Here is a 285,741-nt window from a genome sequence, read left to right on the forward strand (position 1 = left end):
ACACTTACCTCCATGGGTCTGCCTCCCAGTGGTGATGGCACCTTCTACAAGGTAGACCAAATCACAAGTTTTCTAAATATACCGGTACTGACTTTGATATTCAACCCTGAGAGTAAATTTATAATGAAGTCAGAATGACTATGAAGGCACAGATGCTCTTTGAAGAACTCAGAAGATGTTTGTTCAAGTTTTCAATCTTAGGGTCAAGCTGTTTTATTTATTAATCCCTTGATGGCTTGGAGGAGTAGTGTTAGAGGGTGGAAAGCACTTAAGCCTTATTTTATTCTGGAGGAAGGAGTCAAAGGAGACAAAGGAGCGAGGGTCAACTGATGTGTCAAGGCCCTGGAGGAGGTGAGGGAGAAGGTAGGGTCCTAAGTATGAGAGGAGGAAGAGGGCACCCCCATTAGCTGACACCAGGGGTGATTACATGGAAGCAGTCAGTTTGGCTGGCATATTGAGGTCAGGGCCAGGCAGAAAGTTGAGGAAAGTTGAGGCCCAACCAAGGGCCTCAGTGAAGATCTTCCCCTGTGAGTGAAGGGCACAGGAGTGGGAAAGAATAATAAGGGAAGGGACAGCAGAATGAGAAGACTCCAGGGACCAGGGGCTGACAGAGGCGCAGGGGTGGGGGGCCTGGTGGGGTGGAATGGCATGGATGGGTGGTAGGAGTGGGTGTCCTGTGTCCTGATGAGGCTGACTGAATTTGTGCCATGCTGTCTGCTCAACTGTGTGACTTTGCCTTTCAGAAATGTTATTCGTCATGATTTAGCTCCTGTAGCGCCTTCTCCAGGAAGCCTCCCTAATTCTACTCTGCTCCCGTGGTCTAGGTGGGGCCCCTCTTGGGTGCTCTGGAAGCCCTGAGGTGTTCTTTCTGCCAGTAGCCTTCCCAGAGTTTGCAGGCCTCCTTCAGCTTTTTATCCCCAGACTGTGCAGGACATAGATGTGGGCCTGTCCTGCCAATCTGATAATTTGGATGAGGAAGCCAAGGTGGTAAGCTTCCCCTTCTCTCAGTCAGACTCAGGCCAAATGACTGACACAGGGCAAATCTACTTTTCCTGCCTGGCATCCCTTCCCTGCCCCACCTCCCCTGTGGCCCTGTCTCTTCCTTCTCTTCTTACTTTGAATCTTCCCTTGGCTGCCATCTTCTTCTTCTTCTTCTTCTTCTTCTTCTTCTTCTTCTTCTTCTCCTTCTCCTTCTCCTCCTTCTCCTTCTTCTTTTCTTCTTCTCTTCTTCTTCTCCTTCTTTTTGAGAGAGAGAGAGAGAGATTGAGAAGGGGAGGGAGCAGAAAGGTAGAGTGAGAGAGGGAAAGAATGTTAAGCAGGCTCCACACCCAGCCCGGAGCCTGACTCAGGGTTTGATCCTATGACCGTGAGATCATGACCCGAACTGAAATCAAGAGTCAGATGCTTAGCTGACTGAGCCACCCAGGTGCCCCTACCCCTTGGCCGTCTGAGGGGGTGAGTTCCATCATTCCTTTGAGGAGCCCATGGGCTTCCTCTGCACCTCCTCTGGGACTTAATTTTCCTACCTGTAACAGAGGATACTAACACATCCTATTTAGGGTTGTGGAGAGACTAGAATGAGGTATTCCAAATGGAGCACAAAGCCCAGAGCCTGGCACAATAAATGGAGGTCCTTCTCGCCCAACTCCAGCCCCCTCCCATCCCCCTCACCAAGGTATGTTTCTCTGACTCTGTCATTAACTTGCATGAAGTTTCCCTCTCTGAGCCTCAGTTTTCCCATCTGGAAATCACCACCCTTAACATATTTATTTATGCCCCACTAGACTGAATCCCTTGCAGGCAGGGCCTGTGTTTGATTTACCACCCACAGTATCCCTAACACTCAGTGCCAGTCTGCGCCTAAAGATGAACTCAATCAGTGTCAGCGCTCATGGCCACTGGTACTGCTTCTGTGGTGGTTCCTTCCACTGTGACCCAGAACGGTGTCCTTAATAGTGCAAGGGTGGGGCAGCAGTCCCTGGTTGAGAAACCCTGCTGTTAACTGGTGGTCCACTCACACAGGGTTGGAAAGAAAGTTGTTTGCTTCAGACTCTAGTCATATCCCCGGGGGCATGTCTTATTCATCTGTGGCTCCTCAGGGTCCGCCAGGAATAGACATGACCACACATCTGAGATCTGGCCAGTGGGTCAGTCCCTGAGTTGAGGTCTGGGATCAGGCCTCCAATCTGCCTGTAATTATACACATCTTGTTAACATATGTAACCCTAATGTCACCACAAGCAGAACATTTCAACGTTCACACCACAAATATTTTTTGAGCATGAGCTGTGAGTCAGCCAGTGGAGATGGGGCAGAGAAGGTGTGAGCCACGGCGCTCTAGTTCTTCTAGAGGAGTGGTCGGCGGGCACATCAGGCACAGAAAGAAATTTGCACTACGGACGGGTGGGGAGTAGTGGTGTGAAGAAAATGAATACAGGGTCACGGGTGGAGAAAGCCCTGGGCAGTGCTTTATATGGATGGTCAGGGGAGAAGATGGCAGGGAAGCAGAGAGGTGAAGGGGGCAAGAAGATGTCAACAAAGATCTGGGGGAAGAACATTATGGGCAGAAAGAACAGCAAGCATCAGGTCCTAACACTTAAAGGTGCGACGGATGTTCAAGGAATGGTAAGGAGCAGTAAGGTTGGCTTGGGGTAAGCAAGAAGAGGGCAAGGTGTGACCTCAGACAGGACCCGGATCAGGGAGGGCCTAGTTGGCTGGGGTAAGCAATGGTGATTTCATTCTGAGTCTGACGGGAAAGCACTCAGGGATGCCTGGATGCAGGGATGGGGACTGCCATGATTTAATTTACATTTAAAAGGACGATGTGATCTTGTGGAAGGTAGACTGGGGTTGGGAGCAGCAGGGAAGCCAGTTGGGAGGCTGGAGAGATGAGGCGGCTTAGCCCAGGGTAGTAGTGAGGGTGAGAGTGGCCCTGCTTCTGCATGTATTCTAATGGTGGAAACAACGGCATGGAAATGATAGAGGGAGTGTGGGAAAGAGCAACCACGATCAATCCCACAGTGTCTGCTCTGAGGGACCCGGTGAACACTGGCACTGTATACTGAGGTGGGACACAGAGGGAGGAATGGACTGGGGGCAGAAATCACAAGTTCCATTTTGAAGATGCTTCCTGACATCCAAGTGCAGAGGCCCCTCAATCAGCTGGATGTCAGGCGGAGGCTGGGCTGGTGTGTAGCTTTGGGACTCATCACAGACTATTTAGAGCCATGGGATTGGCCAAGGTCACCAAGGGAGTGAGCATGGACAGAGAAGAGGGTTTGAACAGAGGGAGCCATTTAAAAAAACAGCAGGCTACCTATAAATGGGATTGCATCAGTGAGACTGACGTGAGCTATAAGGGGGCAAGTCGTGTAGTGTGAAGGGGGTCACAGGAGAAGGAGGCTTCTGCTTGGCCATCTAGGGACAGTTCTTTGAAAGATGGAGTCAGGCCAGGGGCCAAAAGCCAGTAAGATGGGGACACGACAGACTTTGAGGCCCCAAAAAGCAGGGACTGAGGCTGGACCGGACCCCGACTTAGGATAGTTGAAAAAGCACAGATTTAGAGTCTTATGGGGCTTAATTCTCATTCTTGTAGCCACTTTTCAGTTGTGATGTCCCGGGAAAGGTCCCTGATCTTTCCAAACCTCAGTGTCCATGTCTATATATCAGGGCCCGTAGCGCTGACACCTCAGAGCCACGGGCAGGCAGAGCGCGTGAGTCACAGCAGCACCCTGCATGGGCACGCCCGGAAAATAAGGGCCCCAAGAGAGTGGTTGTCCATGGTTGATACTGGCCTTTTCCATGTGAGACAGGAGGTTGAGTGCCACAGTGGTGAATCAAGATCTCATTTTAAGCCCAAGAGGAGCCATTTTCAAGGATCTCGTGTGGAGAGTCCTTTGAGCAAATGTTTTGCCACGTGGTGGTGCCCACTAGATGATGCCCTGGTTCTCTCTGGCCTCAGAATCCGGACTCTGACAAACTACCCTGTTCAGATGTATCCACACAACAAAATCTTCAGCCTTTTTTTTTTTTTTTTTTTTTAATATAACTTGGACTTCCATTTTGAGAGAGTTTGAGCCTTACCCTGGAATGAAATTATACACAGCCTACTATGTACTTAACACAATCATAATTGGGTTTAATTGTTCTGAAGCACCACATCAGTGATTATGTGAGAATGGTGACCGAGGCAGCTGGGAGCAGAATCCCCATGCTGGTCTGGTTTGGATTCTTGTTCACCTTTCCTGACTGATGGCTGCTTACGTGGCCAACCCCACTGGCCCGGTTGCCAAATATAACCTTCTGATTGATCTGGTTGGACTCGGTGGGGTACAAAGAGAGAACAACTTTAATTTCTTTCCCCCAACCATTCCCTTCAGCTGGTTATACGGTCCCTTACCATCCCTGGATCGTGTCCTGTGTGGATCCAACAGCTTTCCTGTCAGTATCTGGTGTTGGAAGAATCTCCTTTTCCTGTATTACAAACTCTCCCCTGATCAAAATCAATCTAAATTTCTCACCAAATTCGAAATGTTTGTCTCCCGCTCAGCTCCGTTCAGCTCAGAGTAAGCCCTGTGATGTCTTCCCCTCACTGGAGGCTGCCAGTGGCCTCTGCTAGGCTGGGCAGGAAGGTGAGATGAAGAAAAAGAGGACATCAGTGCCCTCTGGGTGGCATTATGATCATTTTCAAGGGCAGTGTGAAGATCGAACTATTCTTTACAAGTCAGGTGGCACATAGCAAGCTTTCAGTAAACGGGAACAACATCTGAATTTCTGAGGAGTCGTCTCACTTCCTCCAACTAGATTGGATGTCAGTTCGTCTTGCTAGTCCAGAGATGGCTCCCTGCCACCATCTGCCTGGCCTGCAGGGCTCTCTTTGATGACACTTAGCCAATCTTGAGCGCCATTATCTTATGTACTCCTGACAACGGATCCTACAGAATAGGTGTTATTATCGCTCCCATTTACAGGTAACAAAACCGAAGCTCACAGAGTTTGAGTCATTTGCACAGGGTCAAATAGTTTGTAAATAGCAGAACTGGGATTTAACCCAGGCTTGTGTGATTCCAAAGCCTGCATGAGTCCTACCACTCACGTTACTCCGTGACCTCCTTGCCCTTTGTCCTGTCTTTGTTCCCTCTGCCAATGACTCTCTTCACTCTGGACATAATAGGGCATCTCTTTGAATGAAGTCACTTCCTGCTTGGAGTGCACCCTGGAAATGGGTCCCCCAGTGCTCAGTAGAATGACACTTCCTGTGTTGCATCATAATAAGTCCCCACAGCAGCTGCTTTGGTAATACTGACTCCCTCCATTTTCTTTCTACTATTATTTAAGCTATGTAAAGTTGCGTTTTCACGAAAAGCATCCAGTTAGCGTCGCTTCAGCATCAGTCTCGCGCCCAACACTGGATTAGTCATGAAGGGTAAGGTGTTTTCTGATCTTCGGCCTCGGATCTATTTTGAGAGATAAGATATGTAAACAAAAATTGCCAGCAATGCCAAGATGTATGGAGTAGGTGAAGGAGTACAGGGAGTCAGTACCATAGGAGCTCAAAGGCAAGAGCAGACTGCTGGCTGGTGGATGCAAAGGTTAAGGGTCTGGGAGAGCAGGTAGTAGAAGGTTGCCTGGGAAACGCTGGGCTGGTGCTGAGCCTTGAAAGCCGGGTGGAATTGGGATAGGTGAAGGCGAAGAGGACGTGCCTGGTGTGTTTGCAGCAAGCAGGATGCGGGCGCCTGGAGAGGCAGGAACCCAGCATGGGTGCAGGGACATGTTCTTCCAAAGGAGCCTCTCTTTTACAACCACGAGCCTCTTTGCTCCCTGCTTGGGGGATTTTTATGACCCCATCCATCTGTTTGCAGTCAGGTTTGCTTTGAAATTCAAAAGCTGAAAGGGAAGTGCTATATTGGAGCCAGAGCGGGCTGGGCAGCTGTCTCTGAGAAGGAGGGAGTGGCTTCATGGCGCATAAACCACAGCAGGCAAAGCACCTCTTCTCCTAGGCCTGCGTTCCTGGGAAGCCTGGGAGCAGGAGTGCTTGAAGGGGTGGGGGACGATCAGTTCCCTGGAGGAACTTCTCACACGGGTCTTAGCTGGCAGCCTGTGTGCCCGTTAGCAGGCAGCCCCCCGCAGATGGAGGCCGAGCCTGGACATTCAGGGTTCCTTCAGTGGGGGCTTCGTGCCTGCTCCAGATCCGGCGGCCCGTGTTTGTTTCTCTTTCCTGCTCTGGCTGACGGGCCCGGGCCCGCTAGGAGAGTTGGCTCAGCCCTCCGTGCCTCCTGAATTTCCTGGCCCCGCTACACCCCCTGCATTCCTCAGGAGCCTCAGTAGCCCAGAGAGACAAAACTTTTTTCCATCTTCTTGAACAAAAGACTTTTAGTGACAGTCGTTGATCAAACCCCAAATCCACAGTAGGACTTCCAAAGAGTCAGGGCTTCAGGCCCCTGACTTCCCTCAGCCCCACATGCCCTAAGACCGCCTTCTAGCTAATGGCCTTTGCCCGGCCCAGACGCCTCCTCTACCACATGTCCGCATCTTTCCCAACAGGCACGCAGCCAGCAGAAGTCCATATCCATCTCTCTGGGAAAATCCTCCCCGGTGGCTCCTTCTCACCCTCCCATGGCTGCTCTCCCTGCCCCCATTTTAAACACCCGTGAGCCTTTTCTCCATGCCACAAGCCACCACATACCTGGGCGTGCCTTTGGACCTCTGTTTAAAGATGGGCTCTGCTCGAATGTGTCTGAGGTGCTAGAGGAGGCATCTGGGGTCAGGCGAAGGCTGTTAGCTAGGAGGTGGTCTTAGGGATGCGGGGCTGAGGGAGGTCTGGGGTCTGTAGTACGGCTTGGAAATCCCTACTGCACATTTTGGATTTGATCGATGTGGAGCTGGAGCTCCTGCGCCCTGGAGAAGTCAATGGCCCTTCTATAAGTCAGTCAGGCTGCTGGGCTGCAAACCGCTAATGGTGGCAGCAAGTCGGTGAGCTTTAGCATGTGGCCCAAACCAACGCTTTAGAGCAGGTGTTTCAAAGCCGAGGAGCTGAGTTGAGAGGTTGGAGGGTGGAGGAAGATCTTGACATTCTAGCCTAGAAAAGCTAGGGGACTCTTTAAAGATCATCTACTCTAAGTTCTGCTTTTTTTCACATGGGGAAACTGAACTTCAAGAAGGGGGTGTCATTGGCCTAATGTTACGATCAGGTCCATGGCAGAGCAGGACTGAAACCCACTTTGGGGCTTGAATTAGGCATAATCTCCCACTTACACCCCTTGGGGTCCCTGAGTGAAGACTGGGGGATGGTGGAAGTTCAGGGCACACGCCCCTTTCCTCTTTCAACCCTCATAATAACGCGCATTGATGTTGCCTTTGCAGAAATGAAGCACTTCTGACCCGTTGTCTCAGCCACCGTTACAGGCTACAAAGTAAGTTATCTTCATCCCCATTTCCGGGACGAGGCAAATAAGAATGAAGGTTAAGGGACACACCTGATGAAAGGTGACTAGTAAGCAGCCAAAGAGAGTCTTGGGCTCAGGCCCGTTGCTCTTTGCAACGTATCACTCTACCTCCCTACTCCTTGAAGGGTGCTACTCTCTTTTGGAAAACGAGGCAGAAAAGGCTGGAGTAGAAAATAAGGTAAAAGGATGCTAGCTGAAGATCCTAGGATCTGGCACAATCTCTCAGGACTTCTCATTTTTCATGGGTGAAAGAAATACGTAGAGCAGGGTTTCTTAGCCCTTCCAGGTTCAATGTCCCATTTTATTACAAATATTTTATAATGTCCCTTTCTATACTGACATATCCTAGGCCCTCATGGTAACTCTGTGGGATCAGGGCTATCCTCTCGCATGCTGCTGATGGGAAAACTGGGACTCAGTGGGAGGATGAGATTAGGCCCAGGGCATCAGGCTTTTACACAATTTCGTGCCACTTGGTGCTAAAGCTTCCTGGGGGGCCTGCTGACCCCAGGGCAAAGTCCAGTGCCACAGCTGGCAGGTGACAGCCTCTCACACCAGACCCCAGCCACCGCCCGAGCCCAGCCTCCCGCCACAACCTTCCCTGCACACTCTAGGTCCGAAGCCAGTGGGTCCTTTCAGTTAGGTCCCCAGGGATGCACTGTTTGTCTCCTCCACCCCCACCTCTCCTGAGAACTCAGGCGCGGGACCAGTCTCAGGCATAGACTGCGGTGTGAGAATCAGCTCCTGAGAGCCGGCCCCCCTCCTTCTCTGCCCCTCTTCCTATCTCGCCCTAGGCCAGGACCCACCCACCCCTACCACCTCACAGGGAAGCCAGGTGGTTAGCAAGGCCACAGATCCATCAAAGACGATAATGCTGGCATGCCCTGACTTTTTTGTGGCAGACATGGCTCTCAGCACCCTGCATGAGTTAGCTCACCGAATCCTTGGGCGACCGCACACCAGAGAGCTCCAGGGACGTGCTTAGGGTCACACAGCTGACCGCTGGCTCCCGTTGGCTCCCTGATACTGTACCAATTCCTAGATGCGCGCAGCAAGTAGTCCGGGCCTGCCCTGGCTCATCTCTCTGGCCATATCGTCCCCAGCTGCCGCCTTGCACCCTGCTCCCGTGCACGCTGAGACATCTGCAGGCCCCCGGCTTCTTGCGGGCTGATCTCTGCTGCCTGCCTGAGTGGCAATCACAGTTAACCTGTGTGTTGGGCCTTGGTTTCCAAAGCATTTTTACCTGCACCATCTCATTAAAACCTCACTGTAACCTGTGTCAGAAGCAATTTTAGTATCCTCATTAAAGAGATGGGGAAAAAGACACTGAGAGGGGAAGGCGATGCCTGGGGCCAGGCCCCCGGCTCCCTGATGACCAGCCATACCCCAGGCTGAGCCTGGACAGTCCTGGTGGGGAGAGGGACAGGGGATGAAGAGTGAGGGGCTGTTCTACTGAGTCTGGGGAGCCAGGCAGGCCCTGGAAGCAGTTCGTGTTGTCAAGTTTCCCCGGGAAGAGTAGAGGGCTTGCTCCCAGGGCCTTCCCCTAGGGGTCCCTGCATCCTGCTCCCCAACTCTCGCCCCATCCCAGCCTCTGTCCCAGGTCCCAGACTCTTTGGAGAACCTGATGTGTTCCCATTCCGGTGGGCCTGACCCTCTGCCTTGACCTTCTCTCTGACTGCTCGTTCCTTCTCCCCATTCCACCTCTCCAGCACCGTCGGTCTCTCTCTCCTCAGTCCCTGGCTCCTTCTCTGGATCCTCACCCCGTCTTTCTGTGTATTGTTCCTTTTCTTCCCTAGTTCCTCCCTCCCCCCTCCCCCCACCCCTTATTGCCACCCCCTTCAGCCCCTTCCATCCTTCCAGAGTCTCGGGGAAGACAGGAGGATGAGAGTTAAGAAGTGTCCTTCGGGCGCTTGCCTGGGGGCTGGTGTGTCCAGGTCAGAGATGTTATCATTCTTTTCTTGTGACTGATCAGGGAGGAAGAAATGGAAAATATGAAAAAAGAAAACACAAGAACTGTTTGTAGCCCAGAACCAACATGAAAAAGGTTTTATGAATATTTTCTGAAAATAATCTCTTTTTACGGTGCTGTAACAGCGGCCGGCCCAGCTCGCCTGGCCCCACGGAGCCTGGCCCGGCCCCGGTCAGCCAGGTCAGGGTGCGCTCTCTGCTGTGGCAGGCCTGGAAGTAGTAATGTCGGGGAGGCTTTCCTGCCTGGCTAAGGGAACCCTGGAGCTCCCATACCCCTTAGCCCACGGAAGCCCATGGCCCGTCTACGCTTAGTTTTTCTGTCTACCTGTAACCCGGATGTGGCTCAGGCATTCCTGCTCCAGCATGCCTGGTTAGGATCATCCTGGACACCCAGCTCTGTGGCTGAGGTCCAAGCCCTCCTGGAGTCCCTGAATTCCCGGGGGCTCTCACTCCTGTGCCCTTCTTGGCCTCCAGCTCCTTGTCGTTGACCTTGCCACATCTGCCTCACACCATGCCAACCTGGCCATGAAATCAGCCCCCTTCCGTGGTTCTCCCCATCCCAGATCTTTACAAGTGGCGGGGAATGCTCTGGAGATTGGCAGGGCAGATGGAGCTGGGGTTCCCACGGCAGCCAGGAAAACGACCGCCATCTGCAGGTTTTCTCCCCAGTGGGAAGGCCTTGTTCCCACCGCCCTCGGTGCCTCTCCATCCTCCTCACTCCTCGCCCCTCCTCCTTCCTTCTCTCCATTCCTGCTTTCTCTTGCCCTTCTTTTCAGGAACAAAATGATGAAACTCCTCCCTTGAGCATAAGGAGTATCTTCCCTCCCCCTCCTGTGAAAGGGGGAGGCGTAGTTTTCCTTTCTACCTCAAACCCCCGTGAGGCAGTCTTCCAGAGGTGTTGCTCTTTCTCAGAGGGATTTAGTGAACACAAGTTGCTCCTCCTTCCATGCAAAAGAGGAGACTGAGGTCCGGAGAGGGGCAGAGCTCGCCCAAGGCCACACAAGCAGACCACGGCAGAGCCGAGGCTGTGGTCCTCATTGCAGGGGTGCGGGGGGCGGGCAGGGTACTGTCTGACGGTGCAGCTGAAAGGTTTGGCGGCAGGGCTGCAGGCGTTCAGGGGTGGGAAGGAGGGCATCAAGGAATAGAAAGATGGATAAGGAGTGAGGGCACGGAGGCAGGTGCGAGACAGCAACAGGGACAGGTAGAGGAGAGGGAGATAGAGACGGCCTTGGCCAGCCTCTACGCTGCGGTGGGAATCTCTTCTCCATTGAGAGTTACCCCGTCACACACCTCCCGTGCCAGAGAACTTACTACCTCCTCAGCACTGTGACCTGGTTGTGGGGTGGGGTGTGGAGGACAGGATGTATGGGCCGCTAGGGACAGCTCCTGGGAGCTGGAAACTTCCCGCGGCTTCCCCCACGGGCTCAGCTCTGAGTTTTGTATCTGTACAGAGAAGCCTCCTGTCTGGAGCGGCTCTGCAGAGATTTGGGGCTGAGACAGGGTTCCCCTGCATCCAACGCTCGAATATGAGACCGAGCAGCCTGGTTCTCTCCAGTAGAGCACCTCAGCGGGAGCCAGCTCGGAGCAAGGGACTCGGTCTGTCAGGGCAGGAGGGGGCGTTGGGGCTCCCAGGTTAGGAAGCGCAGACCCTCGAGTGTACTGCGTACAAACACTTGAGTGTTCCCTCTTGCCACCTGCTTGTCCCCTTAGTCACCCATTCCATCGTTTCTGAGACCCCGTTCCTGGCCACAGCTTGTCCTGCAGGGAGCACTTCACGTGAGGACTATGTCTCCCAAGGAAGGGCAAGGGCTCACTCTCCCACTGGGCTTCGAGGCAGGTAGAGGCAGGAGCTTCATTTCATGAAAGCAGCTGGTGTGTGAGGGCCAGAGGACATGGGGGTCACAGGCCACAGCAGGACTTCTCAGACCACTGGTATCAACCCCGCAGACCAGTGTGGCGGCGCGGGGCAGGGAGCAGGCGAGGCCCCTTCGTGCACCTCCATCCAGAGTCGGGTGGGTGGGACGGAGGTCTTGCCGGCCTCCACGACGAGAAAGAGGCTCGTTGCACGGGGCCACGGATGGGTCCCGACCTAGCCCACCTGGCCTGTGCGATGGGGATGCAGACACCCCCTCGCCCTCCTCATGGGCTGAGCCCACACGTGGCAGCTCAGCACAGCCGAGTGAAAGCGAACACAATAGTCTTGGGGCTTGACTCCTTGGCGCTCCAGTCTGGCTCCAGCATTTACAAGCTATGTGATTGTGGTCAGGTTAAGCTCTCTGCGTCCCAACTCCTTCATCTGTAAAATAGAGACAGCGGGGAGTAGTCGTGAGAAAGAAACGGTTTCAGGCTCGTGAATGTCTAGAACACTGTTTGTGCATCATAAATGCACGCTACGCGTTAGCTCCGGCCGTATCGTCTGTATTACCTTTTTCTGGAGGCGGGTCCCACACGGCCGGTCCGTGTAACTCTTGGTAGGAGCCAGCGAGAACGTGTCGACCACGGCCAGCGGGTCCTCTGGTGAAGGCCCTCTGGTGAAGGCCCTGTGGTTTCAGAACACGGGGAGGCTTCTCCCGCTCCCAGCGTCTCAGGACCTGCCCCCTCTCCCAAGGCCCAGGGGTGAAGTCTTCCCTCTGGGAACTTGTGCAGGAGCACCGTGTGGAGAGCCCAGCCCGCTGACGCTTGAACTATGGCGTCGGTTGTGATAGAAAAGGAGGCTTTTAATCGGTTTTCCCTCCCTGCTCTTCTTCCTCTCCTTCCTCCTTGACTCCACCGTTCTTCCACCGGTACCCACTAGCTGTCAAGTCCTGTGCTCGGGGCTGAGAACTCAGAGATGAACAGCCACGGTCCTGGCCCAGGAAGGGGAGGGGAAGGGCAGGCACATCGTGTCATTTGAGCACAAGCCAGGTGCACAGGGAGCAGGTGCTGTGGGAACAGGGTGGGGGAGGGGGAGGAGTGGCTACCTCCGCTCAGAAGCCTAGGCCTCCTGGAGCGGACACCACCAGGGCTGGGCCACGCAGGATGTGTAGGAGCTCCACAGAGCAATGAGCAAGGAGCGGGGGAGGTGCGGAGGGATGGTCAGTGCCGGGGAACAGCCTGTGTGAAGGCGAGGGGCGGTGAAGGCTAGGATGAATTTAGGAAACATGGAGGGAGGCAGTAATGGGAGTGTTGAATACTAGGAAAGGAATCGGAAAACTGAGAACTTCACGGTAGAGATGCTTCATGCCGGGAAGGGGCCAGGTCACAGAGGGCCTGGCGGGAGGGGGAGGGGACTGCGGGGCACAGCTGTAGGTGGCAGTGGTTCAGGAGAGGGCGAGGACGCCTGGGCTGGGGTGGAGCAGTGGGGGTGGAAAGAGGGGGAAGGTGAATAAGGAAGAATTGGTTGGTCTTGGTGAGTGACGGAGTGAGGGAAAGGGGGCCCTGAGGGTGAACCCCAGATCCCAGCTTTGTGGCTCACGTGGGCAACTCTTTCCCTGGCCCCGTGGGCAGCTCATTCTGGCTGGACAGGGCTATCTGGATCCCACTTGGCCTGAGGCCTCTCCAGTCACTGGACCCCTGCCCACACCACCCTCCCAGAATCTGCCCAAGTTTTGTATGGAAAATGGGCCCGTTCCAGCTCCTCCAAACCACTGCCTCCGGTCTTGGACCTCCAGAGGTGATTTCCCCAGATGTTCCCTGGCAGGAGAAGGGGAGCCACCAGCACACAGAGACACCATTCCACGGAGTTCATAATGTCTTTTATTAATATATTATGCTACAAAAATATTTTTGGCAAAATAACATTAATAGCATCTTTCTTTGTCTTCTGTATTCTTAAAGGACTCTTCATGATAAATCACAGAGGTGAGGGGAAGAGGTGGTTACAAGAACAACATCACCAGTATCTTTCAAATACATTAAGAGCTGAAGCTTGTGTCACATAATGAGTCAGCAGGGGACCTTCTGCAATCTCTTTGAGGCCCGGGAATGGGGCAGTTCTGTCTGCCTCTCCTCTGAGCTGGGACCTCCCTTGGCCAGGAGTCAGGCCCTGCTGCCCCAGCCACTGGGGCCGAAGACGTCCCATAGCCTCGCCGGAAATGTCTGAGACTCGGGTCCCATCCAAAGCCCACTTTGCCTGCAGCGGGTCTGGCGACAGAGCAACCCTTAAGGCACGCTACTCCACCACCTTTCCTGCCTGTGACATAGTCCCAATCCCAAAGCGGCCCGTGGGGCCTGGGAGGAAAGCCGATCGCTGAGCCAAGAGGGCAGTGGCACCTCACCTTCATGGGGCCCTGAAATTGCACACAGCACTCCTGCGTGCTAGAACAGCACAGGCAGGAAACTAGGTCTCCATTTAACAGATGAGGAAATGGAGGCTCAGAAAGGAGCAGAGACTTGCCCAAGGTCACCCAGCAACGTGAAGGAGTATCCAGAGCACCTCTGGAGAGGAAGAGCCAACGTTTGGATAAAGGATGGGGAGATCCGAGGGTGGGTTGATGCTCCCCAGAAAGGGCCAGGTAGGGGATCAATCAGTCCTCACGGCCCATCTCTTCCCTCCCCACATGCTCGAGAGCAGGGAGGGAAGCAGCTCCGGGCTGGGGTCAGGGGCCCTGGGTTCCAGTCCAGCCCTCCCCCACCACCCACAGCACCCCCTGCCTTAGGGTAGCAGGCAGGCCTGCCAATTCACATCAGGCCTGGCTGGGCTGCTGAAGAACAGGGGTGTGAGGCTGGACTGATTCCTGAACCCTACTGGTTTAGACGGCCAGCCCGGGTGATATTTTTGGCTGCTTAGATTAATTTTTGGAAAAATAACAATGTTCAAAGAACCTGAGCATTACAGAGTCAGGAGGGACCCTCAATGTCATCTACACCAGTCTCTTGCCAAGACTTCAGCTCTCATGCCACATCTCCAGCCAGCGGGCCTACTGCCCTGCTCACACCTCTTCTGACAGGAAACTCACCACCTGCAGGGGACAGCTTTGGCTTTGTAGAGATTATTCCTCTAGCAGAGCTAAGGTCCGTCTCTCTCCTTTCCTCTCTTCATTCCTTTCATCCTCCTTCTTTTTCTACACATCTCCTGAGTGCCCCCTTCATGTCAGACGAGGATACAAAGATGAATTTACATGACCCCTGCCATCAAGGAGCTCACAGTCTGATAGGAGAGCAGGTACACTATTACACAGTTTCAACACCGATCAGTGGGTGTTGTGATAGATGTGAAAAAAACACAGAAGAATCACAGGGGGCTTCCTGGAGGAAGTGCTATCTGAGTTAATCGTCAAAAAATGAGGATCTGGGGAAAGATAAGGGAGTTTCCAGGTCCAGGAAACATCTGTCTATTCTAGAAATGACAAATAGGATGGCTGGCAGAGTCAGCAGGGTCTGATCACAGAGGGTCTGGAAGGCCAGGCCGAGGGCTTCCGTTCTTACCCCACACTCGCTATCACCAGCCCCAGTTCTGTTCTCACCACACAGGATACCATCAAAGCTGCAATGCCCAGGTGGAACTTCTCTTGGCCTTCCAGGTGGTTTTCACAAACTTTCCTTGTGGTGGAGGACTGTTCTTTGGGATCCATTGTGACAACGGCACCGGGCTGGAGACTGGGCAGGCAGAACAAGGGTCCTGAGCCCTGAGGCTTGCCCAAGTCTAGCTGAGGCTAGGCAGGAGATGACAGAGCATTTCATATGAGAAAAATCAGCTCATGGTTATTTGGTGCAAAGGTAAACTTTCCAGTCAGTGCAAGTTTCCACGCTTCATAGACTCCAGATCTTTGAATCTCAGTGTTGGAGGGGCCCTTGGTGGCCCTTTGCAGCTCCTGGCAGCCTAACGTCTCCATTCTCCCTGCCTTCACCTGGCTGCTGGTGCACCAGAGCAGCCTGGAGGAAAACCAGAAGTGCATGGCCATGCTGACAGCTCCCCGAACGCCCCTGGGTCATTTGGTCAGTTTTCCTGAGACACAGGGGACCTAGGGCCACCACTAACATGCTGCCTAACCCCAGACAGGTCACTTAACCCACTGGGTCTCAGTCCTTCCATCTTCTCTGCCACCTGAAGGTCAAACACAAAAGCTGTAAGAAAGGTACACAGATGCTCTCAGAGCAACAGGAGACTTTATGAGGCTAGACACGTAGAACGTGCCGGAAAAAAATGTCAGCAGTGGTGGACAGATCGTGCAAAGTGTGTAAGTGGCTACTGATGGAGTGGTGGTTCCCTGGCTCAGGATGAGAGAATTCCAGTGCCCCAGCTAAGCGGATTTCCACAGACGCCTCAGGTCTTCTGGGACATAAGTCAGCAAGCTCAGTTCATTTCAAACCCTGGCCGGTGGGTGGGCCTCAGGGATCAGTGAACTTAGGCTGTAGATGTCGGGTCGACATGGGCTCTGGCCTGTCCCGTTAGCACATGCCTACCTAATCAGCCCGCCTACCCTTCTGCCGCCATCCATCTTTCTCTAAACACTTGAGTGCTTGCTTGAGGGAAAGTTTGGAATCTCCCAGTCTGTCCAGAGGAGGGATCTGGGGAAGGTGAAGGCTGAGTCTGTCTGTGGTCAGGGGCCTAGATAGGAGAACCTCTAAAGTTGCTTCTAGGAACGTAGGACTGGTCTGCTTGTTCCATCGCGATGATGAGGAGTTCCTCCGGGACAGGCAAGGTGCATAGATTAGGCCCCAGCACAGAGCCTGGCACTGTGTGTGCTCGATAGTCACACACTGTGTTAATTTACCTCTTTGGCCCCGTGCCTGGCACAGATCTGGGCATGTAGTCAGGTACCTGGACTGTTTACCCAAATGCTTCATCTTTAATTAACCTCAAGCTCTATCTCGGTGCATCTCATGCCACACTCTGCCCTGAACAGAGGGAAATCTGGCCTATGTATTTCTAATTCCTTTACACTTATCTCATCCAAAGAGTGCTCTGCACGATCTGTCTGATGTCCAACAGGCCTTCTGTGCCTGCTTTATAAGTCAGCTAAGCCCTTTCCCGCTCAGAAATAGGAAGTCACATTTCTGCCAAAGATAAACGGACTCCAGCCCTGGTTGGGGTCAAGTTCAGTTTATAGTGTGGTGCCCATGGGGCCGGCTGGACCCTCTGAAGCAGATCTCGGGGCTCCTGCCAGATCTCAAGCTCAAACACGTCCATCCAGGGCTGAGATGAAAAGAATTTAGCTGCTGGCCTAGATGCTCATGGCACTTCTGACCATCCAATAAGCTGCCCAGAATTCCATCTCAGGAGGGAGACAGCTGCTGGACTGGGCATAACGGCATTGGGTCTAATCAGCCAATGCCAGGCCTGCCAGGAAAACCCACGGTGCGGTGATGCTGTGTAGCACGGGGCTTGGAGTCAGCAGACCTGGGACTCCATATTACTTTTACTGGTATTATCTGTCAAATGAGGGGCCCTTTCTGCTCTCAGGTTCCCAAAGTCTGTGAGGAGTTAGGGCTGGAAGGCAGCTAACCTCAGTCCTCTGCTTTCTCAGCTACCGCCTTGGAGGCAGAGGAGGGAGGTCAGTCTCTCTGAGTCTCAGTTTCCTGCCTGCCTCATTTGGCTGCTCTGCCTCCCCGACTCCCCACCCCACAGCCTCTCATTTGATAGGAAAGCCTCTCATTGTCTCCGAGATAAGACAAGTTGGGGCATGAGACATGTGGCACAGGCTGTTGCTAGAGTCCTTTGTTCAGAGGGGCCAACATGAGTGACTGTGGCCAAGTGGTCTCTTTGGCTGGAGCAAGAAGCTTGTGCTGGCCCATTTGGGTGAGATCTGCCTTCCCTGAAGCTTCTCTGTGCAGAGAGAACATGGCAAAATATGGCCCAGGGACAAGCATTGTTTCTGAATCACACTGATCTGGAGCCATGTCCCAGCTAAGTGACCTTGAGCAAGTCTGTTGATCTATTTGAGGGGCTCAGTTTCCTCATCTGTGAAATGGGGACAATCACATTTCACAGAACTGGCATGAGGATCAGTGATAAAGTGAGTGTGCAAAGTGCCTGCTATGATGCAGTCTTTGGATAAATGGTGGCCTTCATTAGGGTTATTATTACCATGTGACTCCTAGAGCCCCTGTCCCTACTATGCCCACTCCTGTCCTTTGGCCCAGCTCACTCTGTTTGGCTATGACTCCAACAGGTTCTTCTGTAAGCCAAGCTTACCGAAGATGAATGATGCCAGAACAGAGAGGTCTGGATTCACATCCTGGACCTCCCACTTGCTGCATGACCTTGGGCAACCACCTTCCTCTCTTTGGATCTCAATGTAACCATTTGACACATAGGGCTGGGGGATGACCTCCCTCAGCGCCAACATCCCTCCCCTCCTCCTGTGCTTTGGTCAAAACACTTACCAAGAACTCTGGAGGGCCAGTTCACAGACACTCAGGGTTTTCAAAATAGCAGCATTCTTTTCCTAAAGTATCTTCCCACCCTAGGATGCATCCACGGGAGGGAAGGATCGTCGGCGTTCACATCTCTGGCTCCCCAATCCAGCTTCACAAAAGCTAAGCCTGTCTGCCTGCCCCTCTCTCTGAGGACCCCGTGGCGGGAGAAGCCAAGCCGAGGCACTGGAGGCTTCTGCCGATCTAGGAGCAAGCCGGTTAAAAGCCACGGTCTGCATGAGGTTGCAGGTGTCCTGACAGCCTGGGTTCCCTTCCTGGGTTGGTGTTGGGGCTAATTAAAGGGTTAACATAGGCCACATAAAAATAGTTTTATCGGTAGAATAAATACATTTTTCTTTTTTAATATGGACACATATTTTACAAAAGAGCCCCATAGCACTATGGGAAATTAAGATCCTTCTACAAAAAAGAAGATGTAACTCGGGTACGATAAAGCTCTAATGTTCTAACGGATCCCGTCTGGACTGCCCACGGTGTCGGGCACCCTGGAGGTGGTGGCACGGGCAGTGGGGTGTGGCCGCAGACCCTCCTGTGGTTTCTCTGGCTTCTCTGCACTGGTGACCAAGGTCAGGAGGGCCCAAGGGTGTGCAGAAGGAGGGAGGCTGTGATGCTGGCCAGGATGGCAAGGAGGAGGCCCAAGGCAGACTGTAGGCAGTGGGGCGCTGAGCTGCCGGTGGGCCCCTGCTCTTCCTGCTGCTGAAGCCGCTCTGAGAGCTGCAAGGGTGGCCCTGCGGTCCCGGAGCTGTGCGTGGGCTGCAGGGGCAGTGGGGGTGGCGAGGCGGCCGTGCTGGAGGGAGACAGAGAGCAGAGAACCATGGAGTCACCTGTCAGTAGCCTCATCCTGGGATCTGGCCTTGGGTTCGGAGGCGACAGTGAATCTGTTCTCTTCTCATGTTATGTATTTATTTATTTATTATTAGTTTTTAGTGTTTTTTCATTTATTTTGAGAGAGAGAGAGAGAGAGAGAGAGAGAGAGAGAATCCCAAGTAGGCTCTGTGCTGTCAGCACAGAGCCCGATGTGGGACTCAATCTCACAAACCATGAGATCATGACCTGAGCCGAAATTGAGTCGGATGCTTAACCAATTGAGCCACCCAGACGCCCCTCTGTTTTCTTCTCAGAAAATGGAGAAGGAGACAAGGGGCCGGGCAGGGAAAGTGAGTGGCCCAGAGCCACACAGCCAGCCAGCTGGGTTCCTGAGGCCTCACGGGTAACAGCCTGAGATGGGTTCCAGGGCAGAAAGAATGAAAGTGCCGTGAAGGAGCTGGGTCTGGGGTCCCACTGGGGCAATCAGCTTCCACACCTGTGTCCTCAGGTGCCGTCCTGCGCCCTCCCCTCCCGCCGGAGATAAACAGGAAACAAAACACCCCCAAACCCCACCATCTCCCGGCCCTGGTGATCACAGCTACCAGTTATGGAGAGTCTCTCTGGCCTCAAAACAAACCTTCACAGTGGGGCTCATCACCCCCTTCACCAGATGAGAAAGCTGGGGCTCAGGGATAGATGGCACCAGGTCCCAGGGGGAGGGGGCAGCACCCCCTGGGAAGGAGCCCTGGGTCAGCTGCCTTTTACACAAACACAGGGAGTCTTAGTGAAAGGTGTGATCCTTCACGGACTTATAAACATAGAATCCGGTTTTGGAGGCAATGGGTGAGATTGTTGGCTGAAGAGAACCTATGAAAAAGAGAGGGAGGGAGAGACGGAGAAATAAAGAGAGATTAAGTACAGAACAAACAGGCCGGCTGAGGCTGGGGCCGGGTGTCACCGGGAAGTGGAGGGAAGGGCAAGACCAGGTGATCTGCTCAAGTTCCGGAAAGAGAGAAATAGGAGATGATGAACAAAGAGAGGGAGGGGACTGAGTAAGAGAGGGGTCAAGGAAAGATAAGGACAGAGGCATAACAAAGAGAAGCCACAGAGGGAGAAGCCTCCAGGATGAAAAAAGAGGTGGGGCCCCAGGGGCGTTGGGCCCACACCTCCTCTAGTGGAGCCCTGGCAGGGGAGGCAGAGAGAGGATCCAGCAAGTTCCATCACAGCACAGGGGCCCCATCCAGGGCAGGGCCAGGAAAGCCTCCTGGAGGAGGTGACAGCAGCCAGCTGTGAAGTCAGAGTTGAGCTTGCACGTGGCTAAGGGTGCTCCTGGCGGTCAGAGAAGTACTTACCCTGGCTGGCGGCAGCTCTGTGCCAGCGCTTTGCACACATTAACCTCTAATCCTCATGGCAACACTACGAGGCAGGTCCGATCTAATCCCTGCGTTACTTACGAAGAAACCGAGGCACGAAGAGGTTAAGTAACGTGCTCCAGGACTCACAGCAAGGCTGGGATCTGAACTGGGCACACAGTAGGTGCCCCCCAGCACTTGATGCGCGGGCAGGAGGCTTGCCCCTCCCCGGGTGTCTGTGGTGCGGGCAGCCTCTCCCCTGCGTGACACGGCCCCCTTTCCAGAGCTTACTGCCCCTGCCCAGTATGCCGCTCACTTGCTGGGTGAGCAGGGAACCCCCTGCCTTGCCGGGGCCTGCGCTTCCATGTGCTAGGACAGGGTCGCTGCATCATGTGAGCTCTGTAATCATCACCACCACGGTCCAGCCCCACTGCCATCCCGGCTGGACGTCTCTTACACAGCCTGGCTCGGCCTCAGGGTTGGGGCCTCTGCTCTGGGAACGGGCATCCACATGCCCTCGGTCGAGGAGGAGGTCCTCGCTCCCCGGCCCGTCCTCCTTCTCCGCTCCTGGTCATGCTCCAGCCACAAGAACATGCCACATCCTCACACGAGGCTCTCCTCGACCTGGTGGCTACAGCCGCCATGTGTGTTCCTCAGTCTTTAGAAACTCCCAGAGCAGCCATCAGAAAAGGAGGGAACAAGAGTGTGTCATATGCCCCATGCACAGAAGGAAGATGCTCCTGGATAGACGGTGTGCCTGTGGAACAGGAGAGGAGGGCAGACCAGGAGGCTTTGAATGTCCCTCATAACCCACAACATCTGGGGTGATGCCCACCTGTAGCAGCCTGCAGAGCCCCCAGACCTCGCACCATCTGGTGCCGGCCGGCCTCAGCTTTCCGGGCTCTGCCAGCACACACCACCCTCTGCGGTCGCATCGACGGTCATTTCCGGTCCACCTTCGAAGGCCTGGCCCAGTGGCCGCCCCCCCCCCCCCCCCGCCGTGGAGGCCCCGGGGAGTTGCCCACCAAACCTCGAACGTGTCCCACTGATCCCGCTGTGTCACCCGCAGGTAACTATGTGTGCACAGGAGGCTTGCGCAGGCTTCCGTACGCGAGGCGCTCACAGCAGCGCCTGGCACGCGGTGGGCACGCTACGTGGCACTGGCCACCTTTGGCGCCGTTATTAGCATGCTTGTGTCTGCCTCTCCCACTACCAGCGTCTTCCCTTTGTGAAGTGCCTCCCCTGAGCCAGCAGACACTGTGATGCTGTACACGTGTCATCTCATTATCCCCATTTCTAAGGTGAAGAGACAGCCTGAAGGGGATTAGGATACAGAGGTGCCTGGAGGGCACAGGAGCTTGCGTGCTGCCTCCTGCTGAGACCTGGAAAACCTGTGCGTGGAGGCCTGCCAGGGTGGGAGGTGAGGCCTCCCGTGGCCTCGAGCCATTACCTTAGCCCCTTCCCTCCCTTTCTCTTCTAATGCAAAGAAAATCTCTGCGCGCTACGCAAAGCGTCCATGATGGTCGCTTCCTAGCGGCTGCCCCATCCTTTCGGCTTGAGCAGCCAGGAGGCTAGGAGGCTTGGCCTCAGGAGAGGAGGCTATGTGCCACTTGGGGTGCCTGGAACTGGGGGCCCAGGCTGGCCGCAGGCAGCCCCGCCATCAGAGGGAAGGCCAAGTGGGAGTTATGAAAACTGTCTCGAAAGGCGCCCAAAGGCATTTGCTTTCACACTTTTAAAACCAAAGATGCACACTCCCCCTTGGAGCCTGAGCGGGGGTTTTATTGCTTGGAAGGAGTCCCAGGGAAACGGAGTTGGGGGGGGGGGTGCGGAAAGCCCCTCCAAATGCCCCCACCTTCCGAGCCCACTCTGCTCACAAAGCTCAGTCCCCCAGTCCAGATCCCCCCACGCCCCCAGGCCCGTGAAGGGGAAGAGTGTCTCATGGCAAAGTGGCCTCGAAGCCAAAGCAAACACTCTGAGAGTGTTCCCAGGCTCCGCAGACGGCTGGCACCAAGGGGCCGAGTCTGCTCTGAGCCGACAGGGCCCCTCATGTGGGGAAGGGCCCCGCTGCTTGGGAGGAAGGCTGAAGCCCTGTTCTAGCTTGCCCTATGTCCCTGTGTGCCACGTGGCGTGGGGCAAGTCCTGTCCTCAAGGCCTCAGTTTCCCCACGTGTACAATGAAGGAGCAGGTACAGACCCACGGACGTTAAAATGTTTTCTAGTAGCAGAAGCTAGAAGTGAGATCTTAGGCAGAAGTTCAGGGTATAAAGCACAGAAAAGGAGGGCCGGTGCCTGCGATGTTGTCAGCTGTCTGCCCACTGAGGCCCCTCCAGAGGGCTACCTGGAGTAGGAGGCCAATCCGTGTACTTAGAAGGTCTTGAAGAGCCATCTGGGGCTGGGTTCTGGGAGTCTCAGAGGCTGTGGCTTTCTTTCCAATACTAGGGACTGCTGGCTGTGCCCTAGGTGACCTCCTCAGAGGCTTCCAGGGAGACAGTGTGGAGATGGGCCTTGGGTGAGGGGGACCCACCTGATACGCTATCCTGCTGCCTGAGGGTGCAGCTCTCCCTGTGGTCCACCCGGAGGAGACCCCACGGCAACTCCGGTCTGGCCTCAGCCTCTCCGGGCCAAGCAGGTCGGAGACCTGAAGCGACAGGTCTGCCTGCTGCCTGATATCCCAATGTCCGAAGCACATGCCAGCCTCCACGCCTTTGCCCTCATGGCCCCCTCTGCTGGGAATGCTCTTGTCCTCCCCACAGCCCTGGCGGACCAATCCCTTCGCAGGTGCAGGAAAAGTGACTGGGGCTCCAGGGCTAATTCAGCCACAGCGTGTTAGGGAGCCGTCCCTGCCTGGCCACGACCTGAGACTTTTTCTGTTTTTGTCCCCACCAGCTCTCAACACGGGGCTGGGTAACCAGCACGTGGCCAGTGTGCTCCTGTCAAGCGGGGGAGTGGGCAGCACCCACTTATGTTTGAAACCTAAGACGTGCGAAGGGCCCACGAGCAGCTCCTGTCGGGGAGGGAGGAGAGAGGGAGAGTGGCATCTTAGACCAGACTGAGAGTCCCACCAGCAACTCTGGGGACAACTGTCACCAAGTGTCACCAGGGGTCTGGGGCCAGCTTACCATTCTATAAGCATCATCTTGTTTACTCTCTAATCCTCAAAGCAAGCACAAGGAAGGGCCGGGGTCTGAAGCCTGTTCTGCCTGAATTTGTCTGTGCTTTTATGCACGGAGCAGTCCTGCTTCCCATTTCTCATGGGGGAAGAGAATCCCCCATGGGTGGGATTCCACCTCGAATCCCATAGCATTCCGGCCCCACACAGAGACACCAGCACCCTGGAGCCCCCTGGGAGAAGGCCTGGCTTTGCTAAGAGAAAGTGTAGCTGGGGAGCCTCAGGCAGGATGCTCCCTGGGCAGACCAGAGAGGGGTCTTCCTCTTCCAGGGGGCCCTGGCCATCTGCTCAAAGTTCGGGGAAAGTGAGGCCCAGAAAGACAACGACACGCTCTGTGTGTGTGTGTGTGTGTGTGTGTGTGTGTGTGTGTCTTGTACCCCCTGCCCCTGCATGGTGCACCCACAGGACTCTGGGTCAGTACTGATTCCCACTGCGCCTCGCTTCTGGCCATGCCCAACACTTCCCTGCACCCACCTCCTCATGACTGTCCTTCCATCCAGCACTCTGTCCCCTTGTTTATCCAGCCCTCTAACCCCATCATACGCGCACATACCCCAGCCGTGGGCTGGGGGAGCAGCGGGGCTGCCATGACCATCATGGACCCAGTCAAGGCCCTCACTGCACAAAAAGAGAGACCGAGGGGACACCTGGGTGGCTCCACTGGTTAAGCACCTGACTCTTGATTTCAGCTCAGGTCGTGATCTCACGGTTTGTGGGATAGAGTCCCGTGTAGGTTCCACGCTGACAGTGCAGAGCCTGCTTGGGATTCTCTCTCTCTCTCTCTCTCTCTCTCTCTCTCTCTCTTCCCCTCCCCACCCCACCCCCAAATAAATAAATAAATAAATAAATAAATATTTAAAAGAGATAGAGAGACTGAGGACTGTCACAAGTCTCATTTCTCATTGGGGCAGTATGTAGGCACACAGCCAGCATGGGAATGAACCCTGAACTGCTGTCCCCCCTCTTGGCCCTTAGATGTGGGGTTCTTGAGAGTTCTGTGCCCCTGCTGTACAGCCATCTGCAGACATGCACTTGGCCCCTTCCACAGGGTCCTCATTAATCACCCTGCCAGGGCTGCTGCTTCTCTAAACTTCCTCCCGTGTGTTTACGTCTTGGGTAATGAGGGGTGAGTGGGGGGGAGCTCATTCCAGGTGGTGGTCTGGCCAGCCTCTACCCCCAGTTCTCTCCCTCCTTGTCTCACTCAGGCATGTGGTCAACAAACCCTCACGAGGCCCCCGGTGGCCACAGAAGTCCAGCCCAGATCTGGTGCCTCCCGGCCTCCGGGCCTTGGGACACAAGTGAGGATTTGCAGCCTGTGTGACTGTGCTAAGACTGGGGCACCTGCAGGAACTGTGGGTTGTGGGAGAGAAGAGAAGGGACACTTCAGCCAGTGAGGATGGGGATGTTTGCCAGGCAAGGGTGGGGTATTTGTGTGGCCATGGGCGAATGTGACCCTTAGCATTAGACAGACCTGGGTTGTGGGTTCCGACTCCACAGCTCACTTGCTGTGTGGGTTTTGGGCGTTACCTGACCTCATTGGGCCTCAGTTTCCTTTTTTGTCAAACAAAGCTTACTTCCAGGACTACTGACAAGACTGGGGACATGAGGGTTGTAGGAGCCTCGTGCCTCCCCCACCCAGAGAGAAAAGCAACGGCATAGGTGGGAGATGGGCTGGGCACGGCCGACTGAGGGGCAGCACACAGCTCAGTGAGGACAGGGCCTGCAGGAGAGGCAGCTGCAGGCCGGAGGGAGCCGATGCTCTGTGTCCAGGCTGGGCGGCAGAAAGCTCACTGGGCAGTGGCAGGCAGCACTGGAGAATCCCAGGCTGCTGGGGCAGTGCCCTTGGGCAGGGGCCCTGCTGCCGGGTCACGGGTGTAGCATGAGTTGGGAGAGGTGATGGATGGCACCAGCCAGATTTGGGGGCAAGAAAATGAGAGAATTCAGAACGGAATCACAGCTCCAAGGAGAATGGTTTTGTTAGAATGGCCACGAAGGGGCTTTAGGTCCCCCCCTCGGAGAGCTGTCCTCTGTTCCCTCTCAGAGAGCTGGAAACTTGGAAAGCCTAGGAGGATGGGGTGAGTCCCCTGGGAGTGACAGAAGCTCAGGGCCTGCTTGCCTAAGAAGCATTGAGGAGCTCAAGCAGGGTGCCCTTCCGGGGAAACTTCCTTCTCCATCCCAACAAGATGGAAGAGAGTTATCCAGCCACAATTTACCTGTTAGGTGGGAGAAAGGGCTCCCTCTTGCCAAAGAAAAGCTATTTTCTTATACTGAAACTGGGCTCTGTGTTTCAGAGCTACATGTTGTGAAAAGGAAACTGTTTGGAGTCGTTTGCCGAAATTTAGCTTTCAGAAGTGGTTAGCGCTGGGGGGTCAGTTGCTGGAGCTGGCAGCCAGCCTCCTGTCCCCTCCTGGGCTGGGTCCGCCACTGGCTGGGTCTCTCAGTCACCCCTGCAGGTTGTCGAGGGCCCGGAGTAACCCTCTGATTGGAGCTTTTTATGTGCTGCCAGCTCCAGCACTGGCCCTGCTCCTTCCTGGCAGCCTGTGAGTGCTCCTCAGCACGGAAGAAGTGGCCCTCTGACGTAACCCCACGCCCCTGATCCTGGTTTGGAGGGGGCGCCCACGCTGGGCACACGAGCCAAACGTCACGGCTAATCTAGCCATAGCAGTGCCTCTGCCTTCGGTGGGACAGGCTGGCCAGGGCTCTGTGGAAGTACATTTCCCAGTAACCCAAGTCAGACACTTTGAAACCAATGGCCCAAAGGAGCAGTGGCCTCCACTCTTACTTGCTGGAAGTCTTTTCAGAACAGTGCACATCCAAAACTTTAAGACAGTGGACTGGACATGTCAACCTTTTGTCGATGACTCAGAGACCTGCCTGCAGGAGGACCGTGAAGTAGACAGTGCAGGAGGCAGCCCCCGATTGCTTATGTGACCTTGGACAAGCCCCCCGTCCCCAACCTGGCCTTGGTTCACCATCTGTAAACGCAGAACTGGGTCTACGTTTCCCAAAGCTGCTGCAAAGACTCTGCGGCACACATTCAACCAAGTGCAGACTCAACGCTCAGCTTGCCAGCCCATGCCCTGCAGGTGCAAGTTTATGAGGTCTGCAGTGGGGCCTGGGCATTTGTTTGTTTATAAGTATCCCAGATGATTCTGGGCATTCTGGGGAAATCCTGGAGGATGATCTTTAGGGTTCAGGTGAGACTTGGAGTCTGCAAGGGCCCACTGCTGGGGTACGATGTCCAGGGCTGGGCTACCACAGGGGGTAGGACTCTGACCTTCACTGATGACCACTCCCTGGGACAGCCGGGGTGTTCTGGTGACACTGCTCATTACATATGGAGATTCCTACCCCAAAGCAGAATCTAGGGAGACTGCTCTATACTGAGTCTTTGGTGGAAATTGGGAGACAGTATCCTGGTTCCGTCAGGAGCTTTGGAAACAGACAGGCTGAGAAGGTGGCACAGGGGTGGCAGAAGAACACAGGCAGGGGACAGATACCTATCTGCACAGCAGGATGATTTCTGCACCTGCCCATATTTGACATCATTTATCACAGATTCCCCTTCCCCTCCTGAGAGACAGCCCACGGCAGTAAGGCTGTCCGTCGTCACCTGCCATCTCTTTCTGGCAGAGTGAGGCCCTCTGCAGCCTCCCTGCCAGGGTGTCGGCCACTAAGACCTTCCAGGCGCAGGGAGCTTATGACGTTTCGATGTATCTTCTCCCAGTTTCACCTTCTGGCCCATGGGACAAATGGAGCTAAGGGGAAAGCAGGCTTTTGTCTACCGCACCTGAAGGAAGTTTCTATCTCCTTGCCTTTAAAATGCAGACAAGTGTGCTTGCTCTCATTTTGAGAATACAAATGAAAAATCATATGTGAGCATACTCTGTAGACCCTGACGGATGAACAGGAAGAGACTTTGTGAATCGGGGGGTGAGTCAAGTTATCCCAGAAGTTTCCACCCAAGCACCCACATGGCTCACTTCCTCCGAGCAGGGCCCGGGATGAGAGGGTGCCCCGGGCTGACCCGGAGAGATGCGCGGCTCCTGACAGGCCTGCCCCTCCCCCCGCTCACCTGTCCTCGATGCGGACCCAGAGGTCATTGAACTGTCGCGGCCGCTGGTGTTTGTTCTGCCTCTTGTGCCACTTCTTCTGCCGCCCAAATTCCTCCAGCTGGCTGAGGCTGTCGGGGAGCAGGAGGTGTGGGGACAGGGCTGGGTCCTCCTCCTCAGGTGGGACGGTGGGGGTCGCCGAGGGTACTGCGGGGAGGGCGGCGGCTGGGGTCACCGGGGCCGGGCTTGCCGAGGTCCCCTCGGGTGGAGGTGCGGGGCTCCGGGCGGCAGGGCTGGAAAGGGGCAACAGCATGTGAGGTGCACGTGTGGGATTGTGTCAGTCACGTACGACAGGGAGTGCAGCCCGGTGAGAAGGTTGTCACAGCAGGGGAAAGGCTGGGTGCCCCTGGTGGGCCCGGCGAGAGGAACCCAGGGAAACCACTGTCTCATGTCCAGAGATGGAGTTTTGACCCATTCTTTCTTTGATCGGCTCAATAAATGTCTCCTGGGCACCTGCCCTGCACCAGGGACCTTTCTAGAAATTGGGCAGAAGCGGTCACCAAATCACGTCCCTGTTCTCTTCGAGCTCACACTGAAGTGAGAGCTGGAGAATAAGGATGTCAGATTGTGGGAGCCGCTGGGGAGGGCAGGAGAGGGAGCTTGAAGGTGGAGGCTGCTAGGCTGGCGGGGGGGTGCTTCTGGTCAGTGCAGGGTGACACCTGAGTCCAGGCTAGTAGGAGGTGAGGGAGTGAGCTGTGGGCAGGCCCTGGGGGCCTATCTCGTCTTCTTCGGGGTCTTTCATTCCACAGGCTCTGGCTGAGGGGCTTGGGGCAAGTGACCTGACTTCACTGTGCCTCATCTCCGTCTCTGCAGAATGGGGGCGCTACAGCCTGCGCTTCCGAGGGGCAGCATGAGGGTCTCCTAAGTTACCACAGGCAAAGCCTTGCGAACAGTGCCTGGCAAATAGTAAGCTGTGGAACTGTTTTTAGTAGTTAACAGTATTAACTAAAAATTATAAAATATTAATGCGGTGGTTTGTATCATTCACACAACCAGCCATCTGTGCATTCAACAGCTATTCCCTGAGCATCTTTCTGGGGAGGCAGAACAGTGTTAAGCAGGTCAGAGCTCCAGCTAGAGGTGGACAGACGTGGGTTCACATGCCGGCTCTATGGCTTACAGGCCGTGTGACCAAGGGCAGGTGACATAGTCGTCTCAAGCGGCAGGCAGCTGTGAGATGGGAGTAGTCACAACACTCGCTTCGTAAGATCGTCATGAGGACAAATGAGATGAGGTCCTAACACAGTGCCTGGCACACAACAAGCCGTTCTTTGATATTGGCCTATAAGCACATGGACTTGGCTGTAGCCAAGCACTAAAGCACTGATTAGGGGTGTGTGTGTGTGTGTGTGTGTGTGTAATTCACTTTCCATGCAGTGCTATACACACAGGTCTCTTAACCTGGGAACAGCCTCTGCTCCTCTCCCTTTTATTCTTTCCTCTCTGGGGCCCAGATGGACTCCCTCGGGAGGACCTCAGACCCTGGCAGAGGGCTGGGCGTGGTATAGGGAGTAGAAGGGCGAGGCGGCACCCGAGGCGGCGAGAAGCCTGTTCTCTTCTACCCCCCCACACACAATGGGGTGAGGGGCTTCTCTCTCCATGAGAGGGGAAGGCCATCAGCTCAGCCTGTCCATCCCCAGCCCCCACAGCAAGCCCAGATTCCCAAGGCCCAGGAGATGCTGCAGCTGCTGGGGAGATAATTCAAAACAGGCGGACAAAAAGATGGGTCCAGGAAGCACCTGTGGCCGATGATGGCTTTTATTGTTGGGGCCTCCCCAGCATCCCAGCTCCTCGCCCCACCCGCAGGATTTCGGCGTGCGCTGGAGCCTGGGGCTGAGAGCCCTCGGAGCAGGGCCGGGCGGGGAGGCGGGAGAGGCGGGGGACCTTCCTCTGATGCCTGGGCTCTGAGATGAATAGGAGTCGAGGCAGCAGCGCCTGCCCGTTTGCCCGCCCTGCCTGGCCTGGAAAGACACAATGAGCTTCAAGGTGAAGTCCTTGGGCCTGTGAAGGGGAGCATGAGGAGTGCCTTGTCCCCAAGGCTGCCTTGGATGCCTCACTCCTCCAACACACCCCTGCCCTGACCCAGGGCAGACCGGATTTGTGCCGCACTCAAATGTTCATCAGTCTCGTCCGGTTGACTCAGATGATCAAAAGAGGAAGGAGTCCAACGTGAGGGAGTTTTTAAGTTCCTCTAGAAGGGCCATGGAGACGGGAGAGCAGAGTGCTGGCCCAGAGCTAGGAGGCCGGAGGCTCAAAGCTCTGGGGGGCCCCAAGCCTCGTCTGTGCAGAGCAAGGAGGAAAGCCTTAGGTGTTCCGAGCACACCCACCCCCTCTGGCGCCCAGGGAGGGGACAGGGAGTAGTTAGGAGCTGAGGAAGACTCTAGAGCCCAGCTGCAGTGACAGAAGCCGTGTGTCCTGCAAGTGACGTCACCTCTCTGGGCCTCAAGTTCCTCAATTTTAAGATGGGGGTACTCCACGTTCTACCTCATAGAGATCTTGTGAGGATTTAATGAGCTAAAAGGGCTTAGAGCCCGGTGTATAAAGATTCACTGTGACCATTCAAGCTTCTTTCTGACTCGAGTTCTTGTAACGCCAGAGACTGGGGCTGAAACCGCTCTGTGGTCGCCCTTGGGGGGCCAGCGAAGAAGGTTCCTGCGTAACAGTTGGAGGGCAGGCTGCAGAGAAACACCCTCCTACCCCGGAGCTGCCCAGAGTGTGCTGACACCTTGTCATGCCTGCCCTGGCACCGTGGACCACAAGTGGACCCAGCTGACCCCTGAGCACCTAGTCCCAGCCTAGGGTGGGGACAGGAACCCTTCCGAGGAAAAGGATGGCCACTAATGGCTATTTGAGTGGAGTAGGTGTACCTTGGTGGGAAAGTCAGGGGTGGGAGGGCCCCCCAAGAGGTGTGGTCAGAAAAAGGTGACCGGGTGTGGGCAGGGCTGGGCATCCCCAGGTCTCTAGGAGTCCCACAGAGTCCTTCCACCCCACCCACTCACCTGGCCCTAAATGCTGAGCAGCTCAGAACCTACCCCTCCTCCTGTTCCCACTGCCCCACCCCTCAACCTCACCTCCCCCAGGTTGCCGAGATTGCACACCAGCTTCCTTCTCGGTCCCCCCACCTCCAGCCCGGCCCCTCCACTCTTGGCTGCCTGGTGAAGGCCGGTCCCTGCAAGGCTTCTTCACAGCTTGCCCCGCAGGCCCGAGCAGAAAGGCTGGGTGCAGGCTGGCCACGCAGCACGGGGTCGGGCACGGTTCATGGATGGTGGCAGCAGGCCAGCCGGGTGCGTGCCCCCAATGCCTCAGCTGCTTACCTGTGGATGGTCTGCCCTGCAGGCGTGTGCTCCACCTCCAGCCCCGCCTGCCGGAGGACGTCAATGACTGTGTTGTTTCCCAGAAAATGACCTGGAACACAAGGGACAGAGTGGGCTCAGCCACCTGCCGAGTCGGCAGCAACCAGGACAGCCTCAGGCCAGTGGCCTACACCAAGGGCAGTGCAGTGTAGCTGGAAGTTGTGCTGGAGCCACCCTGCCTGGGTCCAAATCCTGGCTCTGCTGCCTACCAGTGGTACCTCCCCAGGCCCAGTTTCTGTGCCCCATTCCCAGCTGTAAAGTGGGAATGATGGTGATAGCGGCCTTCAGGGTTGTTGCGAGGCCCACGGGAAGAGTGGCTGGCACAGTAGCAAAGGTTCACAAGTGTTTCACGTTGCATCGTGCCATTAAGCTGACCCCAGCCCCAGGCTGTAACAACATCCACAGCACAGTCTTTGTGCAGAGGACCCACGCTCTGGCTGCGGTCACCGCAAGTTTTATACCAGCAAAATAAAGTGAATTAAGCCTGTGTCAGCCTACAGTGGTCGTGTAAGGCCCAGCTCTGAGAAAACCTCCTCCAGGAAGCCCTCAAGCCTTCAACAGGTCTGTGGCTCATCTTTGTGAGTTCCACCAGCAACTTGAGGTGCCCTTCGTTAGCACGGGGGTGGGTTCTGCATATTCATGACTGTCTCCTCACCAGGCTCCACTGTTCTCTCAGCGTCGGCTGGACCCGGGCTTTCGTGGATTCATTTGTTCACCTCTGATCCAACATTTAAAGACCACATATTTCAACCCAGGCCCTGGGGTGGCCCCAGAAGACTCACAAGGTGTAAGATGCTGGGGAGGGAGAGAGCAGCAAATGGTTGCAATGGTTACAGGGTCCAACGGACAGTGGCAGTGGCACAGAAGAGGTCCAAACAGAGAGCGGAACACCACAGAGGTGGCCCTGCTGTGTGTGTGTGTGTGTGTGTGTTGGGGGGTGGGGGAGACGGGGGTCTTCATCTCACGCAACCCACAAATCATTCACTCAACTAAAGTTTATGGTGCATTTGCTCTGTGACCAGCCTTGTGCCGATCGCTCAGAATGCAGAGACCCACAGCCCCAGATGAGCCCAGAAATGGCTCTACTGCAGCAGGATGTGGGCGTGAGGTCTAGGAACACAGTGAAGGCTCTCCTAGACTCTGGTTAGGAAGAGTCCTCGGGAGGCCGAGTGAGTGGAGGCGGTAACTGCTGGGAGTCGGCATGCTGGCAAGCCCCTCCTCCTCCCCGGGCCTCAGTCTCCCCACCTGTTCAATCCGGGCAGAGTGGCAGTGGCCCCTTACGGCCTCCTAGCCCGTGTGCCTGCCATGCAGCCCCACTCACGTGGGCAGCACATTCTCCTCCACTCCCCATTTGCCCCAGAACCTGGGGAGAGATCCCTGTACCATTACTCTAATCGCCTGTGACAGGTGGTGACAGGTGGGGAGCCAGAAGGTCAGCATGTTGACAGCCCCAGGGAGGTCTGAGGAGAACAGACAGTGGACAAGCTGCGCGGGAACGGAGAGGCTCCGGCATGGAGGAAGCGAGGCTGGGACCGCAGAGCGGGTGGACAGAAGGCAGAGCCTGCAGCGCTCTGCCGGATGGCCCTGCACACCTCTGGGCCGCCTTCATGTCCCTCACTGGCCCGCCATGGTGCCTGGAATCCACCTTGGGATCACTGCAAAAGACTACCGGTCTGGGAGTGACAGACCTGGGTTCCAGTCCAGGACCCATCATGCTCACTCTGAGACCTCGGGCAAATCCATTACGCTCAAATGCTCCCAATGTCTCTGTGTACACGGGAGGGATCCGCCGGCACCCCTGCTCTCAGACTCTATGGAGAAGGCTTTTGTTTGACTTCGGAGACCCCTCCCTTCTTCCCTCTCTCCCTCCTGTTCTTTACCTGCTCAGTTCATTAATCTGACAAACACTGAGCGAGTGCACATCTAGTGCTAGCCAGTGGTGAACAGACGGGGACCTGTTCCAGCCACTCCGTCTCGAGAATCAAGGTCTTTTGATCTGGGTTAAGTACTAGGCAGAGGGAAGCACAACCTCAAGTCAGGGAAGACTTCCTGGAGGAGGTACTGCTAGCGGAAGGGTGGGATAAGAATTAGCCAGGCGAGGGGCACCTGGGTGGCTCAATCGGTTGACTTTGGCTCAGGTCATGATCTCACGGTCCGTGAGTTCGAGCCCCGCGTCGGGCTCTGTGCTGACAGCTCGGAGCCTGGAGCCCGTTTCAGATTCTGTCACTCCCTCTGTCTCTGCCCTGCCCCACTCACACTCTGTCTTTCTCTCTCTCTCAAAAATAAGTAACCATAAAAAAAAGATAATTAGCCAGGTGAGGATGAGAATCGGGCACAGGCTGGGGGGCTGTTACAGCCAGGGGGAACAGCATGTGTGAGGCTAGGGGATAAGTGAGGCTCATTTGGGAAGCTGGCTATAGAAGTCACACAGACAACACAGGCATGAATAGCCCCTCCCAGGGTTCCAGCCTTGACCCAGTCCTGTCGAGGACAGAGACCCAAGCTCCTGTCATGTTTGTGAATCTCCTGAGCAAGTGGGCTTCCCTGCCCCCAGCTTCAGTCTTCCTGTGTGTCAAATCGGCATTCATCCGTTTGGTGGGGCTGTAAGGTCCTAATGAGGCAGGAGGAGCGAATGCCCTTTGGAAAAGCCCAGCGTGCACTCCAGAGTGACGAGCTAAGCCAGTCCCCGGTGGGGCCACAGAGTCATCCTCACCCGTGACTGCCCCCAGAGTGTGACGCAGCTGGAAGGGGGTCTGGGCACGATGGCCTTTGGCACACGGGTGGCAGGAACTCCCTGCCAGCGGTTCTTGGAACTCGCTGCTGGCAGCAGAGGCGATTCCTTCCCCACTTCCACGGAGACCCTTTAAAGGCCAGGGCCTCCAGGCCCAGCAGCAGTCCGCTGGAGGATTTCAGGAGCCACCAGGGGAAGCATGACGGCGGCACGGGAGCAGCACTGAGTATTTACTGAGGCCGTGTAGCCACTCTGAAAGGAACGTTCCTGGAGTGGGCGGAGGGGGTGCTTGAAGGCCCGAGCCTTACAGAACTGTGGCTGGATCCCCAGCACGGCCTGACAGCGTTTCAGTGTCCAGTCAGCGCCCTGTCCGTCCCCTCAACCTCAGCGGTGCTAGCCCTTACTGTGAGCAGAAGACTTCAGACACTTTGAGAAGTTGGAAGCAATCAGCCATGAGGTTTTTCAAATTCCATCTTTCCTTCTCCAAGTCACGCCCACCTTCACTTCCGTCCCTGCAGGGCAAGGAGACGGTGTCCGTCCCCCTCCTGGACGTGGCTCCCTGCACAGCGCCAGGACGCACCCTCCCCAAGCAGCCTGCGCCCCAGGACTGCGGGCACAAGCCATTGGTTCCCAAGCCCGGGTCCCACCATGGTCCCCACCCCACCCTCTCTGGGCCTAGTTTCACAGGACCCCACGATGACACTGCACTATCCTGCTTCTCTCCATAGCCCTACCACTGCCCTGTGCCCACCTTCTCGGTGGGTTCCTCTTTCTCCTGCCCAGTAAGTGTGGGGGCCCCATCGCCTTCTTCTCACGCACAATCTGTGGACAAATCACGCACCCATATGGTTGCAATTACCATACAACACAGACCACTCTGGAACTACTGCCCTAGCCCAGGCCCGTCTGACGGGCAGCCTGCACGTCTCCACCTGACATCTGCCAGAGCCTACAAAATCCAACTCACCCTCCCCTCCTGGGATGCGTCTCAGCTGAGCTCTGTTATCCAAGTTGGATGGGCTGTGTCCCGACTCTTCGTCTCCCTCCTCATCCAATCACTGGAGTGCCCCTGATCTTTCCTCCTAACCATGCTTGACCAGCCCAGGTCACCAGCAGCTTCTGCCCGGAACCACTGCAGACACAGTCTTCCTTGTTACCTCACTGCAGCTGGAATGATCTTCCCATACCCCAGAGCCGCCCCTGTCAGAATGTGTTCCCAGCAAGCCACTTGGGAGACTGTGAGTTTTTTGAGGGCAGGAGCCATGCCTGATTCATCCTCGACCCCAGCGCTAAGCCCAAGTCTGGCACACAGTGGCGGCTTGGCGAATGTTTGCTGAATGAATGAATGACAAAACCTGTTACTCCACATCCTTGCCCTGATCTCATTCTATCCCCAGAAGACTTGAGCTCACAGATCCCCTCCCCTTGTCGCCACCGCCCGGCCTCTTGGTGATGCTCCTGCAGATTCCGCCAATCCCAGGAGCTTGGGCCTTGCACCAGCCTGAGTCAGGGCCCAGTGCCTGCTGTCCCCAGACGCTGGCAGACGGGGCTCAGGCTTGCCTCCAAGGTCACAAATCCTGAAAAAGTCACCACACCCATCCTGGAACCTGCAGGGAAGGTGTGGAAAGTTTCCAAAGGGGCCCCAAAGCACTGGGGCTTAGCCTGCGTGGCTTGCCCAGGCTCCTGGGGTCTCCTGGCCACTGCTCAGCAGCGACTTCTAGCACTGACAGCTGTTCTCTGGCCAGCTCTCTGCAGGAAGACACGTTCCATTTCATCTGCAGAGGCTACATGGGTGAGGAGAGGAGGAAAGAGAGGGAGGACAGTGAGGGGGTAGGGCACACAGAGCCACAAAGACAGAGAGTAAGGGAGAAGAGGCTACAGAGGCCGAGAGAGAAGAGAGACACCCTCAGGGAGAGACAGAGAGAGGAAAAGAGCACCAGGACACAAGGAAACAGAGGACAGACAGATGAGAGTGGGGAGAGAGGGGCTGGGAGATAGGCTGTAAGAGACACAGAGACATCAGGAGGGAGAGAAAAAAGGAGAGACACTGAGACAGAAAGCAAGAGATAGAAGAAAACAAAAACAAGGGCAGAGATACAAAGAGACAGAGATAGAGGAGAGAAAGAAAGAGGAAAGAAGAGAAAAAGAACCCAGAAATGAAAACAAGGGGCATGCATGGTAGAGGAGAGACTGATCTGAGGATATCATGGAAGACTTCCTGGAGGAGGAATTCATGTAGCCAGGACTCCCAGGATGAGTGGGATTGAGGAGACATACATGGAGTGGGGAGGGGGCAGGCCAGGGCTAGAGGAGGTGGGGCTGGTGTGGTGATTATCTCTCTAAGCCCACAAGCGAGGGTGCCACTTGAGGGACATTCATAAGCAAACGGGGAAGGTGTCCTGCTCTTCATGGGCACAGCCCCATGACGTTTTAGTGCAGAGAAAAGGCTCCCCTTCTTCCAGGTGTAAGCAGGCCTGTGCCAGGGCACAAGGCTCAGCAAACAGAGCACAGGCTGGATCTAGCCTTTACCCATTGCTGGCCACAGCCTGACAGCCCCCATTTACCAAGAACCAAGAGCCAAGAACCCTGATCTGGGGGTAGGACAGAACCTGGCTCAACAGCCCAACTGGCTATGTGACCTCAGGTAGTGTCCTTCCCCTCTCTGTGCCTCAGTTGCCCTACATGGTCCCCTGGGTCTTCCCACCTCTACGATTCCATCATTTGATAACCTGAATACAAAGTCCTACTGAGTGAGTCTCCTGGGTACACGGTGGTTCTCCCGTGTCATCTCACTTCATCCTTTTGGGAATCTGTCGAGGTACCCCCACAGTTTCCAGACAAGGACAGGAGAGCTCAGAGAGAGGAAAGGACTCGCCCCAGGTCACACAGCTGGTAAAAGGCCAAGCTCACTTCCATCCGGAGATGTCACAGCTCACGGCACGCTCTCATACGTTCGCTCCGAAGCATTAGCATCTGCAAGGGATCCTGAGGTCACATTAGGGGGCAGGGAGCTGTCAACCACGTGTGGCCTCTGCAGGGTTCACCAGATCGGAGGGAAAGGCATGTGAGCACTTAGCAAGAAGAATACACCAATTAACAAGGTGATTTCGAGACAATGTTGGGGGGCCGGGCAGAGGGGAGAACCAGATGTTCCCCCAAAGGTTCCGAAGTAACATGGGCTCCCCTCCACCAGTACACGTTTTCTCTCCAGTGAGCTCGCTGGGTTTCCAGCATTTTCCTCCTGGAGGAGGGATCCCAAGCTCATATTTATGTTCTGTCTGAAATTAATGCAAGGGAAACTTTCAAATGCTAATCTATCTTCCAGGATTAGCCGGCCGGATGTCAAGTGACAGAGGTGTTTGTTTTCCTGAGGAAGTGTGACAGGAGGGCTGCATGGAGGGACTTTGGGATGCATGGACACTGGGGGTACCGCAGGGCTTCTGATCTCCCAAGGAAGGTCTGCCTGGGAAACTGGCAGAGCTGGGTCCTTTTTCTCCTGTTTCACCAGCCAGCCCAGGGCAGGGTGGGGGCATTTTCTGTTCAGTAAGGGCCAGGATGACGCCTCCCCTGCACCCAGTCTTGTGCCAGGAATTGAGACACATGGTCCCCACCCCGGAGGAGGTCACAGTGCAGGGAGGGGAGGGAGAACAGGCAGGCAAACCCTTACAGGGCAGTGAGAGCCCAGCAGCGAGGGAGGGCCACCAGGGGCTATGGGGCTGAAAAGGAAGGGCTTTCATGACAGAGGACATAGCACATGCACAGGTACAAAGGGAAAAAGGGTGTGGGTGTGCAGGCCACCACCAGTGATTCCGGGTGTTGGAATATAAAGTGAAAGGGGAGGTGGGCGATGGTGAGGGTCGGAGCAGCAGGACAAGACTAAGGGGGCGGGTTTCAGCTGGGCCCGAAGAACACTCTCCCAGGCAACTGTCCAGTTCTGTAAGGGAGCGAGTGTTCCATCCCTGGAGGTGTGTAAGCAGAGAGGCAATGAGTGCTTGTCAGGCTTGCACAGAGGGGATTCAGACACCCTCCAGGGAGCTGAGAGTGTCTGGGTGGAACCCGATTCTGCCCCCTTTGCCATCTGCTCCTCTCTGGAGGTTGCCAGAACCCAGGATGTTAGCAACAAAGAGCCCTGAGCCTTCAGCTGGTCAGCTCAGCTCTGCTGTTAAGTAATGGGAGGATAGATACAAATACCAAGAAAAGCACCCCCGCCTGCCATTTCTCTAAAAGTCAGACTGAATTAGACTCTTTGATTCATAGTCTCACCCGACCTTACTAGGATCCTTCTGAGGCCACCAGAACCTGCCCAGTGTCATACAGACAGAAAGCGGCGGAACCGGGGTTTGCCTAAGCCTGTCCATGGCTTGGAGCGTGTCTGTTTAAAGGGCGCTTCATGGAGGCAGCTGATGAGGCCGGGGCTCCCTGGGCATGGGCAGGCTCCCTCTGGGGTTGGAGCTGCTTCTAGGCCTCCGACACCTGTCTGACAGTTGCCCAGTTTGGGGGTCCCCTTCAGGACGTCCCCCAGTTGTGTACTTCCTCTTAGAAGCATGCACTCCCACCCGCCACCAGGCCCATGCCTGCAAGCCAATCCTCTTGGTTCTTTTAAAAGCTCCAGGGTTTGAGCCTTTTCATTCTCTTTGGACCAGATCCTCTTTCAATTAATATTGTTTAGAGGTGAGGAAGCTTGGTTCCTGTACCCCACCCCATCAGTGAAGGCATAAATCCTGGGGGTTTAGGTCAATCTGCACCTTGAGGGGCCTGGAGCCAGCAGCTCCTCCTCTGCAAGCCCTTGCTGGGACCTCTTGGCATGTCCCAGGCCTTGGGAACCCTGAGATGGGTCAGACATGGAGGCCTTTCCTCCTGGGGTCTGACACGGCCTTAGCCCCAAGCAGTGGCTGTGCAGTGGTTCAAGGTCACCAAGAGGCGCTGGGGGAGAGCCCCAGAGACAGAGACTGCAATGGGTTCTGTGACTGCAGGGGTGGTGCCCGGCCCAGGGCTCGCTATGGCCAAGGTAACTCTACAACATCCAGAGGCTCCTTTCCTGGAGTTACAGCACCCGGGACCCCAGGAGAACTTCCCGTTGGCCAAGCTGCTCCTGAGCCTCACTGTTGCTTGGAAGCCGGCTCTGGAGGTCTCTGTGCGGTGTCCAATGTGGGTCCTCAGAGGCTCAGAGGCTACTTCTGCCTCCCCCTGCCACCCCCCCCATCCCCATGATGGCCCTGCTGTCTCCTGCGGGGAGTCCTGTCCCTGGGGGACTGTGGGCCCCGAGGGGCCAGGACTCAAGTCATAAAAACAAGAGGTCACATTATCCAGTGACGGTGCTGCCCCAGGTACTGGCCAGTACAAGTGCAAGCGCACCGACTCTCAGGCTCAATTTAGAGAGGAGAAATCTGACATCAGAGAAGTGAAGTACCTGGTCTGCCCAGGAGACTTCCTCTACAGAGAAGCACTAGCTTTCTAATTTAGGCAGACTGGCTCTGAAGCCCACGCTCTTTATCTAGGCCATTTCACCTCCTGCTTTCCCCACACGGCCCGGCAAGAGTGCCGAGCCCGTGGCTGATGTTCCGTAGACCCTGGCTCACCGACAGGTCCAGCCTGGGACACAGGTCCTCCAGTCTCCTCTCTCCCCCATTCCAGAGGGCAGGGTTGGCTCGGTTAGGGACAGGCTAGCAGATGGGATGTTCCTCTGGCTGGCTGGCTGCACTGGGCTGAAACATGAAGGGTGACTCTGGCCAAGGATCACAGCCCTGAGGAGGCGTGCCAGCTGCCAGATGTGCACATGGTGGGGAGGAGGGCCCTTTGAAGCACCGTTGGAAATTCTGAAACACTTCCGGATGCTGTGGCCTCGTGTTCCAGTGAGGGGAATGTGGCAGGCCGTGGGCGTGCCCCTGGGAGAGGAGAAAGTGGCTGGGCGTGTGCTGCCTGTTCATTGCATCCTGTGTTTTTAAGGTTTAAAAGGCCCTACACGGGACATGGCTGCTCTCCTATGCTCCACCACGAGCTCCAAAGAGCTTCTGTTCATGAGGCTATGGCGTGGAGGACCCAGGTGGGAGGGAGGTGGGTGTGGGTATTGTCCTGACGACTATGGGGATGATGAGGAGCTGGAAGGCAGCTGGACCTGCAGCGGGAAAGTTTTAACTGGTTCCTACCTCCTCCAGGAAGCCTTCTCTGACTTACCTTCCCTTCTAGACTGGGAGATGACAGAGTGCTCAGCACAAGCAGACCTGTGATAAGGAAATCATGCAGGGCTGTGAGAGCCCAGCTCCGAGGTCGTGGAAAGCCCAGGCAGAAGAGGAAAAGGGCACTCTCAGCAGAGCAGAGGGCCCAAGCAGCAGCTGGAGTTTTCATTTTGAGGGGAGGAGACTGGCCATCAGTAAGAATGACCTATCAACGTGACCAACATTTCACTCGGCTTCTGTTTCTCTCACTTCCCGTCTGCACCTCGACTTACCCATCTGCCGAACGGAATAATAAATACCACCCTGTCTCCCGCCAAGAGGAATTGAGGACATAGAGGTCATATGAACGTCCTTCAGGCAGGATCGTACCACCCTGCAGACAGCTAATGCTGCTGTTAGTAATAAAAAAGATGTTACTGGTGTTTGATGCATTGGGATCCCATTCCTTCTCTCAGGCCCGGGGCTTCACCACCAGTCGGCTTCTGTGTCCCGGCCCCCCGGCGTGTTTCTGAGTATGGGCCTGAGGGCTGGGGTGAGAAAGGCTGAGCGGCCTGGAGGCCGGATGAGCTGGGTGTGCGGGCACTGGGGCAGCAGCTACCACGTCTGTCTTTGCTGCTCACACAGCCCGCCCAAGAACTCTTCCAATCTCGCTTTGTGCCTGGACCTCTGCTTCCCGTGGGTGTAGGCGGCAGCCGCCCTACAGGGAGGGATCTCCAGGTGCTGGAAGGCTCTTTGCTCCAAAACCCTCCCAAGGGATCCAAGAGTGACTGAAGCAAATCAAAGCAAAATGTGGGGTTCTTAGAGCCACCAACCTTCCAACAACAGGATCAAAGGGCTTGGAATGTCAGAAGGTAGAACCATACTCAGATCAGAGCACTTTAGGATTCTGGAATGTACGGGTTACCACCGGCTCTAGGGTTTTCAGTGAATGGGCCCTAGTGGTTATCCAGTCCACCTTTGAGTCTGGCTTGTACTCCAACCCAGCTCTGCCAGCTCCTACATTACTTATTCTATCCCAGATTCCAGGATAGCCAATAAGTAAACATCTCAAGAAGGCCCAGATTCCTGGAGCTAGGGACAAAATGGTCATTTTCTTTTGGTGCCTGGGACTGAGACCTCCCTATCCCTCTGAGGCCTGGGGGACTAATGGAATGACTAAACATAATGAACTTGATTCTGGCTGATTTGGTCTACTATGTCTTTGCAGAACATCCCCTAGCTGGTGGTGATTCTGAGGAGGTAAGGACCCTGCCCTGGAGTGGTTCACATACCCTGGGATGCCCATGAAGCAGTGGGTACTAGGATAAAGTCAGGAGAAGGCCTGGGGGACGGCACTGACATTTACACTTCAGCGTTGCTGTAGAAAACCTTGCAACCCATGACTAGAGACCACTGTGGGTTTGTGGGTTCGTGGGCCCTCAAATGCCAGCCAGCAGTCTGTGTTCCAGGCAGTCAGAACAGATGTAAGGCAGGCATGTGCCCGACTCCTGGTCAGGCACACATCACTAATCAATCGCGACCTCTTCTCTGCTGAGCCCCGATTCGGTTTTATCACCCCTTATACCATCACACTCCGGGCAGCCACGACCAATCAATCAATGCCAGCTGTCCCAGGAGATAAAAGCTATTTGACTCCCCGTCCATGCCAGTTCTTATGGCCAGTCTTGCTTGCGTTCATGCCAAACGTTCTTTCTGGAAACCAAGAACCCTCCACTTTCCTCTTCTTTCTCTGCAGATGCCTGCACCTGCTACCTTGCAGAGCGGAGCTCTGATGAGAAAGCCATCAGGTTACTTTTCCACTAGCAAATGACTTATCTGCCAGCTTCCTCCCTCCTTCCAGTACAGGTAAGGAAGTGCTCTTCTCTACCCAGGCCAGACCCTCTACTTGAGTTCTGCCCCCACCCTTCCTGCCTTCTTGCAAGACGGGGCTAGTAATATTCCCCACTGAGCAGCCTCACCCCTCCTGTGTCTTTCTTTCCATCATGTTTCAGGCATGCTCAATTCTTTCCCACGGTAAGAACAGCTGGGTGGGTAGGGCCAACAATACAGCTACAAATTTTTATTTTGCCAAGTAAGGGCTCTGAAAAGTCCCTTTGCCTTACATCACTATCATTTTTTTTTTTTTAAGCGAAAGATGTTTAACTTCAAACATGGTAGAAAGGAGATAATTTCAGAGTATTAGATAAGCCTGTAAACTGAATAAATTTAGTTAATAAAAACTCACCACCTAGTACCTATTTTATAAGTTGTTTATAGAGCAGAAGAAATCCAAGAATCTGCACAAGATCTTTGGGGACCCTTCAGCTTGTCCTTGAGGCTGGTAGTCAGGAATAGGACCTTCCCTCCCCCTGGACACTCCTCTCCATGGCAGTGGCTTGGGCCATTCCAGAATGTCTGGGTTTGCACACTGGCCACAACCACACCTCCTGGAGGACAGGGCTTCTGTCTGATGTCACCCCCAGATGTCCCCCAGGCCTGGTCAGAATTGTCACACATGTTCACACCCCACCTCCCCCTGAGCCCACCGAGTAACCTCCAGAAGAGGTCAGATCGTGGCTCGCTACAGAAACAACACTAAGGAGAGTACTCTTCTGTGGGATGCGCCACCTAAAACAATACCCTTCCCACAAACCCATCAACATTTCAGGAATTCTAGAGCAAGGGCACCATGTATGGAGGAAACGGCTAGGACTAGGGACCCTAGAAACCAGGATTCCAGTTGGACATCTGCCTGCATGGCCTTAAGGAAGCCACTCTTCCTCTCTGGGATTTAGTTTTCATCTGCAAAATGAGTATAATAAAACCCATCTCGTGGTGTTATTGTGAAGGTCAAAGGTAACGTAGGCTAAGAGCCTGGAGTGGTGGTTGGCACATAGGAGGAGTTTTTATTATAAGGATCTCTCCACTATGGCAGAGAATTTTAATCCTGTGATCTAAAATGAACATATTTAGCACAACCTGATGAAGCAGGTGTATTATGCCCATTTTGCAAATGAGAGACTGAGGCCCTTGGAGGTGAAATGGCTTTCCCAGCGTCTCTCAGCTGACGGTGGTAGAGCCACACTCTATACACAAGCATCCTGACACCAAAGCTCTTACTCTTTGTACTGAATCTCTCTGTAGAACAGAACAGAGGAGGGGTAGCCAGACTGCTATCAGCACTGGAAATCCCCGTCTGTACCTGTGGGCTTTCGGGAAGGGAATCTGGAGCAGAGGTGGGCTGAGGAAGGGTCTGGATGGGCACGGGGGTGGGGGTAGGGGGTGGGGCAGGCAGGTGGAGGCTCTCTTGTGTGCCTTAGCTTACTCCTCTGGACCCACGGAGCCTGAGGCTGGCCTAGAATGGCAGACCCCAGCAGGGGCCTGGCTCAGACACCAGGCAAGCCCCAGCCGGGGCAGGGGGGGTAGGGGGAGGCAGAGGTGTTTATCATTATGTTTCTGTTTTCTAAGGTATTTCCTAGAGACACCCATTGAGCCTGGAACTGAGAGACCTTTGCATGAGCAGACACATCTGGGGGACGGCTGGGAATATTTCCAGTGGCATAGGTCCTCCCTCCCTCCCATGGCCTTGGGGACCCTGGGTCTTCTTTGAGGACCAGACAGAGGATGGTCTGGTGAAGAGTCAGTGCCCGATGGTCTAGGAAGGGCTGAGATGCGACTGCAGAGGCCCGCAGACAGAGGTGCATAGAGGGGAGTGAGGGTGTCTGCAGGTTGCACACTGCCCAGGAGTGCTGGTCTTGGTGCTGCACACAACTCTTCAGCTGCCACAGGACGTGGGACTTGGGAGTCACGTGGCCATAAGAATGCAGAGGGAGGCATGGACTTTTCTCGCTCTGGGTTGTGCACGGACATATTCCATGACAATACAGTGGTCGTCACAGGTCTATACAGCTGGCTCCCTGACTGCACATGAGAACAGAGTTCCTGGATCATAGCTCCTGGGCCTGGGGTCCAGCCCTGCCTCTCTCCCTGACTTGCCATGAACTTGACCCGTATCTTGACCTATAGGGACCTCAGTCTATCCAGAGCTCAGATGAGGTGGACAGGCTTGAGCCTGGAGGCTGCATCCAGCTTTGAAATTCTCAGGTCGAGGGTGGATGTGCAATGCGGGGGAGAACATTTGTTTTAGGAGTGGCCGAGCCTCCAGTGCAGCTGCCAGCAAGGTCCACACATGGCTCTGGGCTTGTTGTTATTGGATAGCAGGTCCCCGAGAGCTGAGGTGGGGCTCACGTTGCCCTGACGTTCCTGCTGCCCTGTCCACCAGGCCCAGAGGAGACCAGGAAGGGAGGATCTGGCCAACATTCCCACACTTGTTCGTTCCTTCCCTCATTCTTTCTTCCATACACTCATGACACCTATTACATGTTACTACAAACACAGGATGATTATGTGGTGTGTGCCCTCCCGGAGCTCAAGGCAGGGTGCGTGGGAGACAAGAGCCAGCAGCAGCCACCGGCTATGCTGTGGGGAGCAGCCTGGAGGCGGCAAAGGCCGAGCTGGAGTGAGGAGACTAGAGCTGATGGAGGCTTGGACTGGGACAGTGGTGATGGGGACGGATGGAGCAGACAGGAGTCGTTTCGGTGGTCTGTCAACAGGACTGACCGGGGAACCAGCTGGATCTCAGACATGGGCAAGAAGCTAGAGGAGGGCATGGTGCCTGCATGCTGGCCGAATGCCTGAGTGGACATTTGTGTCTCCAAGGACTTGGGTTTTAGGAGAAGGCGGCCAGGATCCAGGGCCACCCACGCTGCTGTGATTTTCACCTCCAGGCTTTCTGTCTCTTCACCCACAGGAAAGAGCTAGCCTCAGACCCTGGGTGGCTCTGGTCTGGGGCCCTGGACAGGTGGGGCAGGGAAGCCCTACCACTCAGGTGGGCCATGTGGAATGCTGGATCTTTTAGTGGACTCCCTCAAGGATCAGGCTTGGTTCCTCCTAGGTCTGCAGAGATGCCTGAAGCCTGGCTTGGTTCGGAATGGTTCCCCTTTTGTAGTCACTGGGGGATCATTCTGGAGCAGGAGCACTGCCCAGATGCTCATGGGGAGAGGGCTAGGGTGGCAGCTGGATGGTGAGTGAGAGGGTGTGTTTGGGAGCACTCCCTCCCCTGCACCTGTCCCCAAAGCTGTCCTGACTCATGCCAGGTCCCCAGTAGGTATCTTGCACCTGGAGGCTAGCCTTGCCCTCTCCACGTAGTCAGTCAAGGTCCTACTCCTGCCTTCTTCTCCAGACTCTCCTACAGGAATCCCTCTCTTCTCTGAAAACTGTTTGAACAGCTCCTGGAATCATCAATGGCCCAAGTGCTTTCTGATGACTTCTGTTCAGATGAGGAAACCGAGGCTGTCAGAGGGGAAGGGATCTGCCACAGGCCACACTGGGCCATGGCCGCCCCAACACGAGCCGGGACTCTTTCTGTCCAGCTGCAGGTGTGGCCTCACAGGGGCTGACCCACGAGCCTCTTCCATGCTGGAGGCCACACAGGAGGGAAGACGGGCACAGTCAGAGGACCCTGGCTCTCCCCTTGAAGGGTATGGGGTTGCATGGCGGGGTGCAGGGAGGCGGACGTCACACAGGGGTACATGGACTGCCTGACCCGATCTGCGCTGGCCTGAGCAGGCAGGCAGTGCACGGCCAAGGGGCTGGGGAAGGGATGGCGGAGAAGCAGTGGTAGTGAGTTCTCACCCCCAGGTGTGGTGCCTCTGGCTTATTCTCACAAAGCAGGAGGTGGACTGCACCCACATGAGCAAAAAATACATTTCTGTTGCTGTGGCTCTTGGGCAAAAGCTGACTAATAAAGGAGGCAAATGCAATCCCCTGGTCCCATCGTAGACATCGCTGTTAGCATGGGAGATGGCCGTAGGGAAAGAAAGAAGGAGTCAGGGAGAGGAGGGAGGAACAGAAAGGAGGGACAGTGAGGGAGATGCCAAGCAAGCCCTGAGACTGGGCATCTAGACCTCCCTCTACACAAAGAGGCTAGAGCTCTCAGGAGAAGCATCAAGTTCATGGCCCACAGTGTGACGACAAGCCTTGTATTAAGTCCCACGAAGCTGCTGAGGATGGGGAAGGTCGCTGCCATTCTGAGTTCCCACCGTTAGGTTATTTAAATGTTACCGCTAATCTTTGTAAGTCTTCCATAAGGTAGACATTTTCAATTCATCAAATAGTCATTGCTGTCCTGCCCATTCACAGACCAGGGGCCTGAGACCTTGCTGGTGGTGTGCCAAGGTCACGCGCCTGGAGGGGGCTGGGCTGGGCTGTGGAGCTGGGACATGGGGTGCCGGAGCCCGCCTTCTCCCCAACCAGGCCCCACGGTGCTCACGGGCTTGTCCCTGGGTTCGTGGGAGAGGCGGGGCTCAAGAGACTGGGTGGGCAGGGGAGCTGGCTTCGGTTCTGGGCTCTCAACACAGCCTCCTGGGGCAAGACTGAGCGACAGAAGTTGTCCTGGCCTTGGCAAGGTCACTCCGGCCAACCGGGCCTGTTACAGAGGAGCCCTTGGCTAGAAACAGGAGAACGGTGCTGTGTGGCCTCTCCCGCTCCATTCTGGGCCTCTACTTTTTCCTTACTGAAGTAGAGGTCAGGGGAGGGGCTCACAAATCTCTAAGCCCTTAAAGAGTCTGCAAATAATCCCTTCCCCACTCCGGCCCAAACCTGCTCCGAAGGCAAAGAAGCAGATCTTGTCTTCGTTCTCCCGCAGAAGTGCCATGACCCTCTTCCCCATCCGCTCATTCCTCTTGTAGATGAGCTCGTGGCGGAAATAGCTGTCAATCTCCTGTGCGGTCACCTGCTCGTGCGGTGGGAGGGTGGTGTTGATAAAGCTGGGCAACTGTAAAGGCAAGACAGAGGCTGCCTTCAGTGCTCTCCGGGGCAAGGTGGGCTTTGAGTAAGCACACACAGCCCAGCCAAGCGGGCAACTTACCTTTATTAAGTGGCCCCTACGGGGGGCTATCCATTTTGCGTGTGCTTTTAATCAATCCAAAAATGCTTTGAGAGGAGTTGTTATTCCAGTTTTACAAGTGAAAAAAGCAAGAGTGGAACGTTCCAGAGACAAGTGTAAAGTCACACAGCTAGCAAAGTAACAGCCCAAGGAGGAGAGCCCTGGGCTGCGGCCTCCCACGAATCGCGCCTGTGTCTCTCCCTGGTTGACCCTCAGCTTCCAGATGCAGAAGGCCTGGGGGGTGGGGCAGCTCTCAGCTCCTTCAGTGTCCTGCCTCCCGCACCCAGCCCGGTGTGCAAGGAACTCAAGTCAGCAAGCGGGGCTGGAGGGTCAGCTCAGCTGCCTGGTGCGGCAGAAAGGCCACAGGGCACGGGATCCGGCTGATCTGGATTCAGGCCTGGTTCTGACACTGTGTGACTTTGGCCAAGTTACTTAACTTTTCTGAGCTCTAGTTTCCTCATGTGTAAGATGGGGATTCTCTGTGATGGTGGGTGCTGTATGGACTGTGTTCAGCCCAGCCCACCCTCCAGAGATGACAGGAGAGGTCATAGCCTCTGGTTTTCCCCATGCGTGAGCCCCGGTTGGCCACTACTATCTCCCCACCCCCAGCTCCACTATTTCCCAGGGCATAACCAAATCCCTCCATCCGTTCTTGAAAACTTCAACTCCAGGACCGTGGCTTCCTCCCATAATGAGGGTTTATTCAACAGCCTGGCTTGGAACTTTCCACACTTCTCAGCTCTGAGTGCACTATCCGTACCCTGTTATGTGGCCGGGGGTAAGCTTCACTGACATGTTATTAAATGAGGCAGAGAGCTCTCTGAGTCCAGGGACAGACCCTTTGTCATTCCTGGGCCCCCATGCCTGACCCAAAGTAGGTGCCCAGTAAGGTTTCTGGAACCTTGAACATAAAGTTGTTCTGTCCTTCCTCACTGCATTGTCTCCTCCTGGGTTCTTCCATTCCCAACATCTTGTCTTTCCAGCCTGGTTGTTGGGTCCAGGTGTTCCAGGACTGTGGACTCCCGTGGTGGGTGGGGCCTGAGAAGAAGCCAGGGGCCACTGAGGAAACTGAGGCAGTGAGTCAGAATGTACTCTCTATTTCCCCATAATCCCTCATTGTCATTCCACCTTCCAAGCTCTGTGCTCAGACTTCCATCTGGAGTCCCCTCTTCTATTTCTCTCTCTTCATCAACTCTGGCTAAAGCACAGGACATGAGGCCTAGCTGACTGATGGGCGAGCTAGATGGAGAGTCTGGCATGAGGAGACTAAATTCCTGCAGGGTTTAGCCCCCAAGGGTCATGCGGCCCAGCTACGTGGCTTTTAGAGCCACTGACAAGTTGTCAACACTCTTTTTGAAGAAAATGGAGACGTCAGCAGAGGCTGAACCTTCAGGGATTTGGACAGGGCTAGGACATCTGTCTCTGATATCTGCTGGGATGTCTGTTTCTGATAGCTACTGGCCAAGGACCAGGGTGCTCCCCAGAGTGGAAAGGGAGGGACTTCTCCGCCATTAAGGCCTGATTCGCTGTTCTGGGATGACAAGGCACCAATATGACTAATGTAACCTAAACTTGTTCAGTACACAACCTGCACAACTGTATGCAGCAGTCCTTCCAGGGCCCAATCAGAGTTGGTGCCTGGGGACTGTTTGGCAAATGGATAAATGAAAGCATGGAGCTCTCACCTCCTCCACCAATGATTGAAGGGATGATCAGAAGTCCTGAGAAAGCAGGCCACATTTGGACTTGATGCAGCTAGGAAAGGCTTCTCAGTTGGGGAGGAGCTGTGGCTCAGAAGGGTTATTTCTGGAAACATGGCCCTTTTGGTTCCTCAGGTGTGGGAAAGAATGTGGGAGGATGTTATACCAAGAAATAAACATTTGTTCAATTAGTGAACGAATGCATGGTGGTGGTGATGAATGTGGGTCCTGAAGCCAGAGAGCCAGGATAACTTGGGTTGGAATCCTTCTTTTGCCATTTACCAGTTGGGCCGCTTCTCTACAACTAGCAAGTTACTCGTGCTGAGACTCGGTGTCCAAACTGGTAACATGGGAGTAATATATGCTGTGGTAGGAATTAAGTAAGAGCAGCTTTAGAAAGTGCTTGTTAGCACAGTGCATAGCACAGAGAGAGTCCTGACTAAATGTCAGCTTTGTGGAAGTAGCCTGGGGACGGATCTGGCTTCATCACCTCGCCCCTGTGACGGCAGAGGCTGCAGGGAAGGGTGGCCTTGGGCAGGGGTAGAGATGGAGATGACAAAGAGAAGCCTTCAGAATCATCAGAGAGCCATGAAGGCAGCATTCTGCTTCCCTTCCCCTCTCCCAAGGGTCTCCTCTGCTTCCTGACCATGAATGTGCATTTGTGGAAAGATGAATCTCCATTCATTCCTTAGGGAGCCAAAACAATTTAACAAGGACAAGAACCAGAAAGTGCAATGTCAAAGCCACAAAGGAGCTGGGCTAACCACCAGGGTTTCCTGGGCTGTCCGGCAGCTGGCTGACATTTTCTGCATGTTTCGTGCTGATGGGCCCTGGCTCCATGCCAAGGATGGGACTTGGGTTTGGGCCCAGGCTGAGAGGGAAACAAATTAATGATGTCATTAGTTTTGTCAGGAGCCTTAAATCTCCCATGATAAGTTTAAGTGCAGGATGCACCATAGAAGTTTAAAGAGGACATGTTAGGTCCCCAGGGCCTTAGAGCCACGGGTCCGAGGTGGGATGGTGAGATAGGCCAGGCAGAGCTGCGGTGGGGCTGTAGGGAGTGCCTTCAGCGTAGGCTCCCCTGGCCTACAATCGGGACAGCGTCAGGTCTGGTGGTCAAGTGCCCAGGTCTACTGATGTCACTGACCTCAATGGCCTCATTCTGTCTCTTTAGTCCATCTATCCAACAGATACCTTCCAAGAACTTCCATGGGCCTAGGATGCTGCCCTGGATGAGGCTTCCCTGGATGAGGCTCACGGCCCAGTGAGGGAGTCAGGGCATGCTGTGACAGGGATGTGGGAGTCTGGAGTAGACACCTAGCAGATAACCATGAGTCCTTGTTTGTCTAGGGTGGTCTAGGTTCATGGCTAGGATTGACTTCTCCATGCCTGCTCATGACTCAGCCTCTTAATTATATTTGACCTTTCACTCTCTAAACTGTCTGGGTCTGGATGATAAATATATGGCTGCCTCACACCTAACACAGGCTGAGGGCTCAGACAAGCCTTCCCGGGGAAGGGGCCTTGGGGTCACCCTGCTGATTGCAGGGCATTGATGGTGTCAGTGACCTGGGAGCTTCGGGAGGCTGAGCCATGAGCCACTTCTGAAGGTGGGACGGTGGGGTGGGGAGGCAAGGTAGATCAAGACTGAGGGGCACCCAGCCCCTGTCTCCCATCCTGGGCTCTGCACCTGTCCCGCCCCAGCCTCTAGAGGCCCCTTCATCATCCTCTGCACTGAGGCCAGAGGCATCTTTTGGACCACATCACTCTCCGGCTCGAGCTCCAGGGCTTCTGCCCCTCAGCAGGCATTTTCACTCCCACCCCCATGATCTGCCCCCCGCTCCGCAGATCTCTCCACAGGACCCCCCCCCAACATTCCCACACCCCCACCCAGGCAGCCTGCTCTGCCTGCCAGCCCCTCCCATCATCCCCTCCTGGTTGACTCCATTCTCAAGCCCAGCCCCACTACCACTTCCTCCCTGACTATAGGCAGTGACTGTCCCCCTTCAGCCCGCGTGTCCTCAGCCTCCCACCGCCTTCCTGGCCTCTAGCTACAGATGTAGCCCCATGTCACCTAGACCCTTTCTCCACCAGAACAGGAGCACTGAATGTAGCCTTGCTACCCTGACTCTAGGCTTTTCTGCATCTGGGGACGGGGCTGTCTAGTCCCTCCCTGCCTTTGTACCCAGAGGGTACAGGGAATGCAGCCTGGGGTATTCTAACTTGGGTGGGCCAATCCAACCACACCCTCTGTCCTACTTCAAGTACGGGCACCACCCAGAGACCCCAGTGCAGTTCACCTGCCAGAGACAAATCAGTGGTTCTGGACACAAGCTCAAAGAAAACCTGAGCTTACTATGCCTTGAAGTCACCCCGTTCCTCCCTCTCTGGGCTTAGCATCAGCCACAGGCATAACAGGGCCCTGTCCTGCCCAGCCCAGCCCAGCTACTTCATGGCTAGGCTGTCCTGAGTGCTGGCCAGGTCCCCTCGGCCACAGTGCTCACCAGCCTCTCTCTCTCCCAGCAAATGACACAGGGCAGGACTCCGGCTCAGAGCTCTCAGACACCCAGACTCAGAATCGGAGCTCTCAGAGTCCTGAGCCTCCTCTGCAAGGTCTCCAGATCCTTCCTTTCACTGTCTACACTGCACAGAGCACAACACAAACCCACCTCCGCTCCCTTGACGGCCGTTCCCTGATACTCACTCTGAGCGGTGCCCTGTGCTGGGCACTGGGAGGGAGAGAGAGGAGCGGCACACTCTTGCCTCAGGGAGCTCCGGGTCTAGAGGGTGGCCTGCACACACAGAACCTCTCGGCCTGGTCCCTGGCTGCACCTCTGGACCAACCCACGCCCCTAATTCTGCTCTCTCTAGCCTCTGCTGGAACATTCCTCTTCCTCCTGTCCGTGGCCAAGTCAGGCTCTTCTCTGACCTCTCACCTTGCAGGCATCCTTCCTTCTTGCCCCAAGTCCATTTAACCTTCTGCTCCTGCCAAAGGCCCCGGTTGCACCCTCTACTCTCCCTTGGAGCAAGGATCACACTTAGATGCCATTGCTTGTGGAATGTCCCCATGTCTCCTAGGAGACTGGCAGCCCCACAAGGGCAGCTGTCTCTGCAACCACCCTCCTGCCCCATATCTCTTTTCATCGCACTGTTCCTGGTATTTACAATTTCATTCATTCCTTCAGCAACTATTTACTGAGTCCTGCTCTGTGCCAGGAGTTGCTTTAGCTGATCAGAATATACTGATGAACAAAACAGGCGCAAATGCCTATCCTCGGAGAGCACATGCTCTGGGGGGAAGGACAAAAAACACAATCACTTATCAGTGAATCAAAAGACGTAAGTATGTGAGAAGATGACAAAGACCATGGCGGGGTGGGGGGAGGAGGAGCATAACAAAGGGGTTGAGAGAGTTGGGGGGGGGCGGTCAGGCTGCAATTCTAGTTCAGGGAGTTGAGGCCCATCTCACTGAGATGGTGATGTTTGAGTTAAGATGGGGGTGAGCTGTGGTGATGGCCAGGGAAGGGCATTCCTGGAGGAGGGAACAGCCAGTGCAAAGGTGAAACATGCCAAGTGTGCTTGTGGAACAGCTTGCAGGCCCATGTGGCTCCAGCGGTGGGTGTGAGCAGAGGGCAGAGGACATGGGGTCGGGGGTGGGGGAAGACCCCGGGGCCACAGAGGCCATTATAGACACTGAGAAAAATGGGGAGCCGCTGCACTGTCCTGAGCAGGGAAGTGGCCTCTTCTTGAATGAATGGTTAACCAAGCACCGTGACAGAAAGCACACTGGGCCTAGAGGGGCCTAGGGGAATATCTAATTCCATCTAGGCAGTCAGGGAGGGCTTCTCAGAGGAGGTAACAATTGACTGTGGCCAAGCAGGAGGAAAGGAAGAGGGAGGAGCCTGAATAAGGGCACAGGGGCATACACGGGTCAACGGCATGTAGTACAGGTCAGCAGAACAAAGTCTATGTGGTGGGGCACCTGGCTGTGACAAGGTCAGCAGAGGGCAGGACCCAGAAGGCCTCGAGTGCTAGATGAAGTATCTTGGAATTTCTACTGAGGGCAATGGGGACACACCTGGAGGAGTCCTGCTCAGCTCCCCAGGGTGCCTCTCACTTTCTGCCCAGCTTGTGGTAGTCTTTCCTCCAGGACTTGACTCAAGACAGAATGCCCCCAGCTGGACTCCAGTGCAAGGTCTCACCATGAGCTGTTCTCCCCCCTGGGCTCTAACTTCCCCAGATTGTGAGCTGAACTTCTCAGAGCCTCCCCATTCTTAGAGGTTAAGCTTCTCCCACACACACCAGACTCGAGTGCTGCTCTTGATTACTTGGGAACGCAACAATGAAGTGGTGTGGGTTTGGGCAAATCTCTTTGCTTCCTTGAGCCTCAGTTTTCCCATCTGTAAAATGGAATACCAATAGGTCCTGGTTCCCATGGCAGAAAGAAGATTGCCTACACCTGGCACATAGTAGGTGTCTAATAAATGCTAGGTAGGTTCATAGGTTCATATGGGCCTGGCCGTCAGAACTGGGGACCTGAAAGCTATCCACGGAGAGGAGGGGTGCCTCACCTGGGATGTGTCGTGGTTGAAGATGACAGCATTGAGATCCCCACAGTTGTAGTGCTTGATGAGGTCCTCCGTGGTGTAGGGTGCCTGCAGGCTCCCTGCTCGCACGCTCTCGTGCTGCAGCAGGGTCTGGTTCAGGGCAAACAGCACCTGTGCAGGGGAAACAGAGACGAATAAGGGCTGTGCTCAGGACCCCTGGCTGAGGGTCTTGACACCTCCAGGCCTGGCCCTCCTCACTCTGGACTTTGGGGCAACAGGCCCTGAGACGGAGAAGGCGTGTGGGGCCTGACACCGGCTGGTGCAGCCTGAATGCTTCCTCTGGCCTCCCACCGTGTTCAGCCTGTTGTCGTCTCCAGTCCTTGGCCCACATGGATCCCCACTCCTGCTCTGGCTATCAACATCTTATCTAATAACGTGGCAAAATGAGACCCTAGTTGTGTCTGGGTTTTGGAATGATGGGTGAATTTTTCTTTTGACTCCTTTCTTTTCCTGTGCTTAGGAAAGTTCTAGAATGAGCACAGACTAAGTTGGTAATCAAGAGCACTGTAAACGAAGCAAGACAAACAAACAAAATAAACCAAAAACCTACTTAGATGTCAAGGCCCAACCCAAATGCCCCTTCCTCCAGAAGTCACCCTCACTCCAGGCAAAGGCCTTAGGAGCTGGGCCTCTCTGAATCAGGACCCTGCTGGCACTCAGCATGTATCCTGAAGCTCCTCTGTGCTCTCGGCCACCATTCCAGGCCCTGGCAATACAGCTGCGCTCTAGCCAGACCTGCCTGGCATCAGGATCATGTGGGGTGCTATGCGAACGTATCAGATACCCCAGTCCTCATGCCCAGAATTAGAATCTCTGAGGTGAAGCCCAGGATGTATATTTTTAACAGGCTCCATGGGGGTGACATTAGTGTTCTGATTGCTTCTGGCATGGGGACCATGGCTCTAATGGAATACGGCCTGCCCAAGGTAAGAGGGCCCTGAGAAATCTTCTGAAATGTCCCATTTTAGAGGCGCCTGGGTGGCTCAGTCGGTTAAGCGTCTGACTCTTGGTTTCGATTCAGGTCATGATCTCATGGTTTATGGTTTGAGCCCTGCATCGAGCTCTGCAATGACAGTGTAGAGCCTGCTTGGGATTCTCTCTCTCCCTCTCTCTCTGCCCCTCCCCTGCTCACTCTGTCTCTCTCAAAATAAATAAATACACTTAAAATTTTTTTTAAAAATAAAATGTCCCATTTTTAGATGGGGGGAACTGAGGGCCCTGAGGGGAAAGGACTGGAGGTAGCTTCATGTGATGGCATATCCCAGACCCCTTTAGCACCGATATAGGGAAAAGCTGTTGTAATTCCTGGGCAGAAGGTCGGGAGACAGTGTCAGGCCACCTGTCCTTGCTGTTGCCCGGCCCCAGCCTGCCCACCAGTCCTCATTGCTCATTCTGTTTGCACATTATCTGTTTGCCATCTTGGACCACAGTCTCTGGCCTCTCACCACCCCGAGCATCTCTCACTGGGCCCACTGCAACCCATCCCCTCCCTGCAGCCCCCCATCACTCCCCCATCCCATAGTCTTCTGCCACAGTCACCTTTCTTTTAAGTATAAATTTTGGTTAGTTAACCCACAGTGCAATATTGGTTTCAGAAGTAGAATTCAGTGATTGATCACTTATATACAATACCCAGTGCTCATCACAAGTACCCTCCTTAATACCCATCACCCATCTGGCCCATCTGCCACTCACCTCCCTCCATCAACCCTCAGTTTGTTCTCTATCAAAGCACAAATCCGGGGCGCCTGGGTGGCTCAGTCGGTTAAGCATCTGACTTCGGCTCAGGTCATGATCTCATAGTTTGTGAGTTCGAGCCCTGTGTCGGGCTCTGTGCTGACAGCTCAGAGCCTGGAGCCTGCTTCAGATTCTGTGTCTCCCTCTCTCTCAGCCCCTCCCCTGCTCTTATTTTTTCTTTCTTGCTCTCTCTCAAAAATAAATAAACATTAAAAAATTTAAAAAAAATCTGATTGTCTTCCCTCTTTTTTTTTTCTCAAAACTTTCACAAGTGCCTCCTGCCCTCAGAATAAGGGTCTAGCTCTTCAGTAGAGCCTGCAAGGCAGTGACCTGGACCCTGCTGTGGTCAGTGACCTCATTTCCCACTCAGTCTGCATGTCTCCAAATACCCAACTACTCAGCACTCTTCTGTCTCTGTGCTTTATACATGATGCTCTCTGTTCAGGAAAACCTCCTGCCTCTGCTCTCCACTTGCAAATTCACACTTGGCCTTCCAGGCTCTGCTCAAATGTCTTCTCCATGAAGCTTCTTGGACCACTTGGGGGCTGAGTTAGGCCCCTCCCTGGGGCCCCCACAGTCTCCTTGTGTGGCAGACTGATACTGTGATGGCCCCAAATCTTACCCTCTCCATGTATTCATGCCCTTGGCCATGGAACTCTTTGGCTCCCTCCCATTCTGACATTCTGCCCTGGACTTGCTTTATAGCCGATGGGAAGAGTAACCACTACGCACAGAGGCCTGAAAGCACCAATGGCTGCTGTCTCCTCTTGTCCCTCCCCTGCCCTGACAGCAGCCCACGCAAGCCCACTGGAGGCCGGGCAGAGATGAATTTCTTCATTTGTCCCACCAAGGCCATCCCAGTCCAGCCAACGGACAACGCGAGTAAGCCCGGCTGAGCTCGGCAGGGCCTACCTGCAACTGGGTCCGGACACCTGAGCAAATACTCGGTGCTGTTGCACTGAGAGCAGTGTGGTGGCACATAAGTGACCCGCCGTGCTTCTTTCCACCGCGGTGGGAACATTAGATTGTAATCACCATTTAGCTACCTGGCTCTCTCATTAGGCTCTGAGCTTCGTGAGGATGGGACTTGCATCTTATTTATTTTGTATCTGCAGATGTCAGCACAGTGCCCGGTAAAGCGAGGATGTCACTCCATCCTTTCCTTAGTACCTTAGTGCCACCTAGTGCCACCTGCTGAGGTCAGCCACTTCATAGTTCAAGGCTACTCATTAAGCCCTCCAGACTAGCCCCTAGAACTCTGGCACTCTGTCTGCGTTTAGAGCATGCTGCTACCCTGTGGCAGAAGTCCCCACCAGTGACATCAGTCACATGATTCCGGAATACATAATCTGAACAGAAAAGCTCATGCAATAAGGTAAAGTACTGACATGGACAACGAGGCCAAGCCCATGCTCAAGAGATCACCTCTGCCAACCCCCTCCCATCTTTGTTTCTGGCGGGCAAGGAGCTGGATAGTGCTAGGGTTCAGCAGCCCAGGCCGCTACCCTAATGAGCTGGCTGGAGATGAGGTCAGACCCCACCTCCAAGCCTTCTCCAGGCTCTGGCAACCATTCTGAAATTCGATCTGCAGCCACCTGGTGCAGAGTGTCAATGGCAGCACGGTGGCCGTGATGAGTCACAGGAGGCAGTGGCCCTGTTGCTGTGGACATCACTAAGGCAACAGGCACTTCCTCCCACACAGAACATGCCTCGCTTGAAAGTGTCCATGTCAAGCCGGAGTACTCTCCGTCTCTGAACGGGGGATGGGGGGCCGGGATATGCGGGCTTCCCGTGACCACACCCTGCCGCTGTATACACCTGCAGCTCTTCAGAGTCGGCACCACCTGGACTGCGGTGAGGTCACCCGTTCGGGTGCCCAGAAGACCTGGCTGGAGGGGAGATGGCTCCCCTGGGCCTCCCTAGACACATGGAGTCACTTCCGCAATCATGTGGCTTTTGTGAAGCTAGGAGGTGTTTCAGTTAAGTGTGGTACAATCTGTAGGGTGCAAAGAACAGTCCTGGTATGTAGTAAGAGCTGGAGAAATGCTTGGTAAATAAAACTCGGAAGAAAATAGTCAGACTTGAACTTTGCCAGATTGGAACTGGAAGGGCCCCTATACGTCATCTGGTCCAGTGGTTTTTAAACCTTCTTTGGCCATGGGATCCCTTTTTATTGTTATTGTTTTCTAAAGGAACCTTACTTGGAACTCAGTATGTGGAGTAGATAAAAATGGAAATTTCCCTGACTGATGTGAGGAGACAAGCTAGAGCCTGAAGTCCTACCAGTTCAATGCTCCACTGTAGGAGGGACCCCCAAGGCTTCTTTGTGGAGGCCGTGGGTTCCCTGGAGCCCAGTCTGAGAACCACTGCTCTCTTTCTGTGCCTTCACCATACAGAAGAGGAAAGGAGACAGGGGCCCAAAGTGGGCAAGAGAGAGCTCAACCAAGCCCACACAGGCAGCTGGGGGCAGAGCAGACTCGAAGCCAAGCCTGATGCCCGGCCCAAGACCCTTTGCAGTGCCACAGATTGGGGCTGGATTCTGGATGTTCACTGACTCAGCCCACATTCATCCCACACACATTACCACACCTGTCTTCTTCCTGGAGCCTTGCGAAATAGCCAGAAATAGCCATGGAGTATTTATTATTAGCATGCTGCATACAGAAAACTGAGATCAGATCACTGAAGAGGCATTCCCAGTGTGGCCCAGGCAGTGTCGTGGGGCCGGGACTGAAATCCAAACCCATCATTCTGGATTCCCCTGACCCCCAGGCAGGGGTTGGTGCTTCCCTTGGTCTTGGCACTTAGCCCATGTAGCCTCCGTCTCAGGTGATTCCCGTTTCCTGCCTGTGTAGACCAGGAACTTGGTCAGGGAGGAAGCCTGCCTCTTTGTTCACCGTTCACTGTCGAAGAACAGATTTTCAGGAACTGTTTCAGAAGGAGGACCGCTGACCCGAGTCACATGCCCTTTCCCCACACCTCCCACCTGGAGCCATCCTTTGTTTGCATCTTTCAAAATTCATTACCAGGGTCGCCATGTTTATCGAGCACTTACTATGTGTCAGGAATCTTCTATGCTTATATTAATTTATTTAAGCTTTATAGCAACTCTGAGTTAAGTTTAGTATTAGCTCCAATGAATAGATTTTAAAAAACCCTACAGCAAAGAGATGTTACATAACTCACTAAAGGTGAGAAAGCTGGTGAGGGATGGGACACACATTCAGGCTTGGGCAGGCCAGCCCTGGAACCCATCCTCTTAGTGGACTACTGCCCTCTGGGGCTTCCCTCTGCTCTCCCTGGGAGACAGCCGGCAGGATGGCGTCCCTATTCATAGACAGGAAGCCAAAGAAACAGAGGGGGCCCTAGGCCACGTGGCTTGTAAAGGGCAGAGCTGGGCTTTGAAATGACGTCTGTCTGGCTCCAGACCAGGTTCCCACGACTAGAACTTCAAAATAATACGTGCTTCTTTATAAGCATTCTCGGCGCTTCCAAAAGATATAGGGAAGCTACACTTAGTCATTCATTCAACGAACATTTACTTTCTGTCGATTCTCTGCAGGGATGGTGGTGGATGAATTGGTTTTGGTTTCCACCTGTGAGGAACTCATTTCAGAGGCAGGTATCCCAGCTGGCTGTGACAGTGGAGGGTGTGGTAAGTGGGACCTCCAAGACCCTGTGCACAGGCACGGGAGAGCCTTGTCCTGATTTCTGCCTCCCTCCCATTCACCCTGAATTCCCAAGCCTGGCGCTGCTCACGGACTCCTGGGCCACCACGCCTTCTGCTCCTGGCCACTTTAGAATAACAAACCCTCTTTGCCCAAAGCCTCCGTGTCCCACTCTAGGATAATGTTTATGAGAAAGCTTTGACATGAAATAACAAACACTGGATGGAGGCTAGAGCCGCCTTGCTCCCCCCGGAGGGCTGCGTGTGGAGACAGAGCCATCAGGAGGACCTGAGCGTCCCAGTGCCGCCCCCCTCGCCAGTGATTGTCCGCCAGGAGCCAGCCTGTGGCGTCTGCTGAGTGTAGGCCCAGAATTTAAACACATCTTCAAACACAGGCTTAGGATGGAGTGAGGCAGGCGCCAGGAGGGTGGGGACAGGTTTATTGTTCCAGATTAGTCTAGTAAACAGTTCTGAGTGGGCTGGGATGGTGAACACTGAGGCCTTGTGCTCACATGCTGGCCCAGCACTGTCAGTGTGAGGAGAGGCGGCAGGACCCCCTTTGTCAGAGAACATTCTGCAACCCTGGGCTCCCTGGGACAGACCTGGCCTTCAGACTGAGGTTCTGAGGTGGATGATGAGCACTTCTCACCCACGCTGAAGCACCAGGAGATCACAGCCAAGGCCCCGACCCACTCAGCAATGCTTACTGACAACCGGCCATGTGCCAGGCACGGTTCTAGATGCTGGGAATTTCGTTAGGGACAGACCAGACCAAAATCCTGCTCTCATTGGGCTTACCTGCGGGGGGTAAACAGAGAGTAAACAAAATGATCAGTAAAGTATTAGCATCTGGCATGTCAGACATACAGAACAATGATTCCATTGAACTGGGGATCAAGACTGCCCCCGGCCACTTTGAGCTCCTCCCGCGTCTGAATCAACAGGTGAAGAAGGGAGTCACTGTGCTCGCTGGCGTGACTGATCCTGACGAGCAGGGAAAATGGCCTGCTACTCCACAGGGAGGTAGAGGAGAACACGTCTGGAGCACCGGAGATCCCTCAGGGCGCCTTTCAGTATCACCCTGCCCTGTGATTAACGAACATCAATGGAAAACTGCAGCAACCCAATCCAGGCAGGACCACTAAGGGCCCAGAGCCTTCAGGAATGAAGGTCTGGGCCACCCCTCCAGGTGTGAACCAAAACCAGCTGAGGTGCTCGCTCAAGGTAAAGGCATTAGAGTAGTGGTAGTGGAAGTAGAAGAAGGTAGTTATAAATACCAGCTATGAGCACATGACCAGTCACAGAAACAAAAGACTCATTGTGAGAGTGTTTCTTCTTTATTTTGTTGAGACTATGTGTGTATGTAGGAAACATTCTCTTCTCTCTTCTTTTTCTTTTTTCCATCCTAGCACAAGAAATAGTGACTTTGTATCACAGTATTTAAGTATTGTTAACCTCGCATGATAGTATCGAAGCTTGGTATATCAAGGAGAAGAGTAAGCATCACCCAAAGGCTTTGCATCCTCATCTGGAGAAGGCATTAAGGCATTTTGGTTGTACGCAGGATCGCTGTATCACATGGGGTGGAATTATGATCTTGTTATTGTCTTTATCTGTTGTTAAACCGTATGTTATGAGTATGCTTTAAGGAGATGTTTGTGGGTGCCAGATTAACAAGGGATGCACTTATGATGGTGAATTCGGTCAACTTGGCTAGGACATGGTACCCAGATATCTGGTCAAACATTATGCTAGATGTTTCCGTGAAGATGCTTTTGAGATTGACATTTAAATCAGTAGACTTTGAGTAAAGCAGATTATGTTCCATAACAGCTGGATGAGGGTGGGCCTCATCCAATAAGTTGAAGACCTTCATAGGAAAAGACCAACTTCCTTTGTCAAGGACAATTCTGCCCGCAGACTGTCTTTGGACTAGAACTGCAGCATCAGGCGTCAGTGCTTCTTTACTAGGTTTCCAGCCTGCCAACTCACCCTGTGGCTTTTGGACTTCCCAGCCTCCACCATGCATAAGCTAATTCCTTAAAATAAATATACCTATCTATCCATCCTATTGGTTCTGTTTCTCTGGAAAACGCTGACAAATACAGTACATGTTGCAGAGAGAAAATAAAGCAGGAAAGGAGGCAGGGAGTGATGAGGTAAGGGGGAACAGCAGGTGCAAAGGCCCTGTGCATATGTGAGGAGCAGCAGAGGCCAGGGTAGCTGGAGCTGAGCAAACAAGGAGGACAGCGGATGGGACATGAGGTCAGAATTGATTAGTATGCCAGGCTCAATGGGCCACTGTAAGGATGTTGAGAACCATCCCTTAACATAATCCTTCTGGAGAATGGATTGTTATTCTCATTAAACATATGAGGAAACTGAGGCCTTGAGGATGGTGAAGTCACTTGCACGGGGTTCTCAAGTTGCTAGACTGGAACTGAGATTCAAATTCAGGTCCAGGTTCTCTCTGTTACCCCAGGGCCTGACCTGCCAAGCTACCTCCACCCAGTCATTGGGAGGAAGAACAGACATAAACAGACAAGTAGGGATGAGTATGGGAAGCCTGAAGTCTGAATGGTCAGCTGGGAAGAAGGAGGGGTGCTAGAACCTTGGCCCTGGGCCCTGTCAGAGCTACATATGAGGAGAGGGAGGAGGTCACCCGTGTCAAGGTAACCTACCTGGTACAGGACCTTCCCACGCTATCCCTCTTTGCCCCAGCCTGATGGAGCCTCGTTCAGATTCTCATTTGTGCTGAGTTCTTTCCAGCCTAAGGCCCTTCCCCTTGCTCCTGCTCTACCTGAAACCACCTTTCCACCCATCAGTTCACACTCCCCTTTCACCTGGCTGCAGGGGCTCCTTCCTCAGGAGGACATCCTTGGGCCATGCACTAGGTGGGTTCCTGTTTAGCACCCCCAGGGCACCCAGGATTTCTAGGTCGCTTGCCCTCCTCAGCTTCATGCTCGTCCTTCCTGCTCAACAGTGACACGCCAAAGGCAGGCAAATCATTTGACTTGGTCACAGCTATTTCTCCAGCAGAGTGCACAGCGCCCGCCCGACAAGCAGTCAATGTCTCAGAAGTACTTGTAGAATGAATGAATAAAAAGCTGAGCAAGTTAACCATCCCAGAACCTCCATCCGGAGCAGCTCCCTGCCGGGCCGCAGTTCCCCCTCAGGGCACAGAGCTGAGAAAGCAGAGACCCGGACCCTTTGCCACATCAGTCTGTCAGTGCCCTGGGCTGGGGGGGGGGGGGGGGCAGCTCAGCCTCATGGGAAGGTTTCCCCAGCCTGGGGGAGATTTTCTCAGAGGTTAGAGCCCACCAGCCTCTGGTTGAGTTTTGTTTGTTTATTCTCCTTGCCCCATCGACAGCACCAAAGCAATGCCGATGACTTCCCTGCTTCCTGCTTAGTATTCAGGGTCCCCTGGGCCTCCGGCACAGAATCCTGTCTCCGGACACTGGGCTACTGAGCAGCAGGCCTCCAAATAAACACAAGGTTTCCTGGAGCCATGGGCTGGCTCTGGGCTGGCAGGTAGGACCAGAGACCTAGTCTCCATCTGAATCTATACTATTAAGTCCTGGGCTAGTCATTTTCCTTCTCTGGGCCTTGGTTTGCCCATCTGGGAAACGGACCAACTCACACATTCACTGAGGAAGTATTTGTTGAGAAGTTATGTACTGGATGGTGTTGTAGGCCCTGGAGGTACAGCAGTAAACACAAGTAAAGATCTCTGCCCTAATGGGAACTTTCATCCCAGTGGGAGGAAGAGGACAATAAACAAAAACAACCAGCAAAGCATCTATGTTAGAGAGTGATAGTTGCTAGGGAGAAAATAAGGAGAATAGGAAATTGTGTGTGTGAGTGTGTGTGTGTGTGTGTGTGTGTGTGTGTGTGTGTGTGTTAGGGGTTGACATTTTAGGGATGATGTCCAGTAAAGGCACAAAGAGAAGTGATGTTTGAGAAGAGATCTGGAGGAGTTGAGGGAGGTGGTCCTGTGGATACCTGAGAGAAGACTGTTGTGGGCAGACACAACAAGTACAAAGGCCCTGAGGCAGAGGTAGGCCTGCTGGGTGTGAGAAACAGGAAGGCCAGTGTGCCTAGAGAGGAGTGAGCAAAGGGGAACAAGTGGATGAGATCCCTGTCTCAGGCAGGGACCTAACAGAAAATAGATGGTGCATGGTCAATGAAGTGAGTTGTAATGAAGTGAGTTCAACTACAAGTGAGTTCAACTGAAGCATGTTGAGTGATGGGAACACTGACAAAGGTGTGGATGGGGGATGCTGGGGCACTGAAGAGCAGCAGCGGTGGGAAGCTTTCCTGCCCCTAAGCCTTGAAGGGAAAGGGGCAAGGGGTGAGGGACCTGAACGCTGGAGGACGGCACAGCTACCCCTCCATGGCCTGGGCCACGGAGGCGGGCAGGAAGGCAGGGTGGCAGGGGCACAAAATATCCCAACTCCCTTCCTCTCCCCCCATCTATCTCTTGCCAGTGCTTCCCACTGACACCAGGATAAGGGAGGCCAGGCGATGCCACCTCAGCTCCTGGCTCAAAGCAGGGAGAACAGAGGGTCCATCTGGAAAGGAGAAGGGATTTCCAGGACATGGTCAGAGGCATGGCAGGGTGGGCAGTGGGGAGCACATCCCTTGAAGGCCTCTGGCCCCCCTGAGAGATGGGCAGGCCCGCAGAGTGTGAGCGGAGGAATGCTGGGGTGGCCGTGCCGGTCTGGAATCCGCGGGGACAGGGGTAAACAAGATCAGATGGAAGACCAAGGCAGCTGTGTTCCTCCTGAAGGTGGGGGGAGGGAGCAGGCTCCTCCCTCCCCCTCACCGTCCCTGTCCCAAACCCCAGCCACAACCCAAAGAACCATGGACTCGGCTTCCAGCACAGAGGTCCGTCCCAGCTCCACAAACGCCCACCAGTCGGACCCCGGCGGTGCCGGCCACATCCTCCACATCTGCACTGCAGCGTGGGCTGGCCTAGCCCTCTGTGCTTTCCTGGGCGGGCAGCAGAGGCTGACTCACCCTAGCTTTCTTTCCTTCTTTTCTCCGAACGCCTAGTTTCTCCACCCAAAGACCACCCTTAAAGATCCCGGAGTTCCTCTTCTGTCCTTCAAGTCATGCCAGGAAATGCTCACAAATCCGGAGCCACCCACACGAGGAGATTAGCACTCCGCTGGGTAGGGAGGCTGACAGCAGGCTGGGTACGGGGGAAGGGGCACACCCAGAGGCTTGGGGTCTGTCCCTGGAGGACAAAGGGCTCCATCGGCTTTCAGTTTTAGGCACAGATAAGCCTGAAGCAGGCTGGAGACCCAGATTCTGGTGCTGCCAACTCTGACCCAGTTCACTCATGGGACCCACTGTCCGGGTCACAGGGTCCCTCTGAAACGAGAGAGTGTGGGAGTACATTTCACCTCTGGAAGTTATGTTCTATGAGCACAGCATTTTCGAACAGCCATCCCCCCATCATCCCACGATTTAGACAGTCTGCGATTCTAGGCACTTTGCATATGGAAGCTCATTCATTCTTCTTAACAGCCACCATCGGTGACCCCATTTTACAGACAGGGAAGCCAACCTCAGAAAAATAAGTGACATCCACACTCCCCACGGTCAGGTCGATGTGGCCCAGTGCCTCATCTCTGCCCAGACTTAATGCCTCACGCTCTCCCTGTCCTGGGGCCACTCTCTGCTGTGACTCTCTTTTGCTCCCCTGTAACCACTTTTGATTTCTTAAATTGAATACACACTGCATGTGGAGAAAAAAAAAAGAGCAAAATGTATCAGAAAGACCCAGAGAATCATCTAGGCCAACCTATTCTCATGCATAAAGCTTTGAGAGACACCAAGGTGGTGGAGGAGATGGACAGAGACGCTGGTAATTATAAAACTAAGTGGTAAATTAATGATAAACAGAAAACACTGGGGCCTTCGGGGTCTCGGAGGGAGTTTCTGACACAGCCGGGATGTCGGTGAAGCAACAGGCTTCAGGCCGGGCTGTGCAGGACGGCTGGGGCAGGGAGGGAAGCGTGGTCAAGGTGGTGGGCATATGGAAGTGCGTGGTGTTCTTAAAGACGTGTCAGGTCAGGCCAGGCCAGGAGAGGGTCCGGCGGGGAGGGCCTTCAGTCTCAGCCACGGCTCTGCACTCCAGCCAGCTGGCTTTCTCAGCCCTTCTCTGCCAGATCTTCAGACACGGGCTTGACAGCTGTGAGGCTGGGAACCCCAGATGCGCAGACGGAGACCTGCAGCGGGACAACGGTCCTCATGGTAGGCGGTCAGTCAGCGGTGGCCACGGTTACCGTCGCCACCATTATTACTATGAAGTGGCTGCATCCATTGGTTGAAAGCTGTAGTTTTTCTTTTTCCTGCTGTCTCAGACCTGCCTGCTGACACAGCTGCCTAGACTTCAAAAGGCATGTCTCCATTTTCATTCGCAAAATCAGTATGAAATTCCTCGAGGGCTTGTCTAATTCCTTCTGGTCTGACCACACGGCAATTACCAATTTGCAGGGCGGAGCGGGGTTGGGGGGGGGGGGTGTCTCACAGGCCCTCCAGCTGAGTGAGGACCTCCGCTCTTGGTGCTGGGCAGCGGCCAGGGAGGGTGGCATCAGAGCGGGCGCCCCCAGGTGGCCCGGGGGTGAGGGGCGCTCAATGCTGACGAGTGAAATCGTTTGTCTGCTACGTCGCAGGCTACCAAGTGCTTCAGAGACCAAGTGTGCATAGCAGCAGAAAGGGCAGGGCTCTGGTCCAGGCTCAAATCTGGGTCCTGCTAACATGGCTGTGTGAAGTTCCTGTTGTGGCTTTTCTGGTGACGGGCTGCTATGAGAATGTGGGACAGGCCCTTCTCTCCAAGGCTCAGTTCACCCATCTGCCAAGTGGGGAGAATAAGATTTGTCCTCCCTGGCTAGTGAGCTAACACCCTAAAACCCTTATAAACATTACTGTCCTTCCTCAGGGCATTTTAAGAAGCTTCTGTTCCCAAAGAGCAGCAGGGTGGCTTTGAGAAGGGGCAGGCGCCAGCACATGTAGACTGGATTCTCATTCACTCCTCAGTGTTCAATATGGATTAGTGCCAGGCTCTGTGTTGGGTGCTGGGACCACAGAACCAAATCAGCATCATTTCTATCCTCAAAGCGCTCAAGGTCAGGGGTGGGGTGGAGCAAGGAAGGAGGTGCTCAAGGAAGCCTTGCAACATGCTAACACACCTGTGAAAACCAGGTACCGGGATGATTTCAGGGCTATGGGAGCAGCAGCAGGGGGGACTCATCCTTCGGAGTGGGGGACGAGTGGGGGCAGTGTCACTTCTGGGATTCAGAGGAGGTGTTCTGCAATGGTGCCTGTGGGGGGAGGTTGCCTTTGTGATGCAGAAGAGAAAGAGAAGGAATTCTGGGTGGTGTCAATGTCCATGTAGAGGCGGGGAGAAGCTGGCCACTTTGGGGAAACGTACGGATGATCCCCTGGGCTGGAGTGCAGGGCCTGGCTGGTGAGGAGTATGAGATGGGAGGGAGCAGGCACAGAGGGGGGATCTGGAGCTAAGACTTCATGCAAGGAAAGGCAAGGAGCACTGAAGTGACGAAATGGGGAATGACCCTCAGGCTTTCCATTGAGAAGCTGTTCTCTGGCTGCTTCCTGGCGGTAGTCTTAGCTGGCTCTGGGCCAGGAGAGGTGAGGAGTCCCCGCCTGGGTCTGGGGCTGTGGGGACTCATGGAGGGAGTAAAGCAGGCTGGGATTCCAAATCCTTCCTGGCTTAGATGCTCTAGAACCCTCCAACTCAGGGCTCTGAGTCTCTTTCCTCACCCACCACTGCCCCCTCTCTCCTGCTGTGAATTTCGGGGACTGGTTCTCCCCCGCCCTCCTCCACTTTAGGAAGTTTCGAGCCGCTCTCAGGGGAGCAGCTGGACAGAGGAGGGGCAGGCTAAGAATGGCAGGAAAGAGAGAAGACTGCGTGGGGCTGGCATGTGGCCTGTGGCCTTGACAGTCAAGGGGGTGGACACTCTTGCTAGCACACATCAGAGGAGACAGCTGCACAGAACCTGGCCTCACGGACAAAACTAAAATGCAGTCCCAACTTCTCCTGCTTTTCACCTGTTTAAAGTCACAGAAGACATTTCTTGGCAACAGGATGGGAAAGCCGAGAAGATCAGGTGAGGGAGGGTTCATTAGGTCCTGCAGGGGCTCCTCACTCCATGAAGAGGGCGCTGAGGCCCAGAGAGGGCAGGAAGGTGCCTAAAGCCACACAGCAAGTAGGTGATGCAGACTAAGGCAGGAGTGAGGCATCTGTCTGTTTTCCTTGGGCAGCTCGGGTCTCCTCTGCCCCTTATTCCTTCTTCCCCCCACCACAGAAAAGGAAAATGTTTTTAGACCTGAGGCAAAAGAATGTGAAACTGAAATCTGAGCCTTGGGTCTTGGGAAAAGAATACAGAGAAGTCAGACACATTCTGGATGAGCAAAGATCTGCTTACTTTACAGACGGGAAACACTCAGGGCTACCCAAGGCTTCTTTCTGCACCCCTCTGACCCGGGAGGCAGGCCGAGTGTGGGCCGGTGGGGACAGAGAAAGACCCCCAGAAGTGCTGGTTAAAGGGCCAGTCAGCTTCCAGGATCCACTGTGGGCAGAGGGAGGAGTGCTCCAGCCTCTTACTTCGCTGCCTGACTGCAAGCTTCTCAAGGGGCCTCAGGCCCAAGGCGGCATTCCACTGCCCTTCCTGAACTGGCCTTCAGGGCCCCGCCAGATCAGGGCGGTGGGGAGGGGGGAGGTCAGGGTGGGGGGCAGGGCTCCTTGTTGGCCCCCATTCGTCCACACCCACTCATGCATCCTGCCCCAGCTCACCTCCTCAAGAAGGCCTCCCTTCAGCTCCAGCCCATGTCTGTCTTCTCCTTTTACGAGCTTCTTCAATTGGGAAGGGCAGCAGCAGGCCAGGGGTGTCAGGCACTCTGAGTGACCAGGAGTTGTGTAGGAATGTGTGTGTGCACATGTGTGTGAAGGAGAGAGATGCAGATGGAAAGAAAGATAAATAGATGATAGAATGACAGATAGATGATAGATAGATTATAGATTGATAGATGATAGATTCAGGACACGAGTATGGTCTTCCCTATGCACTATTCATGCCGTGAAGAGGCCTAACCACAGACTGACCTTTGAACATGTAACAAAAATTGCCTCTGGGCCAAGAGCTGTGCAGCAGTCCTGGGGAGACTGAAATTAGCATGACTTCAGTTCCCTGCTTCCCAGCACCAAGCGGCTCCATCGATTGTTCTCCGTGGTCCAGTCCTAGACCTGGTTCTGCCATGTTTGTGTCTTCAGCCTCATCTCTCTCCACTCAGTCCTTTTTACTATTATTTCTACTTGCTGTTGGAGGGTGCCGCACAGGGTGATCCTGGGCCTTGAGGCCAAGGGTGGCTGTCTGTTATATATACCTGAACATCCTTGACCTGACACAGGCCCCGTTGGTTCTGGGCCTAACAAGGAAAAGGGATGCTGCGTGTGGATGTGAACTAAAAAAAAAAAACATAAATGAGATCATGGCACTCCCAGGCATAAACCTTCATGGCTCTGCTCTAGGAATAATGAATGACTTCTTCAACACGGCCCTCTCAGCTGTGCTTGGCAGGGCCCCACCTGCTCCTCAGACTCATCTCACTTCCTGACCTCCTTGCTCTGTGTTGTCAACATGTTGCCTTTACAGAGTTTTTCAGAGTATGTTATTTCTTCCCCACTTCAGGGCCTTTGCACAGGCTGGTCCTATTGCCAGGACTGCCATTTTCATCACCCCTTTCTTTTGCTCCATTAATTCCTATTCATATTTCAGATGGTGGTTCAAGCCTTCATCACCTCCTGAAAACTCCTTCCTTGATGCCTCCAGGGGTCCCCATTCAAAGCTCTCCTACACCCTGTACTCTTTCTTCAGAGTGCTCAGAGACTGTCTTCATATATTCATGTATGCAACCATTTGTTTAATGTCTGCTTATCCTAATAAGAATTTTAATTACCACTGACTAATCATTTGTTCCATGCCAGACACTGCACAAAACTCTTTTCAAATATGATTTCACTGAATCCCCCAACAGCCCAGTGCAGTAGTTATCATTTCCATCCCATTTTACAGATGAGGCAAAGGAGGCACAGAGTGGCTAAGTGGCTTCAGCTAAGTGGCTGAGGTCACACAGCAAGTAAGCGGTAGATGAATCCAGGTAATTTGGCCATTTTAGCCACGTACCAGGATTCAGCCCACTGCTGTGCAGACACAACGGAGGTGGGGACCATGTCTGCTTTGCTCCCCCTCATGTCCCTAGGACCTACTCCAGGACCTGCCACTCTCAGCTATCCCCTAAAGGGAGGGAAGGACAGAGAGGTGGGGCTGCTCACTGTAGAAAGACATCCTTGGGCAGCCAGGTCTCCAGGAACAGGCTCCAGCCCCCTGGTTCCCGAATTGGGAAGAACTAGTGTTCAAAACCAGCAAGTATGCTTTTTCAAAGTAGGATGGAAGGAGCTGGGGGAACCCAAATGTTGAGCCAGAGCCGGGCAAAAGCCCAAACATGGGCCAGAGCCTCGGGATTAGGTGGGGCCTCAGAAACGGGACAGTCTGAGGGTTTTCAGCTCCAGGATTTTCTTCCAAAGGCCACTCCACTCCAGGTGCCTGCCACATCTCTGTGGGGGACACGCCACAGTACAGAGAGAGGGGTTGTTGGCACTGTGGCCGGGAGCTCATCATCCACCCGCAGGACCATGCCATCTCGGGGCATGGATGTGGGCTGTGGAGGGGGCCTTCCTTATGTGGCCCTAATGTCTGCCTCCTGGAAGCTTCATCTCCCACTGGAGGCACTGACTTGCTCCTGAGACTGGCATCTGTGCTGGAGATGAGGGCCTGGTCCCTTCACAGGACCCCAAGGGGGCCCCTCGCCTCCCTCCCCGCTGGCTGCACCCGGGCCCGAGCAGCCTACGGCCAGCCCTGGGGGTCCGGGCCCTGGAGCAGGCCTGGGAGGTCAGCAAGCCTGGGAGGCTTCCCCCCAGCTCCTTGGCCCCCCTTTGAAGGGGATCAGGTTCCCCCACAAACATAATTGAACGAAAATATGAGAGAGAAAAGGTCTTTGTTCTCCCATTTACAGCGTCAGAAAATATGTAACAAATTAGCCGTTTATGAGGTAAGAGAACAGGGCTGCGCGCTGCGGCGGGGAGGCACGGCGGCCGCACAAGGGGGCCTTTCAGCATGCCGAGTGTGGGGGGCAGCCCAGCCCGGGGAAGGACGGGCTCTGCCCCGGGCCTGCCTGCCTGCAAGCATGGCCTGGCACCAGCAGGACGGAGGCGGGCCCCGTCTGACCCTCCGGCTTGGTCTGGGTGAAGCCTGGAGAATGGAAATGCAGCGCCAACCAGGCAATGACCAATACAGCTCTTGGAGGGGTCGGGCGGCTGGACAGCGGGAGCGGGGACCCGAGGCCTGACTTCCAAACACCTCTGACCGCTTCCCTGGAGTGACCCTGAGAGATCTCCTCTCCTACTGGGACCTGCTTTTGCAGGAGGGTGTTGTTCACAGGGATGTCTCAGGGCACACACATCTTGCTGCAGAAAGGCCCTCCTAATTTCCCTGAACCTTAGGACTGGGGAGGTGGTTCTTGGCGTTGCATAGGGCTTTTCTCTCAAATACCTTTGATTTTTCTTCCAGGGTTTGATCAAAACTAGCAGCTGAAGCACTGCGCAGAGGATGTCGTTAAGGCTGAGGGGAGGGGGCGAACGTGGAACCAGGGAGGGTCGGCTGGCTGGGCAGGAGGCAGCCCCCTCCCAGGGAGAAGGGGAAGCACTGCTGGTGCTTTTGTTTGCTCCCCGGTGTGTCCAGAATAGCGAGGGGGTGGGCGGAGAGCGCTCCGAAGGAGGTTCTCTGGGCTGCCCAGCCTGGTGATAGTCTCTGAGTTGGGATTTAACGCCCTGACTTGGCCCTCTGCAGTTCTGACGCCTGAGGACCTGACAGTCCCCAGTGTGGTACTCCCATTCTAGGGCTTGGCCTCCTACAATTGGGAATTTCTGATTCTGCGGTTACACCATGTGTCTCTAGGCCTCTGCTCTCCTGACTTTCACACCGCTGTCACTGCAGGCCACGAAATGCCCTGCAGTCGTTCAGGGCTGAAGTCTCCCCTCCTGTAAGCCAAGGGCCTGGGACTTTCCTCTGGGTCACACTGTGCTCAAGCCCTGCACTTTCCTCTCCCGTCACACAGGGGCAGGACGCTCCCGAAGGCCCCAGGTCTCAGAGAACACATGCCGGTGAGATCATGGGTTCGTGCCAGTCTAGTGTAAGGAATCCCTGCAAAAAAGCGGGGTGCTGGGCTTCAGCATGAATATCCTGAGTGTTTCGTTTGCAGTCACAAACACATCGCTTTCCTGGATCTGATTTTATTTATTTTGATTGGATCTTAACGGCTCTTTACAAGGCTGAAACTGAAGCCGCCCGGGGTCCCCGGGAGACTTGCGAAAACTTCAACTGCACCCAGTTTAGCAGAGCAACTTGAAAGTCAATCAGCGGCGAGGGACAATTTGCCTCATTATTTCCAGCCCTGGAATTTGGCAGCAGATGGAATTCTGGGCCTGGTGTGGACGCGGTGCTGGGCAATCAACACAGCAGGGTCTGTCGCCCCTGGGTGTGTCGTCCAGGCCAGGGCCTGATGGACTGGCATTCCCTCTGAGGGCGGGCTGTGCCGGGAAGGATTTCCCATTCCGGGGGAACACGGGTGACAAGGCCCCCCTGATCCCAGGTTCAAGCCTGCTGCTCCAGACACATCTGAGCCCCTATGTGGGCTGAGCCCTGGCTGGGTTCTGAGGAAGCAGAGGTGGAATCAGACATAGTTGCTGCCCTCCAGGAAGCAGACCAGAGACACTGGGCTACCCTGTCCCAGGAGAGAGCCAAGGGAGTGCACAGGAGGGAATAGCTGTGCCTGACACCCTCGAATTAACCTCGCTTTCTCAATGGGGTCCACGCCGCTCCTTGGATTGAAAATGGTAACCCTTTCCCAGGCATTCCCAGGGCCATTTACTCTGCTATATGTATGTTCATTCACCACCTTCTAACACACGATGCTAGTTACTCACTGATTACATCTCCTCCCACTAGAAAGTAAGACACTCCACGAGGGCCAGGATATTTGTTTTGTTCACAAATACCTCTCCAGCCCCGGCACGTGAAAAACACTCAGTAAATATTACATGTGAATGACTGAATGAACCTGGTGGCATTTTATTACCAATGACCATTCCAGGTCCTCCTGTGCGAGTCCAGTGACCCAGAGCCTCTATCCTTTCAGCCTCAAGGTGCTGGTGCCTGGGGAGAAGGGCTCACATACCACCAGGCCCAAGTCACTTGGCAAACAAAGCTCAGGACAGGGCAGAGATCTGCCCAAAATCACACGGTGCAGGAGCACGTGTTCGGATAGACCGTAGGATGTGCCCGTGGATCATCTGCTCCTGAGCCAGCCGGTGAGGTCCTGGCCCACTCCAAGCCCACTGGGGCACCTGGCAAGAGCCCCCCCGCCCCACCCCCAACAGGGAGAGAGGACTGGGAGCTCTGGTGAGGCCCGCGGGGGTGGGCAAGGCCAGGGCCCAGGTTGCTGGGCTATCTTTCCCCCCCTGCTTCTTGCCCATCCTATCCTGCCGGTCCCGCCTCCCTCCCTATGCTGGAATGACCACAAGTCAACAGATACTGTTTTGTTGCATCCTGAGAACTTTGTACACGCACACACGTATAAGATCTCATTTCCTCCTCACCCAGTCCTGCAACTATGAATATTTCAGCTTTAAACACAACACAACTAGGGCTCAGGGAGGTCAAATACCTTGCCAAGGTCACGTAGGTAGGGGCGGGAGGGTTTTCTTTGCTCCAGGTCTTTGTGCCCCACCCTCCAGGTGTGTGTTGTGTTTTGTTGTGCAGTGCTGGTGCCTGGGATTCCTTCCCCTCCCCCATTGCTCCCCTCCTGCCCGAAGTCCCCCTGATGGGCACAGACTCTCGCCCTCAGACCTGGCAGGGCCCCAGTGAGAGAGGCGGCAGGGCGACGCCACCACACATCCATGCTAATCATAGGCATTAACAGCTAATCGTGCTGTTCTGCACGAGGCTCTGTGCTATGGAGCCCTGAACGGTGGACAGAGAATCACATTAGCAGTAGGAGGCTCTGGGTTCAAGTCATGACAAATCAATTCACCTCTCTGAGTCTTCCATATCCTTCTCTGAAAAATGGGTATAAGACAGCCCAGGGCCATTTGAGAAGTTGTGGGGGACCCACAGGAGCTCGAGTCAGCTCCAGGGCTTGGCTTTGGAAGCAGGAGCAGGAACTGGGACTGGAAGGACCCCTCCTATTTCCCCAGACCAGGAGGTACCCTGGTAATGGTCTGCCACGCAGGTATGGGGGGCTGCGCCCACACCTGTACACCAGAGTCAGCGCTCCTGAATAGCCTGCCACACACCTCTATCCCCCAGACCACTCCAACTTCTAGAAAGTACTTGTCACATGGAACGGGATCTTGCCTGCCTATCTTAGGCCAGTCTACTGGCCCCCCAGAACTCATCTGTGCTCTGTGATCTTGGAGAGGCTGCAGAGATTCAGGGTGGGTCGGCCCTTCTACAGGTGGACAGCCCCTCTCAAGACCTGGTTCTCAGGGCACCTGGGTGGTTCAGTCAGCTGAGTGTCCGACTCTTGATTTCAGCTCAAGTCATGATCCCAGGGTTGTAAGATCGAGCCATGTGTCAGGCTCGGCACCGAGCACGAAGTCTGCTTAAGATTCGCTCTCTCCCTCTGCTCCTCTCCCATACTCGCACGCTCTCTCTTTCTAAAATTTTTTTTTTTTAAAAAAGAGCCAGTTCTCTCAGGATTGGCATGGATTCTAGATGCCCCCAACCCTGGTCACCCTCTTTGTATACCCTTCAGGCTGTCATCATCCCTCTTCACATGCTGGTGCGGACATGGGAAGAAGAAAACGTTCTACAGGGCGTGGATCAACAAGGCCCCTGCTGATTAGCTCTCAGCCAGCCAGAAAGGGTAAGCAACCTGCCTGCCCAATCCTGAGTACCGGGGTAAGGTGTTCTCTCTCTCACGCAGACTCACACACACGTGCATGCACACATTCTCACTCATTCATGCTCCAAATCACGTCACCGAGACCCTGTGCAGTCTCATGTACAGACACACCTGAATGGACACACACAGTCACACACATAGTTACATATACAGTCACACACAAATACACACAGTCACATACATGGTCACACACACACACAGCCACACGCAGTTACACACACACACACTCTCCTCCAGTGGAGATCCTGCTCCTCCCTGGGCATAACAACCTACTATGAGTTACTCTGGGCTCTCTTCCTCTCCCACACACGGCAGGCTCACTCCGGGGAGAGACCTACCTCTCCATTCCAGGCATCTATGAATCCCAGAAACCGGACCATTGCCTGGCTCTGAGGTTCTGGCGTGAAGTGAGGACCCTGCATCCGCCACCTTGGGCTCTACCAGGCTGGTGTCGATCGATGCACCTCCCACCAGGCTCCCTCACCACAGGTGGTGAGGGGGGTGGGGCACAGACCAAGAATCTGGCTGTGGACTCAAATGTCACTCACTCGGTGACAGGGGCTGGTCCCTTGACCTCTCCAGGGTATTTCCTCATCCGTAAAACAGGGACTTCTTTCTTGCAGGGTTGCTGTGAAAGCTGAAGATAACATACATACTATGCTTTTCATTTGTTAACTCTTTTAATCTCATTAACGTCCCTAGAGATAGGTGCTGTTATTGTCACCATTTCAAGATGAGGAAACTGAAGCACAGAGACATTAAGTGGCCAACAGCGTTGTGATCATTATTTGTGGCACTACCTTTCCCCAAGGTGACTTTGCAATTTTGTTCCAGCACTGGAGGGTCAGGAAACCAACAATTAAGAGCACCCTTGTGAGCGTTATTTAACCCCTGATCCAGGTGGTCTTGCAGAAGTCTGTGGCCCCATCAAGATGTCACACAGAGAAAGCGCCATCCTGGATGACAGCCTTGGGTCCTGGAGCCAGCGCCACCCCGGCCCCTGGTTTCCCCCGAGTGGGCTTCGTTTCTGTAAGCTGGTGTTAGGGGCATGTGTCTGGAGGCAGACAAGCAACCTTGATGATGTCGCCAGGGGCTGCGCTGTCAGCATCTCAGCAGGCAGTCCCTATGAAACCAGCCCCTGGGGCACGGGCCTGGGGACGCCTGTGAATTCAGAGCCTGGGGGCTGGGACACTCGGCTCTCCGGCTCTCCGTGAGTATCTCCAGGGTAACATCTGCCTTGAAGTCCCTCCACCGCAGGGGTGGACTCCTCCTCCCCGAGGGAACAGTGACTGAGGAGTCACGAGACTTTTAGGGAGTTGAATGCCAAACAGTGCTGGCCCGGCAGAGCCATCAGTGTGATGCAAGTCTTGCTGTTGCTTGTGCATCCCCTGGGACACCGGGGTTCTCCCCCGGGACTGCGCTCTGGAGACCTAGTGCGAGCCAGGAAGGCAGAAGTACCGAACACAGCGCTGCAAGGAGGAAGCTGACTGCGGAAAGCCTGCCACGTTGGTGTAGCGTCAGCACATTCTTGGAGCAAATGCACTGAAAATCATGTCCTCTCAATTCACTTCCAAGTGAGAATTAGGGCCGTGCTGCCCCAGCAAGGTCATGCCTGGGTCACTGCCTGGGGCTGGAGGCTTTGGCAGGGAGGGGACAGGCCTTGGGGGCAGGCGCCTCCTGGCCTGCCTGACCGGGAGCACCTGCCTCCACTCACATCGCCCTTGTGATGAGGAGCTGAGCAAGGCCCAGGACTCCAGGGCAGGGCGCTGTCCAGTAGACACATCTAGTTCCGGAGAACGCAGTGTGCGTTTGCAGGTGGCAGAGGGCGTAGGGAGCTGCTGGGCCGGGAGGAGAGGGGAAACATTGCCCCAGACTGAAAACGGGGTGGTGGCAGAGAGGCCTTCAGCCCAGCCTGACAGAAGAGCGGAGGCTCTGCTATGGAACGGCACTGTTAAGGCTGCAGAGGCCCGGCAGGTCTATCCTCCGGGTTTTCACCTGGCCCAGAATCAAAGCCTTTGAGTTCCTGTTTGGAAGTCCCACTGGGAAGCCACGTAAGGGGTGGGACTTGAGGGGCTCCAGTAATCACCCCCACCCTTGGTAGGGTTTCCCGGGGCCCAGCGGAAACAGCACAGCACCCCTCTCTCGGGAGGGTTGCAGGTACAGCTAATGCAGACGGCTGCCTGGGTTCCCTGCCACAGGCCCTGGGGCCGATGCTGGTGATTCCCTCATCCTTCCTGGGCCTGGATTTCCTCACCGTAAAGTAGAGGCTGTTAATGCCTATCTCACCAGGAGGCTCAGTGACGCACAGGGAAGTCACCTTGGCCCAGGGCTGGCAGGCAGGGGGCTCAGGCTAGGACCCCCGGTTGGGCGAGGTGTCAAGGACTGTGAGGGAGGGGAGCAGTTGCCCAGGTTTGCTGTAACTGGGAGGGAAGGGGCCCCGGGGCCAGGAGCCTAGCACCCACCAGCCATTCCTCGTGCCCCTCCCCTTACTCCTCTTTTTTCACAGGCCTGGGTGACCAGCCTCCTTAGGCAACACAGACCAGTAAGCCCAATCCCCTCCAAGGCCGCAGAGGCAAGGCTGGAGGGGAATCCTTCAGTGCTGAGGGTTATCAACTCCCCCTCGATGGTCTGAAAATACAACGCTGGACGCTACTGACCACCTACTGACACTCACCCCATGCTCCCACTGATCCTTACAGCATCCTGTGGGTGGATGGGTTGCCCTCCCCATTCCACAGGCGAGGACACTGAGGCCTGGAGAAGTGCAGCCACATGCCCAGGCACACAGCTCACCTAGCAGGTAGAGGAAGTGGCATTGAAACCCTGCCTGCCTGACTTCGAAGTCACTGCGCTTCTGAAGCTTGCTGGATGTAGAGGAGGCAGGTGGGGAAGGGCTGTGGGAGAGAGAGCCCTGAAAGGAACAGGGACAGCACAGGTGCAAGAGGCAGGATGAACGACTGAGGGCGACACATCTTTCTAGATGAAAAGGACATTTCCAATTTTACCATTGTTTTTCGGTTGGGTTTAACTCATGATATAATCTATTTAATGTAAAATATATTGAATTCATATCTAATGTATTTTACATACATAACTTGTTTCAAAATATATATTTACTTTGAATAGGTAAAGGAGGGTCTGAGATGTTTCTGTTGAGTTAGAAGGAAGGAACCATGCTGTTCAGAGTTGAGAGGCACTGTCCTGGGTGAAGGGATGTTTCTAGGAAGACATTCTATAGAAGACGGTGTTCAGGAAGTATCTGAGCAAGGTCCTGAGTCCCTCCTGTAGTGACCTTATATGCTGGGAGTCTTTGGGAAAGGATGGGGAAAGTTTGGGGCCTCAACATCCAAGCTCCATGCAAGACCAGGCGGGATGGGTGTGTGGCTGCAAAGTGGGGAGGGTGAGGGCACTTCAGGGGCCCTTACCAGGGCTGCTCAGGGTCCACCCAGGTTTGCTTGCCCCCTTTCACACCACCCATCACAGCAGGCTCCCCAGATCCAGCCTCAGGCGGCTGAGAAATGGGAGGCATGTGATGGTGGAGGCAACCAGGGAAAGTTCCAGAAATGTGAATAGATCAGGCGGGCTGCTTGAGTTCTCAAATCAAGAGGCACATTTAGAGCATCTGCACACATGTGCTCCTCAGCCAGACCCCCTGGGTTTGAACGCTGGTCTCCTCCTCTGTCTACGTGGCTCATGGCAAGTGCCTTGGCCTCTGCCCTGCATGTGCGACCCTTAAATGGCCAAGAACCATCGGCGTGGAAATGACTGAGCAGACTCCCAGAAGGCCCAGAGCCTGAAAGAAGCAGCTCCTTCTCCTCAGATCCCTGAGGCACCTGACTTGTCTTGTTGTGGCAAGGTCAAGATCTCTCAGAGCCTGGAGAAAACAGAGGGCAAATTGAGAAAGGGCCTCTTTGGGAAAAATAATCCGAACAGCCCCTTATCCTTGCTCAGAATAGGAGCTGAGGCCCTGGAGAGGGACAACCACCAACACTTTGGACCATAGTGAGGCCCCTCTTTTTTTAACAGGAGGGATTTAAATACATGACTGACTCAAGCTGGGGCATTACCACGTGGGTGGGACAGCCACTTACAGGTGCCACTGCAAGGCTCGGTCAAGAAAGCTGGGATGCTGGGGATTAAGGAGGTGGGGGTCCCAGGAAGGTCAGACAGGCACTGTGGCCTCAGACCAGGGGCCCCTGGCTGTGCCTCAGTCTCCTCATGTTACCTTCTTCAAACGCTTGCAAACAGGGCCACACACAGCAGGTGCTCCAAGTGAAGATGTTCCCTCCTTCTCTCTCCCAGGCTCAGTTCCCACCCTCTGGGCCCCCACCTTGTGGTCCAAGGTGACCACAATGGAGCAGTGCCTTCCCCCACCCTGCTGGCTGTTCCCTCGGATTCTGGAGTCTTGCAAACTTCCCTCCTTCCTCCTAAACAGGCCCCTGATGAAGTGAAAATTCCCCACCAAGTCTGGCTGGGGGGCCCTTAGTCAGTAATCTGGTCCCCCAGCAAGGGAGGGGACAGTGTGGGCAGGAGGGCTGGGGAGTGACGAGTCCTCTCCCTCCTCCCTCTTCCACTGCGTCAGGAGCTCACTGTGAGTGGCCACTAGGCCAGCAGCTGCTGCAGCCTTTGAAAGGACATATGGCCTCAGTTCACAGAAGAACATTCATCAAATGGTCCCCTTCTGTGCCCAAGCTCATTGAGGCCGGTGGTGCAAGTCCCCTTCATCAGCACCTCTTTCTAAGTGGCCCTTTGCAGGATGTGGGCTCCCCAAGGAGCTCTCCATCCCCAGGCCTCTCCCAGGAGCTGCCTGCGGTCTTTCCTATTCTAGATGGGCTGAATTTATTTTATTTTTTTAACATAATTTATTGTCAACGTGGTTTACATACAACACCTAGTGCTCATCCCAACAAGTGTAGATGGGCTGAATTTAAACCAGTGACGAAGTGAGTCTCAACATCAAGAACCTCTATCTTAGAAAGTGGGGTTCTTAAAAGATTCGGGAACTGCACCTGCTCACGTGACATGTGCAGCCAACAGTGGTGTCACCTCAAGCAGGCAGCACAGGCAGGGCCAGACCCGACCCGTTAATCACCGGTCCCTCTGCTATAACAGGCTGCGTCCAGCTCAGTGCGCCTCCTGTGTGCATTATTGGGTGACACGCTATCGACAGAACAGCAGGGCTGGTGGGTACTGTGGTCAGATGATGCTCTCATCTGATGCCCAATGGGAGAGGGTCATCTCATCTCTGAGGCCTGGAGAGGACAATAACTGGTCCAAGATGACCCAGAGAAATCTTGTGCCAGCCTTGTCCCTTAGGCTTGGACATTAGAAGGGGCCCAGCCTTGGCTTTTCAAATTCTTATAAGAAGCTAATTTTAAACATCCCAGGGGGCAAGACCCAAGGAATGTGCTGGGTTCTCAGACCTCAGAAGCTGCCCACAGGGCCCTATTTGGCCTGGAGGAGAAGCCTCTGGCTTGTTCCTTCTGGAGCCCTGAAGTCACTCACACCCTCTCCCTGCCCCCAAAGAGTACAGCTGGGGTGGTGCGGGAGGGGGCCAGAGGCACTCAGGAGCTGCTTGCTTAAGGGACAGGGGCTGAGGCTCCGTTCTGACTCCGCAACTATTCACCATGGAAAGCGAGCATGTCACTCCTCTATGACTCGGTTTTCTCAGCAGTCACACAGGGCTCAAAACCCAAATCCACCTGCAGGAGCAGCTGCCCCGGTCCTCAGTCAGCTTGGACCCCACATCCTGGTCACTGCCCTGCATTGGGTCCCCGAGCCTACCTCCCACCTCCTCAACCTGCCACTCCTCTTTGCCCCCACTCCCCTGTTCAGGCCGTCTCTCTGGTCTTCCCTCCCTTATCTCTGTCCTCTTCACTCTATTCTCCATCAACCCTAGGGTCCGAGTCAGAACCAAGCACCCACAGCACCTTCAGCGGATATCCCATGGACAAATTCACACACGGCACTTAAGACACTCCTAAAAAAACCAGGAATGGCCAAAGGTCCTTTGCCGCACCCCATCATTCTTAGGAACAAAGCCGAGTTGTCATTGAGCGTCAGGGCCCTGGGCCTCTCCCTTCCCCTCTCTCATCACTGCTGACCCCATGGCTATGCCTCAGTTGTTCTTCCAAAACATCTCTGGCCTCTGGTCCTCGAACTTGCTTCTCTCTTCCATCCCCTGTGCCTAACTTCTGTCCACCTTTAGAAATCCCAACTGAGCATCACTCCTGAGGCCCCTTCCTGCCTGGTCAAGAGTCCTCTTGTGCCCTGGGCACTCTGGTCTCTCTGAGGTCTCACTGCCCTTCCCTGGGATGGCCCTGTCACTGGATGGGACCTCCCTGAGAGTGGCAGTCTGACACCCACATTCACTCCTGGCCTTGTTCTCAGCCCCAAGGATGGGCCTGGCCGACAGGATGCCCTCAACACGCCTCAGGTGAACAAGTGAAAGCCAACTCACCTGCAATGACATCAAAGTAGGTGGTCAGGGCAGAGGGAGCTCAGGGGTTTCATACACACAGGGCACGTGCTTTGCTACTGAGAGATGAAGCAACTCAATACACTCACTTGAATGAGAAAACCCTCCAGGCTGCGAACCAGAAGAAGCTGGGTTCCAGATCTAGTTCTGCCTCAAAGCTCAATCTTTCTCTAGGGCCTCAGTTTCCCCCCTAACATAAAGGACATGACCCCACTTTGCACATCTTTGAGGATCAGACAAGATAAGGGTGGTGAAAGGGGCTTTGACGAGTACAAAGCTCTAGCTAGACGTATAGGATGACGGATATTATTCAGGCACAAAGAGAGGTTTCTTCAAGGCCTTATCTCTTCTTTATTTTCTTTCAAGGAAATAGCTCAGACCAGCCTGCCTGCATTATTGTTGGCACTGTGCGCCAGGGAGAGAGGGAGGCAGAGAGGGAGAAGGAATCTTTAAGAGAGACTCTCTGGGGGACACTAATATTTTTAATAGTTTGTGGGTTATGAAGCAAATCTCTGTTCTCCGTATTATATATCTCGGCCGAGCCTGAAGAATGTTTCCAGAGTCTTTAATGAAACTGAAGCAGTAACCCAGCAGAGAGAGAGAAAGGCAGAAAGAGGAGATTTATTTGCAGAGATGTTTGCTCAGAGAGAGGAGAAAGCAGCTAGAGGCAGGGGGCCGGCTCAGCCACATTCCCCCAGCCATCGAGTGCCCCGATCCTATCCTTGGTGGAGGCCAGACCACCTGTCCTCACCTTTGAAGAGCATAGGCTGCGACCGTGCACATGGCCTCCTCTCCCACGGCTGGGTAGAAGGGGGGAGCCTCTGTTTTCCCCTCTAATGTCTGGAGAGGAGGGTGAACTCGCCAGCAGTTGGGGGGGGGGGTGGCTTTTACAGCACATAAGAGAGCCGGCTGCAGCCCAGAGCCTTGGTGGGAGAGCGGAATTATTAATAGGTCCTACTGAGGCCTCGGGAAAAATGCAGGACTGCGTGGAGTTTAAAAGGTCAGCGTGAATAACAAAAACAGACTTTCTGGGGAGTCAGAATGGATTTAAAATACACTCCGAGGGGCCTGGGGCTCCTTTGCTGTGGCGGGCGCAGCATGACCGTCTTTGTGTGTTCGTGGGTGTGTGCGCACACCTCTGGGTTCTGGAGACATTTGTCGGCTCCCAGGGAGCCGGTACAGGTTTCTGCCTCACAGGGTGTGTGCTCTGGGCGACTTCTGAGCGCCAGGAATGGCAGCTTGGCAGCTGGACTGCCGTGCTGGGGCAATCGCTCCCCTCTCTCCATAAATCGAGGAGACTAGGTTACCTGGCCCTCAGGATCTTTTCAACTTCAACAGTCAGAGTGCTGGAGGACAGAGAGAGCCTGGCTCCGGCACTGCACTGAGCCGGGTTCAATCCTTAGCTGGTCACGTAACTAGTCAGGTGACTGGGCAAGTCAGGTGCTTCCCCTGGGCCTCCGTGTCTAGTTCCCACCTTGCGGGGTTGCTGTGGGGATGAAGAGAGCAGGGTCTGGAACAGGCCGGTGCTGAAGTGCTGAAGACCCATGGCTCTTTCTTCTCAGACCAGGCCTCTTTGGAGTCTGCCGTCACACATCCTTTACCTGCATTCTAGAAGATTCCTTCATCCTATTAGACCGGTGCTTATTGAACACCTACTATGTGCCAGGTGCTATTCTAGGCATCAGGATACAGTAAAAAAAATTCCTGCCCTCTGAAGCTCATGTTTTATAGGTGTCTCCTGTCCTGGGGTGGAGTGAGTCAGACTCTTACAGGACAGTCTGGAGGTGGATGCAGTGAGGGGGAACCCTGGGTCTTGGGACCAGTCAGACTGACACTTACTGTGACCGCAGAAGAGGCACGGCACGTCTCAGAACCTTGTTTTCCTAACCTGCAAAAAGGGGATAGCAACAGCAATCCTCTTTGGGGGGTGATCTTATATGCACAACGCTTAATAAATACCTGTTAGTGAATGGCTAAGAGGTGTGAGAACATTTGTAAACCTTAAAGGGCTATAAATCCTTCCTTCCCTCTCCCCGTTTCATAGTCTTCTGCACACATATTAAGCCTGCGTGTTAACAGATTGTGGTAAGACTATCAGGAAACTCTAGCAAGTCCCGAGAACTTTATAGCGGAGACCAACATTACTTGAGCACCTGTTGTATATAAGCCCTGGTGCTGGGTGCCAGGGACATGGAGGTGAATCTGGGAGGTTCTCACCCTTGTCATATTCAGTGTGGTTGGGGAGACACAGCTGCAAACAGGCACTATGTGTGCTTAGTTGTAAGGGACAGAGTGAGGCACTAGAACTCCTGGGAGCCCGGAGAGCCATCTAACCCTGCTTTGAGGAGCTGGGAAGACTTTGTGACTCCTTGGAAAAAAGACCCCCACCCAGCTGGTCACAGTCCTGGGCTCTGAATTTCAAAGGCTTCTTACAGACCCTCCCCCTTATTTTACAGGTTCAGAAATTAGGACCACATAAATCGTATTCTTAGGGCATACATATGGTAAGTGGCAGAACCCACCAGGTGTGACTTCCAGGCTAGTAACCCTTTGGAACTTTCATTTAAGGAAATCAGAATTTATTAAATACAGATGACTGGACAAGGCAATAATAATTTAGTGATGACGGCAGAACTCCAGGCACTGTGGGAGATGGTGGCAGAGAGGCTCTGAGACGGGGAGTCCTGATCCGAGACCAGATTCGTCCGGTCCTGAGCTCAGATCAGCAGGGGAAAGGAAACACCGCCAACCAGGAGAAGATGGTGCTAGGTTTTATGGTAAAGGCTTAGGTCTTACCTGGCTGAGTAGGTCAAAAGGTGCAGCCTAGAAGAGAGGCTGCAGTTTTAAAACCACAACCAGGTCTCCCAGAGGGAGCAGTGGCATTTGGTTAAGGTCCTAGTCGGAGGTCTGGCCAGTGAATGACCACTTGTGTAAGAGATTGTCAGGTGATAGAAGATGCTGGGATGAGTGAAGGCACCTTCCCTCTTGGCAATCATGGCAACCCAAGATCTCACCTCCTTCAGTAACATTTACCTATACCTCAGTCTACCTTGATCATACCCCCCCTGAGAATTCCTATGACTTTTGTTATAACCATGCCTTTTGACACTTAGTAGATCCTCAGGATATTGCCTTCTGTGTTCTCTGCCCAACTTTCCTCTTCATGCCCATGTATCCTGCCTCCAGGCAAAAGTGCAAGGAGCTGGACATCAGTGAACCATTTGGTGAAGTAAAAACCTCCAAAAGACTCTCTCTTCTATAAAAGCAATAAGAACACTTGAAACCCTAGTCAGCATCAACTTTTTCAGAACTCTGGAAGTTAATCAAAATCTTGCAACAATCCAGGGAGCATTTATTCAAGAAAAAACAACTGGATTTCAGTAAAAATAGAAATTTCTGTGGCATTTTAACTTGTCCTGTTGTCAGCCCCTACACTCTTCTGTGGTAGCCTTGAAAACCAACACGTGCAATCACAGTGGAAATCAGCAGCCTGGCAGCCGCTGGAGGGTACAAAACCGTGTCAGAGTTCCTTTAGAGCCTCATTCCTAGACAACAGTCACCTGAGGACCTGCCTGATGATTCCCTGGAAAACCCCACTCTCAAAGCTGTCTGTCTGTATTTGATCTGACTTGGAGATTGCGCAATGCTAACAGATATTTCCTCAGGGGTATTTGTTGAAAACAATCAGAGGTAATAGTTTAGCATCAAAGCAGTCTGAGGCAGTGGATAACAGTTGGGGCAAACGAGCTCATTAGCTGACCATTAAGCTAACTGAGCAGAAACTTCCAGTGGCTACACGTGACAAAGCATTTGTACTTTACAGAATTGGATTAAAGACATTTTCTTAATGTTTATTACTTTTGAGAGACAGAGAGCATGAGCAGGGGAGGGGCAGAGAGAGGAAGACACAGAACTGGAAGTGGGCTCCAGGCTCCATGCTGTCAGCACAGAGCCCAACGCAGGGCTCAAATCCACAAACTGTGAGATCATGACCCGAGCCAAAGTCGGAGGCTAGACCACCTGAGTCACCCAGGCACCCCCAAAATTGTTTTAGAAAAGCAAACAGTAATAACAACAAACAGCAACAACATACCCTGAAGTGGCAGGAGAATCTGATTTCCAGAGTTGTCATATTATATTATTTTAAATGCCCAGTCTTCAACAAAAAAATTATAAGACATGCATAGAAATAAGAAACTATGGCCCATAAACAGGGAAAAAAGCAATCAATAGAAAGTATCTCTGAGGGAGTCCAGAAGTTATACTTATTAGACAAAGACTTTAAATCAGCTATTTTATATATGTCCAAAGAATTAAAGAGATCATGTCTAAAGAAATAAAGTATGGGAAGGATGTCTTATTCAATATAGACTATCAATAGAGAGACTGAAATTATTAAAAAAAAAAAAAACAGAAACAATCACATCTTATAAAGTTGAAGAGTACAATAAATGAAATGAAAAATTCACCAGAATGGCTCAACAGTAGATCTGGGCAGGGAGAAGAAAGCATCTGCAAACTTAAAGATACATCAACTGAGATTAGACAGTCTGAGGAACAGAAAGAAAAAAGACTAAAGACAAATGAACAGAGACCTATGGGACACCATCAAGTGTGTCAATATATGCATAATGGGAATTACAGAAGAGGAGACAGAGAAAGGGGAAGAAAAAAAATATTAAAGAAATAATAGCTGAAAACTTCCCAAACCTGATGAAAAGCATTAATCTATACATCCAAGAAGCTCAATGAATTCTAAGTAGGATAAATTCAATGAGAATCACACCTAGACATATCTTAATTAAGCTGTTGAAAGCCAAAGATAGAGAGCCTTGAAGGCCGCAAGAGAGAAATGACTCATCATACGTCTCAATAAGATTAATAGCTGATTTCTTATCAGAAATCATGGAAGCCAGAGGCAGTTGGATGACATAATCAATGTACTGAAAGAAAAGAATGTCAATGAATTCTATATCCAGCAAAACTATCCTTCAACATTGAAGAAATTAAATCATTCTCAGATAAACAAAAACGAAAAGAATTTGCTGTCAGCAGACCATCCCTACAAGAAACACTAAACGCAGTCTTTCAGGCTGAGTTGAAAGGACACCAGACAGTAACTTGAATCCACATGGAGAAATCAAGAACAACAGTAAAGGTAACTTACAGGTAACTGTAAAAGACAGTATAAATGATTTTTTTTGTTTGTAACTCTTTTTTTTTCTATTATCTAACTTCAAAGGCAACTTCAGAAAGCAACAATTATGAATCTGTTTTGATGGGTTTTATACTACATTACTAAAGGATATAATTTGTAAGACAATAACAGCAAAAAGGAGGGAGAGGAGGGAAAGAACAAAGTTTTATATGCTATTGTAATTAAGTTGATACTAATCTGAACTAGATTGTTATAGGTTAAGATATTAATTATAATACCCAAGGAAATCACTGAGGAAATAACTCAAAATGCAAGTAGTTCCAGACCTGGGTTCACATGGCAGAGCTGTCACTTCATCCCTAGATGGCCTTGGCCAAGTTACTTCCCACCTTGAGTCTTGGTTTCCTCATTAGTCAAATGGCTATAATTAACCCACAGGTTTACCCATATCCCCGATAATGAAATTAATGTGTTGTGCATGTTGGAGGGAACAGAAGCCACACTGGAAACTTGGTTGTGAATCTTGCTCCTTGGCCTTCTTATGTGTGTGAGTTTGGGCAAGTTATTCAACTTCTCCAAGCCTCAGTTTCTTCTGTGCAATAGTCAAACAACTGTTTATGTGGAATTAAATGGGGCCATATGTGTTGTCCCTATTCATCAGAGTACCTGGCATATAGTAAGTATCCAATAAATGTTCATGATTATTCTGAACTGTGAGCAACCCAAGGGCAGAGACGCACTTTTAATCATTTCTGGGTCCCTGGGGCCTAGTGTAGAGTAGCTGTCCAGTAGATGGAGTGTTTGTTAAACCGAACTGAAGTTTGCTATCTCTTTTGTCATCCAGATGGAAGGCTAAGATCTTGTGAAAGTTCACACCACAGGGGAGGGGCCTTGGGGCTCAGGAGGCCAGGACTGGAACTAGAGAAAAAGTTGCTGGTGGGATCCATCTCTGTCCCCTGCTGGGCTCTGGGAGTCCATGGCCAGGCCCACAGTACAGTGGACTTCTTAGCAGGAAATGTCATGACCTCAGCACCAAGACGGGTGGGATTTGCGTTTTTCCCACATTAGGACATCTTGCTAAGAATGGGTTCTTGGCCCTGAAAGATGTTTGGGATTCAAGGGTGACCAGGCCAGTTTAAAATCTCTTAAAGGGACCACCACAGCCTTCTTCAGCCCTGTACCACCTACTTCTCCTCCACAGCCAACCTTCCTGACAGTCTCCACTTCTCTCCTTCCCTGTCCTGCCCAGGCCACTGTATCTTCCTCCCCTATCACTGCTCTTGTACAAGTCCCCAAGAGCTTCCTCATGATGGAAGTCAAGCCCCAAGCCTTGGACCCACCTCCTGGTTGACTGTATCACTTGGGCCATCTGCAGGGCCTGGAGAGAAGCTAACTGGGCTTCTGTGCAACACAACTTCCATGGCTTGAGAGCCCTTCTGAAAGGTCTAAGAGCGAGGAGTGAAAACAATCCAGAGAGCGATTATTGCCCAAGACTCATACTGCAGGCCAGTGAGTAGGGAAGTAGGAATCGCATTGCTCACCAAGAGCCATGCCCTTCCAGGCTCTTTCCATGGGCTTCCTAATTTAATACTCACAACAACCCTATGAGGCAGATACTAATACCATCCCTGATTCATCCCATGAGGAAACTGAGGCACAGAGAAATTAAATAATAAGCTCAAGTCACAGAATGAGAGTCAAGCCAGGAATGGCATTCACACAGTCTGGGGGCAAAGATCATGTTCTTAACCAGAACCCACTTGGCCTCTCAAGGTGGGACATATGCCTGGGAGGGCAGCAGAGCCCCGGACTTTGCTTAACTTAGGGCTAATTCACAATTTGGGATTAAATTTCAGGAAAGCAATCAGCTGCAATGAAAGTAACACCAGGGGAAAGCAGCATGAGAGAGAAGAGGGTGCAGTTTGCTTGCAATCAGATTTGGTCTTTATCCTCCCTTCTCACCCTGCTGGGGACACTCGCTTATCAGACACCCATGGCTAGATTCTGAGCCAGGGCAACCTTCCTAGAGGTCATTCACCCAGGGACCTGGAGACATTCTAGCAAGAAAGAGTGTCAGTCGTCTTGCTTGGGTGATGGGACGTGTGAGGAAGGCTGAGGCCTTTGAGGGAAGCTTCCCGAGGAGGGTGAGCACTCTATCTCTGGAGGGGGCAGTGGAGTTCATACCCTTAAGCAGTGGGGCCACAGACCACCTCTGGGGTACCTGCTGGCTCTCTGACGTGCTGGGTACCCACAGCTCCCTAGGTGGCCTTGGGGATTCCATTCACCTCTCCGGACCTCCTGTGTCCTGCTCCTGCTTTGAATGATGCTTTCTAGGGTCAGTTAGGGTCACAGCTGGCAGATTTAGATATTCACCCCCAAGTTATCCCCTGGGGAAGACTAAATCCCTTCGGTGGCACTACTAAAGAGATGTAGCATAAACCACAAGCCACCAGCGCTGGCAGGAACTCGTCTGGTGCAACCAGATGGGGACAGAGGCCTGGGAGGACAAAGGACTAACAGAGGGCCATGCAGCAGATTTAGTGCATCAGGGCCCTGACCAAGTGCGTGGGAAGGAGACACAGGAATTAGTGTTTCAGGCAGAGTGTCAAGACTGGTCCCCAAGTATTCCCAAAAGGAAACAGGGATGGCAAGCCAGCCAGAGCTGGAAGGGCATGCAGCCTGCTGCCTGGCAGGTTTCTGTCAGCCCCTGACACTCATGTGTGGGGGATGTGGGCGGGGCACACACACAGTCAGGCCTGCTTTGGCCTCTGCCATGAGGAGGCCACTCTGGGCCTCAGGTCTTGCAGAACGGGGGTCAGGTCAGATCATGGGTGCAAAGCATTCTCATGACAGGACATGCTACACAATGTTGTAGGTGTACCCAAGAGGTGGTCACAACCCCACCACAGACTCTGTTCCCAAAGAGCCTGCTGCCTAAAGCATGGGGCTCTGGCAGACACAGCCATGACCGATTGCAGGAACGGGCAGGGGACACACAGGATCAGCCTTAATCTGGACCATCCTCCTCATGTGCCAGGAGTCTGGCTTCTCCCGTAGTCCTGTCTCCTTGTTCCCTACTTCACACTCATGCATGTACACACACTCATGTGTGCAGACACACGCTCATGCATGCACACACACTTACACTCACGCATGCGTGCACACACACAATATATACACACACACCAACACACTCACACATACAACGTGCAGGCTCGCACACAGACGCACACACATGCACATGTTCATCCAACCAGTCTCCTAGTCAAGCCACGCAGGCCTCTTACATATCTCCGGATGCCGTGGCCTTCTCTTTCCCAAGCTGGCAGCACCTGCCTCAAGACCTCATTGTCTTCCACCTGACCTGGCCCATCGACCTGCTCGCTGGATCCCTACGGTCCATGCTCCAGCCTGCAGCCAGAGGGAATTTTATCCAGTGCAAATTATACCTCAGAGGGGAAGGGAAGAGGGAGAAACTAAGGGGTTCAAAGCCACCAGGTCCGGAACAGGCTCAGCTCCCACGTGAAGTGCTCGGTGACCCGGCTAATGCTGGCAGCGGCTACCTGTCCCACTACTGCAACTGCCAGCAATGCGACACCTTATACAATAGAGTCAGAGGACCACGTGCTTGCCATCTGCTGCACCCTGACCTCTCTGGGACCGTGAGCTGGGAGGCAGAGGCCCCATCTACCTGGTAAAGGCGAGGATGCTGAGCCAACCGTGGGCAGCAGGCAGCGCAGCATCTGGCCCTCGAGCGATGGCCAAGCTTGTTGCCATCACTGCTGCCCCCGTTCCTGTAAATCCCGGTGGGTGTGGGCATCCCCCCATGCACTGTGGGTTCCTGGAGGGATTTATCTCCTTAAATTCAGTTCTGGGCCCTGGGGTGCAACTGAGGACCTGGCCGGAGCCCATGTTTGCTGAGAATCTTGTTTGACTCTCTGTCAGCTGGTAAGAATTCAAAGGGCCAAAGAGAGACCAGAGGGCAGGGTTGGCAAGTCCATTTCACAGATGAGTAAAGTGAGGCTCAGAGCTATTTTAGGATGGGCATGTGCTTTCCATAGCAGTTATTCCTTATGGGGAGTGGCTGCTTTGCTTTTCTGTGGGCGCACATCCATGTCGCGAATGAGAAGGTTGAGCAGGCCCATGCTGGGGCTGTCCTTTTCAGTAGCAGAGACTAGACTCCGACAGTTTCAGTAACATGTTCGAGGTCACACCAGTCAAGCCGGTAAGTGGTAGAGCCATGATTCAAACCCAGATCCCCTGAGTCTCATATTTTTTCTCTGCTCAGACAGAACCCACAACCCAGCTCCTTGGCCCTCCCTGAAGCGAAGCAGGAACTAAAGCAGGCCTCAGATTCGGTCCCCAACATCCCCTGGAGCACTCATGTTTGAAACAGAATTTGGCAGGCCCACTGGGATTAATTAATTACAGGCCTATCTCCAGGGTGGCCCGGTCGGCTATCGAGGCTGCTGCATACCTGTTGATTGCATAATCCATAAATACATTTGACATCTTTAATTGGAATCAGGCCCCCCAGCCCCTGCCCACAGTTGAGTTACGAGCTCCAAACTCCCAGTTGGCAGTCCTGAGCTTCTGCCTGAATCAGGGCCCGGTGAGGAGGAATCAACTTGGGGCTCGATGTCATTTATCTGGGATTATGAAGCAGAGAAAAAAATCAGTGTTCCACTGTAAGGATGGAGATCTCCCTCTAGCTCTGTGGCTATGGACCACCTCCTAATCTCATCTTCTCAAATCCAGAAAACCTTCCGAGGCCTTGCAATCCCCGGGCTGCCAGATCCAAATGAGAGCAGAACAAGCATACTGGGTTTGACATGGGGGCTTTTGGGGTTCTTTCTCACTGGAATCCCACAGCAATCTGCCTCACCTCTCTCATCTCCCAAGGTAGGCCCAGGCCAACACACACATCCAGATGCTGTAGCAACAATACAAGACCCCTGTCTGACTGGACACTGCAGGAGTGTCCAGGCTTGACTGTGAAGCCCAGAAGTGTCACCTACCTGGTGGGTAACTTTGCACTAGTCACATAAAGCACCGGGTCTCCATGCGCTCATTCATTCCCTCCCTCACTCGGTATCTCGGATACTGCTTGCCAGGATCTGAGAGGTGCCACGCAGGGATGGAGGGGAGCTGTACCTGCCTTGGAGCACCCTGTCCAAAGGAGTCCACAACCCAGAGGGAAAAGTGGGCAGAGGGGCCACGGGAGGCACGGGTCAGGGGGCAACTACCTCAGCTTGGGGAAGGGTGAGAAGAGGGGAGAGGTTCCCCAGAGCTAAGGACCCAAGCTGAGCTAGTCTTTCTGGACAGACCCTGCAGGGCCTGCCCCACTTTCTCTTCTGCCTTGTTATCTTGATAACAAAGTGGGTGTGGTAAAAATTTAAACGAAAAACTTGTAGAAAGTCCTTGGTACGATGCAGCTATTTGACACTGGGTTCCCTTTTCAGGCCTCTTTCCTCTAGACTCAGATGGAAAATGATGACATTGGGCACACTGGGAGGAAAGGCAGGAGTTCTGGTCACCCCTGACCTTGGGCAACCACCTGAGGGCTCAGGGCTCATAGTTTGGCTCACCTGTCAGGAAGCTCTTTCTCCGGGCATCATATATCCTCAGGCTGCCTGCCTCTAAACATTGGCCACCCTCCACAGAGCAATCCCCAACCTCCTGCTTTGATTTCTCACGCTGCCTGGTCCCTGACTGGGGCTGTGACCTCCCAGAGGGAGGGGACTGGCCCTACCTACTGATGTCTTCCCTTCCTCCTTCAGCACCAGACCTTGGTAAAGCTTCCAAGTGACACGGTTTGGAAGACCAAACTCTACCAAAAAAAGAAAGAGCATGTTCTGTGACAGGACACAGCGGCCAGAGCTGGGTTTGGTTCCCACGATGGCTGCTTGCTAGCTGTGCAAACCCAGGCAAGTGGTTTACTTCCCCGAGCTTCATTTTCTTCCTCTGCAACCCTTACCAAATGGTGAACTGGATGATTCATTCATATGCATGTGTCTACTCCATTCAGAAATTGTTTCAGATTCCAAGGATACAGCAGTGAACAAAACAAACTCTCTGGCATGTTGAGATTACGTTCTAGCGGAACAGACAGGAATTGACAAGTAAACATATTCGTACGCTGGGTGGTGATCACCACTATGGAGAAACACAAGGCAGGGTAAGGGAAATCAAGAGGGCATGCGCAGGGTGTACATTTTATGTAGTGTGGTTAGGGAAGGCTTCCCCGAGACGGAGACACTTGGGCATAGACCTGAAGGTGGTTTGAGAGCAGCTGTGGGGGAGACCTGGAGAACACTGGAGACAAGCAAGGTCTCCAACAGGAGGAAGGAACATGGCTGGCATGGCTGAGGAACAGCCAGGAGGCCAGCCTGCACCAAAGGGGTGAGGGAGGAAAATGCACCAGGTGAGGTCAGCATGGGAACAGGGTAGGGATGGGGAGTCATTACAGGCCACCATGAGGACACTGGCTTTTCCTCAGAGTGAGGAGGAAGCCATGGAGGATTTTAAGCCAGGACTGGTAAGACCTGACTTGCCCTTTAATACTTTTTTAATGTTTATTTTTATTTTTTAATGCTTTATTTTATTTTTTGAGAGAGAGAGAGAGTGAGAGAGGGAGGGAGAACACGAGCAGGGGAGGGGCAGAGAGGGAGGGGGACAGAGGATACTAAGTGAGCTTTGTGGTGACATCAGCAAGCCCAGTGCGGGGCTCGAGCTCACGAACTGCAACGTCATGACCTGAGCCGAAGTCAGGCACCCCCTGACTTGCCTTTTAGAAGCAGACTCTGCTGTGTGGAGGACAGAACGCAAAGGGACAAAGGCAGAAGGAGGGATCCGGGGAGTGAGGTAGCCTCGGTGATGGCGGGTGAGGATGGTGGGTGAGGAGGTGGGTTTGGGGCCAGAGAGGCAGAGGAGAGACGGCGACGCTCTGGATCCACCACAGAGGTAGAGCCAGTAGGACGTGCTGGCCAACTGGATGTAGGGTATGAGGGAAAAGAGGAGCCAGGAGTGAGGCCAGTTGCCGGGGCCTGAGCAGCTATCGGACGGAGGCTCCATCTTCTGAGTCAGAGAAGACCAGGGGAGGAGCAGGTTCGGGGGTAGGGACGACTCGGGGTTTGGTTTGGGGTCTGCTAATTTTGAGGCACCTGCTAGACAAGCAGATGGAGATGTCAGGACACAACTGAACACAACCGTCTGGGACTCAGGAGGGAAGTCCAGGGCCGAGGCAGACCTCTGGGAGGTGGCTTTGAAGACGAGGGAGGAGGGAGAAGGGACAGGTCTGAGGAAGGAGCCCCACAGGCCTCGGTGCTTAGGGGTCAGGGACACAAGGAGGAGCCAGCCGGGCGGCTGTAAAGGAGTGGCCAGGCAGGCAGGAGGCAGAGAGAGGGTGGCCTGAAATTCTCACAGACATTTTTTTCAAGAAGAAGAAATTACCAACTTAGTCAAAAGCTGCTGAAAATTAGAGACCCTCGCAGGAGAAGACAGATGAGGTGTGCGTGGGACCTGAAAGCAGAGGGAACGCGACACAAGATCATTTACCTCCCTCTCCTGAGGTGCTAACTCAGAATGGGTCTCTTTGGAAATGGAATGGCCAGAGTTGTTGAATCTCTCTGATGGGCTCCCAGCCCCAGGCCCATAACCTGGGGAAGAAAGCCCCAATAGAAGCCGACTTCAGCACTAGCTCCTGGAATGCCTTTGAACCCCTCAACGAAAAGCGGGAGCTCGGAAGCAGGTAATTTTAGCCAAGTGCACTGTGTTTGCTTAGAGTTTGGGTGCAGCAACCAGTTAATTATGCAGGTAAATCATGTCGCCGTCCCTGCAGCCGCAGAGCAATAACACCGTGCTGACCACACTTTTAAGGGTGATATAAGCCTCTGAGTGCGAGCTAAGAGGTTTTATAGGCTACCCTTTGAATGGGCCTCTTTCTCCCAGAGCCCACAGGAGTTGTGTGTGCCCACGCCTGCTCAGTGGTGGGGCGGGAGGGTGGCTCTTTTCTTAGACAAGGTCCATATGACTTGGGACCGGTCCAGGGCTGGCTGGCGGCCCAGGCGGGAGGTGGGAGAAGTCCATCTTTTGTGTCTGTGCTCATATCATCATGATGTGTTTCTCCCACTGCCCAGACACTGCCCAACCTTCCAACTCAAACCCATGTCAGCAACACAAGCATCGACCGGGCCTGGCCCTGTGCTGAGCACTTAGAACCCAGGTGTGCTCAAGTTCATCCTTGCCCTCCAGCCAGACATGAAAGATGGGCTGAAAGTCTGCTCCTAGGGTGCAGCAGAATGAACTTAGTACTTCCTAAGAGTCTGGAGCATAATGCAACGTGAGCGCCAAGGAGGGGATGGCGGATTCTGGAACATCTGCTCCTGCCATGCCTACAAGGATAAGATTTCAAGAGGCGGGATCCAGGGATAAAGGCGTTCCAGGTGGTGGAAGCAGCATGAGCAAAGGCCCAGGACTGGAGTGTACTCTACACTGGGACACTCACAGAAGCTTGCACCCCTTGACTCAAACACTCAGAATCAAAGACCCCCAGGTTGCTGAGTCACAGACTGATGAGACCCTAGAATGCAAGATTTGTGGCTCTTTGAGCAAGCCAGAGATGCACCTGGTCAGGTCTCCCCTCCAGGGCAGGAGATCCTGGCACTAGTCACCAACCGGTGGCATCTTGTGAGATGGGAGGCCCATGGGTGTGGGTGAGGATCCATCTTGCAGGGTACTTGCTCAGCCTCTCTGTCCCCATCCGTCAATCTCCAGGAACTGACCAGGTGCACATTGTGACCAGCTTTACCCACCGTGTTCCGATGCCTGTGAGGAAGGCTCCCCTTCCCATCAAGATGGAGTTGTCATTGCGGGTGAGGGAAAGTGCCCTGTCCGTTAGCGTGCTAGTGACTGATAACAGTCTGGCATCATGGTTAGGATTTTGGTCTCTGGTCTAAACTTCCCTTCGCATATTGTACTTTCCTAAGCCTCAACTTCCTCTTCTTTAATATTAGGATAACAACAACAGTGAGCAATTATTTTGTTCTCACTAAGTGTCTGGCACTGGGTTAAATTCTCCTTAGGCATGACCTCTGCTAAATGATCTATAATACAGGCACTGTTATTCTCCTTTTTCATACTGGGAGGCTGAGGCACAGAGAGGTAATGTAATTTGCCCACGGTCACCCAGCTAGTAAATGGTGGAGTTTGAACATGGACCAAAGAAGTCTGACTCCAGCACCTGCTAACAGCAAGGAGAATAATTAACAATACTAATAGTAATAAAGTACTATCCTTTCCCAGGAGAGTGTGTAGCAAATTCATTGTCTGAGTGGGTGTTTAAAGTCTATCTTTAGGGGCTTGGGGTATAAAGTATAGGAGTACGTGGCCCGAGGGGGTGTGGCTGCTGAGAAATTGTTATATTCTTTTTGTGGTGTGGAATATACTTTTATAATCGGAGTAATTTCCTCCTAATGTGTTTAGCCTCCATTAAACTGTGGGCTTCTCCAGGGAAATGAACATGTTTTATTGAACTTGGAAGTCCCCAGAATGATGCCCGGGACATAGTAAGTGCTTAGTGGATGCTAATCTCCGTCTTGGACTCACATGGGGGCGGGGGCTCCTTTCTCCAGGGCTGACCTGCACACTGGGCACATCAGGGATGGAGGGGTGCACCTGTCGTCACGCATTTGCAAAGGCGGGGGTGGTCTGGGTGACTGACCAGGCACTATGCATGTCCCATGTCTGACTTTCTGGCAATACTTTAACAGCTGCTGTGCAAAGACTCCTAAAGGCTCTCGATGCAGGGGCAGAAAGAGAAAGAAAGAAAGAAAGAAAGAAAGAAAGAAAGAAAGAAAGAAAGAATATAGCTAAGATGTGGTTAATACCTTCAGCATGCTTCCCTTTCCAGTTAATTAGAAAACTTTATTACAGGAAAGTTAAAGTGGCTTTTCTTTCCAAGGCAAACGTACCAACTTCTGAGAAGCGAGAAAGAGGCGTGCCAAGAGCCGCTCCATCACCGTTTCCATCATGCTCTCCTCTGGGTTTGCCGATGCTTGCCCGGCTGCTGTGAGTCCGGCTCACATGTGAGGGGGGGGTCAGCTGCACCTGGGCCATGAGAAGGAGCCGACCTGGCAGAAAGGGCGTGTGCCCGTGCAAGTATTGGGAGGCCTGAGTTCTGATCCTGCCTCTCCGATCTGCTGCACACCAGGGCATGCAACTGCTCTGGGCTTGGTCTCCTCTCCTGGTCAAACAATCGGTGACCGCCCTGACCTCTGAGGCGTCTGGGAGGTGAGCGAGACAGGGAGTGAGGCTTGTGACGTATGGAGGCTGGGTCTCAGGGACACCCGCACGGCTGCTCAAGTCAGGGAACAAAGGGAAATAATCCCTGCTGGGGCTCACTAAGTCCTACAGAGCAAGCGTCTGGAGGACTTGCCGAGTTTCTGACAGTTCAAACCACTACGGGGCTGGTACGTGGATAATGGTTGACCATACGGGGCTGCAGCACCCGCCCGGACAGGCGTGATCCACATCCTGTAAGACCTTCTGGCTTAACATAATGCAGGCCAGGTGAGGTTAAAGCACACACTCACTCAAAAATGAGGGCTGGGTGCCCTCTGACCCTCAGTTCAATAGCTACCTCCCGGGCAGTGATCCTAGGGAGATAGGAGTGTCCACATCAAAGAATAGAGAGGGACAGATTTATGGGCGTGCAGGGGCTCCTCCCAGGTGTTTCTGCTCCCACCTCCTCCCCACTGGAGCAGCTGGAGAGGAGGCGTTGGCCTTGGAAGGGAGAAAGGAAAGGACTGTTCCCGGAGCCAGCTCCCCTGGAGTGTCTTGGGGGACCTTGAAGGTGGTCTTGCATTCGGGGAAGCTGGGCCCATTGCCAAGGACCCAGATGGAGTTGAAGGGGACATCACCTCCACTGACAAAGTCTGAAGTGGGTCTTTCCTGGCCAGGCAAAATGATTTCTCCTTCACAGTGCTCTCTGTAAGTGCTTCCCCTGTGAAGCCTTCCGTGCTGCCCTCTGAGAGGACCAGTCATTTCTATGTTCTCAAAACATACAACCACTTTCAGTCAGCTCCTCTTGGAGGGAGGGCCGGTACTGAATTCATCTTCATGCCTGCAGTGCCCAGCACAGTGCCTGACACAGGGTAGGTCTGCACAAGAGAAGCGCGGGGCTGCGATGAACGCAATTGTTCTTGACGTCATTCTGTAGATTGTCTGAATAGTGCCCTCTCACTGGAAAGATGGGGAAACGAAGGCCCAGAGGGAGGCCATCACTTGCTCAAGGTGGCTGCCAGGAGTCAGCACCCGATGTGGGACAGATTTCAGGATTCCTTCATGGCCACTACAGTGCCGCGTGGCCCTTGCACACTGATCTGAGCTACAGAGGAAAGTTCTCCCTCCCTGCCTTGCCTTAATCTACTTGACCACGCTGTGCACAGCCCAGCCAGGAGGGGGAAATGTCTACATTACAAAAATCATACGAAAGAAATTATGGATGGAAAAATCATTACCTTATAAATCGGCCGAGCTGTTCAGAACTTGTAGGAAACAGGGCATATAAAATTCATATGGCACGTTGGGGCTTTGATAGCGCCTCATTACAGCCCTCAGACTCCAGTGAAAAATGTCCTCACCCAGAGAGGGCTAATTTTCCTTTATTAATGACATGGGGTGGGGCTGACACCATAAATTCCAGCTACCTGAGGGCCCTGGAGCTTGGGACAAACTCTTCTGAGCAACATATCTCTCAAGGCTGCACTGCTCCAACCCTGCCTAGCCTCTGCTGCACCCAAAGGAAGCAAGACAGGGGAAGATGGCCTCCCCCAGCCCCAGGCCCCCAGCCTTCAGACGAAACACAAAGGGGCAGGGTGGGTTGGGGCCGTCTCTTCTCTGATGAGGGCCCCACCAGAAATGTTAACTAAATGAGCCCCTCAGTGGGAGATGGAGTGCTGAGGAGAAGGGGATCCACATATTACCCCACATTTTAGGTGTGATTCCCATAATGCAAGTGGCATGCAGTATGCGGTCCATACTCCAGTCTGTGACCAGGGTCAGGATTCAGGCTCTAAGCAGGGTCTGTACTCAGGCTGTGACCAAGGTCAGGGCTCAGGCTGTTTCAAGTGGGCAGGACTGGACCTTGGTCACAGGCCCTTAGAGAATCCAAGAATCTAGAGTCACGGTCATAATACCAGAGAAGAGTCAGCCAAGCCTGGCCCTGGCAAACAAAGCTGGCTCCCAACCCGTGGTTTTGCCTTTGTTACAGACTGCGGTCAGCACCCAGGCTTGCACAACTCCGAGAGCTTCTAGGTTCAATTCTCTCCTTGCCCGTGACAGAAACGAGGAAACTGAGGGCCCACAAGTATTCCCGGAATGCCGGCGGAGTGACCTGGACAGGGAGGGAAGGTGAGTCCGGGCCACCTGCTTCCTCCCGACGTGATTTCCCAGCCACCCACACCTCCTCTGCAGCAGAGAATCATGATAAATCATGCCCGTCACAGCCGGGCCCACGGGCCTAGCTCGTGACCATGTGCCCCAGGAGAAAAGGGAAGGGAGAGATCATCTGTCTTCTCAGAGAGTCACATGCCCCCAAGACATCTCCTCTATGGCTTCCCAAGATGCCCCAGTTGCCTTGGTCTGTCTGAGTCCACAATTAACATCCCTTCACACCTGCGTGGTGGTTCTGGGGTACGTGCACGTTGCCTAACCCGAGCTCCACAGCGGCCTTCGGGCTGGGTTACAGATGAGAAATTTGAGCAGCGCAGTTGTGTGACCAACCCTTTCAACCTGATATGCTGATGCTCTAACCCAGAACCTCAGAATGGGACTATATTTGGAGATAGGGCTTTAAAGGAGCAATTAAGCTAAAACGAGGCCTTTAGAGTGGACCCTAGTCCAATTTGACTGGTGTCCTCACAGGAAGAGATTAGGAGACACAGGCACTGGGCCTTCAGGCACAGAGTGAGCAAGAGGATCTGTGAGCCAAAAGAGAGGCCATGGAGGAGGCCAGCCCTGCGGGTACATTGGCCTCAGACCCCCGGCCTCCAGAACTGTGCAGAGTGAATGTTGGTGAAGCTCCCAGTCAGTGATATTTGTTACGGCAGCCCAAGCTGACTAAGGCAGTGGTGTGCTCAAGATTTACCAAGATGAGACTTGCATCCACGTATCTGATTCCCAGATCTGATTCTTCCTTACTGACAATAGGCACCTCTCAAAGCCCCGGATAGCTAGAACTCTGAGATGACAGAAATTGCATCTTTGCCTCAATATCTCCATTGCCTGGCTCCCAGCCTGGCAGGCGGCAGGGGTGTTGACTCTTTGCTGTTTTGTTGAACCATGTGTGAGCTTCTGAGGTTAGTTTGCTGGGTGATGGGATGGATGGGGCTGCTCTGGAAGCCGGGGGAGGGGAGGGAGCACAGGGCATGCTGGCCTCTGAAGGCAAACTCGGCCCCCACCCAGCGCTTTTGCCTTTGTTACAGCTGCGGTCAGCACCCGGGGTTACACAACCGCTTTCTTGCTCAGTCCCCACCCACTGTGGCCAAAAGCAGAATCCCCTGATGGGACATTTGGCACAACCGAGGGTTTCACAGGCCTGTTCCTTCCAGAAGAAGCTGCAGACCCAGCCAGCACTGGCCCACAGACTCACAGGAGAATTGCAAAACGAAGGCACTCACCCCAGATCAAATTCCTCCTCCTTGGGTCTTTGAGCTACTTGTGTATGCAGAAGAAAATCTATTTCCCACCCTCAGCAAGGAGACAGCTGGACACAGACAACTGTTTCATTAGGGTACAGCACAAGAGGTGTGCCTTCTGAGGGAATCTTCCACCAGCCACAAGTCCTCAGAGGATACTGCAGACTTCTCTGGCCCAGGCCCTCTCACCCAGGGCAGGGACAAAGCCTGGACACAGAATCAGTGGCCACAGATGACAGTGAAGTCCTTTCTCATAGTCAAAGCTGTCTCATGATGGGGCAGGCTGTCCCCAGCAGTGCTGGGTTTGCTAAGAGGGGTGGTAGGAAAGCTTCTGCACATGATATGAGGAAAGGACCCACACGTCATATGGAAGGTGGTCCAAAATGACCCAAAGGCCTCCCTCTGCCCTGAAAGAGTAGTAGTCTAAGAATCTAGATTCATCCATTCAATGTACCTGTGAGCCCTGTGTTGTGACGAATGAGATCTGCCCTAAGGAGCTGGAGGGGACAGCAGGAAACAGATGATCACAGTCCAGAATCATGTGTGCAGTGACAGATGGATGTCCAGGATGCTTCCTCCACACTGCCTGTGCCCTGCCCATGTCCCCTCCCCTTAACACTCCCAATCAACTTCCAACTGCCAGCGCCTGCGTTCCTTTGCCTGAGGCCTTCTGTAAGCATGAGATCCCACTCTGCCTGAGCAGGCCAGTGCTGGGGATGAATATTCCCTCTGGACCAATGACAGACAAGAACAGGAATACCGATACGTCAGCTCTCCTGACTCTCGGGTGGCTGATTCTAAGGGGCATGCTTTCATCATTCCCAGCATCCCAGAGGATTGTGCTCCCTCTGCCAAGTTCATTTCCCCAACTCCTAGGTTCAGGTCACCAAAAAACTTCATTTAGGATCTGTAGCGTTGAGTCATAGGTTGGGGTTGGGCAGAGAGACAAGAAAAGAAGGGGAAAGTGGGTAGGGAGAGAGAGTTTTGACGTTATGTTCAGCAAGAAATCTTCCTTTGAGTTACACTTAAGCTGAAGAAGGATCAGATTGTTTTCTAGAGTTGGAGGCTTCTGTTCAAGTCCTTCCTGTGACCTGCCAGGTGAGTGAGCTCGGGCAGTGAAATCAGTATCACCAACTACAACGAGAGTGAGAATCTCTTCCTCACAGGTCCAAGATGAAAATTAAATGAGATGACAGTGTGTGTGTGTGTGTGTGTGTGTGTGTGTGTGTGTGTGTGTGTATACATGTATCTCACAGCTGCTGAATTAAGTTCTAGACACAAGCAAATCATCCCACATGCATCACTTTCCTAAATCCTTCCACTGACCCTACTAATAGTATTTTCATTTTACTGATGAGGAGACTGAGGCTCAGAGAAGTGAGTATCCCAAGATAACTCAGCTAATATGTGCCAGAGGTGGGATGTGAACCCATGCCATGTGGCTCCAGAATCTGTGCACTTAATCAACGTGATTCACATAGTAGGTCCTTGAAATGACAAAGGAACAGCCAGAAACCAGCGCAAGCCAAAGCAGGGGAAGATGGCAAGGGCCCTTTCAGAGCTCTTTTCTAAGGGCTAAGCTGAGAAAGCAAAACAGAAAGGCAGAAACTGGCCAAAAAATAACCCCAAACCCAAACACCCACAAGCCGCAACGGTGGCCACTGGCACGGCTGAGCTCCCAAGAAATCTCGGGTGCTCTGGAACTAAAACTGGGCCCAGAGAGGAGCAAGGGAGGTGATGAGGGCAGAGCTGCTTGGGGAGGCCTGGGGGCTCCCTGCCTCAAGGAGCCCCACTCATAAGGACTCTCAAGCCAGGCCACCTTTGTTGCTGTTGGAGACCAAAATTCTAGGCCACAGTAACAGAACTGACCATGAACAGAATTGAGATTTGGTCTCTCCCCACCTCCCCACTCACTACGGAATTCATCTTCATGATCCCCTTTGAATGATGGGAGCTGGATAAAGCTGGAAACAGGCCTTGTGTGGCCACTCAGGGCCAAGGATCTGAACCATCCCTGCAGCCTACAAGGGACGCCATTGCCAGACAGGTCAGCCAGAACTCTCTGGGGACTTCAGCTCAGGGCAGAATCAGCAAACTCTCCAGCACACTGTGACTGCCCCTGGCAGGCTCCCACTGAGTCAACCCGCGTCTGCTTATCGAGCACCAGCTATGTTCCAGGCACTTACTAGACATTAGGTCTCTCGATCTCGCTGCTGTTGTCTCTACCCGGCAGGTGGGGAGGTGGGGCAGGGGGAGGTGGTGGGGTGGTGAGGATGAGTAATTTGTCCAACTTCACCTTCCCGACGTCTGACTCAAAAGCTCTTAACAACCATGATACTCACCCCCAAACTGAATGACTCCAAGTGTATTTTTCTTGGTTGTCTCTAAAATGAGGGTAATGGGGACTGATACCTCTGCAGAGGCCTGGCTGCATTCTCATATTCTCCTTGACGTTGAAAAGCCCTTTTTCCATGGGTTCCCAAAGGCAGCCAGCATGGGTGGGGCAAGTAAAGGAGTGTGGGTAGGAGAGCTCCCCCTCCCACCCTGGAAACACGCCCAGCAGAGAAAAGCCTTTTCTAATGAGTGTTAGCTAAGCAGAGCAGCCCCTGTGCAAATAGCCCGAATGGGGGGCTTGGCTGGTACTGGGGCCCAGGGCCACTCACAGGGGGTGGTCGAGCTGGGGAATGTCAAGCTCTGGGGGATGAGCAAACAGATTGCTGTGGAGTCCACATTCCTTGGCCTGCAGCCTAGGGCCCAGAGCCACCGATGCACCCTGGCATTGTCTGGAGGGGGCCTGGCCTGGGTAAAGGGGCAGGGTCAATATTTGCTGGTACATATTGTACCCCACCTCCGGCGGCATCTGTGTTTGGACAGCCCTGCCTCCCACTGCCCAGCATCTCCTTCAAATGCACTCTGGGCCCTGCAGGTCCCCACAGGAGGGTGGTCACTAGACTTGAGCCTCGGGGCTGGAGATAACTCCAGAGGGATTTCCTACAGCGTCTGAGCTCTAACTTTTCCCTGTAGGTCAATACAAGGAAAGTCATGCATGAAAGAGTCTTAAAGGATGTCAGGGTGCCTAGCACAGGGACTCCTTGCAGACCATGCTAGTTAATATGGGTTATTCTGGAAGTCATCTTTGATTCCTATTCTCTCTTTCCAGATCCCACCGTGCATCCGTCCATCCATCCATCCATCCATCCATCCATCCATCCAATATTTATTAAACTCCAAATGGCCCTGAAAGTCTGTCTTCTCAACTGTGATTATCCCTGGCCACACCCAAGCTCCTCCTTCCTGGATACTGTAACAACCTCCCGCCAGGCTACAACCCGAGCCCACTTTCTAAACCACAAAGATGATCATGTCTCTGGTGCCTGAACCTTGCCATAGCTCCCACACCTGCAGGACCAGCAACTCAGAAGGCTTCTAAAGACCTTAGTGATCTCACTGCTGCTTCCTTCTCCCTTGGCCTCACTTGGAACGTCCTCCTCCCAACAATAATACGATGTAATGGTTATGAGCAGGGCTTTTGGAGTCAGAAAGAGGGCTTTCAACTCTGCCACTTACTAGCTATGCCATTTTGCGCAACTCTCTTAAATCTGAGCCTGAGAGGTGGGCTCTTGAGCAAGAAATTAGGAAAGTGTATTTTAAATTCTCAGCATAATGCCTGTGACCCCCAGCACTGGCAGGATGAGTCACACAGTACAACCAAGAGAACTAGGAGGGGGCCACAGGAAGATGTCTGAATGCCTCACCTGCTCTCAGTCTCCCCCAAGACTTTCACAGCCTCTGTCCCCTTCCTTCTACTGAGTTCTCCACTCGAGAGTGTCTACCTCCATTTTGAGCAGAAAAGGAAAATACTGGGGACGATGTCTGGGGAGTCCTTCCTCTGAGGACATACTCAGAGGACATACGCTGTATCAAGGTGCAAGTGGAGCCGAAATGTTTCAATCGGCAATGAAACCGAGTCACTTTGTTAACTGCCTGGGATAAGCCACAGACCTCTATGATGTGACGGTGAGGGTCTCAGCAGCGTGTAGGTGCCACAAGCACGTTAGCAAGTATGAGGCGCACAAGGGCATGTGAGGCCCCGCTGGGGAAGCCACCCCACAGCTTGCACTGTGCAGTGAGGGCGAGTAAAGCTCGGAGAGGGAAAGGAGCTCACCCAAGGTCGCTGCCAGTTGGTTGCAGGCCTGACATTCAAGGTCAGGCTCTAATGTCTCCCCCTTGAGCTGGTGGCTCACATTTCGTTTGGTGTCTGAGTTGGTAACATTTTATGGAGAGAGGCAGTCTGTGCAGGTGGTGAGAAGTAGAGGAGACAGCGTGGCTTTGGGGTCAGAGGCACCAGAGTCTGAAGCTGAGATTTTCTGCCCACTAGCTGTGTGACACTGGGCAAGTTGCCTGCCACCTCTGGGTCTGTTTCCTTATTTGTGAAATGGTTCGTAGGCCTTGTTCTTGGAATGAGGGGAAGATTTGATGTAAAAAAAGGTCCAGCAGGGCACCCTGCATAGGGCTGGAATGTCAGAGGCCCTCAGACACGGGGTTCATGCGGGTTTCCAGTCAGACCGTCTGCGTTTTGTTTAAACATCTTTTATTTAAGATGAAATATTTCACCAGAGAAACCGAACCAATATGTATGTATATACCACTGAGATGTAACATACACTGATCTTCTGTATCTGCATCACACATTTTTTAAAAGAAATAAAATTGTAGCATCAGCGGTCCCTTTGCCCCCTCCTTGATCCCATTCACCTCTTTTCCCCTCCAGAGGCAACCACTTCTGAGGCTGGTGTGTATCCTTTTTGTCTGCATTCTTATTCTTTTATTATATGCATATGTGTGTGTGCACAATATGGAATACTGTTCTGGTTTTAAATTTGCATAAGTGGTGGAAGACTGCATAGACTGTTCTATGATTTGCCTTTTAAAAAATTTTTGATTTTTTTATTTTGAGAGAGTGTGTGAGCAGGGGAGGGGCAGAGAGACAGGGTAAGAGAATCCCAGGAAGGCTCCATGCCATCAGCACAGAGTCCAACGTGGGGCTCACACAATGTGTGAGATCACGATCTGAGCCAAAATCAAGAGTTGGACACTTAACCAACTGAGCCACCCAAGCATCCCTATGATTTGCCGTTAAAAAAATTGTTTTTAATGTTCATTTATTTTTGAGAGAGACAGAGAGACAGAGCATGAGTGGGTAAGGGGCAGAGAAAGGGAGACACAGAATCCAAAGCAGGCTCCAGGCTCTGGGCTGACAGCACAGAGCCTGACGCGGGGCTTGAACCCATGAACTGCGAGATCATGACCTGAGTGAATGAAGTCAGGCGATTAAACGACTGAGCCACCCAGGTGCCCCCCGCTGCCGTGATGTGCCTTTTTAACCCAATGTTATATAAGTGAGACTTACCCATGTTGACACACATAGGTCATTCATTCTGTGTTCCATCATATGAATAGAGTACGCTTTACTTCTTTAAAAAAAATTTTTTTTTAATGTTTATTTATTATTGAGGACAGAGAGAGACAGAGCATGAGCATGGGAGGGGCAGAGAGAGGAGGAGACACAGAATCTGAAGGCGGCTCCAGGCTCTGAAGTGTTAGCACAGAGCCTGATGCGGGGCTCGAATTCACAAACCACGAGATCATGACCTGAGCTGAACCCAACTGAGCCACCCAAGGACCCCAAGTACGCTTTACTTCTTCATTTAATGGACATCTCCCCAGCCCCCTGCCGTGCTGTTCTGACTAAAGCTTGGTGAAGATGAGAAATGGGAGAAGAGAAGCCACTTTCCCTGAAGGATGGACAAGACATTCTCTGAGCATGAGGCTGGCTCACAAAGCAAAGCCCCTGAAATGCTGTTCAGCCTGGGTGAGTGGCGCTAAGGCAGACTGTCTCCTCCTCTCGTAAGCAGGGACTGAGGCATCCTCCACAGGGGGTAGAGAGAAGATCTGTAGGACTGCTGCCCGCTTCCACACACACTCCCTCCATCCCCACTCTGGACTGGCCCCTGCTCTGCTCTGCGGGTCCTTCTGCTTCCCGTGCTCCCTGCAGACCCAGGCTCCCTGCTCTGCCACTGACCCAGGCTCAGTGCTTGGCTCCCAGTAGGTGCTCAGGAAATAGTGATGAATGCCTAAGACAATGAAGTGAGCAAAGACACGTGTGGATGATGAGAGGCCTAAGTGTATGGGTGCAACTAGCTCTCAGGTGTAGAGTAAGTTTGGCCTTCCAGAGCCTTCCCTCTCGACCTCGGGAGGGCAGTTTGGAGAGGCTGAGAGCCTCATCCTTGGTTGTCAGCTCAGCCATGCTGCTGAGAACACGTGCTCCCCCACACTGCCCGGAGGGGCTCCCGAGGTCTTCCCGGCCCGGCCATGACGCCCTGGTTTTGGGTGATGCGGGGGCCGCCTCACTGCCCCCATGCACCCACCCCCGTGCCCAGGCACACACTGTCCACACACACCCTCTCATTTTTCAAGAGCACAGTCTGGGATGAATTCCTTGCTCACCACCAATGGTAAAGGAGATTTATTACCCACACGAACTCATTTTATCCTCCTCCTTCCCAGAGACTTTGATGGATTTTATCTTGATAAATGATGAGGCCTCGGGCCCTGCAGGCCACAGAGAGGAGGGCGGGGAGCTGGGAGCCTGGAGAAGAGAAGGAAAAGGAGAAAGAACTGGAGGCTCTTGGCTGTTGATGTTCAGGAGGGGCTGTCACTCAGAGCTCTCCTAGGCTGGGAGATGGCGCTTGAATAGGACAGTTTGGGACATTTTGGCAGAGTTTCAACAACTTGCTGGGTGAACATGTTGGTACTGCCTTCTTAACTGTGGCTTTTGCGCTCGGACGACTGTCATAAAGGCAACTTCTGCATCTAAGTGGTCAGTCTTGGTGCAAGGCAAGGATTTCCCTGAAGTGGCCTCTCCTTCTCTCAGACCTGCGCCCTTAGCAGGTGCTCCCTAATCCGCGGCTTGTTTGTGTCCTGAGCTTGCTTCCTTCTGGAAGCTACTCCCACAGGTTGCTGCCCGAGTGCTCAGGGCCAGGGCACAGTTGCAGCTTTGGCCCTGCCCTACTGTGTGTACCCACCTGGCACCTTCCTACTCATCTTTCCAGGGCCACACACCTCTCCTTGGGGAAGCTTAAGGGCCCCTTCTCAGTACCTACTCTGGGTGTCCCTCCAAATTCCTCCTGGCACTCTGCCTGAGGCCTGACTGCTCACCTGTCTTCCCTTTAGGTGACCTCCTGGGATACCAGGTCTGATCCACGGCAGTGTCCCAGGGTCCATCCCAGCACAGGCTGTGTACAGGGAAGGCCTCCAAGCACGAAAGAAGGAGTGAGGGAGTGAGAGAACTCTTTGGGGATCCTACCCTTACCCTGAGTGGCCAGTTGCCTGGACACAGGGACTGTCCTTAAGTTCTCTTAGCATTGTTTCTGCCACACAATGAAAGCTCAGTACGTGCTAACTACTGCTAATGGTTTCTATGTGTGAGGTGCTACAGCAACCGCTTTCTATCTCATTTAATACTCCTAACAGCCTGCAAAGTAAGATTTATCATCCCCCGTGGCAGATAATGAAGACTAACTTGAGTAAAGGAAAGCAACCTCCGAAGCCACACGGCTTGTGCAGATACAGACTCAAATGTGACCATCCTGCCCCGGAAGCCCTTGGTGTTTTCCCTCTGCCTCATCCTGAAATGGCAGACAGCAAGCAGTGTGGCCTCTTCTAGAAGCTGGCCAGACTGGGAGGGTTTGCCTGTGCCCTCTGGAGCGGCTGAGCCAGCAGACTCAGGCTGGGGGGCCTGGTGGGGGACTGCAGGGGTGTCTGGGCACAGTGGGGACTGTGGTGGTGGTCACGGTGGTAGCCTCATCTGGTCTGTGAACCAAACGCAGCCACAAACACCCTCCCCGTAGCGCGCTCACATACATCCACTCACACGGTTCCTGGAGCCTGCTAGGAGGCTATCTTCGTGACCAGGCAAGCAATGGCCTCTGCTCAGCCTGGTAAGGAGCACAGGGGCTCCTGCTCGGAGGTCATCATTTTCTCGAGACACGGGGCTGCCTGTCCTGAGGTTGGCATCATGCTTTGTTTCAGCAGACCCCAGATTTTCAAGGCCTTCCTTCCTTCCTTTTTCCTCCTCCTGCCCTCTCTCTCCCATCTGGCCTGCCCCTCCCACCTCTGGATGCCCTCCTACTGCCAAAGCTGTGGTCCGGTGGTTACCCAGAGCCAGCCACGCACAGCTGAGAAATGGATGTGGCTTACCAGGGGCCCATCTGGCCTGGCTGACCCACATGAGCTCCAGTCAGACCCCAGCCCCTGCATCCAGAATCAGCCCCAGAGCTCAGTTCCACCTCCTACCCTCCATTTTTACCTCTTCCCAACAACTACGTCTGAGAACAGGCTCACGTGCCCGTAGGCATTACCTGTCTTGGCCTTGACTTGTAAAGCTCTGACCATGGAATTCAGAAAAGGCTCTGCAGCGGCCCCTTTCTGGCCTGGCCCTGGGGTCAGGGGAGGCCTCTGCAAGCACCAGCAGGCAGGCAGGCGGGCACAACCCGGGTGAGGGCCTGCCTTAACTGTGGCCCACGCTGCTGGGAGAAGCAGAGATCACACCGCCTGGCCCAGAGTGGCGCGTGTCCCATCATCCCCACCTGCCCAAATGGGACAAGGCTCAGCCCAGCTGCCCCCTTGAGGGTGAACTCCTCGGCACCTCCAGCCCTGGCACCTCTATCCCACCCCCTGGGGTCTGGTGAAGCCCATTCCTCACACCAGGTGGCTCCACACAGTTACCCCACCCTCAGGAGCTCACTCAGTTCTCACACAACCTTGTGGGGTGGCTGACGGTGGGGTGCGGGGGAGGCTGCCCAGGTAGGGGCAACCTGGTGTGGGGGAACGAAGACGTGAGTCTGCTCGGTACAAATGCACTGAACCCCCCACCCCCTTGAGATCCGGTCTGACACGGGGGTCCTGAACTGACCAAGACAGTCCTTGCTGGTCTTTGTTGTCCTGTGGCCACCGTTCTCCTGAGAGCTAAATGCCGGATGATCTGAACTATCAAATCACCGCTTTGTGCCTTCATTCTTGCTCCTTTGCTTTCCTTAAACTCCCTTTCTAATTCCCAAAGGCTCAGCTTGAGTCTCCTTTCTCCGAGAATTCTTTCCTACTGAGACCCGCATCTCCCTCTGGACTAGCACAGCTGCACAAGTTCCCCCCGGTTGTGTGCACCCAGCCTTATGACCCATGTGAGTAGAACCCACTGGAACAGCCCTGTCTCCTCCTTCCCCTCGTCTCTTAACTAGCACCTCCTGGCACAGCACTGGGCACCCAGAAAGAATGCCCTATAGACTAGCCAGGGCTTCGAGTCTGTGTGGGAAACGGTGCCAGTCACTGAATCTTTGTTACAGTGACACAGAGAACTGATGAGTCCTGGGTTCCTGAGTGACAGCAGGCACCTTCCTTTTCTCCTCTGGGTCCCAGCATCTTTTAGTCAAATGAGGCTGTCATCGACCAATGGAATGCTAGCCTTGTGAGCATCTCTTTCAACCCCCTGTGCTGCAGGGAGCAGACCAGGGCCAGAGTTGTTTGCTGGTTCTGGAAGAACCAGGGCTACAGCTGGTCTGGCCTAGGTGACCTCAACAATCCCTTCTACGTTGAAATTCTTTGATTATCTACAGCAGTTTAATTGCCTGGGGGAAATTTTGTGTCCCTGCCCGCCCCCCCCCCCCCCACACACACACACCTAGGAGACATTCAGCCATATCTAGGGGTATTGCTAGTTGTCACAAATAGGGGAGGGTATACTACTGGCATGGAGTTAGTAGAGGCCAGGGATGTAAAACGCCCTACAGTGCACAAGATTGGGCAAATAAGTGAGACTCAGTTTCCCCAGTAGCTCCAGGCCTCCCCCTTCCTGTCAAACACTCCTGAACCCTACCCCAGGTATGCAGGGCCCTGACTGCCCTCTGTTCCAGGCATCCCATCTCAGGCTGGATGCCCAGTGTTGGCCTCCTTGCTCTTTGATCATGGGGGGCAGGCTGGATGTATAGGAAGGCCTGACTGCTGGTGGGAGGGAGGGCACAGGGGGTCCTGGGCATATGCTCTAGCGATCTACTCCCTTCTCAGAAGCACCTCTGTTGAGCGACAGTCCTGCCCTCAACATCACGCTCTATCGTGGGCCCCCTCTCCAGTGGGTATCCCCTTAGCTTGCAGCTGGGACCAGGAAGCCAGGAGTGGGGAAAGAGGCCCAGCTTCCTCCTTCCTGGTGGTCTTGCCTCTGCTGCCTGGCCTGCCATCGCTCACTCCTCTCTTTCCATAACTTTAACTATAGGCCTTCCTCCTGCAGTGCAGGTTTATAAGTACTGACCTTTCACCCGACACTGGTGTATGGCCTGTTGGTGGGTTCTTTGTTGACCCAGCCCATCCATGCCTGTGACAAAGTTTCACCTGAGCTTTCACAGTTTGGTGGGATTTTGTTACACATTTCATGGTTCACCTTTATAGAAAAGAATACAACTTCCTGGCATGGGCAGTGTCCCAGAGAGTCCAGGAAATGCAGTTGTGGGAATTGAGAAGAGGAGACACTGGTCCTCCACCCAGCTCCAGGTCCCATCCTCTCCCTGGGCGTCCTTTTCTCATTTGTAAAGTGGTGAGTCCGGACCAGTTGGTTTCCAATGGCCCTCCAGCCTTGCATCCTGGGCTACTGTCACTTCCTTTGAATGGCAGTGATACTCCCGGCCAGACCAATGCTTTGAGTTAAACACGTGGACCAGGAGGGAGGCAGGCGCTGTGGGAGGTGGGAGGACTTTGCTATACAGGCACACAGAGGATCTGGAATCCTGCAGGCTTGGGGGAAACTCTCCACTTTCCACTTGCTAATTGTCCTTCCGTCTCCTCATCTGTGAGGGGCCTAGAACAGCACAGGGGCTATTATCACTATGGCGACTGCTAATCGCCGCCACAAGTCAAGGCACTCATTCTCATTGACCCTGTGCTCGGCCCTGTGTGCCAACAGGAAGGTGAGCCTTGTCCACATGCTAGGGAGCCCCCAGTGTGGCAGGAGAGCATCCTTGACTTATAAAACATCATAGATCAGGGTGCAGTGTGCACACCTAGTTTCTAACAACAGTGTTGCATCCTTCAGAAGTCAGAGTCCCAGGGGGCAGACACAGGCCAGTCGTCTCAGCTCAGGGCTGGCTGGGATCATCAGGAGCAGAGAGAACAAATTTCTGTCAAAGTCCCCAAAGGGGACCTTGAATCCCTAGGAAGTCAGAGAAGGCTCAAAAGATATAATTTGGCTTTGGGAGTCTTGAATATTTCTCTACACCTGACCTCCTTCAGGGCCACTGTGAGGCAAAGAGGGAGCCCATACTGCCTGTTCCCCAAGGATGAGGGCCATGCTCTGGAAGAGGGACATTGGCTCGGTTTCCTTGAGGCTTCTAAAAGAGTGAGTGGCCCAGCCAGGACAGCTTGCCAACCCCACTGTCACCAGCACAGACCCCCCAAACCTTTCCTAGTCCAGGAGAGTCCTGGAAAATTCCCAAGGCACGTGCTGGGATGAGGGTGAAGGATAAGCCAGGAGGCCCCTTGGCTGTGTTCCTCCGGTGCTTTAGAACTTGGCTGAGCGTGTGATGCAATTCAATGGACCCCTCTCCACCCCAGCCTTCCCGTCCAGGCCTGTTATTCCTTGACTTTCTAACAAGCGCCCAAATGAAGGCAGGCTGAAAGGCCCCGGGGGCCTCTACGTCCAGGCACGGGCTATTAGTGGATTTCAAAGACCCAGATTTGACTGCAAAGCTGCAGCCAGCTAGACCCTCATTCTCAGGCCCTGTCATAGCCAATCTGCCCCTCACCAGCTGGTAAGAGATTTCCCCGCACTTAGCTATGCGGTCAGACTTCAGAGCCACCTGCCTATCTCCCGCAAGGTAGTAAAATGCGTCATGACAAGTGCATTTACAGAGCTGCCCTGGATTGTGGACGCAGAGGCTCTGAAATCATACTTGGTTGTGACATCTGCAGTGGCACATCCGCTTACAAATGAGAAAATGTGGTCTTCAGCTGAGCCGAGAGGGAAGGCGAAAACATTAGCCCTTTCCTGGCTTGCATGGATACCCAGGCAGTGTCTACATCTTTTCCTGCACAGCAGGGGAGCATGGTGTGGCATCTGGGCGTGACCCTGGGAGGTGCTGGCTGGTAGGGAGGGAGCAGACAGATAAAGATGCAACAAGGTGAAGGCTGCCTCTGGCGTTTCCTAGCTGGGCGACCTGGGTCAAGTTCGTCTGCCTGTCTGAGCTTCAGAAGGGGCTGTTGTGAGGATTAAATAAGATAATGTTTGTAAAGTACTTAGCATGACATACATTGGCTTCCTTCCATTTTTCTGGAAGGAAGGAGGGAAGGACAGAGAGAGTGAAGAAAGAAAACGGTGATCCCTTCCAAGGACAGACAAGCATGCTCAATGGACATCAGAAGTGTAAAATTGTGTTTGTGCAGGCTGCAGAATAGCTTTCCTGTGACATTTTGGGTTTTAATGGATTCCAGAAACCTGCAGTCAGAACAGGATGTTTAACTTTTGTCCTTCATGGAAAAAAAAAAAAAACAAAAAACCCAAAAATGATGCACTAACTAATCTCTCCATTCACTGGAACGATGTGGGAAACAACGAGAAATGGGAGAAAAAAAAAAAAAAAGAAAAGCCAACGCAAAAAGGTTTGTTTTTACATATAAGCAACCAACAAGAGTATTGCAAAATGTGGCTGGAATCAATAACAAAACTTTTGGAGATGAACCATTGAAAGTGATGCTTTATCAGGGGCAAAACACTTGGGAGGGTCCAATTTTGGAGGCCTTCAATGGGGTTTGGATTCCTTTAGTACCTCAAGGGCAGGAAGAGGAAATGTTTTTATCGGAAGGGGGTGGGAGGTGAGCTGGCCAAAAAACACCATCTATGAAATGGGGAGAGGAACCATTTTACAGCAAATGTCAATGTGGAAAAACCCAGCAGTCCCCAAGCCCCTCTGGCACTTGGTATCTGCAGGGATAGTATCATTTTTTAGCTTAAAATAACATGAATTCCTGAACTGGATGCTTTACGAAGCCAAGGCCTGTTGACCTTGCACATCGCTGTTCCCGGAGTTGCACAGCACCTGACGTATGGCTGGTGCAAAGGACACACTTCTGAACGAAGGCAGGAAGGACAGATGGAAGAGGAACTGAGATCATGGAATGTAAACTCAAAAGTGTGGCCCAAATCGGGGGATGTCATTCCACTCAGCTGTGATGAGCCTAGAAGCAGATGGGGATTCTGTACTATGAGGCCTCACCATCCCCAGCTGGGCAGATGTCCTTGGTCATTTTTGTAAAAGCAAGATGTCCTTCTTTATTTGTTGGTAATCAGGGAACTCTTAATCCCAACCATCCTTTCCCCCTGGGGCCTCGCTCTGGACTCTGCCCAGGAGCATCACACAGTAGCCAGGGGAGAGTTCAATGGAAAGATTCCCCAATCAATCCCCCTTTGTCTTTCTTCCTTCTTGCCTTCTCCCAAGTGAGCTAAGTTCATCTTCTGTGTTTTCCCCAAAGAGCCCCACATCACAGAACTGTCTCTCTCTTTTTTTAAGTTTATTTATTTATTTTGAGAAAGAGAGGGAGAGAGAGTGATCAAGGGAGGGGCAGAGAGACTGGAAGAGAGAGAGAATCCCAAGCAGGCTCTGCAGTGTCAGCACAAAGCCCAATGGAGGGCTTGAACTCACGAACCTTGAGATCATCCACCTGATCAGAAACCAAAAGCTGAAGGCTTAACCGACTGAGCCACCCAGGGGCCCCAGGAATTGTCTCTTATAAAGTGTCCATTTCTCCACCTGAAGGATGGGAGCTGTTTTATACATATTCATGTTTCCATTGCTTAGAATGTAGTTGGTTCTCAGTAAAAGTTTACTAAACGAATAGGCAGATGCTGCTACGATAAGCTGGGGACAGAAAAGGAAAACTCTCAAGACTTGTTGAACATAACACACGACAAAATATTTTCTGATTCTGAGCAATAGTCCCATCGAGCACTGGAAGTGAACCTGCCATGCCTACAAGGGCAGTTCACCATGACAGGCGGGGTCAGAGACCCAGCAGGGGGCAGCGGGAGCTGTTCTGCCAAGACTTGGGGCTGTCATGTTGACCCATTCTTGGCCAAGCTGCTTCCTCTTTGTCAAAAGAGAAGCAGTGAGGGCAGGAAAAGAAGCCTTGAAGAACATAGATTTGAGTCTCAAAGGCCATCAGATATCACTCAAAATCACGCTGCCTTTGAACACAAGGGAGCTGGATCAGAAACACATGGCGTCTATTCCCTCCCCATCACACATGGTTTGAGAAATCAAGGCAAACCAAAGAGCCCTTGAAGGCCACAGAGGTAACCAGAGCAGGGTCCCAGTGGCCATTCTAGAGAAGGAGAGCCGGGCTGTGGAAGGGGAGGTTCTCTTTAGATATATAGCCCATCAGAACAATAGGATACTGGAGGCCCTAGTCTATCAGGTCAGGGTCCAGTCAGGAGACTGAATGTTTGTGCCCTTCCCCCAAATTCATATGTTTAAAACTAATTCCCCAGGTGATGGTATTTGGAGGTGGGCTTTTGGGAGGCGATTAGGCCATGAGGTGGAGCTCCCATGAATGGGATTAGTGTCTTTATAAAAGAGACTCCAGGGAGCATCCTTGTCAGTTCCACCACCTGAAGACACAGCTAGCAGACAGCCATCTAGGAACCAGAAAGCAGGCCCTCACCAGATCGAGACATACACTGAAGGGGAGAAATGGACAGCCCCCACTCCCAGGCCTTGTGCTCCTGTCAGAGACAGAGTCCCTGCCCGCGAGCAGCTCAGAGCCTGGTGGCTGGTGACAGACACACGAGGACATAGCAGACAGCATGATGGACACCAAGTGTGTCCAAGTGCCACAGGAAGCAGCCTCAGGACACGATCGACCTGCCCACCAAGGGTGTCAGAGAGCACAGATCAGCCTGAACTGAGTCTTGATGAAGGAGTAGGGACCTGTGGGCAGATGAGACGAAGGAGGGCGTTAGGCAGGGAGGACACACGCGTGGAGGCACTGAACTGCAGGAGGCCTGGCCGCCAGTTCCTTAGCGGTAGAGCATCATCACGACCATAACCACAGCAATAATGAGGGCCGCACTCACACGTTTTCTGTATGCTGGACAAGATTTGAAGTGCTTTACACGTGTTAGCTCTTAATCCTCACAAACAAGGCTATGAGGTAGGTGCTATTGTTTCCCTCATACAGTTGAGTAAACTGAGGTACAGCTGCTTACCCAAGGACACCAGCAGTAAGGGGCAGAGAGTTACTAGAGCTGAAATCAGAGAGGGGGGCCCAGGAAGCCCCTGCACACCTGTCAATCAAAAAGGCCCTCCCAAGTCCCTCCTCCGTCCACTCTCCCTGCTCTAACCAGGACCAGACCTGGATCGGATTTGAAATCTGATAAGAGGCAAGATGGCTTAGAGTCAGCAAGGAAATACATTTGCTTTCAAGAAAATTACATTGTTGTTAAAAAAAAAAAAAAAAGAAAGGAAAGCACTCCCTCCCCACCCCCCACATTGATGTGACTGAAGAGAAAACTCTCTAGCCTCCTGGGGGTGAGGACCCTTCACCCTTGGTGGGCTGGTTGCTGCAAGATTCACACAGGCTGCTCAGATGCTGTGGGGCGAGAAGGTCAGGGCAGGTGAGAAGATGTATTAGAGCAGCTGGTCCTTCCCCCTTGCTCATTGCTTCACAGATCCCCATGATCCCCATGACCCCCATGGGCCCAAGCAGTTAGTGGTGGGGCCTGATGTCCACTCCATGCTCTCTCTTTTCCTTGTATGTTTCACTTCCTCCTAGGCCCCTGGAAGTCCTTAGCTGTCAGCACCAGCAAGGCCTGGATCGAGGTTCAAAGGCAAAACGGTCTCTGTAGTGATCAGGGGTTTCTCTGAGGACAGGGAGGGACCAAGAGGACCAACAGGTGCCTGTGTTTCTGTGCACAGCTATGTTTCCAGGGTATCTTGGATTTGAGTCATTCCACGTCTGCCCCTGGGGGGAATAAGTGTCTGCCCATGACCCATTGGACGGTGGGCTCCTGGGAGGCAAGGCAGCTCTGTGTTCAGGTGCATGTTATACCTATGACACCCAGGTGTGCAAGCCCAAAGCAGCCTGATGCTATGACCACCACAGGGAGGCGGGCAATCTGTAGGGAGTCACAGCAATGCTTTTCCCACACTCCCTGGGGAAACCTGATTCCATCAGCTCATGTCTATTTTGCCACATACTGTCTAGCTCCCGCCCCTCTAGACCTATGTCTGGTCTTCTGGGATGACTTTCCACTCCCCTTCCAGGACATGACTCGGGCTGTTGTAGTGTCAGATGACCTTGACCAGGCTGCTGCATCCCTTGGCCTCATAGACCTCACTCTCTGCCACCATCCCTGCCACCCAGGGATATTTGGAAAGAATAACATCTGGAGGAATGAATGGATGGACGGAGAGATAAACGACAGGCCCAAGGCCCCACTAGGAGCAGGGGCAGAAAGAGCGAGAACCCAAGGGTCCTGACTCCCAGCCCAGGTGGGAGTTTCTGCTCCCCATGTGGGCTCTAGGAGGCAGCTGAGCAGAGATGGGCGGGGAGTCAGTATGGCTGGGGTGAGGTGGAGGGTGGGGTAAAGGAGGGGAAGGCTAAGGGACAAGCAAAGTGAGAGAGTCAGAGGACTGAAGTGTCTGCTAAGAATATTCTTACAGCCATTTGGCCTAGTGTTAACATCTGACCCAGTGGCCAGACTACCTGCCCAGACTCACTTACTAGTTGGTGATTAGCAAGTTACTTGACCTCTTGGTGCCTCTGCTTCTTCATTTGTAAATTGGGGACAAAGTCATGGCCTACCTTATGAGGTTTCTGTGAGGCTAAGTGTGTTGATACATTTTAAAGTACTTAAGACAGAGCCCAGCACACTGCCGGATGAGCGTTTGCTCTCGGGTTAACTATGAGAGGCTGGGCATCAAATGCCGTGCCTCCTCGAGGCACCAAGTGGGTGAGTACGTATGATGTCAGCCCACGGCTGTTATTCTGGTGCTGACCAGGTCCCACCCAACACCCCAGCCTTGCCTTTCCCAGGCACCTCCCCTGCGGACTTCTCTCAGAAGGGAGCATGCCCGTTGTGGGCACCAGCCCTAGCATGCAGCCCAGGAGCCCCGGATATGTCTGCCAACGACTGGCTGTGCTTGTGGCCAGGCCGCCCACAGCTGCCTCCTCTCTAACAAACACCTGCTAACACCACAAGGGTTTCTGCTCTTTGCCCCATGTGCTTCTCAATAGCCCATGAGGAGGGCGGGGTGTAGTGTCATCTTTCACACGAAGAAATTGAGGCTCTGAAAGGTAAGATAACTGTTCAAGGGCAGCAAAGCCATAAAAGCCCAGTGGAGGATGGAGGTGTGGTTTCAAAGGGCCTGGGAAGGTACCACCAAGGTCCTGTGTGAACCAGTCTTTAGAAGCTATTGTCTTTATCTTAAAGGAAAAGATGAGGCTTGAGGAGAACCTGGGCACAGAGAAACTCTTGAGAAGCTTGAAGGCCAGGGGAAGGGGCGCAGGGTTGGGGTCTGAGACATCAAGCCTGGGAGTGGGGGGCCCTCCGGGCTCCCGTGCCTACCAGACCTTGACGCCTCCCACGTTTGAGCTCAGGACCCAGGATGGGGAAGAAGAAGGTGTGTGGCCTCCCCAAATGCCACAAAAGGGCTTTCCCAAAGTGCCTGCCGTGGTAATGCCAGGCACAGTCTTCACCGTATTTATTGGGTGGAGGCATCCATTTCTGGCTTACTCTCTAAAGCGCTCCCAACACACACCCCTTACCACCAAAACGGGCAGGGTCAGCAGCCAGCACATGGCTGGGGAGAGGGCACTATGCTACAAGGGCAGACCCCCCAGGGCCAGGACAAGGGAAGCAGGGAGCCAGCTGGGATTCAGGGCACGGCATCATCTTCCAGGTGTGTCTACACCAGATTTTCCTGTGTAGACCATGCAACTGATTTCCCACTAGAGGTGGACAACTGGGAAGGTCTGAACACATTTCTAACCACGCAGGGCCTCCGTGGCCCCGTGGAGCCTGAGAGTGACACACCAGCCAGCTACCGTGTGCCAGGCCCTGGGGACTAGAAAGCTGCCTGGCATGCTGTTTTACTAGGTCAGAACCTGCAGAATGAGTGCAAGGGGCAGAAGACCAGCGGTGCACCTGGGGGCCATTGTGACACTAAATCAAGTTTGTCTTTGCTTTCTTTCCTTTTTAAGAGAAAGCAGTGGATTTCTACAAAAGAACATGGGCTGTGGCGCCTGAATGGCTCAGTTGGTTGAGCGTCTGGCTCTTGATTTTGACTCAGGTCATGATGACACATTTGTGAGTTCAAGCCCCACATCGGGATGCTCTGCTTGGGATTCTCTCTCTCTCTCTTTCTCTTTGTCTGTCTCTCAAGAATAAATAAATAAACTTAAAAAAATAAAAAGAACATGTGCTATGAGGGGATGCTGATGCCAAGGGGACAGGGTGACGGGAAAGCTTGCTGTCACATGCCTCAGAGCAGAGCAGGCCATGGTCAGGCTGTGGCCTTGTCATAGAGAAAGAAGACGGTGTGGCCAATAGAGGTCAGGAGGCAGAGCCCCACTTGCAAAACCAGAAACTTGCCGGAGAGCCCGGTCTAGTGTGGGAGCAGGGGGTACAGGGGCCGAATTCCCAATGGGCAAAATGGGTAATGAGTGAGCCACTCACTGGGCCAAAGGAGATCAGAGGAAGTGGGCCTGTGTGCTGGAGTTTAAAAGAATTTACCAGCAGTTCATGAGGTGGAAGGGGGGACAGACCGTTCACAAGTCGGTGCGCACTTGAATGAGAAACCTCGTGCGGGCTTAAGGCTGGCTGGGTTGAGACAAAACCACAAATTTCCTCCACTGACACTGGCCTTCCGGATCTTCCGATTGGTACCTCGGTGGCGTGGCTGAGTTTGGAGCCCAGGAATGGTTAGCAGGCCTGGCACCAAAGCCAGCTGCTATTCAAGGAGCTGTGCCGTGGAGGGCAGAGCCTCAGTTTTCCCAACCACAAAGTGAGAACAAAAGTTCTGAACCTTCCCCCTCATCTCCCTACATAGTAAACAGAGCTCACTGGAGTTTTTTGCAGAAAAAAAAAACAAGAGACTGGCTATAAACATGGGACAATGGGACATCATGGCCACACATACTCGCCTGGCTATTCAGAGTCTACTGAGACATGGAGCAATTGAAAACCAGAGCTGGAAGGGACCCTAGAGATAAAATAGTTATCTCTTCCCTTGTCCTTCCATTTTAGAGATGAGAAGACTGAGGCCCAAAAGTGAGCAGGGGTTATTCTCATCTCCCCACTCACTGTTCCTGAACCCAGGAGCTGCTCCACCTACATCTGTACACAGGCTTTCAGGTCCTGAAGGGGTTCTGGTGACAGATTTAGTGCCATCACCCAGGGTTCTGTATGCCGAGGGAAGGTGGGCGCTGTAGGCTCATGGGTGCAGACCGAGAGGTTGGGAATGTGTCTCTGGGGTGGGCTGAACCTTAGGTGTTAAAAGGAGGTCAGCCCTGCCTAGATAGGAAATACTCTCTGCTCCAAGTTGTTAAAGGCACGTTAGCACCCCGCTGAGACTTCTTCTGGAGTCTAGTGCAAGCCTGAGGCTTTCCCGTTACGATGAGGGCAGGGAGCATTCTTTAGTATTCCCTCCCTTCCTCCCTCTCTCACTCTCTGACACACACACACACACACACACACACACACACACACACAGCTCTGAGTATGCTGCCCATAATGCCTAAAGCTTACAGCTTAGACACCACCAAGCTTTCTCTTCAGCTAAGAACAATGATTGATCTGTCCCTGGGGAGGCCACTACACTCCCCCAATGTCCCAAACCCCAGAGAGTTCTGATCCTGACCTCCAGCTGAGGTCTGAAGCCAGCCACAGACCAGTTGCAACTCTGGCCACAGTCGTGGCCTCTCCGTACATTCATGTCCACTCTTATTCGTGCTGCCCACTGACCTTCTACCATACTTTGCACCGCACATACACTCGATATATATTTATGAAACAAACATGTGAAAGAATAATGTCACAAATCAAATCCAAGACAGATGGATATGCTTTTCCACAACTGAAAACCAAGACTGATGGAACACCAGAAGGAAATGGACCCTGGCCCGATAGCGTCCCCCGCCTCCTAGAGGTCAGCAGGAACTGAGTTCATCCACTTCACTATTCCCACCAAAACAGTAATGAAGAGTCTGTGTTCGCACAAGCCTGATTTTGTCACTTAGAAGCTGTGTAGCCTTGAAGTCAGCTGCCCTCTCTAATCCTCAACTGGGCAGAACAGTCCTGAGATCTTAGAGCTGCTAGAAAAATCAAATAAAATGACTCACAGGGAGCCTTAATGCACCCTAACTCAGAAACATGTGATGTCATAATTGCCAAGAGTCTGAGAGCACAGAGCAGAGATCCAGTGAGGGGGACCCCAGCCCAGGTGACCCTGGAACTGTAACTATCCCTGACTCCTGGCTCAGGGCACAGACCCCGGTTTGGCCAGCCCATCCCAGTTCTGGAATGCTCAATCATTAAGTCAGCGGGTCAAGCAGTCTCCATGTGGAAGACAGGCTAAAGTGCATGGAAGCTGTGGGTGTGGCAGGACAAGGGCGGAGAAAACCCCTGCGTCTCCAGCATTCAGATCTTCTGCAGATGCAGCCACAGGTCCACGTAGCAGGGGACTGCAGTCCCGTTTCCCAGAAACACCCCAGCCCAGCACTGGCCCACGGTGTCCAGCAGGGCTGGGCTGGTCCTGAGGGTCAGTGTGTGTTGCCTCCTGCCCAGAGATCTCTGATGGTGGTGCTCAGTCATTTTTCTACTTTCTCCTTAAATATGCACACACTAAGGGGCGCCTGGGTGGCTCAGTCGGTTGGATGTCCAACACCAGCTCAAGTCATGATCTGATGGTTGGTGGATTCGAGCTCCATGCCGGGCTCTGTGCTGACAGCTCAGGGCCTGGAGCCTGCTTCAGATTCTGTGTCTCCCTCTCCCTCTGCTCCTCTGATGCTCACATTCTGTCTCTGTCTCTCTCAAAAATATATAAACATTAAAAAATTTTTTTAACTATGCACACACTAAGCACCAACTGTGTGCTGTGCTACATGCTAGGTCATTCATCCATCCATCCATCCATTCATCAATCATTCTTCCAGTAACAAGTGTTTGTTGAGTTCTTACTCTGTGCCAGGAACCAAGTGGGTGTCACAGTGAATGAATCGCACATGGCCTCTGTTCACATTAAGATTATAGGCAGGTGGGGAAGTGAGACATATATGTTACAGATTGTGCTGAGTATCACAAAGGGATCTAATTAGAGACAAACAATAATACTGGCGACAGGCAAGAGGCACTACTGAATCAGACATCTGAAAAGCACTCTCTGGTGGAATTCAAGGAAAGGTGCAAAGGCCAGAACTTAGCTCCCAGTGTACTGGGGCAGGCAGATGGGGCAGGGTGGGACGGTGCTCCTGGTGGAGGAGACCCCTGTGAAGGCCACTGAGGCCATAGAGCTCAGGGTGCTGACAGAGCTCACAGAAGGCCAGGGTGGCCGAGGGAGGGTGAAGGCGGCAGGGTCGAGGGCCAGGGTCTCTGGGTCCGCGCTCCACTCTCAGGGCGCATCCAGCTTCAAGTGACATCAGCTGTGGGCCCTTAGAAAGAGACAGACACATGTTGTCTGTCCACCTGTCTCCCCTCCCCATTTCTTTTTTTTAAATATATGTTTATTTTTGAGAAAGAGAGAATGCGTTTATGTGTGCGCATGTGCCCACATGAGTTAGGGAGGGATAGAGATGAGAGAGAGAGGGAGACAGAGAATCTCAAACAGGCTCCAAGCTGTCAGCACAGAACCCGATGCAGGGCTTGAACTCACGAACCGTGAAATCATTACCTGAGCTGAAGTCGGATGCTGAACCGACTGAGCCACCCAGGCACCTCCTTCCCATTTCTAATAAATGGTGTCCCGAGTTGGCAGGCTTTGAAAAATCAGGGATTAGCAGAAGCTTCCTGGACATTATTTTGCTATCCCTATCAAAACCCTTAAAAACATGCACAGTTTTTGGATGGGCAGTTTTGCAGCTCAGAACTCCCTCTAAGAGAAAGGCCTGAGAAGTTTGCAGAAAACACCAGAAGGGATGTTGTATAGCATCAATGAAAGAATTATACATAATCCAATAATAGGGAAGTGATACAAAGATATGGTCTTCCATAAATAAGATGTTACACAGCTCCTAAGAACAGGTTTGTAAAACGTGTGAAGTGAGTAGGCGAGGATGAGACAATCATTATCATACGGCATATCACGCTGCACGTCCCCAGGCTGGGAAGAAGATGGGCTGCTGGCACAGGCAACATCGGGGCAGCTCTCAGGGCTGTGATACAGAATGAAAAAGCAAGTCCGAGAAGCCTATGCACAGCATCATCCCCTTGGTGATGGAGCTGAAAAACACAGGCAGGAGGAGCCTGGGTGGCTCAGGTGTTAAGCATCTGACTTCGGTTCAGGGCATGATCTCACAGTTCGTGAGTTCGAGTCCCACATCGTGTGAGCTCGAGGCCCACTTCGGGTAAATCTGGAGCCCCAGGTGAGCCCCGCTTCTCTCTGTGTGTGTGTGTGTGTGTGTGTGTGTGTGTGCCCCTCAATCACTTGTGCCCTTTCTCTCAAAAAAAAAAAATAAATAAAAAAGATAACATGGGCAGAGGGGCATCTATGTGGCAGTCAGTTAAGCCTCTGACTCTTGATTTCAGCTCAGGTCATTATCTCACAGCTTGTTAGTTCAAGCCCCACATTGGGCTCTTTGCTGACAGCGTGGAGCCTGCTTGGGATTCTCTCTCTACCCTGCTCTCTGCCCCTCTCCCTGCTTATACACATTTTTTAAAAATAATAAAAAGGCACTCAGATGGCTCAGTTGGTTAAGTGTCTGAATTTGGATCAGGTGATGATCTCACAGTTCATGAGTTCGAGCCCCACATTGGGCTGTCAACACAGAACCAGTTTCAGGTCCTGTCTCCCCTGTCTCTCTGCCCCTCCCCTTCTTGCAATCTCCCTTTCTCTCTCCCTCTGTCAAAAAGTAAACATTAAAATTTTTTTTAAAACAATAAAAACACAGAATCAAACAATAAACAGCATCTATATGATACAGATATATTTTTAAAAATGAAAGGAACAAGAAATACACAATTTAAGACAGAGTTATCCCTGGGGTGACAAGGGCCAGGAGAGAAGGGATCACATAGGTAGATGTGAGTCACTAGTAAAATTTAGTTCTTGGGTTGAGTGGCAGGTTCATAGATGTTTATTACACTATTTACAAATGAAGCAAAAATAAAAAAAGGTCAAGCATAGACCAGTGATGACAATGTGGTATAGAACAAGGATTATGATCAAAACTATACTGGAAATTTATCCACGTACTTTCTAATTCTACAATAAGTTTACATTTTGCAACTAGATTTAAAGAGAGATGGCCAATTCAGACGCTGTCTATAACTTCTCAGGGGGCCCAACAAGGGCCACAGGTTGTCCAGGCCCAGGGCCCAGAAGGTAGCCTCGGCTCAGGGCTGTACTGCTGTGACCGAGATGTGGGTAGAGAAGCATGGCAAGGCCACCCCCATTGCAGGCCAAAGTCCAGGTGCACTTTTTAGCCCCCACTTCAGATACTAGTGTCTACTCCTTGTCTACTGCGTCTCCCCATTCCCTCCCCTGAACATCCAGAGAAGAGGAACTCCTGGAAGAAATGAATACATCTATCAACCAATCTATCAATCACAAAATTCCTTTTGGGTGAAGGTATTTATTTATTTGTTTAGATTTTATTTTTAAGTAATCTCTACAGCCAATGTGGGGCTCAAATTTATAATCCCAAGATCAAGAGTTGTATGCTCTTCCGACTGAGCCAGTCACCCCGATGGTTTTTATTTTTATTTTTTAAATTGGAAAACAATGATTACACAGGGACTATGAGACAATCAGTGTTGTTCTCAGCTGCCAAGTTGCGGTCGTGTTGTTACTCAGCATAAGACACGGGCACGAGGTCAGGATTGGGGCCACGGGAGGACAGGGCAGAGGCGGCAGCTGTTTTGACTTCAGGGAAGGCTTTAAGGTGGAGGTGCATGAGGAAGGATATGGTGGGGGGGGGGGGTGCGGAGACAGCACGTGCACACATTCTCTGCCCTCCAGGCCCCAAGTCTTACCTGGACAGACCTTCCCATGCAAGGTGCCTGTCCTCTTCCAGCACTGTCTGGAACTGCATGGTTAAGCCTGCCCCATTCTGGGATCTAGCTAGGTGACCTCTTCATCTCTTGCAATAAGTTATGAGTCCCAACCTGAACTTTCTCAGCAAAAACTTTATACTGGGCCCCCATCTGCCATCGTTTCCTTTCATTTCACAATGGTTTAGAACTCAAGTGGAACTGTTTTGGGGACCCCTTAGGGCAACGTGGGGAGGCAGAGGCAGAGCACGGAAGGTCATTAAATTCAGGCTGGGAAGACTGCTTCTTGGCTTGTAGGTCCATGACGTACAGAACAGTCTGTGTGTTTTAGCGGCTAGAAACCACACCACACAGTATGTGCCTCCTTGGCCAAGAATGCCTTTGGTTTGCCTCAGCTCTGCATGGTTCAGTCGTATGCCTGCAATCAGCTTGCGCTGGTGGTGGTGGTAGTGGAGAAGGGGGCGTGGGTGCGAGGTCTACACAAGTTCGTTTGTAAACCCCTATGTATATGGATCTGTGGTTCCTCTGTGTCGTGTGGTCCATATGTGTCTTTGTGTGTCTGAATATATCTGAGCGTCCCATTTTCCATATGAGCTCCTGGTGAGAGTGTTGAGAGAAAAGAATATCAGCTAATGTTCTTAGTTAGCACCAAGCACTCTGCTAAGAACTTTTTGTTCTCTTTCTCATTTGCATCTTCATAATGACGCCATGAGATTGGTGCTACTGTCATCCCACTTTACAGCTGAGGAAACATAGGCACAAAGAGGTTAAGACACAAATCCAAGAGAGAGAAGTCAGGCAAAGGCAACTACTATATGACATTCCTTATACCTAGAATCTTTTTAAAAAATTTTTTAAATGTTTATTTTTGAGAGAGAGAGAGAGCATGAGGGAGGGGCAGAGAGAGAGGGAGACACAGAATCTGAAGCAGGCTCCAGGCTCTGAGCTGTCAGCACAGAGCCCGATGCGAGGCTCAAACTCACAAACTGCGAGATCATGACCTGAGGGTAAAGCTGGACACTTAACCGACTAAGCCGCCCAGGTGCCCCTAGAATCTTAAAAAGCCAAGCCTGTAAAAACAGAGAGTAGAATAGTGATTATCAGAGGTGGGGGGGTGGGGCAAGGAATTGGAGAAACATTGTTTAAGGCTATAAACTTGGAACTAGTAAAGACCACAGCATAGTGATTATAGTCCACAGTACTCTATTATAAACTCCAAAGTCACTGGGAGACTAGATCTTAATTGTTCCCACCACAAAAAAGAAATTATGTGATAATTATGTGATGTGATAGAGGTGTTCACTAGCTAAGGTAATAATCATATTGGAATATATAAATACACCAATCAACATGTTATGCCTTAAACAATGCTATATGCCAATTATATTTCAATTAAAAAAGAAAGAAACCAAAGTGTGGCTAACCAGGTATATCTGTCCCATTTCCCACCTAGCCTCACCACCATCATGATATAAGAAAGGAAGGGCAAGTGGGGTGCCTGATAGGCTGAACAGGGCAAGTAGCGAAGGGGAAGGGAAGGGGAAGAAAAGAAAAGAACCCGGATGGAAAGCAAGGGGAGGGAAGCGGAGGAGAGGGGAGGGGAGGGGAGGGGAGGGGAAAAGAAATCCAAGGTCACACTTTTAGCAAAAGGTACGTCCAGGAGCAGGCTGTGGGGTTCTATTTCTGAAACCCCATCCAAGCATGTCCCTATGAGTTTGGGTGTGTGACCATGTGCCCAGGTCCCGAAAGGCACTTGGGCCAGGCCTATCTGCACATGACCAGGCTATGCTTGTTTGGCCGTGCAGGCCCCAAGTGTCCACGTAAAACTGTGTGTGTCCGGGTGGGCCAGTGCTCCCCTACCTGGATCGGTGTCTTTGCGGTCCTCCCCGGCTGTCTGTGCCGTGCGTCTGCTCAGGGGGAGCCGGCGGGGCTCGGAAAACATCTGGCTCAGACGCGCTGCCTTGTGGGGAGAGAGCGGTGGCCGCACTAATCCCCGTCGTGGGAGCCGTGTGCCTCCTGCCCTGTGAGGCCGGAGGAGCCCGGCCACCGCCCCACCGCCGCCCCACCACAGCAAGGCAGGCGGCACGCTGCTGGGGGCCTGGCTGGGTTATTTCCAGCGACCGAGGAGGCCCTGCGGCATTTAATTAATTCCACTCCCTGTGTAAACACCAGCAAACACAGGGTTCCAAAGGCACAAACGTGTCCCGCCTCGCGCCCCCTGTGGCTGCCACCGCGTGGGGACGTCACTGTGGTGACTACACACGTGTGCTTGAGTGCCTGCCGAGACCATCGCCCCTCTTCTGCCGTCAAGTCTCCCCAAGGCCTGCTCCCCGAGTCTGTCTCCACCTGTGGCCCATCTTCACCCTGGGGCATATCCTCTGGCTCCGGCCTCACCAGCTCTAGCCTGGGCCCCTACAAAAGTCTCGTGGGGCTGGGGGTGGGGGGCTGCCTGTTCTCGGCTCTGCTGCCCCCCGCACCCCAGCACAGGGACCAAGCTTTGAAAAGCACAGGCCTGTCCGATGTCTGGTTCAGGTGGAACAGTCTATTGGCCTCGACATGCACATGGCGTGTCTGCACGACACCTACATGAGGGTCCGGGGCTGGTTTCACCAAGGATGAGCTTTGCCGGGTTGCAGACCTCCAATCAGGTCGTGAGGCAATAGCCATAAGTGGGCAGTAATGGGGAAATTTTTCTTTTGAGGAGCCAGGAAGCTGGGAGTGAAGAAACAGGCACCCGGGGAGCCAAAGCTGGAGATGGCTCTTGGGCAGGAGGCTGGGGGGAGGTCCCTAGAGGGAGTTGGGGACCCAGGGATAGGGAGGAGAGTCTCAGAGAGGCTGCTCATTCCCAGAACACCTGCAGGTCCTGCCCCATCTGGTGCTCACGGTGTGACCTGGGACAAGTCACTTAGTGGCCTGGCCTCTCTCCCCAAGTGTGAGTGTGCCTTTACTCGACACACGCGGACCATCACTCCAGGGGCTCCCGCCGTGTAAGACACTGGTGCTTTCTGTGCCTCGCCCGGCTCATGGCATCCCCACCCATTCCACCTCCGCGTCCCAGGCTACGGAGGAGGAAATGGAGGTTCAGGGATGTCACCTACCTTGTCCAAGGCCAGCCTTCCCTAGTCAGGTAGCAGAGTTGGGATGTAACCCCTGGTGTGGCTTCTCCCAGAGCTCTTGCTCTCATACTGCCACAGTTCTGTAGCTCAAAACATGAGTATTCTAGGCTTGATGTTCATGCCCATTTTCAGTCATTTGGAGAATTTTTTTTAAGTTTATTTATTTATTTTGAGAGAGAGAAAGCATGAGCAAAGGAGGGACAGAGAGAGAGAGAGAGAGAGAGAGAGAATCCCAAGCAGGCTCCATGCTGTCAGCGCAGAGCCTGACATGGGACTCAATCCCACGAACCCCAAGATCATGACCTGAGGAGAAATCAAGAGTCAGACACTTAACCAACTGAGCCACCCAGGTGCCCCCTACGCTCAGACCTACTGGCAACAAGATAACTAGGGGGTACCTGGAAGGAGAAAAGGGAAGCTGAGGGACGATGGAGTGGAGGAGACTCAGTGATAGAAGAAAGCATGGCCCAGGGTCTGGGAGCCTAACAGGGAGATGGCCTGGAGCCGTCCCTGCAAACCTGGAGGGACCAGGAGCCTGAAGCCCTCAGCCTTGTCACAAAATCAAGACTTGAGTTAACCAGACACAGAGTAAATGGAATGCCCCAGGGCGTATGTCACATCTGCGCCAGAGCAGAACACTCTTCCAATCATGTTGTTCGACTCCAGGGAGGCGGGTGCTCCAAGGACTTGGACGGGCGTGGCAAAGGCAGACCCACTGCCCCGTCCCCACCGTGTCTCGCTTAGATGGGGCAATGCCGCCGGCTTTCTCTTTATATAGCAAGTTGCTTCCATTGCTCCTTTTACGGAAAGTATCAAACATGCACAGAGCATTTGGGAGGTCCACACCCACCCCATCTTTCCCAAAGTTTCTGAAACAGTAATTCTTTCTCCGTGGGGATTTTAGGGCACTGAGCCCGGCGGCTTGGAAGGGATGGCTGGGCCTGTCTCTCAGGGCTGGTGGGAGGATGGAACGTGCCCAGGTACATGGAAATAAATTCTAAAAGCAGCAGGCCGACCTTTGTGATGGTTATGCAACGAGAAAGCCGCACAGTGCTGGTTGTTAGGAACATCCACAAATAGTCTGGGTCTGCAGTTTTCCCAAATATGGTGGCACTTTCTTACCCTCTTTGAAAACAGAAATGGCCATTTCTTTGGACACTGAAATGTGAACAGAAATAATGTGTGTCACTTCCAGGTGGAAGCTTTAACATCAGTGTGAAATTGGCTTGTCCTCATTCTCCATGCGGCTCTGAGGCCCCTGGCTGATTTGTGACAGTCACATAGTATGGCTGAGAAATCAGACGTTTTTGTTTGAAGCTACTCAGATATCCAGAAGCAAACCCTAGCCATCCTGACTATAAGCTCCCACAACCCATGCACTTGCTGGTGGTCCCCAGAGGCATGGTGTGAAAGGCATCTGGTTCATTCCTGTCCTTCTGATGATGGCCAGTCCAATCCATATGCTGCCCATTCCCCACACAGCAGCCAGGGTCGTCTTCTTAAGCCACAAACCTAATCACAGCAGGGCCTCAACTCTCCAGGCCACTTAAAACCCCCTAAATAGGATACGGTTCAAAGACTTCATGGAAGTAGCCCCAGCTCATCTCTCCAGTCTTGGCTCTTGCTTCATACTCAAAACTCCAAAATTATTTCAGTCATTCAAAAGTCCCATGTTTTCCCTCAACCCCAGAGATGTCACATCCTATTTCCTACACCTAAAACACTCTTCTCTGCCCCCATCACTTAAGCAACTCCCACACATCCTTTGGGTCTCAGCTTAGGTCCCACCTCCTCCAGGAAGCCCTTCCTGACACCCAGGCCAGGCTGGGTGCCATCTTGGTGCCTCCATGCTTACATTTTGTATCCCTGTGTACTGTTTATTTGCTTGCAGACCTCCTTTTGGACAGTAGATTTGTTGAAGGCAAGAGCTGTGTTTCTTTTTGTTCTCCACAGTATCCCCAGTGCCCATCACAGCACCAGCCATTTGGTAAATCTGAAGCACTACTGAATGAACAGACAATGAGTCCCTCCAAGAGTGGGTCCTCTGACTGTAGGAGTGGGCAGGCGGTTAATGAAGCAGGGGAAGCTTCCATATGCATTCTAACCCCAAATCACTGGCTTGAAGGGGGAAGGCAGGGAGTCCATGGTGATGAATGGAGACCTTCCATGTGGCTCAGTGGCCGGGACACTCAGAGGGCAGCAGCCTGGGGCCTCCTGGGGAGCTAACGGTTTTTAGAAGCAATTTGGAGATGAGTCCCACAAACAGCCAAAACAAAACATAACCTCTCCAGGCCCCCTCTGTCCTGAGTGCTCAGTCAGAGAGAGCTCAAGGAGCTTAATGAATTATTATGTCCACATTTCTTGCTGATAAATGACAGTCTCATGCTCCATTACCAAATGCTGGTTGTAATATTTAATCAAAGTCTAGTTTCACGCACCAGTTGGTTTTGGAAATAATATTTACGGGTCTGGAATGCCTTCAACCTTCAAGCATATGGCCGAAGAGAATCGCTGTTTTGTCGCTACTGGTCAAGAATATAGGAGTGAATTAAAGAAGCTTTGAAGTTCATTGTTGCCTGCTCAATGCTAAGTCCTCTACTGGATATCAGAGATGCTGGGATGAATACAAACTACTTCTTTCATGCACAGGACCCATCCTCAGGTCCAAACCTTTGCTATCTGGTACTCCAACCTCTCCCAAATCCAGTTCATCACCCAACCCAGCAGTTTAAGTCCTGCCTCCTCCAGGGAGCCCTCTGTGCCCAACCCACCCCCAGGGAACTCCTCCTCCCTAAGCTCCCCTTGCTGTCTGCCCACCAAACAGGCATACGAACTGCTCTGCACCACGGTGCACTTAACCCCTGGAAGTCCAACAGGAATGCAGACAATGGATTGTGGGCTCCCCTGAGGCACAGGTTTACTTCTCGTCCCTCTGCACCTCTCCTCATGCTGGACACCTACTGGTGTTAGTGTAAGTCCACTTGGCTGGACGGAATTGAATTTATGGCCTCTGGATCCTGCACACAAAGGGAGTTTACAAGTGATCTGATTCTATTATAAATCACTCTCTGAATTTTGTTCTTTTCCCTGTGCTCCCTATTTCAGTGACTACGCCAAGCCAGACACCTGGAAGTCATCTGTGGGTCCTCCCTCTGCCTCTTTGAATTATCCATTCATTCATTCATTCATTTACGCACTCATTCATTCTTCCATTTCTTCAACAACAACAAAAAAATGTATTATTTGCTTACTCATTGCCAGGCATGTGCTCAGGGCGGGAGACAAATTGTGGTGAATTAGCCAGAAATGGTCAAGTGGGGATTTTACCTTCTAAATGATTGTTCAAGTAGTTTTTCTCCTCTACATTCCCCAAGGCCACTGCCTTGGTCTGAGTCTCTACATCCCTAATAGACTTCTAATCAGTCACCTGCCTCCAATCTTCTGTACCTCCACAACATCACCCATCACACCCGGTCAAGTTTTGAGACCATGGAAACAGGAGTAGGGTAGGGAGGAGAAGGCCTGATGGGGGTTCAGAGGGCTGACTTCTAATGCCCTGTGCAAAGCGGGTAAGCCTTTCCCTTCCCTAAGCTTCAAGTCCATAAAATGTTAAGTGGGCTACTAATCTATACCTTAGTGTGGGTCTACCTTGGAGGCAGATCTGTTAGAAATAATAGGAATGATTTACTGAACAGGCCAAGCATGTCATTACACCTGTTATTAACTCCCAGCATTAGGGATGGGCAGCCATTCCTCTTAGACCTATTCCCATTCTGCAGGATGGAAACTGAGGCTCAGAGAAGTTCAGTGGCTTTCTCCAAGTCATACAGTTCTAAGTCACGTAACTGGGATTCCACACACAGGACTAATTGACCCCAGAGCCCCAGATCTTAACCTTGACATTTTGCTGGCTCTCTCAGTCTGCAAGTGTGTACTTATTATGACTAAAGTCTTCATCTGTGGCTCTGAGTGGAGTGGGGCTCGAGAGTCATGACTCAGTTTCCCCTAAATAGAGACAAGAGATATCCTGTCTTGGGAGGTAATCACGCTTAAATCTATGACTTGTCAAATCGTTTTCAGATTCTTCACCGTAAGTGAGAGATGCGAAAGCCCTGGGAGGTAATTACATGATAAAGGCAATAAAACAGCCTTAATGTGAGCATGGCACGTGGATCTTGCCAAGGGCACTAAGTGCCAGTGGTATTACTGCCAACGGGGGCACCCTGGGGAAATGGGTCTGCTTCCTCTCAAGGCTGGAGAACGGTGCAGACAGGATCAATCAGGCGGGAAGGGGCCAGGTTCCTGTCTCCCAGAATTGCCTTTAGGCCCCTCCCCTCAAACCAGTCCTGGGTGCTCCCCGCCACCCCCGGCAGCTTCCTCTCTCATTAGGATTTCTTTGACAACCCCAAGGATTTACAACGTGAAATGTTTCCATTTCCCTGACATGATGTCTCCGCTTCAAAGCACCCGCGTCTGCCCTCTGGAGCCTGGGATGGAGGTGATTTTGAGAGGGAGACAAATGAATCAAGGGGCTGACACCCATCCCTTTCTTTTCCCCCCATAATACATCTGTTTATTATTGAACGGGGGCTCGCGTGGTTCTGTGATGAATTGTCTTCTCCTCCGTAGCCATGTCCCCAGACAGCTTTCCAGGAGCATCTGCTTTTGATCTCTCCGGTCCTTTTAAATCTGGGGTTAAAATCTTTAGCCTGACGGGTACGAAAGGCAGTTTCTAGTGGCAAAGGAGCCTTAAAACCCCTGGGGAGGATCAACTGGGTTCTGGGTTCTCTCCAGAGAGAGCTCCATAGGACTCCCTCCTCCGTCCGGCTGGAAGTGGAGCAAGGGGCCCTTCTGCCTGAAGGAAGCCCCCCACTCTGGGTCGGAAGGTGCAGTTCTCATCTGCAGGCACTGTGACCCTTGGGACCTTGGGAGGACCGTGGGGCTCAGGCTGCTCTCCCAACAGGGCTGGGTGCTGCCTGGAGAGAGGCTGGGCCTGATCGCCCGGTCTCCTCCAAAATGCCACTTCTTTAAAGAAATTGTTCTTTAAATTGTTCTGCCAAACTGGGTGTGGCAGGGACTGCCACCTGCCCACCAGACCCCTGTCCTCTTCTTCCCAGTGCCTCTCCAGTCTCCTTGCAGGTGGCCAAGGCCATGTGACTGATTCTGCTCAGTGGAATGGAGGCTACTTGCCAGTGTGTGTGGCCCTAAAGCCAGCCCCTGTGTGATTTCCATCATCCCTTCCCACAAATGCTGCCAGGTGTCCTCGCCTAGGTCCCCTGAATTTGTCCCGGGCCAGGCAAAAGTACCAATGCAGGGGCTGTGAAGCCACCGAAATGTGGGGTTTATGGTCACACCATTAGTGTTGCCCTGGGTTTGGTCCCCGTGCCAACCCCCCTCAGCCCCTGCCGTTCAGCACCCCTGACAATCATTTCATTCTCTGCGGGAATTTGCGTGCCGTCTCTCCCACCAGACAGCGTCCCACCTGAGGGTGGAGACTGTCACAGCAAGAAGCCAGGGCACAGCTGTAGGATGACTGCCAGGTGATGGTGTCCTTCAGAGACCCAGCATGCTCCTCGGTATGGGAGTGGACATATCGGTGGAAGCCGCACAGAACGTGAAACCGGGGGCCCTGGCTTAGGTTCCAGCCCTGCCGTGCAGGAGCTGAGTGTCCTCCGTCATTTCACGTCACCTCTCTCTAAGCCTTAGGTTTCCTTATCTGTTAACTGGGAATGGCTGATATTCTCACACCTGGGGTTTGGGGAGAATAAAGGGTGGGGAGTGTGTGGGGCTGCCCAGTGCAGTATGTGGCTTGTGGGTGCTCAGCCACATGGGCCGCAGGTACTGACCCTTCGAATGCCAGGGGTGGATGGAACGTTACGGTGTTAACACTGACCCGGGCCGGTGTGAGTTCTTCCATAACAAATGTGCAGGAGGTGAGGCACCTATTACCAGCAGATGGTCAAAATAAGACCCAGAGAGGTTCAGCTACTAGGTCTAAGATCCACAGCTGCTGAGAATCGGTGACCAACATTAGGTTGGAGGGTTACTACGGACGTCTCTGGAACCCTGGACTGGAGACGCTTCCACCTCAATACACCTTCCCTGACCCCTGAGGCGTGGGCCCTAAAGCCAGGCAGTACCCTGCCACTTGATCAGCTGGGCAATCTCAGGCATAACCTTTACCCTTTCTGGGGCTCAAAAACGGGGGAGACAACATTCATGTCTTCAACATTCATGTTATTAAGTGGTTAAAATCTGTGCATGTGCCTAGCACACGCTCTGATCTGGAGGGGCCCTTTGTAATTCAGTGATTAGCTCTTTCTGTTCTCTGAGCTTTTTACTGCTTGGGTGGCATTGTCTACACCGCTGAATGGCTCTGCCTGAGTCTCCTTTCCTCTTCTGCAGGAGACGCCCCGCCCACCTCCCAGCCCGCTGTGGCCTTCAAAGCAAGTGCAACGGCACCCTACCTATGTTAGTTAATAACAACTACTAGCCACGGCAATGACAATACCAGTGGCTGTGGCTGCAAACGGTAGGAGTCACTGCAGCGGAACTGGGTGACAGAGTCAGAAGTCGGGGCGATGTCAGGGGCAGCGGTTGCGCAGGACGGACTGGCAGGCAGTGCAACAGGGGTGGGGGTGACGAGAGCCCCGGAAGTGGCAGCAGCAGTGGTTGGTGTGCTGTGGGTGGCAGTGCCGGCCATGACGGCATGAGGGTGACGGCGGTGGCCGTGGAGGTGGCGGTTACACCAGGAGTGGAATCAGTGATAGGCCAGTGGCAGAAGAGGTGACAGAGGTGGTCGCTGTGTGCAAGCCTCCCACCCCACCCTGCCCCTCCTGGCCTGCTCTCCCAGGACATGCCGTGGTGCTGTGCCCTCCCAAGGTCAACATCCCACAGTGGGGGCAGGCAGTGGGAAAGCGTTCCTTCAGGCTCCTGCTGCCCAGGGAGCCCAGGTGTCCATGGGGGACTGAGCGCCCAGAGTTGTGCCAAAGGATCTACGGGCCCAATGCTCCAGGCCAAACACCTCCTCAAATGTTCACTCAAAAGGGGCTTCCTTTAGAAGGAAGTACATTTAGATTTCTTGCCTCCACTATCCCTGAACACTCATGGATTCACTCATGGAATAAATATTCACTGGCGAGCTACTCTGGGCCCTGGAGAACAAAGTGGTTGTAGCCAGCTTTAAAAGGCTACGGTCTGGCCAGGAATCTCACATGCACCTTTGTTCCAGGAGGTGGGTTGCTATGTTATGCTTTGTGCCAGGAGGTGGGACACTTACGTGGCTGCCCTCAATATTCTTAACATCTGGTACACAACAGACACTCAGTGGCTGGATTTCTTGCATTCAACCATGAAGAAGCATAGGGTGTAGTGGTTAAGAGCCACTGCTCAGTCCCAATCCTGGCTCTGTATGACAGTGGGCAAGTTTCTTCATCTCTGCCTCAGTTTCTTCAACTACAAAATGGGAATAATGATCGTTCCTATTTTACGGGTTTGTCATGAGGACTAAATTAATTGTTCTCACAAGTGTTTAGAATAGTTCTCAATGAACACAGTAATGCTATAGAAGTGTTAACTATGAAAATGTGCCAGGGGACAATGCTGGGGCACTGGTCACATAGCAATGAGCAAAGCCAAGTCCCAGCTCTCCTGGAGTTTGTATTTTGGTGGGGGAACAGATGACAAATATGTATGTCAGGTAGTAAAAGGTACTATGGACAACCAGGCAGGGTGTAGAGCTAAGACAATACTGGGGGCTGCTAGGTAGGTAAGGAGGGATGTGACATTTGAACAGAAGCTTGGCTTAAATGAGGTGTAAGCCATGTGGCCAGTTGGGGAAAGTGTGTTCTGGGAGGAGGGAGAGGCAAGTGTAAACATCCTGAGGCAGGAATCTGTTTTGTGTGTTCAAGGAGGAGCAGGGACCAGTGTGGCTAGAGCCGGGGATGGAAGTGGTCACAGCAGTAGGAGATGAGACAGTTGGGATCAGATTAGGCAAAAGCTCTCATGCCACAGTGAGGATATGGCTTCTATGAGGAGCAAAACTGGGAGGCCACGGAGAGTTTTGAACAAAGCAGCATGAATTGCTCAGATGTAATGTTTTGAAAGATTGTTCCGGCTGCTGTGTGAAGCACGGACACTGGGGCTGGGTGACGGGTGACAGGAGGGGGCATTTAGGAGACCAGTTGCTGCCTGGACCATGATGGTGGCTGGAGCCACCGCATGTAGCAGGAGAGGTGGGGAGAAGCCTGGGAGTCCCGACGTATTCAGAACATGGACAGGACAGAATCTGCTGGTTGACCATGGGTGAAGGATATGAGGGAAAGGACCCGAAGACTTGTGACCCGAACAACCAGCAGGGTGGGGCGGCCACCTGCTGAGGTGAGGAATCGCCCATCTGATGGTGGAGTCTGAGGTGTGTATTTGCCATCCAGGGGAAGTTCTACCACATAGGTGGGTGTATGAATCCAGGGAGCCCGTATGAAGGGTGAGTTTGGGCTGATGACAGAAGTGTAAAGCCCCTGGGTGCAGAATAAGAATGGGAATGAGAGTAGGAAGGGCCGACGACTGAGCCCTAGGACCCTCCGAAGTTTAAAGTCAAGGAGATGAACAGGAACCAGCAAAGGAGACAGAAAGCGCATCCAGGGAGGTAGGACGAGAGCCAAGAGAGGGTGACGTTCAAAAGGAAGTGTTTCAGGAAGGAAGGGGTGCTGATAGGTTGAGGAGGGTAAGGGCCGCTGGCTTTATCAATGCGCACGAGGGGCAGGAGGTGGTAACAGCTGGGTGGGGGGGGCATCACAGAATCTGGAGGAAACTGACACCATCATGTCTTCCGAACACAGGCCAGCCCCGCGGCTCCTGAAAGGCCAGTGCAGTGAAACAGTGGGTAGGAACCAGGTCTCCAATGTTAGGGCCCTGGGAAGTGCAGTCTGACATGCAAAGCTTTTAAAATTTTATGAGGGCACCAAGAAGAATAGGAAAGGGAAAAAAGGTAAACCAGCGGGGACTGATTTATGCTCACGGTGGGATTACATAAAAGGTGCCGAGGGCTCTGGACACCCTGCAAAAGCCACCATGAGGTCAGTGGAGGAAGGGTCCCACGGAGTCCATATGGAGTGGCGTCGGGCCAGATGGCTCCTCAGCTGGTGGCCGTGCCTCATCCCCCAGGGTTACCAAGCCGAGTGGATACAGTTACTGACTTCTTTATCATTTTCTGTTCCACGATTGGACTCAGTTGATTATATAAACAATTTTCAAATGCCTAAAAATAAAAGATTTGTTTTCTAGGAATTGTCCTCCTCATCCCTGGCTTTGCTCAGGACAGACGGTTTTCTCAGGGCCTTCAGCTCCCAGCATGTGGATGGCAGACTCGAGGGCACATCCTCCCTGCATCGCTTCCTGGCCGCGTGATGTTGGGCAATTACCAGCTTCGCTGAGCTGACTTTCCTGGTTGTTGTCTTTTCAGGAAAGCCTGGCTCCCATGCACCCTTCCCCAGGCTGGTGTAGGCTCCCTTTGTGGCCCTGCTCCTCCCAAATTTTGCCATTATGCCCGCATTTTAACTGCCCGATAGCCTGTTGATAGCCGACTGTCAGCCCCTCGAGGGGAGCACCCTTCTTTAATTTGTCACTGCATACACCATGCACAGAAGCCACTGAATACCTAGTTGTTGAATAAATGGGCCGTTGCTACCTTCCAGGGTTGTTCCAGGGACGAGAGGAGAAAAAACATGAGAAAGTCCCCTTGTCCACAGTGGGACAGGGCAGAGTCTCGACAGGCTGTGAACTGCCTGGCTTCATCAGAAGGGGGAACTCTTGGATTCTGTGAGGGCCGCCTCAGGATCCTGGCTTTGGTGATGAGTTCCTGAAAGTGATTGTGGGGAGACAATGACCCTCCAGGCATGGCACTGCCTTCACAGTCGAGGACAGGTCTCTCCTACCCCAGCCATCCCAAATAGCGCACTGTGGATCCACTCTCCGAGAATTAATTATGCTCTCCCTTGAGCCTGCTTGTATTCTTAGCCTATGTTCATTAATTCACTCACTCCTATTTTTTCTTTTCTTCAAAAATTCAAATAATATAGGGCAACTGGGAGGCTCAGTCGGTTAAGTGTCCGACTTCGGCTCAGGTCATGATCTCACGGTTCACGAGTTTGAGCCCCGCATTGGGGTCTCTGCTGTCAGCACAGAGCCTGCTTCAGATTCTCTGTCCCCCTCTCTCTTTGCCCCTCTTCTGCTCATTCTCTCTCTCTCAAAATAAATAAACATTTATAAATAAATAAAAATTTACCTTTAAAAATAATAATGCAAATACTATTCGGAGTCCTCAGTATATGTGGCATGTTTCATACGCCAGGATGCAGCAAGAAGCTGGGGTGTGGGGTGAGGGTATTGTGGACACACACAGCAAGAACACTAGAGATTCTAGAAGTGAGAGCCAAACCGCTGGCTTCACTCCCTGGCTCTGACACTTCATACTGTGATCTTGGGCAAGTTACTTAACTTCTCTGTGCCTTCCATACCTGTGTCATGGAGACAGAATGGTTCATACCTCACTGGGCTTAAGAGGATAAAACGAATCAATCATATAAAGTGCTTGAAACAGTGCCTGCTTCCCAGTACACGCTCAGCAAGTGCTGGCCATTCTCCTAGCAGGGAACGTGACACGTTTTCTGTCCTCACAGTGTTTCGGTTCCAGGGCAGACAGACAACAAGCACATCGACCCCGAGCTATATGATACCCGGTAGCAACAAGTGCCACCAAGAATAGGATGGGACACAGGAAGAGAAGAAGGTGACCAGTGCGTGCTCCTGGAGACATGGTGGTCAGGAAAGCTGTCTGAGAACAAGGCTTCTGGGCAGAGGCCGGGTGCCCAGGCCCCGTGAGCCCATCCACAGGGGGGAAGCAAGCCTTTCTTTCATCTCCTCTACCTTCCCTTTCTCCAACTGGGCACAGCACTGGTGTGGACGGGTGGGATATCGAAACGCCTGTCACTCAGCCCACCTTGTCCTCCCCCATTGCTATCTGTGGCTCCCACCCCTGCCTTCATCCTCCCCAAGCCTGGGGAGGTCTTGTGTTGGTTGTGGCGCCGCAGAGTGGTGGAGGACCGGGAGCCTGGGCCCTTGGGCTTCTGCTCGGCCTTATTTTTCCCATCTGTGAGCCGAGGGGGCTGCGTCCTGGCAGTGTGAGGATGTGTGGGTCTGTGATCTCCAGGGTGGTCCTGGCAGCAGGCACAGAATGACTCTGGAGCACAATTAGTGGATTCCATGAAGAGCATGTCACTCGCAGTTGTCCATCCACACAGTCCCTGGCACGGGATGAAGCCACATCACCTGGCAAACTTCACATGTGGGGGAAAGGCTCTGGGGACACACGGCACCAGGAAAAGCCTCAAGGTCAAAGAACTTGGGGGACAGGCTGGCTGGTGGCTTATGGTGTTGCTACAGGTATTTTCCGAGCATCTGACCGGTGTCTAAGAATGCCAGGGGGGTCTCTGAGGGCGTCTCTGTCACGTCTCCGGCAGGGGAGGCAGAACTCTGGGGTCTTGACCTGGAATCCCAGCTCCACCATACATTCAGTGTGAATCACTGGGAGCCACTTCTCCTTTTTTGGGCCTCAGTGTGCCCATCTGAAAAATGGGAGCAATGATCCCTGCTCATCCTGCCTGAGGGAGTGGAGGGCTAGCCAACAGCAACGATGGTAAGAGTGACATTGCCCATTCACATCTGCCACAAGTGTGACAGCCCGTGTACACTTCAAAGGCCATCCGGACCAGATGCATATTATTGCATAAAATGACCCTGGGGTCAGAGGGCCCAGTTCCAGACCCAGCCCTCCCATCTGCTAGCTGCGTGTTCCTGCCTGGGTCACATCTTATCTCTGAGTCTGAAGTTTAGCATCTGTAGTGCAGGCTCTTGGGGCTGCTGTAAACATGAACTGAAATGCGTGGGAAGAGCTTCTTCATGAGCTGCAAAGAGCCTCGTGCGTGTTAGCAGCTATTATTATTGTAGCAGTAGATCATTTGACATAATTGACAACAGCGGGGGAAAAGGGCCGCTCCATTTGTCATGGGATGCTGGGACCCCGGGGCTCTCCCCACACAGCCCAATGCCTGTGGGATGTGGGAAATTCTCTCATCTGGGAATGAGGCTCAGGGGGTGGGGCACCGGGAATATTTGAAGTGCTGTGTCATGCTGGCTTTGCATGAGACATGTGACCAGGGAGCACCATGGGCAGAAGAAGGAGCACCGAGGCATGCCAGCTGTAGACACAGGCAAGCAGCTCCTCCAGGAAGGGCATGTGGGATGCGGTGAACTAGAAAAAGGAGCATGTCTTTCTAGTTGCTCAGCCAATTCTTCCTGGGACCTGCTACAGGGAGACCGTGAGAGTGATGCAGAGGGAGGTCTAGTCTGCCTTTTATTGGGTTCCCCCCAAACAGACCCTGAGGGAAGGACTCAAGCAGCTACTCTGGGATGTGATCCCAGGAAGGTGGCAGAAAAGTGAAGAATTGAGACAGGGGAAGGGAAGAGCCAATAGAGGGTCTGTTCTGAACAGATATCTTAAAGCACATCTTAAAGGGGCTGACAGATTCTGCAAGAGCCCTCAGGACAAAATCAGCTAGGGTAGCTCCCGCCCCACCCCAAGGCTGTAGATTTGACAATCTCCAGGGAATTCCCAGGAGAGGAACACTGGAGTTTCAGAGGACACTCCTCATCACAGCTAGAGCCCCACTCCCAGGCACAGAGGACGAGCTCAGGGAGAGCGGATGGTCTCACGAGGTCCACTCACCCCGCCCCCAGCTTGGAGGCCCAGCCCAACACCCGCTTCTCACTGAAGTTCCCATAAAGCACAGACTGTATCTGGTCGCCCTGTGTGAGCGCTGCAGCAGGCTGTGGATTGCTCTGTTGAGCAGAAGGAGGCATGCACATTTCCAAGTTCAACAACCCTGCTGCCTGGCAGTGGGTGCCCTGGGACTGCCCGGCCCTGGACCCCACTGCCCCTTCCCACCACAGTCAGAGAAAGGCTCCTTGTTGAGCAGAGGAGCTGGTACGGCTGCCTCCATGTCTCGCTCCCTCAAGGACCAGGTGTTTTGCTCGGCAGCAAACCAGAGGTGTCCTGGCACCAACCTTGTTCAGGCTTTGTCACCCCGTCCATCACCCTGGCTTGGCTGAGGGGCCCACAGTGGCAGGAAACGGCATTCACTCCTCATTTATTTTCAGCATTCCTCTCCGGGGAGGCCGAAGTAAAAGTCCCTTGGCATGATGGTAGCCCTGGGGTCATCCTCTCTCCTGATGGGGACCCAGAGGGCAGAGACTTCCTCAGGGCCCACAGCTGAGGAGGGGGCGGCAGGGATGCAGCTGGAAAAGAACCCATGCTCCCCCACCTTCCGGCCCTGCCTCATGGTGCCCGTGTTTGCCTTTCTCTCGGGCCTGCCCACGTTCCCCATCAGGGGGACAAGCCCCACCAGTGGAGAGGGAAAAGCTACCTGGTACTTCGGCCCCAGGCATCAGGACTCACTCCAGCAACGGCCGTTGGAGCACAGCACCCAGCACAAGGCCGCAGAGGCACACATCGTGATCTCCAGCCCCAAACCGCAGGCTGTCCCTGCATCTGTCAAGTGCGACCTCTCTCGGGCCACCGCCAGCCCCACTAAACAAGCCATCTTTATGAAATAAAATGACTGCTCTTAATATATGAAAATAACACCTCCCCAGGAAGGACCTTGTGTCAGGGCTGCCGCACAAAGGGACATTCACAGGCTGGCAGAGGGAAGCTGGTGGAGGCTTGGCCTAGGGCCCAGAGGAGAGAGAAGATGGGGAGCCCGGGGGCTCTGGGGTTACAGGCAGGAGGGCGGGTTAAGGGGAGGCAGCGTGGGCTGTGACGCTCAAGGCTAATAAGGAAATGCTGGGCTCAAGCAGGCAGGATAGCCCACGCCAGCTGATGGAGCAGGCCAGGCCTCCCTCTGGCTGGGGCTATTTCTCACCTGCTCCCTAACGACATGGTTTACACTGTCTAAACCCCTCCTGGAATGCAACAGGGATCCTGGCAGGGAGATGGGAGTGGCAGAAGTCTCAGACACCACGGTCTGCTTCCCAAAGATGCTTCAGCAAGAGTGGGCACCGAGGCCCAGACCAGGGTCCACAGGGATCAGGTGGGCTTGGGCAGCCCAGGCTGGCCACCTGTCTGCATCCTGTGTGCAGGCTGGGCTTGCCACCTCCGAGGTGCCGTCCCCCTCAGCCTGGACAATGTGGTTCTAGATTCACATCGACCTGGGTTCTAAGCCTGGAGCCCAGTGCTGCCTCTTCTTAGGCAAGAAATTCCACTCTCCTTGGCATCAGTTTCCCTGTCTGAAAAGTGGGGATCAAGGAGATGAATTCAAAAGATGTGTCGTGATGGTTAAACAAGAGAGTGCCAGTAAAAGAGTGCATGCAGTAGGCATTCAGGCTGGTTTCTTACGTGCCCCCTGTGTATCAGGATTTTCAAATAAGCTGAAATAGCGAACTCAGCTCCCTCCCAGAGCTCTCAGCCTGGAGCTAGTTACAAAGGCTGAAAAGAACATTTAAAAGATATATAAAATATAAATATAAATAAATATTTTATATATACACATATATAAAACCACTACAGACAGAGGAGGAAGGCACTAAGTCAAGTTTCTCAGGCATCAGGGAAGGTATCATATACTAATTCAAGAAATATATACTGAACCCCTACTATGTGCTGAACACTGTTCTAGGTATTGGGATAGTCAGCACACAATAGACCAAAATCCCTGCTCTCCTGGATCTTACAGTCTATCGTGTGTCTGGGGGGGAGACAGACAGTAAACAAGAGACATAAAGTCAATCGTGTACCCTGTTTGGGTGGTGCGGGTGGGGAGGTACCATGGAAAAAGGGAAAGATGGAGCAGGACACGGGACTGGAGCACTAGGGATGCAATTTAAATATAGTGCTTGTCGAGGTGACGTTTGAGAGATGAGGCCATGCCCCTTTTTGCGGGTAATGTGTTCTAGGCCTAGGGAACAGCCAGAGCAAGGCAAGGCCCTAAGGCAAGACAGTGCAAGGAAGCCAGGGCGGTGGAGGGTAGGGTGGGGGGTAGGGGATGATCAGAGAGACAGAGAGAGCTGGGGCAGCTCAGCATTTTGAGCTTGTAGGCCACTGTACAGCTATTTCTTAAACTGTCAACGAGCAGTAATCTGCAGCATGGCCCTTGATGGATGAGGAAGTGTTCACCGAGCCAGGAAGCCAGGAGGCTCGGAGGTATCTCCAGAGAACAGACTCTCCCACAGGTGGAAGTCCCCCAGAGAGAGGCTGTCAAGACAGAAGGTTGGTTTTCTTTTTAAGTTTATTCATTTATTTTGAGAGAGAGAGAGAGAGAGCGAGAGAGAGTGCAAGCGTGAGTTGGGGAGGGTCAGAGAAAGAGGAAGAGAGAGAATCTCAAACAGGCTCTGCACTGTCAGCCCAGAGCCCGACGCAGGGCTCGAACCCACTAACAGGGAGATTACAACCCGAGCCAAATTCGGACGCTTAACTGATTGAGCCACCCAGGCGCCCGCCCCTCAAGACAGAAGTTTGTGCTGTAAGTTTTGGCAAACAGCAAACTGCATCCGAGAAAGAAATAGCTCATCTCCGTTTAGGCAAGGTGGGCCCACCCTATCACATCCACTGCTTTCCTTCCCACATACACTCCTGTCCTCATTTCCTTCACAGGGTTGTTGGTAAGGATTAAATAACACTTGCAAAAAGGCCTTGCAAACCACAGCATCTTATCTAATACAAGTTTTAGATGTTGATCCAATACAAGAAAAAATAACTGAAATTTACTTTTATCCTAACAGGGTTTTCCTTCAGTATCTATACTGCTCCAATTCACTGAATAATCCTAACATAATCACCCAGTCGTTAGACACATTGTACATGCTTAGGACCTTGTTGGTTGAATGAATGAATGAATGAGCCAATGAGAGAAAGAAAGAATCTATATATGAAAGCATACAGCCCCCAGCTGGGACTGGTGAGGGCTGTGGAAGAGGCAATTTGTCAGTCAGGGCTATGACAGTGCTGGAGCCCTGGGCCCTAACAGAGACTGGAAAAACAGGCACGACCTTCCGCCATCCCCATCCCTAAGTCCAGGCTGCTCTGGCTCTCCCTCTGATAAAAGTCACTACCCTCTCACTTAGCAGGTGCCATTAGAATGCTAATAATATGTGATTGGACCTGATCTGAGACTCCTATCTCATTGACCTCAGCATGGCAGAGGTTTGCCCTCAGTATGGCAGGTTTTCCCGGGAGGGATGTGGGGGGGAGACAGAGAAAGAAACAGAAAGAGGAGAGACCCAAGGAGCTGAGGCCCAGCTCAGGATCAGAAGGGAGTAAGGGAGTTACGTGCAGCCCAGTCAGGGTTTGGTAGGTGCTCTCCGCCTTCAAGGAGACTTAGAAAGCCAGAAAGGACCCTGGTCCCCACTCCCTTACTGGCAGTTCTAAGGATCCAGAAAGCACTGAAGAGCCACGGGTCTTTGGTAACCTGACCTTAACCTACACGAGGCTATACAGAGTCTTGGTCTATCCCACTTTTGGTGAATATGCATGTTTTGCTGCAAAACTATTAATGTGTTTGATTATGGCTGCTGTTCCCAGTCCCAGTGGGGTGTTAAAAGATATGCACCATACTTTGGTCTCTAAAATCCAAAGAATACTGAATTCTGAGACAAATAAGGGGTTGGGGATCCATTCTACTCAGCTGCAGATTTCTTTAATTGCTTGTTCACTCATCCATTCATTCACTCATTCACTGAGCAAGTCTTCACTGCCTTCACCACCTACATTTATCCTTTCGCTATTGGAGAAGAAAGCTCTCATCATCTGCTTATTCATTGGCAAGCACCCACTTGATTGATGGGACTTGCATGATGTAACCATGCTGGATGTGAGACCCTGAGCTGGGCTCAGAGGAGCTCATCTTGCACATCTCTCTGTTGCTGAACTTCTCCCTCTGGGCTACGGTCCTCTGTTTCCATGTGACCTCCACTCCAGGCTGGGATTCCTATGAGCACAGGGCTGTGTCTCCTACTTGGCCCAACAGAGCTTGGCAAGCACACAAGCAAAATCAAATCGAGTGTCCTCAGGGACCTCCCACAGACATGGAGAAGGCCCAGGCCTTGCTCTCTGAAGTGTTCCAGCACACCCAGAGAAGCAAGTCCCCCAGAGTGGGACCAGCAGGACAGGAGGAACCAGCCAGTGCTTCAGGCTCAGCTCCTTCCAGTGCTTTGGTCCCCTCAACCGAGGCTGTGCCAAGGTCACCTGAACATTGCTGAGACCCACTCCATAACACAGAGTGCCAGTTACTCTGCTGTCTGGGAAAAGGAAATCTACTCCTGGCATTGTACCTAAATATCTCAGGAGTACTGAGAGATGGAATTTGTCCTTCCTAACCAAGGAAGGCTTTCTGGAGGAGGACATATTACAGCATTTCAAAGAAAGAAAGGATTTTGATAAGACTTGTGCATTTGTGCAGCGGTGGTGTGTGTGTGCGGGTGCGTGTGTGTGTGTGATGTATGTGTGCATGTGCCTAGGGTGGGTAGGTACCTATTCTAGGAAGCACTTGGGAATAATCCTGAGTTCTGGTTGTGGAGCACAAGGGTGATGCGGCCCCCAGATCCCGCCTCAATGCAGGACTGCCCCAGCTGCCGGCAGTGCTGTCAGAAAGCAGGCTTTGAGGCTCGCCTCCGCCACAGGGCCGCGGTGCTCAGGTCCCGCCCTTCCTGGAAAACCCCTCATCCAATGATGCATCAGGGCAGGTGCATAAAGACCTAATCAGCTATCTCAGATCCAAGCTTCCCCGTGGAAAGCGTTCAGACCTGCATCTCCTCTGCCCAGTTTGCTTCTTCTCCGACCCCCTTTCCAGACAGAGGTGTTGATCGCAAAGGCTTCCTTAATAAACACTGGGCACAAGAAATCGTCTCAGGGGCTGCTTGCCAGAGATCGCAACCTGTGACACCAGAAAGCTCACAAAAGGGTGCATGAGGGGACATTAGGCTGGGGAGGCCGGCAAATGCTACCCTGCCCTTCATGTTCCAGGAGCTGGCCAGCCCACGGTGTCCCCTCCCAACAGCCTTAGGGTTCTCAGCAAAGGGCCAGCCTGCTCTCGCGGGAATTCAAGGGGCGGTGCGAGTGCTGCGCGGTGGCATGAGCTGCGCACCTGTTATTTAGTGAGGTCTTCGTGATGACTCTACTAGTAGATATTGTAACTACGAGATCAGCAAACTGAATACTGCAGAGGCTCAGCAGCTGCCCCAGTCACGCAGCTAGAAACTGAAAGCAAGTCTGACTGCAAAGCCTCTGAATTTCCCCGCAGGAAGCCCCACCCCTCTGCAGAGATAAAGCACGGACATCTCTAAGGTCCAACCCTGTTCTGATAACCTAGTTTCCCTCTCTCGATGCGCAGAACATGGCTAGGGTCAAGGCTGAGGCTGGGACTGGGGTCGGGGCTCAATGCCTGATCTGGAGCTGGGCCCAAGTGTGGGGGGTGGGCATTTGGGTTCTGTCTGAGACCATCTGACCACATTTTAGTTTCTGTAAGATTAACTAACCATGACCCCACTGGAGCCATCCTGCTCTCTCATCCCAAATACCATCTTTTAAGAGCAAAAGAAAGCAGAAAGCAGTGGGAGTGAGCACCAAAGATAAGGACACAGATTTAAGGGGTTCTATTGAACCTTTTATCCATCATCAAAACCCTCCATCATTAGGATAGCTGTGCCCGTCTGTCCCATAACATTTACAGACAATCATAAAAGGGAGGGTAATGACTGCAATTACAACTGAAGGACTGGTTTAATGAATATTAAACAGCTTTGAACATCAAAGTATTGACTGAAGTGGAAACCTAATATCTCTCCTTCCAGCCCCTTCCGGCCTGCGAAAGGGCAAGGCAGATGGCCTGGCCTTCTGTGGGGTTGTCAGGAACAATTTGCACGAGTTACCAAGGGGCACTTGGAGTAAGCCCTTCTGCCTAGAGGCTGGCCCAAGAAATAAAGGGGTCTGCCATTATCTTCTCTCCAGCAGTCAACCAGCAGGGGAGGAGAGCACCCTTGTCACAGAGGAGACGTGGAGCCCAGGAGAAGCAGACAGGGGGTCCCCTCCCAGGGGAGTCTGCTCAGGTCACACTGGGTGGGGTGGGGGAGAAGATCCTGTGGCTTAGCAGGAGGGAGCAGGAGCCGTGCCTGTTCGGCCTTCTGTCATGCCCCCCAGCCCTCACGGGCCCCCTTCTGGTTCTGTCCACCTGCACATTGTCTGCCTGCAGACGGGGTGGCCACAGAACAGGCTCAATCCTCCTGCCCTCACTCATTCATTCAGGTGCCTGGAAGCTGAACCACACAGCCCCTGTGCTCAGACAGTTTACGGTCTAATGGTGGAGACAGAGACACAAACAGATAGTTGGATGCAGAGGGATAACAACGGAGGCAGACCCACAGGAAAGAGAGGGAAGCATGGTTCAGGCCAGGGAAGAGCACAGTTAACAGAGCAGGTCTGGGCCCTCAAGGAATCCAGGGTCTAGTTAATGAGGTGGACATATCTGCAGTCTGTGGGACTCGTGTCTGGTGAAACCCAGAAGGCTTCTTGACCAATCGGGGAAGACTTCATCGAGGAGGTGACCCTGGAGCGGAGCACAGAAGAGGGAGAAACTGACCTCTGGGCCAAGGAGGCATTGGGCACCCCAGGAACAGGCAGCTATCTGCCATGCTCAGCCCCCTCATCCTGCTCACCTCCACCACTCCCACTGCTCCAACACACCCTTCATTTGGCCCGTTCCCCACGGTTGCCCCGGCATCTGTTGTTCATGAACTGCCAGACAACTTCAACCAAGCCTCCACAGGCTGCATCCTCCTGCGTTGGCCCTGCCCAGCCTTTACTGAGAATTTACTGCCAGGGGTGGGGTGGCGGGCAAGTGCTGTGCTTGCTGCTTTCTCACAGAACCCTCTTACTCTCATAGCCTTGACATTCCTGGGGAAGCTTCTGATCCCCTCCAGAGGCCAGGTTCTCAGTATACACCTCTCTTGTGACCAGGGATAAGGGGCACAGCATAGGAGTTCATAAAGTGGCTGGGGAGTAAATGAGCAGCCTCCGTGTTTGAATAGATGGAGGTTCTGGGAAGAACTGACACCCACCCTCCCACAGGAAGGGGACCCAGAGTCCTTCACACATCACTCAAGGTCCTTAGCAGTCTGACCCCAGTGACCCTGCAGGCTCTCCCCCAATGATTCCCAGCCACTCTATACTTTAGGTCAGTGCTGGACAATCCAATTTCCTTGGATGATGGAAATTCTATAATACAGCTGTGTCGCCAGCCACATGTGGCTGTTAAGCACTTGAAATGTGGCTAGTGTGACTGAGGAACTGAATTTTAATTCTATCTAATTTTAACCAATTAAATTTTAACCAATTAAAATGTAACCAATTTAAATTTAAATAGCTACATGTGGCTAGCGGCTACCAGGCTGGAAGGCACAGATCTAGTCACAAATTCCTCATGGTCTCTCACATGCCAGACTTTTTTCACACGTCTCTGGGCCTTGGTACACATCATTCCCTCCGCTTAAAATGTCATTTCCCTCCTCTCTGGCTGGTTTCACCACACGGCTTGAGATCACCTCCTCTGAGGAGCCTTCCCCAGGCTGAGTGGGATGCCTCTCCTATTTCCACAGCCCCCGGGCCTCCTCTGGGCCAGCAGCCACTGTAGTGCTGCCTACTTGTCCATCTCAGCTTCCGGTCCTGTGATGTCTGTTGGAGGGTACACTCTGAGGGTGTGCATCAACCCACCTGGGGGCTCTGCACATCTACACCTGGGGCCTCTACAAATCCCCACCCCTGGGGCCTCTACACTTCCCCACCCCTGGGGTCTCTGCACACCCCACACCCGGGGCTTCTGCACATATGCCCCCAGGGCCCTGCATACTCCCTATGCCTTGTCCTTCCCCAGAGATCCAGCTGTGCCTCTCCTCCTCCCCAGCTGAGCCCAAAGTCCTTTCAGACTCAGCTGTGAACCACGGTGCAAGAAAAAGGGCTAGGAATCATTTCTCAGAGCAGAAATGAGAAATGAGAAGTTCCTTGGCAGGAAGGAACTATGTCTGCCTCACCTCTGCGTCCCCAGTGCCCAATATTAGAGCCAGGCATGGAAATGGGGTGAGGAGTCTATGCGGAGGGAGCCAGGGAGAGACTGAGAACTGCCTGGGGTGGAGTCAGGGCCAGAGAACCCAAGAAAATAATTAGAAGCTGAAACTCCACCTCCACGGGGCAGTTGGAGTCTGGGAGGGGGAGAGGGTGTCTGAAGCTGGTCTAAAGGCAGGTGGGGGGGCTCCCTCCCCAAATCCCCCAGGGTCGCACATGCCTCCCATTACCATAAATGAGAATGGCTGTTAAATCCTGCATTAGGCTAAACACTTAACACCCAGTAAATATTTATTGATCACATGTACCCCTGATTAACCCCTGCTGTGCCAGAGGCTGCACCAGGCCGGGCTACAGGATCTGTCTGCCTCCTTGAGTTAGTGGCTTTCCCTTACCCGCACTCACCGAGCATGCCCTCTGGGCCTCACTCAGAGCTCCTTCAAAAGTTCACTCTGGGGGGAGGAGACAGATGGATACTTTCCCCCAAAACCTAACTTGAGCATAAAATAGCACGAGGCATGCAGAAGAAGCCGTAACAGGGCGCTAAAAGAAGGCTGATGTTTGCAGCAAGGAAATGAAGGAAGGCTTCCTGGAAGAGGAGGGATCTGAGCCTGACCTTAAGGATGGATGGGATGGGAAGGATGTGGTAATGGGTCAGGATCAGGGAGGCCATTAAAAGGAATGAGAAAAGGGTGACCAAAGGCTAGGATCGGGGGAGCACAAGCTGTGCGGGAAGCTGCGAGGAGTGTATGAAGCTTGGCAGGGAGGGAAGGAGGCAGGAGGAAATGAAGGTAGAATGGTCACATGGTCCACATTCAGAACACCAGGCAGGGGAGTTTAGATTTCTGTAGGTGAAGACATCTATATTGTGAGTCCTTCCCCATTTCAGGCAAACTCTTATTGGAACAAATCCCCAATCCCTGCAGGAAACCACGTTACTGTGGTTATAGCAGTAGAGCCAGAAAATGCTGCCACAAGAAAGGTCCCCTAACCAAGTGCCTAGGATCCCAGGATCCCTTCCCTCTGCCGGAGTGCCCCCAGACAACTCCCATGGCACTTACCCCACCATTAGTGCCACCCTTTCACTTGAGTTACGCATCGCCCTCCATATATGATGCACTCTGCTTCCACATATTACTTCCTCCCTCCCCTCTCCCGGTATAGCTGACTCCTAATGCTGCAAGTCACCTAAGCTGAATCCAGTAAACCTCCTGCAGATTAACTAGATTTAATTCAACAGAAGTGAGTCAACCTGCTGACTCTGGAGCCTGGGGCTTGGAGGACACACAGACCAAAGGCCGAGCCTGCCCTTGAGAAGCTCCTGGTCAAGAGCAAGGGGAGGAGACGGGGGTACAGATAACTGTGGACCTAAGAAGAAATAGAAGGTGCCAGATCAGACATTCATGGGGCAAGAGGAGCTTAAAAGATCAAATTATGAGAGGCAACACATGTGTAAGTGCTCAGCGCATGCCTGGAGGGCGGTAGGTTCTCTATAAATGGTTGCTAAGTTCAAATGCCACTCCTTCATTTCCTCAAAGGATGATCCAAACCTTGGGGAAAACTTTGGTGGGAGGAGCAATGAGAACCAAATTCCCAGAGGAGCAGGTCTGGCCAGGCCACTGGCAGCCCACTGGGGACAGGGAAGGGGGCGCTAGCTAGATGTCTGAACGGAAAGATGTCTGAAGATTCCTCCAACACAGCCCCGTTGGGCCTGTTTCCGGGTGGAGCTCTCTAGGGACTGAGCACCACCACCTCCCTATCCCAGACATCAGAAATGAATTAGCACCTTGCAGGGACATGGTTCCCCCAGCCACCCACCGGCCCCGCCTCCCATGGCTGTACCTTCCACTTCATATGGGAAATCCGCCCTTGCACATTATTTAGGGCCAACCCCACACGTCCCCAGCTCTGTTGTGCCACATAAACTCTCATCTTTCTCTCATTCTCTCTTTGTACGTCCATCTCGCCATCTCCCTCTCTCCCTCTCCCCTCCCTCTGTACTAGATCTTTCCCCTTTTCCACTGCCTGCTCAGCCCCTGGTCTGTCTGGCATGTGTCGGGGGGCATACGGCACACATATTTGGGAGTGCCGCCTTACATGTTTGCAACACTAAACCGGTGTCAGAGGGAAAGGGAAGGGAAGGGGTACAAAAGGAGAGGCTTTCATTCTGGGCCAGGCCTCCCTCCTAATCCTACCTGGAGTCTTACCAGCCCCCATCCCATGTACCCGCCACTCTTAGACCCTGGCACTCTTCACTCCTGGGCTTAGGGGCCTTCACAGCACCACTGTGCCGAGAAGAGAGTTAATGACGGCTCAGAGTGGTATAGACCTGCCCGAGGTTGTGCCATAGGCCCATGGCAGAGCTAGGATCGGAAGCCAGGTTTCCTGACTCCCAGCTCTGAGCGCTCCCGTTCCAACACCCCCCTAAGGCCCCGTGAAAGAAAAACAGTAACGGCGACATCAGTGCGGTGCTTGCCACATACGAGGCATGGGGCTCAGTGCTTCGCACGACTCGTCGAGGAAACGCATATCTCGTTTCATCTTGGCAGCAAACCCCACGAGGTGGACACCACTATCCTCCACACCATACAGAGGAGGAAATCCAAGGTCAGTGAAGTGCAGGAACAGGCTGACGGTCGGCATCGAGTACGTGGTAGAGCCAGATTCAGCCAGGCCACCTAACGCCCAGCTCCGGGCCCTCTGCGGTGGAGGACCTTTCCGAGAAGCCAGGAGTTCCGATCACAGTCTGACATGTGCCCTTCCTCCCGATAGCCTTGGAAGGTGGCGGGCCTCCATCAGCCTCCCCATGGGGAGGAGACCCATTCTCCAAGTCTGGACCTGCACGGCTGCAGCCCCTCTTGGTAGCAGCCTGGATGGGGGCTGTCAGCCAGCTGTCAACCACCCCGCAGGGAAAGTGGGATTTCTCCACATTGCCCCCGTAGTTCAAGGGACAGGGGCCCAGAATCTTGGCTAGGATGGCCCGTGTTATGACAGGTTCGGGAACCTTAAAAGCAAAAGACGGCTTAATAATGCAGCAAAGAACACATAGGTCCCTTGGCCTGGCTCCTGAAGGTAGCCAAGAGCTTGGTGGGGTGGGGGTGTAATCCCTCGTGGTGCTGGTCCCCTTTGGCAAAGGCATGACGTGCCCTCGGAACACACATGGCTTGCCCAGTTTCAGCCCCTTTTGCAGACAACCGGGGCCTGTCCAGCAGAGTAGGCTTGGAAGCCTCCTGCCTGTACATGACAGGCAGCCCACATGAGTACAAGCCAGCACTGGTGTGGAGGAGTCTGGCTCCAATAACACACATGTTCCAAGGGCAAGAGCATGGATATTCAGGCAGGGGTGTCATAACCTCCAGCAGCTGGGGCTGCAGGGCCCAAGCCACCTTGGCAAATACACTTTCATGCTTATTGGAAACACTTTCTTTCATGATGGGGGATTTGCTCACTAGTTGGGCTGGGCCACGAACACAGCTTTTTACAAGAGAGTGTATGGTCACTGGATTCTGACTTCTAAGCTCTCTTCAGCCACTGAATAAAGGGGATATTTAACCAGGAGCAGGTGGGCTCACCGCTCTTAAAGAAGATTCTCTGAGGGGCAACAGGGTGGCTCAGTCACTCGAGCGTCCGACTCCCGATTTTGGCTCAGGTCGTGATCTCATGGTTGTGGGATGGAGCGCTGTACTGAGTTCCGCCCTGACCATGGAGCCTGCTTGGGATTCTCCCCCCACCCTCTTTCCCTCTCCCTCTGTCCTGTCCCTGGTTCACACGTACACATGCTCGCTCAAAAAAAAAAAAGAAAGAAAAGAAAAGAAAAGAAAAGAAAAGAAAAAGAAAAAGAAAAAGAAAAAGAAAAAGAAAAAGAAAAAGAAAAGAAGAAAATTCTGAGAATAGAAACTACTATAATTTCAAAAAAAATTTGTTGAGTGTCATTCCATTCTGTACCATAGACCCACCAACCACCCTTGATATTCCCTCTTTCCCTTCCACTTAACAGATAGGAAACTGAGGCTCAGACATGAGCCAGGACTTGAGGTTACCCTAGAAATATGGGGGGAAGCCGGGATATGAACCTGGTTTGTCTGACTTTTGGGTCTGGTGCCTTTTCCATCACACCCTGTCAAGGTGGGAAAAGCTAGTGCCCACTACGTCCCTGCTTATTCTCCACCTGAAGGAAGAGGATCCCAGGAGCCTGGAGACCGTGAGAAATGTAGAGGAAAGAGTTCCTATTCCAGGAAGCAAGTTGGCAGGAAAACCCTCATGATGTTTTGTTTGACCTTTTTCCCTTCTGTGTAATAACTGACCTCAAGAAATGTGCTTCCGGGATCCTTCTAGCCATAAAGTTAGGTAACTGCAAGATTCAGTGGAGACAGGATGGCTTAGAGCCCACCCGGTGAGGCAAATCCAGGTGAACAGTATACTTGGGGAGTGAGCATGAGAGGAAAGAAGGACTGGGTAGTTTTTGGCTTTTTACTCACTCCAAAGTTTCTGGATATCTTTTCTTTTATCATTACAAAGCCATCTTGATCAACGTTCTTTCCTGTGTGCCTGTGGAAATTTGGGAATGATGTAAATGTGCTCTGTGACCACTAGAAACGATAGCATGGCTATGTTTTCACCGCAGTGAAAAGATGTTCATGATATATGGTTGACTGAATAAAGGGCAGTCTGTATTGTGATGATCCCATTTTCATAAATACGTATTCATGTACATGCACATACATTGAGAGAGACATAGATTTGCACGGGGAAATGTCAGGATAAATATCCATCAAATGTTCACAGCGCTTACCCCACCAGAAGGTGGAATTTTACAGTTTCTTGTTTGTATCTTTTATAAAGATTACATACTCTATAATAATACATACCGATCACTGTGAGTTGTTTTTTTTAAGGGAAGAAAATGAGAAAGAGAAACCTTCAGAATCGGGTCGCTAATTGGGTGAACTATGAAAGTCACAGATTCCTCAGAGCCTCAGCTTCTTCATCTGTGAATGGGGCTCACGCCCTCCCTCCCACCACCTACAGGGTTGATGCTGTCCTGTTAGATAAACTGAGTGCTCAGGCTGTCTTGGCTCCTACTCTCTGCCTCCTGGCCTCTCCCTCTCTCCCGGTTCCAATCTCTCCCCACCTCTTCTGTCCCTTCCCCTCCTTCCTTTCTGCAGAGCTCACCTACAAGCCTCTACGGCTTTCGCCCCACCCCATGCTCACAAGGAGCCAGCTCAGCACACACGAGCCCACCAATTTCCCCACCTGGATGGGAGGAGCAGGTGCACTTAGCAAAGCTGCAGGACACAAATCGAGGCCAGCAGAGAGGGGTTGAGGAGGGGGAGATCTTCCCTGACCCCTCTGCCTCATCTCCTGCTGCCCCCAATCCCCATCTTCTTATCTAGCCTCCTGAGTAGACTACACATTGCTCATCATTTCGCCTTTGCTCCTGCCATATTTTCTTCTGGGTGTGCTCTTAAATGGACATCTATTAAATATCACAGATGTGTTAGAATTCTCACTTTAACTTCATGAAGTAGGTACTCCTACTATGCCCATTTTACAGATGAGGAAAGTGAGGTTTAGAGAGGTTAGACAACCTGCCCAGGGTCAAAGGGCTAGAAAATAACTCCAATTCATCCCTCAAGACTGACTTTCCGAAAGCATGACTTCTTCAGAAGGCCTTTCCTGACTCCCCAGCCTGGACCAGCAACCCTGTCAATCAGCCCCTATACCTCTGGATCTAGTAACAGGATCATAGTCCAGGATCATAGAAACAGTAGCAACTAAGAGCCAACAAGGTTCTACGGTGGCCAGGGGAAGTAGTGAGTGTCCTGTCCCTCGGTAAGTATGAGAACAAGTTAGTAACTGTTCGTTACAGGGCCTTACGGGGGAACTGCACATGGGTGATGTACCCTCTCTGTGCTTCCCTGGAGTCCAGGAGGCTTCTTCCCGAAGCCTGTACCCCTGGAACAATAAAGCAGTGTGGGTACTTAGAAAATGCCCAGACCTGCATGCTGCAGGCCAAATCACTGCTCTCCTGAGCCTGCGGCCTCATTCATAAAACTGAGATCAAAGTACCCACACCTCACATGGCATAGACCAGGCTTTCATCCCCAACATCCATTCTCTCACTTTTTTCAATGGCAATAAGACTCCTGATTTTTGCTGAGCACACGGTCACCCAGAAGAGACCCCATCTCCCATCTCCCTTGCAGTGAGGTGTGGTCAAGGATCCCAGTTGTGGCTGATGGGATGTGACAATACTGACAGGTCTAATCCCACGCCTGCCCCTCTCCTTGCCCAGGCCCGGAACACTGACGCAGCCGTGTCCAATGCCCCCGGACGAAAGGCAGCACCTTCTGCGTCTAAGTCAAAGGAGGCTGGGTCCTTCCTGGGGCAGGCATCCGCCCAGCCAGGACTTTTACAAGGGAGAAGATAGAGCGGTGTCACCTAAAGTCACTCTACCTTTAGGTTGAATCCCTATTCCTTCCAACAGCCTTATAAGGTGGTTGTGACAACCCAGTGAGACAATGCATGGTAGGGGACACCTTAGTGGGGCATAACATATGGGCTGCATTCTGATGGTTAAAAATGAATTTTCTCCACTGGAGTGACCCTTGGAGACCCCCTCTGGACAGGCCTGGGAGAGACACCCATCAAACAAGTGTCCTCAGAATCTGCAGGTACCCACTACAGTTTACTCTCCCAGGCGATCTTAGGATAGGAAGGCACAGACATTCGGGAGCAAGTGTCTTTTGTTTTTAGGGTGAAAAAAAAAGGCCAAAGACCCCTGAAGTCATTGAAGCTTCTAGAATCACTTAAAACAATGCACTGTCAATTCTCTCCCGGCACACATCCACTCGATGAACACTAACCACACGCGGACCCGTCCCCTACAAGGCTACATGCTCCTGGGAGGGCAGGTCCTGGCCTCCTCTACCCCTTGTCTCTCCTCCAGGACCCACTTCATAATTTGCAGGGCCCAGTGCAGAGTGAAAGTATAGAGCCCCACATTCCTAAATTATTAAGAATTTCAAACCAGTGACAGCAGAGCATCAAAACCAGCCCTGTGTGGCTCCTTGGGTCCCATCTCTGCCCTGCACGTGGTAGGCAGTCAGTGAGCAAATGTCTGGAGAAGTGACTAGAATCTGTGTGGACGGGGCAACTCTGGTCTCCTCATCAACGCGACAGGGCTGAAGGTGGTTTTGTTTTCTTTTCCCCAGTCTCCATTCTTTACATCTCTTGGAGGAGGGGGCTGAGGCAGGCACAGGGTTCAGGGGCTAGAGGTCATGCGGAAAACACGCTTCCCTGGATGAGTGAGTGGGCAGGAGCGAGCAAACAGGCATTTCTGAGCCCTTCTCCTTCTTGTTCCTTGCCACAAGATATAAACTAATCTATTTAGTTAGAAAAACATGGTTTATTGCAATCTAAGTAATTTGTATTTCTTTTTCTACCACAAGATGTAAACTAATCTAGTTAGCTAGAGCAAGTTGGTTTAACTGAATTCAGAGTAATTACCCTCCAAAGCAAAGCGATGTGTGTGTTTTTTTGGTTTGCTTGGCTTTTTTTTTTTCTTTCCTTTCCAGTATTCAAAGGTTGAGACGTATGTGCACTTATGATTAAATAAAACCCAGCCGTCTTTTGGTTTGCCGGGGCCTTGGCCTTTCTGGAGGGTCTCAGCCCCCATCTCCACCACCTGGGATTTCCCGAAAATGTGCTGGAGGTGCCATGGAAAATCCAGTATGTGCTCTGGTGGAAAAACAATTTGTAACAACATTTCCTGGAGCGGTCGAGTTCCAACTCATGGGGAGGGGATTTACCATACACAAGGGAGGGCTGACAGGGTCGCCCAAGGCTGGGGGGACAGGACACTGGGCTCATCCGGTCACTCCAGGCTGACAGCCTCCAAGGTCGGCCCCTCTGTGCCCGGGCCTGGGCGACAGGGAAACTCCCTCCTCCCAGGTGTAGGTGTGTGTTTGGGGTGGGGGGCGAGTTGCATTTCACGCCCCCCAGCCATTACCCTTCCCGAGGGGCGGCAGAGAGGACAGGGGCTCGGATGAATTGTCTGGGGCCACGAAGCCGGGAAGGGTGCAGCCGGCCGGGCAGAGGCCAGGCCGCAGCCCACTGGCACGCGCTCTGTGCAGGTAGCTGGCTAATCCCCGAGGGGCCGGCAGCTGTCGGCTGTGAGAAAGCCAGACCTCGCTTCAGTTCTTCCCCACCAGGCTCAGCTCCCTCTTCCGAGAGCCAGTCTTTGCCTCTGGTCCAGGCCAGCGCTATAGGTATTCTCCCCAAGTCTCTTCTCCATGCTGCCCCTGCTCCCTCAAGCCCTGAGGCTCCTCTGCTCCCCCCACCCCCCAACCTGGTCTAGACACAGACCCACTCTCTCCTTAGCACTCACAGGCACTGGGGAGGGCATGGCCTTCTCTCCCACAGGATCTGGCTGGAATAAGCCAATATGGTTCTCAGTGATTATCCCACCAGGAGAGGGACACTTGGGAGTGACCTAAATGACAGCATTTTAAATGGTGGAGAGACAGCCACTAAGAACCTTTGGCTCAGACACATCCAGTTGGAGGCTTATCTGGTGTCTATTCTGCCCTTCATGCTTGGAACAGGTGCCCACCCTTCCCCACTTGACTTTAATAGATGATGTGCCAGGTGGCCACACTTTTTTGTGTCTTGAGGCCCCAGCACAGATGCAGGATGGGAACTGGGGGCGGCCAGCACCCCACGACCATGAATCCCCATCAAGGTGTCCAGCACAGTGCGGAGTCCCCACTTGCCTGCTCTCCCTTCCTTTCCCACCTGTCACGCTGCCCCATTGCCTGACTCCAGAAGAGCAGACATATCCCTTCTGATCAAAACATCGGGAAGGGCAATGAGCAAGCAGATACAGCAACGTGGAGAGGAGGGGACGAACCTACTGTGCACTTCCACAGGCAAATATTATCTTGTGTAATCTTTACAGCAGCCCTGACGAGAGGGGAACCCAGCCCTGCCTGTCTCCAGACTCTGTGTCACATCCACAGCCCCAGGTGGCCTCCCACTTTGGGAAACTCCTGACTTTCGAGGCTTCCAGATTCTTTGGAGACTTCCTGTGTTCCCAAACACACCGTGTGGCAGGGCCTGGATAACTGGAAACGGGAGGAGATCATCCATCTTTGAGAAAACTTCTGGTTCCTAGCAGGTGAGGCTGTGAGTCCCAACCCTGATCCATGTCCCCGCAGGCTGGGCCCACTGTCACAGACGCCTTCGTTCCTAATCACCTTAGCAAAACGAGTCCGGCCCGACCCTCGGAAAGCCAGAGCCAGCCTGGGAACACAAGTGTGAGGCAGACCCCGGAGCCTCAGGAAGGCGCAAGGATCTAAGCCGAAGCCTCTTACCACCACCAATGTTTTTCTCAGGACGTTTTCTCCCCTCGCCCCCTTCTCTCAGGTTCCGGTCCTGACGACCTGGACAGATTCTGCTGAGCCTGCCGTGGGAGGAGAGCAGGACTGCTTGGGCGCCACGTGATGGACTGTTGGAATTAATGAAGGAAGGGGCCCAGAGCCAGCTCGCTTGCCCACGGGCAATTTTAGCAGCAGTGTGCAATTGGATAATTGAAATCAGGGGTGAGTGCTGGCATGCAAGGAGCCTGCTTCCAGTACAAACACAGGAGACCACTGCAGCACCCACCGGCCTCTGTCCCTCCATTGCCAAACTTTCCAGAGTGTCTGGACCCAGCCCCCTCTGAGGAGAGAAAGTGCCCGTGTGTTGGCACTGCTGAGGGAGCTGAGTCAACAGAATCTGAAACTGGCCGCGGTGGGAGAATGGGGATGGAGTTACCCTTCCAGCAAGAGCCACAGGGGAGCCAGACTTGCCGGGACCCTTCACCTGTCCAGCCAGCGGGCACCGGCTGGGCCCTGAGCCTCCCAGGCTCTCAGAGGGATGCTGAGGTTCCATGGCGAATCAAACAGACATGGCCCTCTGTGCCCGGTGCTGCGGGGAGAGACCTGGTTAGACATGGTGGCTGACCTCCAGGAGCTCAGTCATGGGGAGGACAGGTGTGCGAACATCGCGCCCCAGGACAGGGAGGTGTCACAAGGCAGATGTGGGAGGAGATGGAGCTCGCTCACCTGCATATCTGAGTGCTCAGAGCAGCCTGGTGCCTCCTCGGTGCTCAGTGAGCATGCCTTGTGACTGAGAGGGATGAGACAACTGAGGAAGGCGTTCCAGGCAAAGGGGACATCACACGCCAAAGCCGGGAGTGGTAACAGATGTGCCGGCCTGTATGGGAGACAAGCAGCACCTCCCTAGAACTGGTCTCAGGAGGTCAGAGCAGTGGGTCGAGGCTAAGGATGCCTCTTAAAGGCTCCTGATAGTTAAACATGCCTTGCCTAAGTTCAGACGCAGTCCCTTAGTGATGGAATCTGGAGCCCGAGGCATGGGGGCTGACTTTTAATAACAGTTTTATAGCCCAGGCCCTGCGCTGGGGTCATTTATACACATGCACGTATAAGCTACCACCCCTAGTCCCATCCCTGAGATGAGAGAATCTTTACTGACCCATTTTACAGATGAGTAAAGTAAGACTCCAAGAGGAAAAATAAGATGCCTGGGTTCACACAGCTTACAAGGGCCTAGCAAGGGATTAAAGCCAGGTGATTAGGACACTCATGGTCTCTCACTCCCTGGAATGGAGCAGAAGTCTAAAACAGTGGGGTAGACATGACAGCCATGCCTTCATCCATGCCTAGCTGTCCCCCCAGGGCTGTCCCCAACGAGGACCCAGTTGGAGCTAGAGTGCCCTGGCTCCCCTGGCCTGGGAGGTGATGTTCCGGTTAGTCACAGTCTCCTGTGACAAGGGTATGAGGTGGCTGCTGCGCCCCATGCTGGGCCCCAGGAGCTGAACACACGGGGTGAGCCCTGCCACGCCCCCACCCCTCCCCTGCCCCCAGGCGGTGACCCCAAGCTGCTGCACAGCCTGGGCTGACAGGTCTCTGGAAGACACCTGTTTTTCATTGCAAGCCCTTGTGGCTCTCCGGCAGCGGCTGTGTTTGCTTTGGGGGGGGGGGGGGCGCGGCTGGGTGGGAGGGGAAAGTTGTTTCTGCGGGTCTGCAAGGACCCGGGGTTGCTAAGGAGGCCGCAGACAGCCCTGAAGGAAAAGGAGAGCAGGGAAGGCATCCCTGGTGCGGCATACAGGCTCTCCGGCTCCTCACTCGCAGAGGGGTTACAGGCTTGTGGGGGGAGGGCAGGAAGCAACAGAGGGAGGTGAGAACTGCTGGGACAGGCCCTTAAAGAAGCCTCCCCCGCTTTACTGTCCCCCTCGTGGTCGTTCATTCATACATTCATTCATTCATTCAATATTCAAACATTCACTGGGCATGTAGAAGGAGCCCACCACTGCCGGGAGCCGGGAGACACAAAGATGGGTCCCATGTGCCTGCAGCCTCAAGGACCTCCCAGTCTGCCTGGTGAGGGGACAGCTAAGCAAACAGACCAGCCGTGCTGCGAACGGGGTAAGGAGAGGGCATTCAGGAAGGGAGGGGCTAACTACTAGGGACAGCGTAGGTCAAGGAGGGCTTTCAGGAGGAGGAGGCACTTTACAGAGTGCAGAAGGTCAAAGTTCAGGTGGAAAAGGGGAATGTGGCATCTGACACAGGGTGAGGAGCAGCCGCTGAAGGAATGGAGGTGGAACAAAACTTAGTGCAAAAGGCAAGAAACTCCATGTGGCTGGAGAAGAGGGCACTGGGGAGGCAGTAGGACCTGGGGCTGGAAGAGGAAGGGGGCAGGAGGGCGGCTTGTCCTCCCTCCTTTAATGCCCTCCTATCCGCCCTCTTCTCTTCCCCCAGTGAAGCCCACTCTCCAAGCTTCCGCCCTGCCCCTATCTCAGCTGTGACAAGAAGTCACATCTCGAGAGCACCTACTATGTCTCAGGCACTGGCTGGGGCACGTGACACAGTTCAGTGTGGGCACTGACAACCACTGGATGCGGTGGGTATTATCTTCCCATTGACAGAGGACGAAGCAGGCCCCAGAGGGCTCGGTAACTTGACCAAGGCCGCCAGTGGGTGCTGCAGAGCAATGGATGTATCCAGAAGCCACGCGGTCAGGTGTCACAGACTGAGTCCGGTGCACAGAGGACCAAACCCAAACATTCCCTCGGAAGGCACTGTATGGACTCAGGAAAAAATAAACAAAAAATGGAATTTTTCAGCATTCAACGCCTAGTTAGATTGCTGCCTTCTTTTTAGAGCATTTATTCAGCATTCAAGGCCTAGTTAGATTGCTGCCTTCTTTTTAGAGCCTTCCACGGCTACTCAGAGTGCCCTGAGGGGACCTCAGACCCAGGCTCTATCAGGCTGCATAAAAAGAGCAGCTTCACCTGTGCGTCTCATGTGGCTGGGCTGTGAATGCTTTATTTGTCTGGATCCCCACACCTCACAGGCAGTCCATCACGTTGGAAGGGCTGGACAATTATGCAGCAAGTGGATGCATAATAAAACATTTCCCACCATATTTTGAGAACCTCCGCTATGCCAGAATGGGCGTATGAATAATGCAATCTGCCAGTTAGATGCTATTAGTCACATTTTACAGAGAAGGAAAGAAGTTCAAAGGGACCCATCCAAGATCACATAAGTAGTAAGCGGCAGAGTAGAATTTGAATCCAGGTCTGTCTGATTCCAGACACAGTGGTCTTAACTGCTGTCTTACCAGATAAAGACATTTTTGTTGACTTGACTAATCCTCCCTCCCACTCTCCTTCTCTTCCTTTCCTCTGAGGCAGGCAAGCAGTAGTAAGAGGAGGCCGCGTGCAAGTATGCACCCCAGATAATCATCTGGAAGACTGGCCATAAGCCAAGATGGGACTAGAAAGAAAGAAGACCAAGCTCTTCGCACCCAACCAGACTTACCACCTCCTGCACCCCCACACAGCCTGGGGAAAACTAGAGACTGCAGCCACAGAGCCAAGGCCAGAGGTGAACAGATCCAGCTGGAGCTGGGCCGCAGCCTGCACAGGGCTTCCTTCTGCCCAGGCTGACGGGGGAAGAGGGATTTTGGCAGCTCAGGTCAAGCGGCCCTGGAGAACCTCATTAGGAGCTAACGGGCAGTCCTTCCTCCTCTCCCACCAGGAGAGCTCCTGCTCATCCTGGGAGGCCCCCTTGGATGCCACCTCCATTGGGTGTCCCCTCAAAGCCCGCCCTCCTGGAGCCTGTCCCCCCACTCCAGGCTGCCGCTGTCTGAGACAATCATTTTGTGCTGCAGCGGTCTGTTTGATTATCTGTCTCCCCAGTGAGCATGGGCTCAGTGCTCTGCATTTGCTTGTGAAATGAATGGATCAATAAACAAGTAAGTGGGCCAGTGAGAAAATGATTAAATGAGCAAGTGAAAAATTGAAGTAAATACATAAAGAGATGGACGAGAGAGTGAAAGGGAGCATGAAGGTGGCTGGTTGGCTGGCTGGGCGAACGAATGAACGGCATGGCCCTTCCCAGAGCGAGCTATCCAAAGAGACTGAGAGATCTCTCTGCCACAGGAAGCCCCGGAAATCTTTGGTGAGCCGAATGGTGAAGTCTCCTGAGGGCTGCCTGAGGCTAGTCCCCCTGCAGGTAGCAGGAGGCAGATGGCAGTGTCCTTAAATCCCTCCCAGGGAATCTGGAGACAGCAGCTGGGCTGCTGGTGGACTCCACTATTACCTTCCAGGTGCTTCCCTATGGGCCTCAGTCTCCCTCTGTGTAAAACGACAGGACTGAACCAGACCAGACAGCTCCCAAGGACCTTCTACTAGAACCATGCACAGGGTAAGAGTGGTAGGGAGGATAACCCCAAGGGACGAGAACTTCACTGTGCCCCCCCCCCCCCCCCCCATGCTCGAGCTGGGTCACATCTCCATGCCAGGCCCTGTGCCCGAGCTGGGCCACTCTTCTAATCAGCTTGTGTAAACAGTGCCTCCCACACAGCACACCAAGCACACGGTATGAGTTACTGTGTGCAACTGATTCTCCACAATTGTAGGAGCCCAGAAGGGAGGGTATCCAGGAGGACTTTCTAGAGGAAGGAGCGTGCTGGTACTGGGCCAGGAAGGTTGGGAGGACTGAAACAGGTGAAGAGGTGATGAGAGGGCTTCAGGGGGTGGCAAAGAGCCTAAGCAGTGCTTCCCTCGGTAATGGGGGACGGGGGATGGAGAGGGATCTAGGAACAAGCAGACAGGCCTTAGCTCCCTGAACAGCCCTTTCACAGAAAGCTCAAAAGCCTTTGAGACAGGGTCTGCCACCTTTGAGTTGGTGAGACTTTGATGTTTTTATGGTAAAATGGGAATAACCGTGGTATCTGTATCAGAGCTTTGCCTGAGGACTAGTGAGGTAATGTGTGTCTGATACTTGGCACATAGTAAGAGCTCAGCATCTGTAGGGACAGGGAGAGGCAGGTACTATTATCTTTCTTAGTATAGGGAAGGCAGTGAGATCCAGAGAGGGGAAGTGATGTACCCAAGGTCACACAGCAAGCCAAGCCAAGTTCTCTGGGGGCCCCCAGGCCTAATCCCCAGAAAGTCAGAGATCAACAGTGCTGCAGGTTAGGACACTAGCCTCTCCCGTCCTCAAAATGATGTGTGACCTAGACCACGTGACTCTGATCACACAGCACTTTCATCCAAAAACAGTGCTGCCTGATGAAGGTGGCCTGTGGGGAAGCTGGGTGGCTGCCCTAGGGGCTTCTCCACCCACCCAGCCCTGGGGGCTGTGGCCTCTGGCTCCGGTGGCTAGAAAGCAGTCCTCAGGAGGGCCCTGAAGAGGGTAAACTTAGCTCTTCTGAGTCTGGTTTCTGGAAGTAGCCAAGACTCTTGTAGTTAAAGCAGGAAGAAACAGAATGCAGCCACACTGTGCCCTGTGCCCGGTTCCCTGGCAGTGCCTGTCCCCGTCCTAGATGGTAACTCCTGAAGACAGGGACCCTGTGTTCCACAACACCGAGCACAGGCCTGTGCGTACCAGGTGCTTCAGGATGAACAAATGGAGGACGCTGTGGGTGACCTGGGGTTCCTCTTAGCTGTCACTTGGCTTGTCTCCGATTTTGTGATGGCCCAGCTACATGAGGGTGGAGGGGCTTCCCAGGTTCACAGAGTCAGAAATGCATCCAGAACTGCCATCCACCTTCTTGGACTCCAATTACAGTGCTCCTTTCACTGCACAACCCGCCCTGACTACACAGCCACTCATTTCATTAGAGGAATCGAGCCACACCTATGAGGTTGGCATCCTCAGCCTACTGACCACGCTTAGCCAGCCACGCTCACTCAGCGCCTGTCAAACTGGACCTCAGCATTTCACGTGTGCTTGGAGCTTGAGAAACCTCTCCCCTGGTGGTGTCTCTCCCCATCCCCAGACTCCCCAGGTGTGCCAGGTCAGGGTGGACCCGACCACTGGGTCAGGCTGACCTGTGAATTTCCCGAAGTGGAGGCATTTCTGGGCTGGAGACTGTGATCTCTAAAGATGCAGAGCTGCACGGGGCTGGCAATGTAGGAAGGCAGGCCCTTGGTGAGGCTGGCAGGCAGAACAGAAGCTTCCTAAGCCCTTCCTGACTCTTCCCAGCACCTTCTAGGCTTCCAAGGAATCTCTGGACTGTGGTGTGCATGGTATTCGTCACAAGATAGGAAACACAGAGTCACTGTCCCCCTCCAGGAGCCCCACATGGATGCCTCAATGCTGAGGGCTCTCTCTCACCCCAGTCCACTCCACTTTAAAACAGATTGGATTTTGCTACATTTTTGCAAAGATGTTTCTGAGAACATGATAGTGTGGGGCTTAGCAGGGCCAACTGTCTCTGAAACCCCCTGTGGCTCCTTTTATTTGCAAAGCATGTACTATGTGCAAGGGACTGTGCTAGAAATTCTGACAATGCCAGGAGGCTCTGGTGGTTACCTTTTATCCCCGGTATCCAGTAAAGGACCCCACATCCATATACGTAGTAGCTGTTCAATAAATGTGTGCAATAAAAGTTAAAGGACCTGATATTTATGGAGTACCTAAAATATGCTAGATTGTGTACAAACAATATTTCTAATCCATACCTCAACTATAAAGTAGGTCCTGGGGTCTCCGACTGACAGTAAGGACACATTCTCAGAGAGGCAAGGTAAGCTACCCATGGCTACACAGCTAAACGGTGGCAGAGCTAGGGTTCAGACTCAGGACTGTCTATCTGCAAAGCCATGGCCTTTCTGCTGTCTGTGCTGCTGTAGCCCCCAGGGCTCCATGCAGCTGGCCACCCTCTCCTCTGGTGCCCTGGATAAACAGCAGTGTGAGCTGACCAGCGAATTGGGGCCCAGGGCCAAGCCTGGTGCCAGGCACAGAGCAGCGGCTTGCTTCCTATATGGAGGATGGCAGAATTAAGAGGCTTGGGCAGGATGACACAGAGGCCAAGAGCAGGACTGAGTGGGTGACTACTAGGGTCAGGGAATCGCTTAGTCCTTGGATGCCGCCAGAGCTTAATCCCAGAGCCAGGGCTGAAGCTTGCGGTCAAGGACTCAGAATGGGTGAGATGGGTCACAAAACGGGATCTAAGCTTCAGCTTTATTAGCACCACACAGAACCAGTTGAATTAAAGAAAACCAGCCTGAAATGTGCCAGGGGTGCAGTTTGGTGGGCCTGGGCTGCACCCCAGCTTTGCACATGACTGGTTGGGTAAGTTTAGGCAAAACACCAGGTCTCTCTGGGCGTCAGTGCCCCATTTTATAAATGGGGGGGGGGGGTAACTGCATGCATCTTTGATTCCTCCCTTTTCCTCATCTCCCAGGTCCAAACAAACATGGGTTTCTGCTGAGTCTCTGAGATGCTCCTCAAACATCTTCTCTGCTGTCCACCCCCATGGCACTTCCTTGGCTTAAGTCACCACGGTCTCCCCACTGGAAGTCTGCAATCACCTCCTAAGGCTCCCGATCTACTCTAACTCTTTCCAGGCTATTCACTGCAGTCCACTGATGGCAACTTGCCCAAAAGGACAAATCTGCTCAAGTGACTCCCTTGCTTCAAACCTTTCAGGGGTTCCTTGTGCCTTTAGGCTACAGTTAAAGATCCTGAATGGGCCCAGAAAGCTTGGAGTCCTGCCTCTGCCTTCCTCTCCAGCCTCAAAATAGGTTCTCCCTACTTGCACAGTATACAACCCGTGGATACTGCCAGCTTTCCTCCAATTCTCAGATGTGCTAAACCCTTTCCCACCTCACGGACTTCACATGCGTGGCTCCTTGGCCCCATCCCTTTCCTCCACCACCTTCCCCTACCCCCACCTGTTCGCCCTTCAGGGCTCAGCTTGAATGTCACCTCCTCAGAAACGTCCCCTTCATCCCTGACCCTAGGCCATGTCCCGTGCCAGTCGTCCTCACACAGCTTGTCCTACTTGTGTTCTGAGGGACTCACCATCATGAACACTAAATAGGACAGATTTGGGTAATTACTCATTCAGTGTCTGTCTTCACCACTGGATTCTTAAGAGGGAAGAGACTGGGGTGCCTTGCTGGGCCTAACCCAGCTCCTGCCACAAGGTCAGGGTTGAATGTATCGTATACACAGGATGAACCAATTAGTCCTGGCCACTCCCAACTATTCCACAAGGCTGTCAGAGGATCATGGGGAAGAAGGGCTTAGAAAGGGGTTTTTTTCATTAATACTGGCTCTTCAGATGTGAAATGGTGTGATGGTAAACTCTTCGTTTTATTGGCTGGGTACCCAGATATTCGATCAAACATTATTTTAGGTGTTTCTGTGAAGATATTTTTTTTTTTTTTTTAGAAGAGATTAACATTTAAATTAGTAGACTTTGAGCGGCTCCTGGGTGGCTCAGTCAGTTAAGCATCCAACTTCAGCTCAGGTCATGATCTCACAGTTTGTGAGTTTAAGCCCCGCATCGGGCTCTGTGCTGGCAGCTTGGAGCCTGGAGCCTGCTTCGGATTCTGTGTCTCCCCCTCTCTCTGCCCCTCCCCTGCTTGTGCTCTGTCTCTCTCTGTCTCTCAAAAATAAATAAACGGTAAAGAAAAATTTCTAATTAGCAGACTTTGAATTCCATAATGTGGGTGGGCCTCATCCAATCAGTTGAAGGCATTAATTAAAAAAAAGACTGACTTCCTTGGATGAAGAAGGAATTCTGGGTCGCCTGGGTTGCTCAGTCAGTTAAGTGTCTGACTTCGGCTCAGGTCATGATCTCACAGTTTGTGAGTTCGAGCCCCGTGTCGGGCTCTGTGCTGACAGCTCAGAGCCTGGAGCCTGCTTCGGATTCCATGTCTCCCTCTCTGCCCTTCCCCACCTGCGCTCTGTCTCTCTCTCTCTCTCTCAAAAATAAATGAACATTTTTAAAAAAAGAAGAAGGAATTCTGCCAGCAGACTGCCTTTAAACTCAAACTGCAACCAATGCTACCAGTTCTGTTTCTCTAGAGAACCCTGACTTATGCCTGGAATTTATGGTCTAGAACGTTCCTGAACTTTACTCAATAGACTCCCACTCAGAGGGATAGCTGCAGAGCCCGGGGTCTGAGGACTCGGGGTGAGAAGATGACCATGCCACTGAATACATGGTGGCCTCCCTTGCTCTAGAGCTCTGGCTGGGTGCCCACAGGTGAAAGGGGTCCCAGAGACACTTGCCCTGTTTCCTCGGTCCCCACAGGGACTGTGACATGGGATCAAAGCAGAAGACAACACGGCAGTGCTTTGTGAGCCGAGAAGCTCTTTACTCCAGCTGACGTCTGATGATCAGGATGAGGACTCCTGCCCTGGAACATGGCCCGCTAAGGAACTCAAGCGCGCCAGCTTCCCCTGAGAACAAGAATGGCAGTGACCGGGTACAACCTAGTGATAAAAGACGACCCCACTCACCAGGACAGAGCCCCCAGCCCTTCGAGCCTCTGTCTAGTCCCCACCTTCCCCTACTTGCCCCTCAGCTGAAGTGGGTACTCCTGGAACCCGAGATGGGCTGCTGGACAAACGGTGTGGCATTTTCAAAGAGTAATTCTGCCTGCGCTTAGCGGAAGGAGGAACAGAAGGAACCAAGGATAGAAAACACAGACTCGGAGCCTCTTCCCCCTGTTCTGCTTGCACAGTTGCTTCTTTCAACGAAAGGGGTTCTGGGTGGTGGCAAGGACCGGACCGGTGCTCCCCTGCCTGGTGGTGGGAAGGGTACAGGAGTCATCCTCACCCTTGGTGGTTGTGCTCCCTTAGTGACTAAGGACCTGCAACTGTGAAAATGGCAAGGTTCTGCCAGCGGCCAGAGGCAGAACTCGGGCTCAGCTCAGGCCCAGGGTCAAGTGTCATGTTGTGACCCCAGATGGCTTTGATTCTTTGATTCCTGAGAAGTCATCCAGCCCAGCAAGTAAGTGCACCAGTCCCCTAACGTTTCTGGCACGCTGACCAACACTCTGAAAGCCAATCAGAAAGTTCAGCTTCTCTACCTCATAAAATAGATCAGAAACCTCTCATGATTCTAGTTCTTATTGGTCCTACACCTCCAATTCCTTTACTGTCCCTCAAAAACACCTCTATTCCACCCTCTGGCCTCCTCACAGTTCAGGGGAATGATATTGGAACAGACTCTAGGGACTGAGTAGCCCTCCACAGAGCCTTTTCTCCTTTCTAAACGGAGCAGAACTGAAAAAGCATCAGATCAGAAAATTAAATTGAAAAAAGGAATGACAGGGGCACCTCAGTGGCTCAATCAGTTAAGTGTCCTACTTCAGCTCAGGTCATGATTTCGCAGTTTGTGGGTTCGAGCCCTGCGTCGGGCTCTGTGTTGACAGCTCAGAGCCTGGAGCCTGCTTCAGATTCTGTGTTTCCCTCTCTCTCTGCCCTGCCCCCACTCATGTTCTGTCTCTCTCAAAAATAAATAAACATTTTAGGGGTGCCTGGGTGGCTCAGTCAGTTAAGCGTCCAAATTGGGCCTGGGTCATAATCTTGCCAGTTCCAAGTTCAAGCCCCACATCAGGCTCTGTGCTGACAGCTCGGAGCCTGGAGCCTGCTTCAGATTCTGTGTCTCCCTCTCTCTCTCTGCTCCTCCCCCACTCACACTGTCTCTCTCTCAAAAATAAACATTTAAAAATTAATTTAAAAAAGTAAATAAACATTTAAAAAAAGAGAAAGGAATGATAAAGAACAGGGGTTCAAAAGAAGAACTTTTATATTTTATATTGAGAATAATCCTGGTTAATATTTTACTTTATGAGATTCAAAAACTGAGAGCTGAGTGAATGGGAAAATATCTGTAAAGCAGCAGTGGCAACAGCTAACATTGACTGACAGCCGATAACTTTACCAGGGTCTATTTCATAGGAATTCTTTGATTTAATCCTCACTGAACACATCCCACAGAGGTGACTGCCACTATTGTCTCCATTGTATGTCGTGCAGAGGAGGCTGGAGCCTCATGGACTGCTCTGGTTTAGATTAGATCTCAGGGGCACAGAAAGTCTTGGGGCCACTCACTTTATTCTATGGAGTGAAGTCTTTTCTGGGGGTACAAGAGATGGAGTTAATACTTCCTCAAGCATTTACTACACGCAAGCACACGCTAAGCCACGGGTATTACTTTGTCCAGTTTTTGGATCAAGTCGCATGACAAGTATTATCCTTTTTTTACGGAAGGGAGGAGGGAGTGCCCCCAAAGTCTAAGCCTGCCAAGGTGCGGTAGGAAGAGGACCAAAGAGGAGGATGGGTCCCTGCCGATCAGCTGCTCACCATGTTACAGAGGAAAAGACACCCAAGCCTGGGATGACACTGGGGAAGTGACATGTGACGCCACGGCACGGCCCAGTGCCAAGGGTACATCTGCTTTCCCTCTCTGAGATTCTGCCCTGCCCAAATCATGGCGCCTTGGGGCTGCTGAAGCCAGAAAGAGGTGTTCCGGCCTCTCGAGGGGAGCTAGGGCTGCCTGGGGGCTCTAGCTCCCCTTAAGGAGTTCTTACGCCTCTACCCTACTGGATCTGCCAGGGCTCTCCTGCTCAGGGCTGTTGGTGCTGGCAGCCAGAGGCCAGCCTGTCCTTCTATAACCTCTCCCCTGGCAGACCACCCAGCCCGCCTAAGGTCCTGCCACTGCACTAAGAAGCAACTGGCTGGGCCATGAGCTGAGTGGGCGGTAGGTCCCTTTCCAGTTGGAAGGTGCGGTCACTGCTACCCAATGGCCATGTGTACCGAGGGATTGGGGAGAGTGGGGGTGGTGGTGGGCGGGGCATAGCTTTCAAACATTTTCACAAAGGAAGAAGGCCAAGGTGATTTCTCGGGGGCATGCAGCGCTGCAGGGTGGTGCAAAGTTTTCGGCCCATCCCCTCCCTCCTCCAGCCCCCTGCTTCAGAGAGGCCACCCTAGCAGCCTTTTCTAAGTGCTGACTGTGTACTGAGCTGAGAGGTGCAGATGCAGTGTATATACTAGTACCTAGGTTCAAGAAGCGAATGAAAACCAAGATCTCCCCACAAACAAGTCCATGCAACCCGTGTATATACACAAGGTGCAAGGTTAGGCAAGTGCTGGACTGTATGATGGAGGGAAAAATGCAGGTGGGTGGGAAAGCCCCCTGGAAGAGCCTTGGAAGGCCTGGAAGGACCACGACTGAGAAGGGCGGGAGTCGAGAGGGCTTTCCTAGAAGGGGGACCAGCAGGAGCTAAAGTGAACGCCGACACCGAACCGGCCCTCAGAGGCCTGGTGCATGTGCACAGTGGCCCCGAGGGCTGGGGGGCACAGACCACCAGAGATGCCAGGTGCAGCCTTCCTGCTCAGGGCGACTCAGTCCCGCAGCCCCGTTTCCCTGACGATACAGGTAAATGTGGGGCCTGTAAATCCATCTGCAAACATTCACCCTTCCAGTATCTTCTCCCTTCCAAGTCAACAAGTCTAAAGCCATCCCAGAGGATGTGAGCATGGCGGCGCCTTATGAAGCGGCTGCGGGCATGACGACAGGCTTCCCAGGTGTAAGCCAGCTCCTCCTCCAGGGCTCCTCCCTCCAGAGAGTCCACACCCTCCCCAGGCCACACAGGCTGCAGGCAAGGGGTAGGCTGACGCCCCAGCAGCCACAGAAGATGCTGTTTCTTTGTCCCATTAGGAGAAATGTGGGGCCATCCATGATGGGAGAGGCCTATTGAAGATGCTGACCCCCCAGGGACCAAGAAGAAGAGGATGGTTAAGGGAGAATGCCCCCCACCAAGTGCAGATAAGAAGACCGGCCAGACATCACCAGGAGTGGGCAAGCCCGGTGCCCTCTGAGCCTCCAGTTCTTCTGTGAAGGGGGAGACAGCCTCCTTGCCCCGACCTCTTCACAGAAGCTGAACGGAATGGAAAGGTATGTCTTGAATGATCCTGGTTTGAGAGGTGCCTCCACTCCTCTCCCCAGCAGGAGGCAGTCTCTGTGGATAGGTGGGCCCTTGGCGAGGACCCAGCCCTGGTGCTCCCAGTGTAGGCCATGGACCAGAGGCATCGGCATCGCCCGGGAACTTGCCAGAAGTGCCAACTCCCAGGCCCCACCCCCGGCCCTTCTGAATTAGAATGTGCATTTGAACAAGACGGCCAGGTGCTTCATGGGCACAGTGAAGTTTGAAACACCTTGTTCTAGTCCATCGAGGCCAACCCCTTCGTGTTACAGAGGAAGAGACTGAGGCTCGCTGGGACTAAGTCACTTGCAGGGCACACCGTTAATACGTGGTAGACATGGGTCCTGGTAGCAGTGTGGTGCAAAGGAAGGATCACACACCCTGAAATCAGGGCAACCTGGGTTCAAACCCTGCCTCTGCCATAATACGCTCTGTGACTTGGGAGAAAGCAAATTTCTCTGAGCTTTAGTTTTGCGGTCTGTAAAATGGGTATAACAGCTTGCTACCTTTTATGATAATGATGAGGATTAAAATGAGATGATATGGGGGCGCCTGGGTGGCTCAGTCGGTTAAGCGTCCAACTTCAGCATCAGGTCATGATCTCACAGTTTGTGAGTTCGAGCCCCGCGTTGGGCTCTGTGCCGACAGCTCAGAGCCTGGAGCCTGCTTCAGATCCTGTGTCTCCCTCTGTCTCTACCCCTGCCAACTCGTTCTCTGTCTCTCTCTCTCTCAAAAATAAATAAACATTAAAAAAAAATGAGATGCTATGTCAGGCACCTTGCACAGGGAGTGTCCTATGCCTGGCGGTCACAGTGTGTTTTTTCTACACTCTGCTGCTTCTGAAATCCATATCCCGTGGTTGCTGTGCACGAGTCTGTGAAAGCACTCTACTGTTTTCTCTCTATTCCAACAGTACAGACACACGCAGTGGACTGAGGAAAGGGAAAGATTAGGCAGGGGGCAGCAAGGCTCTTAAAGATTGCCTTAAATTTAAAGTTTAGATCACCTGGTCCTTTAAATTCCAAAAAGTTCCCAATCAAACCCTCTAGCAAAAAGCTAATCTACAAACAGGTGCTGCGTGGCTCACTAACAGTGCCCAGCACACAGTGCACGTCAGCTTGATGCATGTGTGGGTGAACCGTCCCCCAGGCCCTCATTCTGAGCTCAGGCATTCTTGCTCCTCCCATTTTCATGATTCTACTCTCCCTTCAGGGCCCAACCCAAACATCATCCACTCCAGAAAGTCCATACTGATCCCCTCTGTCAGAATGATCTTCCCAAAAAAACCTCTAACTGTTCTAGAACTTACAAGGCTCTGTCTACGTCTCAGCTGCACATTTTGAACCTCTTTGGCTAAACACATGACTTGTAGTTCTCCGAGTGCGGGTGCCTCTTGCCTCAGAGCCTTTGCACATGCTGTTCCCTTTGCTGGAAATGCTCTTCCCACAAGCCCCCTCTTCATCTAATTCCTACTCAACCTTTATACCTCAGGCTGTATGTTAGTTTAGAAATTATTTTTTTCCTGGAAGGCCAGACTGGGATAAGGCAAGTGAGGTACTGAGGTTACAAAGTCTACAGAGGCCCTGGCTTTCGGGGGCCGACCCCGTACCAGCACCACCCTGAGAGGATGAATCTCCTTACACTGAGAGTCCTAGGCGTCTCCCTCCCTCACCCTAGTCCCTTCACTGTTTCCTTGAATCCCCAGCTATTTCCAAGCCGCCCCCCTCAGCGCTGTCCCCTCATCGTACCCTTTCCTGAAGAGTACTGTCCTTGCCTGCATGTGTATCAGTCTCCCCTCGAACTATAAGTTCAGGGCCACTTCCAGCTGGCTCACCACTTTAGCCCAGACCCCGGCACAGAGCAGGCACTGAAGCAATGCTGCTGAAAGGACATAAAAGTTTGGTCCCCCTCCTGTCCTCTCCAATCCCACTGGAAGTACCAGTGTCACCCGCTGCCTTCTGCTCCGTACAACCGTCCCCGTCTCGCTGGACGGCACTCGTCTGTGTGCCCGGGACCCAGCACAGGGCCTGACACAGAGGGGAGCTCCTAGAGCGCGGCTGCAGGGGGGTCTGGGCATCCCCAGCAGCCAGGGCTGGGCTCGGTCTGGACACCACTGCCAGCACCTCACCCGTGTCCTCACCTCTGGCCTCTCTCTGGCCAGCCAGAGGGACCCGTGACGATCTCTCTCCACACTCACCTTGGCCACTTCCTGCCAGGCCGCCTTCGCCACTGGCTTGCCAACCCTCAGCTGCATGGCCTTTCTGTCCTCGCCCCACTCCACCCCCACCCCCTCTGTCTTCACACACGGGCACACGTAACACACTCACCTGCGGTGTTTCACACACTTGAGCCTTTGCCCACTTTGATCCTTCTGGCTGGAATGCCCTCTCCCCAGGCCCCCCCTTCAGACTCTGGCTGGGCACCTTCTTTTCCAGGGAGTCTTCGCTGACACTCCATTTTGCCTCTGGGATTTTGCATAGGCTGTTCCCTCTACCTGCATACTCTTCTTGCTGCTTTTCACCTGTATATTTGTTTCTCGTCCCGCACCTTCCTTGAGCCAAAAGCCCTCTCCCAGGATCCCCTGCACTGACTCCAGTAGGAATATAGCTGGTTACTTGTGTAGACTTCACTCCCCACTGCCCCCAGCTCCATCCACACACACACAGGTCGACTCTTTTACACTGCAGTGCTCAAGGGACTGACCGACTGTCCCTCGTCCCCGATTCCGCAGCACCCAGCGAGGCAGGTGGCTCAGGTGTTGGGAGAGGCTGAACTGCAGACCCCTCCAGTTCCCTGCAAATCACACTGCGACCTTCCCCTCCTCCCTCCCAGAACGTGGCTCCTGAGCCATGGTCAGCTAAGGTTTAGTGTTCGATTTCCCGAATGCCTTTTGGTGTCTGACAGAAGACCCCAAAGAAGAAAGAGAAAGACCAGGAGGCCAGGTGATTTATGAGGGAAGTGCTGGCTCTGACAAAGTTTGAGCCCCAGAGATTAGGGCAGACAGGAGCAAAGGGCGACGCCCCTTTCTGACGGGCGGTGGGATTTTTCTGGGTATCCACACCTTGATCCCTTTGGATCAGGGTCTGGCTCCTGGCTGACTCCAGCAGCTCCCTGACTCCACACCCTGAGACGGAGCAAGGCCACTGGCAGTTTGGGGCAGGGGGAAGGGAAGGGAGCCATGGGTAACCAGACCCACTTTGTCCACCCTCCTCGTCCCCACTCTGCCCCTCAGGGACTGCTGGTGGGCGCAGGAGACTCAAAAGCAGCTGTGTGACGGGGACACACACAAATCTCCGCGTGTGGTGGGCAGCACGCTAATGGAGACTGGAGACTAACGACAGAGACTACTGCCCATTCATTCCCTGCACTCCCCCCAGAATCACTTATCCCCCAAAAACATCTTGAGGCTTCCAGTCCCATAAGTTCTGTTTCCCTCCCTCAGGGACCTGTCTTCAGAGCCCTAGAGGGTCAGAATGCCATCTACAGCCAAGTCCTTCACTTTATACATAGGAAAAGTGAGGCCCAGAGAGAGAAAGGGTCTGACCTAGGGGCCCACAGCAGCTTGTGAGAAGAGCTGGGACCAGATCACACATCTGTGGACTCGGGTGGCTCCCAAAGACCACACACCAAGGGTCTTTGACAGCACACCTGTCCAAGTGGAGGACACATAAGGCAGGTGCACCCGGGCAGGAGGTGGTGGGGAGAGAAAGGTCTGACCATACCTTCATGGGGCTGAGTTAGAGGCTCTCTAAAGTTCTCCTGACTCTAGAACACTCTAGACTCCACACAAAAAAGCCAAGGAAAAAAAAAAAAACCATCTCAATATTTTCAAATAACGAACCCAAACCCACACACGATAAATGGGTCATTCTACACATAACCATGCATTCATTCGTGTATTCGCTCATTGGTTGTTCTGATCCCTCCTACGTGCCCAGCAGTGATTCAAGTGCTAGCGATAAAGCAGTCACTAAAACAGAAAAGGTCTCAGCCCTCGCAAAGCCTACATTCCGAGGAATTCCACAGGACACGGAAAAGTAAGCAGACGCAGCACACTGAAGGTGGCCACAAAGCCCCTGACATCCCCCAACAGCAGGTGAGGTCTGCGCCCCCACTCCTGGAATCTAGGCGGGTTCTGTGACTACGCTGAGACACAGGTGGAAGCGCCACGGTGCCAGTGTTCTGGCCCAGGACTCCAGAACACCGGCAGTTCGGCTTCCTGTCTCTTAGAGTGCTCACGCCTGGAGTCTGGAGCCACCACGTGACAAGTGCAGCCATGCTTCTGGAGACACCCCGTGGAGAGCCCCTGAGACTACGCAAAGGGGGCGAGCGCCCCAGCCGAGCCGGTCTTCCACGGCACCTGCCTTCTAGAGTGGGCTTCCACGAATTCTCCACACCAGCCCCACGGCCAGCTCAACACCCCCCGGGTGACCTCAAAAGATGGTACTTGGAGTAGAATGGCCCAGCCGTTTCCTGTCCAAATCCCTGACCTACAGGTTGTGAGCACAATAAAAGGACTGTGAAGCCACTGAGTCTAGGATGGTTTGTTATATGGCAATAGATAACCCACTGGCCAAGTAGTGACAAACATCAGGAGAGAAAATAAAGCAGAATAAAGGAACACAGAGTGAAAAGGGTATTACTTTCCAAGAGTGTACCTCTCTAGAAATGTGATATTTGATTAGAGGACTTAACCAAGGAGGGAGCCAGCCATGGAATGATCCAGGGAAAGAAAATGCCAGGCAGGGGACAGTAAGCCCAAGGCCCTGGATTGGGAAGGAAATCAGCTGGGTCTTTCTTTCCAGGAACGGCAAAGCAGACACAGAGGCTGGAGCAGGCAAACAGAGGTGGGAGACACGGCGAGATCCAGCAGGATCAGGTCACAGGAGGCCTTACAGAGCACGGAGAAGGCTTTGCACTTTATTCTAAATGTGAAGGGAAGAAGCCATGGAAGGATTAGACAGGGGAGCCATATGATTGGGAGGAAGGAGGATCACTATGGTTTCCATAGGAGGAGAACTGCAGGCGGCAGTACCAAAGCAAGGACACCCATTGGGAGGCTACTGCGACCAATACGGGTGGCCTGGGTGAGGGTGGTGACAACGGGGAAGGTGGCGAGAGACAGGATTCAGAATTTAGGAAGAAGTGGTGCTGCCAGGACTTGCTGATGGTTTGGATCTGGGGGTGGAGAGGAAAAGAGAGAAATCAAAGATGGCGCCCAGGCTTTCGAGCCATTCACCTAGACGGACTCTTGGCGGGGCGCTGGGAGGTGCAGGAGGGGTACCGGACATCAAGAGTTCTTTCACAGACATGTGCAATCTCAGATGCCTGATAGGCATCCGGGAAAAGTTGCTGAGTTAACAGTTGAACATACCAGTCTAGAGCTCAGGAGTAATCAGCACGGCACTAGCTAGTTCCACACTTACTGAGTCCTTACCAACCCTGGCCCCAATTCTAAGACCTCTACCTGCATTCGTGATAGAAAAGAGACGACGCAAGGGGAGTGCAAACATGGTGTTGAGGACCGTGGTGTTGGCCGAGACTACCTGGAATGCAGATAAAGAAGGGATACCAAGGAGAGGACTAAAATGATGGATGCTTTGATCTGGCAAAATGGAGGTCATGTAGTGGCTTTAACGAAAGTGGTGTCAGAGCAGCAGTGAGGATACAATTGGCTGGGAAGGGAGTGGGAAGCAAGGCAGGGGCAGTGACTAGGTGAGTCAATAGAGGAGCTTAGCTATAGAGGGAAGCTGAGAAATGGACCAGGAGCTGGGGAGGTGGTTTGAGTCGAGAGAATTGTTTCTAGATGGGAGACACTGCAACACGGGTGTGAACTGAACAATCCGTAGAGAGGGGTAATGATGCAGGGAAGAGAAGGGATATGCCCAGGAAAAAAATGCACGCGGCAGGGGAAGGCATTTGTGAACAAGGAACCAAGCGACCAAGCAGGTGCAGTTAATCCACTGTGACAGCCATAAGACAGCAGGGCTCTGGTGCTCAGAGAGGAGAGATCCCAGGTGGCCAGGCCTGGGCCGGCCCCAAGGCTGGGTACCAGGCTGACTCTGGACAAGTCACTGCTTCCTCATCTTCACACGGGGGTTCATTACCCCTGTCCCACAGGGCTGCTGGGAGGGTAACACAAGCTATCAGCTGCCAAGTGACTAGCTTAGAGGACGGTGGCTGTAGCAGTTCAGGCCCGGGGCATGCAACACCCCTCTGTGGGTCTGAGCTTTCTGTGGTTCAGCACCGTCAGGGGAAGGGGGAGCGAGGCAGTTAGATGAGGAGTGTTGAGCCCTGCCCGCCACCTCCTGGCAGGTAGGACCCTCCTTGATGTGGCCCCTGTCTCCTGCCAGTTCCCACCTGGCCCTCCACGCTTTGCTAGTGATGAGCGTGCACGGAAACACACACACCCAGTTTTCCAGCTTTCTATCTGGAAATACCGTTCCCTCAGCCACTCTGCCTGGAATGTCATTCTCCACCTTGCGTCCTCTCCAGATCCGCTCAGGTATTCTCCCTCCAGAGAACCTTCTCCAACTCCCTGTAGGTGTTTTTAGGTGGCTCCCTCTGGGCCCAGTGTCTTGGCATTGCTGACACTGCTTGCCCGTCTCCCTTGGCAGACCGTGTGCTCCTTGAGGGACAGAAAAGAGTTTCAATAATCTTTGTAGCCCCAGGGCCCGGCCCAAAGAATATCTGCTGGGGCAAACTTTTCCCAGGTATCAGACGGACCAGGGGACTGTCCAATGGAACATTCTGCAAGGATGTGAATGTTCCGTACCTGTGCTGTGCTGTACGGTGACCACTCAACACGGGAGAGCGCTACGCAGCATTTGAAATGTGCTGGTGCATGTGAGAAACGGACTCAGTTGAGTTGAAATTTCAATTGTCACCCATGGCACAGCCCGGAGAAGGGGCAGAAGGGAGGGCCAGGGAGGACTGACGTCACGAAGCACTTGCTGTGCACCAGGCCTTGCACTTGTTTAACAGGTTCATCTTCACAACGGTCCTGGAAGATGGGAAACACTACTATTCCCACTTTACATTCAGGGAAGCCCAGTCTTGGGGAGAGGCGGTGACCCGCTGCAGTCCCTCCTTTTGAAAACTGCACAGCAGGTCTTCCGACCCCCGCGACTCTGGTCCTTGCCAGCATGCTACGCTGACCGCATGCATCTCCGGGGCCTGGGCCTGAAAAGCTTCAGCGCAAGACCCCTCCCCACTCCAATGCCCTCCTCCCACTGTCCCTGCAGTGCACATCAGCCGGGCAGCACTGCTGTGGCCCCGCTCGCGGCGGACGTCTGGGGACAGGGCCTGAGTATGGCGGGGCGGGAGGGCCCCCGGCGGCCCGCTAGCATCCTGCTCCTTGGATTCCCACTCGCGTGAGCAGCTTTGGGGAGTTCTCCGGTGCTGTTGTAATTTATTGTTTCTGCTCTAATGATTGCTCCATGTCTGATTATAAATGCCTTCTGGCTGGGGGCCCAGATTCAGAAAATTCCCATGATCTGCTTCCAAAGTCGATGGAGCCACAAACGGGACTCATGTCTCCGTTTCGTCATCGGCCGCATCTCCGAGGTGGGGGGGGAGGGGCGGGGGAGGTTCAGAGCCAGACACGGGACACAGAGTAGGGTGGCTAGAGGAGGAATCTGGTGGCCCAAAATTCCAATAAGAGCCCCAAAGACGTGCCTCCTGCACCCTGAAGAACCTTCGAGGTGGTACTCAGATGAGCCTGCTCCACTCCTCTCAAAATGAAGCTGAAGACAGAGCTCCTAGTGAAACGGGCCGCTGGAGAATGCAGCCCAGCCCTGGCAATGCCCTTGTCCCTATTCACTGGCAAATTGCCACTCACCCTGCAGGGGGCAGCTCTACCGTCACCTCCTCCAAGAGGCCTCCTTGGACTCCCCAGCAGGTGGTTAGTGACTGCTCCCTATAAGCCTTCTCTACTATAGGACACAATACGAGCAATTACACCTGCTATTGCTTGACGCTCTGTCTTTGTCAGAGTCTGTGCTGGGTACAGTATGCCTCTTATCTTGTCTACTCACCCCATCCCTGTGGGAAGAAACTGTCTTTATCCACGTTTTAAGAAGGAACAAAAGCTCCGAGAGGTTAAGTGACTTGCCTAAGGTCAGTCAGCTGTCAAACAATGGAGTTAGACTTGAATTCAGAAGATTCCAACACCAAACATCAGCCCCACAGCCTGTGCTTTCACACCTCATCACTATACTGCACTTGGCCGGAATAGAGCTTCCGGGCGGAGGGCAGTGGGCAGTGGCAGGTCCGACCCCACACAAGGCAGGTGCTCAGGAAGTGGCCGCTGAGTGAACTTCATGTGAAAAAAGTCCTGCTGTGCAAAGTAGGTAATACAATTAGGGGAGTCACCTGTCACTGGCAGGATGTTTAAGTCGACTAAAAAGGCAGTAGACAAATGCTTAATGAGCAAGCAAGATATGACTGCAGACAAAAATGCCACATCTCTACAGGGACCAAAAGACCTCAGTGTTCTGGGTTAGTCCTAATTTCAAATATCATCTCCCACTAGCCACTTACGTCACCAGAATGGCCTAGAAATCCCAATATTTAGGTATCTAAACCATATCTCCTAAATGATTACTCATGCCTCAAAGAGGCATCCCAAAGTTCCCATCGTGCCTCGTAATTTCAGATTTGGGAAATAAAGCCACAGAAGAAAAGAACATTGACTTCAGAGGCAGAGATCCATGCTTAAATTCCACTTCTGCCGCTCTTTAGCTATGTAATCTCGGACACATTACTTCCCTTCTCTGAGCCTCAAATGCAAAAATGGCCCTAATGACTGCTGCTTTGCGGGGCTGTTAGGAGGAGTAAACAGGAGAAGAAATGGGAGAGCACCTAGGATGGTGCCTGGCACCCAGGAGGGGCTCAAGAATTATGAGCTCTCTCCCTGTCCCTCAGATGAGGTCAGGGAAGAGCCCTTCCTAGCAACAACTCAGGTGAGTGCAGAGGGCGCAGTGCTCTGGAGGATCAGAGAGAGAAGACTGGCTTCCCTGGGGCTGACACCATGAGTCGGATACTTCATCGCTTACAGACTCACAAAGAGTGTGGGTCAAACAACAGTCTCCCCTAAGACCAGCCCTACACTAGGGCAGAGGGAGGCAGGGAGATGGCCAAGATCCTGCCGTCCTCCCAGCAACGAGCTCGGAGTGTGCTGGATGCAAAAGCAATAAGAAAAAAGAATAGAGGACCTGGAAGGTGTGAGGGAAGGACAGACAAACACGTGGGCACCCAGATGCCAATGAGGAGCTTTACTAGGACTGGAAAAGTCAGGAGCTCATGGAAGGGCTGGGTCTTAAAGAATAGGTAGAACTTGCATGAAAGGATGTCTCCAGCTACTGCGGGACGGTACACAAAGCAGGAGGCATGAGAAAAAGATAAGAAAATTTCAAGACTAGATTGCCATTATATTTTAGACTTAGAAGGGAGCTTAAAACTCCACTGCACTCCCTTGTTGTCAAAGATATTCTGCTTCTCCCATTTACGAGCTGTGTGATCTTGCCAAGTTAATTACTCAATGCCTCGGTTTTCTCATCTGTAGAACGGGGATGAGAATAGTGCCTACCACATCGGAATGCTGTAAGGAATGGGTACGTGGAAACCATTTACAACATATTGGCCAGTACATATGGATCATCATCATCATCATTACAGATGAGGAAACTGAGGCCCAAAAGAGGGAAGGGATTTAGAGGGAGTTTGAGGCAGGCTCCAACACTTTTATTTTTCTAACAAGGACAGGATTTTTAAAAAACAAGCTTCCTGTGACAAGTGGAAGCCCAGAGATCCCCGATGAGGGAGCAGGGTTCATGGAGACCAGGCCAGTGTCTACCCAAAGGCATCTTCTCTCAAGGCCGACCTTATTACTGCCTCCCGCCTTGCTGGAGCCCACTGTCCTTGAGCGAGGCTCTCACCATCTGCAGTTGGCGACAGAGGGCAACATCCCAAACCTAGACACCGGGGAGAGAAAACGAACACCCCAGATGCGGTGAAGGGTTGTTGAGTGGGGGGAGGGGCACACATCTGTCATGACTTCCCTTTCCAAGAGGAAACGGGAAACCCCCAGCTCCCACCCCAATCCCACAGCGGTCTCCAACAAGATTACCATTCTCCGGCTCTACCACTCATTATATTTTTTGCCAGCCGCAAACGGGGCCTAAATTACATATCATAGCCACTAAACCCCGGGCACAGGCCCACAGAGCAGAGCTTGAGGGAAATTAGGTGAGGCGAAAGGGAACTCAGGACTGGAAAAGACCAGAAGCCAAACAGAAAGGGACACACAAACCACTCACAGGCTCTTTCTTCCTTTAGGGTGCTATACCTGTGACTGGGGTTCAGGCTACAGGTATAGACAGGGCAGGGCAGGTGGAGGACAGAGCAGAGGGGCAAGTGAGAAAGAAGGGAAAAAGCTCAGAATTAAAGACTCACAAGACATCTGGGCTATTCTAGCCCAAGCTCCATCCTTCTCTGGAATAGTCCACAAACCTTTTCCCCTGCCCATCTGTTTATCTGAAAACTATGGTCTCTTGTGTCTTGAATCCTAGGCCAAACATAAGTGGCAAGTTGGGGGGAGGGGAGTACATGAAGACACATGTTTCAGTCTGTCTTCTTTCTGGAACCACTAGGAAAAGATAGCTTTCTCTCCTGCCTTGAGAAATCGTGTTTTCTGTGACTTTCCCTTACTAACAGCCTGGGGGAATCCCAGGTGAATCCTGCTGTCTGGGACAGGGGCTGTGGAAGGGAGCAGAGGGTCTCCTACCTCCCTTTCAGTGGGATCCAGTGTCCCTATCCGTAAAATAATGGTCAGGCTGGATTCAATTCAACTGAAGCATGAAGCAAATGACACTTGAGAAGTGTGGGGTGGGGGCCGTGCACACAATGGGAGAAAAGGCTTCTTGGAAGACTGGGGATAAGTGGTTGACTCTGACAGGCTCTGACTCCCACAGATAGAAAAGTAAGAGTGTGTGCATTTGTACGTATGTGCCCGCACACGTGAGAAAGAAAGAGAGAGACAGGCAGACAGACACAGCGTGTCAGGAGGAAGAAAGAGCTTAGGAAAAGATCTATCGGGAGGCAGGAGAGAGCTTTCCAGCTTCAGTGCCTGGGGTAGTAGCATCGCGGAAGAGCATAAGGAGCAAGGCTCTTGACATCAAATTCCTAATGCCCCCCCCCCGCCCCCGCGGAGATTCTCTCATTACTGTTAATTAATCAGGCAGAGAGTTTTAAAAGTTTTGGGGAGTCAAAATCCAATAAAATTCAATGTGACAAGGAAGAGAAGGCACTCTGTGAGCAGCTTAGGGCATGGGGGATAAGGATGTAAGGGTGAATAGGGTGATTTCACCCAGGGAGTTCTACACATTTTGTTATCATGGAATGGTAAGAAAAGATTTTAAATGACAGTAATAATAATAAGGGGCCCCTGGGTTAAGCGTCTGACTTCGGCTCAGGTCATGATTTCTCAGTCTGTGAGTTCGAGCCCTGTGTCGGGCTCTGTGCTGACAGCTCAGAGCCTGGAGCCTGCTTCGGATTCTGTGTCTCCCTCTCTCTCTCTGCCCCACCCCCATTCTCTCTCTCTCAAAAATAAATAAACATTGAAAACAAATTTTTAAATAAATGACAGTAATAATAATAAATAAATAAACAATAAACAATGGCAATGAGAGCGTAGTCGTGTAGGCTTGCTATGGGCCAGGCGCTGTGCTCTGTCTGGCTTTCTTTTTTAATCCTCTTAACAAGCCCTTTAGACAGGTACACCTGTCAACCCCTTTTGTGGATAAAAATCACAGTGGCATTGAGAGGCTGAGTAACTCACCCAAAATCACCCAACTCGTGAGAAGTGGGCCAGGAGTCTAGCTCTGCTGCTAATTATGAGACTATTTCAATGTCACTGTTAGAGATGGAAAAATTGAAGCCCTCAGAGGATACCTGGCTTACTCAAGGTCACACAGTAAGTCTGTCTCCTCCTTCCCACATCTTTCACTGAAACTTGTATTCAGAGCATCTTACATATCAGGGTTCACAATAGCCTAGGACTTCAGGACTCCTCTTCTGGACTTTTCCACAGCTTCCTCCCTGACCTTCCTGCTTCCAGCTTTTCCTCTCTATTCCACCTTCCACACTGCACCCAGAGTGGTCCTTCTGAGATCCAAACAAAGTTTAAAAACAAACAAAAAAAAAAACTTGCAGGGCCTCAGTGCCCCCAGGACAAGCTCTGTCATTGAAGGCCTATCACGATCTGGTCCCAACTTCATTTTCCAGCCTGAGGTCCCACACTGTCCCAGATGCCCCTTTACCCCAGTAGCTTCCCCGTGGCCCCAGGCACCATGCGCTCTCCAGGGGTGACTCTGCTCACACTCTCTGCACCTCTGTTTACAACACCCTGAGGCCTCTTCTCTGTCCTGTCAACTCCAACTCTTCAAGGAACAAGCTTGGAAATTCTCCTCTGGCTTCCAGGAGGAACAAAAGATGCTTGCCAGCCCACAGCACCCTGTAGGAAATCCAGTGCAGCAAGGTCCCCCCCTCCTTGTCTCACCGTTACGGGCCAGTTACCTGTCCCCACTGTCAGACTGCAAGCACCTCAAAAGCAATGAAAGGGTGTTGGAATGCGCTGGGGATTACTACGGACAGGCACCATTAGAATCTCACATATTATCTCAATTTTCATTCACGAGGAAACCGAAGGCACAGAAGGATAAAGGAGCCTGCCCAGGCTTGCGCACGTTGGAAAGCACCGAGCTGGCGCTGCCTCTCCCAGGGTGACGGTCACCACACATCCCTCGACGAACAGCAGTGCCGGCCCCGGAAGCCTCCTATACCCCACTTCTATGCCCTGCTCCCGTCGGCCAGCCTGACTTCCCGGGCAGGACCTTGCTGCCCAGCCATGAACCGAGTCACATCTTTGCAGTCACAGGTTCCCAACACAGACAGCAACAAGACCTGAGCCAGTCCTTCTGTGTGTGATCAAGGGACAGAGGCGGTGAGTGGGAATAAAAATAGACAGGCTTCAGTCAGAGAGAAAAGAAAGTGAGCAGTGTGGGAGGGGAGCTTGGGGGGCATGGCAGTCCAGGAATTTGGAGGGGAAAAATGCCCATAATGGCATATTTTCCAGCAGTGAAAAACATTAAGACCCACTTTAAAAATGTAGATCTTACCACAGCTATTCCTGGACGCCAGCCCAGAAGAGCAGTCGGGGCATATGAATGACACTCCCTGCCCACACTCACCCACTGCTGGCTGTCTGATTCAGTCCCAAACATCTTGTTCTTGGGGCACCTCCCCAGCCCTACCCACTCCCGGCTCCCTGCAGCCCCTCAGCAGCACAGAGTGCCAGAGACCCTCCCGGCCAATCCCACATCCTAAGCCAGAGACTGGGAGGAGCAGAAGGGACCTGCTCAAGGTCCCAGGACCTTGGCGCTAGAGCCAGGACGCTTGCCTAGGCTCTCAGGTCAGAATCCCTCAGGCTCCATCAGCTTCCATTGTGTCGCATTACCCTCTCTAACCCACCGGACTCCCTCCTAACACACACACACCTGTGTGCACACTCAGACACACATGTGCCTGTGAGCACACAGAAACACACATGGACACGCCCGCAGACACTCACACTCACAGGTGGGTGCACACACACACACACACACACACACACACACACACACACAGCCAGACGCAGGAAAAACTAAACTAAGAGCCAGGGAACCTGAGTTCCAATTTAATCTGGCTACTGACTAGCCATGTGAACCCGCCACATCATTTCGAAGCTCCGCTCCTCCTATTTACAAACCCAGCTAATAAGCCTTGCCTACCTCAAGGTGGAGAGAAAGCCTGAGAAGTACCGCTGAACTGTGCCGACCTGCCTTCATCTCCCGAGAGACTGATGGTGTGGTAGCTCTGAAACCCAGCTACTTGTATTTGAGTCCCTTCTCTTCCACACACACCATCTGTGTGACCCTGGGCAAGTTACTTCACCCCTCTGTGCTTTAGTTTCTTCATGGGCAAACTTGGGATAATCACAGAACTTACCACTGGGTTTTAGTGTGAGGATTATATGGATGCGCAGCTGTGAAGCTCTTAGAACATTCTAAGTGTTTGACAGATGTTAGTCAATAGAATGCCACTGTCCAATTAATACTCGGTAACTTCGTTTTGTCTGATGCAGCACAGGAGCTCGGGGAATGTTTGCATGAACACCGTTCGGGAAAAGGGTAAGGCAACCAGATTCCCTCACACCCGGTAGTGGAGAACTGGTCTGAAAGGACCTCGTCTAGCCCCTTCGCCCTCAGGCTCCCTGACTCACTGGGGAAGCCAAGAGTTCCAGGTATGCCATTTGTGTGGTCCCGTTCTCTCCACCCTCTTGCACTCCTGGAGAAAAAGCAGGGCATTTCCTGGGCTCATCAGCCCAAAGGACTTGAGCACTTAAGCACTTCAGATCAGAGCAAGGCCAGGGTTGGAAGGGGTAGGGCGGGGTGATGGGGCCAGAGCAGAGGAGGCAGTGTCTCCACAGCTGGGGTGTTTATACATTTTCAGGGTCCTGCTCCAGCAATCATCAAGCATTATTCCAGGAATCTCTGGTCTCCCTGGCCAAGCAGGGCTCAGGCACTGTGCCGTCCCTCACCATGAGTCAAATGGGCTGGACTGCAGCCTGACAGCTATGATGACAGCCCCCAGAAGGACATCCCTTGCCACCCACCTAGTGCCCTCTAGAATGGAAGAGCTAGCAGAAACCCACCAGGTCCCAGGATTGGATCAAAATAATGATGGCTATGATAACGATAATAACAACATTACTGATAATAATTCCCAACACTTCTGGCACACTTACAAGTTACCAAGCAGGCACTACTATAAGCTCTCTGCATACTAACTTAGTTAATACTTACGACAGCCTAAGAGGTAGTTGCTATTATTGCACCCGTTTCACAGATGAAGAGATGGAAACAGAGGAGGTTGAGGAACTTGCCCAAGACCAGAAGGCTAGTATAAGGGCACAGCTGGGATCTGAACTAGGCTGGCTCCTTGAGGGTACAGGCTCCTTACTTTCTGGGCCTCAAGCACTCCCTGAATTGTCATTTCTAAATAGAGTTACCTGTTGGGCTTTTGTTTTCTTTTTTTGAAAATCTGAAGGCAAAAGCACTTGACCTCAAAAGAAGAGCACAAAAGCTTTGGAACCAGGGAGCAGTGGGTTCAAACTTCAATCACTGGGTCCTTCCAAGCCTTTAGGAAAGTTCCTTCCCCTCCCTGAGTCTTGGTGTCCCGGTCAAAAACATGAGGATAACACTGGTTTCCCTAGAATGGGGTTCTGAAGATTCAGTGAGAGCCGGCACACAAGATGATGCTGGCACACAGCTAACATTCAAGCAAACACCGGTTCACAGCCCCCACGTTTGACAAGAAATCTCAAATGCGGGGGACAGAAAACCTATGTTCCCCCGCAGGTAAACCATAAAAGGGAAGTGATACCGAGTTATAAAGTGTTTACTCAGCATCTACTCTCCACATTACAAGTCAATATGGTGAACTCTCAGCCTGCACGGAGAAAGGAGGTGGAAGTAGAAAAAGCACAAATAATCTCACAGCAAAAAAGCAAATCCAAGTTCATGTCTATCGCTTCTGGACTTCATCGCAGAACCTTAGTTGCATAAGCGCTGTGAGAATCAGTCTGATTCTCTATTACAGAGGGTGACCCTGAGGCCCGGAGAAGGACAGGGTCATGTATCAAGCTCCTGGAACAGCCAGCACTCAGGTCTCCTGACTACAGACTGCAGCCCTGGACGAGGCATGGCCGTTTGTGTCCTGCGTCTCACAAAAGAAATCACACAACACAGAGGGCGCCACCGACTCTCTCTTTCCCAACTATACGAGATGTAGCAAGGATAAAATAAAACAAGACACAGAATACAACAGAAGGAATCATCAGCCCCCATTTGTGAGATACGACATCAAATGGAATTTACCAGAAATCCACCATAAGCATTTACCATGCACCTGCTGCCTGCCAGGCCACATGCTTGTTGCCTTACACACATTACTTCTTATAATCAATCCCGACAACAGTTGTATGGGAGTCCCTCAGACACCCAACTAGTAATTTCTGCACCCGAACATATGCAGTCACAGGGGCCTGGTGCCTTCACCTAGAGCTCACAGAAGGCCCCGAAGGAGGAAGCCACTGAGGCAGTAAGAGATGACATTTTGAGACCCGGGAATATAAGAGCCCAGGAACAGATGGGCCACAGGGCATGGAATTCCTGTGTGTGTTTGTACTGGGGGAGGCGGAGGCAGATAAGTTGGATCCAGCTGGGTGCGTTGGGAAGAGAGCCACCTTGGCAATGAGCTGTGGATGGTGGGCACGGTGAGTGGTGGGTGGGCCTTGAGAAATATTTGTTGAATGGATGCAGGAATTAAGAGTCAGTGGAGGAAGAAGTAAAGAGCAACAGAAGGAATAACCAATGAGAGGTCCTTCAGGAAACAGAAGCCAAGACAGAGGTAGATGTGTGAGTGACTTACTGGGGTAATGCCCGCCAAAGGTCAAGGGAGAGGGGGCAGAGCAGCCAGGGAAAGGCTTCCGTGCAGGTCGTTCATGGTGAGGGAAAAGGGTAGAGGAGCCAAGGAGGACTGAGAAAAAGAGCAATGGACCAAAGCCACTCGGAGGACGTCCCTGCTGACCCAACAAAGGTTGCAGAGTGGGTTGAGCAGGCATGGTGAGGTCCCGGCACAGATGCTGGGCTCTGTTGGCTGGGGCTGCCCGGGAGGAGCACAGACTTGGCTCAAAGGGGCAGATCCCCAAGGCACTGCAACTGGAGGCCTGGAGGCCATCAGTTCTCTGCACTCCCTGGCAGCAGGCTTTCCCCGGAAGAGAGATGTGAGCCGCGCACGGCCATGGCCACCCGTCACAGATGTGACAAGACACTGACTTGGGAACAGCGAGGAGGAAGTATGCAGCTCTGTAGTGGGAGGACTCCCCAGGAGGGAGCACCTAACGGAGACCTGGAGTCTGAGTAGATAGAAGAAAGAAGGCTGGAAGTCTCAGAATAGGGAACAGCCCCCAAAGACACCGATGTGGGACCGAGTCTGACTTGGGCAGAAAATACAAAGCAGGACAGTGTTCCTGGAGCTTCGGCAGGACCGGGAAGCCAGGTGGGCAGGGAACAGATGGCAGGGGGCCTACTGAGCCACGGGGCAGATTCAGACCTCACAGCACAGGCAATGGGGAGCCTTTGGAAGGAAGGGCTCTGTTGCATTTCTGGTTTAGCTCTCTGGGGGTTGAAGGCAGGAAGGAGGTGGGGGTGGAAGGCGGGAAGCAGGGAAGGCAATGAGGAGGAGGGGGCTGTTGCCATGTTCCAGAGAGAGGAAGAAACCTCCAGAGTAAACCCCTTACCTACTCCAAAGACCTTAAAGCTTTTGCTAACCTGCTCTTGGAGCTCTTTTTTTTTCTTCATTATTAAGACATACTTTACACAGTAAAATGCACCCTTTTTACTGTATAGTTCTTTGAGTTTTGATCAACACAAATAGTCATATAACCACCCAAATTGAGATATAAAACAGTTCCAACACCCCCAGAGAATTCCCCTGTGTCCCTTTGTAGTAAACTCATCCCCACCCCCCAACAGCTGTTACTGTTTTCCATCTTTCTAGTTGTTCCTCTCCCCAGGATGTCACACACATGAATCATACGGAGTGCAGCCTTCTGCATCTGACTTCTTTCGCTTTGCGTAATGCATTGGAGATTCATCTGCAGTACTGCCTGTCTTAGTGGCTTTTTCCTTTTCATCACTGAGCAGTATCCCATCGTACGGATGTGCTACAGTCTGCTTATCGATTCCCCAGTTTAGGGACATTTGGGTTGTTTCCACTTTGGGGTTGTTACAGGTAAGGCCACTTACAAACGTTTGTGTACAGTTTCTGTGTGAACGTAAGTTTTGATTTCACTTGGGTAAATACCGAAAGTGGGATTTCTGGGTGTGGCAAGCGTATGTTTAACTTTATAAGAAACTGCATAACTGTTTTCAAAGAGTGGCTGAACCACCTTGCATTTCTGGCAGCAACATATGAGCGGTGTAGTTGCTCCCTAAACTCGTCAACACTTGGTATTGTCAGTTTTATTTGTAGCCATTTTAATAAGTATGTAGAAGCATCTCATTGCAGCTTTAATTTGCATTTTCCTAATGACTAAAGACATTAAGCATTTTTTCATGTAATTATTTGCCATTCTTATATCTTCTTTTGAGAAGTGTTAGAATAGCTTGCTCATTTTTTTTTATTGGACTTGTTTTCTTATCATTGAGTTTTGTGAGTTCTTTATATATTCTGGATATGAATCCTTTATCAGATATATGATTTGCCTTGTTCCTGATCTTAGGGAAAATACTCAACTTTCACTCTTATGTTTAATGTTGGTTGTAGGTCATTTGTAGATGTTCTTTATCAGACCAAGAAAGTTCCTTCTCATCCTGGTTTACTGAGAGTTTTTATCATGAACAGTGTTGAGTTTTGTCAAAGGCTCTTTCTGCCATCTACTGAGGTAATCATATGGGTTTTCTTCTTTAGTCTATTGGTACGGTAAATTAACATTAGTTGACTTTTGAACACTAAATCAGTTATCCCAGGAAAACCCCCCATTTAGTTCTAATATATTAACCTTCTCTATACTGCTGGATGTGGCTGGCTAATATTTAGATGAGATGTTTTGATCCACCCACATTGAGGACATGAGGAATACTGATCCATGGTTTTCTTTTCTTAAAATGTCTTTGTCTGGTTTTGGTACCAGGGTGATGCTGGTCTCACAAAGTCACGAGCTGGGAAGAGTTCCCTCCTCTGTTCTCTTGAAGCTTTATATTGTCACTTTCTTTCCTCTTTGTGGTCTCTTCCATCTGGGTTATTAGTTTTGTCAATCCAATGAATTTCAGAGACTAGGTTGTGCTATCTACAACAGGGTGCACAAAGATAAGTGAGACTAGGTTTCTTCGATAAGGAGGTAAAGAGAGACAATAACAAGTACCATTTATTAAGTGCCTGCTCTTTTCCATGCATTTTTCTAACACTAGCACCAAACCTTGCTGCAGTCCTGTTATGCCGGTTTTAAGGATTTTAAGGATGAGAAAGTGGAGGCTCAGAAAAGTTAAGCAGCCTGCCTAATGTCACACAGCTCTCATGGGGCATAGCTGTGGCTTGAACCTAGCTTCAAAGCTTATGTTCTTCCCACTTTATTTTGCCATCTCTTCTAATATTTATGTGTTTCTACTAAGTCCCCACCAGCTTCTTTAAATGCTTGAAGGCTAGTACTCTGTCCATCACTAGTCACTGCAACTTTATGAAGTATGTGTTACTTTCCCCCAGGTTAGCAGTCAGGAAATTGAGATTCGGAAAGACCAGGGACCCGGCCCAAGGTCAGTTAATGCTATTAGACACCAAAGACCCACAAGCGACGGAGGCAGGAGGTAATTAACATAATAACATAATTAACACATACATATATAACCTGTATACAAAGCAGCTTTGTGGCATGCTGCAACAGAGGCACGAACAGAGGAGGTGAAAGCAGAGGAGGTATGAATCGTGACTTGGGCACTCCTGGAACATGCACAGGAAAGCCGAGAAACAGTGAAACCAGAAGAGAGGGCTGGAGGAGCTGGGGAGTGGATTGAGTTAAAAATCTGGGTAAACAGCAAAGGGTGGACACGGCCCATGGAGCAAATGAAAGCCAAGACAAGCAGGGCACGTAGCTGGATTTTCCAGTGTCACGATGTTGATGCTGAGCAGGACTGACAGGCACTAAAACAGGAATAGCTCACATCTGCAAAGCACTTTCCTCCCCAACACTTCGTCTTCCCAGATCTTCACAAGCGCCCCCTGAGGTCATTTGTCCCCCGTATTTTACAGGTGAGGACGCCGAGGCTCAGCCAGGCGGACAGCTTATTGGAGATGAACCTCAACCCATCAGAAGCCCCAGGGCCAGGCCCGATTCCTAGTCCAGGATTCCTCAGGCAGAAAGGCAAGGGACAGAGCAGACCAGACAGCATGGGGTAGAGGTCAGAAAGGTACCTTGGAAGGCTCTGAAAATTGTGGCAACCAAACTTCTCAGTTTGAGGACCATGGGCTCTGGAATCTTGAAGTGGAAAGTCCTGAAATCTGATGGCCCAGACTCTGCAATCTTGAGGTCCAAGACTACAAAATAGTGGGCATGGGCTCTGGGAGAGTGGGGACAAGGACTCTTGGCATCTTGGGGCAAAGGTGCTGTAATCCTAAGGGCATTCTCTGGATGACGGCGTGCCAGCGATGTTCTTTAGGGGGAGCAGATAGGGGCTAAAGACCCCGAAGCAAAATGGTGCCATAAAAGGTAGAAAGGGTGGAGTCCAAAATGAAACTTCCACATCTGTCACCCCAGCCGACCCACAGTACCTGGAATAACTGGTGGCGAACACACCTCTCTCAGGCCGTTAATGCTTCACTTCCGGATGCCTCTGACCAAAGAGCAAGGAGACAGGGTGTGAAGAATGGCCTTCAGATTCAGACTCCAAGTGTGTAGACCTCCCTGCCTCTCTCTGCTCCTTGCATGTAAAAACCAGGACCACATCTGGATGTTCAGGACGGTGACAGAGAGGAAGCCCAGCTCAAAGACCTTACCCCCAATCCTTTTCTTGGCCTTTGGTCTGTTGGGAAGGGAAATACAGGCTCCTTACCCCTCCATAAGTTTCCCAGACCTTCCCAAGGGGCAGAATAAGATGCTCTTCCTCCCTCCCCTCCTTAATCTCTGCATTCCTCCCTCAAAATTCTGAGATGTTTCCCTTTCTCTCGGTTATGTACACTCCCCATTTCCCTGGGCCCTAAGTCACTTCCTCTTCCTGGCCCCACTCCACCCCCAGCCTAGCCTCCTTGCTCCTCTCTCCCACCCCTGGAGTCTCTCTCCTTTGGCCCATGTCTTCAGCTCCCATGACCTCACTGAGCACATGAGGTGTATTTTTTCACTACATCCTCATGACTAACATAAGGGTACATGGGCTGTAAATGTCAGAGCTGACTTGGAATATAACAGTACTGTTCCTCCTATTAATAGTAAAATTGCTAATAAATGATAATGCTAATAACAGTAATTATAGATAATACTAATACGATGCTTACCATGGGCCAAGCATCATTCTAGGTACTTCTTATTTATTAAGTCATTTACTCCTTAAAACAATCACTGAGGGTGGTACCGTGATTAGTCCCATTTTACAGATGAGAAAATGGAAGCAAAGAAGCTAAGTAAATTGTTCAAGGCCCCACAGTCTGTCTGCCCCTGAAGCCCGGTCACCTAACTTCTCTGCACAACTCTGCTGGCCTCTCCCTGTCAGTCTGCACTATGACTAGAACTTTCTAGGTCATGGTTCTTCAGATCTCTGTCCTCGGGGTCCCAGAAACTTGCCAGAGGAAACACTAAAGTATTTTGAGAAAAAGTCCCTGAAAATTAATACATAACCCTTCAGATTTCATTCATTCATTCTAAAAAATATATATATTTGCAAAGCTCCTCGAATGGACTGGGCAAGGAGCTTACATCCTAGTGGGGGAGAAAGAAATACAGGTAAGTATATAAGTACTGTGATTTCAGAAAGTGACAAATGATATAAAGAAGGGGAGAGAAAGGTAAGGAGTTAAGGAGTGTGGGTGGGGGGAGACCACTTAAACTGCATGACCCCTGCCCCACCCCCACCGCCCCCCCGCGCCCGTCCAATATCTGTCAAGGACCAGCCACGCCAGCATCAGAGAAGAAAGTCTCAGGTGGATGAGCTGCAGGTGCAAAGGCCCTGAGACAGAAATGACTTTGGTGAGCTGAAGAAACAGCAAAGCTGGAATGAGGCCAAAGAGGGGAAGTATCTGTGAAGCTGGGGAGGCCAACAGGGAGCACAAAGAGGCCAGGCAAGACGTCGATTCTACTCTTCGTGAGGTGAGTGGCTTCAGCCAGGTTATGACGTGGGTGGGAAGGGAGGCTGCGGACAAGCAGACAGGGAATACTGAGGTCGCCAGTGGAGGCTGTCCTGCTCACCCTCAGCTTCTGCTGACCCCACTGGTCCTTGCCTCCACCCAAAGTGGCGAAAAGGTGCAGCCGCACATCTCAGCCACAGACACCTCACTATGCGAACCTAGCAAATCACCCACCTCCTTCGCATCTCCATTTCTCCCTCCGCAAGATGGCAATGGAAACTCAGCGGGCAGTGGCGGGAGGCGGGCCCGGGGCTCATCTGAGACCTGAACGTCAGCCTCCCGCCAGGATGGGGAGGGCTTCACCTCTGCGGGCACAGTGCCTGGCACAGGGTGTGCTCTCAACACATGTTTGTGGACTAGGGCTCCAGAGTAGCCTAGGGGGTCACAGGGGTGCGGCACCCCAGAAGGCCCGCAGGGCTGGTAGGCCGGGCTGGATCAGACTGATCAGCCAGGGCCTCCTCAGGCGTCTCCTGCCCAGCAGCCAAGTCAAGCGGGCAGTGGCAGGCCCACTGGACCAAGGGCAGACAGGCGGGCGGGCGGGCGGGGGCGAGCTGTCGGGCACAGGCAGAAAGGAGGGCATTGTCTGCTGAAACCCAACCAAGGGGCCACGGCCACAATGCAGGGGATTCTTTCGGGAGAAACAGACATGCCTTTCTTTTCACCAACTGCTGCTAAAACAGCCCATTGGATTCGATTCTCTCCCATTTCACCCCAAACAAATGATAAATAAATAAACCTCGGTGAGCTCAGAGCGCTGGAGCCAGGACCCTGGGCCTGGAGCAGGCTGGACGCCGTCCTCCGGGGGCGAACAGGCTCCTGTGCCAGGTGGGCCTGCCTGCAGTGCTGCTGCCAGGCGCGTGGGTGAGTCGGCCCTGGGCGGGTGGCGGCGGGGGGGAGGGGGGCAGGCTCTGGCCATGTGGCCTGAGGAAGTCCCTCCAGATGTGGGGTGGAGCTGGCCAGCGTGTGCTGTCCTCAAACCCAAGGGGACAAACAGTGGAAAGGGTGGGGAAGCACATCAGCGGAAGGGCTGGGGCCTGGCTGTGGAGAGCAGGCTGGCAGTTCCTGGTGGGCACCAAGTTAGAAAAGGTCCCAGCGTCTCCTGAGCCCTCACGTTTGTCTGGAGCTTTTGCTCTGAGTGACTTCACTGTCACCATCTGTCCTCCCAAATGCTCAGTGAGGTGACAGGTGCAGCTGAGTCCCGGGAGTGATGTGCCTGGCAAGGTAATCACAGAAAGCCAGAGGTCCCCCCCTCCCATGTCCCTGTTTTCCAGCTAGTCAAGTTGAGGCACAGAGTGATAAAAGACAACTATTCTGACACCTTGACTCAGACACTCAGTATCTTCGGGACCTGACCACAGAGCAGCCACTCCTACTGCAGGAGCTTTCTCTTGACCCAAGGAGGCATCCCTGGCATTTTTTGGCCCCTTTAACAGGTGAGCTACAGCCTCATCGAAGGTGCCAGACATGGTGCCATGTGCCACCGCAAAGCACCTCTCAGCCTGCCCCCCGTCCATGTCATAGTCCCATCGGGCCCCTGGTTCTGTGCTCTCATGGGGTTACTGTCCTGCTTTCCTTCCTACTTGACCAAACCATCTCCTTCACGGTAGCTTCAGATAGACATACTTCCTCCTCCAGGAAGCCTCCACTAATCTAGCCCTCCTTATAGCCTCTACTGCCCGTCCTGGCAGCTGGGCTCCACTGAGACCTCAGGCAAGGACATCTGGTGACCCTTAGGTAGGGTGCAAAGGGCAGCCACGCCTAAACTCGCCCCACACCAGGAGCATACCAAGCTGTTTCACCAGGCTGGTTCTATCCACTGGCTATTATTCCTTGTATCTAAGACACTCTTTCTCCTCTTCTCCGTAAGTCAAACTCCTCCTCCTCTAGACTCCTTCCCCAAAACTAAGGGCCCTCAATCACACCTGTCACCCACTCCTGGACTCACATGTGCATACCTGTCTCTCCCACTACTTGGTGAGCCCCTCAAGGGCAGGATGCACAGTGCAGAGAACAGAGCCATTCCCAGGGCTTCTGGATCTGTGCCTTTATCCACTCTTAGTATTTGCTGAGCTCCTAATGAGTAAGACCAATTACCTCTGTGCTTATATAACTGCTCTCCCACATGACTTGTCTCCTGTCTGGGGACACTGTGACCTCCCCAAGGGCAGGTCCCGTCTTTCTCTTCTGGCCCTTTCCTGCTATTAGTTCCCACGGGGGAAGGCCAGCATCTCCTTGATGGCCTCATTCCGCTGTGACAGCAGAGAGACTCTCTGCCTGGTCTGCACCCCTGCCCCAGGTCCCCAGCTCAATCTGCAGGCACCTCAGCAGCCCCCAGCTATCACTCAGGGTTGGGGAATGTTTGCTGCGTTTCAATTTTCTTAATGCCTTACTTAGTGCCTTAGTGCGTGATTGAAAAATGCCATTGAGGCCGGCGCCACCAGCCCGGAAAAATGGGACAAGAGAAGCCAGGCATGCAGGCTTATCCCAGTGCAGATGAAGCACACAGGGGCCTGGACCAGCTCCGAGGAATAACCAGCGGCTTTTTGAGAGAAATCAGGACAGCTGAAAATTGAACACATACGTACGTGCAAAAGCCTAATTCCTTCCTTGGAGCTTTGGAGAGACACTTTCATAGCTTTTCATGACATCATGTCAAATGTTTCCAGGCATCCAAGACAGAGTTTGGCCCTAAACACTGTGTATTCAAGTCACATGGTCCCTTGCTCTGAGAATCATAGGGCTCAACAGGACACGGGACTCCCTCCCACTCTGTACCTTCCTGAAGGCTCACTCTTGCCTCTTCTCAGACACAAGCAAACCTTTTCTGCTTCCAGTGGCTCACAGGGCTGTGAGCCGGCCAGGCGTCAGGTGTTGACGTAGCTCTGCACTTGGGAGAGCTTGGTGGCAAATAAGGAACATACAATCTGGCAACCCGTAAAACCTGCCAGCTCTGTGACCTTGAGCCACACTTCACCTCTTGCAACTTCACACGATGCTCTTAAACAAGATGGAGATAACGAATCAGTAGAGGAATGAGGTTGCTCTGTGGATTAATGAAACACAATGCTGTTTGGTGAAAGCGGCAAGCTTCATGCTTGACTTCAGAAGATGCTTAGAAAATGGGACTCACCAGGGGTTGGTGGCTGAGTAGGGGCTGAACCCCCATCCAGGGCTCCTGCCTCTCACTCTGCGTGCTTTCCAGTCAATGGCTCCCTTGTACGTGTTCAAATGACTTCAGAGAACAAGACGCCCTGAGCTCCACTCTTCCTCAGTTTGCCCTTTCGCTTCTCACTTTACATAAGGCCACAACTCATTCAAAGAAGCATTTTCTGAGGGCCTACTATGTGTCCAGCTACAGGAGAAGTTCAGGTTACAGCTTCAAAAGACCATAGAAAAAAGAAGGCACCAAGTAAAAGGCGGGCGAGGGGCCAGGTGGACAGCCGGTGTAGGGCAGCTGGAGACAAGGGGTGTGTCCCCCTACCTTCCATGCAGGTTGCAGCCTCGAAGGCCAAGGCTGAGCACCCCCACAAGGGCTTTTCCAGGCCTGTATGTGCCCCAGCTCCCTGCTTAGGCCCTCCCTGCAACCAGCTGACCACCTCCAGCATGCCTGCCTGCACCAAGGGCTCTGTAGCACTGCACACCCAGGGAACAGACCTGCAAAGCTCGCAGTCTGGTGGGGAGGCCCTTGGATAGCACAAGGAAGTGCCCCATCATCTGAGTGCTGGAGCGGGTGAGGAGGGGCTGAGGGAATGCAGAGGGACAGTCACTAAAATGGCACTTGGGGCAGGGAGCTGGGCGGTGTTCCAGAGGAGATGATACTTGAGCTGGCACTCGATGGAGGGCCTGGGGTCGAGCTGTGAGGCGTGCGGGGGTGCATGTGTGTCGGGGGCCATGGATTTCAGCAGAGGGCCAGCCTGGACAACCCGGCAACAGCTGCAGGGCCACAGTGACCAGGCCTCCGAGGCTGCTCCGAGGATGGCTACTGTCCCAACTTCTGTCACTGTCTCCTCTTTCTCTCTGCGCATCTCTCTTCCCCGCCCACAGCCTCAGCCCTGCCCCCGAGGCCTCCTGAATCTTCATCTCTGGCCCTGGAGCCCCACCGCTGACAGCCTGTCCACTGGGGCCCTTCACGTTCTCCTCGAGTCCTCGGGGGGGAGTGGAATTTATTTCTACCCACGGGGGCCTCGCCTCCCAAACTGCATGCCCCTCCACACACACGTGTCTTCTGCATCTCATCAGCCACTAGGCCCAATGGCTTCTCCTTTCATGATCTTTCTCCTCTCCCTCCTCTGCTCACTGTTCCTCCTGCCTCCACCAAGGCCTCTGCGCTTTGCAGGCTGTTGGTTACAATGACTAAGCTAAGAAAGTCCAACCACCTCTCATCATCTCCTGCCCCAAGCTCTTGCTCCTCCCACCAGCCTTCCAGAGCCCTGCGTCTCCTTCCCGATCCAGTTGTCTCCAGCACAGAGATACAGGATAGTAGAGACCCTGGGCTGCCACGTGATTCATTTTTAAGTCTGCTCCAACCACAGCCAGTGGCTCTTCATCACTAGCGTGGCTTCTAAAGCTGCCTTGCCCCAGCTGTGACTCCTCAGTCTGATCCCGGCTTCTCCCCTACATGCACAGGCCATCACTGTGCTCCAGGCACACAATTTTATTCCTATTTCTGGATCTCATCGCACACAAGCCCACTTCAACCTTGGCTGGACTGCCTACCCCTGCCGGGAATGCCTCGTCTCTGGTCATCCAAGTCCTGACGGCCTTCATGGAGCCCCTTCCATCTTAGCTGGTTAGCCTCGGGGGTCTCCAGGCCTCCTCTCCACCTGCCTCCCATTCGAATGCGGGTCACTGAGGGCTCTGCTCCTGTGATCCTCACACCAGGCCTGGAGTGCACGGATCAGCAAGGCCAGCGGCAGGGCATGTGGTCTGGGTGCCACACACCTGATTTCTTTCAGTCACGCCTGCCAGAAACGCTGGGCAACCTGTATCAGACTTCTACCTCCGTATGCCTGGTGGCCACTAGACAAATCACTGGATCCTGGCATACCTAGTGGGCTCCAGACTGCTCTGCCTCATCTTGCCAGTTTCCTGGATGCTGTTTGTTATATTACCTGCAATTCAGTGTGTGAGTGTGTGTGTGTGTGTGTGTGTGTGTGTGTGTGTGTGTGTGTTGGGAGGCAGGTATTTGCTGCTCAGAACCAGAACCAGGAGGAGGCTGCTGGCCCCCCAAATTTCACCTATGACCTTCTGCCTCTACCACTGTAGACACCCACCCACCAGGGAAGAACTTGAGGGCTACAGAGAGCTACAGCCTCAGAAACTCAACTCAAACTGACCACAGTGCACCAAACGATCTCTCTCCAACTGCACCTCTCCCTCCTTCCACCCTCTCACCCCTCCAGAAACCGTGCCGTCCTACGGCTTCTCTCGACACTCAGATCCCGATACCTGTCCCTCTCCCCATAATAATAACATGAAAAAGAGCTAATAGTTATTTAGTGCTCGCTCTGTTCCAGGCACTGTTCTGAACACTTTATACATATTGACTCATTTAGGCTACACAGCAACCCTCTGAAGTGGGTACTAATATGCCTCCAGGTGGCAGATGAAGAGACAGAGCCCTGGTACCACGTGGTGACCTTAGCACATGAACGTAAGCGCTCCAGCTCCGGTGTTTGCTCATCACCCCTCTGTTTGCCCCCATATCCCACCCCAGCGGGCAGGGCCACCGCACACACTGATGCAGTCTGACTCCCGCTCAAGGGATCCCAAGAGGAAGGCTGCAGGCACTCCGCGGGGTGGGTGTCTATTTCCAACACACGCAGACACACCATGCAGGTGGTAACAAGGTAAGGCTGGCTGCTGATTTACCTCTGAGTTGGAACTGAATTCCTCCTGTAATTCCGGTATCTATTCATTCATTCAAATACTGATTGTAGGCCTGCCACTGCTCGTTCCTGAGCAGGGACCACCTTCCAGACAGGTGCCTGGCAACACGCGTTCACTAGGTGTTCAAAACGTACTTGCTGAAGACAGCGACAGACGGCAGGGCAACACCGGCACAAGGCTTGTATATCTTTTACTGCCCATCCCTCCCCCTCCAAGTGACAAGCGATAAACAGAGCAGAATGCTGGGCACCAGAACTCGTCTCTCCTGACCCCCCCACTGCTCGGAGCTGCCTTCTCTTGGAGAATAGGAAAACGATCTCCTCTCCCCACACTCCCCCCCTCCAAAAGCCCTTCAGAAAAAAATAGCAGGCCATTCCTTTAAGCAAGAGCCCGAAGCGCCAGAACAACGTCAATTAGTCCTGAATGTGGGAAGAATTCTGAAGGTCAGAGGAATGGAAAAGGTAAGTTGAGAAAAAAAGTTGGCATTTAGCAGTGGAGATAAACTGAGCTGATAAACGGCCTTTGAACACTTGGGTTATTTATTTATTCGCTTCCAGTTCTTGTGCGGTTGTTAATTCCAGCTAAAAGTCCCCAGTGCCCTGCTCACATGTGTGGTGCATTATGTACCCATCTGGCAGCCGTGCTCTGACGTTTCAGACACACGTTCACGTTTGTGTCCCAACAGCAACAACGCAGAAAAAAAGAGCCGGGAGTTAACTGTACTAACTCTCTGGCTGGGCTGCGGGTTAACAGCGTATTATCTGCAGTGGGAGCTCCACTCACATGCGAGGAAGTGAACTTGGGCTGGGCCCAAAGCTGGACCAACCTAGACCCCTCGTGAAGTGAGAGGGACGCGGGCCGTGGTAACTGTGAGGCTACCATCTGAGGTTCCCTTTGCAAGATGAAGATCGTCTGTTCTGGAGATCTTTTTTTTTCTTTCACATTCCCTCTGCTTAAACAAATCCTGCTGAAAAGAACCCCTCTGCTCTGATTGTCCATGGAAAGGTTCCCTGGAATGTTGGACCAAGTCTCTGGAATGTATAGATTTAACAAGCCAATTTGGAAATTAACAGAGATGAAAAAGGAGTGTTCTGGTTACATTACACACAGAATCCCTACCTGAGCGAGTGCAGGGGGTGCCGAGGGCACCTTGGAGCTTCCTGTGAGCGGGCTTAGCGCTTTTCAGACCTGAAGTCTTGGACACTCTGCAATTTTAAGGTTGGAAGAGTTGGCAAAGATCACCCATAGTGTTCTTGAGGGAAGGACATAACCTTCGTTAAGAATTCCAAAATGCTGGAAGCATGGTTTCTCAACTCTTTACTGAGCAAAGACCTTCCCACCCAATGCCTGTTGAGTGTCATGTTTTGAAATACCTCCCGTGCTAAACAAACTGCATCCTTGAGCCCAGTGATTTTGTCAAAATGCCAGCCCAGGCTTCTGATCAGGAAAGAGAGAACAGTTGGAGCCATGGATGGCCATAGATTATTTGGTGGGGGAGGGGGTAAAAACTTGCCATTTGAGTTACCTTTGCAGTTTTGCTTCTGATAAATACAATATTGCTTTAGTTGTTTGCTTAATACTGAACAGCCTTGGGATTTCTACTAGTATCCTCTACACAGCTGAGGAACGTGGGGCCCAGGCTGGGGTGCTCCCTTCACGCAGCCTCTCTCATGCTGCAGACGGGTGGTGGCAGTGCCGGGGAGGACCACAACACCCCTCACCAGGTACTGTGCAGGTAAGCCCCCCCCCCACCCCCAAGGCCCTGCCCAGGAAAGGTACCGCCCCCTTCCACAAGCAAACACCACTTCTCATTCCAGAGTTCTACCCGACTCTCCAGCGCCTTTCCCACCATTCAGGGTGCTGAGCCAGCTGACCTGGTCTCCAAAGAACACATCTTTTTTGTGTGGAAACATATTCAGGGACTTTACACACTGCACCTGATTCCTTCTCAACAGCTTTTGATTTTTCTTCCAGGACTAGATCAAATAGGTTCAACTCAAGCCCCAAGTCCACGTTGTGGTTTCTAGGCCCTGGGGAGGGGAGATGCCTCCCCAGATGCTATGGATAACATAGCCTATCAGATGGGAGGGTGAAGCGGTTCCCACAAGGGCATAAGTCTGACTTTCCTGGGAACTTGGGGGCCGCATCTTCACATTACAAAGTGATGGGAATATCTCACAGGGTCCAGGACCAAGTTACAGATCCAGACTTTCAATTAAGCATCCTCCTCCTCACAAAATAAAATCCGCTTTGGGGCCAGAGATTCTACTAAACTCCTGCAGAAGATGTCAGGGCAGAGAGAGCCAGCCCGATGCCCTCTGGCTCGCCTTGATGACATCTGACATCTGACCGCCCCTTCCCTCCCATGATCTGAGGGTGGCTGACCAGCTGACCCATTCCCCAACCCAGGAAGGAAACTGACCTCCGGGGTAGTCTGTTTCAGCAGGGCCTCTGACAAAGTTACCACATCTCTAAATGTGACTTCATACCCTCTTCCTACTTCAGTACCTGGGAAAACAGGTTCTACCTGCCTTCTTCTTCTTCTTCTTCTTCTTCTTCTTCTTCTTCTTCTTCTTCTTCTTCTTCTTCTTCTTCTTTTAATGCTTATTTATTTTGAGAGAGAGAGAAAGAGAATGAGCAGAGAGAGGGGCGGAGAGAGAGGGAGAGAGAGGATCCCAAGCAGCCTCCGTGCTGTCAGCACAGAGCCTGACATGGGGCTCCATCTCACAGATCCAGAGATCATGACCTGAGCCAAAATCAAGAGTTGGATGCTGAACCAACTGAGCCACCCAGAGGCCCCATCCATCTACTTTTTTGACAGGACTTGACCTGGGGCTGGCTAGAGTCAGCGAGAGCCCCTCCCACCTCTAACCTCTCAGCCTGGGCATTCGAAGTCACAGAGAGCTGTGGTACTCCAAAAAGGATTTGGACTTGGGGCTGTCCCTGAGCCATGAAGAGCAGAGCAGGGAAGGAAGAATTCCCTTCCCTCTACCCTCCCTAACCCACCAAGAAGACAATTTTACAGTCAGACACTCCTCACTGTTTACAAAGGAGGGAATGAACACAAACAAAAACCCAAGCCACTCAGCATCACAGCCACATGAAGCAATACATGTCACTTGAACAACTGTTTGGTGTCGTTTACAAAGAGGCCTATTAAATCCTTTTGAACATCAGCACAGTGTCTGAGGGTTTGAGTCAGCCACAAACAGCAGGGAGGTGGCAGGGTTGTACGTTGGGACATCTGGAAGCTCTCACCAGCTCTGGCCACGGGAGCCCAGGTGGCTGCTCCCCAACAAGGACACATGCCACCCAGAGCCTTCTGGAAGGCAGCGGCCCACGCTTGTCAGTATTTATGGCCTTAAGGCTGGGCGCTTGACTTGTCCAGCTGTCATATGACAGCAAAAGAAATGCCATCCAGTTTTAGCCGTTTATGATGAAGGTCTCACCTTAGAAGTACATCTACATTCAGCTTTCAGTGAGAATGATGAAAGGGGGAGCCCCCTAGACTGCCTGATGGACACATGGTAGAAAGTTCAGTAACTGAGCCTCACCTGGGAAGAGGGCTGCCAAAAGAAAACATCAGAGAGGAGGTAGCCAAGGTGACAGAGTATGCTTTCTCATGGTTCTGGAAGCTAGAGCTCCGAGATCAGTGTGTGGGCAAGACTGGGTTCTGGGAAGGTGTCTCTTCCTGGCTTGCAGAGGGCCACCTTCTGGCTGTGGCCGCACATCTCAGGGAGGGAGGGAGAGAGACAGAGAGGGAGCTCTGTTGTCTCCTCTTAGGAGGGCACTAATCCCGTTGTGAAGGTTCTACCTTCAGGACCTCATCTAAACCTTCTTATCTCCCAAAGGCCACTTCTCCAAATACCATCACATTGAGGGTTAAGAATTCCATATACAAATCTGGGGAGGACACCAACATTCAGTCCACAACAGTCATCAACCTGAACTGCAGGATGCAGCAGATATGCAGACTTATATCGGGATAACATAGCCTTTCCCAGTCTCAAGAACAGATTTTAAAACAATAATCGGGCCAACCCTTCAAATATATACAGTTTAGTACACATTGATTATACTTTAACAAAGTCAACAAATTAAAAAAATTTAAAGACTAGGTCAATCACTTGAGAGATGTTTAAAGGCCCTCAACCATGTGCTTGGATGAGTAGGTTACCTGGCCTTTGTTGGAACAGCTCCTATGATGGGAACTCATGGGCCCCCCAAGGGAGCCATTCGACAACCAGATTTCTCTATTAGAAAATTCTTCCTTTACAGAGCTGAAATCAGCCTCCTGGAAATTTTTTTTATGTTTATTTCTTTTTGAGTGAGAGAGAAAGAGACAGAGCATGAGCTGGGAAGGGGCAGAGAGAGATGGAGAGACAGAATCTAAAGCAGCTCCAGGCTCTGAGCTGTCAGCACAGAGCCCAACGTGGGGCTCGAACTCAGGAACTATGAGATCACGACCTGAGCTGAAGTCGGACGCTTAACCAACTGAGCCACCCAGGCACCCCAGCCTCCTGGAAGTTTTGATCCACTAATCGGGGCTGTGAAGAACACACTGGACCCTTATTCCAAGAGAGAGCCCTACAGAAACTGAATTAACTAATTACCAGTATCTCCCATTACACACACAGGCGCGGGCATGCGCATGCGCGCGCACACACACACACACACACACAAACACACACACGTGGTGATAGTTCATGTATCCAGAAGTCCCCTGTCTAGTAATTTCCCATGTCCAGAATACATGTTCAAACAACAAAATTGATACCACACCACACTCGTGCACTTGACTCCTAGGAGAACGCTTCAGTATTCTCATCTGAAATGAGTTAGCTTAGCTTTGGACTCACTTTTAATAAATCTGGTTCTCCAGCTTCCTACTTCACAAAAGATTAAAAGCAGCCAGTAAGTTGAAAGGATGCTGAATCCAGTAAGAAGTCACAACGTGCAGCCTGACTCTGGTGGGGGAAGTGGAAAAATGGTCAGCAAGACTCAGAGAATCTAAGGAATGACAGCAGCCCTGGGTCATCTGCTGCATGCACTTCATCGCGTGATGGCTGGGGCCACCGGAGAGGACCTCTCCGACTGAAGAGTCTGCCATTGTGTCTGACAGACATACTTTTGAAAGCTTCCCATCCAAAGTGGGTATGTCAGCTAACATCATGCTGCCTAAGGGTTATGATTTTATTATCCAGATAACTCATTTTGGGTGGGAGAGACCACTCTAAACTGAGTGAGGTGTCACTGTGTGTTATCTCACAGGGTGCAATGTGGTTGCCAAGGACCAGTGATCCCAATGACTATATACACCGTGCAGTGATGGGCACATGCTGGGCACCACTCCGGTTGGCTGGTTCCCATGGTAACTGGAACCAGGCAGGAAAGTACCGCCTCGTCAGGACACTTACATTACCTGCTCTCAGAGAGATAAGAACTGGTGAAATTAGCATGTTAATATTTGATTCAAAACAAATAACATCCCTGTCTTGTGATAACTCCATGTTCATGACCCAGATGCACACTTCCTCATGAATATTTATTTTAAATTCTAATTTGCTCAGTACACCCTTCTCCGAGAGAGCCCAAGAAGGCCGACGGCAGGCTGCTCCTATGACAATAATTGCGGTTTCAAGCCCTCCATCCCCCCAAACCCCCAAGCCGGCTGCCAGAAGGCCAGGACCTTGGGCGTGAGCGGCCATGAAGGGACAATAACTTAGTTATCTGGGCAGCTAGGGAAGTAGAGCTAATGCCAAACAATGTTTAATCCAAAGTCATTCATCTTGGCTTCAGGAACACAGAATGACACCTTCATGTGCATGTGCACAAGGGCGCACACGCCTGCACGCACACATACGTACACACATACTCCAAGACCACAACACCCCTTAGAATTACCCTCGTGGCTCAGCGTGTATGAGCCCCAGGGGCAGAAGCACCCACATGTTAGGGGTCAGATGCTGCTCTGAGTATATGAGATGAGACTGAGACTGGGGGTCAGGGTAGGTGTCCTTCAGGGTCCTCCTATCTTCACAGCACACGTTACCTTCAAGCCCACTATTTTATTCACTTATTATGTGTACTCTTTGCCACATGTCTGTTCCCACTAGAATGTAAGATGCACGAGGGCCCCGACACGGTTTCATTTTGGAGTGGCAATTTCAGCACCCAGGACACTCCCCGAAACAGGGCAGGTGCGTCAGTAACAATTTTCTGAATGAATGATAAATGGATGGCTGGCTGACCCTGCAGCTGAAAGAAAGATATCCGCCCTGGAAAGCACTTGGTACGTCTCCCGCCTCCAGTTTCTCCTGTGCCCGTCATTCCTACATCACGGTCCTGTGTCCCAATAAGTGCAAGGGAGCCTCAGAATCATTCTCAACCCAAGATTTCAGGCAGCCACTACCATTAGCTCCTCCTTAACACAGGAAGTGAAATCTGCTTACATTCCTGGCCTATGCTATTATCACTGAAGCCTGGAGGTTTTGTTTGCTTGTTTGCTTTTCTTGCCTCAGCGGATCCACAGGTGGGGGGTTTCCATCCCTGACCTGGGGCAGGTGCAGACAAAGGGTCACTGGGAGAGTTCGCTCTCAGCAGCAGGATGCGGGCCGGGCCGTAGCGGAACAGGCTTCTCTTCATTTCAGCCAGCTTTGGGCTCTTTCTAATAGCTGACACTCTTGCTTAGCCTCTGTCACACATGCCACTGCGAGATCTTCACACCTTGCAAGAAAGGAACCAGACCAGCTTTCAGAGACTCCTCAAGTAGTGACTTGCTCGAGGTCACACAGCCAGCAAGGCACAGACTTGGGATTTGAACCCAGGCCTCTGGATGACCATTTTACAGAGGAGGAAACAGGCTGGGAGAGGGCCACAATTTGCGAAAGTCACACTTGAGGGATTTATGAATGACTGGACTTTGCATGCATTCCTCTAAGCGGGGGACCACCTCTCAGTCGTCTACATCTTCCCCTCACCCAGCCTGGGGCCCGGCCCAGGCAGATAAATGAAGGAGGGCTGCGGGCAGAAAGCCTGAAAAGATCAGACAACTTAGTCTAAAAGGAAACCTGAATTCCCAAACCTAGGGGTCCCTGCAGAACTAGTGGTGGATTTTAGCAGAAGCACAAGCAATGTTACTAGGTCCCAGGGGAAGCCAGTGGCAACGCTGCCCGCCCTGACTGTGTCCTCATGACCAAGAAAGGAACACACGCCCACCCTCGAGGCTACCCCTTCCCCACGCCTGACTCCACTTCCCCCACCGTTCCTCACTCTCACATCCCAGTCCTTCCTCCCTGGCGGCCAGATCCCTCTTCCAAACTGTACGGGGAAGAGTCCTACAGGTCTCTCCTCAGTCTCTGTCCAGCCTTGACCCAGACGCAACCACTTATCCACTTGAAGACCTCAACACACACTGACGAGCAAATAAATGAATGGGTCAATGGCTGAATTGTCAGAGGCTTCTACTGTCTCAAGCCCTCGTTATCAACCCCCTGGGCAATTTTGTTATACATGTATTCACTCAACAAATATTTATTAAGTACCTACCACATAAGGGACACAGTGCTAGGCTCTGGCACAGAGCAGGCGGCAAAGAACAGTGCTTTCTAACAGGCCCGTGGGCCTTGGTTTCCTCTTCTCTACATTTTCACCTTCTGTACTTATCTTCAAACTACCCACCCTTCTATAGGTGGCTTGGGTCTCATCACTCTATACTCAACAACTTTTAGCACCTCCCACTGCCTACTGGAAAATGCTTAAATTCCTTACACTGACATTAAAGGCTTTCTGAGACTTAGCTGACACCTTTACCTCTAGCCTCTCCCCCCTGTCCTCCATGCCCTCTTTCCCTCCATTCCATACGGGCCAGCCCCTGCCCGAGGTGCTCTTCTTGTCTGCACCAATCAGCTACTGCTGCGTAACAAACCTCTCCAAGACTTTGCGGCTTAAAGCAGTAATCGCTTATTTTCACTGTGGGCCAGCTGGGGTTGGCTGACGAGGGTTGAGCGTGGCTGGGCTCCAGCCGCACATCCATCTGGGCTTGGCTCTTTGTCGTGGGTTGGGCTCAGGTGTGCTGTGTTCATTCTGGGACCCAGGCCAGAGGGGCAGCAATCTACCTGGGGGATTCTCCTCTCATGGTGTTGGCAGAGGCATGAGAGGGTGCTTGCTTCACATCTAGTAACGTCTCGTTGGCCACAGCAAGTCTACACAACAGAGCCCGAAGCCCAGAAGCCAGTAAGACATTTTCCCTAAAGTGAAGCCAAAGCAAGTCACATGGCCAAACCCTACATCCAGAGCATGGGGAAAGGAGGAGGCAGGGAGTGAATATTTTTTAACAGTAATCTAATTTAACACCCCATTTCTGCCTAATGAAACTGGGCAGACGGCAAAAGAAACCAGGCTTTGGAAATGAAAGGCCTGGGTTTGTATCAAGGCTTCATGTCCTACTGTCTGAGGACCTCCAATACAGTTTATTCTCCAAATACTTCACCCACTCCACACGTATGCACTGAGAATCTACTCTGTGTACGAATACCATGCCAGACCCTGAGCCGGACCGGTGAATAAATCAGTTACATCCCTGCTCTCCTGGTGGTATGAATGAAGCTCTCAGCCCTCTCTGAATGCCACCTCTCTCATCCACAAAGTGGGGAGAAATAACCTGACGATGCACAAGAAGATGGTGGGAAGCAGGTAGCCAGTTATTAGTGCATATATAAGTACACATACACACATATACTAATCAGTACATATGTGGTACAGTTGTAAGTGGAGAAAGCACTATATCGAACACCATTTCTTCCATGATGCCCAGGCTAGCGAATCCTGTAGGAAGTGATCATTCACCCATCTGAATCCTTAAAACAAATTACCATGTGGCTAAAAGCTCATCCAACCAATGAGAATTTACTGAGGTCCACCTTGTGCCAGGTAGGCCTACCTGGCCCAAACCCCCTTGCCCTCACAGGTACTAACTCCTAGAAGGAAGACAGGTGTCTTCTTCCTGCATTCCTACAGCACCCAGCCCAGCATGCCCAGGTGAGCCGTACCCATCCATGCCCAAGACTCCAGAACCTCCTCCGTCACTCTCATGATTTCCTGGGAACAGCCTCAAAGACCGAGGTTTCCACCAAAGCCCCCCACTCACCCAGAAAGAAAAATGCAGTTAATCAAAGCAATCTGGACTTTCTTTCCATTCCCACCACCCCTCCACCCCCACCCCAGAGTGAGACCTCCCTAAGTGATTAAGTGTTACCATGATGAGCTGGCATATTGACCTTGTCAGAAAGTGTGCTTTTGTGGTGTCTCATGGAACACAAACAGATTAAAGAGCCAACAGTGAGGCAGATTATCAGCAGAGACCAAGAGGAAAGAAAGCAACACAACCTCAAGATAAAAAAGCCCCTCTTAGTCTCAGTCAATAATCTGTAATCACACACAGACAGGGGCCAAGCATGTAACTAACAGTGCCTTCCCGGCAAAAATAATGCTAATTAAGTAGTTATAAAAATTATTGTTATTAGAAGCAGTATCGTTATTATTATAATAAATTAAATACTGGCTAGAAATTCAAAAGTCTGTCTTCAGGCTCTGATTCCTTCCACTTTTCATAGCCACTGGGGGTAGCTGGCAGTGGTTCCCCACGGCCCACAAGGGACACTGGGCTCCTCATCTTTGTATCAGGCGCCCTCCGGGCACTCCCACCAGCCTGCTTTCCAAACACTCACTCATGCAACAGTTTCTGAGCACGTATTCTGCCCCTCACACTGGTAGATGGGCCGTAATTCGACTTTTCCAGCCCTTCCTCCCTCCAATTCCCTAACAGAAACACTGGCCACGTGGTCCAGTCCCCTCAGGGCCCTTCAGATTCACAGCTCTGTTTCCACCTCTTCCAGGGAGTCCTCCCTGACTGATCCAGGTATCCCTGGAAACATGTTCTTTCTCTCTGCTGGCCACTATACACATATGGCTGTGTACTTTTTGCCCATACTCCATCACCTTAGTACATTTATATCTTACCGACTCACCTATACAGGGACCACAGCCCATGCCTAAAACAGCATTACACAGTAGTTGGTGTTGAACAAATAGTTGCTGACTGGCACCACTGCGGACGTAATTCAACACAAACCAACACACGTTTCCTCTGCGGCGGCTGGGATGGGGAAAGATCACCTCCCCTGGGCCGGGCGCGGGGAGAGGCAGGAGGGCGTCCACACAGTGGCCGGCCCGGGCTCAGCAGGAAGCAGCGGGCAGCCAGGCCCTGCAGTAGCGGCTATGCTTTCCATAACCAGACTGCCTGCCGTGGACGTGTGCCGTCCGCATCTCATACATCAGCAGTGTGAACTGCTGAGGAAGACAGCAAAGCGTGAACCAACAGAACGCCATTCCAATCCTGGCAGGTACGTGATACAACCCAGAGATGCTGCTAGCACTGGTCCTGACAGAGAGCTTTCCAGAGGAGCTTCTCTGCTGGATCCGCAATGTCTGTACTTTTACCATCTAAACTTGCTCCCTCCCCAGCCTCCCCTAATTTCAGCTAACAGCACTGGACCCAAATGTGCAAGCGTGCACCCGGCTTTTTCTCTCTCCACGAGCAGTTCATCGGATGCATTGTCACTTCCACCTCCAAAACTGAGCCAAACTCACCTTCCCTGCTCCCAGCAGGTCCAAGACACCATTATCTCTCAGTTACATCCACGTGGTCTCCCAGCTTCCTCTGCTCTTGCCCCAAGGAGAGCCCATTCTGCACACCATAGCCCTGACTGTCTTTTATATATGAAAGCAAACAGGACTGCACCTGCTTCAAATCAATAGTTTCAACCGTTGGAAGAAACTCCAAACACTTTCCTAGATTCGGTAGGCCTGGCAAGATCTCACCCCACCTCCTCTCTGCTCCATCTCCTGACAGCCGTGACATGCAGGGCTCTGGTCACAGCATTCTTCCTGTTCCTTAAATGAGCCTCAGGGCCTTGGCATCTGCTGTTCCTTCTGCCCAGAATGGGCTTTCCCCAGGCATCCATGGCTGGCTCTTCCTCACCCTCCTGGATTCAGCTAGAAAGGCACCTTCTCCCCAAAGCCCAAGAAAACAGCAGCTGCTCCTCTCCCGTTCCCCGCCCCACCCCTGCCCCTGCACCCTGGTCTCTCCCTAGCTTATTGCCTTTTCTCCCCCTATGCCCCTTATCACACTCTGAAACCATTCACTCATTCGTTCATTCATTCATTCATTCATAAATCCTCTCAAATAAAAGTTTCATGTAGGACAAGAACCTTTTCTGTCTCCTTTGCCACTATCTTTTCAGCATCTATAACAGTGCCCAGCACATAGTAATGCTGGGATGCTCATCGTGACTGTTTTCCAATGTGCATCATAAGGACAGATGGGGGGAAAGAGTAACTTCACAGTGGAGAAATCTGACAAACACTGTCTCGGCCAGCTGGTCAAGATCAGTATCAACAGTGGTAAGTCAGGTTGATAGTGTGTGCTCTTGATATGATAGGATGGAAATGGTGCTTTATCTCTGGTCTTCCTCCCTTGAATGCATAACATCTAATAATAAGAAAAACATCAAAGTAAGATGGGGTGTCCCAATTGAGGGACACATATCTGGTGAATACTCCATGTCAAGGTCATTGAAAACAAGAGAAGTCTGAGAAGCTGTCAGAGCCAAGAGAAGTAAAAGGAAAGATGACAGTAAATGTAATACGACATCTTGAATGGGATCCTAGAACAGAAAATAGACAGTAGGGGAACACTGAGGAGATCTGAAGGAAGGATGGGCTTTCGTTCATAACAATGCATCAGTATCAGTGCATTCATCATGAGAAATGTACCATATTAATGTTGGATCTCAATAAAAGGGCAAACCGGGTACTATCTTCTCAATAATTTTACAAATCAAAAACTGCTCTAAAATTTAAAAATTTTATTTAAAAACACATGAGGTAGGGGTGCCTGGGTGAATCAGTCGGTTAAGCATCCGACTTCAGCTCAGGTGATGATCTTATAGTTACTGAGTTTGAGCCCTGTGATGGGCTCTGTGCTGACAGCTTGGAGCCTGGAGCCTGCTTTGGATTCTGTGTCTCCCTCTCTCTCTGCCCCTCCTCTCTCTCTCTCTCTCTCTCTCTCTCTCTCTCTCTCAAAAATAAATAAAACATTTAAAAAAAATTTTAAAAACCACTTGAGGTGACTGTACATAAGATATTTTCGTGTAAAGATGTTTCGTGTCTTTCTGTAAGAATTCACTGAGCACAGACTGCAGCAATGATGTCAGAAAAGAGAGGAGGCCCTGGAGTCTGTTAAGCAGTCTAGGGCTACTGCTGTGCGCTCGTCCACCACATGCTCTGAAAGGCTGTCAAGGCAGACTTCAGCTCTCCCCTAACTGAACTTCCAGTGGTTCAAAAAGAGGACAGTAGGGGTCAATGAAGAAAAATAACAAATCCTGCCTTCTCTGAGGGTGAATCACATTTTTCTACTACTCTTAAGTCAATCCAGCCCTAAGCACTGCTTTGGCTTAACAACCAGCTCCTATCCTAGATGGGGGTTCAAGTGCCACCCACAGTGAAGCTGGGCCAACACAAAACTCTCTCCCAAGGGGTCAAATGGTATGGTACAGACTACAAATGGCACAGATGTTCGGAGAGGACTGACTGTGGGAGCTGGGGCAATCAAGGAAGCCTTCCTGCAGGAAGGGCCAGGCTAGATCTGGAAGAAGAAACAGGATTTAGAGAGAGACAAGAGGAAGACGAGAGTGCACTCTGGGCAGAGGTCACAGCATAAGCAGAGCTAGGCGTCCAGGTCCACCTGTGGGGAGCAGTCTCATGAGGGCTGTGGTGCCCCCCAGGAGAACCATGGAAGAGGAAGTTGGTAAGTTGAGCCCCACCGGACCAGAAAAAAAACCTGAAATCCTCCTAGACTTTTAAGGCCAGGAATCAACACCTCCTCCTTCCTTAAATGCCTTGGCTGCAGTAAGCCCTCCCTCCTCAGCCCTGCCGCAGCTCTCATACTTGGCTTGTTCTTCCTTTTCACATGCTGTTTACATTCTTGTCCTGTCTTTCCCAACTACCTGTAAGCCTCCTGGGGCAAGGTCCTTTTCTACCTGCTCTAGAGGGTCCTGCACAGAGTGATGGCTCAAAGAAATATCTGGTGAATGAATAAAAGGAAGAGAGCATTAATGATGGGTTACAGTCTAAACCACCAGGACTCTACCCCTCATACACCTGTGAGGTGTGCGGACAGTCCACTCTAGATAGAAATGATGACATCTACACCAGCCCCTCCCCCTGCACTGCTTTCCTGTAGCACTCACCCTGCCTTGACCTTGTTTCTTGTCTGTCACCTTCAGTCATTCAACAAACATTAGCTGGACACCTACCATGTCCTAGGTGCTACGGATATAGACAACACAAAGATCTCTACTCTCATGGGATCGACATTCCAGTGATCAGGTGAAGGGCAAAAAAACAAATAAGAAAGTAAAATATAGGGACACCAATTGGTGACAGGTGCTATTGGAGGAAAAAGGGAAGGACAGGGAGTTCAAGGGAATGATTTGAAATTTTGAATAGGGTGGTCACAGGAAGACCTCATTCAAGCAAAGGCCTGAGGGAGGTAGGGGCAGGCATTTTTTTTTCTTTTATGATCACTGATCTATGCCTAGTACCTAGAGCAGGTACCTGGCATGCAGCGGGCATGGGAGAATGAGTATGTTGTGAAGGTTAATTCATTTTTTAATTAAAGTTTTCTCTTTTATTTTGAGATACTATAGATTCACATGCAGTTCTAAGAAAGAATACCCCTCACCCAAGTTCCCCCAATGGTGCCATGTTACACATGACCATAGTACAATAGTACATAACCTTACACTACATCTTTCACATGACCATTGTATAATATCAAATCCACTGAAATTGACTCTGAGGCAATCTACTGATGTGATTCCAATGTCACCAGTAGGACATGTACTTATTTGCATAAATGTGTGTGGCATATTCAGCATTATGCAATTTTAAGGATTAATCCGTTTTTAATGTGCAATTAGGAGGCCACTGGAAGTGTCCAGAGTCGAAGGAAAATGGGGTGGAACATAAGAATGGCCTGAATAGAAAAGCAGATGAAGCAGGAACCCAGCGGAGGGCCAGGTTCCAGCAGACATTGGAAAGGAGAGCAAATGAGGAAGGGGCTAATCAGGAGGTCTCTGGGAGTCTACGTTAGACAGAACAGAAGTACCAGTCCTGGAAAGAGGACTGGAGAGCTAGAGGGTTCTAGAGGAGGAGAGAAGGCAGATGTCCTGGCTCAGCTTGGGTCTGCTATGTGGTCTTGGGCAAGTCAATTCACATCGCTGGGCTCATGTTCCTCACTGGTACAGGAGTGACAATGGTCACCTGTCCCACTTGCTCTAAGGTCAAAGAGAGATGAAAAGGTAGCCCTGTGCAAAGCAAAAGTGCTAGACCAACTGCCAAAACCAGAAAGGACTCAACCCAACGGCCCAGACTGCCTGTGGTCTCCCAACTAGAATGACTGGCTCGCCTTCCCAAAGATAAAAATGCAGAATTTAGGTCAGCACACACAGAGAATCTCTCTTTGTTTATAAAAGACCGAGGATGTATTCCTATTAAATGCCTTTAAATCTCAGCGATGATGAGAGACCCAAGGCTGTTTACCACTTTGGATATTTACTTTTCTCATATACAAATCAGCTCGGGTGCCGTCAGAGCTGACGGCACCTCACAGGGCAGGCCTCTGACATCCTGCTCTTCCCCAGTGCCCACACATGGTTTGAATTTATTGGTTTTAGCAGCTTTCATTTATATTGTGTGAGGATCACGGAATGGCCAGCAAACAGAAGCTGTGCTCTGTGCCCTGGAAAAGACACGGACGTGTGAGGAAGGAGGGTGGGGGGGCCGGGAAGATCCCTCCAATCCCAGGAAAATCAGCTCCCACCCACAGGGTGGCCCAGTGGAAGCACTTAGGCCCCTGTGGGAATGAAGGGCCAGTGGGAAACCACAGCCCCACCAGGAGATGGTTGTAACACGAGGGCGAGAAGGCGCTCAGTAGTCACGGCTGCTCAGAGCCAAATGCCTGGGTGCCACAGTGGGAAATGCAGGCCACTGCCTAGATGTTTAACCTCCTGGAACCAAACATCTGGAAATCTGGGAACAATGTGGGGTGCGGTTAGGGACTTTCTGCTTTCCACCCGGATACTCAGGCGATGATGTGTAGATACAGCCAGTAATTTTACAGCTACACACAGATCCCTGAGTGCATACTTGGAGCCAGGCCCTTGGCAAACCTCATCTAATGATGAGGCTCCTGCCCTCAAAGAACTTCAGTCTCTGGAGGAGACAGACATATAAATATATAAAAGACAATAAAATTAAAAATGCCCTTTCCCAGTGAGGTCAGAGCTGGTTTAGAAAGTGGCTTTGCGGTTTATGGTTTACCAAGCACTCTCACACCCTCTAAGGGCTGTCTGTGAGGGGAGGGAGCTGCCTGAGCTCATGCTGCTGGACTCCCAATCCAGTGCTCTCACTATCTAAGGGCTGTGTATAGACCACAGATCCCTCCACCCCCCACTTCTGCTTGGGGAGCATTCAGGAACCACTTGCCTCACCCCACCCCAGGGGAACAGGTGGACTCCCCCAGGTCAGCCATTAAAAGGGTCACATGAAATGCAGGGACATGTTGTCCTATACTAAGTACTTTAGAAATGGTGGTCAGGGTCTCAGGCTCCCCCCACAAAAGACCCTGTAATATATAGCTACCGCTGGTCTCATTCAGCTGCCAGACTACTTTCAGGATCTAGTTCTAAGAGAAAACATCTCTAAGTTCCTATTCCAGAAGCTGAGAGTCCTCCTCGGGCCCAGCAGTGAGAACATCCTGGATCCGATGAGACAAAAGAACCTCATATGGCAGCTCTTTCCTCAAGCCAAGGGATCTGAGAATTCCCAGGCAGACTTGGGTGAGACCCTCCAGTCCAATGAATGAATGAATTGCAAAGTATGGGACTGGGGGACAATGGCCCCCCAGCACACCTGGATCAAGCCCAAACTTCTCAACTGGTTTGTGAGGCCTCCACGAGGTGGTCCGTGAGCCTCTATGGCCAATTCCCTAGTCTCCCATACCTCCCGTAAACATTTTCCACATGTGAGTGAGGACAGTCCCTCAGTTGGGATCAGCGTCTCCATCAAGCTCCCACCCCGTACTTGCTGCTCCTCCTGAACCCGGGATGCCCATTTGTCCTTCAATACTGAGCTCAGGCGACGTTACACTAAAGCCAAGCCAGGTCTGATAAGGAGGGGGTCTGTCTAGCATCTATACATGGAGCATCTTCACCAGCAAAGACAGTTCCTGGACAGCAAGGATGCAGTCCTCTCCACCCTGGTAGCATCTGTAGAGCCTCCAGAGTACCCGAGCCCCTGCAAAGGCCTGCCACCATGGGGTTGGAGGCTCAGCGTCAGTGCTCAACAATGACACACAAGTAGGTGCTGACATTCTGTCTAGCTACTGTTGCACACTGAATGGGGACCCCACAGGACTGGAGGCTGGGGTGGCCCTCTCACATTTCCTGCTCCCCCATCCACACTAGGGAGCCCCACAGAGAAGGGTCCCACACATGGGTGACGTTACAAACATACAGCTTCCTCTTCTGTTGGGCCCTCAGCCTGCCCTGCCATCCCCTCACCTGCCAATGTCAGCTTCTGCTCTCAGTCCTCAGCACGGCCTCTCTCCTCCCCCTAGATCCTGGCCAACGGACTGACCAGCTCACCCTCTCTTCCCAGAGCAGAAATCTTAAGTCCCTGCCCCCCCCCCCCCACCAAAATTTTATACCTCTAGTCTCAGAAAAAGAACCCCCCCCCCCCCGACTATCACACTCCAGTTCCTTTTCATTAGATGCAGAGGGGTTGAGAGCACAGGCTCTGAAGACAGATTTCCCGGGTTTGAATTCTAGATCTTCCATCCACCGGCTGTGTTGCCACAGGTAAATGAATTAAGCTGTCTGTGTCTGTTTCCTCACCTGCAAAATGGGGCTGGAACACAGTACAACCTGACAGATGGTCATGGGGGATGGATGAGGCAGTGCCTGTCAAGGCCTCAGACCCATTCCTGGCATTCGGCAGTGAGGCACCTCTCTCCTCATGTCTCCTCACCCTTCCCTTCCCCACCAGCCCCACATTCATCTCTGAACCCCAGAGCCTGCACCTGAGCCTGGCACAGTGTCGTTCCCAGCAGTGCTTGTCAAACAAACAAACGAAGGAATGGATGAAAGGATGAACAGTTTCATAATAACTAAAGAGCCTAAATGTCCATCAACTGACGAATGGATAAAGAAATTGTGGTTTATATACACAATGGAATACTACGTGGCAGTGAGAAAGAATGAAATATGGCCTTTTGTAGCAACGTGGATGGAACTGGAGAGTGTTATGCTAAGTGAAATAAGTCATACAGAGAAGGACAGATTCCATATGTTTTCACTCCTATGTGGATCCTGAGAAACTTAACAGAAGACCATGGGGGAGGGGAAGAAAAAAAAAATGGTTAGAGAGGGAGGGAGCCAAAACATAAGAGACTCTTAAAAACTGAGAACAAACTGAGGGTTGATGGGGGGTGAGAGGGAGGGGAGGGTGGGTGATGGGTATTGAGGAGGGCACCTGTTGGGATGAGCACTGGGTGTTGTATGGAAACCAATTTGACAATAAATTTCATAATAAAAAAAAATCAATTCGTTAAGTACTTACAGGGTACAGGTATCCCCCGCTTTTTGAAAATTCACTTTACGCCAATTTGCTTTTACAAAAGACCTACATTAGTACCTGTTTTCGCCAACCGAAAGAAATCCGAAGAGGATTTCTTTATGAAAAGGGGCGTCAAGTGAAAATAGCATGCAGTGTTTGTTTTGCAGTGAGCCATTAGAGAGGCAGCAAGCACTCAAGCCACCTTAGCTTCAAACTGTGTCTGTGAGCATCGGTGCTGTATGTCGATTTATTTCGTGCACCCATTAGCAAGATGCATCCTAAGGTATCAGAAAAGCTTGAGAGATTATATTCTGGGTTTGGGAATGCTCACAAACTTTTCCATATAAATTAATGGTAATTGCTTCTTTGCTTTACACTGTAGGCACTCTCCCTTGTTGGATGGCAGGACAAACCCATATTTCTCTCTGGGAGAAAGAAAAGAGGAAAAACACCTGCACCCTGAGTACTACTAGGAACATAGAGCACTTAGGGGCTAATAAAGTCCTTCCCAGGCTGTATCTTGTGATTCTCCCCAGGACTCTGGAGTTGCTGCTAGTAACATTCACCCCATTCACGATGGAGGGAAAGGACCCTTAGGTGGGGAATCTCCCCAGGTCATGGATCTAACCAGTGCCAGAGCTGGGCTTGGAGCCTAGGTCTCCAGCCCAAACGTTTAGATCCCTCCTTCTGATGTGTCCGCACTCCAGGGAACAGTGAGAGATCACAGGGAAGCCGACCCAGGAAGAGTACAGTCAGACATTACACATCACCAGATGGTCAGCAAAGAAATGATCACACTCTGGGTGGTCGGGTCACATGGTTTCAATCAGGTCAACCAAGCATACCCATCCCTGCTCGGTGCCTGAGAGACTGAGGGATCAAGAACCATCTTCTCTACGGAATGGGTTTCACCTCAAGACACAAACAGTGTGAAAATGAGCCAATCACAATAATTAAAATGACCACAACTCCAACTGCCCCAGCTAACATTCACCACCTCCTACTGAGTGCCAGGCGCTCAGCTAGGTGGTTTATATGCATTACCTCATTTAGTCTTCACAACACGTTGGGTGGGCGGGGAATACTGTGAACTCCATTTTTTCAGATGTGAAAACACACCCCAGTCATCTAGCCAAAGTAATGGAGTGGGAATTCCAACTCCAGTCCAGTCTCTCTGCTCGTCTATCAGAAGATCTAAGTAGAAATCCTGGTTCCACCATTTTACACAAAGTACTTAGCTTCAATTTCCTCAAAATTGGAGAAAATAATACTTGCCTTTCAGGATTGTTTTAGGAGTTTACTGTGATAAATTAGAGGCCCAGCACATATTAGGCACTAAATAACAATGGCTCTCTTGGGATCTTGATTAGGAAAAGGAAGGAAAAAGTCAGTGGAGGGAGGAGTAGAAACACTTTTCTTTGCATACCCGCTGCATGTTCCCATCCTGGCACTTTCGCTTAAGGGTCTCCTTCCCCTGCATGGCTTTTTCCACTCCCATCTCCAGGGCCCTGATCCTGTTTAATCTGCATCGTCTCCATCAAAAATCCTGCACTCCTTTCTCACCCACCGTCCGGCCAAAACTCTACTGATGGAATCAAAATAATATAAAATCACCTGCAAGACAACCAGCACGCCTAAACCCGGGAGCTATGTCTCGCTGGGTCAATGAAACATCTCAGTCAAGGTCAAGCACAATGACCAAGCATCATTAGCACTGAGGTCCTGAAGTGTCTCAGTTAACCCTTTCTGTGACCAATCCACAGCTCTTCAAGCTTTCTCAGCCCCAGTAGAGTGTCTCCTGCTGGAAAATGTCTCCTAAGCCAATGGATGTTTACAGCCACCCAGCTGGAGATGGAGGGGGAGGGGAGCACTGGAAGTCCAAAATCGGAGGCAAGGACAGGAAACTGAAGTAGGCCCCTAGTAGGTGTCCTCGTGGGGGAGGGGAGGAAGGGCGGTAATGCAGGTAAAAGACTGGAAATTGCAAAGCGCGGCGCAAATGGTTGAATTACCACTGCCAATGACGCTCTTGTCTTGTCTCAACCTCAAGGCTGAGCAGTTCAAGAAATGGAAACCCTGTGTGCTAAGCCAGAGAGATTTCCAAAAGGCTTTCTCTGCCGCATCTTCCTTTTCAAAAAGGGCTTTAAAATGGGACGGAGGTTTGAATTACCAACGGTCTAGCAGGCGCGTTAAGTCCCTAGGAGATAAAACTGGCCAGGAAGCTTTAAATAACCTTAATAGGGAGGAAGCAGGTAAGTCCCTTAAACAGAAGCAGCGGAAACAAAAAAGGCCTCGCCTTTTATCTTTGCCCTGCGGCTTCCCGGGCAGGGGGCGGGCGCGGCTCGCCCGGAGGTGCCGGTGCCACCCGCTGCGGTGGCCCTGCAGGCCAAGGGGCGGGCGTGGTGGCGCCCGGACCCACCCTCCTCCGCCCTTCCCGCGCTCCCGCGCTTTTAGGAAACTGGCACTTGCGCTCCCGGAATCGTCCCGAGAGGTGGCCGCGGGACCGGGCAAAGCGGGCCCGGCTGGGTCCTGGCCCCGAGGGGCGCCGGGGTGCGGCCGAGGTGGGCATACCTCAGGCAGGCTGTTTCACTCGGCCTCGTGTGACCACAGCCCACGCAGAAGGGCCATGCTGCACTGCAGACAGCCCCAGACACACAGCCAGCGCCTGCCCCCCGGCCCCGTGTAGGCCCCGCCCGTCTCCAGAGCCTAGCACCCCAAATGCCCGCCTGCTGACTTTTTACTCCTTCAGATCTAGGCTCCTCCAGGAAGCCTTCCCAGGTCTGCCCAGGACTGAGAACTGCGCAGTCTTCTGTGTTCCCCACACCGCCTTACCTGCCCTGGCCTCCCTGAACCTCCTCCCCCTACACCTCCTCCCCACTCAGAAAGCAAGCAGCCGGCGTGGGGGGGGGGGGGGACAGCATCATCATTCTTGCTCACATTTCGATCTCCAGCACATACCCCCATGTCTGGCACAAAGTGGGAACTACAAAGCATTTCTTGAAAAATTGTGTAATGATGTTAATTTAAAAATCCAATAATAAGCATGAGCTAGTGTTTACAAAGAACAGGTTTTGTGTCTGGTATGGCACTACAGTGCTTTACACCAATCCACAAATCCTCACAGCAGCTGGATGAAGTTGACTGATGAGGAGACTGAGGCACAGAAAGGTCATGTAACTAGTCCAAGGTTACTGACACTCTCTAGAAGTACAGTGATCCTGGACCCTGCAGGAGCCCTGAGCTGTCCTGGGCCAATGCCTGGAAGCTTTGCAGTGGCGGGGGTTCCTGAGCCCAGTCTGTGCCATATACATAAAGACTAATTCTTGTTTCTAAAGGCAGAATCAGACCAGGATGTTCCTCTGAATGAGGGAGGTGGGGAGAAAGCTTTACACAAAAAAAGCACAGGCTCACAACTTAAGAGCAAATGAAAAGTAAATTTTAAGGCTTCCCCTTGCCCTTCCGACCCAATGGCAAGAAAAGAGTGAACCCGGAGAATAAAGGGTGTCAAGGTTTCAGCACACAGGGCAGAGGGATATTTGCACTGCCTGCAGGGGAGGGAGGTAGTGGTCAGGTACTGATCTGAAAGCTGGCAGACCCCCCCCTCCCCCCACTGGGAAACAACCTCGCCTAGTGAGGGGGGAACACAGACTATCACAGGTGCCTCCACCGCAGACACTGCACACGTTCTAAGGTCCCAGGCTGTCGCCGGGGATGGCCCAGGGCTCTGACTTGCACAGGCCTGGTCTGGCGACCTGGCTCTTTTCAAGAGTAGTCAGGCACTCAGGGCAGCACAGGTGCAACTCACCCACTGTTAGAGACTGAATGTGTCCCCCTCATCCCCAATTCATATGCTGAAGCCCTAACTCTCACAATGATGGTATTTGGAGATGGAGATTTTATGAGATAATTAGGTTTAGAAGAGGCCATGAAGGTGGGGTCCTCGTGACAGGATTAGCGCCCTTATGAAGAGACACGGAAAGCTATCTCTTTCCCACTTTCCAACTCAATTCATCTCTCTCTCTCTCTCTCTCACTCACTCTCTCTTTTCACCTTTCCCACCCTAATCTCGGACTTCTAGCCTCCAGAACTATCAGAAAATAAATTTCTGTTGTATGAGCCGCTCTGTCTATGGTAGTTTGGTATTACAGCAGTCAGCAGACTAAGACATCCACCAATCCTTTTAAAACACAATGTTATTTTGCAATATATACAAATATTGAATCAGTACATTGTATACCTGAATGTGACGTCAATCATACCTCAATAATAAATTAATAAATAAATAAATAAATTAATTAATTAATTAAATAAGACCCGCAATGCTGAAAGCTTTGGATTTAGGTCCATCACTGCACCCAAATTCAAACTGCTGAGTTATGATCAGGTCTCATCTGCCCATAGGGTACAGTCCAACCTGGTGACCAAGGATAAAAGTCTGGCTATACAGCGGCATCTAAAGAGTCCAGACTTTTAAAATGACTGCCCTCAGGAATCCTTACCACTTCAGAGGAGTGTGAGTTAGCCAAACAATAAAAACTGGGAAGGGCTCTCAGGTAGGGACTGGCACAAGGAAATGTATGGAGGCACGACCAAGGACTGTGCCTGCGGGAGGGAAGGAGGAAGAACTAGAACAGGTCAGCATCATTGGGGCCCAAAACCAAAGCAGCAAGTCGGGGGTTAAATTAAACACGTTGAAATGAAAATAAAGCAGGAGGGTGGTGAGTGAGCCTGCAGAGATTCACGGGTGCTCTGGGTGGTAAAGAAGAGGGAAAAAGGAGGCCTTTGTTTGCAAATAACAGATGAGAAAGAGAAGACAACAAAGTGTTCCAGGATGGAGAGAGAAATCCAACAGGGCCCATGGATGTCACAGCGTCCTAACCAAATGGGCCAGCAACAGTGCACTTATCTGCTGCGACAGGCAGGACGTCTGAGGGCTTTCTGTGCATACAGAGGCCAAGATGTGGCCCCTTTTTAGCATCCAGAGCTGCCAATACCCCAGCCACAGAACACATCACAAAGCCCCAACTTTAAAACTGGAGCACATTCCACCTAAGTTTGTAATCAACTGTGAACATATCTGGAGCTAGATTTTGAATCAGGGTCTATTGGGAAAGAAAAGAAAAGACTATCTCAGTCATTTTTATAATATTAGGTAAAATACAGAAGCACTGAAAGAATATCATAAAATGTCATAAAAACAATTCCACTGGGGTGCCTGGGTGGCTCAGTCGGTTAAGCAACTGACTTAGGCTCAGGTCATCATCTCATGGTTCGTGGGTTGGAGCCCCGCATCAGGCTCTGTGCTGACAGCTCGGAGCCTGGAGCCTGCTTCGGATTCTGTGTCTCCCTCTCTCTGTCCCTCCCCCACTTGTGCGTGTGCTCTCTCTCTCTCTCTCAAAAATAAATAAAATGTAAAAAAAAAATTTAAAAAAAAATTCCACAGAGGGAAAGAACATACGTGGCTGGGCCATCAGGGAAAGCAGGGACCAAGTCTTCCCAAGCAGATTAGATTTAGGAGCATTCTGGGAAGACTTCCTGGAGGAGGCACAGCTTTGAGCTGAGCCTTGGAAATCTCCTAGGATTCAGAAATAGAAGAGAAAGGAAGGAAATTCCTGGAGAGGGAGGGGGCTCAGCAAAGCAACAGCGTTTCCAAGCTTGGGGCAACAGTTCTGTGTTCCAGCGGATATATTGCGCAGATTTAAAAGGATCCTGGAGGAGCTGCTCGGCGAGACGGCTTGGCAGCCGCTTAGCACAACCGAAGGCTGGGCCACCAGCTGCCTGTGGATTAAGTAGGCGGACAGAGAGCCAGCGATGGGGGATAAAAGGAGTGAAGTGGATACTACTTAGAGGCAAACTCAGGAGGGAAGAAGGGCGGCGGCCTGGCCTGCCAGCCGCCGCGCTCCTCACATTCTTCAGTTTCCTCCCGAGGAAAGCTGCATTACCAGGCGACCTCTTCCTAGCTTTGAGAGATGTGCAAATGGGAACTATTAACAAAGGCACACTCCCATTTTTATCTCTGTCACAAAGTGCTTCCCTGCTCAGGCTCTCTCCCTTTGGCCTGAGATGGGCTGGCGGGTCGTCGGAACAAGATCAACGTGTTTGCCGATGGGGCTTTTTGGAATTCTTGAGGACTGGTCCCTTCCGACTCCAAGATTTTAAAAGTCTGTGTCTATGAGCTGAAAATTCTTCAAAGCTAAGAGGCTAGAATTTCATGATGTGAAGATTCTTCGAGTCGAAAAATGCATCTGAGCCTAATGTTCTAAGATTTCACCATTCTTAGATTCCCTGAGCCTCTGAGTCCTGGCTTATGATTCGAAGAGTGTGGAAGTGTGGAAGACTTCATGCTGTGAGCTTCTGATTCTGAGACTAGAATATTTCATGACATCGTGGTCACCTCTGGCTTTATGGCCTCCTTCTCCTTTGATGGCCGTACCTAAGCCATCCTGTGTGTCTGCTTCTGAGTTTGTTTTCCTCCCCCCATATGTTGGAAAAATATATTCAATATTAAAGTCTGAGTTAACCAGGTCAGAGAGAGGGAATAGAGACTGTGGAGCCAGCAGGGGTTCTTTGCAAACAGCTCTCGGTGCACACAAAGAATCTGAGAATACACATGCCTAGGGGTCAATGCTGGGGTTCCCCAGAGGGTCTCCCGTACCATGCGACAGACATTTGCTGAACAGCTCCCAACCACAGGGCTCCTGTGAGAGACACAGAGGGCATGGCAGCCTACAGAAGCACGGGGTGGAGGCGGGGCCAGGAGAACCTTGTTTCTCAGTCTAGGATCTGGAGTTACATGGTGCAGACAAGGCCAACTTGCCCTGATCCGATATTGACTGAGGGGTTCGCACTCTCTGGAGTAAACTTCTGGGGACAAGAAGGCTCAGCATGGTCCGGAGGCGAAGGGAGGTGTCTGTTCCCTTCACTCTGGGGAGGGCACGTAGATCTGACAGGAGGCCATGAGCAGGGACCAGTGCTATGGCTCCAGGGGCCACAGTGGGTGCTGCTGTGGCTGCCATGGAGGCCCAGGGAGGGTGGCAGGGCTTGAGAATGGCCATTTCTGGAGGATGGGAAATGAGAGCCGGGTGCTGAAAGATGGGGGCATACAACAGGAAGAGAAAGGAAAGACAGAGTCTGAGGGTGGAGAATCAGGTCACAGGAGGGACTGATGCACGAGATCCATGCCTGGGTTGCTATGGCTGCAAAATAGGACTAATAATAGCCACTCTCCCTGGTGGGGCAGCGAACCCTCTGCAGGTAAAAACTAGGCCATTCCCAGGTCTGCCCCCAGCACTGCACTGGCCCAACACAGTAGGGCATTCTGGCTGAATGAGGAAGCGAGTGAGGGAGAGGAACCCTAATGAAGGAGAGGCTCCAAGACCGTGCAGGTGTCCAGGGGCTGTGCCATGGCAGGCTGCGCTCTCTGCTCCACAGACTGGCAGTGGGAGGCAGTAGGATTACCCACTGGAACCAACAGGCTTCCAGAGAATTAGGTATCAGCAGCGGCCTGCTGAAGACCAGACTGTCAGCCCTTTCCAGGCTCAAAATCTCAGGGTGGCCCAGGGCCTTTAAGATACGGGGGTCATAGATGAGCACCACAGAAGTCAGAACTGGGTCGACCCTGGAAATCATCCAGCTAACACTCGAGGGACAGAGGGAGCAATCGAGGCCCAGAGAAGGTAAGAACTAGCCCAAAGTCACAGGTAAGGTAGGAATGGGGTCAGGGCTAGGGTCTGCTTGTGAACTACCTACCCACTTGATGTCGACATTTTGTGTCCCTGTAGGAATGCACTATTAAAGCTATTAGAGCTATTAAAGTTCAAGGAGGAGGTTCTTCACTGTGGCTTACACAGTCTCCATTCATTCATTCATTCATTCATTCATTCCACAGTGCTGGATGGCAGAAGGGAAACAGGGATGGTCATATGGTGGTTTCTCTAGTTATACAGTCTCCATTCATTCATTCATTCATTCCCCGAATATTTATTGAGCACCTAATAATACGTGCTGGCCCCTCAGGATATATATACAGGCACTGTGACTAAAAGGAGACGTTTCTTTATTTAACTGTGCTGGCTTAGCCAATGTTAGGGGCCCATCATTCCAAGGAAGCAACTGGTACCCAGAATGTCTTTGGCAACTCCTATTTTAGAATCACCTTCAGATCCAACTTACAAGTCAAATCAATTTCAGCACTTTTCAATGATCTCTATCATATTTTATTTCATTTCATTTTTTTAGCAAAAAAAGATGATCTCCAACTCCAACACACGCGCGCGCACACGCACGTCACCAGATAATGTCATCTCACTATTAAGAACAAAAATGAATTCATCTTTATGTCTGAAAAGCTGGGGCTTTAGCGTCAGACACACCTGAGTTGGAATCCTGGTTCCACTGGCCTAGCTGTGTAATCACAGCCACGCGACAACTTTTTTATTGTCTGTAACAGATATGATGATATGACTTGTCACATCTCTGTGAGGATTAAAGGCGAGGTCGTTGTGAGGTTTTATGCAGTGCCCTGTGTGGAGACAGAGCTCAATCAGTGATGGTTTTGTGGTTTCTAACTCCCCACTGAGGGGGCTGCAGTATTTTACAAACATTTTGGATGCCCTCAGTGGCTGTGCCCAAGTGCTCAAGCTTTACACACATTGAGTGGCTAACATTGGCATGTTTGTTAAAACGCGGCGAAGTACAGAATGGCGGCAGGGTCCTTGCTATATTATTCCTCGGGAAGTACAGGACTTCAAGGTATTCTCAGCCAGTGACTCCACCAGTCTGGGTGGGGGAGGACTGACGCCCCCTAGAGGGAGAAGGGCGTCTCCTAATCAGGTCAGCTGTTGGTGGCAGCCAGTGCCAGTCCCGGGAGGCAGCCAACAGAGCCGATTGAAATCTGCAGGTCCCAAGATTGTCACAAGATCTTGGCTCAAGGCTCAGGCATCCCCAGGTCCCTGAGGACAGGGGCCGCCACCATCTCACTCCAGCTTTGCGTTGTTCTACAAGGGATGGACAGTGGACACGGCTGATGGGAAAAGGTGCCAACAGAGCAGAGATGAGGCTTCCCATGCAACCTTCCTCTCCCCCTGTCCTGGAGCCAGCCTGAACAGTTTTCCAAGCACAGAACCTACATCGAGGTAGTCATTTTATACTCTCTCTAACCTCCCACAAGGAGTGTCTTCTCATATCCTCACAAAACGAGCTCAATTGTGAAAGGCTGGTCACTACTGCCCCATTTGATAGATGGGAACACGAAGTTATACACAAGTCACTGGCTTTAGATTCAGAGCAGGGACTGAAACCTAGAAGTCTGCTCTCAGCCACTGTGTGAGCCGTCTGTAACACATCAGGGCCTTTAGCATCCTCTCACAAGCCCCACGGCCAAAGGAAATACCTTCTCTGTAATTATAAATTCTTCAAGAAGTAAAATTTTAAGCCCTCAGGTCCTAATGGAGAGAAAGAAACAGCAGAAAGGACTGAAGGAAGAATTGCAGGACAAGAAATACCTAGTCAACATGAACACTTCATTTAGGGGCAGGTAGAGTGGCTGTTCCTTATGAGCCACATGACCTTGGGCAGGTCATCCAGCCCTTCTGAATGCTCACCTGGGAGAGCACCCAACAAAATGGAAAAGCATGCCTCCTACGGGCAGGGTGCCTGGCACGTGGAATTGATTATAACTGTCGCTTGAAATGTCAGGACTGGAAGGGGCTTGAATAATGACCTAATCCCGGCATCTCATTTCACAGACAGGAAAAACAAGGCCTGGAGAGGGGAACGGACTTGCCCAAGGCCACGCCGCAAGCCCATGTTGATGCTGGGTCCCACACTCTCTGTTTATACAGAGATCAGAGACCAGAGACTTTTTCATTGGCTCCTCCCACCCATGGAGTCTGAAAATGTACGCTTTCTTTCTTCACTTAGCAAGGAAAAATGTGGTATTTCTGCCTAGAAGAAAATACAAACATTTGAGAAATACTAAAATTAAAACTAAAATCCCAGCGCTTCACAAAAAGGCTCTTTTAAGATTTCTTTTTCCCGCCTTCCTCTCTCCTTGTTCCCCCCCCCCACCACCAAATATTTTGCAATAACAGTAATGCTGAGAGGAAAGAAAAAATAAAAATCTGATGCACTTAACAGATATTTCGGTACAATAATGCATCACAGATGTTCATATCAAACTGTGCACGCGCACATACGATTTTACTGAGAAGGCTGTTCATTTCTGACTTTGGGGTTGAGGACCCTTAACACCCCCATCCACCCAGGCTCTGGAATCCCTCCTTTCCCAGTTAGCCCACAGCTGCCCACAGGGATGGAGGAGAGATTTCATCACCTCGCTCCAAAATGATAACAGGACAAATTGGCGAGGTTGGACGCTCTGGCAGGTGGTGAAGGGTGTACAGATTAGGGAACCAAGAGGAGTCCTGTTCTCTTTTGTTCTGGACTTGCTTCCTGCAGCCCTCTTGAGGAGCTGGACCCAAGAACAATTTTAAGAGCGGGCCCAGGCTGGTGATGGGGTGCGTGCATTTTTGAAACCAGAGATTTGAGTCCGTTTGATCTTCAAACATGGGCTTTGGAGACTGTCAGCGGGCTCCTTGCTGGCCGATAAATGGCTCTCAGGAACTTTTCCTAAAACATAACTTCACACACTTTCCAGCAAATGTTTTCAACCTACCAAAAGCCGTCATTTGGTTGAGCAGCAGTGTTTCCAGACGCCGAAGAAAGATAGTTTTGTTGTTTTAAGAGAGACAGATTAAAGCCAGGGGCTGTTTAACCAGAGGGTTTGTGTGCTCGCTCCAGCTCTCCTCGGATTCCTCTGTGGTCGGGTACAAAGAGGGTGCGGACAGTGATGCTGGACGCCCCACCTCCCCGGCCTAAAAAAGATATCCAGGCCAGACGTGAGGTCTCTGAACAGAGAGGCCTCCCACAAACCTGCCTCTAAAATGAGATGGGCGGTGAGCGCTAGGGAGCCCGATACAGATAATATCAGCTCCCGAGGCTGGCAAGGGAAAAGTCACTTCAGAGGGAGAGAGCCGGTATGTTCAGAGGATTCAGCGCCCGGGCCAGAGAATGCACAGGATTTTCCCCCGTGGAGAAGGAGTCAGGCGTAGTCAGAACCCTGCGGGGCGTGACTAACTGCCCCAATATTCCTGCCACCGGGGCCCTCTGGGTAAGGACTCCACAATTATGGGAGAGCCAGCAGGGGAACCGACAAACCCGCCTTTCATTTGGCCGGCAAATCAATCTGGCTTCTTACCTCCCCGGGGACAATATTGCATTTCCCCTGGAAAAACAAAGGCCAGAAGATCTCCAAAGGGGGATCAGTTTCTGCCGCTGTTTCCCTGGTGAAGAGTCTGCAACATCTCGGGAGCAGCAAGCAGGTCTGGTCCCAGTGGTGGAGTTTCTAGCCTGGCCAAATTATGAGGCTGTCTCCTTAATGGAGGAACACATCTTGGGGGCCACACCTCACCCAGGGCATTGGCCCATGCCTTGTTTTGGGGCCTCCTTGCAGGAGCCACCGGCCCTGACTCAGATCCCAGATCTCAGGATTGACAGCCTGTTCTCAAGGCACAGATGTGAACTCATTGTTCCCAGGGTCTCAGAGTTGAGTTTGGGGCCAGTGAGTTGCAAGTGACCTCTGCCCATGGAGATGGGGCTTTTCATGACATTTTGCTGGATCAGGTCTCTGGCAGCCAGAGACTTTAAACCTCCTAAGCTCTTCCCTTCTCCCTGCCCCCATTCTTGAGGTTCAGAAATCAGAACAGTCAACCTTTAAGTGAACACATTTCTCTGAAATTATTAACCCCAAAACTATCCTTGTTGACTTCCTCCAGGCCTAGGGAGGAGGTCCGAGGGCCGCCTAGAGCAATGCAAAGGCCTGGGTAATTCAGTAGTGTTTAACCTTCAACAGCAACAAGCCAGAGTCACACAGACACCAGGTCCACTGCACCTCCCCTGCCTGCAAAGCCGCAGGAACCATGACTCTTACTCTGCACATGCACGCTGCTGCCTGGGGGGGTGGTGCCCACACAACAGCTTCAGGACAGCCTCCTGTTCTGGAGACCCCAGGGCCTCGGGAAAGCTGGACGCAAACCCGCAACTCACTCTTTTTGTTTTCCTCACTCTGATGTTCCCGGGAAAATTCTTTCTGCTCAGGCAAGCACAGCAAGTGGGGAGTGTATATCCCCAACAGGTAGCACCACTGAGAGAGAAGCAAACACCCAAACGCTCATCCCTAACTCTAGCACACACCAGTTTGCCCTCAACCCACCCCGAAAGCAGCCAGAGAGCTGCCTCGCAGCCCGAAAGAGCCTCTCCCATTGGAAGAAGTCCAAGGCTCCGGCTACAGCAGGAGGAAGGCAATGGGAGAAGAGGACAAAGGGGCTGGCCGCTTCCGGGGGCCGGGGAAAGCCAAGTGCCTACCTGGGAGAAGTTGAGCCCATTAAGCGGGTGGCACTGCTCCTCTACCCGCTCCACGGCCCCGGTGCTCTTCCTCATCTTCTCGGCCTGCTGGGCCAGGTAGAGGTCCAGGACGGGCACACCTCGGGAGCGCACGTCAGTCTCCGTGAGCGAGTTCACCATGAGCATCACCCACACGGGCCTCTTGCGCTCCCAGTTGCCCGCGATGGCGTTAAACAGGTAGTCCGCGTACAGCCCCTTGCCCCGCTGTGCTGGTGTCATCCACGAGGGCATCATCAGCTTCACGTAGTCCAGGTGGCGCTTCAGACGCCAGTAGAGCTCCCGAGGCAGCACGTCCTGCAGGTTCTCCCCGTGTGGCAGCAGCTGGCAGCTGGCCAGGGCTGAGATGGTGTAGGGGTCCGTCAGGTCCAGTTCGAAGTAGACACGAGCGCTGGCCTGGAAGGCTGCCTTCGAGTTGTCCGGGATGAAGTCCCAGACGCGGGTGTAGGGGACGTGGATGGTGCCGAACAGGTAAGCGGGGGGGTCACGCCGAATAGTCCACAGGAAAGAGTTCAGCTCCCTCTGCTGCAGGGGAGGGGGGGAGGACAAGGCAGGCAGTGAGGCTAATGGCAGGGGAGTAAACCAGGGGTTGCACAGACAGAGGCAGGTGGAGGTGGGGTGGAAGGCAGAGGCCTACATGGGGCCATGGGAAAGAGCAAGGGCTGTGGAAGCTGAAAGACCCAGATTCAAAACCTGTCTAGCTGGATCATCTTAAGCATGCTGTTCCACTTCCCAAGACTCGGTTTCCCCATCTGTGAACTGGGGGTGAGAGCAGCTACCCCAGGGAGGATGAAAAGACACAGTATATGTGAGTAAGCCCTAAGAGCAGCACCAGGCACAGAGGAAGGAGACAACGAAGGAAGCTCTCTCTCGTTATGATTAGCTTTCCCCCTTGAGTGCCAAGGACTGCCACAGCACCTGAGAATATTCATGCTCAGCCAAGCCAAACCTTCACCGGTGGTGTTTCATGTGGAGGGTGGGGAAAGGGGGACCAAGAGTCCTGCTCTGGCAAGAAGGGAGGAAGTCATATAACTTTTAAACCCAACCATTAGAAGATACATGCCAAGAGCACTTTGAAAGCAGAACACCTATTAAAAATAGCACACCTATTTAAACAGCTACTTCCCATTCATTGGGGTGGATAAGGTTTTCTTGTTGGAGGGCAGGTCTGGGGTGTCGGCTACTCTGCTCCACTGCAGATGAGAAAGTGCTTTATAAGCTGCAGCCTAAGTAAAGTCACAAGGCCCTGATTTGGGAGGGGAAGATTCCCTAGAATTCATCCCAAGAAATGTGCTTCAGGCTCCTCCCCTAAAATGCTGTACCTGGCCTCCACCCCCCCACTCTCGGGCATCTTCTCAGACAGAAGCTCTGATCAGGAGTGTGCACAGGGGCAAAGAGGGGCATGGAGACAGGGATCCTTTCTCCAGATCTAGCTGAGGACCAGGGGTTAAGGGGCATGAGAAAGGGACTATCATTTCTCTCAGGCAGTCATTTCCCATCCAGAAAAGCCCCTGGACTGCCCACTGACCACCTGCAAACTTGAGGTCAACTCAAAACTTTTCTGCCTGCTTCTAGCACAAATGAAAAGTGTGTGATGGGGTGAGTGGGGGAATAGTACCTTTTTTTTTTTTTTTTTTTTTTTCCGAACAACCAAAAATCGTGGATCCCAGCAGACTGGAGCTAGACTAGCTCTGACCTCCCCGTTCCCACACAAGTCAGGACAGCAGAGGTGCACCTTGCCCAAGGTCAACTAACTCCCTGCTAACTGGGCAGTGAGTGAGGACCCTATACAACCTCTTCCTAGTCACTGGCCTCCAATTAAGGGTTATTTTCCATGCATTAATTTACACTTTGAGGGAGGGATGCTGAGAGAAATCAAGGGATTCTGTAGTTGGGAAGGAAAATTAGGAGAACCAGTAATTATTCAACCCCCAAGGAGATATTAGGCCAGCTTGCCCTGGCACTTCCTTTTCCTCTCCTCTGGAATCTTCCCCCTTTTTGTGAAATGGGGGCAGTTGGAGGATTGGGTGCCGGGGGCCTGGGCTGGAGAGGGAGAGAGAGGTGGGAACCAGCACCAGGGAGAAAGCTTGCTTTAGGTCAGAGTGGGAGGACAGGGGAGAGGGAAGCCTGTCTGTAAGGGGGACAGAGTGGGAATGGGAGAGCGGAAAGGTCTGATGTAAGTCAGAGCAGAGTAGAGCAAGGAATGGGAGAAACACGATCAGGAGTGGGCAGAGAGCAACCAGAAGGGTAAACAACGGATAAAGTAAGAAAGAAGCGAGTCAAAGGGGCACAGGGAGGAAACGTCCAAGCAGGACCGAAAGTCGAGGAGAGCCCGAGAGCGTCAGCGTGCGGAGAGGGAGCTGGAGAGGGAGCGCCCCATCTCGGCTCCCGGCACGGAGCTGGAGCCCGGGCGGCAGGAGGCAGGGAAGGGCGCCCGAGGCAGCGCCCGGCGGGCGGAGGTGGAGCGGGTGGGCTGAGCTGGGTGCGGAAGGCAGGACCCCCGAACCCTCGTCCCCACGGGCTGGAGTGGCCGGACGGCCGGGAGAGTGGCCGGGCAGGCGCTCGCTCACCGATCCGGGCGGCCGGCACTGTCCTCCGTCCGGGGGCTGCGGGCGGGCGCGGGCGGTGGCGAGGAGGGCGGCGAGCAGCGGCCCCGCCAGGGCGGCGTGCATCCTGCCGGGGCCCGCGGGGCGCGGGGACCCTCCCGGGCGGCGCCCTCTCAGCGGGGCGGAGAGCCCCCAGCTGGGCACGGAGGTTCCTCTGGGGCGCGGGGCTCCAGCGGCGGGATGCTGGGAGCCCTCTGGGGCGGGGCGGGGTGTCCCTGCCGGACCCGGGGGTCCCTCTGGGGCGGGGCTCCGTCTGCTGGAAGAGGGGGACCCTCTGGGGCGGGCCCCTCCCCAGGCGCGCAACCCCGTTGGCGCAGCCCGGGGTTCTGAGAGCGCGCGGGTCCTGGGGCGCGCCGACGTCCCGGAGCTGCGTCGCGGTCCAGGGGCGCGTGGGGTCCCGGGGCGGTACCGGGCTCCCAGGGCGCGCGGGGTCCCGAGTTACGCGGGCAGCTGGGCGCGCAAGGGTCCCAGGGGTGCGCGGCGCTCCAGGGGGCGCGCGGTGGGACAAGTGCGGCGGCGGGCGCGGCGGGGCGGGGGTCAGGTCTGGGGCGCCCGGCTGCCCCAGAGCCGGGCTCAGAGGGGCGGCGGGCGGCCGCGCGGCCGCTGCCCGGGCTCCGCCATGCTGCTCCGCGGCCGGGAGGGAGGGAGGGAGGAGGGCGGGAGAGCGGCGCGGAGCCGGGCCGGGCGGGGGGCTGGGGCCGCCGGGGCGGGGGGAGGGGAGGACCCGGCGCGGGGGGCGGGGGGCCGGGGCCGCGCCGGGCCGCGCCGGGCCGGGCCGGGCCGCAGGGAGTCGGGGCGAGCTCCGCGCCCGGGCGCGGCGAGGCGGGGTCTGATGGGCATGGCAGGCGCTCGCTCGCTCCTCTCTCGCTCCCTCGCTCGCTCCCTCACACACGCGCGGAGGGAGGCGAAGCCCGCAGCAGCCACTTCCCCACTTTCCAAACTTCCCAGCGCAACTTTTTCCTCTCCTCCCCTGCCCGTGCCTCCTCCTCCCCCATCGCTCCCCCTTCCCCTGGCCCGCTCCCCGCCGGCCCTAGCTTCGGTGCGCGGCCGCCAGGGGGCGCCCGGGCCGAGGCCCCGCTCGGCCAAACTCTGTGGGATCTTCTGTGGACAGGGACTAGGCTAGGGGACGAATTCCGGGGACCTGGGCCAGCATCGCCCAAAGCATCTGATGCGCAGGTCGCGGAGGGAGTTAACAGCGAAAGAAGCAGGGGTGGGCAGGCACTCCCAGACTGGCTGGGAAGGCAGCACTCAAAGGAAATCCAGGGAACCTGGTAATTACAACTTTGTATCATACAGTGCCTGGCTAACACTGGCATGTGCTTAGTACGTGCCCTGCAGACACCAGGTGAACTAAAACAAAACAGAACAGCAAAGTAATCTTCCTCACAATCCCTTGGCACCTCCATTTGAACAATCTTCTCCCATTAACTTCCTTGGACCCACATAGGATCCCTGTAAATGGCCAGGGAACAGGGAAGATTCATATCCCAAATCCTTACACCATGGGAATTGAGAGAACCTTTAAATCCAATTTTCTGTTCCTGAGGGGCAAATGAAGCTTAGAGAAAACCAAGGGACAGGGGCAAGCTTCTGCATTTTCAGCAAATGGGGAAACTGAGTCACAGAAGCCTTGCTTAGATCTGTTAAATGAAAGTTCATGACACCTATGCTGACAACAGAGATTGAAGTATGAATTTGGTAGAATTGTCAGAAGCCCATAGCCCAGATAGGCAGACAGGGACAGACATGCAAAAAGGCCATTAAAACCAGACAATGAGGGGTGCCTGGATGGCTCAGCCGGTTGACGGGCCGACTTTGGCTCAGGTCATGATCTCACGGTTTGTGAGTTCAAGCCCCGCATCAGGCTCTGTACTGACAGCTCAGAGCCTGGAGTCTGCTTCAGATTCTGTGTCTCCCTCTCTCTCTGCCCCTCCCCCACTGGTGCTCTGTCTCTCAAAACTAAATAAAAACATTAAAAAAAAAGTTAAAAAAAAAAAAAACGGACAATGAGTACCGGGAGAGACAGAAGCAGTGAGAATGGGAACAGAGAAGAAGGTCTCCCAACACAGCTCCGACGCTCAGGGAAGACTCCTGGGAGTGGTCTTGAAGGGTAAGTCACAGGTAGCTGAGTGAAGGAGCCACACAAAGTCTCCCAGGTGGAGGAAGAGCAGGTGCCAGGTGCAGAGCCAAGAGAGCATAAACTCCTCCAGGGGACTGCAAGCAGTTGGACATGGCTGGAACAAAAGGCCAGTGGCAGGAGCTTCAGTTGTGTCTTCTGGCCAGACTGAAGAGTTTGTACTTTACATACACTATGTGACAGGGAGACATGGCAAGATGTGAGTTAGAGGGTGGCTGGAGCTGATCTGTTCTTTTAGGAGACATGACTGTAGGGGGCCAGTTGGGGGCAGAGAGGTCAGTGAGGAGACAGGCAGTCATTGCAGAGGTGACCTGACTCCTAGCCCAGTGCTTCCCCATCACCTCCGGAGCACTCACGTCTTCATGCACCAGTGGAGCAGCTGGAGAATGGCCACTCTAGAAGGTTGGGCAAGGAAGACAGCTGGCCCGGAGGGGCAGAAGGGCTCAGAGCACAAGACCTGGGCCTTTGGGCAGAACACAGGAGGGAAGGAGGGGGACACCAGACACTTGCAGTTTGAACTACATTAAACTGTCATTTTTGTAGGCCCCAAATAACTGATATTGGCCATTTCATATGGCTCAACCAACTAGGATCCAGAGCAACCTGGGTCTCAGGCCAGCGTACATCTGGCGACAGATGCAGAGCAGGCCAGAGTGCCCGGATGGTGTGAGACAACAGCGTGGCTCCGTGTTTCCCACACACAGAGCTCCGAGACCACAGCGGTAACAAAAGAGAAGTCCTTTGAAGAGTCCCTGCTCCCTATGGCTCCAAAGCTGCCTGCTGTGAAGGAGTAGGTAAGGATGTGCTCGCTCGGTAAGGGTGAGGTGAAACCGCTGAGAAGCAGGAGAAGGTAATTCCAGTGAGAGGCAGTGTGATGTTCTTCATGGAGAATTAGAAGACTTGAGACAGATAGAGGGTAAGAAGGGACCTGATGGCATTAAAAATGGATCCATATCATTAAAGTGATGGTGCATGTGTGCATGATTTTTAAAATGTTCCGAGACTTTTTTCCTAAAATTATAAAAGATTCGTCGGCTAATTGTCACGAATGCCAGCTATGACTTCTTCCTTCATGGCCCTAACCTAGGGCTGTGTGATCAGGGTCAAGACACTTAACGTCTCTGTGCCTCTCTTTTCCACCTAGTTTCCTAGGTCCTATTTTTCTGAGTCAATGTGTACAATAATACTTTAGGATCTCCACCAGCCTTGTTACTGATATTATTAATGAGGTGCAAGAACAAACAGGTTTTTCCATTCCTCAGTGGAGAGTTGAAAACATTCATCCACACAAGGTAGTGGTATTATTCAAAATAGCTAAAAGGGACAAGCAACCCAAATGTCCATCAGTAAATGAGTAGACACACAAAATGTGATATATTCACATGATGGAATATTATCTGTCCTTAAAAAGGAACGAAGTATTTATACATGTTATGATATGGACCAGTCTTGAAAACTTTACACTGAATAAAAGGAAGCCAGTCACAAAAGGGCATATATAATACAATTTATTTATATGGATTGTCCAGAAGCAGCAAATATATAGAGGAAGAGGGTAGATTAGTAGTCGCTTAAGGTTAGAAGGAACAGGGAGATTAAGGGACCTTGGCTGAATGGTCCTGGGTTGCTTTGGGGAGTAATGAAAATAGTCTAGAATTAATTGTGGTAAAGTTTGCACGATGCTCTGAATATACTAAAAACCATTGAATTATACACTTTATTTATTTGTGTATTTATTTATTTACTTATAAATGTTTATTTATTTTTGAGAGAGAGACAGAGCACAAGTTGGGGAGGGGCCAAGAGAGAAGGAGACACAGAATCTGAAGCAGGCTCCAAGCTGTCAACACAGAGCCTGACGCGGAGCTTGATCTCACACACCACAAGATCATGACCTGAGCTGATGTCAGATGCTTGACCACCTGAGCCACCCAGGTACCCCTGAATTTTACACTTTAAGTGGGTGAATTATATGGTATGTGAATTATATTTCCATAAAGCTGTTACTAAAAAACAAAGAACAAACAAGTTTAGAGCCCCAGGAGACAGTCCTCATGAACAAAGGTCTTAGTGTTTTCCAATAATTTTTTCTCCCACCTGGTATAGTGAGAGAAGCCCTGGATGAACACCCCTAAAAATCCTAGAGAGTCACTGTGCTTTTGCTTATGTCTCCCTGAGCAGCTGTGGGGAGTTCCGTTGGCCTCACTGTACCTCAGTTTCCTTGCCATCAGTATGAACAAGCTCGCGGAGCAGATAACCTATAAGGGTCTTCTGTGTCCCACACAAGAGTGCAGCATCCACGGCCCCTGCCTGCCCATGGGCCTGTAGGCACAGGGCTCAGGAAGCAGGCAGTGGATGCAGCCACCTGCCCCCTCTTCCAGGGCACATCCGGCCCACTTTCCTTTTATTGCAATTTAATTGATGTTCAATCAGATGAGTACCAGGAATCTGTAGGCTATAACAGCCTGGGCAGAAACAGAAGCCTTGTAGCGGAACTAAACCAACAAAATCTGCCTCTTGAGCAGATCCAGGAGCCCTGGGTCCTGCCACAGGGCGTCTCTTAGGGAAGGAGATGAGGGGTTCCCCTGCTCAGTTGACCTCAAAGGAGGCACTTTGCTCTGGGCCTGAGGGCTGCCCTCAACCTGGCCTGACGTTCAGTTCAGCTCCTATGCCACTTGTGCCCATCTCCTACCACCCCAGACTCTGCCTCCTCCACCCCAGCCCTCCTTGTCTGGAAGTGAATCCTTGGTGACTGAAAGACAGGACTGCCTTGGGGATGGGGTGGGGGCAAGGATGGCAGATTCTAGGACCACGCAGCGGTCAGCCATGCTTAAGACAGTCTAGAGTGATGGAAACAACTAGAAAAACATCAGACACTGAGGTGATTCAGAAAAGAGCCTTCCCTCATGGAAGTAGGGAAATAGACACAAGATCATAGAAGCACAACAAAGGATCAGAGTTGCTGTACAAGATGGCACTCTTAAAAAACAAACCACCACCGGTGGTGCAGCTCGATGAGTGGGGTGTGGAGAGCACAGAGGGATCAGCTCAGATACTGTCCTCACAGAGCCTGCCATCCAGTGAGGGAGACAGATGCAAATAGTGCGATTTGGGAGACAAATGGGTGTGTGTGTGTGTGTGTGTGTGTGTGTGTTGGGGGGAACAACCTTAGGAGAGAGGACCTCAGCAAAGGTCTTTGCAAGAAGGCAATATCTGAGCTGACCTTTAAGGATGAGCAGGATTTGGACGGGGAGGTTGAGGAGAGGCAGGTCATTTCAGACAGTGGGAACAGCATGTGCCGTGGCGTGGAAGTGTAAGTGTCTGACATATTTGGGGAGCTGTGAATAATCATGGGGGGGGGGAGAGAATTCAAGAACCGTTGGGAAGAGCTGGAAATAAGACTACAGCAGGAAGGGCCATGCATGATTGTGGAAAGCCCTTCATCTTGGCTTTCAAAGGATATAATCTTCTTAGCTTGCTCTGCATAAATTGCAGGTGCTGGTTGAAGGGTGACTCAGGTTCTAGATGAGATGTGTGCAGACAGAGGTGATACAACAACAATCGTGTGTGTTGACTGTTAACTCACCAATGCTTATTGGGTCCCCAGGTGTGCTATATAGTGTGTGAGGCATGAAGGAATATAGTCCTGACCTCTGGCTACTTGCAATTTTGGAACAAGATGGAAATACTCAGGTGACTAGTTACAATGTATTTAGCTGCCAGGTGAGTGATGTAAGAGTCCAGGAGAAGTCAGTGGGAGTTGAAGCGTCAAGGACATCTTCCAGGAGCAGTGGGGATTTGAACTAGGCGGTGAAGGAAAGGTAGCATTTAAATAGACAGAGAGAGAAAGCAAAGGGAAGAGAACATCCTGGCTGGAGAAGAGGGTGGCACCGAGAGCGGGCTGGAGTGGGGGGTTGGGTGACATGGTCGCGGGCGTCGGCAAGTGCAGAAGGAAGGGCAGCTGGGAGTTGTGGTAGACCGATTCAGTGCAGGACCTTTTATCTAAAGGGTCTCGGCAACACTGTGAGACAGATATTTTCACACCCATTTTAAAGATGAGGAAACCAAGTCTCAGAGGGTGCACATGGCATATTCAAGTCACACGGTTGATAATTAGAGGCCTGGACTGTCTACGTCTTTCTACTTAACCACTTGCTTCCTTTCAGACACAGATGGGAAGGTGGTACAGGTAGCATGGGCTGACTGGGTGTGGCTTCTGCACACACACACACACACACACACACACACACAATCACTGGGGGGCCAATTCACACTGCATATATGGCCCATCCTGCACTGTGTCTCCCAACCTCATTAGGACATGGGACCATCGTCATTTAGGAAACTTTTGCCTTTCAGTCTAGCCCAAGCTGTGCCATGCTCCATACCTCCTTTCAGGATTCAATAGAGGTATGGAAAGGGGAAAAAGAAATGTGATGCCTGAAACAAAATACCCCATCGAGCTGACCACTAAATAGCACTTAGACCCCAAGTATACACACAGCTGCTTTATGTAATGAAGGCTATAGACCATGTTCCTGGATATAAAATAACAAACCACATATAACGTTCTACATTGCTATGTAATTAGCACGGATCTGTGAGTGTGCGAGCTGACCAGGGTGAGGGAGGGGGGCTTGGGCCTCGAGCACAGTAAGCCGTGGAGAAAAGAACATGTGCTGTGGGGCCAGAAAGACTGGAGTTTGAACCTTGCTTCCTCTCTTTGTATCCCTAAGACCGTGGGCCACTTATTTAGACTCTGCAAACTTCTAATTCATATCTGTCAACAGGAGTAAAAGTATATGCCTGTAGAAAATGGTTGTGCCCTTCCTGTCCCTTCGGGGACATTTAGTGATAGCTGAAGACATTTTTGGTTTTCATTACTGGGAACGTGCTACTGGCAGCTAGTGGGTAGAGGCAGGGATGCTGTTAAGCATCCTACCGTGAGTAGGGCAGTTCCCACAACAAAGAATTAGCCCACCCAAAATATCAGTCATACTAAGATTGAAGAATCCTGCCTTACAGAATTGCTATTTCGAGGACATAATCTTTACTAACTTGTATTGAGAATTACTGTGTGCCCTGCACCATTCTATCACTTTATTTAACTGTGTTCCATCTCACTTGTTCATAGTCAATTGGTGAGGGAGATACTATTATTATCCTTATGTTACAGGTGCGGAAACTGAAGCCCAAAAGCTGCCCAAAGTCACACAGCCAGTTATCAGTGGAGCCAGGGTTTGCCACAAGGCAGTGTGGCTCCAGAGAAAGATGGAGCTCACGCTTAGCAGGTGCCTGCTTCAGAGACTGGTGCTTGGGAGTGATGGCGACTATCAGAGAGCATGAGAGGGGTTATTCATTCATTAATGCTTTGCATGTGTGTTGCGAGCCTAATCGATCTTGGTGCTAAAGAATTGGTGAACAAGATAGGTAGAGTCTTAGCTCACACAGACCTTACTTTCTAGTTAATGAAGAACAATAATAGAGAAGTAACCGTTACCCGTGGAGATAGTAGAAGTGATGGAGTGTCTGGTGAATTATGAGAAGTTTGCCAGGAAAAGATCTGGGGAAAGAACATTCCCAGTGGAGGGTGAAGCCCTAAAAGAGAAAGCCACGTTGGCGTGTTTAGGAAACAGAGAGAAGTCCAGCAAAGCCAGACGTGTAGGGCACAAGAACACATTTTTAGAACATGGTTCAGACTGTGTTGTGGAGGTGGGTGAGGACCTTCAGGGGTCCAGGAAGGGCACTAGGGCAGTACTTAGGGTGAGGATGGTGGTGGCTCTGTCCACGGAGCAGATTTGGATCATACAGAGTTAGAGCCAAAGGTGGCACATGTGACATGGGGGTGAGGGGGACAGGAATCAAGGAGAATGCTGAGGTTTTTGTCCCAAGCAGCTGGCTGCATTCACAGAGAGGGGAAGGCTGAGTAAAAGGAAGGTAACAAGAATCCAATTTTAGGTCATGTTGGATATGAGCTGCCTACTGGGGTCCATGTGGCAGTGCTGGGAGACAGCTTACAAATGAGCCTAGAGCTCAGCGGAGAGGTCCAGGATGGAAGGATCCCTTTAGGCTCCATTGCATAGGATGATATTTAAAACTAAAGGCTCATCGTGGGTGATGGGTATTGAGGAGGGCACCTTTTGGGATGAGCACTGGGTGTTGTATGGAAACCAGTTTGACAGTAAATTTCATATATTAAAAAAATAAGTAAAAATAAATAAAATAAAAAAAAAATAAAACTAAGGGCTCATCTGAAAGACAGAGATTGAGAATTAAGGAAAGCCTGCGTCTAAGCCCAGAGGACCTGATCATTTCTGGTTTGAGAGAGAAGCCTTCACCCAAAGCAACAGAAGTAGAAGAAATCCCAGGAGAGAGAGGTCAAGATATCCAGTGAAATAAACCAGGGAAGTGAGCATTAGATTTGACCACAGGAAGGTTGACAGGAGCCATTTCAGTGGACGGCCGGGGACAGAAGCTCAATGGGTTGAGAACAGAGAGGGAGGAGAGGAAGCAGCAACAACCAGTTCAGACAACTCCTTCTTGGGTTTTGTGGAGAAGGGTAAAGCAGTGGAGTTGCATAGGAACATAGAGTTCATGGAAAGACTTTTTAAAACATGAGTCTTATATCGTGTTTCTATGCTGGTATGAAGCATCTAGCCCGGAGGAAGGAACTTCCGGTTTTAGGGAGAGAGGGCTCCACTGGAGAAGGCCTTGATAAGCACTAGAGAAAGCAAGGGGCTTGAGATCCAGAGACAATGGGCAGGCTAATCCTTGTTAGGACATTTCATTCTGTTGTTTACACCAGGGAAGGCAGCAAGTATGTGAATGATGTGCATGGTGGATAAAGTCATTGTGAAGTAAATACTTGTACTTTCTCAGAGGAACATCAGCACCCTGACCTGGGCTACTGGTCAGCCTCTAGCCCTGACCACCGATCCAGACTGAACTCTGCCCCCTGGACTGAATATCTAATCCTATCAACCATCTCTCTTTGTTCACAAGGGAGCCCCTGGGAGAGCCCATGGATGACTCAACATAACCCATCTGTATAGCTGAAAAGAATGTTTGGGACAGACGTTCAGCCGCACCAGGCTTCATCAACAGATGAGGGCTGCCTTCAAGATAATCTCAAAAAGGGGAGTTCCCAGGACCTGTCAGAGGAGGGGCTGTTCTGAGTAGAACCATTTGTGTGGAGTGTCTGAACAGAAGGAGCCAAGAACAGAAGGCTATCACAGTGGACCAAAATTTGGAATGGGAGACCCAGGCTGAGGCAGGATAGAGAGATTATAGAGATTGTCAATAAGGACTCAAGCAGAGCTAAGTCAAGTGTAAATGGGTTAAGTGGGGCTATTGGTGGTTCAGCTAATTCTGGGAGCCCTGCGTGCTTATCCACTGTTTCCTTTTATTTGGGCCCTTGCAGGATCAATGTGGTTTGTGCAAGTCAATGTATACATTTCCCTGGTGATTAGGAGTTTGTAACTGCAAAATACGTGCTAGCTTAATCCCTCTAGATCTCAATTTCCTCATCTGTGAAGGGAAAACGATAGCAATGCGTAGCTCACAGATTGGCATGGGGGTCAAGCTGATGGATGTGAAAGCACTGTGTGTAAAGGGCTGTGAATATTACTTTTATGATTACTACTAATAATACCAATAAGAAGAGAACTCAAAAGTATTTCCTCTCCTAGGATAAACACTTTCATGGTCTTCCAGAATGTTATAAACGAGCATGACACCTGCTGTGTTTGATACTCCTTTTCATCTATCCCACCTGGATGCTGCTTATGACATCGAGTGACAAGAAGCTCACTACCTTGTGAGGTAGCCAATTCCACTTGTAAGCAACTCTTAGCACTCAGAAACTTCTACGTATTGAATCTGCATCTGCCTGCCTGAGGTATGCGTCTCCATACCTTATAACAGCCAGTTGCCTCGCTCCCATCCTTGGGATCACATGGAGCAAATATTCTCTATTTTCTTCATGATAGCTAGTGATACATTCACAGAGACCAGGTCACTCTGTGTCTCATTGTTCTTTCCTCCATTTCTTATATAAAAGATTTTGCTTCTTTCTACTGTCCTGATCACCATTTAAAAAATTCCTTGTGTCTAGAACGAATGTTGGTTCCAACATTCTACAGTTTTCTCATTCATTGTTTTACTAAGTCATTATTCATCTGACATCTACATGCTCAGGGATTGGAGGTTAAGAGAGACGAATTGATTTTCCAAGATCTTACAGCTGCCAAGCTATTCCGACTGTAACTCCTGTTCTTTCACTGCCTCCGTAGAGACGCAGTGGCCTTGGAATCCAGTCAACCTTCGTAGTGGCAGAGGCGCCCCCGATTAGTTGAATTTTCTGCCTCAGAGCTTTTTCTTAATCTGCCCAGAGTGTTTTAGCAGTCCCACCTCTCTCTTCTCCTCTCAAATCAGCAGCTCATGCTCGCGGTTTAGCCGAGTCAATGCCAACTGTTTCCTCACGGTTCTAGATCCTTTTTCCTCCAGACTTCCAGACATACCACAGCTGGAGTGGTCACTGTTTCCAGCTATAACACAAAACATTAGCTCAGGGCTGGGAAAACAGGAGTTCTTAAGGCAGTGAAGTCAAAGGATTGTCACATACAAAGGGAGAGAGTATGGCTAGATAGAAGCTTCATGAGGGTAGAGACCGTGTCTGTGTTTTTCGTTTAACTTTGTGCATAGCTCATGTTCCTGATGGCTGCTACGACTACTTGGTAACATACTAGAGCACTCCACTGTCAGGCATTTAAAGAAATGTGAGTTGGGAGAGTTCCAGCTGTTTTCCCTCCTCACCAGCACTTAACCTTGCCCATTTTTGTAATTCTAGTCATCCTTGTGGGTGTGAATGGTACCTCATTGTGGTTTTAATGTGTGTTTCCCCCATGACTAGTGATGTTCAGCATCTTTTCATGTTCTTATTTGACATTCTTACTTAGTGAATCCTTTGTTCAAATTTTTTGCTCGCTTATTACTGTGCTATTTGACTTTTTACTGGATTGTGATGGCTCTTTCCATATTCTGTTCACAAGTCTTTTGCCAAACATAGTTGTGCAGATATTCTCTCCCAATATATGGCTTGCAGTTTGATTTTCTTAAAAATGCCTTTGGGAGAGCAAATATTTTTAATTTTTAGGAAATCTAATTTATCAATGTTTTTGTTTGTTTTATAAATTGTGCTTTTTGTTTCATATTTAAGAATCTTGGCCTAATCCATGGTCACTAAGGCTTTCTTTCCTTTGTTTACTCCTAGAAGTTTTACCATTTTAGGTTTTAGAGTTAGGTCAGTGATCCATTTTCTATGAGGTGTGAAATAAGAATCAAGGGCTGCTGCTTCCTTTTTTTTTCTTTTTAGAAATGAATATCTATTGTCCCAGTACCATGTGTTGTAAAGATTATCCTTTCTATATTGAATTGCCTTTGCACCTTTATAAAAAAGCATTGGTTACTTATATGTGGCCCTATATTTAGAACTCTCTATTCTGTTCCATTGATATATATATATATATATATATATATATATATATATATATATATGGCAACACCACTGCCTTTATTATTATAAGCTTATAATTAGTTATAAAACTAGGTGGTATAAAGTCTTCCAACTTTATTCTTCATTTTCAAATTTCCTTAGCTACCTTAAGTCATTTGCATTTTCATACAAATTTTAGAATCAGTTTGTCAATTGTTGCACAAAAGACTGCTGAGTTTCTGAGATGACAATGAATCTCCAGATAAGTCAGAGGAGAATTTACATCTTTAATAATATTATCTTATGGTCCATAAACAGGGCTTATCTTTCTTTAGATTTTCTTTAACTCCCCCGGCAATATTTTGTGATTTTCAGTGTATATAACCTATACATCTTTTTTTTTTAATTTTTTTAACGTTTATTTATTTTTGAGACAGAGAGAGACAGAGCATGAATGGGGGAGGGTCAGAGAGAGGGAAACACAGAATCTGAAACAGGCTCCAGGCTCTGAGCCATCAGCCCAGAGCCTGACGCAGGGCTCGAACTCACAGACCGTGAGATCATGACCTGAGCCGAAGTCGGCCGCTTAACCGACTGAGCCACCCAGGCGCCCCTATACATCTTTTATAAAAGTTGTTACCTAAGTATTTGGTAGTTTTTAATGCTCTTATAAACAGCATTTAAAAATTTTCCAGTTTATAACTCCTTTGCAAGTATATAAAATACAATTGAATTTTGTAAATTCTTATTTCCCACAAGTTTGTTTTTTTGTTTTTGTTTTTGTTTTTGTTTTTGGTATCTATTGAGATGATCATGTGAATCTGTAATGATATTCCCTCTCTATTCTTGTTATCAGTAATTGAATGTGTATTTTTCATTTGTGTATGTTCTTAAAAATACACATTGCTATTTTGTATGCATGTATTTTTTTAATGTGTGTAAATGGTATTGTTATATTAGTCCATTTCTTTTTTTACTTGTTTGCACCACAGAATATGCTCTTACAATCAATTTCTATTTCTTCTGATGGCTACATAATATGCAATGGTGGTATCCCATACATTTTACCTGTTTGCTCTCTGAGTGATGGTCTTACAGGTTGCCTCCAACTCCCTGACTCCACAAATAATGCTGCAATGAACATCCTTGTACATATTCTCTTATAAACCTGGATTATAAGTTTTTGGGAGTATGCATACCCAGGAGCTCAATAGCTGAATTATAAAATATGCATATACTGAATTTGACTACCTGAAAGGGAATGTTCTCCAGAATAGCTCCACCATTTCATAATCCTGCCAGTCTGAGGGATATAGGGAATCCTATATCTCTGCTAACCTTGCCAATATCCAGCCTTCTCATTTTTCCTCATGTAAATTATAGAAAATGATATCTCATTGTAGTTCAACTTCAATCTCTCTGATTGCCAATGGTTTTAAACAGTTCTGCATATATTTTTTGTCTTTTTTTGGATTTCCACTCCTGAAAATTGCCATGTAGATCCTTTGCTTTGAGTTTTCCTTTTTCTGGTTGATTTTCAGGAATTTCTTGTATCTTCTAAATGTTAATCTTTTGTCCGTTTTAAACATTGTGAAATTTATTTATTTATTTATTTATTTATTTATTTTCTGTATAGTCCCCTTCATTGATAAGAAATCTTTTTTTTTTTTTTAATTATACTCTTGGGGCGCTTGGGTGACTCCATTGGTTACGTGTCCGACTCTTGATTTCTGTTCAGGTCATGACCTCACAGTGAGTTCAAACCCTGCATCGGGCTCTGTACTGACAGCATGGATCCTGTTTGTGATTCTCTGTCCCTCTCTCTCTCTCTGCTCTGCCCCACTCACATGCTTTCACCGTATCCCTCAAAATAAATAAATAAAGTGAAAAATAAATGTTTTTATGGTATAAGAAGTCTTGTTTTAATAATGAAATCCAATTCATATCTGTTTCCTTATTGCTTACTTCCTTGTTTTTTAACATTTTGTGTGGGAAATTCTTCCCCATATCTAAGCCACAAAGATATTCTTCAACGTGTTCCATTTATGTTTTTGCCTTCTTCTGTTAACTTTATTTTTTACCTTTCTTATTTGTCCTTTTAATCCACATAATACCACCTCTGTATGTGGTATTCAGTAAGGGATCTGGCTTTCCTCTTCTGGTCTTTAAGAGAGGAATGTGTCCCGGGCCTACTTGCAGCCTGGCAGGGAGAGAGCTAGGACATAGCTATCCCTCTTCCATCTCCTTTTCCCTCCAGTGTCCCTCCTGTGCCTCTCGATGGCCAGACTCAGTTAGGAATCACAGGGCAAGGGAGTAGTTAATGCAACGCAGAGACGCCAGACTCTTGGCGCAAGAGTAGAGTAGAGCAGGGTGGGGAAAAAACCAAAAAGAGTGAACAGAGGATATCTATCATGACACATGTGTGAGAGTGAGTGTATGTGTCTCTGAGTTCTCTATTCTTTACCAGTGGTGTATTGGTCTATCCAGTCTTGTGCCAGTACTACAGTGTGTTAATTACCATGTTTTTGTAGCATGTCAGTATCTGGAAAAGTGAGTTCTTCTCTCTTCATCTTTCTTTTTTTATGTTTAAAGTTTTTAGGTTAAAAACATTTGTATTCCTCCATGTACCTTTTGGAGTATGTGTATTGAGTTCTCAAAAGATCAACTGGAATTTTGCTTGGCCTTGTATTAAATGTTTATATTGATTTCAGAGAAGGGACTTTTTTTAAATGTTTATTTTTGAGAGAGAGAGAGAGAGAGAGCGCACACGCGCACACACAAGTGGGGGAGGGGCAGAGAGAGAGGGAGACAGAATCTGAAGCAGGCTCCGGGCTCTGAGCTGTCAGCACAGAGCCCAACGTGGGGCTCGAACCCACGGGCCATAAGATCATGACCTGAGCTGAAGTCGGATGCTGAACCGACTGAGCCACCCAGGAGCCCCTTAGTGTTATAATTCTTTATGGTAATACCAAGGATTAAATTTATTTTCTCTCTTTGACCTTTTTTTCCCCATCCAGTGACTAACTTTTTTGTAAACTAGTGTTCATTCCATTCTCACATATCTCTTCCTTCTGTCTCAGCTCCACCGGATGCCCACACCCAGCAGTTGGGAGATCAGAAAGACACCATCTGCTGATTAATAAACAGACATGTATTCACTTATAAGTTGATTGAATCAGGGTGTCTCTTGATGTCCCTGTTCTGAATGTTCATACATTCCACCACATACTCCCTTATCTAAGTCACACCCAGAGGCTATGTGGCTCGGATGAATCACATCTGAACTGACCATCCTCCCTGGAATCCATGGGCTGCAGAGGACGTGAATTTAGCCAAAGTGGACACCTGCCATGGACTCAGAACAGGAGTGGCTCTGGAGGAGCACATCTGTACAGAGTCCATTTGGGGCCCTGACCACAAGGCCTGAGGATCATGGATGGTGCTTCTATGGAGCACTCCCTGCATGCTCAGTCCTGGGATGGGCGGAGCATGTGGTGGAACCAGAATAAATCAAGAGACCTGGGTCCTAGCACCTCAGATAGAAGAGAGGAATGGTGGCTGGTTTGGGACAGCAAGTTAAGGCATTTCGTGGGCTTTTTATTTATCTAGGCCAGATTGGGACCTAGCACCCCACAATGTCCCCCAAACGAATTAATATTCTGCCTCAAGATCCACAAATCTCTCCAGCCCCTCTGAGCTCACTGACTTCCCCTCTCGCTCTGGAGCGTGTTCATTTCCCTGGGCGTTGCAAGCGCTTTCGCGCTCTCAGGGCTCGGCTGGGGCCTTGGTCTGCCCTCCTCCAAGTGGAGACGAAGAGCTACAGAGGTATGTGAGCCCCTCAGCCATTCACCTGCGGTATCTCCAGCTCAGTGTCCCAGAGACATTGAGTCAAAGGGGAGATGATTTACTTTGGTTTTTAAAGAGATGCTGAAGAAGCAGAATGAAGCACAAAGTCAAGAGGAGTCTGTCATTCCACTGCCCAAAGGTTTACAGGCGGAAAAAAATCCTTTCATGAGAAGGGTACTCACACCAGTTTGCAAGGCACTTCCAGTTTCCAGAAGGGACACCGAGGCCCCCCGGTTTAAAAGTGCTTGTCCAAAATGTTGTACAAAGTCAGTGACAGAACTGAGACTAAAATCCGTGTACTCTTTGTCCCAGTCTGAGTTTCCACCCTGCGCAGCTGGGGGTGGGGGTGGGGGGGGTGCTTAGGACAGACCGAGAAGGGGGATGAGTGGCCCTATGTGGGCAGGCGTGCACCCGAGAGGCCAGGACAGAGCCGGGGGCTACGGTCAGCTCTCCAGGGCCTGCATATCTCTCGCTGGGAGCTCAGGCCAGTCCTTGCTTTCTGTCTCAGTCTTCTGTCCTGCAAGCTTGGGCTTTTCAGAAGTGCTACCATCAGCACAGCAGGGCTGATCCAGGGTGGCAACCAGGGGCCATGTCTGTTGGTACGCGCCCTATTGCTCCAGACCAGCTCCAAGCTGCACACCCACCCACCACTGAAAGCAGGGGCTGAAAGCCCCTGGTGGCTACTGCCACTACAGCTGGAACATGAACATTAGGTCAGACAGACCCAAATTCAGAACCCAAATCTTACCTGTTCCTAGTCATACCAGCTTACGCAAGCTGCCTTCTGAGCCTCAGTTTCAGAATTTGATTTTCACACCAACCCAAGCAAAGAATGCCTGTTAGGGAACCGAGAGTCCAAGGTGGATCGGCCGCACCGCCACCACACTGACCATATGAAGGGTGGGTCATGGCCAAGGGGGGCGTCGCTCCCCTGCGCCGTGCATTAACCCTCACACCGGCCAGCTCTGTGAGGGAGGTGTGATGCTCGTCCCATTTTACAGATGAGAAAACAGGCTGAACGGGTGAGCACTATTTTTGCTATCTCGTATGTTCCTCATGTGTTTCCTGAGATAGGCAAGGGATTCCCCCCCACTGTACTGGGGAGAAGCTGAGGCATAGAGAAGATAAACGGTGTGCCCTGGGGGTCAGCAAGAAGGAGTCGATAGAGGGGCTGGGTCTGAGTCCAGATTCCCTGGCTCCCATCTCAGGGTACCCCCGCCCCAGCCTATCCTTGCTATACAAGCCCCGGGGAAGGCATCCTGCCCTGGAGTGCTTCTCCCCCAGGCCAGCCTCACCCCTCCCGCCAGGGAAGCACTGCCCTTATCCCCCTGCCAGACAGCCTTGTTGCCCAACTTGCGGGCAGGAGCCAAGCCTGGCAGCCTTTGGTGGGCATCCAAGTCGAACTGCTCTTTCCTGCGCCGAGTTTAGCACGCAGCACGGCTTCATCATCCAAATATGTCCTGCCAGACAGGCCTCAGCTGCTGGCCGCCGGGGCACTTGGCGGCCTGAGAGAGCTTGGTGCTAATTGGGCCCAGCCAACATAAATCGTGGCTCTCATTAAGAGGAAGTCCAGCCGTTCTCTGGCAGAAAAGGGGTGAGAGGTGGGGAAGGATGGCAGGGTCAAGAACCTCCCACCAAAAGGGGGTTGAGTCCTGCAGTGGCCCTGGGACCTTAGCAAGTGTCCGGATCGCACTGGCCCTCTCTGTCCATCTACCCATCTAAAGGTTTCGGAGGCAGCACCCAATCATCTCTGATAGTTCACACCAAACTATAGAGCTGTCCTGTTGCTTTGGGGCAGTGGGGGGTGGGGAGCGTGTTGTTTTTCCTTTCCGCTTGGAACACCATCAGGGGTAAATCCTGTTACTTTCTGTGGAGCGGTGGGCTGTGTCTGCCACTTGACTTGGGGGAGCTGAGAGAAAGTCCTCCCCACAAACGAGAGATCTCCCTGGGGCTGCTTTGCTGTCTGGAAACTTTGTAGCAGAAGGCTTGGATTCCCCCTGAAACAGCAAGGCGCTCCGGCAGGGGCACCTTCCCAGCTAAGCCGGCTCACTCACTGACAGGCAGGCAGGAGGCTGATTCTTGGGGTCTAAGAGCTGTCCTGAGCTGAAAACAATGGTCAGCTGTGCTGAGACGACTGGAAAATATCGGGTCAGTTTGAAAACAGTTTATACCAAGCTTGCAACTTCTGACCTTGCCAAGCATGCATGCACTTAACCACCCATGTAACCCACTGCTGCATTCACTCACACCCTCCGCATTTATGAAGCGCTAGCTGTGTGCCCAGTACCATGTGGGGTGCTGGGAATATTGACGAACCTGACTGAATCGTCACCTTATCCAGAGTCATGGTCTACGGAGAAGGACACACAGCTGGAAAATCAATGCCGGTCCTATACCAAAGATACGTGTGAGGTCCTCTGAGGACAGAGGCAGAAGTTACAGGCTCTGACTCAAGGGGGAGGTGGTGGAGGGCGCAGACCGCGTTCCCAGAGAAGGTGGCATCAGCAGTGCCTTGGAGAGTAAGTTGAAAGCACAGGAGAGGACAGTAGAGGAGAGGGGAGAGTGTGAGCAAAAGCTGAGCAGAAAGACAAAAGGGATGCTCTGATCAGAGAACAGAACAGCGGAGTTCTGTATAGTTAGAGGGAGGATGCACAGTGAGGGAGTGGGGGATAAAGACCGTAGCTGAGGCTGAGGCTTGGGCTTAAACAATGTCCCAGCTGGGGTGGGGTGGGGGGGGGGGGAGGTTTGTTCCAGTGATATTTTACATCAGTTCCCAAATACTGTGTATCAGAAACCCCTGGAGAGCTTTTGCAAAATACAAATCACCAGTCCCTACCCCTGAGATTCTGATGTAGCTGGCATGGTGGGGGCCAGCAGTCTGCATTTTTAAACCAGCTCCCTAGGTAGTTCTGAGGTAGTTAACTAATGGCCTAGCTTCGCTTAAAAATGCAAGACGCTGATAAATGCATCAGAAAAAAATAGCAGAATTGGGAGACAGAGAATTCTTGAGGGAGGGGGTGGCAGAATTTTAAACAGCAAGGTCAGGGAATGGAAGATCTGAAGGAGTGAAGGAGAGAGCCATGAGGAAACCCAGGGGAAGACCACTCCAGGAAGTGAAAACAGCAGGTGCAAAGGTCCTGTGGCAGGGCTGACTGATGTCTTGAAGGAAGAATTAGGAGGCCAGTGCTACTAGAATATAGGAGATGAGGTCAGAGAGGCAGTTGGGGCAGGCAGGTTGTGTAGGGTCTATTCTCCAGCCTTTATTTTTCAACAAAAAAGTTTTCTTTAATGTTTATTTATTTTTGACACAGACACAGAGCATGAGTGGGGGAGGGACAGACAGAGAGAGGGAGACACAGAATCCGAACCAGGCTCCAGGCTCTGAGCTATCAGCACAGAGTCCGACTCCGGGCTCAGACGCATGAACCACGAGATCATGACCTGAGCCAAAGTCAAGACGCTTAACCGACTGAGTCACCCAGAAGCACCCCCCACCCCCCGCCTTTTAATACCATTGATTTAGTCCCACCATCTAGTGAAGAAACAGGTGTGGAGAAAGGACCTTGAGCAGATCCATCTTCTCTGTGTCTTTCTTTGGCACAGGGCCCCGAACGAGGCTGTGTGGCTGGGTGGTGCAGAGGAGCAGAGGGAAGAATAGAATGTAGTTTTCTTGCCCCCAGGATCTCAGTGCAGAGGGGGGAGACGCCAACTCATACCATCCCCTCCAACAGATGGCAGACTGTAATGGCTGCTAGTATCCTGATTCCAACTGTAACAGAAATAGCAGTCCCAGTTTGGGGGTGTATGAGGGAGGTGGGCATGTGACTGAACAGGCTGTAACTGAGTAGCACCTGGAGGGTGGATAGGACTTCAGCAGCATGGCAGGAGGCAATCGCCGGGCGTAGCAGAGCAAGTGTGTGGCTGACAAGGAGCCGGAAGGGAGGTCTGTGGTTTGGGGAAGGCAAAACGTGGGGTCACAAAGTCCTGAGTTTCAAATCTCCCTCAGCCTTGAAATTTGAGGCCAACTGCGGGCACGTGGCTTTGCCTCTTTGAGTCTCTGTGGTCTCCATTTTCCCACCTTTCCCACAGGGTTAATCCCTCCTCTGAATATTGGCTCTGAATGTTGAGGAAGTCGTACCTGTGCCTGTGTCTACAAGCCCAGGACGTGGCGTGGAGTGTGTGGTCAGGAAGGAAGTCTCGCATCGCCCCTGTGAATGGGTGGAGCCCTCTGTCTTCTGCCTCACCAGGCTGCTTCCATTAAGTGCAGGAAGAGGAGGCAAGCCAGGTGCAGAAGGTGAGAGAGCACCATCTGGTCTGTTTTCCTCTCCACGTACAACACCTCTTTCCAGCTTCACGGGAGCAATTGTGGGCAAGTGTCACCGAATGGTCCACTCTCATGATTTGCACTGAACTGACCGTGGTGCTCCATATCTCAACTACATCCTGGAAGAGGCGCCATTATTACTGCCTCGTTCACACAGTGGGCATGTGGAGGTGGGCAGACATCAGTGAAGGAGCCAGGGCTCTGTGTGTTTGTTCCTCTCTACCCTACTGACCTCCATAGCCAGGCCAAGGGCAAATAGACCTCTGAGGGACCTAGCAAACCAAGCTGAGCTAGGAGCTGCTGAGCAGGTCGAGGAGCTCCTAGCTCCCTCCTTTTATGGGAAGGGGTTATAGGTGAGGGTGGTCACTTGGCCCCACCACCTCTGCCCCGCCAGGGCTTCCTGGTTGGCCATGCCCCAGCCTCACCCTCTAGGCCCAGGCTGGCTTGCGCAGCCTCAGGGAGGGAGCCCAGGCTGGGGAGAGGTGGCTCACACATACACATTAACCCTTTCTCTGCCAGGCAAGGAACATTTCTGAGGCAATGTGGTTAGATGCAAGTTCTTTATTCTCTTGATCCTTCATTCTCTCAGGAAGCCCCTCCTTAGGTCTCTTGGGCACTCCTGGGTTGAGCACTGGGGATAAAGAGGCAAGTCAGACCGAGTCCCTGCCCCGGACATGCTCACCACCCCTGGGGGGACTGAAAGGTGGGCCCACGATCACTGCTGTGCTGAAGGACCTGAGAATGTATGCAAGCCCTGGGGAGATGCCAGGAGCAAGAGACGAACTGTAGCCCCAGAAACAAAACATCCCCTCTCCTTCTGAATGGTCTTTCGTTCATTCATTCATTGCTCACTCGGCCTGGGCCCTGGGGAGGCAGGGATGACCCAGACTCTTCTTGAGAAGCTCAAAACTGGTGAGGCGTGAGGATGGGCACATATTCAACTTTGAAATTGACCATTAAAGAGGGGATGGCAGGGAACGGAGGGGGCGGGGAGGAGGGTTAGACTGGCGTGTGCTCCCTGGAAGAGGGGGCATTCACTTAGGCCTTGAAGAAGGGAAAGCCTTTGGCTACTTGTAGATACAAAGCTGGGCTCCTGTGGAACCACATTTACCAGCTGCCGTGTGTCCTGGGATAGTTCCTATTTAAACGATCTGGGTTTTATTCGAACTGAAATATCAGTTTGGGGCTGACTTTTGCGATCATTTTTATAGAATAGTCTCTTCACTAAAGGTTACGTGTACTCACAAACTCTCTGTGATTTGATTGCTCTGATCAAACTTTTCAGAGAAATCAATGAATCAAATAAGAACAAATCCTTTTTCAACCACATGTCTTGATTTCTAGTTCAGAAATGCTATCTCCTCTGTGTTTATAGCCACACAGCTAAGGTCTACTTTGACCTTCTAACCCGACCACAGTGTGCCCTCTGGAAAGATTTGGTCTCAGTCACCAGCCCTGAAGTACAGTGGGGGCTAGAACAACAGAGAGAAAGGTAAGAAAAGATAAAAGTTCCCTGGTCCCCTCACCAGGTGGAAGTTTGGGGTGGCAATAGCATTTTTGGCTTGAAATGACCCAGGCCTGAGAAAGGAACTTTAAGGATCGGGAAGGTTTGGTTATACCTGTGGTTAAGAACAAAGGATTCTGATTAGTTGTAGCTGGGTCTGATCCTTTGCTCAGGTACACGTGCCTCTGGGCAAGTCAAAACTAGCGTACCCCGAGTCTCGTGCATGTCTATAAAATCGTTGAGAGCCTTCTGTGCAATAATGTCAAATGCTCATCCCTCTCTCTGTCGCTTAGTAAGGATACGGGGGACAGGTGGCTGACAAATTAGTAGTAGTAGTGAAAGCATGGGAGCCTGCAGTGAAGAAGACTTTGGGGACAAGAACCTTCACAGCCTCAGAGATCCTGTTACCCCCAAGGACTGTCACCCAGGCTTCCCTCACCCCTTGCAGTTCACACACCTGAGCAGGTACAGTCAGAGGCCAAGAAGCTGAAATGACCCCAAATCAGAGAAGATTAAGAATGAAGACGATGTCGGACCCAGGGCTGCCACTGTGGCAGTCTGAGACCCCTAAGTCCCCCCAGAGCCAGCAGGATCTCTCTGGTCACATACTGCGGACCGGGGCCCTGCCCCCTCTCAAAGGCCTCTTCTCATCTTTATTCGGCTGCTTCTCTCCATTACCCCTGAATGGAAATGGAAGCTTAATTTTTCTTGCTCGAAGCCATTAACACTCTGGGCCCTTGACAGGAAACACAGCTCAGCTTTAATTAGCCACAGCAAACTCCCCGCAAGAGCTTCTAGCACAGCCCGGGGACTTCAAAGATAAAGGCTTCCCCATTCTCTCTAATCACAGCTATTAATGAGCCAATTAAGGCTTTCTCTGGGGCCAAGGCGAGCGGCCTGCTCAGTGCGCAGGCACACAGCTCCGCCGGGCTGCTGGGAAGCTGGAGAATGACGGGTCGGCAGTCCCAGGTCTGCACCTTCTCTGCTGTGAGTCTTAGGATGGCGCAAATGTCCTCTCTGGGCCGCTTTCGCCAACAGGGGAGAAAAACACTATTTCTCCCGAGGAGCAATTATTGCAACAGGAATGATTACAGGTCAGTGGTTCTCAAACTTTCGCATGCTTCAGAATCACCAGGAGGCCTTATTAAAACGCTTTGCTGGGTTCCACCCCAAGTTTTGGACTCAGTTGGTCTGGGAGGGTTGCCTGCAAGAATTTGCATTTCTAACTTGCCCCCAGGTGGGGGTGTTGCTGTTGGTCAGGGGACACGTTTTAAGAAGCACTGCTCTGGACAACAAGTGTGAGATATTACTTGGATATTTGCATTACACCCTCATCTGTAAATGTCCTTTCCTTCACCTGCCTCATCTGACAGTTTCCAGAAGTCTCCAATCTGGGCTGTCAACACTTGGACACAACAGCATTTGTCACCCTGCGGTGGCCTGACAGCGTATAGTACTCCACGTGTGCTCCTTCGGGAGGGGAAATGGATCGGGACACCCCGATTCCAGAGAAATCAGAGGGCGTGGAGTCCTTGAAGCTGTGTGGTTGGATGTTGAGATGGAGGTGTGCAGAAAGGAGGGCGCTTCAGTGGGGGAACATGTGCAAAAGATGGCACCAGGATAATGCCTGTGACGTGTGGGGGACTGGTTAGGATCTTCTGGAGGCACCTGGGTGGCTCAGTCGGTTGAGTTTCCGACTTCTGCTCAGGTCACGATCTCACAGTTTGTGAGTTCAAGCCCCACATCGGGCTCTGTGCTGCTGGCACAGAACCTGCTTCAGATTCTCCATCTCCCTCTCTCTGCCCCTCTCCCCCTGTCTCTCTCAAAATAAATAAACTTAAAAAAAAAAAAAAGAATCTTCGTACTGAAGTCTAAATGAGGCCCCTCATGCTGCATTTTGCCTATTTTCTTAGGCAACTGAGGCAGATTCATTCAACTCCTGCCTCTTGCCTGCAGTGCCCGCAGCATGACTATAGTCACTGTGCTTGTGGCTTCAGAGACAGACTTCCGAGGTCCAAGTACAGTTCAGGTCCTTAGGATGTTGGGTCTCAGCGGGGGCTGCTGCCTCCCTGCCTGGACCCCTCATTGTGCTCACTCCCACCTCCTGTGCCCTCACTCTCGTCTGCCTCGGCCTTCACAGCCGCCTTAAGTTCCTCTGCTGGCTTGTTTCTGAGCACACTTTGGCCATCTCTGCCTCCTTAGATAGTACATCCCAAAGTACGTGCCCAGGGGCCCTGGGGGATACTAGCAGCTGTAATGTGACTCGGGGAGTGCTGAGCTAAGTCAGGAATCTTCTCTGCAGAACTTCTCAGAGCCTTGAATATGCTACTGTACAGATCCAGGAAGGTTGCTTAACAAGCAGAATTTCCCAAACTAATTTCACCACGGGATGTATACTTTTTCCTAGGAGGATCTGGCTTTGATACAAAGGAGCTGGCTAAGCTTTGGATTCCAGAAGACTTGGGCTCCAGTTCTGGAACTCCTACTCCTTCAAGCCTTAGTCTTTTCATCTATAAAATGGAGGTAGTGGTCCTTCCCCTGGGGGCCCTTGAAAGGTTTAAGTGAGGTGACATATGACAGGTGCTCAGCCCAGAGTGAGGTATACAGCAGAGGCTCAGTAAATGTGTATTTTCTTGTCTCCCTATTGCCTTTCCTGGTGCAAGCTTACAATCTGAGTGTGCTGCAGGTACCTGGTGTATGAGAGTGAAGCCACACTCAAATGCAACAGGGTTGGAGGAATGAGAGCTCATAAGCAGCCAGGCCATCCAAGCAGGCTTCCTGGAGGAAGTGAGACTTTGCTAGGCCAGATTCTGAAGCTAGTTCTCCGAGCAAAGGCCTGGGGCGGGGGAGGAGGTGGGGGGGGGGGGGGGAGGCTTTGAGAACTACACCTCTCTGCAAGCATGCTACAGCAGGACTCCTTTGCTTTATTTTCCTTTTCCACCCTGGAGGCCCATTTCCCCACCAAATCTAGCCAACGCAGCACTTGCCTTCCCCTCCCACGGCTTGAACTTGGCCAGCATTTCAAGTTCCTGAGGTGTGAGCCTCAGAGTGGGGCCCCCCTGGCTTGTGGAAATTCACCGGGCCCACAGAAGCCTGCTGCACCAATGCCCTCAGGAAGCTTGGGTCAAACTAGGGTGCTGGCCCAGACCCCATCTATCCAGCCCTTGCCAAGGGGGTGGGCAGGGAGGTGTTGGTCAAGGCTGAGGAGGAAGCATTACTTCAGATTTTCTCTCCCACAACTCTTTGTCACCCCTGCGCTGGGTGCCCACTGAGCAACCATTTCCAGAGACCCTACTTTGAATTTTTTTTTTTAATGTTTATTTATTTTTGAGAGAGCAGGAGAGAAAGAGAGCGAGAGAGACAGAGTGTGAGCAGGGGAGGGGCAGAGAGGGGGAGACACAGAATCTGAAGCAAGCTCCAGGCTCAGCTGTCAGCACAGAGCCCGATGTGGGGCTCGAACTCACTGACTGTGAGATCATAACCTGAGCCGAAGTCGGACGCTTAACTGACTGAGCCACCCAGGCACCCTAGAGACCATATTTTGAACCAGGCTCATTTCATTTAACCAACTCACTTAATCTCTATAACATCCCTAAAACCAGCATTATATTTCTCATTTTCCTGATGAGAAAACAAAGGCTCAGAGAGTCAGCCTGAAACCAATCCCTTTTGATCCAAAGTCCAAGCTCCTCGCGTGGGTGCTACCGACCCATTTATATTTCTCTTTGTGTATTTCCTAGTCTGGCTCATCCCCCACCTCCAGCAAGCCTCCCTAGTCATCCCCCGAGGCCATGCTTATCTCCACTATTCTTGGGTGTCCACAGTTGAGACCACAACATTCCCCTCCCTTTAGTTTGTATTTGCAGGAAGGAAAGGACTGGCTTCATGTCCTACACTGTGGCCCTAGTAGCCGGCACAGCACACATAGCAATCCCTGTTGAGAGAAGGGATGAAATGTAATTTCTGAGATGACACGGACATGTCATGCGCATTGCATCCCTGTGCCAGTCCTGAGTTGCCTGGTTTCTAACAACTCCACCCTTGCCCTTCCTCACACCACCCCAGGCTGGGCTCACGGGTACTAGATGAGTCAACTTTCAAGGTGTCATCCATTTTATTCTCCTGTGACCCAGCTTGCTTCCTGAACTTCAGCAGAACCCCAAATATCCATGAGCAGACCCCTGTGGCTGGATACTCTTGGAGGGGGGGATTTGGTGCTTTGTAAGATCTCGGCTCCAATTTTCCTCCTCCAAACGAGCTGCGGTCCACACATCCTCATCAAACCTGGAACTCGCCCCGCCACCTACTGAAACCCGCTTCAACAAGTAGCCAAGGTGCCGGGGAAGTTATGAAAACCATGTGACAGGTCAATGGTGGTGCCTGCAACTTTCTTAGGTTTCAAAGGGAGGACAGCTTGCTACAGCATGTGGGCCGAGAATTCAGGCTTACAAGCACTTTCCAGAAAGCCCAGGGACAGCAGACCCTTACAGGATTCTGCTTTTCCCTTCAGTGGAATCCAACTGGGCCTCTCTTCCCCTGGGGACCAAGGATGGTCATGGAACGGGCTCCATCCAAACACTGTGGCTTTGTTCCCTTGCATGAAAAGCAGACGTGCAAAGAGGTTCTGAGCAGAAAAGAAGCAAAGTAACAGGTTGGGGGGGGGGGGGTAGGTTCCAGAGCTAGAAAACACCTTAGGGCACTAAGTCCAATCTTTTCACTTTCTAGACAGGGAAACTGAGGCCCAGAGCAAGGTGTCTGCCTAGAGTCAAACAGCTTCTTGGAGACTGAGCCATAATTAGAATGAACACATCAGTATCTGTCCAAAATCTTAGAAAAGTGAGTGATAAATGGCCATGAAGATGAAGAATTGTGTCCAGAAGATTCTATTTGTATTGGCTGATAGAGATATAACAGATATGTGGGATCGGGCTTCCTCTATCTGTGGTAAGACTGGACATGACCTGGTGAGGTATACAAAGACAGTGAAGGTTGGTTGGGATCCGTAGCCAGAAGCTTTGTCTACCAGCCTCTGGCCACCTGGCCCTGTCTCCCAGGTACCTTGATGCCCAGAGAGCTCATAGGCAGGCTACATCCCAGAACAAAGCTCAACCTGGGTAGCAAGTTACCATTGGCACGGGGAGAGGAAAATCTCCAGTTGTTACATATCAGGCTGTTTCTATAGAAACAGTAAATACCTGTAAAAACATTTTCCACACGTTGATAATACTGGGGGTCCTATGGGTGGTCTTTATATAAATGTACATTAAGCAACTCTTAGATGTGCTAGCACCTTCAATATCTCCCTATTGCTGTAAGAAATAGAGACAAAGCCGTTCCCATGGTGCTCAAGACCTTTATGTTTTCCTCTGACTGACCTCTCACTTGTCTCTAAAAATTCATCAGTATATACCAGTCATAGCCATCATGCTGAAAACACCATCCACTTTTTTGCCCCTGAATGTTTTTAACAAAACACTTTCTGGAATGTTCTTTTTCTCTATCTGGAAGACTCCTCATCCTTCTCTATCACCCAGGAACCCAGAGGAGTGTCGCCTTCTCTGTCAGGTCTTCCTTCTCCCAATCCCCAGACAAAATAGATCTCCAATCTGACTCTTTTTACCACCTTCAGTGCTACCCCCACGTCTGCCACCTCATCCCTTGCCTGCTTTGTTCCACAGGCTCTTAACTCGTCTCCCTGCTTCGGATCTTTTCCTGCTACAAAGCATTCTCTATGCAGCAGCTCAGGTGATCTTTTGTACATCATAAATCCGATTGTATCGCTTCTGTGCTTAAAACCCTCAATGGCTTCTCACTGCAAAACTTACCATGGTTTGTAACATCTCCCCTGCCTGTATCTGTATTGTCAGATCTCCGTTCTCTGCCTTGTTCTTTATGTTCCAGCCACAGTGGCCACGTTTTTGTTCCTCGAACAGACCAAGTTCATTCAGTGGCATTTGTTTTGTGTGTCCCTGGGGGCCTCTCCACCCCACCCAATCCTTTCATGGCTGGCTTCTTTCATAATTCAGGTCGTGGCTTAAATATCACTTCTCAGAGAGGCCTTCCCTGACCATTCTATCTAAAGTAGCCTCCCAGTTTTATTGTCTTTGAAGCAATCATCCCTAAATCAAGTGATTTTATGTATTTATTTGTTCCATGTCTCCTGCTGCGATACAAGCTCAATGACAGCAAAGATGTCAGCTCTCTTTATTGATGTATCTCCAGTGCATAAAACACTCCAGGTATCGAGTGGGTATTTCGATAATAAGCATCAGTGAATGGCTGCCTTCAGTGGTGCCCCAGCATGCAAAGCCTTGTGGGAGAAGGAGATCTGTATGGGCTTCCTATGGGAAGGGAAACCTGGGTGAGCTGTAAAAAGCTTGTAAGGTTTGTGTAGTTGGAAAGAATTAGAGTTGGTGTCCCAGAAAGCAGGCCCGGCCAGGAGCATAAACTGAGTAGTTGGTAAGAGAGGAAGATGCAAGAGAGAGAAAGCCTGGAGCAGGAGAGGGGCAGACTATGGAGGCCCTTGCAGGCCAGACAAGAGAGCCCCTTTCCTTCACTCACATTTGCACTGTTTCCGGATCCGCTCCCCACAGCCTTCCTTGCATGCACACAGTATTATGTGTAATCGAAAAGGTAGACAGGAACCACAGGAACTTAGGGTGTCACCTAATATCCTCACGGCAAATGGAAATGCAACTCACCCCTGCTGGGGCGGAACGATGTTTGTGCCAAGACAGGCTCTCAGTGAAGCCGGGCAGAATTTGTCCAGATGTGTGAGAATAGCACGTTATAGAGTCTTTGCCTGTGCATGGGCTCAGTGGAATCCAGCCACAATTCTTTGAATCACAGACATTCAGAAGCCACTGCTCTACAGGATCACAGTAGCTATCCGGTGCAACCTCCAACGCCCTTTATCATCCCATTGAAAATGACACCAGGTACTCCTTGCACACCTCCAATGACAGAGAGCTCCCCACTCATGTTGCTGGAAAGTTCTGACTCTCTGAAAGTCTTCCTGACATTGAGATAGATCTAGTCTCCCCAGAACACCCTGAGTGGACTTCACTCTGACTCTGGGGCTGCCCACTCTGCCCCCAGGCGGCATGGTGAACACACACACGACCGCCGTCTTAACGCCAGACTTTCTCACCAGACCCTGTACTTGGGGCTCTTCCCTTTCTCCTCCATGTAGCTTCAATCCCCTCCTGGCCCTCAGACCTGCCCTGGGCTTGCCCCACTTAGTCATTACTCTGCTTCCCTTGCATTGGGGGAAGTCTCCACAGGAGGGTGCCAGCCACCCTGGGAGTCCATCACACCCTTTTAACTCCTACGTCAAGACCATATGGCATGGCTGGTGGGAATGTAAAATGGTACTGTCACTGTGGAAAACAGCATGGTGGGTTCTCAAAAAAAATTAAGTAGAACTCCTCTATGATCCATCAATTCTACTTGTCAGGATATCCCCCAAAGAACTGAAAGCGAGGACTCGAACACTTGCACAGCAACGCTCATTGCAGCACTACTCACGGCAGCCCAAAGGTGGAGACAACCCATATGCCATCAACGGCTGAATGGAGAAACAAAGTGTGACGGGTACATACAATGGGATGCTGTTCAGCCTTAAAGAGGAACAAGATTCTGATACGTGCTATGTGATGAGCCTTAAAAACAATATGCTGAGGGAAATAGCGGGGCACGAAAGGACAAATGCTGTATGATTCCGCTCCTGTGAGGTACCTGGAACAGGCAAATTTTTAGAGTCAGAAAGCAGACCGGTGGCGGTTACCAGGCGCTGGGGTGAGAAGAGAATGAGGAGTTGCTATGTAATGGATACAGAGTTCCTGTTTGGGAAGATGAGAAAGTCCTGGAGTTGGATAGTGGTGATGGTTGCACAACACTGTGAATGTTCTTAATGCTACTGAAGTGTGCGCTTAAAAATGGTTAAAGTGGCAAATTCTGTGTTACATATATTTTAACACAATAAAACATTTTTTGGGGGCGCCTGGGTGGCTCAGTCAGTTAAGCGTCTGACTTCGGCTCAGGTCATGATCTCACGGTTCGTGGGTTCGAGCCCCGCGTCGGGCTCTGTGCTGACAGCTCTGAGCCTGGAGCCTGTTTCGGATTCTGTGTCTCCCTCTCTCTCTGCCCCTCCCCCATTCACGCTCTGTCATTCTCTCTGTCTCAAAAATAAATAAACATTAAAAAAAGGAAAAAAAATTAAAAAAAACAAACAAAAACATTTTTTTTAAAGCCCACACGTAACTACCCTCCATCTCCTGCCAAACAGTAATCAAGTACCAGACGTGTAAAATAGTGAGGGCAGGGACTGTCTGACACACTGTGGGCCATTGAGATTAGCAGTAGAGACTGTCCTTGCTCATAACAACACGAATAGCCAAGCACTAGGTTAAGCAAGTAACATGGACTGCTTTATCTAATCCACACAGCCTTCTCCAGTAACTATGGTTGTACCAATCTGACCAATGGCACCGAGACTCTCAGGGGCTAAGCAGCTTGCTCCAGATTACACGGGGACAGATTCCAGATTCAAATGTGCATGTTTGATTCCAGAGGCGAGGTTCCCAGTCATACTTAACTACTGCTTCAAGAAACTTGGGAAATGCTTAAGAGCAAGAAGACACACACAAACCATACCCAAGATGGTTTGCTAGTGACATGTGGGCAAAGGTTTTTGTAGAAGGGAGCAGCCATTAACTCCAGGGGTGCGCTCACCGGTCTATCCGTGATTGATATTTATTGAATGAGTAAAGCGTTGAGCAACCACCAGTGTGTCCTGAAGAAGTCAGGTTTCCTGGGGGAGGTGGCATTTCAGCTGGGTCCTGCAGTGTGATAAGAAGGGAGGGGAGAAGACCTCCAACCTCCACTTTGCCCAGAAGCCTGTGCTGCTGCCTGGGCTGGGCTTCAGGGCATCTGTGCCCCTCCACCCTCCTCCACTCCCAAGCTTCCTTGTTGATGGCGCCCGTACCATCGTGGGCTGAGCTCCTGGGTTCTCTGGGTACTGCTCCACTGGATGGGCATTCGTGACCCTCTCTGTGCTCAAGCCCAGCCCAGCAGGGCTCTGGGCTCCTCACTTGGAGAGATGACAAAGGGAGGGCGCTGGAGAAACCCTCCAGAAAAGCTCAACCTTGAGGGGCTCTTGTTCAATTCTCCTTATTTCCCTGTAATTAGAACCAACTCCCTGTCAGCTCGGTTTCCACTCCCGAAGGTGGAAGGAATTCAGGAAACTTCTCCCAAGATGCCGAGCCCCGTTCTCAGTCTGACTGTCTAGACATAGGACCTGCAGGCTGCCCTTGGCGCAATCTTGCAGAACCGGTGGGGGGCTGTGGCAGCAGCTGGTGCGTGTTACCTCCGGGGCTGGCGAGGCCTTCCTTTCTTCCATTCTCAGGGGTCCCTGCCCTGAAAACAGCAGCCCTGCCCCAGTGGCTGAGGCTCACACCTGACTGGCAGTCGCTTGTGCAGGGGAGGGCTGGGCCACTGCTGCAACAAACAACCCTGGGGGCACCGTCCACATTGAAGGTAGAGCAGCTGGGGTTCCCTGGAGGTGTGCATTGCGGCCACACCAGGGCAGAGGTGAGGCTGCCGGGGCAAGCCTGGGGTCCCAACCCCGCAGCTGCCCTCAGAGCTTGCCTGCCTGCTCTCTGGCCTGTGGCCTGAATGCCCCACTTCCGGGCCTGCACTGTACTTGGACTTAACCTCTCTTGCCTCCAAAAGAGCGACCCGAAGTAGAGGAAGGAATACAGGACAGACTTGACTTCAAACCTAGACATGTCACATTAGCTGTGTGGCTGTGAATAAGTTATTTCGTCTCTGGTTGGAGTTTCGGCCTTGGATTTTTAAACTGGGGAGAATAAAGCTTACTTCTAAAGAAGATTAAAGGAGATAATATTTATAAAGTGCTTAAAACAGTGGCTAATACAGTTTTATATAACTGTTAAAGGAATATACATTTTTTAAAAAGTTTATTTATTTATTTGAGAGAGACAGAGATGGTGTGAGTGGGGGTGGGGCAGAGAGAGAGGGAGAGAGAGAAAATCCCTAGCAAGCTCCATGCTGCCAGCATAGACCCTGAGCGGGACTCGAACTCATGAAACTGTGAGATCAGGACCTGAACCGAAACCAAGAGTCAGATGCTCCATACACTGAGCCACCCAGGTGCCCCTAAGTGAATATAAATTTACCTCAATATCCCATGCATCATCCTTGGGAACTTGGGAGACAGTTTCAAAACAAACCTACGAAAAGGTTGTAGGATAAATGAAGCCCTGAGGCCTGGATATGTGTCCTACCCTCACCACAAACATATGGTGTGACTTTGGATAAGTGCTATGCCTTCTGGGAGCCTCAGCTTTCTGTTTGTACAATGGGGGCATGTGACACATTATGCTGAAGGTGTCCTGTGGCTTGAAGATACTGGGACACAAGAGCTCTCGGCCCCAGATCCCAGTATCCATCATCAGCTGGCTCTAGCCTTGGCCTGGTTTGTGCCCAGCTACTCCTGATCCCTGGAGGATCTGGGACTTCTGTGCTGCAGAGCCCAGGCCTCTTGGAAACGCCGGGGCCAGGGATTGTCAACGTGGATTAGTTCTGGGAAACACAACAGCCAGCAGAGTGTCCCCAGAGAGGATGCTTATCCTGCCTGGCCACTGAGGGGGTGGGCTGTGCATTCCAACCGGCCAAGTGGCCTCAGGGGAGAGGTTAGAGAAAAGGGCAGTGGGAAGCTGGTGCTGGAGGTCTCTTAATCCCAGGGAATTTAGAGCCACCGCAAAGTGGGCTCCTAAATGAATAGGGATTTGCTTTTCCTCCTGGCTTCAACAGACTGCTTCTGCAGAGAGAGGGGCTTTAAATAGCAAAGGTGACTTGGCTTGATTTGGCCAAGCTTGCAATTGGACACATTCCGCCTTTGGTTTCCAGGGCTCAGAAATAGCCTGCTGTGGGGATGGAGGTGAACTTGGAGAAAGGAGATGGTGGTCTTTTTAGGTGTCCCCGATAGAGGACATAAGATACCCCCAAATAAATGTGGAACATTTATTATGGGGACCATTGTGGGACATTTTATGGCTTAGTAGGCCTCAGAGTTGTCTTGCGTGATTCTCCTAGGTGGAGAAACTGAGTCCCATGGAAGAAAAAAAAGACCTGCTCAAGGTCACTCTTGAGCAAAGTAAGACAATGGCAGAGCCAGGGCTAAGACCTAGGTCTCCTTACCCTAAAGTTAGCTGATCCTTACTCCTTAGGCACACAGTTTCTGTACCAGTTACAACCAGCATAAACCAGTGCATTTTATTCAGTGCACATTTCCTGGGACTTTGCCACGTGCAGGTCTTCAGCGAGGCACAGGGAAGGGTGGGGCTGGGATGGAACAGAGATGACCCAGGTGCCACCCCTCTCCTCCAGCTACTGAGGCAGGAATGTTAGCAGCCTGAGAATACATGTTTTAGGGAGGGGGAGCTGAGGAAGGGGTATACATCTGGCCAGAGAGGGGAAGGGACTGGGGGCTGGGAGCTCAAAGCTGCTCCTGTTTTTTTTTTTTTCCTTTAAAAAATTTTTTTATTTGGTACTTAAAAAAATATTTATTTTCGAGAGACAGAGACAGAGAGATAGAGCACGAGCGGGGAAGGGGCAGAGAGAGAGGGAGACACAGAATCTGAAGCAGGTTCCAGGCTCCGAGCTGTCAGTGCAGAGCCCGGCGAACAGTGCAGGGCTTGAACTCACGCACTGCGAGATCATGACCTGAGCCAAAGTCAGCCGAGATCATGACCTGAGCTGAAGCCAGCCACTTAACCGACTGAGCCACCCAGGCACCCCGCTGCTCCTGTTTTCTGTTTTCTCATTTTTACTGGTCTTATCTCCCATGCTAGCCCCAGAGAGGGATTAAGGCTCCCTCGTCAGCCACAGTGCACCATCAGGCCAGTTCTCTAAGGCAGCGGCTCCAATCCCAAACCCAGTAGGACCTCCCATTGACTCTCCTTCCACTGGCCCTCTGGTTGGTCCCAGCCTGGATGTTGCCTGACTCAGGTGAATCATCACGCACCTGGGTATGCCTGGGATTCTGGGCTCGTGTGTCCTGCTCATGCTGCTAGAGTAGCCTTTCTGCAGCAAAGCATCTTCAGGAACCGAGCTTTGTGGAAACCTGACCTCGCTCCCAATTCTCTTCGGAGCTGTCCTGGGACAGGTGCAGCCAGAGAGGCTCCGGTGGCCCCAGGGGTCAGAGTTAGGGCGGGGGGAGCATACTTCAACTCCATTCCACTAGACAGTACAATCCACTAGCCAGAGGGTCCAAGGTTCTAACAGGCTGCTGGGGTAGGGAAGGGAAGAAGGAAGGGAGAGTGGTTTCCCCAATCTTGGGAGGTGTTTGAGCAGGGTCTTGAAACGCTGTTGCTTGCTTAGACATTGTAAAGGATGTTTAGGCATCAAACGGGCACCAAATTCCATACCAGGGCCTAAAATTGTGAGCGCTCCAGTGCCTTGTCTCTGCTTCCATGTCTGCGTCCCTTCTTGGGTGAGGAGCAGTCTGAGAGCATTTGTGGCTGCAAATAAGCGTGTGGGTCTGATTCCTGTTAGCCTCGTTAGCCCTCGGCACAGAGCCTGGCGCTTGCTAGTTCAGAAGTGCTTGCTGAGTGAATGAATGACTTGTGAGCTTCTGAGATCCCAGAATTACTCCAGGCCCAGGCCCAGCCTCTCCAGCAGAGGAACGTGGGGACTTGGTGTGGATAAAAGGCCCCCCTCTGGCCACCAGTCCCTGCAACCTCCCCCACTTCAAAGGACTTGTAGATAAGAAGGGCTTTCTGGGCTAAGTGAGATCTGGCCCTCCCTTGGCCTCCTCCCCACCCCACACCAAATGTGCACACAACAATCCAGCTTCCTTATCTGCCTAGACTCAGATTTGGCACCCTGGGGCTTGAAAGGCTGAGAGAGTAACTGATATTCCATCCAGATGTCCTTAAAGGCCTCCAGCTGTGGACCACAGGACATTGTTCCTTCCAAGGTGCCGGCCCCAACTTCCACCTGCATGAAGGTGTGAGGCCCTGCTTGGATGGGAATGAGAGAGGCTATTCTGGAAGGCAGAGGGTCCTATGAGAGTGACAGACTTGGCTAGAAGGATCCCAGAAGAGGAAAGAATACAAGAGGACACAGAAGGTGGAGGCTCTCACCTTTGAAGGGGGATTTCCCTAGACAAGACAGGGTCCTTAACTCACTTGACGAGTGGATGATGACTGGATGGTTGGAAGGATGGATAGCAGGAATGGATGGTGGTCCATTCAAGGATTTATTGACTGCTTCCTCAGATTCTGTGCAGTGAATCAGATCCAGCCTCCATCCCTAAGATGCTCACAATACATAGGCGGTAACATCACAGTTATAATTCAACTTGGGCATGGACCTGGAAAGATGGAAGGGGTTGTGGCTACATGCCTAAGACAAGATTGAGCAGAGTTCTCAGTGAGGTTCAGGCATCACTCCTCTGGGGTCTGAGATACTCCGAGCATGTCATGGCCCACCTTGAGACCAAATTCAAAGTGATCGAATATCTTGGCTGGTGTTAAGTTTATGCCTTCTTAAATTGAATTTCAGTATGGTTAAGATATAGGACATAAAAGTTCATGAAAAACATGGAAAAAAATAAAAATTCAGAAAACTCTATCTCTTAATGTGGTCTGTGTGTGTGAATTGAAACCTTGGAAGGGGACTGACTCTCTATAGTCTTTTATTTAATATAATCCATGTGAGGATTATTACACACAGTACTCATGTAAGAAGACTTCGGTTCAGGGAGGTTAAGTAACTCATGAAAGGTCACACAGACAAAGCGGCTGGGATCTGGTGCCATAGCTCTGACTTGAAAGTCGGCAGATCTCTCTTATCTCACATGAATCTTAAGATTTATATCAGCAGAAGGACCCCTGGATACAACTCCTGGAACTCCAGACCCCATGGAAAAAGAGATTACAAGTCTCAAGTCTAAACAAAGACCTGGAAACAGTAGAGACTGGGATCAGTTCAGTGGAGACATAGTCACTGTTTAGCGCGAGGGAGGGAAGGAGCAGGGGACGAGACTAGGAAGATCAGGCCACTTCTTGGGGCTTTGAACACCGTACCTAGAGCTTCTCACACTCCCCAGTATTCGTTGGAGATATTTATAAACCATTGAAATGCAAAAGAAGCTTGGAATGGAGGGTGTGAGATTTGAATTATGTGAATTGAGTTTCTGCTGTTTCTGTCAACAGAATTTCTGACAAGGATGTAAATTATCAGCTAACATTAATTGACTACTTTACTTTGTGCCAGGGGCTGTTCTAAGAACTTTGCATGAGTCAATTTATCCTCGCAACACTCCCGTGAGATGGGTACTGTTATGAACCCGCTTTACGTATGAGCAAGTGGAGGCAGGAGTTGTGTACCTCGGACAAACGACATGTCAGCTGGATCCCGGTTTTTACATTCATAATATGGAGAGCTGAGCTAGATAAAATAGGTCATGTGAACATGGCCAACACACAGTTGGTGTGTGAGAAATGTCTGTTGTTGAGTCTCAGTCTGATATGAGTAAATACATGACAAGACCAATGTTTTCTGACTCCAGACTCTCTGGTTCCTCAGTCACCCCACCTCCCATCCCAAGGGCCGAGCACATAGTAGGTGAGCATTCAATGTCTGTGAAAGGGCTGATAAAATCTTTGTGAATTCCGGGGTCTGCTTTGGACTGGCTGCCTGCCTGCACCTCGCCCGTAGAAGGCAGGGGGGTGGGTTTTTTTTTGAGCTGGGAAGTTTCCTCCTGTAGACACCACTCTCCTGACTCATGGTGGCCTGATCTCAAAGGGGAGAGATTGCAGGGAGCCTCAGGGGAAGGGTGGCAGGAATCCCCTGACAAGGTGATGCTTCCCTTTATGCCGGTGTCAGCCCGTGGGCAGGGTGGATCTCCAGCTCTCTGGGCGGTGTGTGCAAGACTGTGTCGGCTTGCCTGAGAGCCACGTGTGGATGGGGAGCGCATGCGCCTCCCACCGCTGGGTGTATGTGCAGCCTGTGATTGTCTTAGTGTGAACAAATTGATCTTCGTGCCCAGTTCACTCCTGCGAGTGGATTATCTGGTCCTTCACTTGGCTACAGAAACTCATGTTCTGCAACGTCCGGCTGGGAAGTTCTGACGTGGGAGTCAGACAGGGAGTATCCTGCACTGTGCTCTTTTCAGAGAGGTCTGTCCTCTAGCACCCCTCCCTGCCAAGGATTTCTGCAGAACTGGTGACAGGGCCCTTAGGATAACGATATCTGGCCTTGCATGGGCCTTGGAGGGAGAAAAGGGGTGGATGAGGCCAGTGCTTGAAAGGTAGTACTCCGGAGCAGAGAGGATAAAGAGAAAGGGTGCCGTTAGGCAGGGGAGCAAGCTAGTGGGGTTTCCCTGCATTCTGTCCCTCGCATGGCACCCAGTGGCATGGTGGTGCAGTGGGAGGTCACAGCGTCACACACCCTTGGGGATTGCTGCAAGACCTGTAGATTTGCACGGAGTCCGGTAGGTGCAGAGCTGACCAGGGAGGGGTCCTATTGCACCGGAGCAGGGAGGTGGTATGGAGTTATTTTTAGTCATCCTGCTAGCTAAGATCACAGCACCTGGAATCAGCCAGCCAGGCTCTCAGCCCCTGTCCCCAGCGAGCCTGTGGAAGGACATATTCTAGGCCGCCTTGGGGTGGGAGGTCTTCTCCAGAAAGCCCAGCTCACCCTGACCTGTCAGACCTGGCAGTCCCTCCTCCCAGCCCTTCTTGGAACCTCCCAGCTGGAGTCTGTTTGCACAGCTGGGGTGAGGGTAGAGCATGGGTGGGGAGAGGCTGCCCTCTGGGTCCCGAGGCTCTGGCCAAATATCTTATGCCAACTGGAAGTAGCCCAGAGTGCTGAAAAGCGCCCTGCAGATCCATGAATGGGACACAGGGTTTTGGGGCTGTGACTTTCCAGCCACCTCATCCCCAGCAAGCCTCAGGGCTCTGTGGGTTTCCATCTCCTTACCCGTAGCTGGAGAAATAATATACATAGCAGTCTTGGGGGGACTAAAGCTGCCCCATGCACAGAAGCGGCCAGCCTAATGCCCGACACGCAGTGGGGGCTGCAAAGGTCAGTTCCCTTCAGTTTCTTCTGTGCCTTTTCCTTGGTTTTGCACTCTGCAGAGCCATTCATTCATTCATTATTCTGATATCGATACACGGAGTGTCATTGGCAGCAGGCACCGTGGACGCCAGTGAATCAAGTGCGCCCTGGCCCTCCAACAGTTTACGACCTCACAGCAGCGGGCACAGACAGACATAGACAATGCCACACAGAGAGTGGGAACAGGGACAGCTTCGGAGAAGGTATATTCCCTGTGCCTAGCCTAAAGTTTCCTCAACTGACATTCCTTGTTTTCTTTCTTTCTTCATTTCTTTTTTTTTTAATTTGAGAGAGAGAGAGAGAGTAAGAGCTGGGGAGAGGGGCAGAGGGAGAGAGAGAGACAATCCCAAGCAGGCTCCACACTCAGTGCAGAGCCTGACACAGGGCTCGATCCTCCCACCCTGGGATCATGACCTCAGCCGAAATCAAGAGTTGGACGTTCAACCAACTGAGCCACCAGGTGCCCCTCGGCTGACAGTCCTTAGTGGTCAGATGGCCTCCTGCTGCCTGAGCAGGGGGGAGATTTTGTTCGTCCTCCATGCACCTCCTCCTCCAGAATGCCATCCCGGCCTCCACGTGATCTCCCATAAGCCACTGTACTAAGCACTTTACGGTCCGGTCCTTGGAACGATGCCGGGAGATGGGTAACATTATCACTCCAGTTTACAGATAAGGCACTGGGACTTAGAGAAGTCAGTGAACAATGGCAGGATGTCATCTGAATTCAACTCTGTCTGAGTCCAGGGTTCAAGCCCTTCCCACAAAGCTAACTGCCTCTTCCTTAGGCCTTCCGTCTACCTTGGCTGCCCTCAGCCCCTCTGAGAGCAATTATCACCTGGGTCTTTATTATTTGTTTACTAAACCGGTGTCTCCACCGGCCTAGAAAAATGCCTCAGGAGTTCGACCGTATCTGATCCCCGTCCGTGAGCATGGTCTGGCACAGAATAGGCATCAGTGAATGTGTTGTGAAGGAACCAGTTCAGAGGCACAGCAAACCTGTCTCCCCCACTTAATCGGGCAGTCTGTGTTTGGAACAGCTGCTCTTCTCTCTGGATTCTGCCCTGGCAGCGTGACGCCCACCCTGTTGGCCCAGGTCTCTCCCTTCCTCCTTTCCTCCTGGTCCCAGGTGCTCTGGAGCCAACAGGATGTGACAGCACAGGATGTGTGGTGGCCACAAATGTCCAGCCAAGCTGGCCAACCCAGGAGGTGAGGCCATGAGCTCCTGACTCACGCTGAGGTGAGGACGAAGGCCAAGGGAGGGAGACATGCCTGATGAGAAGTCACACCTCATAAACCCAGTGAAACCCAGGAAAGCTTTGGAAAGGAGCTTAAGGAATTTAGGGTTGGGACCAAGCCCTCAGAGAATGGGTGCAAAAAGCAGGAGGCAGATCTGGCTGATTTGTCAGACATGGATCCATCTGTTGTTGGCATCTAAATGGTGGCTTCTCTTCCCTGTCAGAGCCCGGCTACCCGTGGCCCATTTGCTTGAGTCTCAGCGGGCCTTGAGGTCATGGGAGCCTGGGAAGGAGCTCACTCAGGGGAATGACTGACAGATTGTCAGGGGGGTCGACTTTGGGTGGGAGCTTGGTTCTCTGACAGACCAGATGCAGCTGAGACCCTGGCGTGGAGGGTGGGGGTGGGGACCAACCCCAGTGATGGATGCTCTGAGACCTTCTTGTCTGCCTCAGCTCCATCTCCCCTGCTCACCCTCCAACTTCGATCCCACCTCCTCACCCTCCTCTTGGTCACTGGCCATGGTGCTGGGGGCAGAAGAGCCAGCAGATTCATCAGGCAGGGGCCACGTGAGGCAACTCAGCTCTGGCGCCCCTGTCACTCCAACACGACATAGCGGCATCTGGAGTGGTGCCCAGGGGGTGATGCTAAAGAAGGAAGCCTCTGGGACCAGAGGATCTGGCCTCATGCTCTGGTGCCTCCACTCACCGCTCTGTGACCTTGGGCGAGCCACTTGACTTCTCAGAGCCTCAGTGTCCTCCTCTGTAAAATGGGGATAATAGAATCCCCCACGCCTAACTCATAGGTGGCCGAGAGGATCGAAGGGAAAGAGGGCTTCAGGTTGCTGTCGATGGACATTACCATCATTGCTAACCACACAGCAGGCTGGTGGCAGAATCCAGCTCCAACCCAGGTCTCCTGACTCCCAGATGTGTGTTCTCACTCCGTCCTATCCCCTCATATTGACCAAGCCTAGGTTTTAGCCTGGTCTGGAGGCTGAGGGATAGATTTGATGACCTCAAGTCTATCAGCCCCTCTGGGTCTGCCCGATTCAGCTCCGGGGACTGGGAGCACGTAAGACTTGAGTCATTGCCATGTTTAACTAATTCAGTGAGTGATCAGTGAACGTGGCCGACTAAACTGTACATACCAGTGGATCCTTTAACAGAACGCTACAGGCTCAGTGTGAAGGGCGTATGAGGGAGAGCATGCATACAGAAGCTCCAGCCCTTGAGGAATGTGCAAACCCTTTGGGGGAGGCACACCAGTATAAGAGATATTAACTAAAAATATAGGGCAGGGCATCCAAGATACCAGGTCTGGTCTGTTCCTAATAGTGCCTCCAGGGCCTGATGCACATTGTCAGCGTTCCATAAATACCCGTCAAATGAAGGAATAAAGAGCTGAATGGACGGCACAGACAGTCCCTGTATGTTACCCGTATGCTCCTCAAGATTTCTGTGTTCCCAGAAGGTTGGGAGAGAGTGTGGTCTAAGCGTTGACTGCTCAGCTGTCCCACAGTTGTTTGTCACGCTTTTCTGTCCCCGCTCGTGAGAGAGCTAACTCCCCCATGCCGTGCAAACCCGCAGTCCCACACATAAAACTTTGCCCTCTCCTTTTTCCATAAAAATGTAATTGCCCTGGGAATTTTGCCATGTTTTGTCACTTTACCGACGAGTTGAGGGTGTCTCAGGGGAGGATTACCAGGTTTGCCAACTTTTACAGGTCACCCCATAGAACTAACTCCCCACCGTCCAATCTCTGAGCTCCTGACCTGTGCCCCTCCCCAGCCTTGTGGAAAATGTGACCTAGAGGCTACCCCCCACCCCCACCGCCCCTTCCTGCCCCGAATCCATGGCTTTTCTTGCAGAAAGAGGCTGCCAGCCTGCTTTCCCCTCTCCCAGAGAATTCCAAGTAATACAATATTCTCTATTTTCTTCCTTCCACATTAATCTCCCCAGGCCCCATGAGTTCCCAGACAAGGTCCCAGAGGGGAGTGAGTCAGGTTCAGACTCTGGGTAGAGAAGCCCCTTATAACACTGAGTACCATTTAGATTGCTTAGAGGTGCTGAGCTCCCTGTCACAGGAAGTGTGCTAGCAGAGTGAGGTCACAAAAGCTCCCTGGGGGTACAGATGTGAATTCTCGGGTATTTATTCAGTGTGGAGGTTGGAAAAGGTATGAAGCCAGAAAGCAAGAGACCTGGGTTTTCAGCCCCAGCTCTCTTACTGACTCTCAGTGTGAGCCTGGTCAAGTCCCCGCCTGGCTCTGTGCCTCAGTTTCTCTGCCTGCACAATGGGTGTGGATCCAAGGACAGGGAGGTCAGACCGAGTGCTCTGTTAGGATGCCACTGTGATTTTCTGGTGTCTCAAGAGTGGAAGGTGATTTGTTTTTCCTGCAATAGGAACTGAGTGTCAAATTTGTGGGAGTTCAGAATGACTGGATCTTCTTATCTCTCTGGCTCCAGGCCCAGTTGGGGCTCTGTCTGGCTGCAGCGGAGAGGGAAGGGGCGCCCCAGACTCCCCTCTGGCCTGCGGAAAAAGGGAAGCAGGCTCTTGGCATCCTGCATGTGGCGGCAGCCCTGGTGTCCCCCCTGGTGTCCCCAGCCTGAAGACATGGGATGGCAGCAGTGCTGAGCAGTGTGGCCTCTACATGGGGTGGGGGGTGGGGAGCGTGCTTCTGCGTCTCCATGCTGCCGGATGTCAGGGAGGACAACTCTGCTCTTGGGGTGGGACAGGGGACGGAGCCCACTCCTGTCTGTCTTCCGCTTGCTGGGCAGACTCCAGGGGAGGATCCGGGAAAGCGTGGCTCTCTCTGACCCTCATTGAGATTTGTCCAGATATTCCATAAATTTTCCCACCTAAGGTCTCCAGAGATCCCTTTAATTATTAGCAAACATATTTTGAGCAACCACCACACTCCAGGTTTTGTGCTGGGCACGGAGATGCTGCAGTGAATAGGGAAGAAATCGCCTTCGGCTCTGGCCCTACGGCATACCTGCTGTTGACCCCTGCCAGCTTCTAGGGCCATGGCCGGCTTGGAGGACACGTCCATTACCAGCAAGCCGGAGGGCTGCAGCGTGGCCTGGTGGGTTAGGTCATCAAGCACGTTGAGCAGAAGGGATTCCACCTTGAGGCCATGAAGTTCTTAGAGGAACCTGAAGTAGCCCTACATTAGCCTGTAAGACCGTCTGCTATGCCTAGGGCTAGAGACAGACAGGAACTCAGGGCCGGTTGTGGCTACGGTCTGGGAAGGGCTGAATGTAGTGAGACCGGGTCTGTGATGCCTGGGGAGAGCAATCCAGTGGGATCTAAGCTGGGCACCCATCAAGGAGACTTCTGCGTTCGTGTTGGAAGAACATCGTTCATAGTAGTGACTCAGTAAATAGTGCTGACAAAGGAATCAGCCTACATCTTAAGCCCGAAGAACTGGTGACTACAAGCTTTGTGCTTTTCACCAAAACTATGAATAATGGGACAAAGCAGCAGTCCCCTGTGGTACCACCTGATGTGTCCCTTGGCATAGCTCTCCGTTCCACAGATGCAAGATTGAAGCAATAGGATCAATCTTTGTTTTCTAATATCTATTTGCCAATAAGGCCTTTGGAGACTGAGAGAAAGAAAGAAAAGAAGAAAGAAAGAAAGAAAGGAAGAAAGAAAGAAAGAAAGAAAGAAAGAAAAGGAGGAAGAGAGGAGTAAGGAAGGAAGGAAGGGAGGAAGGAAGGAAGAAAGGGAGGGAGGAAGGGAGGAGTAGGAGAGGGAGGAGGAAGGGAGGAAAAAAAGAGAAAGGATGGAAGAAGGACAGAGAAAGAGAAAGGAAAAGGAGGAAAAGGGGGTCCTATCTGCCATCCAAGTTCCAGCTATGTCGCCACTTTCCAGGAAAGCCTTCCCAGACAGGCTAGGTTAGAGCCCTCCCTGTGGTCCCTGCTGTCACACCCCTTCTCACATTGGACTCTGAGTGTCTGCTCTCGCCACTTCCCTCCCCCCAGGCCACCCTCAGACTGTAAGCTGTCTGGGTGGGGACTGGGAAGGGACAGTGCAGTGAAGTGGGGCAAGGGAAGTGAACTCGTGGTGAATGTTCGAGATCCTTAGCCCTGCATGCCAGGTCTTTTACCATCTGGGTTCCTCTCTTCCTCTCCCCCCAAATTCTCCAGTGTGAACAAGCTATACTCCCTCCGGCCTCCAAGCCTTTACAGGTACAGTGCCTTCCACCGTGGCTGTCCACACCCCTTCGGGAAGTCCAGATGCCCTTCCAGTCCAGTGGACAGAGCCGGAGGACAGGAACACTGGGCAGCGAAGGCTCACTCAGGCTGCAGGGCTGACTGGTTGTTTCCAAGGGCTTTCAGTCTCCCAGATACTCCTTCAGTGATTCAAAGGATTGCCAGGAATAATAAAGGTTGCTGGGCCAAAGGAAAAGAAGGAAGGCTCAGGTCAATAAAGTGGATATTGTTTCCCTGGTTATGGGGAACACTACTCCCTCTACTGCGAACATTCTCCCTGCTCCACCTCTACTGGTTGTCCTAAAGCCCACCCTTCCTTCTACCCTCTCTCAACTCAGTGCCTTTCCCCTAAAACAGGTCCTGGAGTTCACTTGGGATCAATAGCATCTCTGCCTGAGGTCCAGAGTTCAAGTCCTCACACTTCATTCATTCATTCATTCATTCATTCACTCATCCATTCGTATCTTATTCCTTTCCAGCTGACCACTAGGGGTACAAGACGGGCAGTCACTGGAGAGAGATATAGAAACAGACAATTGCAGGCTCGTGCCACAGATGGGATCACAGGGGCTAAAGAAGAGGGGACAAGGGGGTTTTTCAGAAAATGTGGTATCTACACTTACACCTGAAGGATCGTAGGATTTGGCAGGCAAAGGAGCAGTGAGTGTCCTGTGCAAAGGAGCAGGTGTCCGGACACCGAGAACAGCAAATAAGGCCCGGAAGTCAGACAAGGACCTGGTTCCAGGTCCTCAGTGTAAACGGAGTGCGAAGTATCTAGAAGTAAGGGACTGGCTGGGACCATAGCACAAAGGGACTTAGGGAGTCAGGATAACAAATTTGGACTTTATCCAGAGGGCAACAGAGAGCCACTGATAGGTCTTTGTCTCTCCGGCTGCGAGACAAAACTAACAACCCTTGCCTTTTTTTTGATGCGGAGAACCGCATTCCAGTGCCTCCTCCATGATCTCATGGTGCGACCTTGATCCTGTCCTTCTCTACCCCGTATCCCCTCCCTCACTCCCAGGTCTCTTCATCTAGAACGTGAGGCATTCAGACGAGGTGATCTTTAAGTCTCTGCTAACTCTGAGATCTCTGAATCTAGAATATGCTGTCTGATTAGTTAATCGATTAAACAACATTTACTGAGCACAGATTTGTGCCAGGCATTTTACAAGAAGATGGGGATCCCACTGCTGCCCTGCGGGAGCTCACAGTCTGCCGGGGAAGCAGATACATGAATCTATACACGTGACACAAAGCGGAATGAGCTCAGAGCTGTGGGAGCACGACAGAGCAGTGATTCATCCTCCCTCAGGGATCTGGGGGCGGCTTCAGAGAGGAGGCAGCAGATGATCTGGGCCTCGATGGATGTGCTGGAGGACAAGGATAGGGCCTGCTTTGTTCAGGAAGAATGAGTCACCTGGGGAGGGCTGGAGGTAGGAAATGAGGCCTGGAGATAGGTAGCCAGCAGGCCCCTGGAGCCCTGAATGCCAGGCTGAGGGTGTGCCCCGCCCTCTGCAGGGCATGGGGAGCCCAGGAGAGTCCTGAGGAGGGGGTGAGCTCATTCCCTCTGTCTCTGGGGCACCGGACTGGCCTTTGTTTCATTGACTGAAGTATAATTCATGTGGTAAGACTAGAGGGGTGGTTCTATAGCCCTGGCGGTAGCCCTGGCTGTGAGCCTGGTGACTGAAACATATGACCTTTACTGTTTTAACCTTGAAACAATCCCCCAAGATAGGAATGGTCATTCAGCTCTTCACAAGAGGAAACTGAGCCTTAGAGGGGGAAGCACCATGTGTCAGGCCACACAGTCAGAAGGTGGTGGAGCCAGGAGCACAGTCACTCCAGAGCTGTCCTCTTGCCTCTGGCCATGGCGCCACACGCAGCCCTATGCTCAGAGCTGGGCATTTCCCACTACACCCGGCGTCTGCGTCTGAGCGCTGGCCTCTGGTGATGGTGGGGTGTGGAGGGCACCGAGTGCTGGAAGAGAGGGAAGGAAGTGCCCCCTATCTGTCCCGTCACTGGACACCCTCCAAGAATGGGCACTGGCCTCCCTGCTGCCGTGGATGGGAATAAACTCTTGAACTCTCTGCAGAGATAAAAGGTGCTATCTCCTCCCAGCCCTGAGTGTCGGCAGATGGGACTCTCGGGCTAACCTCCTGAGGGAAAGCTGCCTGGGGAGGGTGAGGAGGCGGGCCTCTGAGATCCTACCCTCCTCCCTGGAGATGCCGCACCCCTTGCTTTCTAAGAGTTCATCTGCACACCCCTGACCGATAGAGCCGAGAGTATGAGAGAGCTGAGGCAGGCACGACCCAACTCAGCCCACTTTCCCAGAATGGGAAATTGCTTCTTAGAGCCTCAGCGTCTTCATCTGTAGAATGGGGGTGCTAATGTCTCCTAGGGGCCAAGTGAAGTTGACGTCTGATACACAGCGAGCTCTTTGCCGATGGACAAGCATTTCAAGGTAGTGATGAAATGGAGCCAGACTGCCTGGACTCAAAGGCCGAGCTCCGGCTTCTGTGACTTTGGGAAAGTTTGCTCCAACTCGGCGTCTTGGTTTCCTCTTCTATAAAATGAGGCTTGTGAGGATGACACAGGTTAGTCCGGACAGAGCGCCTCAGCCGTGCCTGGCACGGTGGCAGGTGCTGTGTCAGTAGCAGTTATTGATCATTAGTGCGACTCTCGAATTCACGTTCTGATGGCTGATCTGGGTGTCCCCAGCCTCCCCCTCCTGGTCCTTCCCTGCTCTGGGAGGCCCCAGTGTCCCTTGCTCTCTGTCACTTCTCGTGGGCAAACCTTGCTCCCACCCACATTCTCTCTCCGTCTCATGAGGAAGGATGCTCAGTGGGTCCATTCCCAGCGTGTGCGTGGAGGGATTTGAGGCCGGCCGGCACACACAGCCTTTCCGGCCTCGTTCAGACCAGTAGGGAACACCACTCTATCCCCTACCCACCTGCCCAGTGCTGGGGAACAGACCATCCTTTTCCTCATCCTACAGGCAAAATGCCATTGTAGTGACTCACAGACTCGGCATCCCAGAAAGTCGGGGCAGAAAGGAGACTCAGAGGGTACCCCACCTGCTCTATGCCCTCACTCATCCTCCCCACCCTCAACAGAAGGCACCAGAACTCTGATACAAGCCTCAAGGCAGCTAGACTGATCTGTTTGACCCTGCTGCTGGGAAAAATGTCGATGGGCCACTAGGTCTGGAACTCCCAGGCCTGGGACAAGCCTGTGTGCCCCACCACAGTCACAGCTGGGTGGACAGCCTCTGAGCCTCTGCTATTTGAGGGATGTTCTGATAACCTCTGATGGCTGCCCCCCTGCCTGTAAAGCCCCACCTGATCACCCCGTGCTGTGGGCCTCCTCTTATCTCCTCTCTCTAAGCTCCCCATCCATTACTGTGCGAGAGTTTTATCTGAGCCTCCACAGACTGACATTGATTTCTAGGAATAACTGGAATAGCTGGCTGGTGACCTGATGTTGCTGCCACCAGGGTGGCTGGGGCTTCAAAGCTCACAACCAGCTCTTCCTCTCTCTCCATTCCCATGGCTCTTGTCTGGTGCCAGCCACCCTAACCTTTCGCATGGATCATGGTTACAGCTTTCTGATGGCTCTCCCTGCCAAGCTTCCTGCTCCTCCCCGCTCCACATTCCCCATCATCCACTCCCCGCCAGCCCCTGCGGGGCAGCCAGACCACTCGGTGAAAGCTCACAGCTTCCTAGAGAACACACTGACCTTGACTTGTCATGTAGGGTCTTCCTGATCAAATCCTGATTTAACTTTTCAGCCTGGTGGGTAAAGATCCACCCTCCGGGTCCCTAAGCACAAAGGAGGGCTTTGCCCACTGTGCTCCCTTTGGGTGTGTTCATTCATTCATTCAGTCATTCAATCAACGCTGTTGGCTATCTGCCTTGTCCAGGCCTTCCATGGCACACTAAGAAGGCAGATGGGAATAAGGCACAGACCTCGTCCTTAGGGAGCCCATGGGCTGGTCAGAGAGGCAGATTCATAAAGAGACCACCTATAATGGAATGAGATAGGTGTTCTGGAGAAGCACAGGCTTGGATGGGGTGGGGAAGTCTCAGAGGGTCCAGAGGGTCCTAACCCATCCTAGAGTTAGTAGGGAACGCTTCCTGGAGGAGCGGACCGACTGGGGTCCTGAAGGATGAGAAAGCTGGCTAGATAAGCAAAAGAAACTTTACCTGTTAAACAATACTGACCTTTTGAACGAGGCCAATTCAAATGCTGCTTCCTGCAAGAGTTTTTCCTTAATTGGCAAGACCTATACTGCCTGCCCTGCAGGGCCAGCTCCCTGGGCACACACAGCTGATACAGCACATAGACTGAGGTTATGGAATGGGGTGGGCACACTTGGCTTAACTTCTGCTGGTGCTGTCTTGAAATTACTCATAAATTCAGCAATTTTCATTTCTCACTAGCCCCCTCCAAACTATGTAGCTGCTCCCTTCCTTCTCAGTTCTTGTCACTTTCAACCTTGTGTTATGTTATGTGTTATGTTATGTTTCAACCTTGCATTATGTGTTATGTTATGTCGCTAAATGCCTTGTCTTTTCATTGGGGAGCATTTGCAATTCTGGGTGGGTCTGACTCATCTCTGTCGTCAGAATGTAGCACAGAGGCGGGCACTAAAGAAGCCTCTCTGAAGATTTTGGTGACTGAGATCCCACTGGAGCAGAGCTGCTTCATCAAAGCCAGGACATCTCCCATGAAGAGGGGCGTGGTCCAGCAGGCACGTGTTCCAGGAATTCGGAGACAGGAAAGATGTCTGGCTGGAGGTGACGGGAAGTGCTCCCCAGAGGATCCTCCATGGCTCTCCTGCCAAGTGTCCCTTCTCAGCTGAAAGTCCCTCCTTTTGTCTAATTGCAGTTCTTCTTGCGGTACTGATGCCCTCCTCCCTTCTTGGGCCTCTCCCCAGGCCTCTGGGCATAACACAGAAAAGCTGGGAGGTAGGATGACAGCACCTTAATTTCCCTGCTAATTATAAGTGCTGGGAAGAGGGTTGCTAAATGCCAGATAATTATCCAGGAGGAGACACGCGCCAGACTCCTGGCTGCTCCCAGCCCCAGGAATTTGACTTTAATGGTTTTCTTTTCTTCTTAAAAAAAAAAAAGAGAGAGAGAGAGAGAGAGAGATAAAAAGAGTTAAAGCCTGGCCTTCTCTCTCCTTAACCTTAGGAGGTAAAGAAAGCAGTCCCCTTCTTAAAGCCCTCCCCTTACCAGGAGCTGAGATCCAGACCCTCCACACTGGGTCTGGGGAGAAGGTCGGAGGACTGGATCGGCAACCGCGTTCCTACTTGAGTTAGGCTGAGGTTATGGAATGGGTGGGCGGGAGGAGGAGCCGTGGTCCTCTCCCCACTGCTCACCACCCGAGACACACACACAGACACACAGACACACACACACCACCATCAACACCACCACCACCACGGCTCCACTTCTGAGAATGGAAAACCTCAAGTGGCTGTCTTATTCAGCGGTGCGTGGCATGAGGAGACAGGGAGGGGTCTCCTGGGGTCCCCTCCGTGGGCTCTGCCACTCCTCCTGAGGGCAGGGGGCAAGGGGTTGGCAGTGTCACCAGCTGCTTGGACTCACTCCTGTGCCCTGATGCCTGCCAGCTTTAGGCGTAGCTTGAAAGACTCCCAACAGGAAGCTATTAAGTTGATGCGCATTCTTGTGGTCCTGGATTGATACAGGGACGCTCTGTTTTGTAAAGCTGTTGTAATTTCCATAATAACATTTTCCTCTTCTTAAATAAACTTGGACTCCAGCCCAAAGAATGTGGCTGGCTTTGCCTGGGGAATTCAAGACCTGAGATCATGGAGGGAACGCTCCCTGGAAAGGTGGGAAGGGAATAGGAGACCGCAGCTCCCCCAGCTCCAGGGCTGGGACTCAAATGGGCCGGTGGAGCCAGGCCAAGCAGGACTCTCAGGACCCAGAACTCAGTTCTGGCCGGGCCAGGGCACTTCTCTCCTCCTGGGTACATTCCTCTCACAACACAGAGAGGCAGCCTAGGACAGTGGCTAAGACTCTTGGCTTCAGTTGTAGGACCGTTGTAGACTACTTGTGAAAGATTGGGGAACTCCCTTAACCTCTCTGTGCTTCAGTTTCCTCATCTGAAAAATAAGGTAGTAACAGTACATAATTTACAGGAACACTGTGAGGATTTAATAAGATAATATACATAAAGCGCTTAAGTATCTGGTACAAAGCATGTGTGCAACACATCTTTAAGAGAAATCCACACAAATGGCCGTCTCATCGATGATTTTACAATTCTAAGTTTCTCAGGTTCTGGAGTCAGGGAATAATAAAATCTTAGACTTTTTGAGTGACTGGGGGAAAAATGCCTTAAGATAGTAATGGAATCAAATACTAACTAGCAACGTGGAGTCTTAGGTTCACAACATTCTGAACTATGAAACGAGACAATACATCTTAAGGTCTTAAAGGTCAGCCCAACACTAGTCATCTAGACTTTTCGCTCACGTCCCCATGACCCTGAGTCCACTATCTCTGAAGTTTGGCTCCTGGGAGGTTAATGCTGAATACAGATCTGCATTTTTGGCAACCTCCATTGGTCCTATTTCTAACTGGGCCACCAGATGCACCTGCTTCCTCTTCCCATAAGAGCCCTGAAAGACTGGGAGAGATGTGGACATCCAGGTCTACCCAAAGCCTGTTCTCCTCTGAGCTGCTTTCTCTCAGACCAAAGCTTTCCATCAAGGCACAGGTGGGCTGCCACAGACCAAAGCTTTCCATCAAGGCACAGATCAAGCCCTACCAACTAATGTCCCTGAGTGAACGCCAGGTGAATCTGACCATGGCAGGGCCCAGTGGGATTTGTCACCCTCCGTTATCATTTTTTGTTAAAAAAATTTTTTTAATGTTTATTTATTTTTGACAGAGAGAGACAGAGTGTAAGCAGGGGAGGGGCAGAGAGAGAGGGAGACACAGAATCTGAGGCAGGCTCCAGACTCTGAGCTGCCAGCACAGAGCCTTACGTGGGACTTGAACTCACGAACCGTGAGACCATAACCTGAGCCAAAGTTGGACGCTTAACCTATGGAGCCACCCAGGCACCCCTACCTTCCATTATCTTTAACATGCTCTTCCTGGCAGGTGAGCTTCTGTGAGGCTCATCTCCTACCGCCCATGTCAGTGAATAATGACAGGAGCGAGTATGCGTGTGTGCGCACACGCGCATGGGCATGCACATGTGCCTTTGTGTGTACAGATGTGTAGAAGGTTGGGAAGGGAGCTTTGAGGCCGTATCTCAGAAGTTAAGAATACAAAGAGTACAGAGGGGAAAGAAAGGAAATGAGATGGCTGAAAGTCCTACTGATGGGAGGACCAGCCCAGCCCTGGCCATGACCAGCGTCACTGAAGTGGCCCCTGTCTCACATACCTTCCAAATGCAGAACACCCACAGTCACCATGACTGTTTCTTAGTCTTCCCACACCCATCTCCTTTTAGAAGAAGCAAACAGTCCGTTGGTGGAGGGCCCATTAGCCCCTGATGCTAGTGTGACTGGGTTGAAGGTGTTTCTCCCAAACACAACATGCAGCATCTTGGGAGGATTGGGAATGATGCATGGGACAGTATGACTGTGCTGTGCCCCACAGTGCATGGCCAAGGGGCAGATTGGGGCCAAGATCCAGCAAGTACTCTGCTCATAAGACACACACCCTGGCATGGAGCTGCGTCTAACCAGAGGAAGGGGCATCTTTTTCTAATGTACACACAGGCATCCTAAGGCTTAGCAGCAGGCAAGGGGGTGGTGGAGTGGGTGAAGAAATCATAAAAAATGTAGGCCTAGGAATATAAGAACTGGGAAGGGAGACAAGTTTCTTTTGCCGTGAGAGGCAAAGGACCAAAGTCAATCCCTTCCCTTGAGGAGCTCCAGACAAATGCAGGAAACTTCCCAACAGACCCTGTGAGATGCCGCAGGAGCCTGGAGGAGGGCGGGATGGGGCCTCCCGCTCTGGGTGCTAGAGGATCAACCAGAGCACATCAGATAGGAGAGGCTGGGAGGGGAGGCCTTGGCAGGATGTAGTGTTGGGGAACGGGGAGCTCAATATTATGATTTGTAAAAAATATATATATTGGGTCATTCAGTTGGCCAAAATATATTCCTTTTGTAATTTTGGTCTTCATGCACAGCTCTCAAAACCCTTGGAATTTCCTGACCAATGGATAAGAGCAATGGGAGCATCTTTTATCATAACATTTGGCCTCTTGTCCTCAGTTCCCGAAATCCCTTCAGAGCCATAAAAGTGAATGGGTGTCTTGTTATTCATAACAAGCCCCCTTCCACCACAACTGGGCTTATGTTAATGAGGTGACTTTTGGATAGCACTTAAGGATGGGGGCTGGTTGCCAGCAGAACCAACAGGGACTGGAGAGTTGGAACTTTCAGTCCCACGCCTTGATTTCCAGGGAGTGGAGAGGGGCTGGAGATTGAATCAACCTGTGGCCAATGATTTAATAAATCCTTCCTGCGAAGTGAAGCCTCCATAACCAGAAGGATAGGTTCCGCCGAGCTTCCAGGTTGGAGAACAAGAACACTATCATGGGCCACTATGATGGGCCCCAAACTCCATGAGGACAGAAACTCCTCTATCTCGGACCTTGCCCTATGTACCTCTTCATCTGGCTGTTGATTTGTATCCTTCAATATCGTTTGTAATAAACCAGTAATCTGGTGACCAAATAGGCTTCCTGAGTTTTGTGAGCTGCTCTAGCAAATCAATCCAACCCTAGGAGAGGGTTGTGGGAGCCTCTGATTTATAGCCTGTCAGTCAGAAGTACAGAGACAATCTGGACTTGCGACTGGCTTCTGAAATGGAGGTAGTCTTGTGGGACTGAGCCCTTAACCCATGGAATTGGACGTTACCTCCAGGTCGATAGTGTCAGAATTGAACTGAATTGTAGGACACCCAGCTGGTGTTGGAGAATTGTTTGGTGCTATGGGGAACTTCCCCTTAGCCCTCACTGCCAACACACACATGTTGGAATTGTGTGTTGGAATGACTTTAGGAGTGATTTCGTTTCCAGCACAGGGCTTGCATGAAGAAGGCCTTACACACACATCTGATGAATGAACAAGTGTTTGAATGAAGGTGCATGGGTGATTGTGGGGGCTGGAGGGAGGTGGGCAGGACCTGGAGCTGGAGGGCTCCCCGAAGGCTCTAGGGAGGGTGCTCACTCAGACGTTTCTCTTGTTGGTGATGGAAAGCTATTGAGTGACAGGATCAGATTTGTTAGAATAATCGCTTTGGCACAGGTGTGGATGTGGCTCTGATGGGAGAGACTGGAGCAGAGTCACCATCAGCCACATGGGCTGTCCCACTCCATGGCAAACCCTGAGCTCGTTGCTGAGTGGATAGAATGGGGCGGGCCATGGTGCTGAGAACTCTGGGGCTTGAGGAAGACAGAGCTGGACACGTGGCTGAGCTGCCTGTGTAGCTGGAGGAGGTGCTGGAGGCAGAGACACCCTGGGGTGCTCCTCAAGCCCGGCCCTTGTGGGTGTGGGGCTTCTTCTCCACCAGCAGGACCCTTACCTTCCCAGACCTGAACCCGCAGGTCAGAAGCAGCATCTGGAGCCTCTCGCAGTATAGACATGAGACAAACTCCCTCCCAATTCCAGAGCCTGGAACCCAGGGACCACTTGAGTTGCCAAATCAGCAGTTCTGGACCATGACACCTGCCTCATCCCACAGGAACTTCTGGGGAAGCAGGATCATGGTTGCTGGGTTCTATGGAAGAGGAGCTGGAGGCTTAGCTGGGCAAGGCTGGCAGTGGTAGAAAGCAGGGATGGGCACTGGGAATCTGAGAAAAGCAAAGCCTGGGAGAAGAGGAAGCTGTTTGAGCCCCAGCTCTGCCAAGTGGCCATGGCCAGGTCACCACCCCCATCCTGCCCAAATCTGGGAACTTTTAGGACATCAGTCTGAGGCAGGAGAACAAGAAGCTGCAGAGGGCTTGAGGCCCATGGCTTTCCAGCCTGCTTTGGAAGAAGCGGGTGGGTGGAAGGTATGTTTGGAAAAGGACAGTATCTGAAGCACAGAGAGGCCTTGGGGGAATGTGTCCCAAGAGCAAGGAGGGGGCACCAGGTGTGTGTGAAGGAGGCAGGGACTGGGGCCAAGCAGCCATTCTTTCTTCCTTATTTCCTGCAGCCTGACATTCTCCACCCTCCGTGATCATCCTCACCTGTGTCTGTGGCCACATCTCTAACTTAGCTTCCCTTCCCCCACCCCTGCCTGGACTCCAGCTCCTTACTCTTCTCCAAACACCTCCCTCCCTCCCTGCCTGCACCTGTTCACTCATCCCACGCTCCCTCCCGCGTGTCTTTCCCCATCTGCTTCCGAATGCCCACCCGCCTCCAGCTCACGTGCCTCCCCTGGCCCGCAGCCCTTCCCCCTCTGCTGCCCCCTCTTCCCTCTTCGACTTCAGCCTAGAGCCACGTCTCTCCCTTCTTCACTTAGGAAACACCCTGTTTTGCCTTGAATCTTAATTCTTTGTGCCCACGTGATAGGAGTCAGAGGGCCTGGTTTGAATCCCCGCTCTTGAGAGTGATGTAAATGTGGGCACAGTCCCCCACCTCCCAAAGCCTCCCTGCCTTCGAGGCAGGCCGTCCATCTGTGCTGGCCAGACTGCCACGGCCCCAGGTCATTCCTGTTGTCCTCACCTAGTTACTAATAGTGCCCCCTTTCACTCCCAGAAGGGTCTCGGTTTGTATGATAAATTATATGCTGGCCCTACTCCTGACGCTCTTGTGAAGATCACATTGGATAATCCGTGAAACAGTCCACGTGAAGGCCTCAACAGCGCGCCTGGGTGCAGAGTAAGTACTCATCAAACATTCACTGCTGCTGCTCCTTTCCCGGAAGACTGAGCAACCTGCGGGAGAGACTGTGTCTGATTCGGCTACAATTACCAGATGAGAATGGCCAATCATCCAAGAATTTCGAGGACAATCAAGTCCAATAAACGCTAAAATCACGTTGAGGGTGACACTCTCTCATGACTCAAAAGCCTGTCAGCAAGGTCATTACTCACGTCCTTTTGTCGCTGTGCTGTGGCCTGGGAGAAGGGGAGAGCCGCATTTCCTGTGTACCTACTTTCTGTTTCTGCCGTGGAATCTTCACATCCATCCGAGAGGGGGTGGCTGCTGAAGGGCCGTGGCCATTCCGGAGTCGTTCTGTTTCGAGATGATAAGAGACAGGGCCTGAAGTGGTGAGGGAGGAAACGAGGGGGCTAACAGGGAAGGGGTGAGAGGCACAGGAGGGAATTCGCGCTGTAAAAACCACTGCAGCCCTTTTTAAAATGTCTGTTTATTTTTGAGAGCGAGAGCAAGAGCGAGTGGGGTAGGGGCAGAGAGAGACTGGGGGAAGAGGGTCTGAAGCAGGCTCTGCGCCGACATCAGAGAGCCCTGTGCGGGGCTCGAACTCAAGAGACGGGAGATCACGACCTGAGCCGAAGTCAGACGTTCTACCTTCTAAGCCACCCAGGCGCCCCACCACTGGAGTCATTTGATGCAGCCAGTGATATGGGTGCAGTCAAACCCCTATTTTAGAAGGGTCACACTGGCACGGGGGCCTGGACGGGTGAGGCCAGCCTGGAGAGGAGACAGTGCTAACCCAGGGGGAGATGATGAAGGGCAGGCCAGCGAACTCCCGTCGAAGATGTGGGGTAGTGGTCCTCACAGCCCGGAGCACAATGCCTCACGTGCATTTGTTATCAGTATGGATTAATAATAGTATCATTTGTTATGAAAAGAACAGAATAAAAATAGCACCCGTTTGCCGAACATTATGCCGTGTGGTGTAAAGCGTTTTATCCACGTTTTCCCTTTAATCCTCAGATCCTATCGGGTAGGTGCTGCGACTAACCCCATTTTACAAATCTGGAAACTGAGGCCTAGAGAATTTAGATGTTTCGCCCAAGGTCTCACACAACGGAAAAGAGACAAATCCGGGATTTGAAGGCACAATTGTCCAGGGCGTTTGCTCTCCTGAAGCCGCCACACCAGCTGCTTTGCAGGAATTTCCCAGCCGTTCTGGGCACCGAGGAGGGAGCCAGCAGGAGGAGGCCGCGCTGGCCGGCCCCGGAGGAGGAAAGGCAGATGGGTTCGTTGTGAAACCGGCTCAGGGATTGAGAAGGGCTCCATGGGAGCTGCGGGGGCGCAGACGACCCCCACTGACAGAAGCCGAGCCTGACCCGGGAGGGGGCGGGGTCTGGTCCCAGGTCCCGGTTCTCTGGGCTTCGAGGATCATCTCTCTTCCTCCCAGCTCCGTGCAACCAAACCGTCCAGCTTCCTCCAGAGACCACCATCTCTCTTCTAATTGGTGGAAAATTGGTTGCTAACTGTCAGGAAATCGCCGATTTTCCATCCATTACTGGGGGGGGACCAGGGCCGTGTAGCTGTGGGGGACTCTGGGTGGGAAGCAGATGCTGATTAGGCCTTGCAGTTAACGATTAGGTTGGTGGACCTCCTCAGGCAGTCCTCCCAGACTGCTTATTAACTCCCTGCGAAGACCCACTGGGTAGGAGATACTGGTTAAATGGAACGCGGAGCCACAAAAGCGTTACTATTCATTAGGCTTTGGTTGTGGGGAGGGAGGAGACTGGGAGAAAAAACTGTGGCCTCTATCCAGGAATGTTAAACAGCCCCATAAGTTGGCAGAGAACTTTATAATTGCTGCTATTAAAAATATATGTATTTATATAGGTGATTTGTTGAAGGAAAGAATTTCAGC

The 285,741-nt window shown here is 52.0% G+C and overlaps 1 protein-coding gene, 2 long non-coding RNA genes and 1 pseudogene across 4 annotated transcripts; 3 read left to right on the forward strand and 1 right to left on the reverse strand.

Moving 5' to 3' along the window:
* Positions 1–5,315: 5,315 nt before the first annotated feature.
* On the forward strand, positions 5,316–18,114 carry LOC122227019. The gene is made up of 4 exons (XR_006205856.1): positions 5,316–5,425; positions 7,363–7,412; positions 13,230–13,253; positions 17,805–18,114. It is a non-coding gene; the product is annotated as an uncharacterized LOC122227019 (long non-coding RNA).
* Positions 18,062–230,125, reverse strand: TRABD2B (TraB domain containing 2B). 2 transcript variants are annotated; one of them, XM_042951125.1, is made up of 7 exons: positions 230,024–230,125; positions 227,418–227,978; positions 52,667–52,813; positions 46,110–46,284; positions 30,525–30,615; positions 27,174–27,443; positions 18,062–18,558 (listed from the first exon to the last, which is right to left on the reverse strand). In XM_042951125.1, exons 1-7 carry the CDS (start codon positions 230,123–230,125, stop codon positions 18,339–18,341), a joined length of 1,566 nt encoding a protein of 521 aa, XP_042807059.1. In that variant the 3' UTR covers positions 18,062–18,338. The 2 variants fall into 2 exon arrangements, 1 of the variants encoding a protein (XP_042807059.1); XR_006205854.1 differs by lacking the exons at positions 27,174–27,443; positions 30,525–30,615; positions 46,110–46,284; ... (1 more) ...; positions 227,418–227,978; positions 230,024–230,125 and adding an exon at positions 20,247–20,899 and having other exon boundaries at positions 18,470–18,558.
* LOC122227018 lies at positions 36,526–39,897 on the forward strand. The gene is made up of 2 exons (XR_006205855.1): positions 36,526–37,056; positions 39,481–39,897. It is a non-coding gene; the product is annotated as an uncharacterized LOC122227018 (long non-coding RNA).
* A 41,646-nt stretch (positions 230,126–271,771) lies between the features above and the next one.
* LOC122227866 lies at positions 271,772–272,215 on the forward strand (annotated as a pseudogene).
* Positions 272,216–285,741: the final 13,526 nt, after the last annotated feature.

Source organism: Panthera leo, chromosome C1, assembly GCF_018350215.1.
Source record: "Panthera leo isolate Ple1 chromosome C1, P.leo_Ple1_pat1.1, whole genome shotgun sequence".
Classification (NCBI taxonomy): Eukaryota; Metazoa; Chordata; class Mammalia; order Carnivora; family Felidae; genus Panthera; species Panthera leo.

Bases quoted from the DNA above. Each gene is read 5' to 3' on its own strand.
- TRABD2B (XM_042951125.1), bottom strand. From the start codon at position 230,125: ATGCACGCCGCCCTGGCGGGGCCGCTGCTCGCCGCCCTCCTCGCCACC. The intron at 46,285-52,666 runs GTGAGGCACCCC...TTGCCTTTACAG, and splicing joins TCAACCACGACACATCCCAG to TTGCCCAGCTTTATCAACAC. The intron at 27,444-30,524 runs GTAAGCAGCTGA...GCCCCTTTCCAG, and splicing joins GCAGGGCAGACCATCCACAG to CCCTGCCGCCCGGAGCCCCG.